The following is a 288,358-nucleotide window of genomic DNA, read 5'->3' on the forward strand; positions in this document are numbered from 1 at the left end:
AAACCCAGGAAGATCCTGGTGAACTTTTTAACATATTCCGTAAAGGAGCAGATTTTGTCTTCCGCTCTGAAAGAAGGCTCCATATACTTTAACAGCTCCAATCCCTTTACCTTTCAAATAAGATCAGATATATCGCACATAACTGCAGCGAGGCAGTGGGAGCTGGGGAAAAGGTTGAAGGAGTTAAACAGTATAGGGGCCAAGGCTCAGTTGAAATTCCCAGCATTGCTAAGGGTGATGTGGAATAACCACATGCACCAGATCAAAACTGGGGAAGAGGCGGATGCTCTTATTGCAAAGATCAGAGACGGACAAGGGGGGCAAGGGAGGAAGCAGACTTAGAGGGTCTTTTTACACTTATGTCATGTAATCAGCAGGAATCTAGCTAAAAATAAAAAATGGTCTGTTATTGCTACTCCAAAGGGGTAGAGGGCTAAATAGGCTTTCGCCTATTAGAAGGGAGGGTTCCTCAAGGGTTAGGGGGGCACGGGGTCACGGGGAGGTGGGATGGGGAGGGAGGGGGGCACGTGGGTGGGGAGCAGTGGGAAAAAAGAAAAAAATTCGACCTCATCTCAACCTTATTTATAGTTTTTCTGTCATGAAGGGGTGTCAACTCCACCAGGTAGAACACGGGGACGATGGCTGGCATGGTCCTGAGGATAGAAAGACCATCTTTGCCTCCTGGAATGTTAATGGGTTAAGGTGCCCCTGGAGACAGAGGCTAATCCTTAAATACCTAGAACTTTCAACTGCACAAATATGCATGTTGCAAGAGACACACCTGAGTTATGAGGAAAGTAGCTTAATCTTCTCCAAGGTCCCTTGGGTTAAGAGCTTTTACCCTTGGCATCAGACATCTCAAAATAGAGGGGTGGCTATATTAATTAAACAAGGTACTCCCTGTAATATAAAAAAACACAATCAGACGCCTCAGGTAGGTGGTTGACAGTCCAATATGGACGATTCAACCTATATTTATATATTACAATCAACACTGATATTGGAACCTCCACCCTATGTTATCTGGGGAGATTTTAATGTCCTGTTAGACCCTCTGAAAGATAGATCTAATCTGAGTCATTATAAAGGGGCAGTCAAGGTACGTCGGGCACTACTTAATATGATTCATGATATGGATCTGATCGATCTATGGAAGGCACAAAAAGGAGATCAGCAGGGCTTTACTTTTTACAGCAAGAAGCATGGCCACTCCTCTAGGATCGATTACGTTTTCTTGGACAGAATGTCAATGGCTAACCTAGGGGAGGTATCAGTTCTTCCGAGGCACCTCTCTGATCACGCACCTCTGCAATTTGTATATCAGAGTAAGGAGGCACAGCGGCAACCATTGAGATGGACCCTTAATAGGGCGAAGCTTTTAGATCCCGAGGTGGCTGAAGCAGTACAGGCTCCCTCTCTGGAATTTTTTTCTTTGAATACAGGCTCCACAACACCGGACATAGTATGGGACACATATAAGGCCTGGTTAAGGGGGAAACTCCATGGAATAATCTGCCATAAGAATAAGATCGAAGCTGAGGCATTAAAGGGGGTTAAAGGAAGGATAAGCAATCTGGAGACAGAAAGAGACGGCTTTAGCAACAGGGACTCGGAGCGACTCACACAGATCTTGAAGAATCTGGAAGATGTAAGATCAGAGTATAGAGGGAAGTTAGAAGCCAAGTGTAGGGCGCAGTGGAACTCCAGAATGATGCAGAACTTTGAATATGGGGAGAAGGCTGGCGCCCTTCTGGCATGGAAAGCAAGAACCGATCGCGCTAGAAATGAAATAAAAGAAAAGAACTTACTATCAATGCTAGCGGGGAAACCTCTAGTAAGATCAAGGATATGCAGTCCTGTCTCCTCTCCATTTTCTCAGAACTGTATAGAGAGGACTTGGCTCCTTTACCGAGCTCTATCCAGTCATTTCTTAGGAATAAACATCTCCCCGTGCTCCCAGAAGAAAGTAAGAACAATTTAGAGGCTCCCTTTACGTTAGAGGAGATAGCAGATCAGATTAAAAATTCTAAGAACAAAAATGCTGCAGGCTCGGATTCACTCCCAAGCGAAATCTATAAACTCCTCAAAGAGGAGTTGATAAATGCACTGGGGGTCACCTTTAACTCAGTTTACAGTCTAACTGGGAAGGTTCCTAATACCTGGAAGGAGGCAACAATAGTTCTGCTTTTAAAAACTGGCAAGGACCCGAAAAAGGCAGACTCCTATCGTCCAATCTCCCTGCTGAATGCCGATTATAAGATCTTTATGGGCATTTTGGCAGGGAGAGTGGCAAAACTGATCCCGAGGTTAATACACCCGGATCAGAAAGGGTTTGTCGCAGGGAGTTACATTCAGGAACAGTCGCAGCTCTTGATTGGTAATATAGATCTGGCAATTCAGAGGACAGAACCCTTGGACGTTGTCGCTTTAGACGCGGCCAAGGCTTTTGACAGAGTATGCTGGGTGTACCTTTGGGAGGTCCTAAGGGCAATGGGGTTTGGCCTAATCTTTATTCGAACCTTGCAGAACTGCTACCAGGGTGCCTCAGTTGGAATCCTGCTAAATGGGCTCCTTACGCCGATCTTTAACATCCAGAGAGGAACTAGGCAGGGGTGTCCGATCTCCCCTCTTTTATTTAATATATACATGGAACCATTGGCACAGACGTTGAGACTGGATGATTCAATTTTATCCTTTTAGATCCGAACAATACAGTTCCAAAATAGCTCTCTATGCCGACAACCTAATACTGTACACAAGTGACCCAGAGGCAGTGATCCCAAGGGTGGAGGAGCTTATGTGCGAGTTTGGGTCCCTTTCCGGGTTTTAAGTCAATAAAACCAAGACAGAGGTGATGTGCTGGAATCTGGAGTGGTCGGGGATAGTCAGTGTTGAGCTGAAATATCTGGGGATTTATGTAGTTAAAGGACTTGGAGAAGATACCTGAGCTTAATCTAAACCGGGTTATAAAGGAAATTGACGGCCTCTTTAGTAGATGGAGGAACCTTCCCTTAACTATCTATGGAAAAGCCAACCTGATAAAGATGGTCATTCTACCTAAGCTGTCTTACCTTTTCTCTTCCATACCATTAACATTCTCGAAAAAAAGCTTAATGAAGGTACAGAGCAAGATTGGGAGTTTTGTCTGGGGTGACAAAGGTGTTCGTCTGGCGTGGAAAAAACTTAGACGCAGACTAAAGAAAGGCGGGCTTGCCCTCCCTGATGTGAGGCTATACGCAGCAGCATTCCAGTTTAAAAGCATACGGATGCTACTTGTGAAACCAGGGGAGTCAGCCTGGGGCAGGTTGTTGGGAGAAATGGCGCGAGTGGAGGGAGGAGGAGACAGCGAGGCTTTTCCATATAAGTTTAGGTCACCAAGATTCTTCAAGGGGGTACGCTTGAAGGTTTTGAGGGCGGCCTTGGAGCTATGGTATAGGCTCAGACGTAGCTGGGGCATCGGATACTATTGGGACAGTGCCCCTGTCTGGGATGCACCGGGAACACCGGACTGCCTAATGGACAGTTTGGCGTTGCCTATAAGAAGGGCAGGCATCACTGTCTGGGCCGAACTGGTAGACTCCGGGGGGATACATCCATGGGAGTACCTGAGGCCAAAGATCGGGCCAGGGCTCTCCAGATTAAAATATTTACAGTTAATATCATGGTACGAGGCAAAAAAGGGGGAGGTCAGTGGGAATGGAGAGATTGAGGGTTGTGGCAATCTATCCTCCCAATTAATAAGGAAATCTCTATATGGTATAACAACTTGTTGGAAACTGAGGATCACGAAACACCCCCTTTAGCTGCAGTGTGGATGGAAACTCCTCTTGGGCCATCAATAGAGTCCTTGTATGAGCCCTCTTTAAAGACCTTGTATAAATACGTCAAGCCCGCTTGTCTAAAAAAAAAATCTTTTTTTTGTCATCAATAGACTTTATTATACTCCCACAAAAATCGCCAAGTTTGCCCCAGAACCAGCTCCTAAATGCCCCAGATGCTCAACACCTCTTGCTAATGACTTACATATCTTCTTTGAGTGTCCAGTACTTGAAAGATTTTGGACTGAGGTGTTTGACAACATTCGTGATATCTTTAACACCATCATAGAGATTAACATGTCATTAGTGGTTTTTGGAGATGATGGTTGTCTTAGTCAGACCCTCTCTCAGAAGGACAGAGGTCTATTAATTTATTTGATTTTGCTGGCCAGAAGGGAAGTTTGCAGGAGGTGGAAAGATCCCCTACCCCCACAAATGGAAGACTGGCTTAAAGCCTCATTCTCCATGACTAGGAGGGTGTAGAAGATAAGCTAATAAACATCTGGCACCTCTTTGTGAGATGGGGAAAACATTTAAGATTAATATAATTGGTCTAATGATTACACCAGGTTCCCTCACAAAAAAGGGATCGGTCGGACGACCCAAGCGAGTGCGGTAAGCCGCAGGGGCCACAGATCACGAAGGCGGCTTCATAAGACCCGCAGAGGCTTGAAAGGTGAGATGAGGACCAAAAGAAAAACAGTTCCGCACCTTCTGGCGATGTTTTTAGATAGTCTGAGTAAAGGGGAACTACTGCAAGATCAATGGATAGCCACAATAATTGCAATACCGAAACCTGCCAAACCCCCGGATGAGTGTACGTCATATCGTCCAATCTCCTTACTTAACGCGGAAGCCAAGATTTTAGCAAAAATGTTTGCCCACCGGCTTACTCCGCATCTGGAGACGCTAATTCACCCGGACCAATCTGGGTTCATGCCAAATAGAAACACTGCTCTTAATTTACGATACCAAATCTTCCAGTGCTGGCGGTTATATTATCCCTGGATGCCCGCATGGCATTTGACATGGTTGAATGGCCTTATTTATTTGCGGTTCTTTGGCATTTTGGCTTCGGACCCAATTTTTGTGCGTGGGTGAAGTTACTCTATACTAAACCGCTGGCGCATGTGGTGGCTAATGGCCATATCTCCAGAAACTTTCCACTCGGTCGAGGTACACGTCAGGGGTGCCCCTTGTCACCCTTGCTTTTTGCTTTGATCCTAGAACCGCTGGCAGCATGGATCCGTTGGGACCCTATGAATAAGGGGTTAAGTTGGACCGAGACATAGGAGGACCGCATATCGCTATATGCTGATGATATCCTTTGATATCTGACCTTCCCCAGACGCTCGATTATAGTGCTCCTTAATATTTGTGAAATTTTTGGGAGGGCCTTGGGGTACACTATCAACTGGTCCAAATCTGTTTTGTTCATCCTCAAGGGCCCCCCTCCGCAGCTCCCGATGGACTGTCCGTTGGTAATCACCGAAGAGCCCTTTAAATATCTGGGGATCTGGGTGAAACTTAATCAAGAGGCCTTTTTTCGACATAATTTGACGCCCCCTCTTGAGCGTTTTCGTATTGAAGTGCAGCACTGGCATACATTGCCCCTGACCCTCCTGGGAAAGGCGGCTTCGTATAAAATAATGACTCTGCCCCGGCTGCTATACATCCTTGAGAATACCCCATTTCTTGTGCCTCCTAAATATTTCAGGTCCATTGACGCACTAGTCTCTGGTCTCCTTTGGGGAGACAAACCAACGCGCATTTCCCGACACAAATTAGTCAGGGGCTGGTACGACGGAGGAATTGCGCTCCCTGATATTCAGCTATACTACTGGGCGGCCCAATTGAAGATCATATTATCAACGTCTGACTGAAGATCCCACCCCACATCTACTTATTGAAATCAAAACTCTAGTAGATGAAGGAAACACTGAAGGATGGATCACACCACAGGAAGCTAGATTCCTGGTGACAGAGAAACCCATTACCCCGGGCTTTTACTGTCTACCTAAGATTCACAAAGCCACTAGACCACCACCAGGACGTCCCATAATTTCAGGGATTGGTTCCCTTTTGGAACCTCTTTCCACTTTTGTGGATTTTTTCCTTAGACCGCTAGTCAAAAAAATGCCGACTTATCTTGAGGATACAGCAGATGTTCTTAGACTTTTACCAACTGTAGAATACAATGTAGAGACTGATCTGTTGGTCAGCTTTGATGTAGAATCGCTCTACACCTGTATACCTCAGCAAGACACACTAGACACAATCAGAAGTTTGTTGTCGGTGGAGGATCTTGACAGCATCACCCCGGTCAATTTTATCTTATCCTGTGCAGAACTGGCTATGAAGAAAAATTTCTTCAAATTTGAAGATCAACTGTTTCTCCAAATCTCCGGGACCTCCATGGGGAGTGTCTTTGCCCCGAGTCTTGCCAACCTATACGTACACCAATTTGAACAAAACTACATCCTCAACCATAGCAACCCATTTTTCGATCATTTGGTGCTATGGAAGAGGTATATAGATGATGTTCTGGTGGTATGGCGGGGCTCCGTCACAGAAATTCAGTCATTCAATCTATGGCTCAATGAACGCAATCAACATCTTAACTTTACGCTAGAGTACAGTCATGAGAGACTCCTTTCTGGATTTATCTATTTTTCCAGAAGCTGGTGTCCTTCAAAGTGAGCTCTTCACGAAACCAATGGCGAGAAACTCACCTTTACTCTTCAACAGTCACCACCCACGTTCCTTAAGGGAGAATCTCCCGGTAGGCCAATTCCTCCGAGTTAGGAGGAATTGTTCATCAAGGGATCTGTTTAACAAACATGCTACTGTATTAGCCACCCAACTTCAAGAACGTCAATATCCAAAACACCTTGTAAAAAGAGCATGGAAACGTGCATCAAATAATAATCGTGAGGCATTGATTGAAAGACGTCCAGCCAAACCATCAATGGAACGACTCATGTTTGTCAGCACATTTAATGCATTGTCAAACAATATTCAAAAATCAGTTCGCAAACATTGGGGGATTCTTAATACCACTGATGCCAACATCCAGTCACCTCTTTTTGCTTTTAAAAGAGCACCAAGCTTGCGAGATACCCTTGTCCATACCAGACCCCGGACATTCAACACCGACAGTTGGGCAACCTTATGGGGTCTTCCGCCGGTCTCTGGTCATCATCCATGTGGATCATGCAGTGTCTGCCCCCAGACGGCTAAAACTAACACAGTCGATATAGGGACAGGCAGAACGTGGGTCCTCAAGAAACATACGAACTGTAACACCGACAACGTTCTTTACATGATTACTTGCCCTTGTTCCTTAAGATACAACGGTTACACCACTCGAAAAATCAAACTAAGAATTGGGGAACACAAGAGTACCATCAGATGTCGCAAACAGGCCACCAAACTCACAAATCATTTCCTGGATCTCAGACATTCGGCTGAGGAAGTGAAGTGGCTAATCCTAGAGCAGCCTTACATCCCTCCCCACATTAGTGATGTGTCGCGGTTTCTATTTAAGAAGGAACAGAAGTGGATTTTCCTTCTTAGAAGTCATATTCAGGGTCTTAATGATGACATACCCTGGACATCACTGTAAATAACCTATGCATCCATGGATGTCTAGCTATTTGACTGAGTGAGTTTTGAGAACATTATACTATAATTTAAAGAACTGAGCTAGTTCTCATACCCATTTCTCTAAATGAGCCAAAAAATATATCTCTCCTGTTAGTGCTTCTAGGTCATCAAACTGTATGACGCATATGCATGAATATTAAACTTGTCTGTTTCTTATCATGCGTGCGCAATTGCCATTGCATTTACCGTGGTGCAAGCGCGCCCCAGTAACATCCTTCTGACTAGTGACTTTGTGCAATACCTGCATAAACTACTCTCAAATACTATATTAGTACATCTCTCAGGCAGCGCATGCATAACCAGCACTGTAATTCAAATGGCGCATGCGCCTTGTAACGAGAGCGTCTTCCTTCATGATTGAGCAGCACACACGCCCTGTAAACAGCCGAGGAGACCTCGCACTGCGCATTGCATACGCATAGACACTACACTTGTGCTTAGCCTTGACAACTTCTCACACGGCGCAGGCGCCCTGTTAACACTGCCTTGATCTCTAGGATTCTGCATGAAATGCACTTAGACGCCACATTTGTAGCACGCATGCGCATATAATTCAGCGTCTTATACGGCGCGACCGCGCTTCAACAACAGCGTCTTTCTTAACCAATTATAAAACGCATACAAGCCAGCTGAGGAGACCTCACACTGCGCATTACATGCGCATAGACACAACTTCTCACACGGCGCAGGCGGGCTCTGTTAACATTGCCTTGATCTCTAGGATTCAGCGTGAAATGCACTTAGACGCCACATTTGTATCACGCATGCGCATACAATATAGCGTCTCATACGGCGCGAGCGCGCTTTAACAACAGCGTCTTTTCTAATCAATTAAAAAACGCTGACAAGCCACCTTTCAACAGCTGTAGCTAATTAGTCAATTTGTTCTGGTATAAAAAGACATGCGCGTCCACTAGTCAGTTACCTCCACTCCCTCTCGGATGTTGGTGTAGAGGTACCGACGGACAGGTAGGACACTTCACTGTGTGGCCCCAGTTAGTTACTTTAACTTTTTAAACGTGTACTCACTGTTTTGGCATTCTTTGTCATCATATTGCCATGTACACATGCCAAAAAACTGTTTATACAAGCCTACTCAGTTTTGGCTGCTCTTTTGACTACCCTGCATAGCTTGTCCCATATGTTCAGATGAGGTTGAATATCCTTTTTTACAACTAGTTTTTGTTAGTAGAGTATTGGAAATAGGTGACTATATGGATTTTAGTACCTCTGATATTTCTCTGAGGTCCTTATTTTATTTCCACTCTAACAGAGCGGGGCCTCCTTCTTCCCGAGTGGGTGCCGGGTGAGGTGAGGCATATTCCCACAGAATGCTGGGTGAGTTTTTTATGTTTGTGATTTATACACATTAATCCAGTAGAAATTTATGACTACTGAGTGACGGGGAGACTTTCTCTTCCATAGTGTTTGTGTGCCTGTTGTTTGTCTGCTGTATCCTTGATACCATTATACACGTTAATTTAGTTGTACACTTTCTTTCTTGTTTTAGGAAAGACCGCATGATTGGATTACCACCAGTATACATCTGGGCTCAGAGTAGCTGGTAGGATTTATCCATTATAAGTGTACAAGTTCACTATCATTGTAATTTGTTTACGTTAGTTTGCAGTCGCAGTATTCACCAGGTCCTGAAGAAAGCTAGGACCAGTTGTCCATCTAGCTGAAACATGTCGACCTCAATACACCATGCCTTGATATAGTTATTATTTAAAACTATTGGGCGTTGTTTTTAAGTTTGACCCTAGTACCATATCTAATAAACTCACTTTTGGTCCTTTGAGTCAATTTTATCTTCACCTTCACTTCTCACTTGCACTGCACTCCATTGGCATCACCAGTGAAGCACTGTGGTCTAAGATTATATCTACAAAATCCATCTCTGCATCATTATTAGGTGCCTTGATCAAGATTTGGATTTATGATACATCTCCCACGTGACGATACTCCACCAGATGGGTGGGCTGATGGGAATTTTTTCTAGCCCTGTGCTATCACTTTAGTGTTATTAATGGACTCATGTTTCTAGACTCAATATGGCACACTTACAGTAATTTTGACCAGGCTACTTTCTTTTGTTTTGCTGATCATAAATCGGTGCCTGCACGCTCCTCAGACTGAACCAGCGTTTAAAGCGGACAGGTATGATCTAGGTGACGGTGGTGTCTTAGCTGCACTCTATGATAAAAGAGGTGCCACGGCCTTGCTTGGTCCTACAGCCCATACGGTCAAATTATGGTATTTGGCCTCGGCCGGCCTTAAATGTAAAGACACAATTACACAAATGACGCCACTTTGGTCGTCGTGTCAACTGGGCCGGCTGTGCAACACTAAAGGCTTCGGGCATGGGATCTAATAGGTATTTCCACGGTGGGAGACCTCGGGAAGCGAGGTGCCATCTTAACATTTGAACAACTCATGGAACAGAATGACCTAACACCTACAGAGAAATTTAGATATCTGCAAATTCATCTCGCCCTGGGGTCACTTATCCGCCCTGGTGACGAAGTACCTGAATCCACTCCGTTGGAGGATAGGCTTCTAACGGAGCACATGCCCAAAAAAGCGATCTCATTTGTCTATCGTAAACTCATAAATAACCTACCTACCGGGCCCAACTCTGAAGCTAAAGGACGCCTGGACTACGGAGGTGGGAGAGTTCGATGAGTCAAATTCGCAGACTGCGCTCTCCTCCCCTCGTTAGGTTGCTATACCATCCAGACTTCGACTTGTACAATTAAAAATCTACACCGTGTGTATTATACAAGGGTTACACTACACGCGATTGGGAGGGCGGCACATAAATACTGTCTGCAAGGGTGCGGGGAGGAGGGTATGTTCTTTCACACCATCTGGGAATGCCCTCAGGTTGCCGACTATTGGGCTAAGGTTATGAGGAATATGTCACAAGTGGTGAAGGACTCAGTAGTTCAGGAACCACGGTTCTGCCTATTAAACATTTGGGAACCCAATGATCTCACTCACTCCACGCAGGATTGGATGACGCTAGGCATAATGTATGCTAAAAGAAACGTTGACAGACTTTGGGGATCACCTGTGGCACCAGCAGTCAAGGAATGGCGCTCTGACCTAGATTCGGCGATGATGGCTGACAGGGTAGTATACCTGAACCGAAAATGTCCACGGAAATGGGTCAAGATTTGGGGTACGTGGAATGAATACAGGGGAAATTTATGTGAGCCTCCGCTGCTGAATAGTAACAGCGATTCTGATTACGATGAAACAAGGTGGCGGACTGTCGTGGGGCGCAGGGCTTATCTGATTGCCATAACTGTAATGCTTTCTTTCATGTGATGATGTACAAGATACCTCAGCACACCGCTCTCTATGTATGCAGACTATGATCTCTGTAAGCCTGATGTTACAATAATAAAAATGTTTTTAAAAAATAATAATTTTAAAATAAGTGTAACTGGAAGAAATGGAATCATCATTAAGAGAGTAAGAAGTGAGAAAAGAAAAACGAAAAAGGCAAGAAAAAGAGGAGAAGATGAACAAGAGATGAGTACACGAAATGGGAGATCATGAAAAGAAGTAGAAGCAGGAGTAGGTTTAGTTGTGTATGGCTAAGTCAGAAAAAAGAAACTGAACAGGCATAAATCTAGACAGTTAGAGGGATCAGCAAATATAAGGAACTTCATTAATTGAGCAAAACATTTCCTTTCCTTTGAGTTCAACCAAGCTTGGGTAGCAGTTCCATTTCAGTTTAACTGTGGCCCACAGAGTAGATTTGCAGGAACTTAACCGGCATAAGACCAGATGATGCATAATATGGGCAAAGGTAATATGTTAGCAATTCTGGGATGGGAGAGTGATAATGGCATTGTAATTGCACAAAAGAATGGACATATTGTTTAGATTGGTATATTGCTTGATGAGGCTACAAGAATCATTACTGGTATTCGGTGTGATTCCTATACCCTAGCGCATTGTTTCAAATAAATGCAAGTCTAAAAAAACCTGTGGCCTACATTACCATAATGGGTGGAAGTACTGATGCAGTATTACTGCATCCAAACTTGTCAATACTCAAGGTATAGATAATTCTAGGATCCAGAAACACTTCTGTATTCCAGCATATTCCCCGAGGGTGGCTTAAGAAATGGGAATTAGTGAATTTTTGTTGTAATCACTGTTACTGCACCCGATTCCAAACATAAGTTTGCATTTTTCATCCATTTCCCATCTGGAATTTTCAAGAGCATTGTGGGCATGTTGTAACCCTAGAAAATCGAAATCACAATGTTGTGCTCAAATATTGGGTACATTGCTGGTGTTAACCTCAAATGATGAGGCAATGTGTTACAGAGACATGGTTTAGTACATTTCTAAATAAGGGCAATAAGGAATAGACTGTTTGAAAAAGTGAGTTCTAGAGTGGAATTTAGAACAAGAATTGGCAATGCCTATGTGTCTAGCTTTAAATGAATGTTGTATGGAAATCTGAAGCATTACAAGTAGATAGAATGGCCATTGTACAATAATATTGGTGTAGTACAGTCAAGTAACAGTTGCGCTGTCAAGTCAGATCTAAAAATACAAGTAGGTTAATAACTGCCCTCCTCCCATCTGTGCTGCTGCCAGAGAAAAACACCATAAATTATCTTTTTATCTAAGGTCTTTTAATAGCATTACAATGTAATGTGTGTGCTCTGAAAGTTAAAACTCAGGCAGCTGGATAAATGAACTGATCATAGCTGAGTGGATGGCAAGCACTTTTTTGTGGAAGCACACAAGGTCTCCCCAATCAAACAACACACACCCCTGGCTCCCAACGTGTGGGCAGGGCCAAAGGCCCTCTCTAGTGATGCTCAAATAATTGTCTAGCGACAGCTGCACTGTTCAGACAGACTATAAAAACTATGAAGGTTTATTACACAAATTCAAATGCACAATACAGAAATATTATAATGCTAATGTAGCATTAGTATTATTTAAATACATACAGTCAAATCTGCATCAAAATCAGTCAGAAACTGGACAGCATCTCTAGTAGAAACCAAAAAGATCATGGCTCACTCTCAAATTCAAGGGTTTATATACAGTTTTCTTGCATAGGAAAGTACAAAATCTGCACAGTAAGCATGACATGATAGTTGCTCCAACAAATCACAGTTCTACAATTACAAACGTCACATAGCTCTATCACCTTAGCACTAACCCACTACATATATATTGACTCGCCCAATACATGAATAATGATTTGGCTCTTCTGACCCGATATCGTCCTGAGGTGTTAGAACAAACGAGCTACAAAAACAGTGACCCACTATAAACGACTGCAATCCAGCATACAAGCGGAAAGTCCTTGGAAATTGTTACTGAAGCTTCGTCTAGCTGCCTCTTCAAAAACAGTCATTTGGAAATTTTAAAAAGTCCATGTCTTCTTGTAAGTAATGTCAGGCAGAATTATAAACAGAGATTAAGCATTATGATACAGCATTTATTTTGGGCAATGTGGCGTAGAGGTCTAACTGAGGTCGAGTTAGCTTAAGCCAGAAAAAAATACTTTAACAAGTCATAGCAAATTTGGTCCAATTGTGATAGCTCCATGTCAGTATACACATGTGAATTCACACTAATATTAATGGACATTTTTATTTAAACACATAAAAGCTCTAACAGCATGTAGCTGGTGAAATATCCATGGGCATGGGGATACGAAATATGCAGTATAGCTGCAGCACTTGTAATTCCTGATTTGGCTGAAGTTTCCTTTCATATTAGGACTGACCAGCTTTCTCAACATGAGGTACTAAAAGTGCAGGGTAATTAATTTACTTCAATTACATGCCTGGATGGAATTTTTACTTTAAAAAAGGTACCATCTTTCATTAACACCTTTATTGCCACAATCATGTATACTCACCAAAAGTAATTCATTGCGATGCAAGGGAAAAAGAACTTCAGTTCACCCTCAAATATATCCACCAAAAATATTAGTGTAACGACTATTCGCAATACGATTTGAACTATATTTCACTTCTGCAGCTATTTTCGGGGTACTGTGTTTTAAACTACATATATCAATTCATAGTTTCCAGTACTAGTAAACTCCCTCTTTCTCAGGGTTTAATCTGTTGCCACAAAGCTGAGCACTTGAAGATGTGGATTTCCTCTGCTATTTGCAGCCCAGCATTTAATTCAGAGAGTGGGTTTGTGTGATGGTCTCCGTTAGACAACATTTGCTATAAAAAGGCAGGTATGTTACCCTTGTTTGGGCTAGAGTTATTGGACCGCCCCCTCAAAATCTGGCCAATAACCGATTACTTAAATACACGTGCCTTCATGCTACAGTTGGATTGGGAAGAGGGGTCCATGTGCAATCCTCCATCAAAGCTTAAAAATTCAAACTAATAAGATTTTGGTCGCAATCAACAGAAGCATCATGGGTAGTAAAAGTGATCAGATGTTTTCCAGTAAAACACATGTAATTAAAATATCTGGCTAAGTTCACAGATTAGGAAATAAGCTGCTCATAAGTTTCAAGGTATAAGGTATGAGCATGGTAGAATTCATAAGCTAATCATCCGGAAGCGGGGAGGGACAATGTCAACACTGCCATTAATGTATAAAATGGTTAGGAATTCCGAGGGAAAGTCACTCACTTTCTCATTGTTTAACTTCAGCAAACAATTGGGTCTAGGTGATTCACAGTGATTCTTAATTAATGCTGTTTCCGTATTTTTGTCATCAACTTGATCATCATCAGGCATGGATAATGCCATTTACCTGTAATCAGTTTATAATTTGTAAAATAAATAAGCATAGTGGCTGATGCTGGGGTTGCCAGATATCAAAACTGAAAAGCCTTGATTCCACCTCATTCTTCTATCTTCCAACACACTACTCTTCCTTTATCTTTTTGTTGCAAGTTCTTTTTGTCAAAACTTTATTTATTCGTTTTTTTTGCCCGTATACGAGAACAGCAGGTTATGCATCACACATTCCAATATCACAGAACTAAAGAGCTATTGTTAGTATCAGGTTCCATTGTGCAATGGAATTCCCATGAACCAATACAGTATTTACTTTTGCTGATGCCCAGTCAATCAAATTCAGAACAATCATTCCTTCCAAGACCCTCTTAACTGGGGTACATGGATGGATTAAAGTCTCAATAGAAAATAATGATAGGTGGCTGGAGAGGTTGGCCGAAGTACTATGTGAATTGGGTGGGTAAACACCAGCCCCCAACTGAGTCAGCAAGGTACAATGCCACTAGATTTGGAAGGTGTTAAGTGCTCTTGTACGCGTTTGGCACGCACATCGCTGCAGGTCTCTGGAGAGGTATATCACCAAGGGTCCCCAAGTGTACTCAAACTTTTTGCGGTTATCTAAGAAGATGTCTGTCATTCTTTCCATCCTAATTTCTTGCCAGTCTTGCGAGCCATTGAGGCAGTGATGGTGCCTCCCTCTTTTTCCAAGCTTATGCCAGGGCCATCTTTGCTGCACCCAGGCATAACCACATTATTTCCTTGTCACCCACTAGTTTAATACTTAAGCTGTCCTCCTTCAATTCCAACAATGCAAAGTCTGGGGTATTTTGGGATTGGATAGCCTAGAATATATTTGATTTGCACCAGAAACGCAGCCTAAAATGGTTGAATGGTGGGGCTGTCCCACCATATGTGGAGAACTCCCCCAGCAATCCACAGCTCTTCCAGCAAAGGTCTGATGTAGCGTGGAAGATCTTGTTCAGTTTAGTTGGGCATAGGTACTAGTCAAGAAGTACTTTATAGTGTGCCTCTCTCATCCCCATCGAATGGTTTAACTTGGGAATATTTCTCCAGAGCTTACTCCATTTAACGCCCGGGAAATCCACCCCAAGAAGGAGCTCACAAAAGGCAAGGTTGCAAGGATATGTGTGGGAGTGAGCAGTAGGGGATACAAAAAGGAGATGCACCCCTCAGAAATTCCACCCGCCTGAAAACTGCTCAATAGGGGTGAGTTCTCTAGTGGTGGCTGCCCTGGCTTTAGGGTGGAGTAACTAATGGAAAAGTTGTGTGTAGTGGTAGTGTTCTGAGTCTGGAAGATGAAAGTCTCTCTGACAGTGCACGAAGAATATCCCAGATGTGGTAAAGATCAGAGAGGGTGAGACATCCCCCTTCCTTCCATAAATAAAAAGGGCCAGGTTGAAGGGATGGAGGAAATGGTGGGCTATAATGAATCAGCGTGAAATGGAAAAGGAAGGTCGTCCATCCCGCTGATCTGTTCACTTCATCCCAGACCCTAAGCATTGTCTTGGTAGGGGTACTCAAATATGCACTGGGGGGACGTTCTGTCTTTGGTTTCCCATATGCATCTTCTCATTACCGCCCTATCCATGTGTAACCAATGTTAAATGGATTCGTGTAGGGACCACTCTGAAATTACTCGCAATGGTGCTGCTTTGCAATACGTGTTACAGCAAACAAATGATGGACGGAATGCTAACAATGCAAACATTCTCCCCCAGTCAAAAGATCTGGGTTAAATCCATTGTTCTTTTGCCTACTGCGCCACCCCAGTTTGGACCCAGCCATTTGCAAATCAGTATTGACCCTGTGCCTCATGGGAACAGTCCAGACCGAACTGATGTACCGGAAAATTATTTACCATCTCCCAATTATAGTTATATCCACAACCAATCCCATTCCCATTACCAATAATCAGTCAGTTGGCAGTGTAGAAGGTCCAAGCGTTTATTATATCACACAAACTCTGCCAGAGGAGCTCCTTGCGACCTAACCCCACGAGGTCCGCCAAGAAGACTGCTGGCACATTGTCAGAACATCACATATATACAGTTGCATTCTCGAAACCGTTACCCAAGATGGAAAAATACAAGTTGGTACAGGTTGGTGCAAAAGGAAAGACCATATATGGGAGACAAAGTGCTCTTGGTTTAGCTCATCCTAGATTATCAAGGTCGGACGGGTGACTTCTGCTAACTCCGAGACAGTCTGCCGCGCACACCTCCCGGAATGTGCCTATCAGGCCTCCTCCTGCAACCTACAACCTTTTCGGGCCTAACGAGCTGAAACAGCAGTTTTGCAACAGTTGTGCTATTTCTCAGGAGAACGACTTCGGTGAAAGAATTGGATGGGTCTGTTAATGCAGGGCATCGAGCGAGGCCACAAAATGGCGTTGATCAAGTCAAGCAAGTGTAAAACGTGCAAAGCGGTGCAAGTTAGAACTCTGAAATACTGCAATACAAATCCGTGCTAGTGTTTGCGTATGTGTACTAAGTAATTTAGATACATCATGCTAATTCTAAAGCGTCGATTATATGCTTTGTGTAACCAGAAATCAATTCCGCTTCCTCAAACCCTCCTCTTGTAGCATCTGAAGTTTGGCGGGAACTGGGACAGGCACGCACAGGGCCGTCACTCTGGAAGCACAATAGAAGCAACAAGCCGGACCACATTGTATCAGGACGCAACAGGTAAAAATAACACCGGCTGCTCCACCCAAAATTAATAACAACTTCCATCCCCAGGTGGACAGGAGCCCCCAGAATCAGCCGGACAGTGACCAGGACCCATTGTCAGTATGCATTTCGGACGCAATACGATGCAACTTTTGAATGGCTAGATGAACAGTGGGGGCGGAGTCTGGAATATACACACAGCAGGAGCTGCCAATCACTCGCATGCTCCGCCTCGATCAGCCAAGATAACGTCCCAAACCATACGGTTTTGGAGCGCAACGAGCCTGGTCGCCTGAATCTCAACCGTAAGATTGGCCAAGATATCTGTAGTGATGTTAATGACATTTTCCACTATTCTGGACAACCTTCTTATTTCTCTACTCTTAAATATAGACCCCCAGAATGGGACCAAACCCTTGCTAAAATCTGTGAACTGCTGCAAGGAGGTGTCTGTCTGATCGACTTCTGTTGCGATGAGCTGTCTACGTTGCCTGTTGGGTACTGCACTTGCTGGGTGTAGCTGGTGTGTTCTGTGATAGTCAGACGGTGCTATGTATACAGGCGGGTACAGGAAGGACAAATAGCAGTGCCCAGCCCAATCACGTGGCAACCAGGTATATGCATTTTCTCCACATACAAAATACACATTGGGTGGCGTTAACAATGGTGGACTGCTGACTTTCTTCATACGATAGATATAATTGCAGATACTGTCACCAACCTGTACATGCCCTATCCCCTGTAAACAGAAATCGGAAGAAGTATTTAAAATAGGAATGGGTACAATGCGGTCGCTTGTAACATTTCGTTCAACAAAAAGCTGGAAATATTGAGAAGCATTAAAATAGCTAAAATCGTAGAGTTCATCCTGCAGCCAGGTATTGTTCCTAACCTCCATGTACCTATTCATACATGCCTGAGGGTCTATCGATCCCCGTCCCCTGTTACCTTGTGGGTCAAATCCCCGATGTTCCTCGACATATGCTAAAATCATATTATAATCATTTACATCGTAATGCCTGCGATTGTCTATATAGTGATGGTACATGGCTGAAAACAGTTTAAACCATGCTTCACAGCTCCCTAGATAGGACAGGGGTAGTGAGAGGAACAGATCGTGATTATGCACAACAGAAGGCAGAAGCCCACAAACCCAGCAATCAGTAGTGTTGGTAACACTGTGCGTCTGATGAAGCATTTCAACAAATACATTTTTCGCATAGGTCTGGCGATATCGTTCTTTGTGGGGTGCAAGGTGAACAGCAAATGCTCGGGTGGTGCAACAGTAGAGGGTAAAAATTCTTGCAAAGGGTATTTATGCTCTAGATATATGAATAAGCCCATAAAAACAGCAATTATAACAGTCATAACCAACACAAAGGCTACCTTGACCCTCGTGGTCCAGGTTGAGAACATTGGTTCATAGAATGGTACGTGTCGGGGTGCAATGGGAAATTCTTCTTCCAATACAATACGACCAAAAGGGTACATTCCTAGCTAAAAGTCCAAAATTAAGCTTGGGCCTAGCAGTCCGTTCTGCCAGAGGGTTCTTCTCCCTGTGTCCGTCAGAGCCTCAGAGGTAGACTCCTATCGTTCATCTCAAGCAAACAAAGAGTGGTGGTCAAAAATTATTCTGTTGTGCAACCTGGCCGTTCACAATAGTTGGTCTTCTTTCTGAACAGAGCACAGTGATCAAAGTTCCAGCTCTCAACGAGTTCAGTCCAGTGTCTCGCTCAGTACCTCAGACCAGCAAACTAGCAAACCCTATCTTTTCAATCGAGTCTTTACTTATCTCCTAGTGGTGGGGTCTGAGGCACCATGATGTTTTTTTGGCCGCAGGTTGTATCGCACATGACCCGGAACTTTCTGATCAGAAAATAGTATTGCAGGTATCTCTCTTGCATTAGAACTTTCGCTTGCCAGGGTACTCAAAACAGGATTCAAAGCAATTGCACATTCAGCAGAGACCGGTTCACCTGATCTCGTCACTCCCTCCTCTTGCCTTTGTTCAATCTTGCAGACGTCGGAGAAGGGTACGAATGCAGCAGCTCTCTCAGTTTCCTGTGTCAGAATTCCCCCTGGGCGTTGCTGATCATATGGAAGTGGAAGCGGCAGCTTCTTCAGATGGGAGACATGAATCCAATGTTTCCTCCCATCCACTTTGACCGCCGTCCGGGTGGCTAGTAGGATCTATCGTGGCTCAGACCAACTCGGAGCCAAGCTGGTGTCTCGTTCAAACTTCCTGACTAGAACCCACTGACCTGGTTGCACTCGATGTCAGGGGCCCTCTGGCAGAGGCTGCAGCACAGATGCTACCTGCTGATGAATAGAACGGAGATCTTTAGTCAGGGCATACAGGTAATCAATCAACATAAATTATTCAATATCAGAAAAGGATCGTGGTCTGGGTGCCCCCCACACATTAGCGGGCCTACCAAAGGTGATCTCATATGGAGAAAGGCCTGAGCGAGAATGTGGGGTGACCCGTAGTGACATGAGGGCTAAGGGCAAGGTGTCAGGCCATTTCAACCCTGTGCTTTCCTGAATTTTGGCCATCTTGAGCTTAAGAATCCCATTGTACTTTTCCACGAGCCCTGCTGATTGTGGATGTCGGGCTGCGTGAAATTTCTGTTTGATCTGTAAACCATCACAAATATGCCTGACAAGGGCCCCATGGAAGTGCCCCCCGTTGTCTGACCAGATCAAGCAGGGCAAACCAAAGCGTGGCACGAACTCCTTGAGAAGGGCTTTTGCTGTGGCCATAGCAGTGTTCTCCTTGGTAGGGTAGGCCTCAACCCATTTGCTAAAACCACAAACCACCACGAGGACGTATTTTAAGTTACTAACACGCTCCATGTGGATGTAATCCATCTGGAGTACTTCAAAAGGCAGCGTTGGAGGTGCAAAATTCCCACTCAGGACATTTTCTCCCTCCCCCGGGTTGTGTTGCAAACAGACCATGCAGTATTGGACCAACCGGACAGCCGTCCTTTGAATATTAGGATTGTTCCAAACTGGGTCCAGGAGCCCGCAAATACCTTTTGTTCCTATGTGGGCAGGGCCGTGTGCCATAGTCACAACGGCCTGTACTAATGCATTGGGTAGTAACCACCTATGTTTTTCTGTCAGATCAACCCAACAATTGTTTTCATCCAGTCTTCCTACCTCCTTTTCCCATTTCTTTAGTTCTGCAGGGGTAGCTTCCTTCTGTAATTCTCTCACACTTTCCATAGTATTATCAAACAATTCAGATTCCTCCACCCATCTCGCGGAGGAGGTCACAAACATAGCTGGCATTGGGGATTGAGCTGTCTGTTTGGCCACCTGATCTGCAAAAGCATTTCCCTCCCCTACTTCGTCCACTATTGCTTTGTGTGCACTGCATTTGATGATGGCTAATTTCTTGGGGAAAGTGAGGGCATCTAACAATCGTAAAAACCAGGGGGCCGTTCTGTATTTTCTGACCATGGGAAGTAAGAAAAACCCCGCTCCCTCCACAGCTGCCCAAAACTATGGGCCATGCCGAAGGCGTATTGGCTGTCTGTGTAGATGTTAACTTCGAGTCCTTCACTCAATTCACAGGCTCGTAGTAAAGCCATAAGTCGAGCAGCTTGGGCTGACCGGTGAGGTACTCGGAATGTTTCGACTACTATCTTCAAGGTCGTAATTGCATATGCAGCTGTTGTTGTTCCATCTGCTAGTTTAAAACAGGACCCATCCACATATAACTCCCCCTGAGGGTCAGATAGAGGAGTGTCAGTAAGGTAAATTCTTCCTTTAGTTTCTTCTTCAGTACAGTAAATGCAATCATGTGTGTCATTGGTAGGTTCACTGGGAGGGAGTGGTAATAGTGTAGCCGGATTTAGTGTTGCACATCGTGTGATCGTGATGTGTGGTTCAAACAATGTCAATTCATATCCAGTGAGGCGCGCACTTGTAAGATGCTGTGTCTTTGTTTTATTTAGCAATGTGTCCACAGCATGCGGCACCATCACCGTCAGATTGGAATTTAGAACGAGTCCTTCCGACTGCCGGATAGCCACCGCGACAGCTGCTGTGGCCCTCAGACAGCTAGGAAGTGCTCTGGTGACATTATCCAATGTGGCTGCCAAATAAGTGCAAGGTCTTTGCTTACCACCAAAGTCCTGCGTTAACACTGAAAGTGAGCAACCGTCGACCTCATGCGCGTATAGTACAAAAGGTTTACGGTAGTCAGGAGTGCCCAAGACAGGAGCAGAACATAAAGCAGTTTTTAAAGAGTCAAAAGAGTACTGACATTCATCCGTCCAGGGGAGGGGTACATGCACGTCCTTAGTAGTCAGATGCAACAGAGGTTTAGCGAGCAATGAGAAGTTAGGCATCCATTGGAGACAGTAAGAAGTAATGCCAAGAAAAGCACGAACTTCGCGCTGCGTGCAAGGAACAGACATATTAGAAATGGTAGTAATACGTTCAGGTGTTAGTCGTCTACCCTCCTTCGACAGTAGATGACCTAGGTAGGTTACCTCCTGTCAACAGTATTGGAATTTAGACAAGGATACCGTATTCCCTTTTTCTGCCAAATGGTGTAGCAATTGAACAGTGGCCGCTTTGCAGCCGTCTTCTGTGTCCGAAGCAATGAGCAGGTCATCCACATAGTGCAACAATACATTGCCTTCCGGCAAGTCTAGGTCGTCCAGCAAAGCCTTAAGGGCTTGGCTATATATGCTCGGACTTTCAGTATAGCCTTGAGGTGCGCGACAGAAGCGGAAGCTTCGGCCAGATAACGAGAATCCGAAAATCTGTCTGCTATCAGAATGGATAGGACTATGTGAATTGGGTGGGTAAACACCAGCCCCCAACTGAGTCAGCAAGGTACAATGCCACTAGATTTGGAAGGTGTTAAGTGCTCTTGTACGCGTTTGGCACGCACATCACTGCAGGTCTCTGGAGAGGTATATCACCAAAGGTCCCCAAGTGTACTCAAACTTTTTGCGGTTATCTAAGAAGATGTCTGTCATTCTTTCCATCCTAATTTCTTGCCAGTCTTGCGAGCCATTGAGGCAGTGATGGTGCCTCCCTCTTTTCCCAAGCTGATGCCAGGGCCATCTTTGCTGCACCCAGGCATAACCACATTATTTCCTTGTCACCCACTAGTTTAATATTTAAGCTGTCCTCCTTCAATTCCAACAATGCAAAGTCTGGGGTATTTTGGGATTGGATAGCCTAGAATATATTTAATTTGCGCCAAAAACGTAGCCTAAAATGGTTGAATGGTGGGGCTGTCCCACCATATGTGGAGAACTCCCCCAGCAAACCACAGCCCTTCCAGCAAAGGTCTGATGTAGTGTGGAAGATCTTGTTCAGTTTAGTTGGGCATAGGTACTAGTCAAGAAGTACTTTATAGTGTGCCTCTCTCATCCCCATCGAATGGTTTAACTTGGGAATATTTCTCCAGAGCTTACTCCATTTAACGCCCGGGAAATCCACCCCAAGAAGGAGCTCACAAAAGGCAAGGCTGCAAGGGTATGTGTGGGAGTGAGCAGCAGGGGAAACAAAAAGGAGATGCACCCCTCAGAAATTCCCACCTGCCTAGAAAACTGCTCAATAGGGGTGAGTTCTCTAGTGGCGGCTGCCCTGGCTTTAGGGTGGAGTACCTAATGGAAAAGTTGTGTGTAGTGGTAGTGTTCTGAGTCTGGAAGATGAAAGTCTCTCTGACAGTGCACAAAGAATATCCCAGATGTGGTAAAGATCAGAGAGGGTGACACATCCCCCTTCCTTCCATAAATAAAAAGGGCCAGGTTGAAGGGATGGAGGAAATGGTAGGTTATAATGAATCAGCGTGAAATGGAAAGGGAAGGTCGTCCATCCCGCTGATCTGTTCACTTCATCCCAGACCCTAAGCATTGTCTTGGTAGGGGTACTCAAATATGAACTGGGGGGACGTCCTGTCTTTGGTTTCCCATAATTCAATCAACAAGAGAGTAAGGGTCGGAATAGACACTCCCATGCCCCTCATCAAATCAATATTTCAAACAACGAGAGAGTGTTAATACAAACATTCAAAACAGTAGGCAAGTGGAGGATTTGAACAGGCACTACTGAACTATTAGAAGAGAATGTTATTATCAGTAAGAAAAGACAGAGTGCACGTGCTCAAAGGCCTGGCTAAAAAGAACCCTCAGGCCCCAGTGGAACACTGGTAGCCGGTTGTCTTCATTGGATTCTCATTATTAGCTAGGGAAGGTGAAAGTGAGTTAAAAAGAGTGTGGACTACTCCTCAAAATTATTTTAATAGGAGGGTAGTTCTAACTCTATTAAAACCAGTGTTTAGAAAATGTGATAATTTTCCCGACTATTGAAAGGCTGTGCAAGTTTGGACCAATCAGTCCCTTGATAAAGTGAGGAAAAAACTAAAAAGTGGTCAACATGTTTCTGCTTTATGAGCACTACTCCGCTCAGCATTCATCAGGACCAGGTATGAAAAAATAGTACCGCTCACTGATCAGAGCACGCTAAAGTGCTCGGGCCCAGTGGTGGTTACATGGAACAATACGACCTGTAGGTGTCGAAGCTCCTATGGGAAAATCTTCCTCAATTAGAATTTCGATCCTTATTGTAGGAGAAATGGTAGAAATCTGTATGGGTGGATAAAAAGACATCCAAATTGTGAACCCTTACAAAGATGCATTTACTCTGATGAGCTCTAAACATGTGCACACAACTATATTAGACAATATATATGCAAACTTTAGCAGTTGTCTATCCCCTTTAATTTAAAATTAGCAAAGAGGAGTACACTAGTCATATATGTATTCGTCATTTAGAAATACAAACCACGTCATGTTATTGTCTGTGGTATTTCAAATATTTATCAGCAGTGAATTGTTGCCTAAAAACAGTGCTCGGATAGCCGAATTAATGGTTGGGAAGCTAGGAGTATTAACTCCTTAAAACACCTGTGCAAGAAGCATGTGGGGCGCAGTGGACTACTAGAGAGAAAGAATCAGCCAAACACTTACTTAATATCATTAGGTGGAGTGCCCCATGGGCGTAGCGGCAGGAGGAAATCTTCACGTTTGGGTATTCTAACGTGAAAAATAAAGAAGGCGTCTCAATATGAAGTTCGCCATGTCGCTATAGATGTAATGCTGGGCTCTCAATAAGACCAAGACGGGACTTACTTGTCTCCAAACGGCTCCCCGCTGGATAACCTACACGCGGCCACGTCCGCCGCCCGTAACAACAGACGCGGAACTGGAACCGCGAATGATATAAACAAAGAGGCGGGATGCGTGTGACGTGGAGCCTAAATGATGATATCCCATGGGGATCAGTTATGCGTAGATAGACAACCTACCATCCCTGTTAAATAATTGTCTGCAAATTGTCCATGATTTCTTAGTTTGGGGGTACTGAGATAAGAATTGACATTTTCTCCCTTACACCATGGTTTTGACTAACTATGAACTGACTAGAATTCTAATACACTGTCCTCTATGGGCAAAGAATTTCATCTGCCTATTCCACCTCAAGGCATGATTTATGCTATCATTTATATTTATATTTGACCCCCATTTACTGGGTTCCTTGAGGTATTTCTCACATAGGTTTAATTGTTCGTCTCTACTGCGCCCGAGTGCGTCTGTAAATAGACGGGCGCCTTTAAGATTCCGACGCGATCACCGAAGACACGTGATCATCACGCGCTCCACGTCACACGCATCCCGCCTCTTTGTTTATATCATTCGCGGTTCCAGTTCCGCGTCTGTTGTTACGGGCGGCGGACGTGGCCGCGTGTAGGTTATCCAGCTGGGAGCCGTTTGGAGACAAGTAAGTCCCGTCTTGGTCTTATTGAGAGCCCAGCATTACATCTATAGCGACATGGCGAACTTCATATTGAGACGCCTTCTTTATTTTTCACGTTAGAATACCCAAACGTGAAGATTTCCTCCTGCCTCTACGCCCATGGGGCACTCCACCTCATGATATTAAGTAAGTGTTTGGCTGATTCTTCCTCTCTAGTAGTCCACTGCGCCCCACATGCTTCTTGCACAGGTGTTTTAAGGAGTTAATACTCCTAGCTTCCCAACCATTAATTCGGCTATCCGAGCACTGTTTTTAGGCAACTATTCACTGCTGATAAATATTTGAAATACCACAGACAATAACATGACGTGGTTTGTATTTCTAAATGACGAATACATATATGACTAGTGTACTCCTCTTTGCTAATTTTAAATTAAAGGGGGATAGACAACTGCTAAAGTTTGCATATATATTGTCTAATATAGTTCTGTGCACATGTTTAGAGCTCATCAGCGTAAATGCATCTTTGTAAGGGTTCACAATTTGGATGTCTTTTTATCCACCCATACAGATTTCTACCATTTCTCCTACAATAAGGATCGAAATTCTAATTGAGGAAGATTTTCCCATAGGAGCTTCGACACCTACAGGTCGTATTGTTCCATGTAACCACCACTGGGCCCGAGCACTTTAGCGTGCTCTGATCAGTGAGCGGTACTATTTTTTCATACCTGGTCCTGATGAATGCTGAGCGGAGTAGTGCTCATAAAGCAGAAACATGTTGACCACTTTTTAGTTTTTTCCTCACTTTATCAAGGGACTGATTGGTTCAAACTTGCACAGCCTTTCAATAGTCCGGAAAATTATCACATTTTCTAAACACTGGTTTTAATAGAGTTAGAACTACCCTCCTATTAAAATAATTTTGAGGAGTAGTCCACACTCTTTTCAACTCACTTTCACCTTCCCTAGCTAATAATGAGAACCCAATGAAGACAACCGGCTACCAGTGTTCCACTGGGGCCTGAGGGTTCTTTTTAGCCAGGCCTTTGAGCACGTGCACTCTGTCTTTTCTTACTGATAATAACATTCTCTTCTAATAGTTCAGTAGTGCCTGTTCAAATCCTCCACTTGCCTACTGTGTTGAATGTTTGTATTAACACTCTTTGGTTTCCCATATGCATCTTCTCATTACCGCCCTATCCATGTGTAACCAATGTTAAATGGATTCGTGTAGGGACCACTATGAAATTACTCGCAATGGTGACTGCAATACGTGTTACAGCAAACAAATGATGGACGGAATGCTGACAATGCAAACATTCTCCCCCAGTCAAAAGATCTGGGTTAAATCCATTGTTCTTTTGCCCACTATGCCACCACAGTTTGGACCCAGCCATATGTAAATCAGTCTTGACCCCATGCGTCATGGGAACAGTCCAGATCGAACTGCCAGGCCAGGTCCTCCCTGGACCGGAAACAAGCATCCTGGGACCAGCCAGGCTAGCTTGAATCCAGTGGCACAGTGAGCAAGGGACCCACGTCTGGGCATACCCATCCCACTTAGGGCTATAAGTGTTAGAGCAAACAATGGACGGAATGCTGACAATGCAAACATTTTCCCCCAGTCAAAAGATCTGGGTTAAATCCATTGTTCTTTTGCCCACTACGCCACCCCAGTTTGGACCCAGTCATATGTAAATCAGTCTTGACCCTATGCCTCATGTGAACAGTCCAGACCGAACATCCAGGCCAGGTCCTCCCTGGACCATAAACAAGCATCCTGGGACCGGTTTCAGGGTATGTCACATTTCCTTAGCCAGGCTAGCTTGAATCCAGTGGCACAGTGAGCAAGGGACCCAGGTCTGGGCATACCCATCCCACTTTGGGCGAAAAGTGTTACAACAAACAAATGATGTACGGAATGCTGACAATGCAAACATTCTTCCCCGTCTCAAGATCTGGGTTAAATCCATTGTTCTGTTGCCCACTACGACACCCCAGTTTGGACCCAGTCATATGCAAATTAGTCTTGACCCTGTGCCTCATGGGAACAGTCCAGACCGAACTGCCAGGCAAGGTCCTCCCTGAACTGGAAACAAGCATCCTAGGACCAGTTTCAGGGTAAGTCACCCTTCTTCAGCTAGGCTAGCGTGAACCCAGTGGCACAGTGAGCAAGGGACCCACGTCTGAGCATACCCATCCCACTTAGGGCAAAAAGTGTTACAGCAAACAAATGATGGACGGAATGCTGACAATGCATACAATTCCCCCAGTCAAAAGGTGTGGGCTAAATCCATTGTTCTTTTGCCCACTACACCACCCCAGTTTGGACCCAGCAGATCTTGTTCAGTTTAGTAGGGCATAGGTACCAGTTAAGAAGTACTTTATAGTGTGCCTCTCTCATCATCATCTTGGGAACTTGGGAATATTTCTCCAGAGCTTACTCCATTTAACATCCTGGATATCCACCCCAAGAAGGAGCTCGCAAAAGGCAATGTCGCAAGGCTGCAGGGTATGTGTGGGAGTGTGCAGCAGGGGATACAAAAAGGAGATGCACCCCCTAGAAATTCCCACCCGCCTAGCAAACTACTCAATAGGGGTGAGTTCTCTAGTGGCAGCTGCCCTGACTTCAGGGTGGAGTACCTAATGGAAAAGTTGTGTGTAGTGGTAGTGTTCTGAGTCTGGAAGATGAAAGTCTCTCTGACAGTGCACGAAGGTAAGAATATCCCAGATGTGGAAAAGATCAGGAGGTGGTGAGACATCCACCCTTCCCTCCATAAATCAAAGAGGCAAGGTTGAAGGGCTGGAGGAAATGCTGGGTTTTAATGAATCCGCGTGAAATGGAAAGGGAAGGGAAGGTCGTCCATCCCGCTGATCTTTTCACTTCATCCCAGACCCTAAGCATTGTCTTGGTAGGGGTACTCAAATATGCACTGGGAGGACGTTCTGTCTTTTGTTTCCCATATACATCTTCCCCCCGCCCTATCCATGTGTTAGCAATGTTTATTGGATTCGCATAGGGACCACTCTGAAATTACTCGCAATGGTGCTGCTTTGCAATACAACTGATAGTCTGGGAGTTTCAAGCCCCCCGAATCCTTTTATAATCCTAACATTTTGTAAGGGAGGCGAGCTCTGTGGCTTTGCAAAATGAAGCGGGTCACTAGTGAGCGGAGCATCAGTAGGAATCCATCTCCAATTCTATGAATAAACCCTGAAAAGGGTGCAGAAGCTTGGGCACTGTCATTTTTATGGCAATTATGCATCCTAACCAAGAGATATACATGCGACCCCATCATTTGAGGTTTGCTTTTAGCTGTTGTCAAAGTGGCGGGTAGTCAGAGTGATATAAGTCTGATATTCTAGGAGTGAGTTTGATCCCCAGGTAAGTGATTTTTTTTTTGCCCACTGGGAAGGAGAGGTGACCACCAAGGTTTCCATGTCAGAAGTAGATAGGGTTAGGAAAGATGTGTGTAAATTAGTATGGAAGCCTGCTACCTCCTCGTATAGTCGCAATTCCACTTGTAGAGCTACTAGTGACTTTTGGGGGCTGGCGCGTGTCAGCAGTACATGGTCTACAAATAGGGAGATTTTATGCTCAATTGACCCAAAGTTAAGCCCATGAATGGAGGGTAACAATCATAGTTTTGCAGCTAGTGGTTCAATACTAAGGGCAAAAAGCAGTGGGGAGAGAGAGGACACCCCTATTGTGTCTGTCTCTCTAGTGGAAAAAGCTCAGAACCACCTCTGTTAATTAAATTTGTGATTTGGGTAGGCCTAGTTGGCCCGGATCATATATATGAACTGGTCAGAAAAGCCAAAGTGCTCTAGGGTATTAAATAAAAAGGGCCAGTCCAACCGGTCGAAAGCTTTCTCAGCATAGTGGCCAGCAAAACAGCTAGTATATTTTTCTTTTTAGATTTTTCAAGTAGGTGAACTACCCTTCTCAAATTGTCATGAGTTCGGGGTGTATTATATTCAGTCTCAGCTCATCAAGTCTGGTGGCCAATTTTTTCAATTAGAGCTTGACATCCAGATTGAGCAGTGCTATAGATCTATACGAGTCACAGGAGCGTGGGTCTTTATCTGGCTTCAGGATGATTGAGACCGATGCCTCATTCATAGATGGGATGACTGCACTGGTTTCTGCCATAGTATTGAAAAGGGTTGTTCGGTGGGGTAACAAGTCAGAGCAAAATGTTTTTTTTTTTTTAATTGGGCGTTCAGCCCATCCGGTCCCGGGGACTTATGGAGTTTTAGGGCTGCAATTGTCGCCTGGACCTCGTCCTCGCCAATTGGAACTCCCAGAATCTTGTTTTGGGCAGCTGTCACTGGAGGGAGGTCCAATCCATCTAAATAAGTTAGTTGGGTGTGCTCATCTGTGGGTGTAGACTTGTGCATAAAATTTGGCTAAGATTTGAGCTTTCTTAGTGTCTGAGTTTGCTAGTCCACCCGACTCCTGATTGATCTCCCCAATGTATTCACTCTCACACGGATTCTGAGCTTTTGTGCCAATTGTGACCGTGACTCTGTCTACCCTTTTATTTCACACTTTCCCTGATCTCCTGTCCGTATTCATCAGTGTCACATTCTTGCTGTTTCTCTCTCCTTCTAGATTTATTGATATCTATTTATTTTTGTCTTCTCTCCTTTTAACTTTCTCACATCTTTTATATCATTCTCTATTCGTTTTCTATTTGTTCCCCTGACTTCCGTACCCGTTTCTTTTTCTTTTCTTTATTTCTTCGCTTTTCTTAAGCTTGTCTGTCCTGTGTTTTGTTAGTAGCCTGAACAGATACCCTTTTGCAACTGAATTTCCCACATGAGTTTGTATATATTGTTATCTATCATTGAATTTCTTATTAGATAATCTTCCCTCACATCTATCGAGCAAGACAACGAAGAGGCCTGACAAGATTCTGGGGTGTGATGGAGACCTAACATACCATTTAAGGGGTCTAAAATTTAGATTAGGTTTATGAATATTTGTCAGATTTGGGAGTGCAAGGGACTCTATCTCCACAGTTTGTTACACCACTTTAACAAACATATCACAATGACAACCCACTAATTAACAAAATGCACATTTCCGGAATGAACTTCGTAGAAACAAGGTATTATCTGCAGAAAAAATGTGCATGAAACCAATCGCACCCCAGCACGAGAAAATGTGGAATAACTGTCCACTAGGAGTATCCGGAGAGATGTGTAAATAGAATCTAGTATATTTTGTAAGAGAAAGTATGTAAGAATGAAGCACGCGCATCAAATAGAGAAATGCAATCATGACATCCGTACACCACACGATGAAATTCTGACCCAACATTGAATAACAATTTATAATTATCACATCTGACTTTCCTCACTGACATTCTGCAGAGCACTGGTAAATTTCTGTCGAAAAACTGCAGCTTTGGAAGGCGGATCGTGAGGAAAAGCAAATCAAATGTGTTTATAAAAACACGTCTGCAAAGCGTCAACTGGTGCAATTCCTGGTGCATTCGGTTTATTTCCACGTCTTTCAAACACGGCCCAACGGAGAATTGGAGAGGCAGTAAAGGGGGCCAGTGAGGGCCGCAACACGAAACATACGCTGGTTCCTGCCGTCTACAAAATGAAACAATTAACCAGCCTTTGGCGCTAACTCCACCGAGTTTTGAAACAAATAAACAAAAAAAAAAGTACTGGCATGAAAATCTGACAGAGGACCCCTCACCCACCCGGTTGAAACCTGCCACACAAACGCGTTTATGATGAACACAACTGAAACAATCAAATCCCGGAGACGATTAAAGAGGTTTCAAAATGAAAAAAGTATCTTTTGTCTCGCGTTCTTTGAAGAAGCGGCGAGACTGAACGAAGTTGGTTAACTTTTGCTTCAAGTTGAGCAAACAAAGTACGGCTCGCGGTAATCCAAAACATTCCAGTCTGCATCTACTTATAATAAGTACAATTCTTTGGGTTAATGATGTAGCCTTTGAAATGTCTAGGCCTCCTTTGCTGAAAAGAATTAGAAAAAAACGCACATGGATGTCTGAAAAATAACTTTGTATTTTCATTGCCGGGTAGCAAGTCTGTGCACAGCATTTTTCGAGTCACACAAAAGGCAGCTCGCTGAACAAGTAAGTGCCCGGGGTTTAGCCCTTCCTGAATGGGTACACAGCTAGCTTGCATATTATCAGTGAAAGCAAACATCGCCTAGGAAGAACGCACTCTTCTGACCATAAAAAGACCACACACATGGCCCTTGTGAAATGCACGTTGGAAGCAGTTCAAACCCTGCTTTTGTATTCCTTAAAGAAACACGGTCTGTATATGGCAGAAATCAGGTTTCCCATACGCACTAAGTAAGGCCATAGAGTTGTTTTCCTGATTTATATACGCTTTATTTTCACGGGCACTGTACTCCCCAACCATTCATTACGTATAGAGGGAGGTGGCGCACTGTGGAAGGCAATGTGAGCACTCGTATGGGAACCAACAAGGTCCTTCCTAGTCGTGTTCCCTCCTCAACACCGAAGGGTCACGTTTTCCTTAAAAAAAGGGGGCAGCGGCCCTTTTTCTCAAACCTATCATTATTACACATCCTTCCCAGAAATTACATCTTATATACTAGCTCATGGATATAAAATTAACTTTAGTACACATCATGATTTAATTCTATCCACAAAACCTACTGCACTGCAGCAGCAATCCAACCCTTTCCTGAAACTATTTATACTGCACCATACTGGGTTTCTTTCCGCGAAGTAGTTCCCCGAGGCAAAGCTGGGCAGAAAGTAGTTCCGCAAACCCCGGCTGTTTTCTCGGCAACCAATCACACAGTTTATCCGTGCTTGCGTTCATCATTACATCCAGGTAATTCGTTGTTTTTCCTAACTACAAATCTCAGAATGCGTAGGGCGCTGAGGGTGTAATGTGTGAAAATCCCAGATCAAAAATGTATTGTACGCGTGTATATGCTCTGTACCCGCCTTCGACATTGCAGTTGCAGCCTCCAGGACCTGGCCTTAACTGGCACACCAGGTCCAGACAGGCCTCACACTGGCACCAAGTGGCCAAATGTGGACGCTCCTGTCTCAGAGAACTGAAATGTGTCTCTTATCTAAGGATCCTTGCAAATGTTTGCAAGCTGGTCAGAAGTGTTTTAGAGTCACGCCATTGTAAAATCCAGTTTGGAATCTGCGGAAACACACTTCTGAAGCATTATGGGACTAGTAGTTCTGTAGTGATATCTGTTTTATTTGCTCTAGGCATGTAGAAGGTAATTCTAAAAATGAAGACCGTTTTCCAACCACCGATCAAACAGTGCCATGACATTTGTAACCTCAGCATGGCAACTGACTCCCAAGTGGTAACAGTGACTTTCAGCTAGTGCTATTGTTTCAACCAAGAGTGGTAAGGATTATGGGACTTGTAGGACATGTTGCTAAAAGAAAACTTGAAACTAGGAATACTAATAGTGATGTTTAATGAAAAACTGTGATTGACCAAAAGCCACCATCATGGGGCTGGGTGGGTTGAAGAGCTAGGGGTGCAAAATGTCCTTCACTTCCAGAAAATCTGCAAGATATCTATTAATCGCTTTCTTCAGAATTTTACTAATCCCTTGAAGTAGTAAGATAGCTCTATAATTATCTATCTGCTCCGGGTCTAACAATGTTTAAACATTTTTTTTTAGCAATGGGCGTATAGTAACATGCTTCCATGCATCCAGGACCATCCCTCTGTCCAGGGATGCGTTGTAGATAGCTGCCATAGCTGTAACAATGGCATCACCTCCTTTCAGAAGGATGTCTAATGGGGCATGGCCCAGCAGGGAGCCTGCTTTGATCAGCCCAGATATTACAAATATATCTTTGATCCACATTGGTGGAAACATTTTAAGCATAGAATTTGCTTGACTGACACTGGTGCTAGCAGAATTCATATTGTCAGATTCCGCTACATCTGACAAAGCATTTTTAATAACTTTACCTAAAAAATTATTGGCCAATGGCTCACAACAAAACTCTAATGGGGTTGGGCCTGTCGCTGAGATTGCAGGTTTTAAAAAAAAATTCACAATTGTATAGAGTTTCTTTGAGGAGTTCTCAGCCTGACTGATCCTGCTAGAAAATTATTCAGACGATACCTCTCTGTATAACGTATTGATATGTTTTCAGTGTCTGTCTATAGGTCTGCTTATCAATATTGCTATAGTGGCTTGTCCACTTCCTTTCAGATCTCTTACATGCTTTCTTTAACTCTATCAGCTCAGTAGAGAACCAGAGGGCGTTAATGCAAGATTGTGGCTTCTTGCTTATCCATATGGGAACCAACCGATTTACGGTAGAGTTAATCCAATTAGTCAATGCTAGATATGATGTTGTGACGTCTCCATCTAGTTTAGGGGCAGAATTCCACAATGACAATTTCCAGTCCAGTGGGTCTAATATGTAGCATTGACTGGTCACTCTTATCTGATTTATTCAGAAAATGTGTTCCTGATTTTGGGATGGCAAACGGGATTAAAAAGTAACCAGACCAACTGGGAAGATTTGAAAAAGATAGGGTACAATATATGGCCTTTATTGTGCGTTGGGGACTCACTTAGTTGGGGCAGAAAGAGTTCTGAAGTAGATTCACGGCCGATGTACAGCCCTTGTCTTCAAAATGTAAATTTAAATTGCCTAACAGCGTGAAAGTTGCTGTTTGAAGTCTTTGGGAAGCTATGATATCTGGTGCAGCAGAGACAAATTCTGAGGCTGGTCTAGGAGGGCGATAGACAAGCATGCCTGAAAAAGTATAAGTAGATGAAGATGTGATTGAAAAGACCAGGCTTTCACATCCCGGAACTTGGCCATAAGAGCATCTACATCCACACTCTTTTTTATAAATCATTTCTAAAAATTAAATAGCCAGAGGGAAGGGCTAGTGCTAAATCAGAGCTACAGTGCTCCTTCAGCCAGGTTTCCTTCAGGAAAATGGCTTCCAGCAGTTTTTCCTATAAAAGGACACAAAGATCTAGTTAATGTTTAGGGATTGATCTACAATTTATTAGGTCTCGCCTGGCGATGCAGCGTGAAGCGCTGTCGCCAGCGAGATCATTGTTACTTAGTTGCCTCTCATGGGAGGCAAGAGACGGACTGGAAATCTGGACGCGTGCGTGAACACGTGCTGGCACCCACTGTGAGCCGTTGCTGTTAATTGTGTTTCAGTTTCATTGTTAAAGATGTACAGCTTGCATGTGTACGCTGGTGCTTGTGAACGTGCACACACACACACGTAGCAGCCGCCCCCAGCCAGTGCACGCCTACTCAATCACAAAAAACAAACACACGCACCAGCCCCCACGTTGTATGGCAGCTCCCGAAACAAGGCCTGTTTGCATAGGTTGTTCAGTCAACTAACACACTTACTCCTCTCCTGAAACAAAGCTAGCGAGAGGCAGGTACCTGTTGGTGAATGGTCCTGCGATTACAAAGAGTGTTCTTCAGTAACAGTATCAATGCAGTCCGTGTTCCTGTGCTTCTGTTAGTGTGATTTTATTTTCACTCGAATCTGTGCTTCAAGATCTGATGTATTTGTCCTGTTATTCCAGAAATTGAATCCGTGTGTGATTGTTCTGTTGCTTTTCATTCACTCCCAGGTGTATCCCCAGGTATTTACATGTTGTATTAATTAATGTATGTTGGTAGATATCTTTTACATGCCCGCAAGGAAGCCGCAAAAGATGACACCCGGAAACATCACCCAGCTATTTTGTTCTCTGGCTTAAAAAGTAGACTTTCGCTAACTTTCTGCAAGGAAGGTTCACTGTCACATTTTTAGTCCCCCGCGCATTCCCAGGTGGTCAAAGGGCATTGGGTAAGATGGTGAGGCTCGCTCTGGAGAACTATTGATTCTCAACCACAACGGGAGTCTTAAATGCAATAAATGATTATGAAGGCGGTCATAAATGGCACAACAGCGCCCTCATGTGGACATTTTCGGCGATATTGTTTGTGTCCTGTGGCATTGGGCCTTAGGCACTCGCATTGGTTTGATTTCTGGTCGTAACAAGCATTTGCAATGCAATAGGTCTCGCATTTACTTAAGTTTGAGCTATTGGCATTGTAAATGACAATGCCTTTTTTATGATTTGATTTTTAAAACATAAATCAAAGGCATTACCATTTACAATGCCAATAACTTAAACTCGAATAAATGCGAGACCTATTGCATTGCAAATGCTTGTTAAATGCAGTTTCAGAGGAGCATCACTTGCCCCAGAATGTAATGGCATGTTGTACACTCATTATTGGAGCAAGTGAGAGCCAGTGAATGACGGCAGTTTGTTAGATCCCCCCCTCCCCCATTAAGGCCTTTCAATGTCTCCGAGGAATAACTAATCCCACCTTGACATTAGAGGTAGGAGTCCTGTTCCCTGGCTCCAGCCAACCATGGACAGATGCAGAAGGGCTTGCTTTAGGTGCGCTTTCAGTGTGCCAGCGGCGCGTCTGCTTGCCGGCACCCATTAAATAGAGGTACTGGGCGTATTGGCTAGAGCGCTGAATAAAATGCCACCGGAAAACTTGCTCTGAACACGGCTGATAAGTCAGCAAAGCATCAAAAAACACATACAAAATGAAACCATGCAAAGGTCTGGGGGGGGGGGGCGATACATAGAAGGACCATAGTGGTGGTCACATCCATGTACTGTCAGTAAGCGGTAATGGTCCATAGAATGGCTGGGGAGGGAAGCCTCTCCTTCTCCATCTCTTTCTGTTTGGTTGCCTTAGTGTTGTGTTCTTATTCTCAGAATCTAAAGAGAAACTATGCCTAGACGAACTATCAGAGGGAGTAGTGGATTTGACGGTATAGTCAATGGTTGAGAATGAATAAACCCTCTCATTTTTGAAAATCCTTTTGGAATTTCGTAATCTTGTTAGCAGTTTTTATCATTAGAACCAATCAATCTCTGGTACACTTTGTGCCTTCTAAGCCCAGTCTTTTCTACATTCTTTGTCCTCTAAAAAGATCTGTGGTTCATTGGTAACCATCAACCACGTAGTGCAGCATTTCTTGTCAAGTATTCTCTCATAACAGCTCAATGGAGCAACATTTTAACCTGTGTCCTTTTGATTTCAATGTGTGTCCCAGTCCCCAGGTGGGACATAGTTTGTGTTAAGGTAGTATCACCAAACATAGGAGGTGCGGACAAAATAGACAATCCCTCATTATCATCAAATGATAATCCTTCCATTGTGGTCCCACTGGCTCCCAATCATACTATAAGCCAATATTAAGGGCCAACAAACCTCAGCTCACTCTCACCGGTAAGGTGCTGTACAAAAGCCATGTTACACAAAGCGAGAGGTGAAGGTACGCCAACCCACACCCTCCACAGTCATCAAAATAAACACATGAAAGTGCGATGGCCAGCGGTAAAAAGACAATTTTGGCCCCTACCAAGTTATTTGAGGAAAGGAAAAGAAGCCCTTTTTGGGATCACAAGGAAACATATATACTGATCTTAGAGTGCCAATTGGATTGGATGAGGAAGCCTCATCCTTTAGTTGTGGCATGCTTCATCATTGGTTGATCTCTTTCCATCCTGGTAAGATGGTAGGTACTACAAGGGCGTACTCAACCTCAATAAGATGAAGTTCTAAATAATAAAAGCTAACTGGACAAGTCTGGATCCAGTTGGACTATAAATCCATTAAGGTAATACCTTTAATAATGGGTACCTTAGGCACAACTCAAATCAAAAACTGGGATTTGTCCTTAGCCAATGTATTTCTGCTCCTGGTGATGCCAGCACTGGTCTACATGTAAATACTTCCATTGTGCATCTATGTAGCTTCCATGTACTTGGATCAGTGTGTCTGTTACTTTTCTCCTGAAAAAGCATATCCAATGCACTACCCTATTTCTCATCCTGTGCCTCTATAAATATCTTTAATCTACATATACTTACCTCCTTTATGTATCTTTATTCTTTCAATGTACTTATGAATCTATATATTTATCACTTTCTTCTAATTTAGCATTTCCAATGCACTGCCCTATTTCTCAGCCTATACTTCTCTCAATATATCTTCTAGCCCTACTACTCTTTCCAATGCACTACCCTATCTCTCATTCTATACATCTATCAATATATCATCAACATCTACTCTCTCATTTATCCCAAACCCCATACCACTACTATGATCCCCCCAAAAACCTTCTAGACTCTCTCCTACTGTACCCCTCCTTGCATCATCTGACACCTTTTTTACTATACTGATCCCCTAAAACAAACCTTTCTAAACTCTTCCATCTGACTCCTCCCCTCCAAAATTTCTTTTTACTCACCCAAAAGCCTCCTCCTACTGCTAAGACCTAAAAAAAATCATCCTTCACTCTTTTATCCCTTAACTATCCTTTTCAATCAAAATTAACAGACTAACATGTTCACTTCTCAAATTCCAAATTCAAATATACTAGTTCACCACTAATCCTTTATGGGTTACTGAGTAGCGTGCTACTTGCCAATAAAACGTCTCAACACCCCATCAGGGTTACAAGTAAGCATGGGCGAATTTTGCGAATCTGGCGTTCGCGAATTTGCGTATTTGTGAACTCGCAATCCGCAAAATCCGCGAATTCTCGCAAATTTGCCGATTTTTTTTGTGTTCGCAAGGGTTTCTGCCAGTTCGCGAGGGTTTTGTACCAGTTCGCAATTGCGAACTTACTTGTCGTCTCGCAACGGTCACGACTATGTTGTTTCTACGTCTGGTTCATCATCACAGGTTACCAGCACCCTCTGTTTCACCACTGCCGCCCTCTGTTTCACCCATGCCACCCTCTGGTACATCAATGCCACCCTCTGGTTCATCATCACTGTAGATTATGGGGGGGGAAAGCAAGCACACCTGCCCTGCTTCAACTGACATGAATTAATTTGGGGTTGATTTATTAATGTGTCACTGTTTTAAAATTCCAGTCTGGCACCTGCTTCCTTATTTGTAATTTGCTTTCTGTTGCAGTGCAAATTTTTTTTCCAGGACCTTTGTGGCCTACTTGTAGCTATTCTATGAGCCTTCTGTGAGGGTCAGAGCAGGGTCATACAATTGTTGCAACTAGCAACTGAACTCTGGAGGGGCCCCAGTCAAGAAGCACTACAGGGAATGGTTACTAATGATGAGTTTGAACTTTTGCACCTGCTGAGTGCTTTCAGTTTTGCAAAACTCGTTTTTCTGCAGAACAGCAACTGTAATGCCCCAAACAAACTTACTTGTGAAAGTTGATTTCTAATCCAAAAGTGATCCAAAGAAAGTCAAAAGGCCTCAAATCCAAAAAAGTGCAGGCAAATGTCAACCTGAGGAGTTATTCTGATAAAAATCATCATTTTCAGAAGGTCTATGCTGCTTGCTAGTGGAATTCTTGAGCAGAATTGCAAATTTTTAATTTCGCGAGTGCGAGGGCGTGGCTGGTCGATCGAAGCTGGCGGGTGGGAGTGTAGAAGGTCAGGCGGTTGCTGAGGTACCTGGGGCCCAGGTCGTGGAGGGCCTTGTGTGCGTGGGTGAGGAGTCGGAACATGATTCTCTTGCTGATGGGAAGCCAGTGAAGGTCTCTCAGGTGTCCGGAGATGTGGCTGTGTCGGGGGATGTCCAAGATGAGTCGTGCGGAGGCGTTCTGGATGCGTTGGAGTCTTTTCTGGAGTATGGCTGTGGTTCCGGCATAGAGGGTGTTTCCGTAGTTCAGTCGGCGAGTGACGAGTGCCTGTGTGATCGTCTTCCTGGTTTTGGTGGGGAGCCATCGGAAGATCTTTCGGAGCATGCGATCCTTGTGGTATACCGCAGATGACTTCGGTGGCCTTGGATCTGTACGGGGGGAGGCGGACTCTCTGGGTTCTTCCGGTGAGGAACGAGATGATCCACTCCAGTGCCTTCTCTTGGATTCCGATGTTGCTGAGGCGCTGCACTAGGGTGCGGTGGCAGACAGTATCGAATGCTGCGGAGAGGACCAGGAGGATGAGGGCCGCTGTTTCCCCGTTGTTGAGCAGGGCTCGGATGTTGTCAGTGGCTGCGATGAGGGCGGTCTCGGTGCTGTGGCTGGTGCGGAAGCCGGACTGTGAGTGGTTGAGGGATCCGTTCATCTCGCGGAAGGTGGCAAGCTGTCTGTTGACGGTCTTCTCGATGACTTTGGCAGGAAAGGGGAGGAGCGAGAAAGGGCGGTAGTTCTTGAGGTCGGCTGGGTCCGCTGACGGTTTCTTCAGGAGAGCGCTGAGTTCGGCATGCTTCCAGCTCTCCGGGAAGGTGGCGGTGCTGAAGGAGCAGTTGATGATGTCCCGGAGTTGGGGTGCGATGACGGAGTCGGCCTTGTTGAAGATGTGGTGGGAGCATGGGTCGGTTGGTGATCCGAAGTGGATGGTGTTCATCGTGTGGATGGTGTCTTCGTGCTGACCGGGGTCCAGTCGCGGAGGGTGGTCGTGGGGGTGTCGGTTCGGTGGTTGGGTGCGTGGTCTGTGCGCCAAAGCTGTTGTGTATGTCGGCGATCTTGCTGTGGAAGAGCGAGGCGAGTGAGTCGCAGAGGTCTTGCGAGGAAGTGATGTCGTTGTTTCCGGCGCTGGGGTTGGAGAGCTCTTTGACGATGCAGAAGAGTTCCTTGCTGTTGTGTGCATTGCTGTCGAGACGCTCCTTGAATGCTGTCTTCTTGGTGGTGCAGATCAGCTGGTGGTGATTGCGGGTGGCGTGCTTGAAGGTGGTCATGTTGTCTGTAGTCGGGTTTTTTCGCCAGGCTTTCTCGAGGGTACGGCAGTTCTTCTTGGAGTTCTTGAGGTCGTCGTTGAACCAGGAGGCTTTATTGCTGCCGGGCCTGCTGGGATGGTTTTTCAGAGGTGAAAGGTCTTCAGCGCAGTTGGTGATCCACTGTGTGAGGTTGTTGGCTGTTTGGTTGGGGTCCGTTGAGATGGCGGGAGGGTTCTGGCTCAGTGATGTGGTGAGCTGGTCGGTGGTGATCTTGTTCCAGCTCCTACGGGGAACCTGTTGCGGGTGGTGGTGGGTCGTGGTCTTTATGAAGCTGAAGTGGACGCAGCTGTGGTCTGTCCAGTGGTGTCCGGTGGAGTGGCTGAAGGAGATGTACTTGCTGGAGGAGAAGACTGGGTCAAGCGTGTGTCCGGCGTAGTGGGTGGGGGTGTTCACCAGTTGCTTGAGTCCGAGGTTGGCGAGGTTGTCCAGCAGGGTGGTGGTGTTGTTGTCGATGTTGTTCTCCAGGTGGAAGTTGAGGTCCCCTAGAAGGATGTAGTCAGCGGAGGCGAGGGCGTGCGGGCTGATGAAGTCTGCAATGTCTTTGCTGAATTGTGTGCGAGGTCCTGGGGGTCTGTAGATGAGGGTGCCTCTGAGTGTGGTCTTGGGGTCGGTGTGTATCTGGAAGTGAAGATGTTCGGCGGCTGTGAGGGTGTCGTTGGAGTTGGTCGTGATGCGGATGGTGTTCTTGTGGACAATGGCGATGCCTCCTCCTGTCTGGTTGACGCGGTCCCCCTGGGTGATCTTGTATCCGTCCGGGATGGCGATGTCGGGCGCTGAGGAGGCGTTCATCCATGTTTCCGTGAGGAAGGCAACGTCTGGAGATGTGTTGTCGAGCAGGTTCCAGAGTTCCACGGCGTGTCTGTGGATGGAGCGGGTGTTGAGCAGGATGCACTTCAGGTGGTTGCTGCCGGTACTCGGCTTGGCTGGTGCGGAACCGGTCTGGATGCAGGAGAACTTGCAGGATTGGCAGTCGAAGGGTCCGTGGGTGCGTCTTGGGGTGGCTCGGTAGCAGCCGGGGGTCCGGCCGGTGTTGAGTGCGTTAAGGGTGGCAGCGTCGTAAGTACGCTGTGTGGGCTGGCATCTGCGGGGGCCAGGGGATCTGGTGCTGGGCGCGGTCCAGGCGCGGACGGGCGCAGACGGGCTTGCCTTTGGCGCACCTTCGGTGCACAATCAGCGCGCCCGCTGCGCGTACGCGTGGACTGTCCATAAATGGATAGTGGAGGGGGCGGAGCGAGGGAGGAGCAGCTGGGAGGTGGGAGCGGGGTGGCGAATGGGAGAGGGCCGAGATGTCGAGGGGGCGGGCCGCAGGGGAGCAGCGGCTGAAGCGCTAGGGGGTACAACCAAGGCATGGGGCTAAACGGTGGACAGACAGGGGGTACAACCAAGGCAGGGGGCTAAACGGCGGACAGACAGAGGCACAGAGTCAGGGAGACAGGGGACAGCGGGCAAACACACACACGACGCGGGGATAAGGACGCAGACAGGGCACAGCAGAGGCAAGGCGGCAAAACACAGACAACGCAGGGAGACGACAGCAGGCAGGGGCACAGCGGAGGCAGGCGGCAACGAGCAGGTGGTGGCAGTAGGGGGACCGGGTGACCTCGGGAGGAGCCACGCGGCGGGTTGAGCGACCGGCACTGATGAAGTCAGGATGTTTCTCCATACTAATTCAACCCTAATCCTTCTGGGTTCCAAAGTAGCGTGCTACTTGCGCTTCAAAACCCCATCAGGGGTAGTAAGCACTTTTTAAATACAAACCTCTTTCCCTCTTCTATCTCGCCACCTACCCTTCTCTACCCAAATAACTGAATAACCTATCCACTACTCAAATTACTTCATATTTTACTATACTAATTTTCAACACTAATACTTTATGGGTTCCGGAGTGGCGTGCTACTGGCCAGAAAAGCGCTTCAACATCCATCAGGGGTAACAAGTGCTATATGTATGAAAACCTTTCTTCCCCTTTTTTCCCTCCGCTATCCTTCTCACTCCAAATAACTGACTAATATGCACCACTGAAATTACTTTCATATTTCACCATATTAATTCACTACTAATCCTTTATTGGCTTCCTGAATAGCGTGCTTCAACACCCCATCAGGGGTAACAAGTGTTCTATAAATGCAAACCTTTTTTCCTCCTCTATGCTTCTGCTACCATTCCAAATCCAAATAACTGACTAACCTATCCACCACTTAAAATGTACTTGCATGTTTCACTGTACTAATTCAAGACTAATCCTCTATTGGTCCCGGAGTAGCGTGCTACTCGCCGAAAAAAGCGTTCAATGCCTCATCAGGGTAGTAAGCGCTATATAAATGCAGTAAGGGGGTTGGGAGTACACTGCTTCACAGTCCCAGCACAGTTCGCCCCTTTGCATCCTGGTAAATACAGTACACAGTTCAAACTTACTTCAAAATTAACTGGAGTTTTTCACCAAAGTTGGTGCAGACATTGCTGTATATCTCTAGACATGTGTTTCTGGGTTGAGCCTGTCTTTAGTAGAGAGCAGAAGTATTAGAGAGCAAAGAAAAGTCATCTGGGGTTGCTGGAAAAGCTGCCAAATTCCTCTCAGGTCAGAGTACCACTCACAGGCACACAGGTGCATCTCCAAAGCTCGTCAGCTTGCTGGCTCAAAGGGAGCCTTTTAAACAGAATCTAATTAAATTGAACTGCATTTACCAGGATGCAAAGGGGCGAACTGTGCTGGGAGGTGAAGCAGTGAGCTCTCATCCCCCTTCTGTTTAAAAAGGCTCCCTTGAGCCACTGAGCTGACGAGCTCTTGGAGATGCACCTGTGCGCCTGGGAGAGGTACAGAGACCGAGAGGATTGTGGCAGCTTTCTCAGTAAACCCCAAATGAATTTTGTTTTATCTCTAACGATGAAGGATAAAATCTAGAAACACATGTGTCTAGAGATTGACAGCACTAACCTGCACCAAATTGGTGAAACACTCTGCAAAATTTCAAGTAAGCATTTAAATTGAACTGCATTTATCAGGATGCAAAGGGGCGAACTGTGCTGGGAGGTGAAGCAGTGTGCTTCATCCTCCTTTTGCTATATAAATGCAATTACAATACCATACAATACAATACAATATCTGTCCTGTCTGGTTATCCTGCTGAAAAGAGGACCATTATGGAGCTTAAAGCTCTGATCCATGTGTTGCTTCGGCAATGTTTGAAAGCTGTACTGACTGTGATGAGCAGAGGCGCAACTAGAGCCAAATTTTGGGCCGGAGAGGCCAATAAAATCTTTGGGGTGCTGGGGGCTAATTCTTCCAGCAATAGGCAGAGTGGAGATGCAGGGGCTCTAAGAAGGGGTGAAAAAATAGTAAATGTGTGTTAACAAGTAAATACTCTTTTAAAGACCTGTGAAGTACTCGGGTGCGTCTGTAATAAGACGGACGCCAGACAAGCCAGCCCACAACAGCTCAACAACTGTCTGTGTGCGTGCCCGGGAAGCTGTCCCAGCTCAGGCTGACACACATGACATGGGGGGGATGAAGCCCTATGGGAGGGGCGCGCCTGGCTATGGGGGTGCATATATGCCTGCCAGCGCCCCACGTGTAGTATGTCCTGCTCTACAGGTCCCATAGACATGCAATCTGGGCTCAGCATTATAGTGTCGAAGTAAGACCACAAACGGTCTTCTCCCCTTTATTTAAAGCCTCTGGCCAGAGGGTGAGATGCATATACATTCGGGTGGTCCACAGGAAGCAGGGCAGCTAACCTGCTACTTTGACATCTCTTCAAATTAACTTCATCCCAAACTATGGTCTGGAATCTGATGTTGCCCTGCAGATGCATTAAAGAACTTGAGGTGCTTTTCTTGCCCCTTAGAATGCACATTTATTGCAAAAATACAATAGGAACTCATTGCTGAGAAAACCAATATAAAAAAATTAATTTAGTAGAAAAACAAATGAATATGAATTCATTGTGGTCAAAAACAATATGATAAACCTGAACAATGGTTACAATTATTAATATTAATACCAGCCCTGGTTTACCCTTGCTAGCCCGCGATCCTCCTGCACCAAACACAGCCCGTGGGGGCTGCACCGACCATCTTCCCGCAGCAGAACAGCCTGTGAGGCCTGCACCGATCATCCATTGAGTAGGGGACTCCATTACCCAGAGTCCCCCAGTGGCGCCTGAAGCGAGCGCCATCTCTCAGCGCCAGGAGGCGCGTCAAAACCGGAACAGGGCTCCCGCCGCGCGGGTCCCATACCAGCCCTGGTTTACCCTTTCTAGCACGCGATCCTCCTGCACCAGACACAACCCGTGGGGGCTGCACCAACCATCTTCCCGCAGCAGAACCGCCGTGGGGGCTGCACCGAAAATCCATTGAGTAGGAGACTCCAATACCCAGAGTCCCCTAGTGGCGCCTAAAGCGAGCGTCATCTCTCAGCGCCAAGAGGCGCGTCAAAAACGGAACAGGGCTCCCGCGGCGCAGGTCCCATGCCAGCCCTGGTTTACCCTTGCTAGTCTGCGATCCTCCTGCACCAGACACAGCCCGTGGGGGCTGCACCGACCATCTTCCGCGCCAGTCTTCGCCTGGATAAGGCTGAGCTGGGCCACCCCCCTGATATTACATCTAGCGGTCCTGAGTGCCTCCTCTCTCTGCTAAGAGAACAAACTTAAGAGAGATTTCTGGTTAATGGCTCATGGAACAACGTGCAATATTTTTTTTTCGCTGAAGAATCATCTTATGGGACTTGTTGCTACCGTATAGGCAACTTTCGATCTGTTCATGCACCCATCAAGGGAAGACTGCTTTGAACTCCTAATGATCTTGTGCATGTATTTTTTTGTACTCGTTAATAGTAAACTGTGCTAGATAGATACTTGGTACTTGATCCATACTTAGCGTTTAGGAATCCATATTTGTATATGAAAGATACTATTAGCACCTAGGAGCTTGTCGTGCACATTTAAGCACTCCCTTACCCCCTGCGCAGATTCAATACTAGCGTTAGACGTATACCAACAATGGGGAAAAGGAAAGCAGCTGAAGCTCTTACAGGTAGGAAAAAAATCCCAAGGTCACAGAAGCTGCCAAAATCAGCAGTTGAGAACTGCACGCTTGCAGCCATTGATAACCTAATTGAAGAAGTAGAGAATATGTTGTCTAATGGTAAGGAGCCTAACCTTAAAGGAAGTAATAACATCTCTTCATACTATGGCAAAAAGGACAAACCCATAAGTGGAAATACCACCAGCTACATAGTTACAGTCCACCAGAGCAATGGAAAGACCCACCCCCTTGTAACATCAGCTCCTAACCCCCAAGAAACAGGGATTTACACAAATAAAACTAATACCAACAGTGATGCAATATTAAACAACCCAGATAATGGTGTTGGCTCTCATGATGAAATTATAACCATTGAGTGCTCTAACAAATACTCAGTGCTAGCAGAAAATCCGGAAACAACTATAGGGCCTCACTTGGGGGGCGGGGGGGTTGGGATCAATTGCATAGCAGAAGGCTGCCCAAACCATCCTCGCCATATGCCCAGGTGCAAACTCACATCATTGACACACATAGCCTGGTGTTAGCATTGTCCAATAAATTAAGTACTGTTGCGGAGGAGGTCAGAGCGATTAAAATAATGATAGAAGCTCTTACCAGCAATCTGTGTATATGTGATAAGGGTCTAGCTCATACACCTGATGTGACTAAACCTGTAGGGATAAGGATGACAAATATTACCACTGGATCTGATAGGCCCAAAGAGCAAACAGAAAGAGCAGAAAATTTCCAAACTGATAATCTCCATGGGCGGCATAGCACAGGTTATACCCGTAGCCTAAGACCAAGCCTAGGACTTCTGGTGACCACCCCACAGGAATGGCATATAGCACACAGAGGGCAGCAAATCCCCCTGCACATGAAAAGGCTCCTGGATAGCCTACCACCCACTAGCTTACGAAAGGGGGACAGGGAATGGGGGAACAGACGGAGAAAAGAAGCACCTCAACAAGTACCAGTCACGGAACCGCCGTGCCAACCCCATGTGGGTTTTCCTTTTCATAATGTCTTTCTTACAAACGTCCCTAGATTGAAGCCAGGAACCAGGGAGGATGGGGACTTCCTGGTTAACAAGGTTATACATTGGATAAGGACCAAGTGCCACTGCCTTTCTGTAATCAAATCTGACATAAAGAGATCCGAACGGCTACATCATGAAGGAGGGGCCATATTAGGGTAACCTTGTATTCAAAAGTTATAGCTGATAACTTAATAACCTTGAACCTCAGGTCTCACTCATTATTCAATTCTAACATTTCCATTAGGCAAAATAAAACTGATAGAATGAGCTGTGGTTCCCCCCTAAACCCTACTGTGACCAAAATTAATCCTGGAGCCCCTGGAACCACCATGATTCCCCAAAGCGGTCTCGAAGCAGTAGATTGACTAAATTCATCTACTGACCAGACACCAATAAGATTAGGGACACAGCTCCTCTGATGGGGAACTCATGGGACAACAAGTTTAAACAGGGAAATTGCTTATGATGATGATGCTAAGGGCGAACCCATCTTTGGTTTGAACCAAGGATCAAACTACATCAGGATAGTGGGCTAACTAGAGAAGAGATTAGTGCCCCCAATATAAATGGTGTTAAATTATTGTCCTGGAACATCGCTGGTTTAACAAAAAAAGTCCTGGAACCTGACTGGCAAGACTATATAGACACATTTGACCCATGCCTCTTTCAAGAGAACTGGGCGTTGGAACCCCTATATAAGGTGGGATATCGAACATTCAGTATTGAGGCAATTCAACCAAAAAAAGGCAGACCCTCAGGCAGGTTCTTAATAAACCAAGTAAACACCAAAATAGTCATCACACCTACCAGTTCAAATGATATCCAGGGTGTATGTTTAAAGTTCCCCAACAAATCTATGATCTCTCTTCTTTACATATACATAAGACCAAGAGATCATTCTAAAGAATCACATTAATTAACCAAATAGGAGGGATTATTGATTATATTTCAAATAATAACCCCATTGTAATTGGTGGTGATTTTAATTGTCGTTATAAACCACTAAGGGGCATGGAAACCATACTGGAAGAAGAAGACCTTGCATAGGGCATCCCAATACTCAGCAGTGAAAGACCAGCGAGGTGCACCGTTTCAGCCCTGCAGATCTTTAACTTAACAGTAGAAAAAGGGCTACAGGCTTGTAATGGGAGATGTCCCTCTGATTTTGAGCGCACAAACACTTTTCTGAGGGGCCAATCGTCTTCAGCTATAGATTATATCATGATAAGTGCTGCACATTGGGCATTCGTGACTGATTTTAGAGTAGAGGCTGGGAGGGAAAGTGACCACCTCCCCCTATGCCTAGAACTAGCAGCAAAATATTTCCAGCATCATCCTAGAATAGGCTTGCAGGTACCACAGCCTATGTTCTGCAACATTAGAAGGGCAGTTAGATGGCCAATCATTTTAGGTAAACTTAAACCCCTTACTTCCATTAATAATATTTTTAGTGACCTTTTATCTTCTTTTCTTTTTAACAAGAATATAAATCCAATCCCAATTACCCAAATACAAGCAGCATTAATGGAAAAGATTGAAACTTATCTTACTAGAGCATTAATGGGTAAAACCTCTTCAAAGGATACGCTGATACCGGACAATCCCTGTTTTAATGAATTATGTAGAGAAGCAAAGAAGAGCTTATTTAAGGCCTTGGAGTTGAAAGAACCAATTAAAATTAGGCAAGAAAGGAAAATATGCAATCAGATACTAAAACAAGAACGTAGAAATTGGGAGGACTCTTGTTGGGAAGACTTGCCAGCCGCAGCAAGGGCAGGAGATCAATCACTTTTTTGGCGGATTGTTGCAAACTGCAATAAGTCGAGCAAGCCAGCCCTGGACTACCATCTAGATCCTAAAACATGGTTCAGTCACTTTGCACATTTATATGCATGTCCGGGTTCCCCCTCAAGTGAGAACTTACGCATAATTAAAGAGCAGACAATGTCTAAGGATGTTTGAACCACTATATTTTAGTATCTTAAATACTAAGCAGGCTATAGCCGCCATTAAGCCGTCCAAAGCGCCAGGCCCAGATAACATCCCGGGAGACCTCTTTAGACATGACCCAGAGGTATGGGCACCGTATATCAACTTACTGTGCAATGCAATTAGCAGAGGGCAGCCTATCCCTATATCATGGAAGGGTGCGGAGATCGTCCCTATATACAAAAAGAGTAGTAGGGATGATCTCACTAATTATAGACCTATCTGCTTGATAGACATTACCCAAAAGGTCTACTCAAAGCAGATATTGGACAGGCTAAACAAATAGCTAGTTGACAATGACATATTATCCCCATGCCAGGCAGGGTTCAGAAAAAGAATCAGCACCATAGATCAAGTGTTTAGGCTGTTAACCATTGCCTGGAAGTATACTAAACTAAGATCCGGCAATTTGTACATGGCCTTTATTGACCTAAAGGCTGCTTTTGATTCAATTCCAAGAGATCTGCTGTGGATAAATCTGCTAAATCAAGGGGTCCCAAAAATATACTGGTGCAACTCATAAAATTACATGAAGATAATTTAGCAAAAGTGCGCTGGGGTATGGGCGGGGAGTTGACAGAGGAGATACCGGTGAGGAGAGGGGTCCGCCAGGGCTGCGTCCTGGCACCTACCCTGTTTCTCCTCTATGTTCATGATATGGTGGATTTCCCATTGGACACAAACCACGATTCCCCAAAGTTATTTGGCTCTCATGTATGTGCTCTGACATTTGCGGATGATACCATCCTCCTCTCACAGACCCCAATGGGACGGCAAAATCTTATGAATAAGTTGGTGGTGTACTGTAAACAAAAAGGATTGGAAATAAACCCATCAAAAACAAAATACATGTCCATTAGTCCGCACAAAAGTTTTAAGAAAAAGATGATGCTGAATGGCGTAGCGATAGAAAGGGTTCACACTTTGTTTACCTAGGGGTGACCCTAGATTCGAAGCTCTCATGGTGCCCGCATGTGAGAAAATCTGGCACCATCTTAATGCAAAATTCAGTGCCCATCTTGAAAAAGCTCCATGCAACTGTTACCAAGTCCATCACCCCAGCATTGGAGGTACATAAATATAGGGCCCAAACCGCTGCTCTCTATGGCTCGGAGCTGTGGGGCGGAGAGCAAATCTCCAACTTAACCGTGGGAGAAAACAGGGTTTTAAGAGCGATGGTCCCCCTCCCCCAAAATACACCGGTGATCCCCTACATGTACGAACTGGGGTGAAAACGCATCGAGCATAGAGCTATGTGGATGACTTTGTAATATTGGTTTAGGTTATGGGCCACTGATGAACTCCATATCTACAGGCAGGCACTAAGTGAACTTATCGCACTAGATACCCATGTAGAAAATTAGAAATATTGATGTACATAAGCAACGTTCATTTCCCTTTTCCCCCTCCTCTCCCTGCGCGTACCATGAATACCGTAAAGCATTAACTACATCCCACTGCCCGCAAAGGCCTGTACCCATGTATACATGACAGCCATTTTAGGCACCCTGGCCTTTTGCCCGCCTAAGATTAGAATCACCGGCTTCCCTTCTGCGTGTATTCGAAACCTCTCTCTCTCTCTCTCTCTCTCTCTCTCTCTCTCTCTCCCTCATATGCGTAGGCCCTGAAACCCTCTCTCCCCCTGTGCGACCCCGCTGCGAAAGGCGACTCTCCTGCTTGACCCGCACAAAACCCCCCCATTCCCCCTTGAAGAAGCATCCCTCGCCTTGGCTGACGTAGCCCTCCCCAGCTGCACCTGGCTGCCCCCGCTCTCTCATGTACTGGTCATCAGATCTCTCTCTCTCTCTCTCTCTCACTCTCTGTGTGACTCTGTCCCTGTGTCCACCCTGGCTACCCCTCCCTTCTCCTCACATGGGCAAGTCATAAACCCTCTTCTTCTGCAAGGCCCTGTCCTTGAGAGTCACGGCCGCGCCTGACCAACACCTCCTTCCCTTCCATGAATGCCCCTCTGTTGACAAGCCTTCCCTCCGCGCTCGATTGTCCACGCGGCATGAATACCACTCCTTTGATGACCCCTTCCCCCGAGTCCGGCTGACCACACATGTCCGAGGCCACCGCCTGAGCCAGGAGATACCATTTACTGCCCTTATTGTATGAAGTCACTCCTCTTCAAAGGATCCTCTATTTGTCTTAGCCACCCCACCCCCTGGGCTATGATCAGGCGTACACATCCTACGAAACACTCAGCTGCGTGATTGCCCACCCCTCTTATCAGCAGGTCAAGGGTTCCCATTGTGAATGTATGTGGGGTAGGATCACCACGAGGATTATAGGAATGTCTTTCTTTTGCGTCATACTGACCTGATTGTACCATCAAGTGTTTTGTAAGATATAAAAGCAAGAGTCTCAGCTCACTTGTTAGAGCACCTCCCGAAAGACACTGTGTTTCGTGTCCGAAATGACTGGCTCTCCTCATGAGAATTAAACTCTGTTCTTGATTCCTGCTTCCAGCGCCCGTCTCTTTATTTGGTAATTATTCAACATGGGAACTAAGAGGCGGTTTGCGCCAGCGGCCTGGGCATCGATAGGATTATGGGTCCATTTTCCACAATTGGCGTCCCAACGCGGGGTCCATCAGTGACATAGGGTCCGATAAGAGAGATCCAGACGAAGAAGTGAACATCTAAATGATCGGGGTATGCCTGCCTTGAGAGGGCCCTCGCCCGGCTGCCGATCGAAAGAACTTCACCAATTCTGAACTGACCTCTCTTGAGTGACCTATTGTCCTGACTGGAATCCCACAGGAATGCTACATGGAGTAAGAGAACGATCGGGCGCTGGAGGAGGAAGTCGAAGAACTATCCGTATGGTCCGGTCCGGGTAAGATTAAGTAGGGTGTTTTTACGCCTGATTGGTAGGGTGGCTCTATCCACCTGATTGATTGATTGTTTGTATTGGAATCGGTATTTGTATACTGATATTGTTGGTATTGGTTCATTTAGCTTTGAAGGCTACTTGACATATTGGTTCTCTTCTGAGAACGAGACATTCTCTGTTTGCAAACAGCGGCGAATAGGAACGTCGTCCCTCTTTGCAGATAGAGAAGGGTAGGTAATGCAGACTTTTTGTCCCCGTTGTAATTCGTCATGCCTGCTTTTCTCCCCACTGGATTGTTTGAAGTCGATTAATAATCGATTGTTGTTCTTTGAGATCTTCCCTGTCTACAAACTGAGACGAGTAGAAATATTCTGTCTTCCTTTTTGGATAGCGAAGGGCAGGTAATGCAGACATTTGTCCCCGTTGTAATCCGTCATGCCTGTTTTTCTCCCCACTGATTGGTTGGTTACCTGGACATTGTTGTTCCAGGAATTGTTTCGTTTGAGGTATTTTCTGCCTGCAAACAACGTGGAGTAGAAATATTCTATCTAGTCTTTGCAAGTAGTAAAGGGTAGGTTATGCCCCTTTGTGAATTCGTCAGTCCTACCCACTCCCCACTGTTTGGTTATTTGGGGGGTAGCTCGCATGGTCCGCCCAGGAGACTACCCTTATGGAGGACATATGCTCCCCGCTCATGGGCCATTTAGTGGAAGTAGACCATCTGGTCCGTCCAGGAGGCTACCCTAGTAAATGGAAGTACATCGCTCGGTCTGTCCAGGATGATACCCTAATGAAGGAATATATGTTCCCCTTTTGATCGATAATCTCGTTCCACCCCGGACCATTTATTGGAGGGAACTCGTCTGGTCCGTCCAGAAGTACCCCCTAGTGAGAAGGACACATAAAAATATGAAGTGATCACCGTTCCCTACTAACAGAAAGCTTTAGCTCGAAACACGCTAAGGAAAAGAAAGAAAAATAAAAAGAAATCAGGCTAAGTCAGTAACCCCCTGATGAGCTTTTGATTTCACTAAAAATAAGAAACATTAGAAATAGTTCGTAACAAGAAATATAAAATGGCGAAAAGTTTGGCAGCAAAAATAGCCACGAGGTAGCTAGGCTTCACTGCCTGTTCCTGCTCCCAACATGCCTGCCTCATTGCCCGCCACGCCCAAATAACGGCCACATGAAATAGAAACAATCCAATAGGTACCTACCCCCATTCCGGAAGCTCCCGAAGTGCAACAGGCTTGCGGTTACGCCCATCCGGAAGGCGAGGCCTCGAGGCACGAGGGGCTCGCCTGGCCACGGTCAGGAGGAGATGATGTTGGGCAGGCGGTCCAAAGAATGGCAGAGACCTCTCCTTCTCTCCTCTTCTGCTGCCCTGCAGGCCACGGGGGGGGCTGTCTTGCCTCAGCCACCGACCACCCCCCCCTTCTGTCTCTCGCCTGGTCCGACCCACGAAGAAGGCCGAAGCCAAAAGCGAGAATGGCGGCGCTTGCAAGTAGTCCCGCCACATGTCAAATTCCTGGACAGTTCCAGGTAGTGCCGCCACATGTCGACGCCTGGACAGTTCCAGGTAGTCCCGCCACATGTCAAGAGAAAAGGGGGGGGGCTGTCTTGCCTCAGCCGCCGACCACCCCCCCCCCCCATCTTCAATAGCCAGCACGGCCAATATCGAAGCGACGGAGCCGAGGAACGGCGCGGGGTCGCTGGAAGGGGGAGGTGACGCGAACGAGCCTCCCCCACCTCCCTCCAGGTGGAGGCTTCCAGCGACACACCAATGCTCTTACTTAAAGAGGGTCAACATCAAAAAGTGGTCTTCTGCCCAGGACGGGCACACGCTCCATGCCTTCTCTCCTCGACCTTGAAGATTCTATGAGAGCACCCCGATCCCTCCTCAAGGGCGCCCCCGCCCCCTCACTGGGAACCACGACATCGGTGCGACTCCTGCCGGCACCAGCCTCGGATTGGAAATGGCTAAAATGCAGCCCCGGCACAGACTTGTTCAGTTCCGGAGGAACACCAGGATGACCCGGTAGGAAAATTGTTGCCGCCCTTCCCGCTCTTTGACTCATGGTCCATATTGTTAGACTGTTAACCGCATAGCACAAAACTTTTTGAACTGCCAACGGAAGGTTCTGGGCCAACCATGCGAGACTAGAGACATTCTGACTATGCTGGAACTCGCCTGACCCCTCCCAAAATGGCGCCGACACAAAATGAGACGTTTTGAATAAACTTTGTTGCACCCTGATTGCGTAGCTTGTTGTCCCGAGATTTATATGCAGTTTTTGGATAATGAAAGTAGATATGAAGGATGTTGAGTATGTGCTTGGATAATGAACTGACTTAGGGTGGGTATTGATTATGATTTGGAAAATGAATTGGTGTAATTTAGATAAAGAATGAGTATTGGATAATGAATTTATGAATTAATTAAACTGAATTCTTGACATGCATCATGCTTGCTCTGTAAGAAAATTTTAGTACGATTTTATTGCACTGCTGCACTTTATGCAATGAACTGCCACCTATTTCGTTTATTAAAAATATTTTGAAAAAGAAAGCATGGTTGTAGCAGTTGCCTTAATGAGTTTTGGATATCTTACTACTGTGAGTGAAGAATAAGTATGATGAAGGATGTAGATCAAAAGGGATCAGATATTTAGCAGCTACATTATGTATCGCAGGCAGCCAGGAAAAGTGTTTTAGACACCCTTGAAACGACACCACAGAAATGCCACCTGGCCGTCACCCTTGCACCCGACAGAGAGGGTTACGACCGAGTAACTCATGTAGATATGTAGATTGTCAATGATCATCTATCTGACATTACTGGTCCCTCTAGGCTTAAACGCCGAGATGGTAAAGAAATGCAGTACGCGGAGATAGGTCGAGTAGGTGGTAGGTAAAAACATTTTTGGACTACTACATGCTGATGTACTTTGAATGCTGCCCCCCCACCCCTTCTCTTTCCTCCCTTCTGCAGGTCACGTCAGAACGTCGGCTGAGGTGTGGAAGAGCGACGGTCGGACCACCGACGAAAAAGGGAAAGAGGGAATATGTGTGTAGTCGTTATAACGATAAGTTTTAAAAGACGTAGGCTTAACATGACTGCTCCTCCTTAGGACGTAGCGACTGAGAGGATGGACTGACATAGAAACTGGACAAGTACTGAATGACGAAAAATTGACTAGAAATGACGTGTTAAATAATGTAACTGGACGTTTGACTAGGTAGGGAAAGGACAAAGAAAAATTATACGGGTAAGGGTTGCCACGGCACCACCCGTCTAGGTAGTTAGAAATGTTGCTGATGTTCAAAATGCACTACCCCCTTTCTCACACTCTTATAGATATAGCCAAGCTGTCCGACTGTTCTCCCGATCAATACTTGCCGTTGCCTCAGCCTGGAGAACTTCCCACCAAAGGAGGAAACAGAAAATGGTTTAAGATCCAACCATGGGTAACTAGCACGACCGGGTTAAATTACTGATCGACCAACCGAGGTGTGAGTATTGGTAATTGGGAACGCTCGCAGGCGTGACAGGCGAGAAGGGAGAGGGGGGAAGGGTAGAAAGAGCTAAGCACGTAGATAAATAGGATAGTAAAGATACGTAGGAAATATATATAAAAACAGATCTTGTAGGCTAACAATTGTTTCCTGTCTTGTCGTGAATGTCTTGTATATGTGTAATACATGTGCCGTCTTCCCTGTCTGAGTTTGTGTGTGTGTAATGTACGAATTTATGTCTTCCCTCTGTCTGTATCTGCGCGTTACCTGACCTTTGCTGTTCCGTGTTGTGAGCGCACTAAATGACCTATTTTCGTACACGTCTCTCTCTCTATCTCTCTCTCTCCACCCCCTTATCTCTCTCTCTCTCTACATGTCATACGTGTACCAAATGGCTCGTTTAGATTGCGGACGACTCTCACTCTCTATGAGAGTCTCCCTGTTTTCTCTCCCTCTTTTTGGTAAAACTGTACCCCACCGGTACCAGTCTGATTTGATACATATTGAACGCGAAGGTGTTCAGCGAAATTGACCGAAAACTAAAATGACTGTATCTCGCCATATTACTGCCTCTCCTTTCTGCAAAATGAATGAACTTGAATTGGCTGAGAAGGAAAGGACAGGTAAGACGACTAAAGTCCCCCAAATCTGGCCATTTATAGGGGAACTGTATGTCCATGGCACCTTATTTGTCTGTTCTTCAGAGACGAACGCCAACGTCTAGATTGACCCCCAATGCCCAGATTGCCCCACCCCCCTTTTTTGCACCGAAGCATAAGCGCCCGAAGCATCCCCGCCCCATTTTGATAGAACCCAGTTGCTGTCCCGGATATAAACATGATGACCGTGAATAGCTGTTGACCCCCGAGAAAACACTGTTTTGCATGACTCTCGATGATGGCATCCCCGCCCTGTCTGAAAATGTTAGCCGGCCTTGAAGGGAAATGTTAGACTGTTAAGACTCAGGTTAGAAAGGCGAGTCTCCCTGGAGGCTCCGAAATATTGAGTTTGATGACACACGCAGTTGATAAGAGTCTGACTTTCCTTCATATGTGACCTGTGTATACAATGAATAAAGCTTGGCTTGAATTCAGTAGGAATGCCGGTATATGCACTACCTGGTAATGGACCTCTGACTGTGACCAATGAGCGTATCTCCCAAATGCGTAGAATTGAGGGAGGAATTCTCATGCGTAGATATCTTCTTCTGCCATTTCTCTAAAACCTTGTTTTGTACCTATTCAAAGATTCACGATCACCGAAGGAGATGGGTCAGATGTGACGTACAGCCTGACTGCGGATCTTGGGACTCGTGTGACCTCGACCAAAGGTGGAGCCGCAGAGCAACAGGATACGGGACGAGACCGCAATTTCAACGTGGAAAATGAAAAGCGATGGGCCGCCTCAAAGCCCCCGCCTGCTAAACCACGTGTGCCTGGAGTCTCCGTCCCCCTTCTTTGGGCCCGATGGATGGGCCTGCCTGCTTGTTATCCTTTGCTCCCTTGGTCCCTTTTGCGTGTCCCAGGAACTCTGACCCAACTCCGCCCTCTCACCTATCGACTATTTGAACCACACTCACCCTCTTTTCCACGTGACTTTTTGCCAAGGGAAAGAACCGCATTCCACTGGGAATAGGGTGCTGCCATAGAACTATGGGTGCCGAGCATAAGGCGCCACCAACCGGATTGTTTAGGGAACAGGACTGTGGTCTAACAGCAGAGGACTGACCGCACCCTGCAACGCGAAAGGATAGGACTGAGCTGGACCTATAGCTCCACCGCCGGTGCTCAACATCGCCAACGAAAGTACACGGACTAGAGCCTACCAGTGATGGCTCAATAATAAAAAGACACTGTGACGAAGAAATTTTGTGTATTGAACTGAATTCCGCTCTCAACTACCTGGTCAAAACTGTTCATTGGTCACATTTTTTTAGTCAGAAACATTTATGCTATGTAGTGCTTTGAAATGGTAGGAGCTCGACAAATGCAATCTCCTGTGTGCCGTATTCTGCCAAACACATCAACTGTCCATGATTATATGCCATATGCTAATATTGACAATGCTAATTCTGCGACCGCGCCTGTTTATATGTACCATCATCGATCACGAAAATGAACTTTTGCTATGTAAAAAGGGGCGACTGTAGAAAATTAGAAATATTGATGTACATAAGCAACGTTCATTTCCCTTTTCCCCCTCCTCTCCCTGCGCGTACCATGAATACCGTAAAGCATTAACTACATCCCACTGCCCGCAAAGGCCTGTACCCATGTATACATGACAGCCATTTTAGGCACCCTGGCCTTTTGCCCGCCTAAGATTAGAATCACCGGCTTCCCTTCTGCGTGTATTCGAAACCTCTCTCTCTCTCTCTCTCTCTCTCTCTCTCTCTCTCTCTCTCTCTCCCTCATATGCGTAGGCCCTGAAACCCTCTCTCCCCCTGTGCGACCCCGCTGCAAAGGCGACTCTCCTGCTTGACCCGCACAAAACCCCTCCATTCCCCCTTGAAGAAGCATCCCTCGCCTTGGCTGACGTAGCCCTCCCCAGCTGCACCTGGCTGCCCCCGCTCTCTCATGTACTGGTCATCAGATCTCTCTCTCTCTCTCTCTCTCACTCTCTGTGTGACTCTGTCCCTGTGTCCACCCTGGCTACCCCTCCCTTCTCCTCACATGGGCAAGTCATAAACCCTCTTCTTCTGCAAGGCCCTGTCCTTGAGAGTCACGGCCGCGCCTGACCAACACCTCCTTCCCTTCCATGAATGCCCCTCTGTTGACAAGCCTTCCCTCCGCGCTCGATTGTCCACGCGGCATGAATACCACTCCTTTGATGACCCCTTCCCCCGAGTCCGGCTGACCACACATGTCCGAGGCCACCGCCTGAGCCAGGAGATACCATTTACTGCCCTTATTGTATGAAGTCACTCCTCTTCAAAGGATCCTCTATTTGTCTTAGCCACCCCACCCCCTGGGCTATGATCAGGCGTACACATCCTACGAAACACTCAGCTGCGTGATTGCCCACCCCTCTTATCAGCAGGTCAAGGGTTCCCATTGTGAATGTATGTGGGGTAGGATCACCACGAGGATTATAGGAATGTCTTTCTTTTGCGTCATACTGACCTGATTGTACCATCAAGTGTTTTGTAAGATATAAAAGCAAGAGTCTCAGCTCACTTGTTAGAGCACCTCCCGAAAGACACTGTGTTTCGTGTCCGAAATGACTGGCTCTCCTCATGAGAATTAAACTCTGTTCTTGATTCCTGCTTCCAGCGCCCGTCTCTTTATTTGGTAATTATTCAACATGGGAACTAAGAGGCGGATTGCGCCAGCGGCCTGGGCATCGATAGGATTATGGGTCCATTTTCCACACTCATGTTACTTTCCCATGGCTGGCTAATATACGTAGATGGCTTTTGACCTTGGGGCTTAGTGAGTTCTGGCATCACCCAGAAAGGTTGACTGCAGAATCAAAAAGGGAACTCAAAAGGGTCTATTGGAACTTCACTGTGCACAAAGTTTTACAAAATTGTGGAGTTGGCTCACTCAAAAACGATTTTCTGATGGTTAAACCAACACCCGCTTTGAGGCATTTTTAGACCAAATCGAACCCCAATTGGCGAAAATATTGTACTTGAAATTCAGGTCAATTGTTAAGTCCTTTACAACCAAATGGGAAATTTGCCGAAATCGGGTGGAAGATAGTGAGTGTAAAATGTGCCAGCTGCGTATGCAGGAAAATATAGCACATGTTTTGTTCTTCTGCCCTACTTACCTGAAAGATAGACAAAAATGGATTGTACCGTTGGGCAGGAACATGGGTGCCAGGAGATATAATGATATGTTGCGCATCTTAAAAACAGATAACACCCAGCTTACTGTATTTGGAGTTTCTAGATTTTTATCTAGAAAGTATATAAGAATGAAGAAGGGTTTGAAATTTTAACTAGGATTCTGCAATAGAGGATAAAAGAACATTAATTGAGTATTGCAGGACTGAATTGCTGATACGTATTATTGTATGTAGTATTTGATATTTTACAATGTATTTTGTTTGTAGTAGTTCTTACTATTTTCTTTTTTAATTGTTACTGTGATAAACACGTAAGGGGCACAAGTACCTTCGGGAATACTACTATGATACATATGAACTGTACTTTACTATTCTAATTGTCTATTGCACTGAGAACTTAATGGGCATGTTATTTGCACTGATTTTACTAACTGCACCTTATCCTGGAATTGCGTATTTGCACAAATGTAATGATTTCAAAAAAATCTGCAATATATTTTCTTAAGGATTGATTATGGCATTGTACGGAAATGATGTATCGATAAATACTGTATTGTTTTTTCTTTTATGATTCCTCAAATCGAATAAAGATGTTTTGAATGAATGAATATTAATTGAAAACAAGTACTGAAAAAGTCAAAAGGCCTGGCTTGAATTTTTTTAAAATAAAATAGATTGCTGCTGTTAAAAAGGCAAAGCAAACAATCGTTATTGCTGTATACAATGCATCTGTGAGGTAGGTATGCTACCTTTACATTGGTAGAATTACATCGAGAGTCATTACATCATGGGCTTTAAATCAGGAACCATTACATTGCAGGTAAGATATACTACATTGACATCGATAGTCCTTTATTTTTCTTCTTAGGTATTTGTTTAATTATAAAAATGTATGTAATCAGATATTTCTATCTATCTGTCTATCTAGGATATACATGTTAAAGAATAACGTTTATAATTCACTTAAGAATTAATAGTTGTAATATATTTATAGGTAAAATTAAAATCAATATTATTTTATTAATAAAAATGTAATGAAATATACACTTTATATCTAAATATTTAAAATATATAATTATATTTAATAAAACCTGGAGTAACCTAATGTAAACAAAGAGGGAAATAGGAGGCCAATATTGTTTGGCTTGTTTGTCACTACTTAAAAGTGAATTAATAAAGATGTATTGTAGGGTAAAGAGGTCAAATGACCTAAGAGAAAGGAAAAATAGGACAGTTGAGAAGTAACTATAGGAATGCACTAAAAAAATTGGAATTTTATTGAAAGTTATGGAAAAAATGTTTGACAAGATAACGTCCAAGGCTGGTGGAGAATTCTAAAAGTTAGTTAGATATGGAATATCAAAGAAGCAGTCTACTCTACACTAACTTGCAGGTTATCAGAAGAGAATTGGTAAGGTTTTATAAGAGAATTATATGGGTCATCTCCCCACATAGGTAATTTACTTGATTATCAACACAATGCAGCAACAGTAGCTTGATTTACCTTAATACCTTGGCTGCTTGAGGTATTTATCTCCTGTGCTGGACCATAATAGAAACGGGTGTGGTCATGACGAGCTCAGCTCGTCATGAGCACAGGAGCACTGTGCCTCATGAAGAGCTGAGCTCGTCATGAGCACCGAAGGGGTTAAGAATGATAGAAGGAATTTTCGCTTTTTTAAATTTAACAAGAGCTGTGGAGCATTATTATCACATTCACTTAGAATGGTGGGTATGTTTTTATACTCACTGTTTCTGGTGGTTTACACAGGGAGAACAGTTTCCGGAAAGCTGGAAAAGGGCGCTGTTTAAGACAATATTTTGAAAGGACAATCATCTGTTACCAAAAAATTAATACATTATCGACTTAATAGATTTAGAGGTCAAACTTGATTCAGAAATAATACTGCAAGCCATAAAACAATAGGTCAAGGGAAAATAAAACGTAATCTCTGAAGTAATCCATGAAGAGAAGCAGGTTTCATTGAGGGTCATTCACCCACTGATTACTGTTTCTGTCTGTAGATAACGTCAAGGAAGTACATAGTGGATACTATAAACACTGTTTATTGAGAGAGTTTACTGTGTAACTGCACTGTCTGTAGACAGTGAAACTCTTATGAGAAATACACCACCTTATATTACAATATATCTACTAAGAGCAGTGTTCACTCTATGCAAAACATGTCCAAAGAAGACACTATTCAGTACAAATGCCCAAGGTCTGAAGTTGCTAAACCTGCAGCCTTCATACTGTGGTGAAAACTTTACAGAGCGCCCATCTCCTGCAGCGAAACAAGCACATGCACATAGGTTGCTTACAATATTTAAACTCCGATTCACAAAGGGGGTCCACACTCGAGGAGGCCCCGCAGTCGTGGCGGTGGACCCATATTCATGGCGGGAACCCCTCTTTGCAGTTTCTCATTGCGGGCAAGCCCGCCATGACTGTGGGGCATCCGCCATGAGTGCGGAGGTTCTTTGGGATTCAGCCCCTTAGTTGCTGGTATGCAGAATCTTTGTCCCGTTGCAAACTTTTTCTGCAGAACTAAAAAACTTGAGTGGAACATAAAACATACAGGCACAAGTCACCAACTGTCACCTGCACACAGAGTTAATCTAGAATACAAAGATTTACAATGTCTTCAGTACCTATACACACCTATGATGCATGAGGGGCACATGTGTTTTGTAAACACTTACTCCCATTAGCTGGACACAACTGTACAAAATTAGGTAGAGAAGTAATATGATACTTACCCGCCACGATGTAAACTATAAAACAAACTAACACACTCTTTGGATAAGGTCATCAGTGATGTTGTCAATGATGTAATTTGAGATGTCCTCAGTGATGTGGAAGAACATGTCATGAATTATGTAATATGGGAGTTCCTACGCAGTACATGGTGGGGTGCAAGTTATAGTTAACTCTACTAACTAAAATTGGCGAATCTCTGTTATTTTGTTTAGTTCAAAACGTTGACGTTGTCACTGACATATTCACCTAACTATAATGTCAATTTAACCTGTATTTGAAGACAATCACAGATTCAATGCTGTGTAGGTCCAGCTCGCCCCTTAATGCCTCCATTGGTAAACACTGGCCAAGATATAGTAAACAATTAGAACTCTCTCAGAACTTGCCAGCTCAGTTCATGCCAGGAAAAAAGCATCATCAGCAAATAATAATAGTGCTATTTTCTGCTTTGCCATTACTGGTAAGTCCAAGTTCAGCTCCATAAGGAATTTGCCTACTTTGTTTCTGAACATGTTGAATAAAACTGGTGAATGTACACAGCCTTATCTGACTCCAGTTTGGATCTGAAAGTCAGCCGTATAGTCCCCTTTTGGCCTGTACTTGCCCTTGGAACTGTTCTTCCAATGGAGCTGATATAGAGAAGCAAGGAGTTTTTCTAGTAATCCTTGTTCCCTCAATATGGAATTTTGTAGAGTTCTTTAGTTTGAGGAAAGTTTTGCGTGGATCCCAAGCCTTATTTTCTAATGGCCTCTTTTTAAATTTGATTAACGGTTTGTAATCTTGCCTTTACCTTTTGAGTGATTCTTTTCCTATCAGGCTCAGATGCCAGTTTTTAGTGCATTCATTATGTTTTGTTTCTGTCTTAGGCACGAGTTGTCAAACCAGTTGGTGTAACAAGTCCAAATCTTTGTAGATATTTTGGACACAGCATCTTTAGGAAGGCGGGACGAGGTTAGTCTTAATAAATACTCAAGACTGTAAATTGTTCCTATTTTGGGAGCGACTCATTGTTGAATATTTCCTGACTCACTCTTAAACTCACTTACTTCGTAAATATGTGGCTTGTAAGGTTTGTGTTCCCAACAAAACTTTTTCAGGATATATTTTAGTGCTAAATGGCGTATCGTTCTGGTTTAAGGGGACAAGATTTAGCTCCAAGTAGGAGAAGTTGAGCAATTAATTATTTGTGGTCATTTTCAATTGGTGTTTCAACAATCATGTCAGCAACAAGGTGCCATGAGTTTGGATTTATTAGCACATAATCAATTAGGCTGGGACGATTGCCTGTCTGGCACATGCGACGAAGTGTGTCCATTAGGATATGAAGGGTGCCATAGTGATTAGTTTGATAAAGATATAACCTAACTTTGTACTCCTGAGATCCTTAGATACACACTTCAGGACACTATAACCTAACACTGTACTCATGAGATCCTTCAATACATACTTCAGGATACTCCATACAGCCTTCTTATTGCATAGCTTATACTCCTGCATCATGGGATATGGTCTAATATTAAAGTCGTCACAGACCAGTATTACGTTGGCTTTAGTTCTCCTTCTTGCTTCTGTTACACATTGTTAGATTTTGTCTTGTTTTTATTATAGTAAATTAGAGGGAGATGCACTTTAAAATATTAATTGTCCATGTGTCACTTTGTAGCGTAAATTGTTAATTATATTGCTTGTTTGTACTTTAACTACAAGGATTGAAGAGATCTAGATCATTAGTCTGTCTTGAGACTACCCTTGTTTGATTTGATCACTGAGACACAGTGGGGAGTATAGCCATCCAGTTAAATTTCCTACATTGGCTAAGTCTCTTGATAGCAACATATAATATGAGATTTTGTAAAACGATCATTTTCTTAAGCCCTGCAGTGTTCCAGCTAAATACTGAATAGGGTAGTGCAGCAGGCTCAGTGATAACCATTTCCCATGGCTGAAGTTGCTGGTAGCAGGAGCCACTCAGAATTGTGTTTGACTAAAGGAAATATAGTACTGCTTCTATTTGTGTCCAAGGGTAGTTTCTCTCTGTTACTTTAGTGGATTGTAATCTTCAGGGTATATAAGAAGGAAAAAAGTGCAATCCCTGATGACAATTTTTTTCTTAAAGTGAAATCTTCACATGGGAATGAAAGAACATGAAATAACACTCCCTCTAACCTATTTTCATTGTTTTATGAATAATAAAAATGGCCCTAGAGTTAAAGAACGAGCTTATAAGAGACATGATCTTTTACTGGTAGCTTTGGATTGTGTATTATTATAATATAATGTTATGACAAGAAAGGAGGCTTGCATTATGCATGTTCAGAGCCCTATAAGGCAAGTTATCATGACACATGCTTTAGAGGCTTGGCTTACTACCCTGGTGTGCTACTTTGTTTTACATTGTACCTTTCTTCTCTGTGTCACTATGGCTAACGTTGACATACCGCAACATAGTCGCATTTCGGTCCGCAATAATTTGCAGCCATATAGCGTTGGTTTGGAGGGCATGGAAATTATTTTGGTGGTGAGTACTGAGGTTGCTTACCCGTTTGAGATTTTCTACTCATAGGTGACATTTCCCGCTGTGGAGGCAGCTACTCAGGTATTTGAGACTTATACTCACACAGCCGTGCCCTTGGAGTATGTTCCTTATAGAACACAGGAGATTCCGATTTCTGCATGGCAGCACCGTGTTTGGTTTAATGGCGCCCTTCCCCACAGTGTAACGTGATTAGATTGGGTCCTTTGTGCATTCCGGGCGCTTCTTGGCCGGTTTTGGCTGGATTCAACCCGCATCCTCGTGCGGGGCAAGTCCCCGTCGCTGAATTACGGACCCTTTATAACTCTTCTAACAGTGTTATCCAGGCCCTAGTTCAATATATTACCCGCACTTTCCAGGGCGGGGCCCCTGGTGTTGTGGCACTTCCGGCTGGATCGAGCGGAATGAAGCTTAGTCCCGTGATGGTCAATGCAGTAATGGGCAAGCGTCCCCAGGATAAGGATGATATGCCTTTTTGGCTTGCTGATAAGTTTGACCAGCTGTATGCGGTTATCCTACTTCGACTCCTGTTGAAAAACACAGGATTCTTACAATTAGTTTACCCAAGGACTTGGTACCTTGAGCCGGTGACTGTGAATTATGAGGTAGGATTTTTGCGGCTGTGCACACGAGGTGCTTCGACACTCCGTCAATAGCTGTTCTTCCGACGGTCATTAAACGTGTTCAGGACGAACACGGACCTGAGGCTGCGGTTGAATTGGGAATGAGACTCGTTGGTACATTTGACGTAGTTTCCGATCTGGTTGTTTCTAATATAAAGGGAGATGCGGTGAGCTTCCAAGTGGCTAATGCCTTACGCGATGTCCCCGATGCCGACAAACCCTGACAGTTACCGAGAATTATTATGGCATCTTATAAAAACCATTGGCCGCAATAGTTTAGGTGTCAAGCCCTTTTCTGCTAAAGATAAAAAACAACCTCAGAGTTCGAAGTCTGAAACGGACGTTCAACCCACTGCTTCAAAGAAAAAATGGAACAGAAATAAAACACAGGGGAAACAGCAACAGAAGCAGGAGTCCCGTTCCCCATCACCCGTGCCTGTGTCAACAGAGTGCATTTATGAGTTGCGCGACCGCACTACGAATAATTCGCTTGATAGATTTCAGGTTCCCGATCAACGCCCTCCTCATTCTTTGCAGGACACATCGGCCTCTTTGTCTGGTGGTGGAAGTGGCGGAAGAGGTAGGGGTGGCCAGCAGAGTCGCGACCAGCCCCGCCCGAAAGACATAAAAGGCAAGCAGGACGATTCTTCACAGAAAAGATCCCAGTTTCAGAAAAAGAAAGTTGCCGCTTTAACAGCGAGATATGCCACAGATAGCGAGAACGCAGCTTTGGAATCAGACATGGGCGCTGACGTTGTTGGACAGCGCGGCGGAGATTATCATAGTGCGAGAGGCCCTCGCCCACTACTGATGGTGACAGCGACTGATCAATATGTTGTTGTAGAGACAGCTGATACTAGAGTAGCTCCCCCTGATAGGCTTTTTGAAATTGTCCTTTTATTTGAAGGTGACATACAACGTACAATAAAAGGGTTATTTTGGGAAAATCTTACAACTACCTATGACATTTTGTTAGTAGAGGCTGACTGGCCCCCACCTTTTGTTCTCGCAGCTCCGAGACGGGAGGAGTTAATCCTCCCTAGTTTCACGCACACAGTGTCTAAGGAGCATGCGCTGAATTTTGCAGAAGAGCGGGCTAAGGCCCTTGCACCGGCTTTGTACCGTACTCACTGTAGTTGGGATAAATTTTCCCCGCACCACGAGATTCCCTTATGGTCTGTGCCACAGCCTCAACCTCAATATCCCATCCGGCGTGAAGCTAAGGCTTCCGTTACGGAAATCCTTGAACAATTAGAATAACAAGGAATGATTGAAACTTGTGTGTCACCGATGAATAACCCACTTTTTACTGTGACCAAGCCTGACGGTTCGTACCGTTTGGTATTGGTTTACTGGCATTTGAACTCGCATTGCCGTACCTGTGCAGTACAGAATACCCACGGCTCTGTATTGGTGGATGGTCTTGGGCGAAAACGGTTTAAGACCACACTTGACATATCCAAAGGTTTATTTGCCCACAATTTGGATGGTCTAAGTTTCCAATGGACCAGTTTTACCAGTGGCGGCAAACAACAGCAATTTAAACGCCTGGCCATGGGCTATAAGACTAGTCCAGGTGTGTTTGCCGCCCGTAACGTCTCTCTCTTAGAGAGAGTTGATCCAGATGCATGTTTGTATGTGGATGTTATTTATCTCACAGACGACGAAATTTGGGCGCATCTGTGTCGCTTTGACCGCATTATTTGTAACTTTGCGGACTTCGGTTACAAATTCAACTTTGCAAAGTCTCACATTGCAGAGTACACAGTGTTGTTCCTGGACTATGAGCTCAACAATGAAGGTCGAGGATTGGCTCCTCACTTCTCGGAGAAATGTGCACAGCTTCGCGATCCTACAACTCTGAAAAAATTACAGTCCTTGCTGGGATTTTTGAATTTCGGGCGTACTCACATTCCCGAATATGCCCAGCGTATAAAGCCTTTGTATGCTTTGATACAACCTACTTTTACCAAATCATGCTGGCTGCCTGAACATTCAGCCATTTTGCAATCTTTGCAGGCTCATCTTCTAGAATCTAAATTCTTACTGACTCATGATAACCACACCAAACTGGTGATAAGAATCATCCCTGGGGCGGTGGGTTTCACATACCTTACTTTTAACGAAGGTGACACAGTGCCTATCGCTTACAAGTCACACTTGTGCACTTTGGCTGAAATATGATTTTCCACTGTGGAAAAAGTTTTGACAGCAGTGCAAATGGTGATTCTTAAGGAACGTGCACTGTCGCAGGGAAAACGCATGTTAGTTGTTACCCCGTATCCTGCACTAGAGGCAGTGACGAAAGCCAGTGTACCAAATTCTAAAGCTTTGCACCCACGGTGGATACAATGGGCAGCATCATTGACGTCTCCGGATGTCATGTTTATTTTTGATGCCTCCTTACAGTCACAGGAGTAACTACAGTATAAGTTTGTTCATCCTGCGCCATTGACTATGCGACCTTTGGAGGATTTCCATTGTATCATTTACACTGATGGTTCAGTGCAAGTTGCGCATGGGTCTAAGCACGCATACGTCTCAGCTTGCGCCGTTGTAATAGGTACCATGTTAAATGATGAATTCAAGTCCAATGTCGTGCATACGCAGATATTAGGGGACTGTACCGCACAATTGGCAGAGCTCCATGCTCTGATGCTTGCATTGCAGTACGCTGATCCTAGTGTGACGACTCTTATTGTTAGTGATTCTAACTACTGTGTCCAGTCTTACAATGAAAACCTGTTCTTTTGGATTCAGAATGATTTTCGTGATTCCAAGGGTAGCACAATAAAACATTAAATGATCTGGGTCTGAGTGGCTGAGCCTAAAGAGCAGTTGCCACTAGTGTATGTAATTAACACTCTCGGTCATCAGCGCGTGGGAGTTCACGCTGTTGGCAATAGTTTGGCCGATGAGGCCCCAAAATCAGCAGTATCAACATATTTGGTTGCGAAGGGCGTGGCTTGGATGCCGAGGAGGTAGGCAGCGTGAGCCCGGAGCTCCGCGCCCGATCCCAGATATCATCCTGATTATCCACGCGAATTCCACCGAAAACTGGAAAATTCGTGATCTAAAGGTGTCACGGAGGCAACGGCGCTCAGAGTGGGCGACCTGTGGCCGCTTATCGTCCTGAAAATCGACCTCTAGCGAGTGCCTCAGGTGTGATAGCCATTGATCTAAGATGGTGCCCTGAGGCCTGGACGAGTGTCGCAGAAGACGGAGGTGGCTTATGGCCCAGTTTTCCTGTTGACCCAGTACTAGCGGTGATTGCCGGACCGGAGGGCCTCTCTCAACTCCGTGAGCAAGTGCGGGTGGCCTTTTCCTCGCTTCGGTGGCGAGTTGACAGGGACACGAGGAAACAGGAAACTTCTCCGGGGAGGACCCCAAAATGGCGACGGCTTTGTGAAGGCGACACCGGCCCTCCACGCATAGACCCCGTCATAGCCGTTGCCTTCCGAGAACTGAATTGGCCCCGCGGGTGCGATCAGGACAGTGTTAAGTGCCCTACGGGAGTATTAGATCCCCGGCCCCATTGTTCGGGGTACTGTCCAGTGGCGAGGTCCTGCATTGCGGACGACTGCGAGGAGATTTATTGGGATTCCGGGGGCCAGTGCCTGCAACGGCCGAGATGGTGAAACCAAAGGGGAAGGGGGACGGAGCAGCTGACTCGGAAACACTGGATGGAGCGGACCGCGACAACCCGGCTCTCCAGCGCATGCAAGACCGTATACTGGAGGCCATCACGACCACAAAAGACGCCCTGCAGCAGGACATCGCCCAGGTAGCGACGGGCCTGGGCCTCCTGAAAGCGGACCATGATAAGCTTAAGTACAGAGTCAAAAATATGGAGATTTCCATACAAGAATTGGCCCCGGAGCACACAGCAGTGAAGGCACAGATGGCGGATGCTCTGGACAGGTTGAAGGTGCTGGAGAGGAGGGCTGAGGACACGGAAAATAGGAGTAGGCGCAACAACGTTCGCCTGGTGGGCCTTCCGGAAAAAATTGAGGGTGATGACATGGTGGGCTACCTCGATAATTGGCTACGCACTGAAGTCGCGCCAGAAGGGCTTTCTCCTTTCTTCTCCCTGGAACGGGCCCACAGGGTTCCGGCCCGACCACCAGACCCGGGCCTGCCACCTCGCCCGGTGGTGATTAAGCTGCTTCACTACAAAGATCGAGACTGGCTACTGCAGAGGGCGAGGGAAGCAGGTCCCTTCCAAGTTGATAATAGCAGAGTCACCCTGTTTCCGGATTACACTTTTGAGACCCAGAGACTCAGGGCCAGTTTCCTGTCGCTCAAGCGTGAGCTCCGTGGAGAGGGCATCAAGTACTCCCTTCTCTTCCCAGCGAAGCTGAGGGTGGAGGTGTACGACAAGTCGATTTTCTTCACCTCCTCGGCGGATGCTTGGGCCTGGTGGGACACATACAAGGCTGGAACGGACGGGGCCAAAGCCAGAGCGGAGGAGGCTCTAATGAAACAGCCGATTAGGAAGTCGCAACGCATTCGCAAAAACCGGCGGAGGACTGGGAAACCATTGGTGTCACAGACTGAGGCGGAGAGGAAGGCTGCCCTACAGGCGGTGGTCGATCTCTCTGGTACGGCGAGGAGCCAGTCCGGGAAAGGCACGGACTCGGAGGGGCAGGGTACGGGATCGGAGACGGAACTCTCAGAATTCGGGGGGGGCCAAGGGTCCCGTCGTCACGCCTCAAACGTCTGGAGAGATCGTCGAGGCCTGAGACGCTGGACTTGAGGAACGGCCTGTTGGTCAGACACTGGGGCGCTGTGCCCGTGTGCGCAGCTTTTTGCTATATGGGACTTCGTGAGTTTATCATGGGGGGATCTTGGGGCGGGATATGTGGGCCTGATTTGGTTTAACGAACTCCTTCGGTAGCGGACCGCGCGCTACTGGCCCTTAAGGTCATCGCAGTGGAGACTGCGAGTTCTAGTGTCTTTCTTTAAGGGGGGTATCTAGTTACAAAAGTTTGGATGGGTTCACTTCCAATTGTGGGGGGTCCTGTCCTGGGGGGGTGGGAACCGAGAGTAGTTGGGGTTGCTCAGGTTGGGTTCGGAGGGATGTGGGGTTCATTTGTTTGGAGAGGGAGGGGGGTCAGTATTATGTTGGCATGAGCGCATGGTCGATGGCTGTTATTACTATGTCTATGGGTGCAGGGAGGTATGGCTAATACGGGGGCTTTGAAATGTGTGACCTGGAATGTGCGGGGTCTCCACACCATGGTGCGTAGACACATGGTCCATGCATATCTGAAACGTAGGGGAGTACATATAGCTTTTCTTCAAGAGACGCACCTCACTAAGCAGGAGGGAGTAGCGCTGCAGAGAAGGTGGAGGGGGCAACTGTTTAACACAACATATTCGGCCTTTGCGAGGGGGGGCTTGATTTGGATACGAGCTGGGGTTCCCTTCCAGGTCACTAAAAAAGTAGTAGATCCAGAGGGTAGGTTTGTGGCTGTGGAGGGGAGACTTAGGGGTCGAATAGTATCTCTTTGCAGTGTGTATGCTCCGAATGTGGACTTGCCCGCTTTCCTGACAGCGCTTTCGGGCAAACTGGCGAGTTACTTGGCGGGGCCGATGGTCATGGGAGGGGATTTCAACTCGGTGGTGGATACTGTTTTGGATAGATCTCATCCCCCATTGCACTCTTCACCGATACATAGAGTAGCGAAGCGGAGGTTAGATTGGCAGGAGAGTTGGGACCTGGGAGATGCCTGGCGGACACTACACCCTACCACGAGAGATTACTCCTTTCATTCTACTTTACATGACCTTCATGTTAGGTTGGATGTGTTCTTGTGCTCTTCACCTGTGCTTGCAGAGGTGGGACATGCGGAGTACTTGGCCCGCACGTTGTCGGACCACAACCCTCTGTTGTTGTCCCTGAACTGGATGGTGGAAGTCAATTGTGTCCCAACCTGGCAGCTACAACCTGATACCCTAGATGATCTGCTATTTAGGGAGGCCCTGGGGGAGCGAGTGACGCGCTATTTCGAAGAGAACAGTGGCTCCACCAGGGCTGTGGAGTGGGACGCGTTTAAGGTAGTGGTCAGGGGGCACTGTATTGGGAGCGTTGCAGGTGCTCGTAAAACATTGTTGGATGACCTTGATAGAGCGGAGCGGCGGCTGAGAGAGAAAGAAAGAGAGCGCCCAAATCAGCCTGAACTTCAAGAGGGGGTTAGTAACGCCAGAGAAGCAATGGCGGTGGAGTTGGAACGGTTGCGTAGTTTCGATCACAAGGTCTATCTGACGAGAGCGCATGCGGAGGGCGATAAGGCGGGGGCGATGCTGGCTTGGCTTGCCAATCCGCATCGGCGGGGTGTTCCAATCATGTCTATTCAGAAGGAGGGAGGCGGGCTCTGCCGCACCCAAGCCGGAATCCTGGATAGGTTCAGGGCGTATTATGAGGGTCTGTATGAGAGCGGGCCGACGGGCGGGGCGGAGGAATTGGACACCTTCCTTGGAGGGTTGCAGCTGCCGCAGCTAGAGAAATCGGAGGCGGAGGAGCTGGGCCGAGCTATAACGGTCGGAGAGATAGGATGCGCAGTGAAGCAGATGGCTAGGAATAAAACCCCGGGGCTTGACGGTTTGCCGATTGAGTTCTATAGCAAATATTTGGAGCACTTGGCCCCGCAATTGCAATTGGTTTACAACGAGGCACAGTTGCGAGGTAGACTACCGCGGTCGATGTGTGAGGCCCTTATGATCCCGCTGTTGAAACCTGGCAGAGCGAGTGATGCCCTCTCCTCTTACCGCCCATTATCTATGCTCACAACGGATTACAAAATACTGAGTAAGATCCTAGCGAATAGATTGTTGACCCACATGACAGGCCTGATCCATAGTGATCAGTGCGATTTCATCCCAACGCGAAACACCCCCCACAACATCCGCAGATTGACTAGGCTGCTAGGAACTCGGTTGCCGGAAGGGGCTACTCCTTTAGTGCTGTCCATAGACATCGAGAAAGCTTTCGATAGCCTAGAATGGGATTATCTATACGAAGTGATGAGGCGTTTCGGACTAGGGGAGGGTTATATCAACTGGACTAAAGTCTTGTATACTGAAGCCACGGCTAGAGTTAGAGTGGGCTCGCTGATCTCGAGTCAATATCCGGTGCGGCGCGGCACTAGGCAGGGGTGCTCACTTTCCCCCCTTCTCTTCGCGCTGGCAATGGAGCCTTTTGCGGCGGAAGCCAGGTCTGGCCGCTATTATAAGGGATTGGTGTATAGGGCCAGGCCGCACGCCATCTCGTTGTATGCGGACGACCTGCTGATGTTTTTGGCCGATGCGGAGGATGAATTGATGGGAGCGAGACGTTTGCTAGAATTGTTCGGGCGGTTGTCGGGTCTGAAGGTTAATTGGACCAAGTCTTGCCTATACCCGTTGAAACGGGGAGAGCCATGCCCTCTCACGGCACAGGAACTCAGGTGGGAGCCTCATTGCCTGCACTATCTAGGCGTTTATGTGTATCATACCCCAGCGGATATGCTGGCCGGTAATATCACTCGCTGCATTAACGCCTTGAAGGGATGTATGGATTTCTGGGCCACTCTCCCACTCTCGTTGGCAGGTCGTGTCTCCTTGCTGAAGATGGTGGCATTACCTAGGCTACTGTATTATTTTAGGACCCTTCCGATATAGATACCAGGCTCAGTCTTTCGCCGTCTGCGGTCACTGGTTATAGCGTTCCTGTGGGGCACGGGTCGGCGGCGAATAGCGCTGGACACCCTATTGCGACCCAAGGATGAGGGAGGCATGGCGGTGCCTGATTTTGAGTGCTATTACCTAGCGGCACAGCTGCAGACTTTCACACAGGAGGTCGCGAGAGTATATCGAGGCCCAGAACACACTAGAGATGAGGGCACTCCGCTGCATGTGCTTGCGTATATCACGCTTCATCAGAAGCTGTTGCTCAGAGATCTGACAGTGGAGGAACAGACGTTTCGGCTTTGATGGAACCGAGCGAGTAAACGGGCAGGAATCCGCCGCATGTATGCGCCGGAGATCCCGCTGGGTATGGTCACGGCCCTGCCTCATGGTGGAGATTGGTCGAGACTGTTGGGCTGGGAGGAAGCTGGGGTCCAGATGCTGGGTGACCTTTATGAGGACGGAGCCTTGCTTCCGTTCCAAGAGCTACAGGAACTTTTCGACCTTCCACGAGGTGATTATCTCCTGCACGCGGCGGTGATGGGCGCCATGCAAAACCACTGGGGGGAGGGCCTGCAGGAACACGCGACCTCTATGGCGTGCCAATACGCGATGATGGCGGCGGGAACCTTCAAGGCGGTGCCCTGTTTATACTCCAGGATGTTGCGGGAGGCTTTGCAGCCGCTCACTGCCCTAAAGACTAAGTGGGAACTGGACCTCCAGATGGAGATTCCTGACGCCACTTGGGGACAACTATTACGGAGAGCACGGAAGAGCACGAGGAGCGCCAGATTCCAACTTATACACTTCTATGTCATCCATAGGGCATACCTCACGCCGGGGAAACTGAAGCAGTACTTTGGAGTGGAGCAGGCGGCCTGTCCTAGGTGTGGTACACTGGGGGCGGACTTGGGACACATGCTCTGGGATTGCCCTACACTGGGGGATTACTGGCAGGAGGTCGGGAGGGCTTTAAACAATGCCACGGATAGGGAGATACAATACACTAAAGCGGTGGGGGTGCTGCATTGGTTTCCACACTCGGCCAAAAATAAGACGACTAGCAGGTTCATAGACATGGGGTTGATATTGGCGAAGAGAGAAATAACCAGGAATTGGAAATCGAAAGTGGGACCTACATACAAACGCTGGTATGGTGAATGTTTGAGGTGGGCGACATGTGAAAGCACTCTACGATACCAGATGGCGACAAGGGCTGCTGATGAGAAGGCCATGGAGAGGGCGACAGCGTGGGAAATGATAGTGTAGGCACTCCGGGATGATGATGGTGAGGGGGAGGGAGAGGATACGGATTCTGAAGTGGTTGATCCAACTAGCGCACTAGGAGCACACCTTTAGCGGATGTTTCACTCCTCCTTGCACACACTAGACCTTACTTTCCTCTATGATTCTACTACAGCGCTGCCACGGGGGGGGGGTGTTAGGGAGTTTGGGGAGTTAGTTGGCGGGGGTGGGGGAGGGGTGAAAACTTAAAAGCAGTCCGCGTCCTCCTGTGTTCTCGGAAACGGACATTGGACGATGGAGCAGAGAATGGACTCCCGGCACTCGTTGATCGGCTTCCTATCTGGAAGCTCGAGCGCAATGTTTATGATAACGGAATGATTGTATACCATGCTGCTGTATTGCTGTGTTATTCATCATTGTAATGTCTTTACAATCACTCTTGGTACTGCAATAAAAACGATGTTACAAAAAAAAATCAACATATTTGGTTGCAGCAGTTCCACGTTCCACAAGTAAGATTGATGATGACGTCCTGGCGGCTGTTGCCGCTACTGAGAAGGGAAGTAAATATCCCAAGGGATTCCCTTCAAAGTATTCATATCACTTAAGTCCTGATAAAGTTCCTTATGTGAAAATACCGGACTTTGGTGAAAGATTGATTCCCAACGCGGACCGCAGGTCCACGCTGATTACAGCTGCCCATGAGGGTGTTGCGTCTGCACGTGCAGGCCTTTCCGGTACTGTGTCTCAGTTGCAACAACATTTCTGGTTGCGGGGACTGTACAAACAGACGCGTGATTATGTCCTCCAATGTGACATTTGCCAGCAGATTAAGCCTTAAACTGCTACGCGTCCGCCCCAGACACAGTTTTACATTTCTAATAGACCACTTGGTTGTGTTTATTTAGATCACTGCGGTCCTTTTTCATCTGATACTGCGTATAAGTACATCTTAGTTACAGTTGATTCTTGCATGCGCTTTGTATGGATGTGGCCACACCGCAGCGCTGATTCGCGAACTGTCATAAGAGACTTGCATGTCTTTTCCTGTGGTACCTTCCATTCGGATCAGGGTCCTAGGTTCACCTCTAAAGCGTACAGGGATGCCAATAGTTCGTTGGGGGTCCAAGTCAAGTTTTCGTCTCCATACAGACCTGAGGGTAATAGTGTTGTGGAATGAATGAACCGATATTTAAAGCAGTCTTTGACAGCTAGGGTTATAGGCACTGGCAGGAACTGGCTGCCCCATCTCAATAGCGTACAGCGTGCCCTTAATAATCTCCCTAGAAGGTCTCTGGGTGGGCGTACCCCATAGGAAATGCTCTTTGGTATCAAAATGTTCGTCCCGGAACTTGACGGTCTAGACCAGGCGGCGGTTGCTGCCTCCTTTGACGTAGATGAACATTGTCATGTTTCATAGGATCTACAAAAGACGAGAGACAGTCTTGCAAAGGAACACTTGCCCTTCACATCTGATGCTGCGTTGCAGATTCCGGTAGTTGGCTGGCTACCTAAGTTGGAGAACTGGTTCGAGAGAAGATCGAAAACAAGAAAGAATTTTGTCCCTCATATTGAGCTCCAGTTCCAGTGCTTGGCGTGAAGGGCACAAGAGCAGTCATTTTACCACCACTTCCAGGTAGTAAAGAAAAAAGGTACATCTCCGTTGACAATGTCAAACTACACAGAGTGGCCGATTCTTCTTAGTATGACTCCTGCAGTCTCATGTGCATCGATTTTGAGAAATTCTGTTTTTGCCCTGGCTCCTAACCCCAGGCCCGACGTTGCCTTCGAGATACCTGCAGTTTCAAGTCCTTTGTTAAGTTCTCCATCTGATGCTCATCTTGATAAGACTGAATATACTTACCCCACTGACTTATCGATGCCTGATTTGCAAACCTGTTTGGCTACAGAGTCCAGATTTTCATTTGACACTGATTCTCACACATCGAAGACCCGTTCAAAAATTTCTGTTTTTGCAACATGGTTTAAAAAACATTTTTTGATTCCTCCTTGGACCTACATTTGGTTGGTGCTTTTTTCGATTTACCTGTTCATGTCTATTGGATTTGTGGTGTATTTTTTCCGCCTTGTCCACGGACACTATGTTTAAGAGAGAACATGCATTCAACATATTAATGGAACATTGGCTCCCCATTCTTCATCACACAGATTGAAGAGGGACCTGGCTTTTGTAAACATAACTGCTTGGCCCGTCTTAGATGGGATTGTGTGGGATGCTATTAGATTTCAAATCCACGGGCCCACAGAAGTTATAAATGTCCCAAATGTCCTAAGGGCTTCTATGGGGGATGTAATTAAACAAAATATACGTTCTGATGAATGGGATGTTCAGGCCATAGAGGCTTTGTTTTCTGATTTGAAATAATATACTGCCTTTGATGCTGAAGATCTGTATCTAGATTCCGCAAATTATGGTGATTTGTTTTGCTACCAACACTTCGGCAATCTCTACCTGCATAAAGCTAATACCAGGAGGAATACTGTTAATTATCTACAATGGGAACATTGTCCCGCTCCTGTACAAGGCAGTTCCGCTTCTCTTTTAAAGAGATTCACTTATTTTACTGATTTTAATCAGACAAATCCAATGCATTTTATTTTCAAATGACTGAAAAGTCCACTTCCAGGGTTAGACTTACCCACACAAAATTATTGTATTTGAGGTCCTTTTTAGACCAATTGGCTGTTGGGGGCTATGAGCTGTGGAAAGATACTATTGATCTTAAATCTGTTTGGGTTCTAAATATTGGCAAGTGCAAGGCACTGAGGCTTTACATTGTGCATGCCTCATCCCGAACCATATGTTGTTTTTAAATTCTACGATTTCACAAACAACTTGCTTCGGATTGGCTACTACTAAAAAATTAAATGCTCCTTCTTTTCCTGAGTTAGAAGAATATTCTGGGTGGAATAATAATACCAAGTTTTCAATTACAGACTCTGTAGCTGAATTCTACCTTTAACATATCCAGTTTGGATCCTTAGGGTTGGTTGCTGTGGCAGAAAAGTGCAATTCTTTTTTCCCGCAATTACACGTTAGATAATATTGTTTCATCTGTTGCTGATATTGTGCAAGAAGATGTGTCTGTTTTGTACCATGGCCAAAATCAATTGCGTTCTATTATGCAGTTTGCATGGGCCTTGCAGACCTTGAAATCTGGAAAAGTGCCATGACACTACATAAATATTTCATCATTATTTGCCCCGTTTAATTTGACTGAAAAGCAACGTTTTATGTCTATGAAAGATGCAACTTTTTCTATGTTACATATTGAAAAATTAGAACCCTTACCATTTTTTGTGGCTGAGACGAATTCTGCTACGTGGCTTGTTCACGGATTAATAACTTTACCTTTTCCCATTTTCAAATTCGAGGCCTGTATGAAGTACTATGCAATAGGTAGATATGAACCTCTGAGCACCGCTTATCTTCATGAAGCTTGGTCGCTACCTTTTACCTATAGGTGCCTTAGGGAGGGAAAAGAGGTTTACTTGAATGGTGAGGATTGCACCAAAACACCAGACCACTCATTAATGTGTAGAAATATCCAATTACATGGCTCTTGTAACCAGAACAAGCCAAATTTAGCCTGTATTTTGAAAGGTACACCAGCACCTGCTATCATACCCGCATTCACATTACTGGCAAACGGGAGTTATTTACTTTTAAATAATGAAGATTGTTGTGGATGGTAGCCAGAATTCTTTACATGGTTACAGTCAGTGAGCGTGTAGTTTGTTGTAAAAATGTAATGTTTCCTCCCTCGCATGGGAAGCTTGATGTTTCCGACCTTGAAAGCAGAGTTCAACAAGATGAGTCGTATAAGAGCTCTATTGTCTCAGAAAGAAGTCGCCCTCACATCTGCTCGTGAAACATTTGTCATTCACATGGCAAACACCCGCACAGAAGTGCATCCTTTATTAAATACGGATTTGCCCTTGCATTTCGGTGAATTAATTCACACTATCTTTAATACGTACTCCACCACAGAGCTGGCTCACTTTTTTAAAGTTGTTAGCAGTGGCCTTGTGACTTCTTTTCAAACTATATTTGGTGTGTTCCCGGCATTTTTTCATTCGATTTTTTTCCAGCCTGTTTGGTGGATTTTCCTTAATGCTCGCTCTGTTTGCAGGCGTACCTCTGTTGTTTTGTTTATTTCAAAATGGATGCACGTCCTTTGTTGCACGAAGATCTGTCACAACTGTTGTTGCTCCGTAACAGGATGCTTGAATATTATGGTGTGCTGCCTCTTGCTACATTGAGTGCAGTTTATGGATTATCGTTGCTCCGTAACCGAATGCTTGAATATTATGGTGTGCTGCCTCTTGCTACATTGAGTGCAGTTTATGGATTATCGTTTCGATTTTCCTTCTTTACATGCATCCAGCCTGTCTTTCATTGCCTGAGTTGCGATTTCGACTGGGCCCTGGATTTGTGTCTCTGCAATACTGTGTCTCCCAATGCAGATTATGATCAACTTATGAGCCCCTTAGTTGCTCATGAATTGCTTTGTTCAGCCGGAGGGATTATGGTCTTTGCAGCGATACATGGAGTCCTGGGATGTTGGAATGTTTTCGCAGCAGTGCAAGATTTCTTGGCACGCAGCTTCATTGAAGTCACATCGAGTTGCCCTCTGATGGTGCTAGAGGCTCCGGTAATTGAACAGCATGTGTGTTCTTTTCCTTTGCTGACTTGGATGGCTGAAATGTTTTCAGATGAGAACAGTGACTTCCTATTGGCGGCTGTTGCTACATATTTTGCATATACATTGTTGGATTGAGATGTGTCATCGCTTCTCTCTCTTCCATGACCGAGGTCACATGTTGGACATCGGATATTTTTTTATTCTTCATTTTTTCTGCCAAGGCCTATTGACTTATCTATGTCCGTGGCTAGTAATTCCGGTTTGAAGTTCATTCAATTTATGAGATTTTTGTTCCCGTTTTTTCCCTTCGGCAATTTGAACTTGTTTCTACTGTTGTTCTTGAACCCTGCTTTCCAAATTTGCACCTTTCTTTTCCGTGCTCAGGTCAAGGGAGGGTGTCATGGGTATGAGCCTTGCATTTACACTGTGTTAAGTTGGCATGAGCTTATTAGAAGTTTAAACGCCATTTTTCCTTTTTGCTGCCTTTGCACACGGCACACATTATTATAAATGTTTAGAGTTAGCAGAGTGTTTTGCTTCACACGAGAATAATATGTTTTTCTATATTAACAGCCTTGCTTGGTAAGCTTTGTCTGAACAGTGGGTGCTGAGGCCTTCAAGGTTATTTCAACACAGTGGTTGTTGTTCGGACTGATCAGCGCACGTTCTAGACATAACATATATGCAGCTGTGGCCACCTCTGATTTTGGCGCGTTTAATAATGCACTGCGTAGGCATGATCACACACACTTGGAGAACATTCGAATGCAGAGAGCTGGTGCAGAAACTGATGTGATCCATTTCTGCTAGGACCAGAGGTATGGGGGCGCCCTTGTAATCCCAAGAGACCTTCTGTAGATATAAAACAGCCTACTAGCCAAGGAGGGTGAGGTATAGGTGTATTCTAACCTGTTTTCCATTTAGCATTGTAACATGCTTTCTCCCTTTGTATTTTATGGAATAATAACTATGCTGATAATCTTGTTGATTATAATATGTCTGCTTCTATTAGCTTAAATACTGCGCATGAGAACACGGCATTAGAAATAAATATTTCAAACTTGCACGTGTCTCTATTTACTCCCTGTTTTGGACTGGTATGAGAGTATAACGAAAGAGTGTTCATGTGTTCCACATTGCCTGAGGTATTTTAAGTTCCATGTTCTGGGTTGTCTAATAATTGGGGTTATGGAAGAACCAATGAGACACTGATTGATAGTCTGGCTGGGGATTTTGGCTACTAAGGTGAGTTTTGGCACACCCTAATTCACTGAGGTTCCAAGTCTCTATGCACAGTTCTGTGTAGGAGCAGAATCCCTGCTACAGTCTCATACCTTTAATGACCCTGCAAATCAGTGCACACCTACCAACAGGCATACCCTCAAACAAGCAATGCCCTCTGGCAAGGATTAACCTGTAGCAATTCACTATTGTGCAACACACTCCTTTTTTGAACAATTTTGCCAAAATATTTGCTATCATACTTTCCACGGGATCCAGACTCTTTTCCATGCTCCAACGAGACCATGCCTTCCATATCACCCAGTATCTCTTCTTTAACCCCAAGACCCAAGACTCATTGAGGAGTTAGTAGCCTCTCCTGAAAGGCTCTTGTATCTTCTAGATTTCTAAAAATACTCCAGACAAGGAGATTCAGAATACCAAACTCTACCAGATGGTGCCTATCACCTTTTGCTCCTACCAGCAAACCTTTGCATGCAGCAATCAAAAACAGCTCCTCTTTCGCTAACTCCAATAAAGCTGGAAACCACTTCTAAATAGTTCAAAAGCTGTCACTAGTATAACCTCACCCGCCTGCCTTCTAACGAGAAACAATAACTCTTATTCATGGAAAAGGGGGCATCACACACTCATTAATCCCTCTCTAATACTGTTTGAGTGCATCTATTGCCACAGCCTCCGGATCTGGGGGCCAAATGAAATAGTCTGAAGCTGAAAGGTCAGATAGGAAGCAAAGTAACCAAATGTCTTGATCTACTACTCCATTCTCCCTTCCAGGAAGGTACTGCATTGAGTTTCAAATCTATGTTTTATCCCACACAGAAAAGCCACATTTGCTTCACTACTCCTGAAAATCTCCTTGGTCTGCTACCCACAACCATGGACAGTCACATTGTCCATTGTCAACAGCACCGAATAATGAATCTGAGTTTTGAAACTCTGAAGAGCAAAAAGACGAGCAGTCGTTACCAAACATAGATATATTCCTGCTGGTCTCTCTCCAACCACTTCCCTCATGTCTCTTGGTGCAACAACCTTGTGCCCCATTCCATATTGCTTGAATCCGTTTCCAAAACAAAATCTGGTGCAGTGCCAAAAATAGCTCACTTCGTATAGGCTTCCACATTCTCCATCCATCACTGCCACTCCTGCTTTGCTCCTCTGAAATCAAAACATTGACACCATACTTGAAACCTTACCCAATTCTGCATTCTTTAGTCTCTGCAAAGCTCTGTAATGTGAAGAGCCAGGAAACACTGCCAAAAGTGATGACGATGAAAGTCTAATCACCCTTGAAAGATCTCTCAAGCTGAATTTCACTAACTTTTTAAGTTGGCTTACTTCCTGTTAGATCATCTTCACCATTTTTTCTGTTCTGACAATGGCAACTTAGTCTTTACTATTTCTATCTTGAATCTCAGAAAATTTAAACACTGTGATGGTTCTAGATGTTTTTTACTTTCAGCATGAAACCTAAACTTTCCAATACCGTCATTGTCAGCAAAGAATTTGACTTCAACAGCATTCTCTCCTGACTCATCAATAATATATCGTCCGGATGGATAATAATACACACTCCTACCTCCCTCAAGTAACCTACCACTGGTCTCAAAGCTTTGGAAAAACACCATTGAGCAAATGAAAGGTCAAATGCAAAACATTGGAACTGGTACAAGTAACCTTCCAACCTAAACTGAAGAAAGCTCTGACTCTCATGTGCAATGGAAATTGTACAATACGCATCCTTTGAAACTAACTTCAAAAATTAATGCCCTTTCCGAAGTAAATCTCTCAGAAGGTGTATGCTTTCAATTTTGAAGTGTATGTAAAGAACACTTTTGTTCAATTACTTAAAATTTCTCACAGGTGTCCAATCATTGTCTTTTTTCTTTAGTAGGAATATGATATTTATAACCTACCTAATCGTCATTTACCTTCAAAATGGCACCTTTCCCAAAGCATTTTGTCAACCTCAAGGTCCACTTAGCACCCTAGTTCTTCCTGAACAAATCCAGTCCTCCTGGTTGTCCCTGCGGTTCTGGGTTTGACGTAAACTCTATCTTGTATCCTTGAACCACCTGATGGATCCATGGATCTTCTGTAATTATATCCAAATTTTCCTGAAAGTACTCCAGCCTGTCTCCTACCTTTCCATGGGAAGAACCCGTAGTAATCTCCATACTCAACTTGAATAACTGCTGGTCACACCCTCTGGGGTTCCTGCTCCTTGAACCTCTGCTTCTCAGGGAAAAAAACAGCACTCCATGCACTCCCCAATATGTGCCTTTCTCTTAATTATTTTGAGACTCATAACAACACTGACTGAGAGTTTGCCCTCTCCTCGGGCACCTACCATATAAAGGACTACCATATACCTTCCTCATTGAGATCTGTGTTTTATCTAAAGTATTAAAGTGGCAACATATTTTCCTAAGGATTTAATAAATCCTACTTCAAAGAGCAACATTTTGCCTCCACATTCACTGCTATTTTGACTAAATCGTGTAGTTTTGAACTGATCTTGTCAGAACTGCTGCGGCTCTTCCAATGAGGCCCCAATGCAAGCCGTGACTAGGAAGTGAAATAACCGTGAAGGATGCTGTCTTGTCTTTTTTGACTGCGTCCTATACAGCGAGTGGCAAATGTCCCCAGGAAGACAGCAGACCTCACGGTTATGGCATTTAGGTACAGCAAGAATAAATGCTGCACCCGGAGGCTGGTGATTGGTCTGCTGTACTGTACTGGATACTTATGGCGCTGATGAGTATTTGCTGAATCCTTGTTTTTCGTTACACTGTCACCCCAACTTGGAAGTTGTGTACTTGTTTGGAATCCCTTGTTACCAGCTCATCGCTTACCTCTCAAGGCGTTCTAAAGTCGGTTTTATACCTCAATGCTACTTCACCACTCTGTAGATGGAACCTGGAGACTTTAAAAAGAAAAGTAAATAACTCTTAGCAACAGAGGACTGTTGCTACAAATTGGTAAGGTGTGTGCACAAATTTGATATGGAGAAGTACTTACAGTAATGGCTATCTGTGCCTGAAATCATCCCTTCGAAAGTTTCTTAAGTTTCTGCAAAAAGAAAAAGACTGTGAATAAAGAAGAGTACCTATTTTTCTTGTGTCATTCTTGTACAAAAACTGTGGTTCTAAAAGACTTATGCAGGACATTCTTTTGTTCAAGTACATATTCCAGTAAAAGAGTGATAACTAGATAATATGAGGGAATGACTTGGAAATTCAATGAATGCAACTAGCATGGTATCGTTCCTCCGTATTTGGTTAAAATAGGTATTAATTAGATGTCTATATATAGCTCAATATGTCATTAAATTTCTTCAGAATTATTTATTGATGGTTTTTATGTGTTTACATAAGATGCATCATCTGCATTTACCCTTCACCTGAACGGTAGAACTGAACTCAGGGAGGATTACATGATACTCTACAGGATTACATGATACTTTACATCTTGTATTAAAGTAGCACTATTTTATCACCTGTCTTTATTTATTAGATACACACAGACCATAACGTAGCGATACGAAAAGGAAGCAGTAAGATGTACCTGCACATAGAAGGACCACATTAGCCGAGGACACTGTTTCTTCTTCTTTTCATCGACTTACTCTTTCCCCTGAGTACTGGTGCTGTTCCAATCATCAGTTAGGATTCAAAGGTAGACAGTTGTTGGGTGGCGTAGCCAACCAGCTTCTGGAATCGCATCTCAAACCTACAAGATTGCACTGCCTAAAGAACAGGTTAGTGCCTTAGTGTTACAAATCTTCCTTGAAACTAACTTGCTTGTTTCTGAAAGAAGACCACCATTGGTGTTTCCTAAGAAAGAAATTGCCCACAGGTGTAATCCTCTCAAGAGTCCCAAATCCAAATCTTTTCCTTTCAGTAATACCTCTTCCACCATATCAAGAATTCCAGCAAAAGGACCAAGGGCATCCAATAACATCCATTGACACAGTATTAATGAATGCTCCAAACCCTTTCTAGAATCCCCAGGAAAAGCTAGGTAATCAAATCTGGCTCTCAATTAGGAGTCATACACTTCTTATTGCAGACTACTGGACTTAAACATTCTTCACTTATGACCCCTCTCTATTCTTTATCAAATGTCCCTTTAATCCATTACTTTATGCTGTCCCCCATATGTTCATGTGGCCACCAATCTCCACTCTTGACTGTCTTATGTCACCTGGAATAAAAGGGAGCTGATAGATTAGATCTTTTAGTGCAGATGGTGTCTGGCATTTTTCAGTATCATAATCCCAGAACTCATTCTAAGTAAATTCATCTTTTGTCAAATCTAAATCATACTCATCCACATCTGCATTTAAATCATCTTGAACATGTGATTGCCAAAAGACACTTTTGTTTGCAGGGCTATCTTCTCTTTATTGTATTATGATGAATATTATTATTATTACTCTACTAAGGGCACCTTTGCCTTGTGAGCACTTCAGCCTCTTGAGCTATAATTTTCAGTAATCAAAGAACATTCCAAATGTTTCCTGTTTTTAGACACTTATCTCTGCAGTTCTACGTACCTTCTCATTATTCTATGATAATAACCAAAGTTCATAGTTTTCCTCATGCACCTCCTTCCTTTTATTTGTCAACACGAACTGAATCGCAGTTACTCCCTGACTTCCTTAACAAATAGCCTTTTAATGATGTCCTATTGGACATCACAAGCAAAACCCCAATTCCAAGTATCAGATGTAATTTATCAGTTCAACCAACATTCAATACATTAACGAAACATCACAACATATATAATGTATATATACAAACAAATGAACAAACGTATTTTCTCTTCTACACCAAATCACTTTTGAAACATAAATTGCAGCAATATTCAATAATCCATTGCAGTCCATACAGAAGGTAGTCCAATGCTGATACACACAAGAGGGAATAGCAAAACCCTCAAACGTCCGTGGTGTGTATCACAATTATATGCACACTGAAGAAATTCATCGGACTCCTCCATTCCAAAAAAGTTGAAGAGTTTCGGCCCATCTATTTGGGCCTCTTCAGGACACTAAAAAAGAAAAAGGACCTAAAAAAAATACATCTTTTAAATATCCTCTCTGGGTGTCAAAAATAATAAAATATGTTTTGAAAGACTTAAAACACACCATGCACCCTATGAAATGTTTGCACCTTCAACTCTCAGTGGATGGATATTACATCAACAACAGAACCTCCTAATTATCCTTTCTTACATACACTATTGACTTCCTCGGTCTGGTCACCAAGAAAGTGAAGGAAAAAAAATGACCAGTGATAAGATAAAGCCCTCAAGCCTGTTGATAAGACGACAATATATGTCTCCATCATTATAATAGACTGGGCACAAGTCCTTACTTACCCGAAAAAAAGAAATTTAAAAAGTGCTCTAGATGGAGAAGTCCCCGAAATCTAGCGAGGGAGTGCCCAAGACCATGATGCTCCCACGGCAGGTGATATGACTACTTACATCCATCGTCACTAAGTAAAGCTCCCGCCGAGTGGGAGACTGCAATCAAAAACCATCAGGCGGGGCATGTGTATAAATCAATGCGCATAGAAATTCAGAAACCAAGAGGTGTCGCAGTCCTGCCTCTGGCAAAAAGGCTTGGGCTGTACACTGCCCAATCAGCCGGCCCTCACACAAAAAGCTGTGTGAAATGGGAAAATAGTGAAAATAAATAAAATTCATGCAAGAAAATATATACTACTGGTCCACAACTTGTGGGGCCGTCCGGTATTTTTTACTAAAAACGGGGACACTGAAAGTCTAGTACCTTAAATGTGCTCTTCACTGCTGTCAATGCTCACATCGTGGCCCGGCTCACGGAGGACTACACCCGCTGATTTTAAAAAGAATCTGGGCGGGTCACAGAGTTTGCGGAGGGGAAACCTCTCCACAATAACAGAATCTGAATGGAAGTGACAGCTGGGTAACGTGGGGGGAAGCACTCACAGCTTCTCTTTTCTTAAAGGTGCAGCATCTTATACATGAAAATATACACTGTATATAAACTAGGAGGGTTCAGACTACCTCCTCAACAGAGACCAACAGCCAGCATCCGCAATTGCACATGCAAAGTTTGGCTTAATTCTACCCTTCACCAAAAATAAAAATAAAAAGGACCGATTCCAAAATAGAATATACTCTATGTTTTGCTGTCAGTAGTGGTTAATATACGTAATATGTACCAAACTCAGACAAGTTTTTAAAAATATTATAAGAAAAATATAGAGAAAAACACATATATTCACGTTCATCTACACACTGTCAATCGATTTTAATCGAGATAATATCAAGTAGACATACATATAGCCCTTCAATATTATTTCAGTATAACTCATAAAGAAACAGTAGAGGGCAACCCCAAGGTTGTACATTATATTAAAAGAGCAAGCATTGTCCATGGACACATATTTAATATACACATTTATGTTATGTTATGTTATGTTATGTAAAAGTATTTGTAAAGCGCAGCTAACACCTGACGGTTTCTTGGCGCTGTGAGCATGTGGAAACAGATCAGGAGGGGACTCAGTTGTGTGCTTTACGAAACAGATGGGTTTTAAGAAGGGACCTAAAATGGGTGTAGGAAACAGTGAGCCTAAGTTCTGAGGGAAGTGCATACCAAAAGGATGGGGCTAAGAAGGAGAATCTAAGCCCTCCATGTTTCTTGCGTTTAAATGCAGAGGTCTTAAGTAGGGCCAAGTGGGAAGAGCGAAGATTGTGGGAGGGGACATAATGGTGGAGTAAAGAAGAGATGAATAACGGGCCAAGGCCAGCTAGGGCTTTGAAGATGATACAGCCTAGTTTAAAATAACAGCGTTCTGCTACCGGGAGCCAATGAAGGGTCTTCAGCAGGGAACGCACATGCTGGTGCCTGGGCTGATTGAAAATTAACCATGCAGCCTGATTCTGAACCAGCTGTAGTCGATTCAGTTGATAGGTATATACATAGAGAGCAAGAGGGGCAGAGGCCCCCTAAGTTTTATGGACAACCACCTACAGGATTCCTCTAATGAAAAATAAAGGATCTAATTATATTAGTGCCCACATTTCATCATATTCATTCAGTCCTCACATTGCTCTCCCATATTTCTCTATCATTATCACCTCTGTTCTATTGAGAACCGTCTCCAAGTTTCGCTTTTGATTATTACTCTGAACTACGATCAACACTGACCATTTAATATCATTCTCTGCGTGTTTCTGCTGTTGATAATGTCGTACTAATGGAGCACCATGCACTACACACTTCAGCCTAGATCTATGTTGCAGAATTCTGGTCTTCACTGGTTGAGTGGTTTGTCCTATATAGAACAAATCACATGGGCATTTTATGCTGTAGATCACATTTTTGGTGTTACTATTGTAAAATCTATTTTGGTAATTCTTTTTCCTCCAATAATGATAGATTTGGTGTCTCTCGTAAGTTGGCAAGCAGCACAGTTGTTGCATTTAGAATGCCTTCTAACGGGAGGGAGTGCTAGCATTCCCCGCAAGTCCTTTCCTATTTCAGCAGTCTTGACCAATTGTTCACGTAGGTTGCTTCCCCTGCGGAAGGAAAACATAGGTTTTGGTATCTCTAAATGAGTAAGCATTTTCCAATTCCAAAGTATTATATTTTTTACTTTATTGGTTTTAGAACTGTATGTGAGTACACAGGTCAAAGGATTGGATTCTGATCGGTTTTTGGGAGTGAGTAAATCCTCCATCTGGATATACCAGGCCGGTTTCAGTGCCACCTTGATCAGTTGTTTGGGATAGCCTAGATTTATTAGTTTATTCTTCAGGAGCTCTACATTTTTTAAATAATCTTCTCTATCGGCGCAATTTCTCTGGATTCGGAGGAATTGCCCATAAGGTAGATTCTCTTTCAGACTATGAGGGTGCCCACCCTATTCTGGTCAGTGGGTTTTATATACAAGCTCACTTCCAAGATTCCACCATGGTTTTGTATCCAAAAATCTAAGAAGTTAATCCTTTCTGCATATATGTCAGTATGAATTTGAAATCAGGGGCCCGAATAATCAACTAGCCATGGAAATGTTCTAATGCGGTACAATCTCCTTCCCAAACCATCAGAATGTGATTGATATAGTAAAACCACTGCAGTATATGCATTCTGTAAGAGTTCAATGTGTTGTAAATCTACTGATTCTCAAAACAATCCGATACAAGGTTGGCAATCTCTGTGGCAAAACAACACCCCATGGCAACTCCTTTTACCTGTAAATGCAGCATATCTTTAAAGCTGAAAAAAGGATTAATCAGGCATAGGATTGGCAAAGCCACCGCAAATTCAGTGTGTACTTCATGCAGGCGCTGTCTTGACTCTAAGGTGTGTTTCAATACAACTAGGGCTTCATATTGGGAATGTTTGTGTACAGCGCCTCTATATCAAAGGTGACCAAAAATTGGTTGTTTTCATTAAATGGGAAATTTTGTATTCAGTTAATCAGATCCATAGAGTCTCTAATGTAAGATTTCTTGGTTGTTACAAAGGGTTTAAAAAATGTATCTATGTATTCTGCCTGGGACCCTAAGCCTAAGCAAACGTTAGTCACAAACTGTATACAAATTATATAGGGTACGTTATTCCTGTCAGTAGTCATCCTGATTAGACATTTAAAGAGAATATATGTCCCACATGAAAAATATAGTCATCCAAATCTTTGGCTTCGGAGATCTTTTATTCGATTTCAATGTTTATGTAGCCAACACGTGTTTCGTCAGTTTAGCAACTTTATCAGGACTACAAAAATTAATAAAGATAATAATCAGGGATACAGACTCCCAAAGTATGCCAAACACATTAGGCAAATACATCACCATCACCAACTAGCGTGAGATTGTGGTTATCACATGCATATTTGTGACAAGTACACATTTAGTGCATGTGAGCAGAGGTGCAACTTAACGGTATTTTCAAGTGACATTTTTAGAGAAAGAATCAAATAGCTTATATTTGTCTACGATATAGTCTTACCGGCCTGTGCTTCAGAGGTGACATTCGGGCTTTTTTCACTTTAGAGAGTATGCAACAACAAATTGCGAAGTATTTTTCTCATTTCTTATTTCATATAGTTTCTGCTAATCTAAGCAAACTCACAAATGGGGATAGATGAGTAGGTGGATGAAGGAAATGCAGGAAAATGTTAAAATTATAACTAGTAACAGAACAGCGCACCATGCGAGGTCACAGATGTTTGTGAATTGCAGGATTAACAGTGATACTGTGTGCAAACTTATAGCCCCATGTGATAATAATCATGTGATAACTAATCACATACCTGTTTCTAATAAAACAAGATCAGAAGGTAAGCACTGCCGTACTCGAACGTCATTGTGCCAAATGCATATTCTTGATGTGCTGTTTAGATTGGTGATCAATTGACAAAGTCTGTGGAGAACCCACTTGAGTAACGTCACAATTCACATATATGTCGACAGCCAAACTTACATACCTAAATGTCTGTTGCGCTATACTGCAGTAATAGAAAGCAGTTGTGGTCTAATCCAATATTATGCCCCCAGTATATAGGGTAGTCCGTATGCAGCAATCGCAAGTAGCCTATATCTCCGTTACGCGACGTATAGACTGTCTATCTGTAATACGCTATAATTCATTGGTGGCAAAGGGTAATAGGCTTGACTTCCCGACATATAATATTATTAATGCTCCCAGTATGTAGGGTAGTCCAGGAGTAACCAAATGTCGCAGGTGTAGACTTAGTACAAATCAATTGAAAGGTCGAGTCAGTTGTTGCAAATTAAGCAGTAACCATATATATAGCCTACATAGCCGATAAGCGATAATAGATAGTAAATGACTAGGCAATTTAATCGACACACCCCAAATTTGTTAGTAATAAGTATCCCAGTGTATGGGGTAATCCTGATAAATCCAAAGTTTCCAGAAGGACGTAATGGTCAGTGTGCGAACCATAGAATAGAAGAGTAAAATGTATCTAAGCGTGAGCTTAGAGAAAATAGGAACGAAATTAACGACAGGCTCGCATGTTTATATCCAACACTCCTCTCGTGGCATGACCATTGGCGTTCTGCATACGCGATAGGTTAGGTCGTGATTATAAAGGACGAGAAGAGAGAAAACTGACTATTGCTATGTAGGCTCGGAGCTAGTACTGCCCTTGGAAACTTTACGCCATATTGGAACGGATGGTTATGAGTCGCAATACTTGAGTGCTCGACAATATTTAAAGATTGGGTTTCATAGTTAGATAATCGTACAAATCTTTATATAAATTATTGTAAATTCATCATCAAAGCGATGCAAAAATGATAATGTAATAATTATTTAAATTCCTTGAATATAGGAACTCAAAAGAGGACGGACTACCACCTTGTAAGTAAAAGCCTAGTGTTAGTTATTGGCGTTATATTAACGTTGATGTCAGTAATACGTTCTCAATAGGTCTAGGTTGTGTTTAATAAACAATATAATCTTAGGTCTATTTAACAGATTAAGATTTGTGAATACAGTTGGAATCTCTAATAAGAATTATAGTTGCTAATAGACCAAAATGATAGTCATATCCTGGTATGGCTATAAGGTAAAGGAAAAATTAGGACAAGGGAACAAACAGATTCCATGGTAAGAGGTCTAGGTTTAAGGGCATAATAGTTACGGATAAAGTAGTGGTTGGGCATATTCACCATGCCTGAATAACCTAGAACTAGTGACCTCACATAGGTGACCCAATCCTAGTACTTATAGACACATTGTAAATCTTGAAGACATGTATTGAAATTAACAGCTATCATCAAAAATAGTAGCTTATAGCAGTCCAGAAACCATCTACCCACAAATATAGATCTATTAAATTAAAATTTAAAATTTTCAGCAGAAATTGTAGGTCATTGTGGCAGAGAAGGTCACATACATAAAATATTAACACATCAGTCGCCTAGGAAGTATTGCAGTTCATGGTCGACATTTAGCCCGATTTCTACGGACCTTAATCGTAATATCCACATTGCCTCTCTGCGCCGTATATAGAGTTCCCTGTTACTCCTTGGGGTTTCCTAGTCACATAATCAATGCCACAAAATTTGAAGCTCCTCTTTGCCTGTTGTGCCGGACATTCCATTGCATGGGTGGTAATAGGGTATCATGCATCATTGGAGTTGGCTGCTCTCATATGTTGCCCCACCCTTTCTTTAAGGCCTCTATTTGTGCTGCCCACATATGTTTAGTCACATTTACAGAAAATGAGGTACACAACATATTTGGTGTTACATGTAATGTTATGTGTGATGTAAAAATTCCCTACATCTTTAACCGTAAACTGATTTGTTTTGTGCATAGCATGTCTGTACATTCCGCAATGTCCACATTTGTAGAAACCAGGTATGTGTATTGTAAGCCAGTTCTTTTTTAGCTTTTGTTTGGGGTAGCTCAGACTGAGGAGATTTCTGAGTGTCCTCCCTCTCCCAAACGTGATGTTAGGTCTCTCAGAAATATGGCCTTTAAGGAGCCAGTCCATTGTTAGTAAGTGCCAGTGTTTTTGTAGGTACTTCTTAAATTGAAGGAAGAGTCTACCGTAGTCAGTAATATGTCAGACCTTATTATGTCCTGCATGTTCTCGCTGTTTAGTGGAAAGTGTTCCTGATCTACTCATCTTGGCAATACGCTTTCTTGTGCCGCTCACCACTTGATGATTGTATCCTCTACGGAGGAACCTCATTTCAATGTCATTAAGTGCTGTCTCACATTCTTTGTCATCACTGCAGTTACATCTAGCCCTAATCATCTCCCCAAAAGGGGGTAGCATTGATTTGCCATCTCAGATGTGCACTCGAGGCGTGTGGTATTGAGTTGCAGGATGTTGGTTTGCGAAAAAGTCTACTCTCCATTTTGTTATTGTTAATGTACACCTCAAAATCAAGGAGGATAATATTGTCCCTGCTGTAATGATATTTAAAACTGATATTGCACGTATTGCTGTTAAGGTATGTACAAAAGTCCTTCAATCGTTCCATGCTACCAGTCCAGATCATAAAACAATCAACTATATAGGACCCCAATAAAAGACGTTATTATTCCAAGGCGTGCCCTTAGTGCCCCAGGTCAGCTCCCCCTCCAGCCACCCCATAAAGAGGCAGGCATATGAGGGAGCAAATATTGAGCCAATCGTGGTCCCCTTCAATTGTCGGTACCACACATCTTTGAACAGAAACACTTATTTTTAAGAATGAGCTCTGTCATTCATAGTAACTTGTCCGTATGTTTCCAAAGACTAGCTGATCTTTGATTAAGGGTGTGTCATAAGGCTGCCAATCCATAGTCATGTTCAATACTCGAATAAAGTGATACCATGTCTAAAGTCACTAGTGTCATGCCGGGTTCCCAAACTATGTCTGCTAATAGATTGAGTATGTGCTTGGTGTCCTGTATATAGGAAGGTAAGTTCTTAACGAAAGGTTGAAAGAATACATCTAAGTATTCTGATAGACGCTCTGTGGGGTCTCCGATGCCACAAATAATCGGTCTACCTAGAAGCAATGGTACATTTTTGTGTACCTTCAGAAGTGTGTATATACATGGGTACCTAGGTTGATCCACATGTAGAAATAGAAATTCATCCTCATTCAGTAAACAGTTATCATCCCATTTCTTTAGGTTCTGGTTAATCAGAGTGACTAAAGTAAAGACCGGGCTGCTCCCCAACCTTTCATAACATGTTATATTGTTGAGTTGTGACAGTATCTCTGCCTCATAATCTCTGGTATCCATTAACACAATGTTGCCCCCCTTGTCCGCCTTTTTGAGAGTAATGGTGTCATTGCTCTGGAGTGTTGTAAGAACCAATCGTTCTCCAGGACTTAGGTTATACTTTGACACATAGTGCTTTGTGGCGTGTTGTTTGAGTTTTAATTTATCCAGGTCTGCACATCCTGGTAAAAAAATTGTCAATGTTGTTAACCCAACTGGATTGTGGTGTCCATCTGGATTTATTTCTTATCCCACTGTCTATGCTCAGGTCAGTTACCACATTTGTTGATCCCTCCGTGTATATATACAGTGTATATTTTTGGGTATTATACACTGCACCTTTAAGAAAAGAGAAGCTGCGAGTGCTTCCCCCATGTGACCCTATTGTCACTTCCATTCAGATTCCTTTATTGTGGAGAGGTTTCCCCTCCACAAGCTCCTTGACTCGCCCAGATATGTTTACAGCAGCGAGCGCCGTCCTCCGTGAACCAGGCCACATTGTGAGAATTGGTAGCAGTGAAGAGCACCTTTAAGGTACTCGAATTATAGTATCCCTGGTTTTAGTAAAAAATGCCGGATGGCCCCACGAGTTGTAGGCCGGTAGTATACATTTTCTTGCACAAATTTGTATTTTATTTATTTTCACTATTTTCCCATTTTACACAGCTTTGTGTGCAAGAGCCAGATATTTAATGTGCAGCGTATGGCCCAGGCCCTTTTCCCAGAGGCAGATCTGTGGCACCTCTTGGTTTTTGAATTTCTACTTACACTGAATTATACGTGAACCCCACCTGATGGTTTTTGCCTGCAGTCTCCCGTGCAGCGGGAGCTTTACTTAGTGACAATAGAAGTAAGTATTAATATCACCTGCCATGGAAGCGGCGTGGTCTTGAGCACTCCCTCACTAGATTTCAGGCAGTTCTCCATCTAGAGCACTTTTGACATTTCTTTTTTAAATCTCTTTTTTTGGGGTCACTAAGGACTCGTGCACAATCTATTGTAATGATAGAGACATATATTGTCGTCTTATCAACAGGCTTGCAGGCTTTATCTTATCACCAAAGAAAAACCAAAGGTGATGATGGACGGAGCGTTGACAGTACAAACACTCACCCCCAGTTAACTGATCTGGGTTTACTCCATCACTGTTCTTTAGCTCACTCTGCCACCACAGTTCAGACATGGCCATATGCAAATCAGTCTGACCCTGTGCCTCATGGGAACAGTCCAGCCCGAACTCTGTCCATCATTTCCTTGTGTTTGCATTGTTTTTTGACACCCAGGGAGGATTTTTAAAAGATGTATTACTTTTAGATCCTTTTTCTTCTTCCCTTGTCCTGAAGAGGCCCGAATAGATGGGCCGAAACATGTCGACCTTTTGGAATGGAGGAGCCTGATTAATTACTACAGTGTGCATATGCTTGGTATACACACCACAGACATTTGAGGGTTTTGCTATTCCCTCTTGTGTGTATCAGCATTGGACTACTTTCTGTATGGACTGCTATGGATTATTGAAATATTGCAGCAATTTATATTGAAATAGTAATTTGATGTGGAAGAGAAAATAAGTTTGATCATTTGTTTGTATATGCACATTATGTATGTTGTGATTTTTTGTTAATGTATTGAATGTTCGTTTACCTGATAAATAACATCTGATACTTGGAAATGGGGTTTTTCTCCTGATTCTAGATTTATACAATTATGCGTTGGTTGGGATAGGGACATCCAGAAATAGAGATCAATTTATGTTTTCCCTATTCGAGTGATTTTTGAATTTGTTCCCACTCATTTCCATGTTTATATATGATTTACCTTTTGCCCAGGTGTGGTGGGATCAATATGGCAAACGCCTAGATTTTGGAGAGTAGTTATACCACTTTCATTCTCAGACATTCTGAGACAACAAGACCTGAATGGCTCACAATGGGAAAAACGTAAAACTGACTCTAAATTAAAACTTTGAACTTTCTAAAAACACAGCACTGGATTTATAATTCTCTTTGATCTAAAAATAGCAGTCAATAGAACCATAAGAAATTTCTAATCCATACTAATACAATAAAGAGAGAGCCCAAACATTTGAGGCGGGTAATCTCAGGAACCACAGCACCAATCAAAACACCTAATACAGCGTTGGAAAGAGCAGTTGCAGCAGAAGGACATAGGCTATGCAGACGCCCACCATATACATTTAAAAGGTAAAAGAACCGTTCCAGCAAAGTAGTACCTTGTGGGCGTGTCTGCGTTGTGCTGTGGGCGTTTGCTGGGGGCGTGACAAACGCTGGGGGGCGTGTGGTATGTTCCGCCCTTCATGCCATGTCTCATATCGTGTGCTAATCCCACCCTGCTCCCTTTAAATACCCCTGCACCCCATAATCATAACCCACCCATACTCCTTAAAATACCCCAACACCCTGAAACACTAACCCATCTTAACCCTATAAATATACCCTGTACCCCAAAACCCAAACATATCCCTAAACCCTGAAAATACCCCTCTACCCCAAAACCCAAACCTAGCCCTGAACCCTATAAATACCCCTGTACATCAAAACCCAAACCTACCCCTGAACCCTAAAAATACCCCTGTACCCCAAAACCCAAACCTAGCCCTGAACCCTCAAAATACCACTGTACCCCAAAACCCAAATGTACCCCTGAACCCTGAAATACCCCTGTACCCCAAAACCCAAACCTAGCCCTGAACCCTTAAAATACCCCTGTACCCCAAAACCCAAACCTACCCCTGAACCCTAAAAATAACCCTGTACCCCAAAAACCAAACCTACCCCTGAACCCTAAAATACCTCTGTAACCCAAAATTCCAACCTAGCCCTGAACCCTAAAAATACCCCTGTACCCCAAAACCCAAACCTAGCCCTGAACCCTTAAAATACCTCTGTATCCCAAAACCCAAACCTACCCCTGAACCCTAAAAATATCCCTGTACATCAAAACCCAAACCTACCCCTGAACCCTAAAAATACCCCTGTACCCCAAAACCCAAACCTAGCCCTAAACCCTCAAAATACCACTGTACAGTGCTTAATTTGTAAAATATGAAGTGCCGGGGCTCAAAGTTTTGCTCGGAAGCCGTCGTCACCAGAGCTGCAAAATGTCGTGGCGCTGAATACCGAAGCAACGTAGGCTTGAGTGCCCATGGTATATCTTTAACCCACCACCAGACACTCCCTGCCCCTCCTTCTAATTCCTGCTCATATGTTGTCCTCTCTGCTTCCTCCCTATGTCACTGTTCCATCTTTTTCATCGTCCTCCCCTTTTGACTTTTTCTATTTTTGTTCTGGTTAAAGTGTGATGAGGAAAAATAAGAGGAAGTGCCCAACACTATGTTCTGGTAGCCCCACCTGCAATCACTAGCTCAAAGTAAGCAGTGATCCAGAGTTAGAGCATGGATTCCAGTAGCCCTGGTCAAACAAGGAAAATTGCCCTTTGCAGCGCCTCGGGGTGATGGTGGGTGACAGAAGGTCCCCAGGGCGCTGGTAGTGTAAATGATTGGTGTTACCTCTGCCACTGACCATCCTCGTAGCTCTTAATTAGTGCACAGTGACTGGAAGGTCATATTCAGTCGCTGAATAGGCATCCTCCCATTTCGTTCAATATGCTTTTTTTGTTTTTTACTTTTAGCAGCTTCGCACACGTTTATTGCATACAGCACTGTCAGTTAATTAGACAGGGAAACACAGACATGCAGCAACTAACACACAACCCGAAGGGGCACCTTCAGAATTACAAGGCTCGCACCCCACTCCTCTACTGTGTGAGCTGCGGGGGTGTACTTTACATCCCTGACGTGACATTGAATATTTTGCAAGCTGACAGTCCTGTACACTCTCACTCATCTTTAATTTCTCTAGTGGGACTCCTTAGTTTATACTCAACCAGATAAGATACTGAACACACCGAGCGAGCATCATGCCTGGCTATCGTCGTCCATCTGCCTGTTTTATTGCTGCCTCTGATGCTTTACAAAAGGCCCACGCACAAACACGTGTTTACAATAACAAAAGTATTCATCATACAGCTAAAAATACAATTTGGCTTCAACGTTTATAATATGAAATCAATGTGTCCACTTTCTGTTACTGACCAACCGACACCGTCCAATAAGTTACCTACATTTTGAATCCTTCCTCCCCAGCCCCCCCCCCCCCCACCATCTTTAGGTAATTACTGCTTCAGAGCTTGAAATTGGAGCGTAAAAGCGTATGATTAGAAAGCTGCCCAGCATGCCCCCTTATCATTGAAATGAAACATATATTCGGAATCGGCACCCCACCTCGCTCCCCCCCCCTCCCCTTTCTTCGTCCACCGGAATAAAACAAGTGTGGGAGCAGCTCAGTCAGCTGAGCGACCGGGTCAGCTTAACTTAAAACTTTAAGTGCTTCTGTGGTGCTTTGCTTAACTTAATTTGTAGCGTCTTCTAGGCTTCTTACCTTTATTCGTCGTGGTGGGACCGGTCGGCACAGCTTCACACTGCACTGCGTGCTGCTCAGTTGTTGTAACTTTGCTGCCTGCCTGCTGCAGCTTGCTACCAGGGCCAGGCCGCAGTCTGCAGTGCACACAAAGTACTGGCTGCAGTGCACTCAGTGCCACGACGAGACGTCATGCCACCACTCAGGCACCACTGCACCAGACCCCGTCACGCCAGTTGCACAGCAGGCAGCAGCAGCAGTGCACACAGCCCAGGTCTGCCCTCGCCCCTTCGACTTCGTGACCTTGGTCGTTGCGTTGGTCGGGCCGGGTCGGGCTAACTTAATGTGGACAGTCAGTGACTACTCGAGTGGACTCGTCGTGGCATGCTTGGGGAGCTGCCGCTGTAACTGCGCAGCGCGGTTGTGCTGGGGGGTGGCTGAGGGCAGGCAGAGCCAATGTGAAAAAAAAATATGCGCGCGCTACCGCATGCACAGCCCCCGGCCAGCTCCTACCCCCATCAGAACCTCCAGGCTCCATCCCGGCCCCACCAACTGAACTTCCGGGGCGCGCCCACCGAGTCACTGCCAAAGTCAAACAGAAACTATCAACAACTCCATGATGATGAAAAACAAAACTTCACACATTATTTAATTATATATATATTGTATTTATTATTCAATTTTATTTGTTGGTATATTTATCATTCATTTTAGGGCACTTCGAGGTCATATTTCCAGCATTACCGATGATGTTGTGGAGTGAACTTCAACTTAATCAGGGCAATAAATATTCTCTCATTGTAGGAGTACAATTTTGGTGGAACGATCAGTCGAAATATGTTTCAGGCTCAGCGGTAATTAATTCTATTTCTAAGTCGCGTCAGTCGTTAAATGTTGCACTGCGTGCGCATTATGCGGCGGTGACTGAGTGAGACTCTCTGAGCAGCAGAGAGCAATTTCAGGCATTAAATGGCATTGTCAGTGACTCCGTGTGGGACATCCTGGGTATAATAATGTAGTCAGTTAGACGCGACCAGACAGACGAGTAACTAGCGGGAGCACCGGAGCAGGCAGGCAGCGCACAGTGCAAGAGTGCAGTCAGTGTGAAGAAGACCGACACTGCTGCTGCGCCGGTGAGTGTTGACAACTTGACATCTTCTCTGACAGTCTGACTGTGCACACGCATGCATGCTGCAGGGGCCGGGCGGGCCTGTGTGGCTGGCTGCCGCTGCACAGAGTGTGTGTGAGACAGAGAGAAAGTACAACAACAGAGAGAGTACAATCAGTCAATAAAGAAGGTTATTTACATGATCGTCAATGTGGGTGTGTGCAGATTCATAGACCCGGCCCTGACATTTAAGTGCCGGTGCTAAGCACCGGATAGCACTGGCACAAATTAAGCACTGCCACTGTACCCCAAAACCCAAATGTACCCCTGAACCCTAAAATACCCCAGTACCCCAAAACCCAAACCTAGCCCTGAACCCTTAAAATACCCCTGTACCCCAAAACCCAAACCTACCCCTGAACCCTAAAAATAACCCTGTACCCCAAAAACCAAACCTACCCCTGAACCCTAAAATACCTCTGTAACCCAAAATTCCAACCTAGCCCTGAACCCTAAAAATACCCCTGTACCCCAAAACCCAAACCTACCCCTGAACCCTTAAAATACCCCTGTACCCCAAAACCCAAACCTACCCCTGAACCCTAAAAATACCCCTATACCCCAAACCTAGCCCTGAACCCTAAAAATACCCCTGTATACCAAAACCCATACCTATCTCTAAACCCTAAAACTACCCCTGTACCCCATAACCCAAAACTATAACTAAACCCTTAAAATACCCAAACACCCCAAAACATATACATCAGTACCCCAAAACATATACCCCTATACCCATACTTACCTTATCCAAACATAAAAAAACATGCTTTTACCATTCATGCATTTACAACGAATTTCGTTGTAAATGTATGCGTGGTAAAATCATATAAAATGTAATGCCATGCGTTATAATGGCATTGCGGAGTCATGGTACTTTCGTAATGAAAGTATGCGGAGTGATGGTATGCGGAAAGAAAGTTGCGGAATAATGGGTGTTTACCCTCCCCCGGTAAGTACATTGGTGGCGCGGCGGCCCACATCTCCAGCAACATACTCATATTTTTTCACCACCCATTTCAAAAATGCACAGGTCTCTCTCATTGATGGCCAGCACCGACATACACTTTTAGACACACCTCCTGCCACAAGTTCTAGAATTGCGAATGTTAGAGGTGGGGAGCTACGTTCGAATCTCGGCGTCAGCTCAACATCCTGTGATTCCAGGCAAATCGCTTTGTGTCCCCGTGCCTACCACAAATGAATGTGTTCTTCTGTAATGTAAATTGTGCTCATGTCATGTTGTCGAGTTCACGCTATATAATATTGCAAGGAAAAATAAAATAGGGAAACTCGAGTTCACACACTACTGAACGCGCACTCTTAAGTGCATCAGCAGTGCACTGTGAATCAGAGCGTTTCACAGGCCTGTTACAGATAAGAAATCCTATCAAAACGAAATCCTACAAAACAATATACTACTGGCCGGCAGAAATTCATACCCAGACAACGTCGGGACGGGCTGCTAGTCATTCATAAATCACTGAGAAGGTTTTCTCCATTCAGAGAATTATCAGCCCAACCCCCAGAATCCGAACACTCACAGAGCAAAAAAAAACAATCAGCCTCTGAAACAAGACACAGCTGCACAGATGCACACATGCAGCACCCAATACAAAGATGGCTGACGCTGTTCCAACCCATTGCGTGCAGACACATTTGTGAACCAGCTGATTGTGAACTGCTTTCTGAAATAATTGACCAAACCCAATGGTCCCTGTAAGCCTTAAACCATATCACAAATGTAGAGAGTGAATCTCAATAGTTGCCACCTATTAACACCATTCCCAAACAAAATCTATCATGTACACAAACGCTCTTCTGCTTAAACCAGGTGACCAACTGAAAGACACTCTAAAAACATATCCTCCCATGAATTAGGAGCATGCCTAATTAAAACTTCAATCACAACACATTACCCTCTTGTTATTCTAACCACACACCCATACTGAGACACGAAATATCTCTCTAGATTAGAATATTCAACAAATAAAGGAAAAATACACGCAATGCTCATCTTCCGCAGAGCAGCAACCAAAAGAGGTAGGAGATAAAGGACAATGGGCTTTTAACTATTTTATTTATTTTTTTTAAATATTTTTTTTGTCCTCATATATGCCACCAGAATATATATGCTCTAGATGGGTCTCGCTGTTGCCTCTTATACTGTTGTTTTTCTTTCGGGTCCACCATGGAGAACAGTATCATAGCAAACAGGGGTTCCCAGAGGTAGGCTGCTTTCCTTATCCTACTCCTCCAGACCTATTTTGGGCACCCTAGGCCTGGTGGAGGACAGGACCGACACAACCTCTGGCATAATCACAGGACTGCTCACCTATTTATCCAGACCATCAGTTTAGACCAGACATTCTCCAAGCTCTCGCTGCGGCCAGCCTGATCCATTTTACACACTTCCATTAGGTACTTCAAACATACTGCAAATCTAGGGGGAGCCGCTGACTTCCACTCCATACAGATTTGTCTCCTTGCGATAACTATTGTGTAAAAAATGAATTGAGTATCCAGATTCTTGATATTATATTCTTTCAGAAAACCAAAGAAGACTAATCTGCGAGAACATGTAATAGTTATTGAAAGTACATCTCCCAAAAAATCCATTATCGCTTTCCAGAAGTTTTGAATGGCTGGACATTCTAGAAAAATGTGGATATCATCCGCGGCGTTATGATTACAACGGGGGCAATAATAGTTGTTTCGTGTTATCTTATGTAGTTTGGCCGGAGTCCAATAGACTCTGTGAGCCGTAAACAAGTGATTGCGCCTTAAATTAGCGGGTTTAATTAGCCTCTGTGAAAGGGAAAAAGAGTCTAACCATGCCTTACAGACTTCTTCAGGGGGCTCTGCTATACAGTTTCCCCATAACTTTATTATCTCCGGGTACAGTTCACTCTCCTCTTCTTTGACCATTGAATTGTACCAAAAAGATAACTCTTTTACCCATTTCCCCCTTCTGCCAATTGCATCAAGAATATCTGTATCTTCCTCCCTTTGCATGCTTTGACTGGACCACCAAGCGGACAGCTGGTAGTATTTAAACCTAGTCAACTGTCCCTCCGTAAGCTGTGCCAACGTGTTCCAACTCATTAGGCCCGAGTCTGCCCAGAGGTCTCCCCATTTTTTGAAGCCAGCTGTTTTCAGGGGTTGTGATAGTTGATCCTGGAGGCATTGAGGTGTACCAGGAGAGTTCCATATTGGGGAGTGTGTGTGATAATAGGAGATATTAAATGTCTTCCTCATGAACCCCCAATTTTGTAATGCAGTCTGTAAAATTTTAAAGCGAATTTTTAAAAAAAAATTCTGGTCTACAAACTTAAAAATAAAGTAATCATGGTCTTAGGATAAATCAGTTAACAAAGCTTGAAACAGGCGGCCCTGTGATGATGCATCCAGCTTGTTTGCAAGAAGCCTAAAATTTTTAAAATGAAATGCATGACAGTATGACAAAATGTCAGGGAGGGCAAGCCCTCCTATTTTTAAACCCCTCCTCAATTTCTTCCATGCAATTCTTGTTGACTTGCAGGCCCATATAAAGGATCCGATTTTGCCCTGTAGAGTGTTAATGTCTTTCAGTGAAAATGATAAGGGGATGCAGTTAAATAAAAAGGTCAATTTAGGAAGAATTGTCATCTTAATAAGGTTGACCCGACCGTAGATGTTTAAAGGCAAGTTCCCCCATCTTGTTAAAGTTTTATTAATATCTTTAACCACCTTTTGCCAACTGAGTGAAGTGGTATCATTTAAAGATTGAGTTAAGTGGATTCCCAGGTACCTCATATTCTGTTTTGCACCAACTATGTGTGTGTTGTTATTCCACCCCATGATCTCTGTTTTATCTTTATTAATCTGGTACCCGGACAGTTTCCCAAATTCCTCCGATAAAAAAAATAACCTTGGAATTGCTGCCGAGTGATCAGAGGTATATAAAAGGAGATCATCAGCGTACAACGCCACCTTCAAAAGCAGATTTCCAAGCTGGAATGGTTGAATGATATTGTCCTCTCTAATCCCACAAACAAAAGGCTCCATATAAACATCAAACAAAAGGGGGGACAGAGGACAACCCTGCCTAGTGCCTCGGGATATGTCAAACCACTCAGATAAAATTCCATTAACTAAAACCTTAGCCTTTGGGCAGTGGTATAAGGATCTGACCGCCTCTATGAAAAATTTGGGGAACCCGAAGGCCGCCATTGTGGCCCATAGATAGTTCCAATTGACCTGATCGAAGGCCTTAGCCGCATCTATGGCCACCAGCGCTAATGGGAGATTTCTAGCATTAGAATAATCTACAGCCCCTATAGCTTGAAACGTTAATTCATTTAACTGTCTCCCAGGGATAAAGCCTCTCTGGTCAGGGTGGATTATGGATTTTATAACCTTTGATAATCTGGTGGCCAAGATACCTGAGTAAATCTTCATATCCGAGTTCAGTAATGAAATAGGTCTGTAGGACTCTATTTTTTTCGGGTCTTTATTAGGCTTGGGTATAAGCGTAATAATAGCTTCTCCCCACGAAGAAGGTATAGAATGGCCTTGGATCAATAAAAAATTGAAAAGTTCTCTTAATGGAGTTATTAATTGATCTTTATTGTCCGAATAAATCTCCACTGGCAAACCATCAGAGCCTGCAGCTTTCCCCCTTTTCATTTTCTTCAGCTGGCTTAAAATTTCCCCATCTGTTATCTCAGATTCCAAGTATGCTTTTTCTGATTCGGACATTTTTGGCAGATGCTTTATATTCAACCAGGATTCTAAATCCGCCCCGTGGGATCTTTATCTTCCGTGTAGAGACTCCTCATAAAGGACCTGGCTTCTTCTCTTATTTCTGCGTCTGTTTCTATCAGATTACCTGACTGTCTAAGTACCAACGCTTTGATGTTGTTTCTCGTTCTCTCTTCTCTAGCTTTCCAGGCAAGGAGTGCTCCACACTTCTCTCCGTACTCAAAATTTTTTAATCTGCTGGACTCCCATTTTTCTTTAAGGATTCTTTCATCCGAAATTTTTAACTGGAGCTGCAAGTCAACAAGTTCCTTCTCTAACGCATGTATTTCTCTGGAGTTTGTTAGTATTGCATTTTGTAGTTCGAGATCCTTTCTAGTTATTGTTGCTAAGTCTTCCTTTCTTTTTATTTTTATACTTTTTCTCTTATGATATATTAAAGAACTTAAAACACCCCTCAAATAAGCCTTGTAAGTTTCCCATACTATCTGGGGAGAGGAGGATCCTGAATTTATTAAAAAGAATTCTGATGTATTGTCTTTAACAACTGCTTTTATCTGGTTATCCAATAAAGAAGATCTTTCCAGAGTCCACCTTGGTTTTGGTGAAGTTATATTTAGTTTAATTTCCAGTTCTAGTACAGCATGGTCCGATAATCCTGAGGGCGTAAAAGAGAGATAACTAATATCTTTGAGAAGGTGTTGGTCAACCAAGAAATGATCTATTCTGGAGTAATTCTTATATTTTTTACTATAAAAAGTAAAACCTGGTTGAGATTTGTACTTTTTTCTCCAGACATCCACTAGAGTGAAGTCTTTCATTAAAACATCCAAGATGGCATGTGATTTTAAGGGAGCATGGTATTTGGCCTTAGAGGTTCTGTCTAATTTTTGGTCGAAGACCAGATTAAAATCCCCACCAAGAATTAGAGGACCAGTTGTCGTAAATAAAGCTAGTTCTAATTTAGAAAGCGGAACTGGATTGTCCTCGTTAGGACCATAGTACACTGCGAATGTATATGGGGTAGTTTGAATGTATACTTGTGCAACTAGCCACCTCCCTGATTGATCCGTCTCAAAGCTTCTCAAACTTATCCCGCTGTTTGATCGAATTATAATAGAAACTCCCCTGGTAACACCTAACTGCCTGGAACTGATTATATCCTGAACCCACCTACACTTTTTAAAAAGAGAATCACATACTGTTGCCTCCAAATGTGTTTCTTGTAGCATTATAATTTGGGCTTCCGAATTTCTTAAGAATTCACAAATTCTATTCTGTTTTATTCTTTCCCCTATACCATTGATATTCCATGACAGGACCTTAAGCTTATATGGATTGGTCATAGTTCTAATGTACTCACGCACCCATCTATTTTTTTATACATCAAACAATTATTTATATATGAGGATTTTTTTATTTCCCCCCCCCCGAATCCCCCTGCCCATTGAACACCTCCCCCCTGAGGAACCCCCCCAACATACCTGGCGATGACTTCGCCTTTCGGAGCACCCATGTGGTGCCCTTGACCGGTTTACTGTATTCGAGCGAGACAAGTTAAATTACAAATAAATCTACATGTCCCCCATTTCTATCATACAGCCTACTTATACAGTCATTTACTTTTTCAAGTTCCCCCCTCACCATTTCCCCAGTTACTATATTCAAATGAGACCAATTAAATTGCTAATAAATCTTCGTGTCCCCTATTTATCATTCAGCCAACTCAAACAATCCTTTATTTTTTCTTTTTCAAATTCTCCCTCCGCCATTCCCCTTTTTATATTATATCTTTTTTTTTTTTCTTTTTTTTTTTCTTTTTTCTTTCTTCTTTTTTTTTTCCTCTTTTTCCCTTTTCTTTCTTTTCCCCTTCCCCTCCTTCCCCCCCCCCTTTTTTTTTCCCTTTCTTTTTTCTTTTCTTTTCTTTTTTTTTTTTTTCTATTTTTTTTTTTCTTCTTTTCCCTTTTATTCCTTTCATCTTTTTATTATTTCTTCGGTGAATTACTCAGCTTATTTATCCGGACCTATTCCTGTTCCTGTTCCTCCTGCTCACTTCTTATTCGGTCTAAAAGATTGTCAACCTCTTCTGGCTGTGTAAAACTATATGTCTTGTTTTTCCACATAATCCTGAGCATAGCTGGAAATCTCATCTGGACATGTGCTCCCAATGACCTTAAGTCCGGCATTCTAGTGCCCAGCTCCCATTGTCTTTGCGCGGTTTTTGCACCAATGTCCGACCTGATAAGATAGGGACTGGACTTATACCGTAGATCTGTTCTCGTAAGGGATCGCCCTAGGATAAGCTCTTTTACACTGTATGTCTGAAAGTTTATAAGTATTTTCCTAGGAGTTTTCCTGTCCGTACGCCTCTTGTAGGGGTCTCTGTGCACCCTCTGGATTTCTTCCTCCAAATTTATATCTGGACGATCATTTAAAACGCCGTCTCTCAAGAGTTTACAGACAAATCCCTTTAAATCCTCCAATTCTTCCCCTTCAGGTATTTTCAAAATCCTTAAGTTATTCCTCCTAGCATGAGTCTCCATCCGTTCAATGTCCATAACCAATAATCTATTCTGGGCTTTGAGATGTTCTATATCTTTTTTATTTTCATGTACAGTTTTGTCCAGGGCAGCCGTCTCTATTTCAAGTCTCCCTGTACGCAGAGTGACCTCCTCTAGCTTAGATTCTAACATGTCGAATCTGTCCTGTATTGTTTTTTGATTGGCTTCCGATATCTCAAATTTCGACATCATGTCGCCTCTCAGGGATCGAAAAAGGTCCCCTAGACGGTCACTTTCCTGCTCGCTTGAATCTAAATGGTTATCTTTACTCGCGTGTAATTTCCTAGTCACCTCTTCTGCCTCCTTAGAACTGCTCTGTGTAAGTTTAACTGTTGCAACCTGACTCTTGGGTCTGGTGTCTTGGTTTCCTCGAGTTTTATCTATTGTAGGGGCTTTAATAGAGTCTGTTGTAGGGGCTTTAATTGAGTTAGCCAAGTTTTCTGTTACACTTTCAGCCTCGTCTGCATTTTCCATATTGTCTAGGTTTTCTAGGGCCTTGTATCTGTTTGTTAAAGGGGTGGAGCCGGGATTGCCCTCCGACTGCACTACGGAACGCTTAGCCTGATCCAGGACCTTAAAGAAAGATTTTAGGGATGGAGTACTTTTTACCACTTGGCCCTCATGAGATACACCTTTGAACTTTTTGACTGAAATAGTCTTTTTCTTTTTGCTTTTGCAGGGGGTTAATGGCATAGGTCTCTCTCTTCAAATTGTAGAGCCTCTTTCTCTTTTAATCCTGCCCTGGATCTAAGCTGATACCTATTTCTTCTTACTGGAAGAATGTGACCCTGTTTTACCGAAGTTGAGCTTATCTCCACATTGGCTCGCTCTATAGTCTTAAATGATACTGCCTCTGTTGATTCTAGCCCGCCTAACTCAGGAGCTTTCAACAGAACCGGCTCTTGCGCTAAACTTTCAGTAACCTCGGTGACTTCAGTGGTCCTGTAATACTCTAGGGGACCAGGCTGCGTTTGATCCATACAACCCCCCCTTCCAGTAGTAAGTCCACGAGCCTCTTCCACTCTACTCCCCCTATCCCCGCACTTTGCTGCAAGAGAGTAAAGTTTTTTTTTCTCGAAGTCTGTTTTAGTAAGATGTTGTTCAGGTGATTGTATTACTAGGCTTCCAAGTTTAATTTTGAACAGCGCAGAGCGAAACCTGCCCCATAGACATCATCGGCGTTCTTCCAGCATAAATGTAGATATGAGTGTGCACTGAGTGTAAGTGTGCACTAGTCCATAATCTGATCTGACTGGCTTTAACCAAGCTTAGCCAGCTGCAACCTCCAAAAAAAAAAAAAAAAAAAAGGGCAGTCTGTAAATTTTCTGTTTTCTATCTTCTATTACACCCTTTCTCTTTCTCTTTTCTTCTGCTTCTTCCAAACAGTATCGTGGAGAGAGTGGAGGAAGTGCACAAGAGCTGCTGCTTCTGTCAAAAGCTTCTGTTAAAGCCCCCCCCTGTGTATCTCCTTACCGCTGATTACTGCTCTCCGCCTTTGCTGCAATGCTGACTTAAAGACTTTTAAGCGTTTTCTACGCGCTTTTAAAAAACGGTCTGCAAGCCTACAGTCCCAGCAACCGTCTCCGTCTCGTCCTGTAGAGACGACTCCTCTCGCGGCAGACCACAGCAACCCACGCTGATCCGACCTGATACTGGAGTGCCCGGCGGGTCCTAACACCGCCTGCTGCAGTACCTCCTGAGACGGCTGGTTCCTCGGGGAAAAAAAAACAAAGGAGCCGGCTTAGACTTGCCGTCGGCGTATGCGGGGGGAAAAAACGCATCTATCACTCACCGCGACGCGGGGAGACAAGCGACCTCTCGCTACCAAGCTGCAATCATCTTTTCGGCCATCCAGACACCACGGAGCTGCCGCGACCGGCTCTCAGCCCGCCGCCATGTTCCTCGTGGGCGTGTCAGCGTCGGGCTTTTAACTATTGACTTAATGCAGGGTTCTTCTTGTCCTGTGGTGTCTTTAAAATGTTGGCTATAGAGTAGTAAATACAGGAAGCGTATTCATAATGCTACCCTCCTATCTTGCCATTAGATTGTATTTCAAACTTTATATGCATTGCTATCGTGCACCTCAATATTTAAAATGCATGTAAAAACATTACAATAAACATGTTGTATTGCTTGTCTACTTCATACTCGAAACTTCAGAGCGCAGCTTGATGGTGTAAGCTAATTCCTGTTATAAATATAGGAGATTTTATTGGTGCAGGTTCAGTGGTCAATGACCTGAGGTCTTTGAAACAAGATATTGGAATTGTACACTAGCAGCTCCTTTGGAATTGGTTTGAGGCTTTAGTGTGGTAACTGCAGACATACCCCGATTGTGAGAATCACTGGAGGTGGCTAAGCTTTAGCCAAATCATCCAGACAAATACAAACTGCATATTTTATTGGGAGAACTAAATTTATGGCAATACAATTAATCAAAATCATTTAAAAATAAGGCTGTGAAAAAACATTTTTAGCATGGCTCATTATTTGCTTCCCTGTCACGGGCACAACCATTATCCTTGGAATCCGTAGCATGAGCACATCTTTGCTAATAGACTAAAAGGAGTTGTGAAGTTTTATTATGTTGAGCTGTTTGCCATTTGTACATAAAAGAAACTCTCCCACATCATTCTTCAAGACCTGCTGCTGCTCTTTGACCACTAGAATCAGATCTTTCTGTTGAATCACCTCACTTTGATAACTTGAGTCACGCCTGTCTCTATCTAGAGTGGGTTCACTCTTTTTTAGGCAGATTAAGAGTGGCAATGCTGTAATATAGCTCTTCTCATCACAGTAGACTCCAGTATTCTGCAGAGCCCACTTGTAACTACCAATCACAGTCGACTTATCCACAAAATGCAGAACCAATAGGAGAGACATTAGTATCCACACTTCCTTGAACCCACTAACAACTATACAAAGACTACCTGTGGCAGTCAGCGGTTAATAAGGGGAACGGGTAATGGGACAGGAGTGATCGAAACACAAGCACTGGATATCTTCATCTTGTCCTTTCTTACTGCCTAACTCAAACTGCATTACAGAGATATTTAAATCTACAAGGAATTTTTTGTTTATAGTATTTGGTCAATGATATTACAGTTCACTATTTCTACCACAACATCTGATTTAAATTGTGGCAATCTCTGTATGCCCCATGCTCTATGGTTTCTGAGAAATCTATGACCTATTAGTGCTGAAAGATATAAGTAGTGTATGTAGCAACCTAAATTGTGATATCTGTCCTTATATCTAAAATTACAGTAAGTTAGAAATCAAGACTGTGATCTGAATGATTCTCAATACACATAGTTCATGTGCATAATTAATAATCATTAGTAATGCGTTTTCCCTTCCAACAATTTACCTTCACTTTCTCTCGCATGGCAATACTGAAGTATAATTTGTGATTCAATTCAAAGTTCGGGAACAACATGAGGACAAAAGAGGGCCCATGAACATAAGAATTGGTTGCAGCAAACCAGGGGAAAGCAAGTAATCAAAGTATATGCTTCTCCATTAAATTTAAGGCAGGTATAACTCTGTAAGTATTCAAGATCATGAGTCAGACAATTCAGTTTGTATTTTATTTTTCAGTATATATTCATATAAATTCATCAATTCAAACAAATAGGAATACTCGTGGGCTCCCTATCAAGGCAAAACCAAAGCAGTCACATACTCACAATTAAGATAAATCATACCGACTCGTACTAGAAAACACATACACATGAAACATTAAAAACATGATTCAAAGGTTCAACGCATATTTATAATACAATATAAGTTGCCCAATTAACATGGATCTACATATAAAGTGATGTTCTTCTAATAAACAATACATATATCAGTATAGTCTGTTAATCTGTTAACAATGATAGTAGGTTAAACAAACATAGAGGTTGGGCCAACTAGAAAGATTGCACCGATGCACGCTTTGGTAAGAAAAACACACTTTAGTGGATTATGACACCTTCATCGGGGCTCTGGGCGAAATATATATAGGGTGGCTAGGACCATCCAAGCTAAACAATTGGAGGATGGAGAAGCTCTCATCCGTTTCTTTAGGTGGTCTGAAACATAAACAATTAAAAAATGATTTAACAATAAATATACATAACCATGTCATTAAAGAGACTGGGGGATAGAAGATATCCCGACAATTATCTGAGTGACCAAATCATGACAAGACACCCACAGTGCAAAGAAAGGGAGCTTCAATTTGTTTCTTTAAAGTAAAGTTAAATACTAAAAAATGAACACTATAAGAAGTAGTGGAGTGCTGTATATCTTATAATAGAAACATATGACTGGTTAGGGTTAGATTCCTGAAGAAAACCCCCCATAGTGCAGTTCTATTGATGTTGTGCGCTACACAGATAAAATCGATGAGTGTAGTGTTAATAGTCTAATTTGATGAAAGGCAGTTAAAGAGGCGATTTATTAAGGAGTAGAGTAAAAAGATAAAGAGATATACCTACTGTGTCAATGGATAGATGCACTTTCCCTAACGAAGAGGTAATCGTTAAAGATAGGTGTTCCAAATGGACCTAAAACAAGCAGTCAGATCAGGAGGCCCAGGGAAGCATAGTTGATGGCCTTTCTGGAATTAGGCTGGAAGCAAAAACATGCCTAATGGGGTAGCAGCTAAACATGAGCAATTGAGGCTGTCCAAACGTGATGTACCTACCCTATCTATAGTGGAGCCAATTAATGAAAACAAGTCAGGATCAATGAATAGAAGGATCAAAGAGAAACTGGGTATCTATGTTCCCTCAAACAAATGGGGGTAGTTCCGCATACGGATCCTTAAGTATTGCGAAGAAATGATCCTGCAAGGTGAGAAGCAAGACAATTATAAGCCGTCTTAGAATTCCCATTGAATCCAATATACCCATAATCCCAAGTATCAAAAGTAAAGGAAGCAAACAACCTTTTAAGCCGCAAGCTTCATTCCAAGCAGTGCCTCCACTCTGGATGTACTGCTGACCTTGTGCATCATTAAAGTTCGGAGGAGCACGTCTCCGTCGCTGCTCACGTAAACAGGTAAGCGCACCATGCTTTTCAAATGCATATAACACCTCTTGTACCTACATTACTTGTCATTTCAGTTATATGAGAGTGATAGGCAGATTTCTGTACATCTATACAATCCTCAGTATAGTTTGGTTACTGTATTGCAGAGGAATCAATAGCAGATTGTTTACTCATATTGATTAAAGGATATTCTAATTAATCTCTGCTACTTTTTTATTTCTTAGTTTAAGAAACTAAGCACCAGTGCTATTTGGCCATAACAGGGCTCTGATAGCTTACTAGCATTAGAACCAGTACATGCTGCAGCCAAGCTGATTTGAGGCGCATGTCATTCTGACACTTTACCTGATTCTAATTTCATTACTATGGCTTTTCATATAAGTCTAGCCATATTCAAGTAGGAATAGGCAGGGCCAGGCACACACACCTGCTCAGTACCTCATGGGTAATAGTGCACTTAACAAATAAACGTAATACGTCTAATCTATGAAACTTCCATGCTCAGCCCTCAAAAGCCCCTGGATCACAAAAGTTCCATCCTTCAAAATTTCTGAGCTTGGTGCATCATGGTGTAACAATGCCTGAAACCATTCTCAACCTCACTAGACTTCACTTTCTCTCAAATCTCTCCCAGAATGTGTTCTCATACCAGGAACTTGCCCCATCGTTCATCATCTTTCAGAAAAATTTAAATGGTCCTTTTCAACATGGTGAATATAGAGAGGAACCCCTTGGGTGGACAAGGGAAATGGGGTATTAGACCTAAATCAAACAAAATGATTCCCTTGAGTCATGTACAGGAGAAGCCTGAATTAAGCTATAACACAATTCAATATAAACACACAAGCTAAAATGAGTAATAATAGAAATTTGACTTGCATAACAATTTATTTAAACAATAAAAAAACCATATACAGTAACACTTGTAGAAGATACTTAAAAACAGTAAAAATTGCTTAACTAATGTTAAAAATTATATTTTTGTGACCAGCACAAAAGTAAGAGACAAACAACCTCAAATGTAAAACATACACATTAGAAATTTACAGGGCGTACATTCATAGTAAACAATTCGAGATCCCCTGGTTTCATAACCTCACAATCATATGTAAACCAGGAGGGAAAGAAGCATCTGAATTGTACAAGAACTTGCGTCGACGCGTTTCGGTGGTTATGCGGTTTATTGTGTACCACCTTTATCAAGACTAAAAGATTTTTTGTTGTCTGTCGTGGTGTTACTGGATTCTTCTAGTTGTCCTGTATAGTCGGGACCAAATCCTAGTTTTTTTGGAAGTACTGGAGAAGTATTCGTTAAAATGAAGAAGAATTTCCTATTGAGTATAAACCATCTTTGGAAGTTCTTTTGATATCCTATCCCTTTGGGGTTAGAAGACTTATATGTGACGAAGGAATCTGTCTATCTTCATGCTCTTCTATACCACTGCATGTCCGCTGTTATTAATCAATGGCGGTAATCTGGTTAAAAGGTAGTGTTGTCGAGCGACTAGAGCGTGCCTCTTCTGGATGGAAATGACAAGAAAGAAGCACTTTTATGCCACCCTGCTATCTGGCGATATGCATAAGTGAAGTTATATCCACTGAGTGCTAGGATGATCTGGGAGTCGTCTTACCTATCGTTGCGGAAAAAATCTCGCCGTAGAAGGGGATTGTGGAGGCGCGGTGGGCTGCCTTCGTAGTTCAATGCACCGGGGTTGCTTTCTTAAACTGAAGTTATATTACCCCCTGCTCTAGCGCTAGCGACTTCGTGATACGCCTCTTCTTTTCAACATGGGCCTAAACATTATGGTTGGATTTAACCAAGGAGTTCCCTTGTAATTCCCTTGTAATAGAACATGCTTCTGGTATAGTATTGGTCAAAACTGATCCTATGCTTTCACCTAAATCTCAAAACTCAAATACAACACCAAGGCACAAGTGGGTGGTAAGAATTCAAGTCAAATGCTGCGCTAGGAAAAAAACATGGTAAAAATAATAATAGAGTACACCATATAAATAGTTTCAATACGGAGGTAATGTGGGGGAACAGCCTTCATGGCTGAAGTCCCTGATGGGAATACCCATACTATGCACTTCATAAAAACAAATGACTTTCTAAAACAAATGAGTGGCAATGATGGCATTCAGGATGCATGTTAGTATCTGAGCCAGCAGCAGGTTGTACATAAATGCCTGCAGCTTGGTATTGGCATTAATATATCTGTTTCTACCTGTGTTCAAAATATGATGGTAGCTGTGACTTTGCTGCGCCTGATTTAAGCCTCCATAGTCAATTATATGTATTTTGTTTACTCTAACATGTATTATTCATTAGCACCTAGGAAGACATAGGGAGAGTAATCCTCAACAAACAGGGCACTTGGGCGGTTGTCACCTGTCCTAGGCCTCCTTCATCCTTAGTTTTTGAGGAGGCAGGTGACTGCTGAAATGGTGTTCTTTTCATATTTCGGATAGGACAACAAAACTGATGTTAACTTCTTCTTTCATTCCCTAAACAAATTTGCTGCCCGAGGAGGGCTGATACTGCTAACAGCTCTGAGCGGCCCTAGTTTAAAAAAAAGGCACAAACGCACACTCACCGTTGGACAAGGCGATGGGCTGATATGGGGGTAAGTACCACTCCTGGCCCTTGGGAAAAGGCAGCAGTGTAGCAGATCACTTGTATGAAATCACATGAATACAGTAAAAGAAGGAAAATGAAAAAGATAGGGCAGTCTCTCCAGATATAGTACTAAAGGATTAACATAATTAAACGATTTCAAATTTGCAGTTGTTTTATTTCTCGTCATGGACAAGCACTGGCAAAGAGTGGAGAGCTATTAGCGTTGTCAATGTTTAGCCATGTTGTACATTCTGATCAGGGGGGGAAGGATCACTTGTCCTGCATAACTTTGGGTATGCCGTAACTGTTCCGAGTAGTCCCAATGTTAACCCTCATGCACGTGCTGGTAAATGGTGTGGTATTAAGCGGTATATCTTGTTTCTCTGCCGTCCCTCGCACGTGTGTGCATAATCATCGGGTTGTTTTTTCATGCAACCTCCATCCAGGAGGCATTACCCATTGTTAAAAACAGTAGTGATGAGTGATTGTGAACGTGAAAAGTGATAGAATAAAATTGTCTCTCTTGATCAGAAAAATTATTTATTAGTTCTGTATTGGAGGCAATAGATTTAAAAATTAAATCGGTGAACGTGAGTGATTATGACTCGTTCACACTAAGTGTAAAAAGGTCGACATGTTTCAGCCCTTTCTTATGCCTGGTAGGTCATTTGGGCTTTCTTCAGGACCGTGGTGTGAAATAGAGACCTCTCACGACTCTATTAGTGATAAGAAAAAGGGTTTAATTAATGGAACATATTGTTATGTTGCTCCATAGGAGGTCAAATTATACCTCCGTTCTTGGCTACAATAAGCCTCTTCGGTATCAGGGTGGGTCAGGGAGGCACACTCTGGCTCTCCATTCATTCCTTGTGCTGACTCTGCCACCTCTGTCCTAGCCATGTTGTACAGCAGCTCTGCTGCTGTGCATCATGGGTTAAAAAAAACATTTGAAAGCCAATAGGTACACTCTGCAAGAGCTATTGGCTTTGCCAATGGTTTTAGCTATGTTGTACAGCAGCACGGCATGGCATGGCATGAAATACCGGTTGCGAGGCACCCACTGCAGGCCCTGTATATTTCCTGTTCTCACTGCTGCAAGTTTTCTCCTCTCTCCAGTTGCCTCCTGGCCTGTTAGACCTCTGGGCTCAGTTTCCTGAGGACTGGAGACAACAACTCTCTTTCTCCATGTGGCTGTATTTACTGTGGCCAGCAGCTCCCATCTCCTGCCAGGTGTTCCACAAAAATCTTGATTAAAAAACATTGGCTGACCATATTATCATGATAAACAAATCATGGCTACAAAAATATTGTGTATCAAAATATCAAAGAAAAATATTAAAATATAATTTACTCAATTAAAGGTGATTTTAAAATATTGTGTACTTTAACATCATTTTTTATCATGGTGTTTTATTATATCGTATTATGTGTTATTTAATTTTTAAGTTATTGTTAGATTTTTTTTTATCAAAATAAAAAAATTCCTCTCTTAATATGAACTATGAATGGGAGATTGGGTGGGTAGTTATTGTAATTAAGATAGATAATATGCATATTTCTATATCTATCTATATGTATATATATATATCCAAGAACACTCCTCCGCAAGAAAGAAAAGAGGCCCGAGTGGGGAAACAAAAGAGGACTTTATTCATAGCACAAGTTGTGACGAATGCATTTCGGCATCATTGCCTTCCTCAGCACCTGGGGTGCTAACAAGATGCAGGCCTATACTTCCGGATTTAAATATCCCGCCCCGTCTTGTTGAGTTGCGTGCCGCTCCTCCCCCAGGTAAGTTGAATCAAACCAGTCACTGCATAGCGTGCCCAATGTCGTGGCGCCTGCAAGTCCCACAATGCACTGTTCTTGATGCATCGGAGCCGCGGGGGTAGATAGGTGTGATACTGGTAGCAACCCCTTCACTGTGTTCCTCGAACTTGGTCTTCTCGAGTCCTCAGAACCACATCAACCCCCAGAGTCACAGGGATTTATTAAGCGGGGGCTAGGCAGCAGTGTGCCCTGCCTGATGTATATATATATTCATTAAAAAAACAAGCATTTGCAATGCAATAGGTCTCGCATTTGCGAGAGTTTGAGTTATTGGCATTGTAAATGACAATGCCTTCAATTTATGCATTTGAAAACCTGCAAGCTGTGCGTAAACAAGCACTTTGTACTTGTAGTCCTTGCTATGAGAATCAAAGCTGGCAGTCTTTTACTTACAGCCTTGCTTCTCGTAATCAAGGATTATAGGTACAAAGTGCGTGTTTATGCACCGCTTGCAGGTTTTCAAAACAAATGGATAAAAGGCATTGCAATTTACAATGCTAATAGCTTCAACTCCCGCAAATGCGAGACCTATTGCATTGCAAATGCTTTTTCATTATACGTGCACCATGTCAGAGACAAGGATACACAAAGATACACAGAGAGGGAAAAAGAAGACAGAGAGGAAGTGGCAGAGAAAGAGAGGTGGAGAGACAAGGAGAGAGCGTCAGAATGACAGATGGCTAGAGAAAGATGAGGAGAGAAAGCAAAAGAAAGACAGATACTAAGAAAGACAGAGCCAAGACGGGAGAAATATGGAGAAAGAGACAGGGAGAGACATACTAAGAGCCAAGAAGAGAGTGCTACAGGAAGAACAAGTCCTGTCCGACAGTTAATTGATATGGTTCTTAACAGTGGCGTAGGAGTGCTTCGAACCGCATCGATTTTTCACAGGTAGTGGACACGAGGCACAAGGAAATGTAGTGATCTGTCCACTATTGCACATTTTAGTGAATTGTGTAAGTGTGGAGCAGAGTAAAAAAAATCACAGAAGGCACTTTGTCTCCTCAGAGCCATAAACCGCGGCTCGGCTCCAGGGAGCCTGTGATGAGTGTGGTCTGGTAATGGCGCTTTCCGCCCGCGCTGCTGGAGAGAGGACATACCGCGGGATAACCATGACACCGTGCAGTGTTCATCCTAGAGCCGACTGGCGTCGGTGGGCGCTATTTCCTGCTGCCAGCGGGTATTATCCTCACCGCCAGCTTCCCGGGGTGAAGCTTCCGAACCTGTGGGTAGCAGATCTCAGCCAGTGTGTGAACCCACCGCGCTGTAGTATAAATAAAAAATAAATTATGCCAAACCAATGGGGTTCCACCTTATCCTGCCACCCGGACGTTTATGAAGCAGTGGGTCTTTGATGATGTGTGTATGCACGTATTTACCAATCGGACAGTCCCTCTCCGGTGCATACCTTATAAATCAAAATTACATGCATAGAGACACAACTTTACCTACCCTAGAAGAGACAGTTGTAAGTTTACTCTGGCGCCGTCAACTGCACAGAGCACTCCCGCCCTGCCCTCTGGTTGTTGCTGGACGGGGCACGCAGGGCTTGATTCTGTACCTGGCCTACATCAATTTGTACGGGATTGGGGTTAATTAAGCGGCTTCGCAAACCACAATACTGAGTTGGAGTTCTGCGCCCGTCTCTCGTCCAAACAGATTGAGCGATCCCCGCATCTCTCCAGCTGCTTACGTTAAAGGCTCCTTCTGTAGCCGGTGGAGTCAAAGGCTCTGGTATCACCGTCTGGAAAATGTAATCTCGGGGCAGATCTGGTCTGCAGGGGATTGCGTTGGTTGACTGTAACATCTTTTGTTGCAGCGCTTTGAGGTCGTAAGTGTGGTTTGCAATGCTAATAAGACCCTCAAACGTTTGTGAGCAGGTGAGAAATAGTGAATTTAGCCTCCAAAATACGTCAAGGGAAAAATGAAGTTCTAATTAAGAAAGCTGGGGCTTTATGCAAATGACTTGCGGCACCGAAGACGGTCTAATGAATGTGCCCCGAGTCGATGTGTGTGCGTTTTCGCCAAGCTGACTCGGAGGAATGAATATAGGATAAAGGCTCTTATTGATCATCTCTCAGTATCTTGAGTTTGTGAAAAGGAGCACAAATATCGTTCTCGACATGCGACCATCGGTGCTTTTAGTCAGTGCGTAGGCTCAGTAATCAAACCGAGCCCGTTCAGTGTTTTCATGATATTCATCCTGGAAGTCCTGTTCAGGGCAGTGATAGGGGTCATGACAGCAGCACCGAGCTCCAAGTGATAAAGCTTCTGCGTACCCACGCCGAGGGCGACAGCTCCGAGGTTTGTCTGTACTTCGGGGGTGGGGGTACTTTAGTGCAGTCGTCTGAGCTGTCCAATAGGGTTGACCGCCGACGAATAATGGATACACAATCCCAAAGTTATACCTACATAAAACAAGTCAAAACGAAACCTAAGAGCCGCGCGCGTGAGCTTCTACCATAGACAGCTCACGTCGCGCGGCTCTTAGGTTTCGGTTTCCAAGGCGCATGGCAGAGTCGCGCTCGCACACATTCACAGCAAACAGCCAGCAGCAAAAGCGCGCTCACGAGGACAAATCCGAGACGGAAAATGCGCGCGTCCGACTAGTGTCCACATATTCAGTAAGCAAATAGGTATACTAAAGTATACAAGAGGTCCTTCGCTACGCTCGACCTAAACATAGGTTTCACACCAGTTATAGTTAGCTGAACATTTTACTCATACAAAACCATTGAAATTCCCACGTTATAGTTAGTTGGACTCACTATAACTCGCGCGCCCGCAATCCACTGCTGATGATGTTACATATTACATCACTCATGACATGGTCAGTGACATCACTGATGACATCACTGATGACATCTCAAATGACATCACTGATGACATCACTGATGACATCATCTATGTGATCATATAATGCACCTCCTCACACTCTAATCTAATCTTTGATACATCCAGTATTGAATACAGACTACCATTCCTGAAACCATTGACACAGCAATACTAGTTAATACATACACACTCACTGATTCCTAAGTTTATACACCCATCCACTCATTCACCCATGCAATCACTCATACATACAGTCACTCATCAATACAACACTATCATATGCACTCATACACCTATACAGACACTGACACACTACCACTCAACCATGGACTTACTTACAAACCTAGTTAGTCATGCAAAGAATCAATCACACTCCAATTTCCTCTTCTATACAGTTATACACACAACACCTTACTTATTCAAACATATACTTGATCCATACAGTCCCTTACGCAATTACAGACTCTCATGTATAGTCATTGATATATGCCAACTCTTAAATTAACTGTGTTTTACATATGTACTTACTTGGACATGTAACACTGAGATATCCATTCACTCACCAACACATCCATGCACACAGTCAACCGTCCGTGCAGCTATTTCCACTTGCACTCTTGAACCTATACACCAAGTGAATCAACTGCTCACACATCTATGCACAGAGTCACACACCTCCCAGCCACTCCCACACACACACTCACCCTCACATACAAATACTAGGGCAACCAATCAATAACCCATATAGCCACTTATATAGCTTCTAATCAACACATGCAGCACCTTACACAACTACAGACATAATGATGCACACATACAGACAGTTTAGTCACTAACCCATGCATTCAGTAAGACACATTTAATCACTCACTCATACAGTCACGCACCAACTAAATCCTTCATCCAGACACTTATACACCCACTCATTCTTGAATATGTAAAACATATTTAAACTTTACAGTAACACACAAATGATGTATAGAACTTTACAGAAACACAAAGACACTGGATGATGTCATCAGTGATGTCATCAGTGATGTCATTTGAGATGTCATCAGTGATGTCACTGACCATGTCATGAATGATGTAATATGTGACATCATCAGCAGTGGATTGCGGGCGCGCGAGTTATAGTGAGTCCAACTAACTATAACGTGGGAATTTCAATGGTTTTGTATGAGTAAAATGTTCAGCTAACTATAACTGGTGTGAAACCTATGTTTTTTTTTAATGAATTTCAAAGGTTTTTTAAATGCTAATTCCTAACTATAACAAATGTGAAACCTCTGTTTTTTTCACTGAATTTCAAAGGTTTTTTAAAAGCTAATTCCTTTCTATATCGAGTTTGTAACCTACGATTTTTTATCTTTTTATTTGCTGTTTTGTGTAAGTATTAATTATTATTAATTTATTTTTGAAAAATATTTTTCCAATGTTTTTCTTTTCATCATTTTTTCCTGGGGCGCTCAGGGTGCGCGCACCAGTAAGCTCTCAGGAGAGAGCACCGAGAGCGCTATTTCTACGTTCGTTAAAAAAAATGTATGAAAAGTAAATAATTACGCAAGACATTTAGTACCATACTTATAAAAGCAGTATTTTTGATTTACAAAATGAAAATGAATTTACATTTCCATAAAGCTATCAAAACGTCACTCAGGCGCGCCGCGTAAGCGCCCCCGGAAGCGCCTACGTTCGCGCCACGTAAGCGCCCCTGGAAGCGCTCCGGTGCGCACAGCGTAAGCGCGTCAAGTCATGTGACCTTAAAATAACTCTTTTCATTGGTTGCTAACAGTTTTTTTTACAAAGAATGAAATCCCCACCCATTTCCTTCACTTCTTCTTTCCCTTTTGTGATTGCAAGACCTGACTTTTTACTCTTGGATCTTTGTTGGATTAACATTGGCTGCCAGAAGATCCAGCAGTGAAGATGACACAGAGACATTTATTGATGAAGAGGTTCCTCCGTCCCGGGTAAAAGAACACTTTATATAGAAGTTTTTTTCCATTCTGATGATAAAAAAAGTAAATGCTCCAAAGGTGGAGTGCCGGATTTGTCATACAGTCCTCTCACGGGGTGACCCCACCAAAAAATATTCATTTGGGAACTCCACGATGATTCTCCACGTCGAGAGGAGGCACCCCCAGAACTTTGCCCGGGAGAGTGTCAGAGCTCTGGCACAAGAGGCTCCCAGGGATGGTGCCTCTACTTCAACCGGAGGACCAACTACATCGGTGAGGGGGCGACCAGAAGAGCTGATGCCTAACATACAACCTGCATTTAATAAAGCCATAATTAAATGCAAAAAATGTGATCCGCTACTTTGTTATGGGGAACAAAGTGCTATGCTCATGGTTCGAGCAATAGACAACCACCGCTGCCAACCCCAGTCCGAATTTTGATTTATTTTTTTTGCTCCTGTTGAGCAGTTTCCCATTCCCTGTTTTTTTTCTGTTGAAAAAAAGGAAAAAAGAAGAAAAAAAAATCTTTTCAGAACTACCTCCAATTCTCATCAAAGAGCTGTATTCTTAAAAAAATGAAAAAGAGTAACTGAAGTGGAGTGCAGTGAGAGAAGAGAGGAAAATTAGTGAGAAAGCAAAGAAAGGGACGAGAGGGGAAGGGAAGTGAAGTAGGGGGACTGAAAGAAGGTGAGTGTGGGGAATGAGAGTGAGGAGAAGGAGAGTGAACATGGTGAATGTGGATAAGTGAAGAAAATGTAGTAAAAGAACGGTGGTGTGGAAGGGTAAGAAAAGAGCAATGATTTTTAGGAAAGAGTGGAGATACAGACTGGATAAAGACAATTGAGTGTGAGACAAGGTGAGTAAGGCAGTGAAGAAACAGAGAAAGTGAAAGAAAAAGTTAGAGTAGAAGACTGAAGGCCACATTTATGAGGCCATGCGTCACTTTTATGCCACCGGTGCGTCACTTTTTGTGATGCACCAGTGGTGTAAAAAATGCACCTTGTTGAGTCATATTTACAAAGTGACGCATCTAGGTAAATGCGTCACTTTGTAAACCCCTGCGCCACATTATACCTGCGCCAGGTGTAATGTATGCAAAGGGGGCGTATTGACGCAAGAAAGGGTTTTAGAAGTGACGCAGTGAAATCTATGAGATTTCACGACGTAACTTTTAGGACACCGTTGCGTCAAAATCTTGCGCCTGCCTCACAGCAGGCGTAAGACTGACGCAAGCCCTTTCACATGGGGCTGACCCCATGTGAAAGGATGCATTGCTGGAGTTGCGTCACTTTTGTGACACACTCCAGCAATGCATCACTTTTGCGCTTACAGATACGTCAGAAATACTGACGTATCTGTAACTCCTTGCGACATAATGCGTCATACATTAAATATGACGCATGAGTAGAAGACTGAAGGCCTCATTTATGAGACCATCCGTCACTTTTACGCCATCGGTGCGTCACTTTATGTGATGCACCAGTGGTGTAAAAAATGCACCTTGTTGAGTCATATTTACAATGTGACGCATCTTTGTAAATGCATCACTTTGTAAACCCCTGCGCCACATTATACCTGCGCCAGGTGTAATGTATGCAAAGGGGGCGTATTGACGCAAGAAAGGGTCGTTGAAGTGACGCAGTGAAATCTATGAGATTTCACTGCGTCACTATTAGGACACCGTTGTGTCAAAATCATGCGCCTGCCTCACAGCAGGCGTAAGACTGACGCAAGCCCTTTCACATGGGGCTGGCCCCATGTGAAAGGATACATTGCTGGAGTTGCGTCACTTTTGTGACACACTCCAGCAATGCATCACTTTTGCGCTTACAGGTACGTCAGAAATACTGACGTATCAGTAACTCCTTGCGACATAATGCGTCATACATTAAATATGACGCATGAGTAGAAGACTGAAGGCCTCATTTATGAGGCCCTCTGTCACTTTTACGCCACCGGTGCGTCACTTTTTGTGATGCACCAGTGGTGTAACAAATGCACCTTGTTGAGTCATATTTACAAAGTGACGCATCTAGGTAAATGCGTCACTTTGTAAACCCCTGCGCCACATTATATCCGCGCCAGGTGTAATGTATGCAAAGGGGGCGTATTGACGCAAGAAAGGGTCGTAGAAGTGACGCAGTGAAATTTATGAGATTTCATTGCGTCAATTTTCTTGCGCCTGCCTCACAGCAGGTGTAAGACTGACGCAGGCCCTTTCACATGGGACTAGCCCTATTTGAAAGGATACATTGCTGGAGTTGCATCATTTTTGTGACACACTCCAGCAATGCATCACTTTCCTCTAAACACTCTACTTTATTTTTTTACTCTATTTTTTAAACTGTTTTTCCCCGTGGTGCGCTCAGGGTGCCCGTACCGGAGAGCGTACCGGGAAGCGCACCCAGCGTTTACCCCACGAATTTTTTTTTAAAAAAAGGGTTTTTGCCCTTCAAGGTCCTTCTAGGCCCCTCTCAGAAAACCTAGGGGTCAGGGGGTGTCTACTCTGCCCCCTTTTAATCATTTCCCCCTTTCTTTTTTCACCTCTTGTGTCTCGATTCTACTGAGACACAAGATGGCGGACTCTCCGGACTGTTTAGAATGTTGACAGACACCCGACAGACAATCAGCTTTCCGCTCGCACACTCCCTTAGCGCGCCCGGTGCTCTCCCCGGTACGCGCACCTGTGAGTGCTCGGAGCGCGCCTATAGATATACATGTGTTTTTGAAGTTAATTTTCGTAAAAACCACTGATGCAATTTTTACCAAACATAGCAAAGGCACATCTGCGTACCAGTCCCTACAATTTTGGCAAGTTTTGCCAAATTCCGTTCAGCGGTTCGGCCTGTAGACTTGTCAGACCGTCCTATGGAAATTAACATGGGGAAAACATGTTTTGGGACCCCCCTTTTTTCTCAGCCCCCACTTGACGAATCCCCCCAAAACTTTCATGGAAGGAGCGCAGCGGAGCTGGCCAAAATTTTGGAAAATTACTCACAAATTCCTCAACCGGCGCCAGAGTTATTCCCAATAGAATGTTGCGGTTTTCCTATGGTAGCCAATCCTAACTATAACTACCTACTGGCGACCGCCAGTAGGTAATATATGTATATATATATATATATATACTAGCAGCCCGTCCCGACGTTGTCTGGGTATGAATTGCTGCCGGCCAGTAGTATATTGTTTTGTAGGATTTCGTTTTGATTTCTTATCTGTGACAGGCCTGTGAAACGCTCTGATTCACAGTGCACTGCTGATGCACTTAAGAGTGCACGTTCAGTAGTGTGTGAACTCGAGTTTCCCTACTTTATTTTTCCTTGCAATATTATATAGCGTGAACTCGACATGAGCACAATTTACATTACAGAAGAACACATTCATTTGTGGTAGGCACGGGGAGACAAAGCGATTTGCCTGGAATCACAGGATGTTGAGCTGATGCCGAGATTCGAACGTAGCTCCCCAGCTCTAAAGTTCACAATTCTAGAACTTGTGGCAGGAGGTGTGTCTAAAAGTATATGTCGGTGCTGGCCATCAATGAGAGAGACCTGTGTATTTTTGAAATGGGTGGTGAAAAAATATGTTGCTGGAGATGTGGGCCGCTGTGCCACCAATGTACTTAACGGGGGAGGGTAAACACCCATTATTCCGCAACTTTCTTTCCGCATACCATCCCTCCGCATACTTTCATTACGAAAGTACCATGACTCCGCAATGCCATTATAACGCATGGCATTACATTTTATATGCTTTTACCACGCATACATTTACAACGAAATTCGTTGTAAATGCATGAATGGTAAAAGCATGTTTTTTTTAAATATTTGGATAAGGTAAGTATGGGTATAGGGGTATATGTTTTGGGGTACTGAGGTATATGATTTGGGGTGTTTGGGTATTTTAAGGGTTCAGATATAGTTTTGAGTTATGGAGTACAGGGGTAGTTTTAGGGTTTAGAGATAGGTATGGGTTTTGGGGTACAAGGGTATTTTTAGGGTTCAGGGCTAGGTTTGGGGTGTAGGGGTATTTTTAGGGTTCAGGGGTAGGTTTGGGTTTTGGGATACAGGGGTATTTTTAGGGTTCAGGGCTAGGTTTGGATTTTGGGGTACAGGGGTATTTTAGGGTTCAGGGGTAGGTTTGTTTTTTGGGATACAGGGTTATTTTTAGGGTTCAGGGGTAAGTTTGGGTTTTGGGGTACAGGGGTATTTTAAGGGTTCAGGGCTAGGTTTGGGTTTTGGGGTACAGGGGTATTTTAGGGTTCAGGGGTAGGTTTGGGTTTTGGGGTACAGTGGTATTTTTAGGGTTCAGGGCTAGGTTTGGATTTTGGGGTACAGGGGTATTTTTAGGGTTCAGGGCTAGGTTTGGGTTTTGGGCTAGAGGGGTATTTTTAGGGTTTAGGGATAGGTTTGAGTTTTGGGGTACAGGGTATATTTATAGGGTTAAGATGGGTTAGTGTGTAAGGGTGTTGGGGTATTTTAAGGAGTATGGGTGGGTTATGATTATGGGGTGCAGGGGTATTTAAAGGGAGCAGGGTGGGATTAGCACACTATATGAGACATTGCATGAAGGGCGGAACGTACCACACGCCCCCAGCGTTTGTCACGTCCCCAGCACACGCCCACAGTACAAAGCAGACACACCCACAATGTACTACTTTGCTGGCACGGTTCTTTTACCTTTTAAATGTATATGGTGGGCGTCTGCATAGCCTATGTCCTTCTGCTGCAACTGCTCTTTCCAATGCTGTATTAGGTGTTGTGATTGGTGCTGTGGTTCCTGAGATTACCCGCCTCAAAAGTTTGGGCTCTCTCTTTATTATATTAGTATGGATAGATATTACGTCGCAACTTACATTCCTGTAGTAGGTAACTGTGCAGGATGATGTTTAGTCCCTGCTAATATTTTCCTTGTCACAACGGTCACAACGTTCCTTTTGCGCTTAAATTCATCAGCGCTAGGAGCTGCTCTTCCGCAGCGGGGCACCTCACGATCTGGCATCGACCGCTACATATTCCATCTGAAAGCACACCATAATTGAGGCGCCGCACACAGTCGTTAAAATCACCTTCTTTATTGGCAAGGCAGCAGGGAGAAAAGCAGCACCCTGTCAGTTAAAATCTTCCCCAAATGCGTTTCAGGCTGTCATAGCCCTTGCTCACTGGGATATTCGTGCAGGCAACAGCGGCAAACAGTTCTTCTGCCGCACTGTAGGCATTTTCAATTGTTGACTCCGCCCCAATGGGCGTGCCCTTCGACGGTATTCTGGTCCTTGAAGTTTTTACAGTCCATGTGGCATGCCGCTGTGACCCCATCTCGACATACATTCCTGTAGTAGGTAACTGTGCAGGGTGATGTTGAGTCCCTGCTAATATTTTCCTTGTCACACTGGTCACAACTTTCCTTTTGCACATAGTTCCTGCATACTCCGGTGCCTCCCCAAGGCTGCTTGCTCAATGCGAAGTGAAACGCCATGATACAGGACCATTTTTATCACGATTCCCTCCTCCTAAAATGATGCATTTTCATGACGTCGCTGGGAGATCGAAGTTGCGCCATCTTTGAATGACTCATCTACTGACTGAATCACCATCATCACCCATTTTAAAGAGTGTAAACGGCTCCTACTGACAAAATATTTTAGAAAAAAATGTCTTTATTAAAACTAATGTGAACAATAACTCAATTACACTGGAAGAAAAAAATAGTTTTACCTAAATTTCATCAAACATAAAATTGTGCAATGGCAGTTGTTTATCGGCCTTCTAAATGGGGCATGACAGACGCATATAACTGTATCAAGTGAGAAATCATCACTACAATGTATGTAAGACCTCACCTAAAGCCTAGTGTGTCTACATATTCATGCAGGCACATCCCTGTGGTATTGAATGAGACCCAAATACAATCCCACCCTTCATGTTGACACTCCCCCTTCCTTTTCTCATTGTGTTCTATAAGACTACACTATTTCACTTCACTTGGTAAGTTAATTTATCAGTGATATATATACAAATTGTTCTAACTAATTTATGAAACCGGTTTCATCCAGTCTTCCCTGGTATTCAAACCCCTTTGCATCGTATCCAAAACAGAGATATACCACTGTTCCCTGTTTTTCCTCTTTCCTTCAGAATAGCCACCCCTTCTGTTTGTTGTGATTTTTTCAATGACAAACCACTCAAACTCCGTAAGTTTATGTTTGACCGCGTTATAGTGGTCCACTAGGGGTGCATTCTGCTTGTTGTTTTTCAAAGCTGATCTATGTTCCAACAGCCTAAGTCTAAGTTCTCTCCCGGTCTCACCTACATACGCTAAGCCACAAGGGCAGTGCAGCAGGTAGACCACATTACAACTTCTGCAGTTGTTAATACTTTTGCTTCAGAATTGCCACCCCTTCAGTTTGTTGTGTTTTTTTACAATGACGAACCACTCAAACTCCGTATGTTTATGTTTGACCGCATTATAGTGGTCCTCTAGGGGTGCATTCTGCTTGTTGGTTTTCAAAGCTGATCTATGTTCCAACAGCCTAAGTCTAAGTTCTACCCCGGTCTCACCGACATACGCTAAGCCATAAAGTCAACGCGGCAGGTAGACCACATTACAACTTCTGCAGTTGTTAAGACTTTTGGATGTGACCGTGTATCCATTATATGTCAACGTCTTGGTCACCAGGCCCTGCTCACAAATGGAGCAGGTACCACATTTGTTGTTCCCAAGAGCCTTACCAATCTGGAGGGTGCTCTGTGTCTTGGGACTAGTTTCTCTGTATGTGTTGGCCAGACTTTTACGAATCTTGTCATTCCGTTTAAATGCAAATAATGGTTTTGGTAGTTTAATCTCATTTATTTCATTTAAAATGCTCCAATTGGAATTCACTAAATGTTTTTTTACTTATTACTGATATTGCAGAACTGGCTACCAAACGAAATCCTATTTTTAGAGACATTATCCTTTTTATTCCTGTCTACAGGGTTCTGATTCAGCATGCTGTCTCGATTATAAAACCGAGCAAGCTTAAAAGCATGTTTTATCAATTTCTTTGGGTCTCCCATATCTAGAAGTTTGCTTTTTAAAATCTCAGAATGTTCATAAAAATCATCAAGTGAGGAGCAATTCCTCCTTAATCGGAGGAACTGTCCGAAAGGAATGTTGTTCTTTGGGTTTGAGGGTGTATTCTTGTCAGTAGGCTTTGTGAAAAACTGAACTTCTAGTGTTCTGTCTATATTCTTAATGGTGATGTCTAAAAAGTTCACTGAACTATTACTGTAGTCCGCTGTGAATTTGAGGTTTCGGTCCCCTAAATTTAACCACTCAATGAATTGTAGTTAAGTGGTTTCATCACCTTCCCAAATGAAGAAAATATCGCCAGTGAAATGGCACCACAAAAAGATGTTCTCATAAAAAGGTGCAGCTTCATTGAAGATAGGCCTGTCTTCAAAATAGCCTACATACGGGCAAGCCAGGCTGGGAGCACAAGTTGCTCCCATGCTAGTCCCTTTACACTGGAGATACAGGTCTTCCCTAAATAGGACCATGTTATTCTTAAGAACCAAAGTGATACATTCCATGAATAAATTCTTTGTTTGCTCCTCTTAGATCATCTACAGTTAAGACATCATTATTAACACTAATACTATCATCCTGTGGGATTGGTGTAGAGTGCTTCTATGTCGAGGGTTACCAACCATTGATTGTTATCGTTAAATGTGGTGCCCTCGATCATAGAGATAATATGGGAAGAATCTCTCACATATGACTTCTGTTTTAAAACTAGTGGTTTGAGGAAAGTATCAGCATATTCCTGAAAGGTTCTAGCAGAGATACAATGCAACTAACTACTGGTCTCATGGGCGGGTTTCTTTAATCTTTGTGGATTTTTGGTAGCCCATATATGGCTAGGATAATTGCATTCTCATTATTTAATAAATGTATGTTCAGCTTCACAGATCCAGTTGTTTTCACTGGTTCTCATAGGAATATTAGCTACCTGTTTTTTCAAACATCCATTTTGGAGTTAGGTACTTTAGTGTAATGGTCCCTAACTTCAAGGAGTAATAACATCCTCCTATCATAATCTTCAGTATCGAAGACCATGACTCCCCCACCTTTATCTGCCGTTTTAATTGTAAGGCTTATATCCTCTTTTAATGTTTCATAGCTGTTCTAAGGTCTTTGTACATGTTATTTAAATCAGGGTATGCGCCCTCATTATTTTCCTCCCCTTAGTGTCCACCACACGTTTAAACGTTTCACGTTTTTACACACCTGGGTGATTACAGGAGTGAAAGTAGATTTCCCTTTTAATCCAGAGATATTTCCTGGTGCTACATATTCCCTGTCCTCAAAAAATCCATTAAGCCTAATTTTCCTAAAAAAAGGCTTTTAAGTCTTTCTCCATAGTGAATTTATTTTCATTAGATGTGGGTGCAAAAGTAAAATCTCTCTCTAAAACTTCAATCTCTACGTTATTTAGTTCCCTTTTTGAAAGATTTATTATAGGGAATTTGTTATCTGTAAGTTGATTCACCGCCAGTATCTCTGATTTCTTGTTTTGAGATACTCCTGGGGTTGGTTCCGCATGTATTGACCTCTGCCCTGATTTGGGTTTGGGTTTTGATTTATCCTTGTCCCGCTCCTCTGACGGTAATCTAAAAAAATCCCCGTAATTACTGTTAGATGTATGGCCCCCTTGGTCAGCACCCGAAGGGCCCTCCTCTTCGCTCCTGGAATGGCTTCCCTATCTTTGTGTGACCGCTGACTTTCATCAAATTTACCAGAAGCACTCAGCTCAGTTTCAATTGAACAATAATAATTAGGCCACCTTCATTAGGACTCACATTTTTCTTGCATCCTTTCCTTATTCACATAGCATAGTGGTATAGTATTTACACACCTAGTATACAAAAAACAAAGGTAGGTATACATATCTAAAAGAAAGACAATGCATTCCTATTTTGTAGAGACACATCTCCACCCCCTTTCTACTCTCGATCCCTTATGGATTGACACTGAGTGCTTCTGTTAAATTTGATGAAAGTCAGCGGTCATACAAAGACAGGGAAGTCATTCTCCTGCGGTTTGCTGTCTATTATTGATTCACATTAACAACCATAAGACAAATTACATTGTGTTTCTTAATTTTCCTTTCCAGTGAACTTGTCTCATTATGAATTTGTACTTATTGAAACCTTATGTGTTTTTAACATTTTTATGTACTGTTTTACATGGTGATATATATTTTGATTGCAATTCATTCTTGTACGATTTATTAAATACGTGTATAAGTGCCTATACATCCTGAGTGGAGCATTAATTGTGACCTTGTATGAGAGTTGATAATTTGGTATAATTTGGTACAGTTGCTGAATGTGGGTAAACAGAGTGTAGGGATTTACAAAGGGAAAATTTGTTTTTAACTATTGAGTTTGTTGTCCTAAGTGGATGACACTTAAATTCTGGTGTCTATATCTCAGAAAATGGATGCATCCAGGAGAATGTTTACAGCTTGTATGACTGAATTAGCCAACTGGATGCAGAAAGATTGCCATTAACTTAATGGTGAACAACTGAGGTTTTGCTGTTTGGCAAAGCCAAACACACACCAGCATGCTTTCCATCTTGGTGGCTAGACAAATTGGGCCAAACACCAATACCTGTAGAGTGTGCCATACATCTTGGGGTCTACATGGGTGATCAATTGACTTTAACCACACAGATTAACAAGGTAGTTTTCCCCTGTTTCGGAATTTTGTGTGTGTTACATAAAATTGTCCTGGTGCTGCCCACTACTTCTAGGAAGGCCGTAGTCCAACCTTAGATTAAACACTTTACATACACTGCACACTCAACATACTTATGAGGGGCCTGGAAATGGCATGCAAATAGAGCTTTATACAAGCAGACCAGCAGGCATTGCGTTTTTTCTTGGAAAAGGCAAAAAGGCCTGATCAATTACTATGGATTTAAATACTGTATGCTGCCACCACTGTTCATTCTTCATGTCCAGAGGACACAAATCGTAGTCTCTTATCAATTAAAGGGTATACGTTTGCATTTCCCACTTGACTTCCGAGCCTGACTCTGAGTCTCATGGTTAATTTTGGGTGTTTGCCCCAACACCACGCGGGATTTTGTGGGTGCTGGGCCAAATGAAAGTCTATCCATCTACCATGCATGAGGAATTCCCTGTCCAACAGATGCCCCTCCTGGATCAGACCAATCAGAAATGTACTCCGCATTTGGAGAAGTCCTGTGGTCGGATGGCCATAATTGTCAGGAAAGTCCACCTGCATTCCCATGTTCCAGACAAGCTTTGAGTTCCACAGTGAAATCTAAACCTTGCAATCAGCTGGACTATCACTGAAACCTGGGATTCTCACCTTTCATTGGCATCAACCACTTGAGTAATCTTTCAAGACAACATATTTGGTACCAAACAATAAACTCTGAGCCTCCTTGGGGCTCACACTGATGCATGGTAATGCTTCTCAATGGCAACCCAGTTCTGCTCCATTAGAAGCGGTCTGCAACTGATAAATACTGCTAGGTGTTTTCTGCCCTTGTCACTGAGTTTAGCCATGAATGATCCAACTCCTTTGTCTAAGGCATTCATCTGTACAATAAAGGGCTGACCATAGTCAGGTGCCTCCAAAACAGGTGCATTGCAGTGTCACCTTCAGATCTTCTAAGCATTTTGACACTTCACAATACAGATCACTTTCTTAGGATGTATTTTAGATTTCAGGGCTGTTGAGGGCACACCTATGGCACGACTATGGGCACAAATTTAATTCAGTGTCCTGTGCATCATAAAAAGGCTCTCATCTCAATCCTTGTGGTATGCATCTCCTACTCCAACACAGGCAGTTCTTGGCAGTTAAGGAGCAGCCCACTTAATGCCCAAGAGAGAGCGCAGAGGACTGCCCGACCCTAAACTTGGTTGTCTTGATGGTTAGTTCCACCCCCTGTGTCCTCTGGATGCTTCTGGCGATCCTTACCAAAAATAGCAAGATCATCTAGGTAGCCCATGCTATGCTCTTCTAGCTATGGGACAACATGGTGCACTTGGTACTGAAAAGTGTCAGGTGCATTTGTGAGCCCAAAATGCATTTTCCTAAATTTATACAGACCATCTGGTGTACAAAGTGTGGTCCTTTCCTTGGCACTGAGCAATAATGTGTACTGCCAAATAACAATTGTGAACAAAAGTGAATGTCACAGTGGAGAACAGTCAAATCACATTACAAGAAATGATCTTTTTTATCTAATCAAAGTAAAACACCACCATTGAATCATGCCAACAAAGGTATTGATTTTATTTCATCACAAGGAGTTAATCAGATAATATATTCCATATTTACATTTTATTGAAAAACAGGTGCACAAAGGATGGGGTGGCAAGTGCATGGGAGAGATTTGTGAAAGTGATGTGAAAAAGGGAAGGTAGTGCACATATATACATCAGCAATCAATATTTACGGCGTATCCAGCCAGACGACTGGCATGCACATATATGGTAAATCATAACATAATTAATTAGATACAGATATCAAATCTCTGTCATCTATGTTTAACAAAAAAGCAAACCACTGTCAACGGTTCGACCCGTATATACAACAGGAAACTTAGCGCCTTGAGGGTGGGATCTTCATCAGGACCGTGGTGTGGGAAATGGGAGGCACCTATGGACAATGGGATGTGGTTAATGAGGCGATGTATTCAGAGTGAGCATATCAATAGATCATCCTTTGTATAACTATTTACCAATAAAAGTCAGCAAGATAACTTCAGGCTAAAGATGAGGAAACTGGAGCTCATGGGCTCCAACAGGAGAAAGGTAAACAGAGACAAAACCACTAGGATATTGAATGAACTAGCGGAAGAGGGAGTATAATAACAGGTCAAAGGCTCACATGAACTTACTCAGAGTAATATATTGTGTCCTATGATCGGATTAACTCTAACCTTGTGATGAAATAAAATCACAACCTTTGTTGGCATGATTCAATGGTGATGTTTTACTTTGATTAGATAACAAAGATAATTCTTGTAATTCTATGTGGTTTGACTGTTCTCCACTGTGACATTCACTTTTGTACCTCATTTACCCGAGTTCAGTGGAACAAAGGTTAGAGAAAATAGAGGAACTTGCCAGGACGAACATGGATTACATGAAAAATATGATGGTGATCCCTGTACAAACCCGACTAACAACTGCTGTAGATGGGACCCTGCCAATCAATTCTGTTTACCCTAGTAATTGTCCCCTAACCCCCTTGGCCACCTCATCGGACACTCCCACCCAACAATCAATAGTTGGTCAATCTTGCAACGATGATGCACTACGACATTCGGGTTTGGTCCAGATGAAAACCCCAAGCAGAGTAACATTGAAACAATCCAAGGTCGACCATTCTATGCCGGATCTACCCCATATTGACTTACCACCAGAAAGTGCCCCCTACGTTGTTGTTCTAGCCGGTGTCCCCAAATTGAGTACTAACAGAATTGAACCGTGCACAGAACTAAAAAATAAATCCATTCACTGGCTTAATAATAATAGACCACTGCCTAGAAATGTGCAAAGTCAAATTCTGTTTGTTAGAAGAGTGGGCTGGGTGGGACATAGACCAAAAGATGTGTACGGGGATTGTATTGTTATTAACTTCAAAGATTGTAGGGTAGTCGATCATGTTTGTAGGGGTTCTTTTAGGAGTTCCAAATCGACAATTCAATCACTGGAGCTAAGTTACTTTTAACCGCCATCCATCCCCATTCCTACCCGATCCCACGTTGGCAATACCAGAGGATGGCAAATCCAACATGACAGTAGGAGTTATGGCAAGGGAATGTGGGGAAACGAGTATCAGTTAGGCTTCCCAGTAAGCAACAGCATAGTGTACTTAATCAGGTAGACTGACCACTATTGTCCCCCCCACTACCTACACTTCCAATACTAGAGGAGCAGTATATTAAAAATCAAGGAGGGACTGTTGGGGCAAAAGACCATTTAATGCCTAAGGAAGTAGGGGCGAGTGACAAGGGAGGATTATCCCCGGTTGATATTGAGGTAGAGGATGGATCCCACACACAAGTGTTATTAATGGAGAAAGCTCTGGCTCCCAGAAAAAACAGTTTAATCCCAGAAGTTTTACCCCTTTCATGTTCATACAGTGACCCAGCTAGTATATTGGAGAGCAATGGTTCTCGACTAAGCATAGGGAGCGGGTTGGGGGGCTCGGATGGGGGCCTTAAAGTGCTGTCCTGGAACACTGCGGGACTTATTGCCAAATTAGATTGGTGTGCTTTTGTTGACCTTCATGGGATTTGTCTCTTTCAGGAGACTTGGGCTATAAACCATGTTCATGGAATGGGGTTTGTTACATTTCATGAGCCAGCTACCAAGGGGCCAAAATAATGGTGTCCCACCGATTACTACTGAAGAAGATGAAATCTGGTTAGTCCCACACCCAAATATATATCCAGTAAAGGGATGGTCTCCACTCGTTTTGCAAATGATTTCTCTCACCCATTTTTTTTCTGTAAGGGCCTGTAATGGGCGCTTCCCGAGTGATAACCCAGGGCAATCGACCTACAGAGGATTGGGCCATGCATCAGTTATTGATTACTTCTCAATCAGCATAGAATTGTGGCATAAAGTTTTAGATTTTAGTGTCGCCCAGCGTATCGAAGTCGACCATAATCCCCTGATTATTACGTTGGATTTCTGTACGAATGATGCGGTACACGGCTCTGAAAGTTCCCCAAGAATCGACCTCAGAATAGTAGAAGGAGGGAGGCGCATTTGATGGGCCACTATCAAACAATCCAGAGAAAATATGGCAAAAATGTACGAGAGCATAATCCCATTGCTAGAAAAGGCAAGTAGTGTCCATGAAAATCCTCCTAACAGTGGTGTTGGTGAGGATTTGGGTGGAATCCATGAGGAACTAGTTGCAACACTGGCGAACTTTTTCCATAGCTCAAGGCCCGTCAAGCCTAAATCCTTGGGTGACTGAAACCCCAGGTTTAACAGGGGGTGCAGGGAAGCGAAGTGCACCCTGCTTGCTGCTCTTAAACAGGGCAACTGGCTATGTGTTGCTGAAGCTAGGCTTATTCATAAAAAAATCATTTTTAACACTAAATCGGAGTGGGAAGCGGAACGTTGGCAGGCCATTGAGTCTGCCCTCGCTGCAAAGGATTCGAGGACCTTCTGGAACCTAGTTCATATAGGGAAACAGGAGGGTAAGACTACCATTGACCCAAATATTTCTGAGGAAGCATGGCGCTTATATTTTAAAGAATTTATAAAAATTTGTGAATTGAGGCAACTGAACTCCTAGTAAGTCTCTCAACCCCAGACCCCACGTGGTACATACCACTATGCACAGCAGTAGAGGTTCAATTGGCTGTAACTAATCTCCAATTGAACAAAGTGCCTGGCTTAGATCCCCGGGGACCTTTACAGAGATGAACAGGTAGTGTGGGTACCCTACCTTTTATCATTATTTAACACAATCCTCCAGGGCTCATCAGTGCCCCCTACGTGGGTGGGGGCGGAGATCATCCCCATCCACAAAAAGGGATCACCGCTGGAACCAGCAAATTACAGGCCTATTAGCCTTATCGATGTGTCCCAGAAGATTTATGCAAGGGTTCTGTTACAATGACTTCAGGACTGGATTAGTGACAAAAATATTCTGACTCCGCTACAAGCAGGTTTTAGGACCAGAACGTCAACAATAGACCAGTTATTTAGGCTGCAGTTACTCCACTGGAAGCATGTTGTTCTGGAAGGGGGTAGCCTATAACTAACTTTTGTGGACCTGAAATCAGCATTGGATATGGTGGACCGAAACCAGCTATGGGGTATACTGCTGGCCATGGGGGCTCCACCATATCTATGCTTACTGCTCAAAAGACTCCACAAAGGGACATTTGCCAGAGTAAGGTATGGCAGGAATGGTCAATTGACGGCCCTGTTTCCGGTTGTAAAGGGGGTTAGGCAGGGTTGTGTGCTTGCCCCGACCCTCTTTTCCCTCTTCCTTAATGGGCTGATAGAAGACCTTCGTGCTATCAAGGATATAGACTCCCCAAAAGTGGCCTTTCAAAGATGTCCCGCACTCATGTTCGCGGATGACACTCTCCTGCTCTCAAAGTCAGCTATGGGTATGCAGCGGGTGTTAAATCAATTTACCCAGTTCTGTAAAAAAAGGAACCTTGTGGTTAACATCAATAAGACTAAATATATGGTCTTTAATGCCAGCACCATCAATTGCCCCATCCAACGATGGAGGGCAGATGCCTGGAAAGGGTACCCCTTTTTGACTACCTGGGTGTATCTCTGAATGATAAAATGGGGTGGGCTCCCAAAAGGCCAATAACTTAAAATTAACACAGGCTGTGGGGGGAATTTTAAAAGTTCAAAAAAATTGTGTTTTAAAAATTATAAGCCCACCGCTCGAAATATATAATGTCCAAGCTAGGTCAGCTTCCCTTTACGGGGCTGAATTATGGGGGCATACATCATCAAATGCTCTCACAACAACTGAAAATGACTTCATCAGGCAACTTATGACTCTGCCCAGAAACACACCATTAGTGCTGTTAAGGATGGACCTAATTATTCGTCCAATAGCGGATGCCATTGCTTCCCGCCCACTCCTCTATTGGTGGAGGCTGTGGAGTACCCCTGAGCTGGTCAGCTACAGGGAAGAATTAAAAGCGGTAATGGCATCCTTAGGGGCTGGCAGTATTCCTTGGTTATCATTTATAAAGCAATCTTTTATTCTGATTGGCATGGAGAACCTCTGGACTAATCCAGATGTATCTTGTTCAGCCATTTCTAAGAAAACCTTGGCAAATATGATAAAAGAGTATAACCTATTGAAAGTATTTAGATCTGTAAACACCTCAAGCCTTACGTATGGGTTCTTGGACTTCAAGTCTTATTATGAATTCGAACAGGTGATAGACTCTATACAACTCACATTAGCGAAAAAACTGTTCCTCCAATTTAGATATGGAACTTTACCTTTATATGCAATCACAGATAGGTGGGTGGGAGGTTCCACTCGTCCTCGTACTGTATATGTAATTGATGTGATATTCAATAAATAGATATTAAAAAAAAAAACACGATGAGAAGCCACCCATTCTAACATACTTTTAATGCAGAAATAGCAAGAAGCACAGTAGTTAATCAAAAGACAATTGTACTTTCATCTGACCAGAACATTCACTTATAAAGGATCAGGCGGAGCCTAATTTTAAAATGCATGGAATTTAGGAGGGTGTATATGTGTTTTCTCCCAATACAAGACTATGGATATCTAACTTTCAGCAAAACACATCTAGTGAGCAGAATCTAGTCCCGGAGGAAGCACGAGTAACCCATTTGGACAAGATATCATTCATGAATACAATACTGGGTTCATTATTCTTGTAAAATCCTGCTTCTAGTTGCCAACACTGAAAACGAGGTTATGATTTACAGACATGTGAAAATGTGTTACCCTGAATAAAATGCCTTCTAGGCCCACTAAAGACATAACACTTAGCAAGAATAACTGAGGTTATATGACACTTCAGAACAATAAGAAACAACATCCATATTTGATTATAAAATGGACAGATAAACCTTGATATGTGATTTTATATATACAAAAACAATAATGTGGAAGTACATAAGAATATATGGTAATGTTTTCACACAAGGATTAGGGAATGACCTGAAAGACATTTTGGTACAAATAGTGACTCTTCCAGAATCCTGTAATGATTGGATTGATCTGGTCATTCAATCTGATCATTGGCAATCAGAAAGAAAGGCAGACAATGGCAAAGCCAATACTAAGGTGGTAATTATGCAACCCTGTAAAACAGTAATTGATGAAGGTAACAAGAATTTGAATAGTTAGGAACCGATACAAGTAAAGGGTATCAAGGTGTCTTTGACTGCCAAAGAACAGGAAAAAAGAAAGTTAAAGTTATCTATTTATTGTGACTGCGGATGATTTCTTCTTAAAGACTGTAAGGCTAATGCGAAAAGCCTACACTCAAAATATTAGCTGTGGTAAAGACAGGCTCACAGGATGGAGCTGAGATGGAACACTAAAGCTCTCAAAGAATTTAGAGCCTCACGTTCTTAGGCTTTTAGTATTCACAAACCCTCTGATTCGGGAAATCAGAAGGTTTGTAAATGCTAAAACACATTTTCAAATGTGTTAAGCCCATTTAGAAATTTGGAAAAGGTTTTCCGAATCATTAAATGTGTTTAGAAAACAATTACAAATCAATATTTGGAAAGTGCATATATGAGTGTCTCTTTGAAATACTGATTCCTTATGGTATGCATTAAAGTTTTGAGACCGAAAGCAAGCCGCAAAACATTAATATTCACCAACTGCCTTAATGGAGGTGGCAGTCCATTCACAAATGAGAGGGGATCTTCAAGGCACCCCTTCACCTTTGCGAATGTTTAAAAAACATTTCTATAAATCCACTGCTTACTAATAAAATATGTCTGTAAAACATTTCATTTTTCTTTTGAAATGGATCCCATTTTCCATTTAGAAAAATGGGCTGCATTTAAAAAATAAAAAAAGATTGATTATTGAAAAACAATCAGAGACATGGTAGTCTGCTGACACCCAGAAGGCCACAATTACTGTGATTGTCACTGTACCCAGTCATAGAGGGTCGCAATATTTGACCTGCCTCATTAATATTTATGAGAGAGGTCAAATTGTGACCCACTAGGATTCTGTATTTTGTAAACCGACCTATTATTACCTAGGTTGGGTCGCAAAATAAAAATGCATTTGGTAAAAACTGATGTGCAAATTGCAACCACTCTTAACTAATGCATGTTTAGTACAGGAGGCCCACAGAGATCCATTCCTCCTCAAAAGTAACTTTACTGGAGGTCTCAATAGTTTTAGCTAACACATTACAATTCTCAGAAGCCCATTTATATGTGTTAGTACAACTAGAAATACCCACAGGAAATACTTTTGAAATTACTGCTGTGGTAGACTCCGGAGCTGCAGGAAATATTTCAGACCTAAAAGAAATACTAGGTAGAATGCTTAGCCAGTCAAAACAATGTATAGCACAACCCTATACTTTTAATCAGTTTACAACCAGCCGTGCTCTTTAACTATGCAAATTGAGAATAATGATAATATCAAGGAGATTCAATTCAATATATTGGATACCACACAATTAAAGTCGATTCTTGGAATACAATAACTTATTTATGATCCAACGGTCCTTTGGCCGCTTAATCTGTTCAGATGAAATCAGATTATTGTTAAAATTTATAGAAGTCCCCAAAGCAACGTTTTACTTAATAATGATACTCCAAATATTTGCTGTATTAAGACACTTATCGGGTTGTTACCAAGAATTCCAAGATGTCTTTGACCAACAGAAAGCTTGTGAACTCCCTCAACGTTACTATTGTGACTGATGTATAGATGTTGAGCCTGGAGCTCCAATCTCTAGTAGCAGATATTATCTGTTAATGGAATGGAGTCACAACAAATAAAACAATATTTGGAAGAGAATTTCGCATAAAGGTTTATTCAACCTTCACAGTTGCCCACATCCTCTCCTCTCTGTTATGTTAAACAACTTTTGAGCTTTGAATCAGGTAACAGTTATAAATAGATACCCTTATCCTGTATTACCAGTAATACTAGACCAAGTCAAGGGAGCTGTCATCTTCACTAAACTGGCCTTTTGGGGTCCATACCACTTAGTCAGAGTTGGACAGGGTGATACAAGGATGACCACTTTTAGAACCTAATTTGGTATTTTTGAATGCCAGGTCATACCCTTGGACTCTGCATTGGCAAGTGGATTTCCAATTCTTCTTGGATGATGTTTTACAAGGGCAGTGGAGCGTTGCGATCGGTCTGAGCGCTGTGGATCGGCATTCAGATGGGGACTGGGGGCCTGGGCATGTTCTCCACCAGGCTGTGTAATGCAGCCTGGTGGGGAACATGCAAAGTGTGCATGACTGTTTGGCCACACCAAAACGGCTGGCAAAGCAGTCAGAGGCACTTGCAGTGTTCAAACCACTCCTCCTCTTGTGCCACTAGCCCCGCCCCAGTGAAAAATAAAATTATAATAACTATGTTAAATTATGTTATTATCAGTTTATTTTTCTTGCTCTGAGAGCAGTGGGGTGACAAACCTCTGCCTTAGTGAAGGAGCCGCCGCTGCATGCTCAGCCCTTTCTATCCACTGTACAGGAACATCATAGTAGTAACCAATCAATTCTCCAAAAGACAAGAAGTTATTTAGAAGAAGCAAAAAGAAACTATCAAATTCATGCAGATAAAAAGCAAATGGCAGTGCCTCCATATACGATCGGCGATCATGTTTGGCTAGACACAAAACATTTACACCTGAGTGGAGCCCTAGATTTGAAGCCTAGGTTTATTGGCCCTCACCAAATTGAGATCATTAATCCAGTGGTTATAAAAATGACTTCCTCCTTCACTCTGTATTCATCTATTATTACATCTATCATTAATCAAATTGTATTATTCTAAAATACATTTGCGCTTCACATTTGCTGCCAGTGGATGTAGATCGGTGAAAATATTATGAAAGTATTCTAGATTGCAAGTTCAATTGAGGTCAGATGCATTTATTCTTAGACTGGAGATGCTTTGGGCCACAGGAAAAGTCATGAGAACCTAAATTCATACCCTGCAGCTCCTGTGCAGGGCATGTAGTTATGAGATGGGCCCCTGACTACCTCTACTGAGGTGGAGATCTTTAAGGGGAGTACAGTCGTGTCTACCAGATGCACTGTGATGTCTGCCAAACATCCATTCCCGCATTTGAAACAAGTGTACCTAAAAGTTGGGCTTTGGTGTGTAGCATAGCCAGAATCCATTTGTCTTAAATACTTTTTCAACCAACTGTAAAAAAAACAATTATGTTAAGTCTAATCATGTAACCGATAGCAGCCATTTTTCCCAGGCCTCACTAATGTATTAACCGGAAGCCTTTGCCTAACAGTGAGATACGAATTGTCCTTGGCACCCTAGAGATGAAATTTCAATAACTGCTCTGCCTGTGAAAGAATGTGAGGCATAGTTTCATGTTTATCTACAAGTGAAGGACACTTGCTCTGGTTTCACTGTTTCTCGTGATCTAATTCCAACATCAAACCCTTAGTGTATCAAAATGTATAAGCAGCTGATCTTTTTCTAGATGCTTCCAATCTTATAAATGTGTGCACTGCTCTGCCTTATGGAGTACATCTCTTTGCGGTTGCAGGGGGAGACCCTTGCCCTATTTTTCTGTAATTGCTGCTATTTCTTCAAAGGCACATTTTGCAGATTCATCACCAATGGACAGGGGAGACCACTCGGTCACCCCGAACGTATGGATGGGTGCCCTGATCCCCCGGGAAACCGTTGCGGGCGGGGGGCAGGTCCCGGCCGGTATGCCCATAGCGGCGTGGTCGGAGCACGCCCCCGCCGCCTAAAAGGGTTGTCCTAAACACCCGCCCGGAAGTCCGTGTACCTATGGGCGGGATGGGGGCGCGGCCCCCGCCTTCCCGCTGCTGGATAAAAGGCGCGAGAATCCAGGGAAGCGTCCTCTTGTTCCTGCGCTCTGAAGGCTGCACCACTCGTCGCTCGTGAGCCCTCAAGGAAACACGCTGCAGTTTTTTGGTCGCCCAAAGATGGCCAGCATGGTGGGAAGCAAGCGGTTTGATGAATAACATTGGCTTCCTAGAGCTCTTCCCCATATGGGTGGCTCTGTCGGCATGGCCGGAGGAATTCAGAGACCGCTCAGTGGTATTTTGGTCCGATAACATGACTGTGGTTGAGTGCATTAATCAGCAGGCAGCACGCTGCAAATGGGTATTGCGATTGTTGAAAGAAATTGTGTTGAAATGCTTGAGATTAAACGTACAATTCAGGGCAAAACATGTGCCGGGTGTACTGAATAATGCAGCTGATGCGCTCTCTCGTTTCAAAATGCAGGCTTTCAGGAATTGTTTACCCTCAGCGGAGCTAGTGGCAGCGCCATTTCCCGAAGCACTATGGCAAATCGGCGCCCCGGACTACAAAACCTCGTGGCAGCCAGTTTAGCGCCCAGGAGAAGGAAAGCTTATGAAGGGGCGTTCCGCTCGTACTGCGCCTTTTTGGGCCCGGTAGGGGAGCATAGATGGGGTCAGGAGGAGTCCTTTGTCCGATTTTTAGTGGCACTTCATGAGGAAGGCCGGTCGGCGGCAACCGCAACCGGTATAAGGCCGCCATATCATTTATGGCTCAGCTCCATAGGATCAGGGACCCGACGGACTCCTTTCTAGTCAGGAAGGCTCTGCGCGGCTGGCGGCGCCTAGAAGGGTGCAGAAAGGATAACAGGCACCCAATAGGGTTTGACAAGTTGACCTCCTTGCTGGCTAAACTAGAAGAGACTTGCTCCTCACCTAGCGAGTTTATACTATTCCGGGCAGCGTTCGCATTGGCGTTTTATGGGGCCCTGCGGGTGAGCGAACTAGTGGCTGCCAACAAAAGAGATACGGAAGGAGGTCTGCGCAGGGATCACATCCAAGTGAGGGGGGATTCTTTGCTGATCTCGATAGCCAGGTCAAAGACGGACCAGGAGGCCCAGGGGAATAGCGTTGTGTTGCAGCGCGCTCCAGGTAGTCCCGGTTGTACAGTAAGACATGTTGAGGCCTACCTAAGACAAAGGTTGACAACGTGGGGGGGGCCTTGCTACGACATATGAACGGCACCCCGTTGACAAGGTTTCAGTTTCAGAGGGTGCTGGCAATCACGATTGCAGCTGCGGGCTTGAACCCGAGTGATTTTGGGACCCATTCATTCAGGATAGGGGCCGCTACAGAAGCTATGGCTCAAGGTCTGCAGGCAGACAATGTTAAGCAGTTAGGCTGCTGGTCTTCGAACTGTTTCAAGAGGTACGTGCGACTGCACATGTTGTAAGTTACTGATGAAGTGCACTCACGCTTGTTGTCTTTTGTTTGGATTACAGTTTCACGAGCCTGTGACGCAGGGCGGAAATTGGGACCGGCCCAGCATCAGATAACCACCACTTCAGGAAAAAGGAATGGAAGACGTGTGGTCTGGGTCGTGGGCCACTCATACGTGAGGCGTGCCGGGGACATATTCAAGACAGGTGATGCGATCCACACATCTGAGGAATATGGGTTCAGGGTGTCCTTCTATGGGAAGGGCGGCCTGTGTATTGACCGACTGCAAAGTTTTGTGGAAGAATTACTAGGGCGGCACAGGTCACCGCCATCTGTAGTCATAGTGCACATTGTGGGCAATGACTTGGTAAGACTGGGCAGACGAGCTTTAGTTGAGTACATACTTCCTGCAGTTAGCTGGTTAGCAAAAAGGCTCCCGGGATGTACAATAGCCTGGTCTCACATGATTCCGAGGAGGGTATGGTGGGGTGGTTTGTCCACAACAGCGTTGAACCATTCGGTAAAGAGGGTCAACAATAAAATGGAGAAATTGTTTCGCTCTGCTCATCTTCAAAGCATATCGCATGGGTGCATATGGGGGGATCACTGTTATTCTGAGGATGGGGTACACCTGTCCAGGGCGGGGAATGACTTATTGATAGGAGACATGATAGCTTGGCTAGTGGGGTTGAGGAGACATGATCTATAGGAGGTGTGGGGGGGGCAGATAGTCGGTCAACTATCTGGCCTGTCATGATCGGTGAGCAGTGATTTCAAGGTCCCTAGGGGGGGCGCCACCCATTATGGATGGGAGCGCCCGGGGGGAGCGGCCATTGGCCCCTCCCATGGGGGGGCGGCACCCATTACGGATGGGTCGCCCAGGGGGAGACGGCCATAGGCCCCTCCCAGGGGGAGACGGCTATATGCGACTCCCCAGAATTCCCGGGGGCCGGATATCCGCTCCGGCGGAAGAGGGTGCGTGGAAAGGGGGGGGGGGAGTCCACGCTGTCCTTCTTACGGATACCCCGCACGGGAACTCAGATGACCTTAAGATGGCGTCGAGTGAAAGGGGGCCCCCACAACAAGGGAAGTTACAGTTGGCTACGAGGGTAAAGTCCTCTGCGCATGCGCCACTCACACGTGAGGGCGGGAATTTGGTGATAGGGATCTGACACCGGTTAAGACCTTGCCGTTGGCCCCTAACGTTAGGATGTACAAATTTGTATATAATGCATTTGTCATGATGTTAGACTCGGTTAGGAAATCTTTGTATTAGAGATTTGTTAAGGTTAGCCTAAATACCTGTCTACATCAAATGTAATGGAAGTTGAATTTGTACATGATACATGAAACGTTTTTAATTTAAAGTTTTAAATTTTGTTTCATATTTTAATAAATACGGCTGGGGGGGTCGTGAGGCCCCCCCGCCTTCCAAAAGTTCAAACTGTGTCTGTCTCCTCCCATTGGGATTGGTGGTGGAAGGGGTGGCGGGCATCCCGGCCCATATGGAAAGGGGAGACCACTCGGTCACCCCGAACGTATGGATGGGTGCCCGATCCCCCTGGGAAACCGTTGCGGGCGGGGGGCGTGTCCCGGCCGGTATGCCCATAGCGGCGTGGTCGGAGCACGCCCCCGCCGCCTAAAAGGGTTGTCCTAAACACCCGGCCGGAAGTCTGTGTACCTATGGGCGGCATGGGGGCACGGCCCCCGCCTTCCCGCTGCTGGATAAAAGGCGCAGGAATCCAGGGAAGCGTCCTCTTGTTCCTGCGCTCTGAAGGCTGCACCACTCGTCGCTCGTGAGCCTTCAAGGGGACAAGCTGCAGTTTTTTGACCCACCCACCAGCCCTGGTTGCTAAATATTTGGAGTGAACAAAGTCCTATGTTGATATTTGATTGTAATAAAACATGTTTTGTTGGAATCGTTGCTTTCATCCTAAAATTGATGACAAGAGTATGCATGTAACTGAGTACTTGCTTATAGGCCTTTTTTCCTTTGTAGAAATGTTAAGGAATGTATGCAATAAAGATTGTTCTGTGCTATAGGGCCTTTTTTCCTTTGTAGCAATGTTGAAGTCAGTGGATATATCGAGCTGTACTACAAGAGTAAGCATAGGTTCTTTCCCCTAGTAGGTCACTAATTGCCGTATTTATGTAGTCTTCGGTCGGGCAGTAAGGTCATGATTGGTGAGCAGTGATTTCAAGGTCCCTAGGGGGGGCGCCACCCATTATGGATGGGAGCGCCCAGGGGGAGGCGGCCATTGGCCCCTCCCACGGGGGGCAGCACCCATTACGGATGGGTCGCCCAGGGTGAGACGGCCATAGGCCCCTCCCAGGGGGAGACGGCTATATGCCCCTCCCCAGAATTTCCCGGGGGCCGGATATCCGCTCTGGCGGAAGAGAGTGCGGGGAAAGGGGGGGAGTCCACGCTGTCCTTCTTACGGATACCCCGCACGGGAACTCAGACGACCTTAAGATGGCGTTGAGTGAAAGGGGGCCCCCACGACAAGGGAAGTTACAGTTGGCTACGAGGGTAAAGTCCTCTGCGCATGCGCCACTCACACGTGAGGGCGGGAATTTGGTGATAGGGATCTGACACCGGTTAAAACCTTGCCGTTGGCCCCTAACGTTAGGATGTACAAATTTGTATATAATGCATTTGTCATGATGTTAGACTCGGTTAGGAAATCTTTGTATTAGAGATTTGTTAAGGTTAGCCTGAATACCTGTCTACATCAAATGTAATGAAAGTTGAATTTGTACATGATACATGAAACGTTTTTAATTTAAAGTTTTAAATTTTGTTTCATATTTTAATAAATACGGCCGGGGGGGTCGTGAGGCCCCCCCGCCTTCCAAAAGTTCAAACTGTGTCTGTCTCCTCCTATTGGGATTGGTGGTGGAAGGGGTGGCGGGCATCCCGGCCCATATGCTGAGTACTTAAGCATTACCAGAGGACATCAAGATGTTCTCAAAGACTTTTGACATTTTCATATATGTTATACCTAAAATGCAATCTGTTTTCAATTTAGCCTCTATCTAAGTGCCCTCTTTTTTCTTGTTCTTGTATTGTATTATCTTGTACGGCAGTATTTTTATAGTGCCTCCTTCTCCTGATGAGGTCCCAAGGCGGTTCCAGGTTGGCCAGTAAGTGGTAACTCTATTGTTTAAGTCTTTGCTTTCCACACCTATGAAATGTCAAAGCAGGAGGATGTCAATTGGATGCCAGTAGGACTTCACCTATGCTTTGTTTGGTATTTGACTGAAGCCTTTAAGCACATCCAAATGAAGGAATAGTATTATTTGATAAACCGCGAGACTCAATAACTATGAAGCATGTATAAGGAGATTTCAGGCCCTAACTGAGCAAGCACCTGATTCTCTGAAATATGAGTGAAATGAACTGATTGAACAGCATTTACCTGAATGTATGTAGGAAGACAATTGCAACTTTTCATTCTGCGTGCCACACCTATATTTGGTCTGTGTGGGAAGAATTGTATTATAATGCAAAAGTGTCAATCTTCCTTCAGGCTGTAGGCTGACCCCATTGAACAAGCTTGATCCCGGGAAGATGAACATAAAGAAAACGTCCTTCTCCATTGGGGTTGATGTGGAATCAGAATGAGGCAAAATACCCGACTTGCAATGGCTGGTGCATGGAAAGGAAAGAGCAAAGCAGTGTGACACGAAGTGAAGGGGAAAATGCTTACTTTACTGACTACAGCTATTCCTCTTCCGCAAACCACAAACTGGAGTCTAAGCACATAAGGGGTTGAAGAAAACCTACCCCTCACATACACATGCACTCCTCACACACCTCGCTCACACCTGCGGGGAGTGCTACGGTCCAATTATCATGCACTACACAGATTTAACCGGAACTGCCACAAGGAAGATTATCTGATCTGGGTTACAGATAAAGGGACTGTATCCTAGGAATAATAATTAGATGCCAAAAGCTATCGGTCATGTTATGGCTTGGAGAAGGGGGATGGGAGCACACTGCTTCACTTCCCAGCACAGTTCACCCCTTAGCATCCTGGTAAATGCAGTTCAGTTTAAATGCTTACTTGAAATTTTGCTGAAGTGTTTCACCAAAGTTGGTGCAGGTTAGTGCTGTTAATCTCTAGACACGTGTTTCTGGATATTATCCTCCATCAGCAGAGATAAAACGAAATTCATCTGGGGTTGCTGAGAAAGCTGCCACAATCCTCTCAGGTCTCTGTAACTCTCCCTGGTGCACAGATGTTATGACTTGGACACGGGAACAGTAGTTACCCATGTTAAAAAGATTTCTACTTTGGGTGGATCCTTATTTTCCAGCAGAGTCCAATTCTCTGCGGAGGCCGCAACTTTAAAAACAGATATAGCCCCTGCCAGGGGTTGTCTCTGATGCCAAATGTATTGGATAAGCTTACTGGACCTGTCAAAATGCTGAAAAGGGAAGCAAGATGGCACACACCTGTTGCACCAGGGACTTTCACCCTACAGCTAGTTTGTATTTTTTCAACTTGGTTAAATGTATTTCGTTATATTTTTCTATTATCCGATAAATGAAGAAGTTATTTGCAACATTGTGACCTATGTTCCTACCTATGTTCCTGACCATAAATTTACAGTTGAAGTTTAGCTGCCTCCAAGCTAACATTATAAATAAAGCTCCCTGTTTTCCATTGTTACTGATTTTTACAGATAAATACCGATAGAAAACATTTATGTTCTTGCCTGTATTTGTTTTTAAAGGTGGATAAAACCAGATATGGGGTTGCTTTTTGAGTAATTCTAAATACTGTCTGCCATGACTGCCAAGCCAATAGCTGTGTGGATTGGTAGGTTAGGGGGTTAAAAAAGAAAGGGATTTTAGTAAAGAGGCTTTAACAGCAGTAGATATGCACAAGTTGATACTGAAATATGCATATTTCCTTATAAGTGCATTGATTTATCTGCTGTGGGGGTCTACAACGTTGAAACCTAGTAGGCATTCTGACATGAGTACATATTTACCAGTTAAATAAATCTGGAAATATACTGATTTCAGCTTAATTTTTTACCAAAACCCACAACAAATATGGATAAATACAGATAAAATTAGTAAATAATAAATATGGATAAATACAGACTGAAATGTCAAAAAATATAAATACCATGAGACCGGGACCCTAATTATAATGAAGTTAAACCACAATTTTCCATAGAGAAAATATGATCTTCACTATCTTCCTCAATACTCAATGTGTGTAGGTGGTTGAGGGTGGTCGGTCCCTTCACTCATATTTGTGGGCTAGGACTTATTTTTCATCATGACATTTTGACCAAGAGCAAGAGAAAAAAACGGATAAAAGGCAGAAACCTGCGACCGTGAAATACAGACACAACATATAGAATGTTAGAAGAAAGAGATACTATAAGGAATAAATACTAAGCAGCCTTGGTATTTGCAACCCTAGCATTCGGCAGCAGGCTCCCAAGAAAAAACTTTGGCCACCTTTATTATTTTTTTTTTACAAATTAAGCACAGGAGTCCAAAGTATATATTCCAAGCTGCTTTGTAAGATGAGAGTCGATGTTGTCTTCGCCCATTTTTGCTTTTGTTACTTATTGCTAATTATATGAATTCCTATTATTCAATAAAAGACTTCTTAGTTGGAGGAACACTAATCCTGCTTCCTATTCATAGCACTCTTGTAGCCTTTATCAGTGATTAGCGTGGTGAGGGCCGTAGTCTCACCGAGGGTTCGACCACACTGGCCCATATTTTCATAGCTCCCAGAAGTAGATAACCCTGCATGACCCTCAGCGAGCTCCCTTTGCCTCTATTCTCGTCTACGCCTACACTAAGCATTTCCCATCCATCCCTACTATTCTTCATAGCAGAAAATTTTAATTTTTCCAAAAATGTGGTAAAAAAAAATTATGGACAAGCTTATGGCACCTGCTGTCCAACTGAAATTGGTCTAAATCCACTTTGATGTGGGTTATAGGCTGGTTAGAGGTGAAGGGGGGGCCTGCTGGTAACCTTTGCCTTCTAGCTCTAACCGTGGTTGCTCACATCATGGTATCTTCATTTGCTGGGAGGCCTGTGATATGCCTTTATAATTGGTGGGTCTCCCTGTTTATTTGACGTCAATCTAGTAAATATCTGATATGCCTGCATTGTAGATAAATAATATAATGGCCATGATGAATACATTTTGACAACAATGTTAGAAATAGGAAGTTACGCCAAGCTGATCAAGATGTTAAGACTTGCAATGTTGTCATGATGGCAAAATCTATCATGTCGTATTCTTCATATTTCAAACTGTGTACCCCAGGTGCCTTGGGAGCAGGTTAAAATGGTCCTGGTTCACCCTGTACTCCAGAGGTTTATGGATGATGTAATAAAATAAGCTACAGCCGCTTAATGCCAAACAGTGGTTATGTCTTTCTATGTGTGTGAAAAATACCTGGGAGTGCATCCTACGTACAAGATGCGCCCAGAAACCCTCCAGAGCTTGAAAGCTCTCATGGGCCTTAAGTGAAGGCGATGGGTTTTCCAGCTGCGCCCATCCCTGGGCAGCCACCAGTAGTAGTACAAACATACATACAGAGCACAGCAGTCCATAAACATCATAATGCAAACATTTACTAAGCACCAAATAGAACAAGGCTAACATTCACATGGCGAGCTTTATATTTATTTTTTTCACTTTGATGATGTTAAAATTCGGGGTGAGCAGCATGTACCGGGAAAACCCCATTACTCCCGATGGAATGTTTTTATAGCTCAGAATGGTTTTACTGGAATGGAAGATACTGCAGAGCCAGTGTGATCCATGCTTTGAGGGCTGACGGTTTAAGATGGCCTCGCTGGTTTACAAGCCGGTGATGTAAAAGGGAAAACAGAACTGCCTGCAGCTGAGCAGGGCTTCTGGGGCTGCTGCAGTAAGGCATGGAGGGGGGAACACAGGCCTAGTGTGGAGCGCCGGCCACGGCGGAGGGTGAGTTCACTTCCTGAGGAAACGAGCACAGGGGGTGTCTGCAGGCCAAAGCCACAGCATTGGAAAACTTCGGCTTGGTAGCTCCTGCACCGGTTGCAATGACATATGCATATTAGAGGCGGTTTGCGTCTGTTTATGGGCCTGTTTACATTATTCAGAAAACACTAATTTAAAAGGACAATTGCTGTAGGCTATGGCGAAGACATTTCTGCCCAGTTCTATTTCCCTGCAGGAAACCCTTTCACCAGCAGCTGAAAGCCGAAAATATCCTAAAAGCTGAACGCCCACTGGAATTTCAGGTGCTGCGCCTGTCCATCCTCACAGACTTTTAAGCAAGGGAGACGGGACGTTTTCTGGACTCCGTCACTGAGGCAGGCAGAGAGGCCATCTGCTCTGGGGCGGGCGGGAACATTTTCTCACCGTTCAGGATTATTTGTAGACACAGCACACACATTTTTGTTATTTTCTATTTGGTACGTTTGAAGCAAAATGAAGGACATTTCTAAAAGTTATTAAACGCAGGGAAAGATGAAGGGGGAGAGAAATAATCCAAGTACCGCAGGGCTTTAAAGGGGAAGCAAGTTTTCCACGGTTCTGTGAGCAAGAAAAAACAGGCCGCCTTCAGCGAAATATTGTTAGAAATAGGGCCAGCACTCTGCAATGGTTGTGAAGGAACTGGCTCTTCCCGCAGTTCCACGTGCGCTGCGAGGCAAACGACCAGTTTTCTTTCCTCCATACTAAGCCAAATTTAGAGACCGAGGAGAACACTTAAATAAAATCCACAAACCTGTAAAAGTTAACAGCCGACTTTTGATATCGCCTCCAAAGCCAGTACACCTTTTCCCAGAATAGCAAAGTTCCTTAGAAATAAGAGTAAGACATAATACATTATTGGAATTCCATGCTATGTCATCAGTGCTAGGTTCTGTGGTCCCAGTTGCAGGAGCCAGGTCACTTCCAAAGGTAATACATAGCAATACATCTCCCCAAAGTAAATCAGACTTTGGTCTGTGATGGGAGTGTTTACATTTGTATCGAAAAACTTACCCACAAGCTTTGAACAAGCATTTACAATGCAATAGGTCTCGCCTTCGCAAATGTTAGAGCTATTGGCATTGTAAATGACACATTTTTTTTGTGTCGGTTTTGAAAACATAATGAAATGGCAGCCATTTACAATGCCAATAGCCTAATCTCTCGCAAATGCGAGACCTATTGCACTTGCAATGCAATAGGTCTCGTATTGACGCAGTTTGAGCTATTGACATTGCAAATAACAATAAAAGGTCTCTCACACTGCTGTCTCTCACACACTGCTGTCTCTGACACACTGCTGTCTCTCTCACACACTGCTGTCTCCTACACACCATGCTCTCCCACACACCATGCTCTCCCACCCATGCTCTCCCACACACCATGCTATTCCACACAATCCATGCTCTCCCTAGAACACTCACACTGCTCTCTCTCACACTACTGTCTCGTTCACACTGCTGTCTCTCTCGCACACCATGCTCTCTCACACACCATGCTCTCCCACACACCATGCTCTCCCTAGAACACTCACACTGATCTCTCTCACACTGCTGTCTCGCTCACACTGCTGTCTCGCTCACACTGCTGTCTCTCTCACACTGCTGTCTCTCACACACAACCACACACACAGCCACACAGCCACACACACACAGCCACACACACAGCCACACACAGCCACACACACAGCACCACACACACACAGAGCCATACACACACAGAGCCACACACACACACACACACACACACAGCCACACACACACACAGATCCACACACACACCCAGAGCCACACACACACACACAGAGCCACACACACACACACACAGAGCCACACACAGAGCCACACACACACACAGAGCCACACACACATTCCCTAGCACCGACACTAATTGTACTCAGTCACACGCCACTATATGTCACAACTAGGTTATCGGTCTCCCACAGAAGAGACACACATTTGCCCAAAGTTCTCCCATCCATGGCCCGTAGACTGTAGCCCTGCGCCACAGTACACCCGCCCCACTAGCACTTTTTTTAATGTTAACAAAACACTTCTGTACCATGCCAAGTGAAACTAGGTTTCCAAGTCGCGGTGGGATCGTGCAGCCTGGGGTGACCTTCCTAGGGGGCAGCAGCATGCAGGGCTGTACTACCCCTCAGGAAGCGCTACATGTTAGTGCCACAATTTACTCATCCTATTCTAAGAAATTTTTAGCAAAAGTATAAACAACGAGGGGAAGGTTCTTGGAATTTTAGCACTGCAAACATAGAAATGCAAAGCATTTAAAGACACAGCAGACAGCGTGGGAACAATGTGACAAAGATAATGCACAATTGTACAAACTTGCTTAACAGATCCTAGCAAATTTGAACCACCTCAATGCGCGTTGTGGCATGCAAGGATGCAGGGGCAGTCCCTCGTAGTACCTATACAGGTGGCCACCATATATTAATTTGTTATTTACTTGAGATGATAGCATACACCATTCGATAAACAATTAAAAAAACAGTGCATGGCTAGAACCCACCCCAGGAGGGTAACATTGTGTCCATGGATGCCACCCGGTGCGTTGTTCATGGCAGTGTGCCCCCCTTTGTGTCCCTGCTCCTGCCCCCACCCCAACACAACTCCCAAGGTCTTACCATGATGATTGTGTGGTTCCGCTGTTTGGTCGCCTTCGCCTGCTCCTTGGCAGGCAGCTGATCGTTACCCCCAGGTCCCGGGCCCCCTGATCCTCCGGGGCCCTTCCGGTTGCTCTGCTCCAGGCTCCGCTGATAGAGACCCACCGTGTCCCGGTGCTCCATGTCGCGCTGCTACGCCTGGCCGTGCTGGTAGCTGCTCTCGCGGTGGCCATGGTGCCGCCGGCAGCCTTCGATGCGCTGCCACAGTCACTCCACCACCGCGCTATGCTTGGGCACGGCGCCACTGCAGCCAGTGCCCGGCGCATGGGGGGTGGCGCGGGGCTGTGTGGAAAATAACGAAATTGATGTACATAAGCAGCGTTCATTGTCCTTTCCCATTCCCTTCTCTGTACGTTAACCGCACCACTCCGCCAGTAAAGGCCCGTGCCCACATGTACCTGACAGCCATTTCAGGCACCATGGCCCCTTTTGCCCGCTCATTGGAATCCCCGGCTTCCCTCCTGCGCGTATTTGACCCCCCCCCTCTCACATGCATAGACCATGAAACCCTCTCCCTCTGCGCGACCCTGCTCTGAAAAGCAACCCTCCTGCTTGACCCATGCACCCCCCCCATTTTCCTCTCGAAGAAGCATCCTTCGCCTCAGCTGACAAAACCCCCCCAGCTGTATCTGACTGCCCCCGTTCTCTCATGTACGGGTCATAAGACCTCTCTCTCTCTGTGCGACTCTGTCCCTGTGCGCACCCTGGCTCCCCCCTCCTCCCTCACATGGGCAAGTCATAAACCTTCTTCTGTGCGACTCTGTCCTTGGGAGTCACGGCCGCGCCTGACCAACACCTCCTTTCCTTTCATGAATAACCCCTCTGTTGGTAAATCCTCCCTCCACGATTGACTGTCCACACAGGTCCGAGGCCATCGCTTAAGCCGTGAGATACTGTTTACAGCCCCTTATTGTATGAAATCACTCCTCTTCAAAGGACCCACTATTGATCCTGGCCTCCCCACCCCCTGGGCTACGATCAGGCGCACACATCCTAAGAATCAGCGGAACACTCAGCTGCGTGATAGCCCCCTCCTCTTATCAGCAGGTTGAGGACCTCTGTTGTGGATGCATGTGGGGGTGGGATTGACACGAGGATTATGGGGATGTCTTTTCCTTGTTTCACAATGTTGTTATTGTAATGAGGAATGTTTTGTAAGGTATAAAAGGCGATGTCTCAGAGCACTTGTTAGAGCACCTCCTGATGACACCTTGTTTCGTGTCCGAAATGACAGGCTCTCCTCATGAGTAATAAAACTCTGTTCTTGTGATTCCTGCTTCCAGCGCCCGTCTCTTTATTTGGTAACTATTCAGAATGGGAACTAAGAGGCGTCTTGCGCCAGCAGCCTGGGCATCGGTTGTCATATGGGCTGACTTTTCCACAATTGGCGTCCCAACGCGGGGTCCATCAGTGACATAGGGTCCAGTAAGAGAGGTCCAGACGATGAGGTGAACATCTAAAAGATTGGAGTATACCTGCCTTGAGAGGGCCCTCGTCCGGCTGCCGATTGAATGAACTTCACCGATTCTGAACGGACCTCTCTCGAGTGACCCATTGTCCTGACTGGGATCCCACAGGACTGCTGCGGTAAAATCATGGAGTAAGAGAATGATCGGGCGTTGGAAGGAGGACGGCGAAGAACTGCCCACACGGTCCGGTCCGGGTAAGGTCGCGTAAATGCGACAAATTGTGAAATGATTTGGATAATACTAGTATTACGCTTTATTGATACCTCTGGAGATTCACCGTCTGCAAACTGAGAAAACAACAGGCTCTCTCTTTGCAAACAGTGAAGGATAGGTAACGCAGACTTTTGTCCCTGTTGTAATCCGTCATGCCTATCTTCCTCCCCCACTGTTTCCCGAACTGTCGTTCGTGGATTATTGTCTGGAGATTCTTTGTCTGCAAACAGGGAAGAACAAGGTCTCTCTTTGCAGGTAGAGAAAGAGTGGGTAACGCAAACCGTTTTCGTACCCACTTATTCTCCCCACTGATTGTTTGATTGACCGAACATTGATTGTTCGGTATTGGTTCTTTTGAGGTATTCACCGCCTGCAAACAACGGAGAATAGAAATATTCTGTCTAGTCTTTGCCCGCCGTGATAAGATAGGTAGTGCAGACTTTTGTCCCCGTTGTAATCCGTCATGCCTATCTTCTCCCCACTGATTGGTAGCCTGTTTAGCCCGGACCGCTTATTAGAGATGAACCATCCAGCTCCACTGGAGGGCACACCTAATAAGGACATGTTCATTAAGTGTGGACTAGTCGCTATAGCTTATAATAGGTTATGGCATAAAAATACAAGAAAAAGAGTTGAGCGAAATCAGTAGGCCACTGATGAGTTATCAACTTCGCTAAAAATAAAATAAGAAACGTTAGAAATAACCTGCATTAAGAAACATAAAAATGGCGAGGGAAGACAAGCTTGACACCAAGGCAGACACGAGGTAGATTAGGCTACACCGCCCCTCACTGCTCCAAACATGTCTGTCCCACCACCCGCCACGCCCAAATAACGGTAACATGGAACAGATACAAATCAGCAGATACCTACCCCCATTCCGGAAGCTCCCGAAGTGCAACAGGTCCGCGGTTACGGCCATCCGGAAGGCGAGGCCTCAGCGCGTGCAGAGCAGGGCCTGGCTGGCCGCCATCGGAAGGGGAGGCTGTAGGGCGGACAGCCCGAAAATCGTAATGGTCTCTCCTTTTCCCCTATTCTGCTGCCCTGCAGGCCACGGGGGGGGGATGTCTTGCCTCAGCCACCGACCCACCCCCCCCTCTCTCACCTGATCCGGCTCTCATCGAAGGCCGAAGCCAAGGCGAGGACGGTGGCGCTCCTTCCAGCTATAATGGCTGCAACTACACTCTTGAAGTGGCCCTAGATAGTTGCAGGTAGTCCCGCCACATGGCAACGCCTCAGTTGCAGGTAGTCCCGCCACATGTCAAAAGGGGGGGATGTCTTGCCTCAGCCACCGACCCCCCCCCCATCTTCATTGCCTGGCACGGCCGTACCAAAGCGCTGGAGCCGGAGAACGGCGCGGGGTCGCTGGAAGGGGGTGGCGGCGCGAACGAGCCTCCCCCACCTCCCTCCAGGTGGAGGCTTCCGGCGACACCCCAACGCTCCTGCTTGAAGAGGGTTCATATCAAAAAGCGGTTTCTTGCCCGGGACGGGCACACGCCCTGTGCTCCTCAACCTTGAAGATTCTAAAAGAGCCAGCGGGGCCGACCTCTCCACGAGGCGCCCCCCCCCGCCCTGTCCTCCGATGGAGCCACGAGACGTCGGTGCACTCCTGCCGGCGCCAGCCTCAGTTTGGAAATGACTAAAATCCCGCAAGGATACAGATTTGTTCAGTTCCGGTGGAACACCAGAATGACCGGGTAGGAAAGATTGTTGCCGCCCTCCCCACTTTTTGACTGATGGTTCATATTGCTAGTCTGTTACCCCATTGCGAAAAACTTTTTGAACTGCCAAAAGAGGTTCTGGTCCAACCATGAGTCAGTGGATGCATTCTGACACTACTGGGACCTGCCTGACCTCGCCCAAAATGGCGCCGATGCAAAATGAGACTTTCAAACTCCTTGTTGCACTCTGATTGCTCAGCCTTGATGCTCCAAGATATGTATGCAGTTTTTGGACAATGAAAGTAGATAAGATGGATATTGAGTATGTGCTTGGAAAAGAAAGCGATATAAGATGGATATTTGCTGGGACAATGAACTGATTTAGGGTGGGTACTAATTATGTTTGAAAGCAATGAATTGGTATAACATAAGCACTGATTGAACGTTTGGACAATGAATTGATAAATGTTAGGTCTTGAGTAAATAGTTGGGCAATGGGATGATAGTATTGAAAGCTTGAATTCTTGACAAGCATTATACTCACCCCTTAAGAAAGTTCGATACGATTTTATTGCACTGCTGCACTTTACGAAATGAATGGCCACCGACTTCATTCTCCGTAGCCGGCCCACTGGGTTGTAGGCCCGTATTTGTGCGCCAACATCTATAATTAAAGGTATTTTTAAGAAGAAAGCATAATTGTAGTGGTTGCATCAATGAGTTTTGAATGTGTTACTGCTGTCTCCAATATGAGCGAAAAATAAGCATGATTAAAGCTGAAGGTTAAAAAGGGCCGATACTTAGCGGCTACATTATGTGTCACAGGCCGCCGGAAAATGTTTTAGACGCCCTTAAGCGATACCACAGAAATGCCACCTGACCACCACCCTTGTACATGACCTAAAAGGCCACGATCGAGTGATTTATGTAGATACGCAGACCATCGATGATTATCTATCTAACACTACTGGTCCCTCTGGGCTTAAACGCCGAGATGGTAGAGAATGCACCCCGTGGAGATAGGTCGAGTATGTGGTAGGTAAAAACATTTTCGGACTATTGCGCGCTGATGTGTTTTGAATACTGCCCCCACCCCCTTCTTTCTCCTCCCTTCTGCAGGTCACGTCGGAACATCGGTTGAAGTATGGAGGAGCGATGGTCGAACGACCGACAGAAGGAGAAAAAGGGGATCTGAGCATAGTACTTATGCTAACGAAGCCTTGAAAGGCGTAGACTTAGATATGACTTTGCCTCCTTAGAAAGTAGCAACTTGGAGGATGGACTGACATAGAAACTTGACGGGTTAGTACTGTATGACAGAATTTGACTCGAACCAGCACGCCAGATAGTGCAACTATGACGTTTTACTAGATAGGGAAAGGACAAGGAAAGGTTCCGGGGTAAGGTTTACCTAGGCACCACCCGTCTGGAAAAGTAGGAATGATGTTCATGTTCAAAAATGTACCACCTCCTTCTCGCACTTTTATAGATATAGCTAAGCTGTCCGACTGTTCTCCCGATTAATGCCCTCCGTTGCCTCAGCCTGGAGAACCTTTCCGCCAAAGGGAGAAAAGGAAAAATGACTCAAAGATCCCACCGTGAGTAGTAGCACAACCAGGTTAATTCCTGACCAACTGGCCGAGGTGTAAGTATTGGCAACCGAGAACATTCGCAAAAATAGCAAACGAGAGGAAAAGGAGGAAAGGTAAAAAGAGCTCAGCACGTAGACAAATAGGATACTAAAGATGCGCAGCATGCAGAAAGATCTTTTTTTTTTTGGCCAATAACTGTTTTATGTTTTGTCATGAACTTTTTTGTATGAAATACATGTACTGTCTTTCTTTGAATGAGTTTGTGTGTATGTAATGTATGGGTTTATGTCTCTCCTCTGTTCGCGTCTCTGTGTTACCTGACCCCTGCTGTTCTGTGTTGTGAGCGCACTAAATGACCTATTTTCGTACACGTCTCTCTCTCTCTCTCTCTCTCTCTCTCTCTCTCTCTCCCCCTCTATCTCTCTCTCTCTCTCTCTCTCTCTCTCTCTATCTCTCTCTCTCTCTCTTTCTCTCTCTCTCTACATGTCATACGTGTACCGAATGGCTCGTTTAGGTTGCGGACGACTCTGACTCTCTATGAGAGTCTCCCTATTCCGTCTTCCTTTTTGTGGTAAAATTGTGCCCCGCTGGCACCAGTCTGATTGGATACTTATTGAACACGAAGGTGTTCAGCGAAATTGACAGAAACTAAAATGATTGTAATTTGCCATATTACTACCTCTCCTTTCTGCAAAATGAATGAACTCGAATTGGCTAAGAAAGAAAGGACAGGTGAGACGACTAAGGTTCCCTAATCTGGCCTTTTATAAGGAAACTATATGTCAATGGCACCCTATTTTTCGGTTCATTAAGAGACAAGCGCCAAGGTCCAGATTGACACCCAATGCCCAGATTGCCCCACCCCTTTGCACCCAAGCGCGAATGCCCGAAGCGTCCCCGCCCCACTTGATTGACCCCAGCTACTGTCCCCGATATATATATCTGATGACCATGAGTAACTGTCGCCCCTCGAGAAAAAACCTGTTTAACCCTGTCTTTCGATGATTGCACCCCCGCTCTGTTTGAAAAAAAAAAAGTTAGCCAGCTCTAAAGGGAAATGTAAGACTGTTAAGGCTCGGGTTAGAAGGACGAGTCTCCCCTGAATGTTGTCAATCTTGGGGTTTTTGTTGAAATACGCAGGTGATAAGAGTCTGACCTCTGTCCATATATGTCATGAACAAACGCCGATTAGACTTGGTGCGAACGCAGTAGAAATACCCACCTACTTACTTCATGGTAATAGACTTCTGACTATGACCAATGAGCATAACGCCAGGTGCTAGGATTGCGAGTGGAATTCAAATGTAAAAATCTCTTCTCCTGCCAGTTCTCTAAAACTTATTTTTACCCATTTAAAGATATACGATCACCGGAGGAGAAGGGTCGGACGTGACACACAGCCTGGCTGCAGATCATGAGACACATGCCACCTCGACCACAGGTGGAGCCACAGCGCAACAGGAATACGGGACGAGGCAGCACTCTCCAATGCGGTAAACGAAAGGATGAAAGGCTGTCCTGAAGCCCTTTTGTCCGCCTACCCACGCGTGCCTGGAGCCTCCGTCCCCCTTTTCAAGCCCGATTGATGGGCCTGCATGCTTGTTATCCTTTGCTCCCTTGGTCCCTTTGGTGTGTCCCAGGAAATCTGACCCCACTCCGCCCTCTCTCTCCCATTGACTACTGAACCATACCCCCTTTTCCACGTGACTTTTTGCCGAAAGAAAGAACAGCATTTAGGTGGAAATGAGGTTATGCCACGGAAATATAGGTGCCAAGCATAAGGCGCCACTAAAAGGATTGGTTAGGGAACAGGACTGTGGTCTAACAGCAGAGGACTGACCGCACCCTGCAACGCGTAAGGATGGATCCGAGCTGGACCTATAGCTCCACCGCCGGTGCTCAACAGCGCCAACGAAAGGACACGGACTAGAGCCTACCAGTGATGGCTCACTGCTAAAAAGACACTGTGACGAAGAGATCTTGTTGGACTGAATTCTTCCCTCAACCACTTGGTCAAAAATGTTCATTGGTCACATTTTTTTTGAAAGTCAGAAGCATTTATGCTATGAAGTACGTTTGCAAATGCAATTCCCTATGTACTGCATTCTGCCAATTACACCAACTGTTCATGATTATATGCAATATGTTAGTATTGACAAATGCTATTTTATCAACCACACATGTTTATATGTACGCCCATTAACTAGGAAGGATAGGAAAATGAACTTTGTTATGTAAAAAGCGGCGACTGTGGAAAATAACGAAATTGATGTACATAAGCAGCGTTCATTGTCCTTTCCCATTCCCTTCTCTGTACGTTAACCGCACCACTCCGCCAGTAAAGGCCCGTGCCCACATGTACCTGACAGCCATTTCAGGCACCATGGCCCCTTTTGCCCGCTCATTGGAATCCCCGGCTTCCCTCCTGCGCGTATTTGAACCCCCCCTCTCACATGCATAGACCATGAAACCCTCTCCCTCTGCGCGACCCTGCTCTGAAAAGCAACCCTCCTGCTTGACCCATGCACCCCCCCCCATTTTCCTCTCGAAGAAGCATCCTTCGCCTCAGCTGACAAAACCCCCCCAGCTGTATCTGACTGCCCCCGTTCTCTCATGTACGGGTCATAAGACCTCTCTCTCTATGTGCGACTCTGTCCCTGTGCGCACCCTGGCTCCCCCCTCCTCCCTCACATGGGCAAGTCATAAACCTTCTTCTTCTGTGCGACTCTGTCCTTGGGAGTCACTGCCGCGCCTGACCAACACCTCCTTTCCTTTCATGAATAACCCCTCTGTTGGTAAATCCTCCCTCCACGATTGACTGTCCACACAGGTCCGAGGCCATCGCTTAAGCCGTGAGATACTGTTTACAGCCCCTTATTGTATGAAATCACTCCTCTTCAAAGGACCCACTATTGATCCTGGCCTCCCCACCCCCTGGGCTACGATCAGGCGCACACATCCTAAGAATCAGCGGAACACTCAGCTGCGTGATAGCCCCCTTCTCTTATCAGCAAGTTGAGGACCTCTATTGTGGATGCATGTGGGGGTGGGATTGACACGAGGATTATGGGGATGTCTTTTCCTTGTTTCACAATGTTGTTATTGTAATGAGGAATGTTTTGTAAGGTATAAAAGGCGATGTCTCAGAGCACTTGTTAGAGCACCTCCTGATGACACCTTGTTTCGTGTCCGAAATGACAGGCTCTCCTCATGAGTAATAAAACTCTGTTCTTGTGATTCCTGCTTCCAGCGCCCGTCTCTTTATTTGGTAACTATTCAGAATGGGAACTAAGAGGCGTCTTGCGCCAGCAGCCTGGGCATCGGTTGTCATATGGGCTGACTTTTCCACAGCTGCTGCTGTCACTGCCCAGGGCATCAAGCAGGGTGGCCCCTCTACCCACCAGGCACAGGCTGGAGGAGGCAGCGGAGTCCCGTAATCCCCCACGCCGCTCCCCGCGCACACTATTTTGGAAGAGGTTTTCTGGGCCACCTCTCGAAAGACCCCCAAACACCACCACCCCACTCTTTCAGTCCTCCTCTCAAGCCGGGAGCTGATGGGGGTTACATGAAATCCTGCCCTCATTCAATGACGGCGGATCTCCTTCCAGTCTGGGGGTGATGTGACAACAGTTGGAGGAGAGACGCTCTGGGGTGAAGCCCTGAATGAAAGTGAAAGCAAACAATTAATGCGGATTGGGAGGGTTAGAGCAGGGAAGGGCGAGTCAGAGGGCGGGAGAAAAGGGATACACAAGAAGTTTGGTGCCGCGCCGGAGCATTTAACGAGGATTGGGAGGGTGAGAGCAGGGAGGGGCGAGTCAGAGGGCAGCAGAAAAGGGATACACGAGAGAGAAGTTTGGTGCTCACTGGAGCATTTAATGAGGGATGGGAGGTGAGAGCAGGGAGGGGCGAGAGCGCTGGCCACAGACTTTTCTCTTTGCCTGCCGTCCCACTAGGACGGACTGCCCTTCTGGCGTAAAAGGATTCTTATCTTCTTTATGAGACGAAACAGATGACCCTATAAATGAGATAAGAAAACCTTTACAACAGCAGTAAGTCAAGGAAGCCAGTCCAAGTGGGACGGCTTCAAAAGAGAAAAGAGTACGTCACTAACACCTCTTTTCCAATGGCTGGCCACCGTTTAGCATGAACCGTGACGCCAGACAATTGAAAAGAAGCGGGGCCTAACCTCGCTAGTGAAACGTACTTTAACTCATTAAATCTCGCCAGCGAGACTGCGCATGTGCGCAGCCTATGCTAGCCGAGACCTAAAAAGCGTAGCAATCCCTTATTAATGACAGAATGTGTACAATACAAATGATAAAAAACACAAACAACAACCTCAGATGTTTCTAAAGTTGGGGCCCATCCCAATCTTCTCAATTCCTCTGTCCATCCTGTTGTGTACTGTGTTTATGTGTATGATGACTCTAGTGGTCCTCGGCAGACTTCTTACAAGTATTATCTAATTTGGTGTGTGTGACTGGGTGTAGTTAATAATGTTTGTGACACAGTGCGTTGAGTTAATGTTTGCATACTGAAGAATAAAGGCATGCAGATCAGAGCTCTGTGTGTGGCATGGTCTGTTCCATGCTACTGGACTGGGGAAGACGCTAAAACTAGTGACGAGGTAGGGGATATGTGCCCCCTAACAATACAAGACTGCTCTCACTGAGAGTTTGCTGTGGTCCAGCAAACTGCTACTGCATGCTACGTCCACCTCACGAAGTGGTCTACAGTTGCGGTATGCAGAGTCAAAGCACAGCTCCAGCTTTTATAGAGCCCTTCGAAGAAGTTGAAGGCCCTACAGAGCAGCACAGTCAATAAGCCTGTCAAAAATCTACTGGTGAGGCCAAAAGAAGAGATACTGCGCCACAGCATAACAAAGAGCCAACACCGATACGAGCAGAAACGCTAGAGAAAGTGACAACCAGGTATGAAGAAGCTCTAAAGGCAGCACCAGCCAGGTGTAAGAAAGCACCTATTGCCGGGATGACCAGGTGCAAAGAAACACTAAAGACAACGACAACTAGGTACGAGAAAGCACTAAAGGCAGTGACAACTGGGTATAGAAAGTACAAATGTACTGACCAGCACGAGCGAAGGAAGTGTCACACCACCTCAAATCTTCTTTTGGAAAGCAGCACATTTGAGCAGCCAATGTGAGCAAAGTGGCAAATAGCATCCAATACACTGAAAGACCTCCAGAATAGTGACATTTTTCAATGACTGCCGAGCAGAGCAGCAAATATGGCGCAGGTGCATTCCTGAAACCTTCACTTGCTTTTGATACTGTCAAAAAGCTGAATATGGATACCAGATGCACTGCCTAGGATAAAACATTTGATGACGTCATAGATGCTATAGAAGAAGCAGATGACAAAAAGATCATCAAAAACCTAAAGAACCTTGAAGGTGCTTGAGTAAAAGAGGTCATGAAGAAGATATCACAAGCTGGTGAAATATCATACCATCAAAATCAATAAGACATTAGAGGCCAAGTTCAATCCAATCCGGAATGTCGACTATGAAAGGTACACTTCCAATCAAGAAAGACAGGAACCTGGTGAGGCGATGGATGAGTTTGTTGCAAGACTTGATGTGCTTATAAAGCACTGCAAGTTCAACAAATTCAATGATGAGAAAGCCATGCGTCTTAGGGTTATCGATGGTTGCTTCTCCGAATCATTCTGATGGCGCATGCTGAGAGAAACACTCAGTTTGGAGAAAGTGATCATGGCTACAAGAGCAGAGGAGCATGCCAATTGTCAAGCTGCTGATTTGGAAGCTGCAATAACCTACAATGAATCAGCATTAAGGATGAAAAGTAAGCAGAAGCACAAGGTAGTGGCCCATCGAGTGATGTCGCAGAAGAAAAAGAAATTGTGTTTCCGCTATGGATTCTCCTTTCCCCATGAAGGTAAATGTCCTGCCATCGGAAAGAAAGTTCCAGAAACAATTTAGTTGCTTCCATAGGACAAACGGCAACATTGACTATGGCAAGTGGAAATGAAATGAAGTAGATTGTTTTCAAAATCATCTTCCAGTGGTTCGTTTATGTCATCATCAAGTGACAGCAAGAAAATGGATGTGTGATGGTCGTGTCAGTCACAGACCGACGTGCCGATGTAGGACTGGCTGCTTGTAAGGAGAGACACAAATCTGGGAAGAATTGCCACATGAAGCAACAAAGTTGATTTGGACATTGTCCTGAAATCACGTTCAAGGTGAATGGTTGCCCTACAACTTTCATTATAGACCATGGTGCGTTAATAAACCTCATGCTGGCAAAAAAGTACAAGGAACTGTCTCCGATACCACATATCACACCATCGAGAACAAAGGTGTATACCTGGGCAGCTTCTACACCCTTGCAGAGCACAAGATCCTTTTTGGCAACCATGCCGCACAAGAAAACGACAGTGCAAGCACCAATTCATGTACTGCCAGGTACTTAGTCAAGTTAATGCTTGTTAAGTTTTGATACTGCTGCTGGTATGGGATTGATCTCTATTAACTACAACTTGAATGTCCATTTTAAAATAGTGAGTCAATTCCCAACACTGTTTCATGGACTTGGGAAATTTAAGACGATGAAGGTACAGCTTCACATTAACGAAGATATTCGCCCTGTTGCACATCGACACTGCTAAATTGCATTTCACGTACAGGAAGCCATAGAGAGAGAACTAAAAACACTACTGAAGCATGAAATCATTGAGCGCTTTACTGGTCCGACACTGTGGGTTTCACCGACAGTGGTGGTACCAAAAAAGGATAGGGGAACTTCAGTTCGTATTTGTGATGATATGCGGCTGGCCAACAAAGCAATCAAAAAAGAAAGACATCCAGGTCCACACATTGCAGACATGACCACTCTGCGGAATGGCCCAAAATTCTTCTCCCGCCTTGATCCGAACAAAAGTTATCATCAACTTGAACTAGAAGAAAACTGTAGGTAAATTACAACTTTTTCAATGCAAATTGATTTGTTCAGATATAAAAGATTTTGTTTTGGTGTGTCGTCAGTTGCAGAAATCTTTCAAGCTGTCATTCATCGAATAATTCAACCTGTCACACATGCTTTTAACTATAGTGATGATATACTTTTGTTTGGGGCTACAAGAAAGGAACAAGACAAAGCACTCACACAAGTAGGCTGTCTGCTTGCTGATGCAGGTCTCACACTAAATGCTAAGAAGTGTGAATTTCACAAAAACAGACTTAAATTCTTTGGGCATATTTTCTCTGAAAAGGGAATGACTCCTGACCCCGAAAAGGTACAAGCCCTCCAGAAGGTGTGATCATTCTGCGATCCTTCTTAGGCATGACCAGCTATTGATCCAGGCAACATTTGAGATTTTGCCACTGTGAACACCCCTTTAAGAGAACTGACAAAGTTGGATGTTCTGATTGAATGGTCATCTGAATGTGACCAAAGTTTCAAGAAAATAAAACACGCAATTGAAAATGCAGCTGAAATGACTTCATTTGATCAGAAATTGCATACAGAGATTGTGGTGGATGAAAGTCTGGTTGGGTTGAGCGCGATCCATGCCCAACACAATGGACCCCGATGCTCAGAGACACATTGAGGAAAAGTGCCCTTCTGGTCGGCTTTTATTTTGTGTCAGGAATCCATTATTCTTTGCATTGCCATTTCGTGTCAAACACCTCTGCACGACCCTCCTGGTCATTTTTGCTGATGTCTGATGAAACTCTAACTGTCACGACCAACCTGCTTCTTGTGGTTGAGCCAATTTTGAAAAAGGGAACAAAGAATTGGCCTCACCACCCTCGGACTGAACTCCTGCACACCCCCACCCTGTTTCGCAAGACTTGGTCACACCACCGTCCCAGAACTTGTTTCTTTCACATATCCTGCTGTTCAAGATCTGTCTGTTCTCTCACGCGCATATCCTGTTTTGCAAGACCTGTCCGTAATCTTTTGCACCATCTGTTACAGCACCGTCCTGTCTGAACAAAGGATGCTGTACCTGCATTCTGACTCGAGGGGCGCCAGGCCCCCATCTTAACTGTTTTCTCAAGGTGTGAAATGTGTATATAAGGCCTGTAAGCTGCGGAGTAAAGCAGCAGCCTCCTCTGTCTTGGGACTCTGTTCTATAGCCCTGGCTATTCGAATAAAACTTGGTTCCTCCTGCAGACGAAGGCTCCTGTGTCTCCTTTTTCTATATAAGGAGGGTATGGAAGACTTGGTCGGTTCCCTCGCCAACGAGACCCAGTAAGTGGGTAAAATGGTTCTTCAACATTGTGGCCTATTCTAGTTGGAGTCTATCTCAGACTGAACATGCTAATTCTTAATCTGAGAAAGAAAGCTTAGTTATAGAGAACACTTCCATGTGTTTCTGTACAGAAAGCATTTCACCTTTTTTATAGATCATCAAGCATTGCTTGTGAGTAGTTAGCCTGGTATATGATGTCCACTATTTTAGTGGGCACCTTACACCAGTCTAAACGACCCTTATGATGGTGGTTGTAAAGTGAACCTTATAGATCAGCTATCCTAGTGGTATCATGGACCAGCAGTCTTAGGCTAAAACTTCAGAGAGCATGTGAAGCAAGCTGTTTTACCAATTATAAACCCTTGAATATCAACTGAAAGGACACCACACAAGGTATATTATCAAAATATATATGTATTTATTACTAACACAACCCCTCTGCGCTCTTTATGAGGTCAGAGTTCGAGATACATTAGAAGTTACTCAATAAGCATACTTTAAGTTGCACAAATGCAATTCTGCCCTAGGGGCCTCACGAACCATATACTAAGTCAGTGGTATAAGAACCACTTCAGGAATAGTGAATAGACCTAGAGCCTAGGGAATCGCTGGGGCTACGCTGGACAACCAAGGGATTGGAAGTAGGAGGCCCACGGGAGACGCGTGCAGTGTCTAAACACAGTCGCAGGTTACCATAGAGTTATAATGGGAACGTAAAAGTTACAAAGTAGTAGATTAAGGACACTTCCGGATGAACTACGGTAAAACCCTTTTAAACTAGGACACTTCGAGAGTCAACACCCACTGGAACACCGGAGTACTCGAGTTACCTCACCCAGGGAAGCCGGGTGCATAGGTGTTCTTTCGTGTCGGGTTTCATCGCTGTTTCCTATGGAGAGCTGCAAAGAAGTGCTGCAGGCGACCAGGAGAAAAGTGTCCGGGTGGATCGAAGATGAGAAGAACCTGAAAGCAGGGGAGAAAGAGTCTGGGTCAATAGCCAGTGACCAGGAAGGAACTAAGGGCTAGATGTAGGTAATTATATTTTACCACTTCTTAAATACCGAATTTTACCGATTCGGTATTTAAGAAGTGAAAAATAGAGGGGGGGATGTAGGTATTTCAGAATCGGTAAATACCTGCATGCACACCTGGATTCGGTATTTTACCACCCAATTGGATTGGGTGGTAAAATACCGAATCTGAAAGGCCTTTGGGACTCAGAAGAGTCCCACCTACATCTAGGAGTTACCGAATTGGTAAAAATACCGATTCGGTATTATACTGATTCGCTAAATTTACTGAATCCAAAAAACCCATTTACCGGTCGGTAACGGCCGAAATCGGCCGTTACCAACCGGTAAATGGCCACCTACATCTGGCCCCAGGTGAAGAAGGTAAAGTTTGTCTCTGTAGCCATGAGGACCAGGAGGCGTGGACGACAACCAGGAGCTGGATTCAAGCTGTCCTACAAAGGATCTTGTTGACTGCAGTGTCGGTATCCGGATTGGACCCAACAAGCCTTGGCAAATATAATCCACGCAGGAAGGGAAGATTGGCTTCAGGTCAAACCAGCAAGGTCTGGGGAGCTTCTCCTTTGCAGGGAAGCTGCAGCAAGCTCGGAGCAACCAGGCAAATGGTGTAGTTTGAAAAGGAAGTCTTTGGTGGGCTAACTAGCCAACGGCCTAGCAACCGGGAAGATGCGTTGAGCTGAAATGCAAGAGCAGGCCCCACGCGGCACTCGCGGAGTGTGGAGGGCTGAGCTTCAGTGCAAATAGCGCTCGAGTCTGGGGCTTCTCAAACCCCAATGCACAACTTTGAGGATACCTCAGAAGCTGCACTGGTTAGCAAAGAGCAGGTAGTCCAGGGTGTTCGGTCCCACGTCTCTCGTGTCCGCCACGGGTCTCAGCTTTGCTGTGGATGTGGATCGGAGTCAGAGAAGTCTGAAAGTCCAGTTCCTGAGTCACTGAGTCTTCGGGTTCTGGCAGGAGCGTCGACAAAGCAAACTGGCAAGTTACTGGTGGTGCCTGTTTGCACAGGGTGGTCACTCCTTGACCACAAGGGAGATGTCTTCAGTCTTCTAGTCGGTATAGAACGTCGAAGGTCCAAGAGTTTCAGTCCAGAATAATCTAATGTCTCTAGACACAGCTCCTATCTTTATACTAAACTAAGGGGCTGGATTACCTGCTAGGTCCCTCCTATGGGTGGAACCTGGGAAGGGGGTGGTTACACCCCTTTCCCTTTGTCCAGTTTCACGCCAGAGATGGTGCTGGAGTGCCCCAGCAACTGGTTTGAACCGGGCTATGCATGGAGCACCTTGTGTGCCCCAGGCAGTGTCTGGAAAAGCATCTTTCCATTGAACCCACCCTGCCCCAATACACTGCAGGCTGTCTGGAGAGGTGCTAGCCCTCGACACGAAACCTATTGTCCAGGCCTCCCTTGCCGGAGTTTCGTCCAGCTTCAGGAGGTCAGACTCGTGTCTGTGGCAGCAGCATCCATTTTGTGATGCTGAGGCTCTGTTTAACTTTAATGGGGTAAAGCAGTAACTACATGTCTTCTCCCTCTAAAAGGGTGGAATGCTACCCCCAGGACTGGCGGGGGTGGGGTAGTATTCCAAAGTGTTTGACACCTTACACAACATGTTTTGATGAAGCCAAACCAAAGTTAGCATTAACCGCGAGGATTATAATGCACTTAAGAGTATATGGTATGGCTATATCATAGAACAGCTATAAGGACATGGTTCCTAAAGCTGCAGAAGGGCTCAGCTCATGCTAAAGCACCCTCTCACATAAAATCAAGCACTCTGCCTTTAGGATTGTCAAGGCCTGCCATAGGAGTGACTTATAGGTATATATGTGTCTATATATAAGGGTAGATATAGGTATACAATATCTAAGCAAGGAGGGGTGATTACACTACCTTGCCGAAGCTGAGTGATCAGCCTGTGGTGTCAGTCTTGATGACCAGCCAGGGGTGGCATAATACATGCTGCAGCCCCTGGTAGGCCTTGGATGCACCTATGCCCTGGGTACCTATGGTACACTATACAGGGGCTCACAAAGGTGACCCAATTCCCAATTAGGTATGTACCTAAAGTACATGGTATGAATTTAGAGAGAGAACAGCTAGTCTGTGGGTCTGATTAGCAGGCCCACAGCCACACTAAAGTCGAAAAACCAGAGTATCACACCAAAAAGTAGGGGTGACCATAGGAAGCAGACCCTACTCTCCTACATTGCTCACCATCTTTAGGAATACGAAAGCCAAGATTCCCCTCTCATCCAGAGGATCTACAGGAATATAACTAAATATGATTACACTATCATGCACATACTGTGGAACGTACAAAACAGCTGAGGCCTACATCAATTTCATAGTAAAGTCAACTGCAGCTCTTCCTACAGAACAGATTCTGACAGCTACTAATACTGAAAAAGATATTTAAGCTCAAGGAAATCATTACAACCCAATCATGGAGGAAGCATTCTCGACCTCTTACAGATGATGTGTAGTACCAGAAATTCAAAACTTTTCGCGAAGAACTTTCTGTTACACATGATGGTGTCATACTAATAGGGGTGAGAATATTTATCCTTGAAAGCCTGAGGCAACAAGTGATTGAACTGGCACACAAAGGACATTGTGACATTGCCACAACTGAAAGAGCCCTCACGGATCGAGTGTGGTACCTGCATCTTGACGAACAAGTTGCAAGAAAGCTTAAAGCTTGCCATCTATGCGACTGCCTGTGTCCCAAAATATCTCAGCACCCGTTGAACATCTCAGACCTACCTAAGCAAGCTTGGGATAGGACTGCGGTTGACTTCTTTGGACCCCTCAACAACAGACATAATCTCATGGTAGTTGTTGATGAGTACTGACTTTTTCCTCTAGTGGAAGACTTTTGATCAACCACACATGACAGAATCATCAAGAGGCTGAATTACATTTTCACAACATGGGATATTCCTTCCATCCTCAAATCTGACAACAGTACACCCTTCAATAGCAGCGCATTCAAAGAATTTGTTAATTGTTTGAACATCAAAAATGGCGTTGTTGAATGATTTATGAGTACTTTGAAAAGGGCGGTTCAACGTGCTGCATTGGAAGGCAATGACCTCAAGTATCCTTTATGCAAAGCCCTACGTGCTTCCGTTCCACTCCCCATTCCACTACAGAAGACAGTCTTTCCACCTTACTGGTCGGGAGAACTTTTGGAACGAAGATACCACACTGGACAACCAGCCGGTCAATGGACCCTGATGAGATTGGTGTCGCTGACACCTCTCGCAAATGCAAGATGAAGGCTCACACCGATAAGCGCCGACAAGCCAGAGACACGGTTTTTGAGGAGGGAGACCGAGTTCTTGTCAAGCAAAAGCGGACATGCAAGATGGACACTTCGTTTGATGCTGAACTGCTAAGAGTTGTGTCAAGCAAAGGACATATGGCAACTGCCCAATGACCTGGATAATCCATAACCAGAGACTCAGCAAACTTTAAATCTTTGCCTCGATGTTCACTCCAGACATCGGGAGTGAGGCAAGTCCACCTCAGTGCCCAAGTCAAGCATCCAACTATTCTCCAGAAATGCCAGAAGAAGGCACCCCTCTTCTATCTCATACAACTAGATCTGGAAGACTGGTGTGAGCAACTTTACAGACTCATTGAAGGTTTGTAATGTGTATATATTTGTATGTACCTATTATTTAATAAAGGGGAGATGTTGTGTCCTATGGTTATGTGTATGCGGACTCTAGTGGTCCTCAGCAGACTCCTTACAAGTACTACATAATCTGGTGGATGTGACTGGATATGGTTGATAAAGTTTGTGACGCAGTGCTTTCAGTTAATGGTTGCATATGGAAGAATAAAGATGTGCAAACCAGAGTGATTTGTTGTATGCTCCCAGGTTTGGGAAGACGCCACACAGCGCAGTGACACTTCATCCCAAGGAGATCCAATGCCACTTAGGACCCTTTAACCATCTATCAGAAGCCATCCCACTCAATGCAGTGGGATGGCCCAAGCTATATACTGGTGTGATCAACTAAACACCTAGTCTCTTGGCTTGTTCCCTCCCATGGAGGTGGTCTGTCCTTTAGGAAAATCTTATTGATCCTACTTTTCTACTGGAAAGAAGAAGGCAATAGTCAGGATGTCCTATAGCTTTCATGACATGCTGTGCTGCCCTTTCTCTGGGCTCTGCATATAAAGGGAAATCTCTTGAGAGGGAAGTGCCTTATTCCAACACAACCTCTTATTCTCTAATTGGATCTCTTTTCCCATTGGCCTGCTGTTCTTTCCATCCATTTTCCCTGGGGTAGGAATAGTCTAAAAGGAAGTCCCACCGCCATCCTTTTGGAAACCATTCCCTGTAACATCCCATATCATTGTCAATTAAGAGGATCAATGTTCTTTTGTGGTATCATAGAGGTAATGTTTAGAGATTGGCTTCCTAATTCTATTCATGTGCCAACGGCTCATTCATGGAAGCTGACGTTGTCTGCAATATTTCATGCTTAAAGAAGGTGCCCAAGGACTGCAAAAATCCATTGCCAGCTCTGATCTGTACATATTTAAGTCTCTCTTGAGTATGGGTCATTCCCTGCACCATACGTTCAGTTCTAGGGCGACTAAAAAGATTCTGAGACTTAAATATGAATTGCAGTTGTGGAATGTAAGTATGCTGTCAGAACAGCTGACTGTGAATATATATATATATATATATATATATATATATATATATATATATATATATATATATATATATATATATATATATATATATATATATATATATATATATATATATATATATATATATATATATATATATATCCAACCAAAACAAGTCGCTTTGGATCCCTGCCGCTTCCAGAGGCGGGCCTCGGATGGGATAGCGAATCCCAATTTATTCCAACCAAATACTCATCCAGTAAAGAAAAGAGATCCGGGCCACTTTAAAGATGCAAAGCGTGTTTATTACAACGGCTTTTCTCGACGCGTTTCGCAGGTAAAACCTGCTTTTTCACGAGAACGAACCAACTGAGGGTAGTGCATTATATACAAAGTCACATGGTATTGGTGTCATACCAAAGTAATGGAAAACATACTAGTCGGTATACCTGCGGGCTGTGTTCAAACAGATAAAAGAACAGTTATCAGAACAAGACTGGTAAAGTAATTAAAGTAATTAAAGCAAGTAAATAAATAAATAAAGTGCGCATTTCGTATCATGCAGTCAAGCCCAAGTGGATATATATATATATATATATATATATATATATATATATATATATATATATATATATATATATATATATATATATATATATATATATATATATATATATATATATATATATATATATATATATACCAAAGGTTACAGGGATGTTATAGTTAGGGAATAGAATTTAAAAAACTTAGAAATTCACAGAAAAAAAGAAAGGTTACAGGGACATTATACTTAGGCTCAGATTTCACTTGTATAGAGCCAGTGAAATTCTGCAGTGTAGTTACCTGAACTAACTTTAACTTACTCCCCCAAAATGCACTGCATTTTACATATGCATATTACATCACTCATTACATGGTTAGTGACATCTCTGATGACAGTTCAAATGACACTGGAGAGCATATCTCGTGGTCCTTTACACAGCTGTAGTGTAGAGTATGCACTTGATATTTTTTCAAAGAGGTAGATAATTAACTAGTAGAAAGCACTTCAGTTGGGTAGATATTTTCGGCAAAACTGTGGACTCTTCTTGAAAAAAATGAGGTTTCATTATGGCCCTGATGCTCATTTCACGGAAATTAAAGCTCAACACAGCAGGTACCCCAGTTGAAGCTCCACTTCGGTAAAGCACAAATGATCTTAAGTTCTTGGACTTGGCGAAGGCAAAGGAAGTGTGTTTCTGCTCGTATTCCACATTGTAAAACAATCTGAAATCCTTAATGGAGCTGAATGCATTGTTCATCTTTTGGAGCACAATCTGATCTGTAGTGACTGTGGCAAGTGAGTTATTTCTTGTTTTGAGAGCAGAGTCCATGGTTCTCCCTTTTAATTACCCTGAGTGTGCAAATGCCCAAAATCATCTGCAAGGAATGCCCGTTCGTCCCTGCCCCAATTTTCTTAGTAGTATGCAATGGTCTTCCCACCTTTCCATCGTTAATAAACAGCTTACCAAAAGGCCTCTCAGTGGGTTTTCCGCTGATTTTGGTGACACGTTCTTGATGCTGAGTAATATGAGTACATCTCCACCAAACAAAGAAGCACTTACTTCTATAGTTAAGAGGCAGTACTCTTGTATGGTGGAGATGTACCTCTTTTTAGTCTTGTGGTCTTCTTTGTTGGATGATTCATGTTATCACAGATTTCTGGATAAAAATGTACAAGGAACAATCACAAGGTAATTGGAGACCTTTCCTCGTGGTCCATTACACAGCAGTAGCATAGAATATGCACTGGACTTTTACCCAACGAGGTAGCACTTAGTAATTAACCAGTAGAAAGTACTCCAGTTGGGTAGATATTGTGTGCAAAACTATGGTCACATGTTGAATAAAGGGGCAGGTGAGGTTCTGTTGTGGCCCAGTCCCTAACACAGCTACTGAGACACACACACAGACATGTAGACACCCACTCACACACCTATTCTGCCACTCTCACATCCACTCACAGACCCACACAGCCACTCACACACCTACCCACATACTAATACAGACACTCACACACCCACAAAACCACTCAGACACCCACTCACAGACTGATAAAGCCACTCACACACCCACAAACCATTCACATACCCATGCAGCCACTCACACACCCACTTACAGACCCATACAGATAAAAAGTTCAAGTTCAAGTTTAAAATTTGTATAGCGCACTACTCACCCAGAGGGTCTCAAGGTGCTTGAGGGAGGGGGGGTGCTTTACCTATCGAATATCCAAGATTTTAGTTGTTTTCTGAAGGAGAGGTGGTTCTGTGTAAGGCGGAGGTAGGTGGGGAGAGAATTCCAGTTCTTGGCCGCTAAGTAGGAGAAAGATCTTCCCCCCATGGTGGATCTTTGGATGCGTGGAATTGCGGCGAGGGCTTGATTGGACGATCGTAGTTGGCGGGTGGGGGTGTAAAAGGACAGGCGCGTGTTGAGGTATTTGGGTCCTAGGTCGTAGAGAGCTTTGTGTGCGTGGGTGAGGAGACGGAACGTTATTCTCTTGTTGACGGGGAGCCAGTGGAGGTCTTTTAGGTGACCGGAAATGTGAGCTTGGCGGGGGATATCTAGGATGAGTCTGGCTGAGGCGTTTTGGATGCGTTGGAGTGTTTTCTGTAGTTTGGCTGTGGATCCGGCGTAAAGGGTGTTTCCGTAGTCCAGACGACTTGTGACCAGTGCATGGGTGACCGTCTTTCTTGTTTCGGTGGGGATCCAACGGAAGATTTTTCTGAGCATACGTAGGATGTTGAAGCATGAAGATGAGACGGCGTTGACTTGTCTGGTCATCGAGAGGGAGGAGTCCAGGATGAAGCCCAGGTTACGTGCGTGGTCCATTGGTATGGGTGCGTTTCCAGGGCCGGTGGCCACCATGAGTCGTCCCACGCGGAGGGGGATGAACCTAAGATGAGGACTTCCGTTTTGTCTGAGTTCAGTTTTAAACGGCTATTCTTCATCCATTCGGCTACTTCTTTCATCCCTTCGTGTAGGTTGGTTTTGGCGGTGTTTGGGTCTTTGGTGAGGGAGAGGATCAGCTGGGTGTCGTCTGCGTAGGAGATGATGTTGAGGTTGTGTTGGCGCACGATGGATGCGAGGGGACTCATGTATACGTTGAAGAGGGTGGGACTGAGTGATGATCCTTGTGGTACGCCGCAGATGACTTCGGTGGCCTCTGATCTAAAAGGGGGAGGCGGACTCTCTGGGTTCTTCCGGCGAGGAACGAGATGATCCAGTACAATGCTTTTCCTTGTATTCCGACGTTGCTAAGGCGTTGTATAAGGGTGCTATGACAGACTGTGTCGAAGGCTGCGGAGAGGTCAAGTAGGATGAGGGCAGCTGTTTCTCCGTTGTCCAGTAAAGTTTGAATGTCGTCTGTTGCTGCGATGAGGGCGGTCTCGGTGCTGTGTTTGGCTCGGGAGCCGGACTGTGAAGGGTCGAGGGATTTGTTGGATTCGAGGAAGGCGGCGAGCTGACTTTTGACGGCTTTCTCAATGACTTTGGCAGGGAAAGGGAGGAGCGAAATGGGGCGGTAGTTCTTAAGTTCAGTGGGGTCTGCTGTGGGTTTCTTCAGGAGGGCGCTGAGTTCGGCATGTTTCCAGCTTTCCGGGAAGGTAGCAGTGTTGAGGGAGCAGTTGATGACGTCTTGGAGATGGAGAGCGATCAAGGAGTCTGCTTTGTTGAAAATGTGGTGGGGACATGGGTCGGTTTGCGATCCTGAGTGGATGGAGTTCATCAGGCGGATGGTGTCTTCAGTGGTGATAGGGTTCCAGGCGCAAAGGTTGTTGGAGGGGGGTTTTGTATGTCAGCGATTTTGTTGTGGAAGTACGATGCTAGAGAGTCGCAGAGGTCTTGGGAGGGAGTGATGTCGTTGGTGCCGGCGGTGGGGTTGGTGAACTCTTTGACGATGTTGAATAGTTCCTTGCTGTTGTGGGCGTTGTTGTCGAGCCGATCCTTGAAAGCTGATTTCTTGGTGGATCGGATCAGTTGGTGGAGTTTGCGGGTGGCGTTCTTGAGGGAGGCCAGGTTGTCAGTGGTTGGGTTTTTTCACCAGGCTTTCTCGAGGGTACGACAGATCTTCTTGGATTTCTTAAGGTCATCATTGAACCAGGGGGCTCTCTTGCTACCTTGCATGATTTGATGGTTTTTCAAGGGTGCTTACTCGTCTGCGATGTGGGTGATCCATTGTGTGAGGTTGATGGCTGCTTGGTTTGGGTCCGATGATTTGGCCGGAGGGTTTTGGTGAAGCGATGTGAAGAGCTGGTCGGTGGTAATTTTGTTCCAGTTTCTGCGGGGAATTGGTTGTGGGTGGTTGTGGGTCGTAGTCTTTTTGTAGTTGAAGTGAACGCAGCTGTGGTCCGTCCAATGGAGAGCTTTTGTGTGATTGAAGGAGATGTGCTTGCTGGAGGTGAAGATTGGGTCGAGCGTGTGCCCGACAGAGTGGGTGGGTGTGTCAACAAGTTGTTTAAGTCCGAGATTGGCGAGGTTGTCCAGAAGGGTGGTGGTGTTGCTGTTGTTGTTCTTTCAAGGTGGAAGTTGAGGTCTCCCAGTAGAATGTAGTCCTTGGAGGGGAGGGCGTGTGGGCTGATGAAGTCAGTGATGTCTTCGCTGAATTGTGTGCGGGGTCCTGGTGGCCTGTAGATGAGGGTGCCTCTGATTGTGGTCTTGGGGTCGGTGTGGATCTGGAAGTGAAGGTGTTCGGCGGCTGCGAGGTTATCGTCGGAACTGGTTGTGATGCGGATGGTGTTCTTATGGAAGATGGCGATGCCTCCTCCTGTTTGGGTGATGCGGTCCTTTCGGATGATCTTGTAGCCGTCCGGGATGGCTATGGTGATGTCGGGCGTTGGTGAGGCGTTCATCCATGTTTCTGTAAGAAAGGCGACGTCCGGCGATGTGGTGTCGAGTAGGTTCCAAAGTTCGATGGCGTGTCTGTGGACCAAGCGGGTGTTGAGCAGGATGCACTTCAGGTGGTTGGTGTGGGAGCTCTGTTTGGAGTTTGTGGATTTGATGTGGGTCCTGATGCAGTCGAACTTGCAGAAGTGGCAGGTGAAGGGACCATGGGTGTGTCCTGGGGCAGCTTGGTGGCAGTTTGGGAGTCGGCCGGGGTTAAGTGCTGAGAGGGTTGAGGTGTCGTACGTTATGCTGGTGGAGTGGGATTTGCGGGGACCAGGGGGTCTGGCGCTGGGCGCGGTCCAGGCGCGGACGGGTGTAGACGGGCTTACCTTTGGCGCGCCTTCGGCGCGCATAGGGCGCGCCCGCTGCGCGTGAACGCTGGGCGTATGCTGCTCTGACATAAGTGGATAGTGGGGGGGGGCGGAGCGAGGGAGGGTCAGCTGGGAGGCGGGAGCGGGGTGGAGGGACAGGCTGGGAGGCACAACAACAAAATGGCAGCAAAGCAAAAGCGAAACAGGACAAGGTTGGGGCACGAGCTGCAATGTCGCTATGATGTGGGTAGAGGCACCGGCACAATCAGGCACAATTCAATTAAGAGGCAATGCGAACTTTGCAGTGAAGCGCTACGAGTTAAGAGAGGCACAATTCAAAATAAACGCTATGTGGGCTATGCAAGTATAGCGCTACGCTGTAATCAGGCACTAATATAAATGCAGGCGAGGAGAGCAAAGCGCTACGCTATAAACAGGCACTAATATAATAACAAGCAAAGAGAGCAGAGCACTACGATACCAGGTGATCAGGGAGACCAGGGAGCGTGGGGGAGCGACCGCTTTTTCACGAGTCAGGACGATCACAGCGCTGGAGCCTACGGGTCAGTTCTTTCCTATCAGTGGGAGGGAGGGTCAGCTGGGAGGCGGGAGTGGGGTGGAGGGACGGGCTGGGAGGCACAACAACAAAATGGCAGCAAAGCAAAAGCGAAACAGGACGAGGTTGGGGCACGAGCTGCAATGTCGCTATGATGTGGGCAGAGGCACCGGCACAATTAGGCACAATTCAATTAAGAGGCAATGCGAACTTTGCAGTGAAGCGCTACGAGTTAAGAGAAGCACAATTCAAAATAGACGCTATGTGGGCTATGCAAGTATAGCGCTACGCTGTAATCAGGCACTAATATAAATGCAGGCAATGAGAGCAAAGCGCTACGCTATAAACAGGCACTATTATAATAAGCAAAGAGAGCAGAGCACTACGATACCAGGTGATCAGGGAGACCAGGGAGCGTGGGGGAGCGACCGCTTCTGCACGAGTCAGGACGGTCACAGCGCTGGAGCCTACGGGTCAGTTCTTTCCTATCAGTGGGAGGGAGGGTCAGCTGGGAGGCGGGAGCGGGGTGGAGGGACGGGCTGGGAGGCACAACAACAAAATGGCAGCAAAACAAAAGCGAAACAGGACGAGGTTGGGGCACGAGCTGCAATGTCGCTATCATGTGGGCAGAGGCACCGGCACAATCAGGCACAATTCAATTAAGAGGCAATGCGAACTTTGCAGTGAAGCGCTACGAGTTAAGAGAGGCACAATTCAAAATAGACGCTATGTGGGCTATGCAAGTACAGCGCTACGCTGTAATCAGGCACTAATATAAGTGCAGGCAATGAGAGCAAAGCGCTACGCTATAAAAAGGCACTAATATAATAACAAGCAAAGAGAGCAGAGCACTACGATACCAGGTGATCAGGGAGACCAGGGAGCGTAGGGGAGCAACCGCTTCTGCACGAGTCAGGACGATCACAGCGCTGGAGCCTAGGGGTCAGTTCTTTCCTATCAGTGGGAGGGAGGGTCAGCTGGGAGGCGGGTGCGGGGTGGAGGGACGGGCTGGGAGGCACAACAACAAAATGGCAGCAAAGCAAAAGCGAAACAGGACGAGGTTGGGGCACGAGCTGCAATGTCGCTATGATGTGGGCAGAGGCACCGCCACAATCAGGCACAATTCAATTAAGAGGCAATGCGAACTTTGCAGTGAAGCGCTACGAGTTAAGAGAGGCACAATTCAAAATAGACGCTATGTGGGCTATGCAAGTATAGCGCTACGCTGTAATCAGGCACTAATATAAATGCAGACAATGAGAGCAAAGCGCTACGCTATAAACAGGCACTAATATAATAACAAGCAAAGAGAGCAGAGCACCACGATACCAGGTGATCAGGGAGACCAGGGAGCGTGCGGGAGTGACCACTTCTGCACGAGTCAGGACGGTCACAGCGCTGGAGCCTACGGGTCAGTTCTTTCCTATCAGTGGGAGGGAGGGTCCGCTGGGAGGCGGGAGGCGGGAGCGTGGTGGAGGGACGGGCTGGGAGGCACAACAACAAAATGGCAGCAAAGCAAAAGCGAAACAGGACGAGGTTGGGGCACGAGCTGCAATGTCGCTATGATGTGGGCAGAGGCACCGGCACAATCAGGCACAATTCAATTAAGAGGCAATGCGAACTTTGCAGTGAAGCGCTACGAGTTAAGAGAGGCACAATTCAAAATAGACGCTATGTGGGCTATGCAAGTATAGCGCTACGCTGTAATCAGGCACTAATATAATAACAATCAAAGAGAGCTGAGCACTACGATACCAGGTGATCAGGGAGACCAGGGAGCGTGGGGGAGCGTGGGTGAGACACCCACTGACACACCCATACAGCCACTCACAAACTCACTCATACACCTACATAGCCACTCTCAAACCCTCACAGCTACTCACACGCCCACTCACAGACCCTTATAGACACTCACACACTCATTCACTAACTCACAAATCTACTCACACACCCACCCATATACCCTCAAAACTACTCTAACACACAATTATACACCCAGACAGACACTCACATACCCAATCACAGACCTATACCGCCATTCACAAACCCAATCACTGACCCATACAGCCGCTCTCAACGGTTACAGTTAGGAAATAAAATGTAAAGAAACCTTTGAAATACACAAAAAAACAAAGGTTATGTAGACGTTATAGTTAGCAAAAACAATTTTAAAAAACCTTAGGCATTTACTGAAACAGGGACATCATAGTTAAGTTCATATTACAAATGTACAAAACCATAGAAAGTTAGGACTTATGGTTATCTGAGCTAACTGTGACTTATGCCCCTGCAATGCTCTGCTTATGACTTCACATATTACATCACTCATGCCATGTCATTTTTTCTGTGAATTTCGACTTTTGTTAATGTTAATTCCTAAATATATATATACATACACACACATATATATATGAATTCAATCACCCCTTTGTTAAGAAGATTACTTCGTTAAGAAGATTACCAGGCACATCGTAGGGTTTCAGCAGGTAAAGTATTTAGGAATATATATATGTATATATATATATATATATATATATATATATATATATATATATATATATATATATATATATATATATATATATATATATATATATATACATATAACCTGCTGGTGGTCGCCAGTAGGTAGTTATAGTTAGGACCTATTATCTATTATCCATAGGAAAATCGTAACATTCTTTCCCCATTAACTTTGGCGCTGTTGACGAATCTTCGTGAAATTTTCAAAACTCATGGGGCACTCCGGTCAGCTCCTATCCTAAACGTTTCAGGGTGATTCGGCAAGTGGGGGCGGAGAAAAAAGGGGGGTCCCAAAACGTGTTTTCTCCATGTTAATTCCCTTAGGAAATATTAGACACAGCTACAGCCCGAACTGTTGAACGGAATTACACCAAATTTGGCAAAAAAGGTAGCCCTTGGTTAAGAAAGAACTCTTTCTGTTAAATAGTGTAAATCCGTTTAGTAGTTCCTGAGAAATTTGAAAAAGAAAAAATATCGATATCTGGGCGGAACCTAACCACAGATGTCACTGTGAGATCTGATTGGCTGTCAGCACTTCATCCTGGAATTGCTGGCAGCCATCTTGGGACAATATACATGATAGTACCCCATTGAAATGCATGGTAGTGAATCAAAGAGTTTGAGGGTTACCAAAAGGAGAACTATAAAGGGTGATAACAGACTTTAGTTACATTAGCATTCATTTGTTGATGGTACCATACTAATTTCAGGAATTATGGTGTGTTCTAAGGTGATTTTACCCTTTGAAAAACCTTCTGCTGGGATATCATGAATCATGTTTGAGAGAAAACTATTTTCACATGCTTGTCCCATAGAGTTTTGGAAGGTGCTCCAGAAGCTAAAATGAGAGCATATTTTCTGTAAATTCACATTATCTTTCTCGGTCTTGTGAGAATGAAGTCTGACATTCTCAGTAAAACATGTACATCCAACAAGGACAGAGACCGTCGTTTGATTCCTTTGTGTTACACTGCAGCTTCCCAGAGTGTTCTAAAGAACAACTAGAGCGCTAACAGCCTTACTTATGACAAAAGTATGGCACACCTGAAGCCATCTTGATTGGAATAAACTGGTAACACTTAAAACATTTAATTTAAAAAGGAACACAATAATGGGGCTCATTTTGTCATAGAAATTATGATTAGTGCTGTAGAAAGAAAAATTAGGACATGTTTCAAGTGTGATCTCAAATATCTTCCTGTTATATTTCAACAGGAGCAGCATGTCAGTTGATGCCTTTGTGGTCTACTACAGCTTCCTAGAGTGTTCTAAAGAACAACTAGAGAGCTAACAGTCTTACTTATGACAAAATTGTGGCACACCTGAAGCCATCTTGATTAGAATAAACTGGTAACACTTAAAACATTTAATTTTAAAAGGAACAAAATGAGGGGGTTCATTATGCCATAGAAATTATCTCAAATTCTCTTCTATTTCATTAGAAAATTCTGACATGGAGACTGAAACAATGACTTTCAATACCAGCAGTAGACTTCAATGGCAGGATGGAGGCGAGGATTATGCATATCTTTCCTCACTTTATTTGCATAGCAGTTAAAAGAAAATGTAACACAACAATCATTAAACAATAGACTACACAACACATGAACTATTAGGGAGGTAGTCTCCAAGGCAACTACAGTCCAATCATATCACAGTCCATCGTATATAATATTGTGACGTCCCTTCTGCTTCCTCTTTCTTCACTGCTCGTCAGTAAGTGCATTCCTTAGATTCTTGGCTTAATCTGACGTTGTTACTGTTTGTATAGCTGTTTCTTGTGCACGTTAGTAGCATTATTGCCTTGATATTGTTTCATATTCCCTGCACAGCAGGCTCTTGCCCGAGCACGTTCTCCTCCTCGCAGTTTCTCCAAATGTGCGCTCTGCCCGCGGTGAGATCCTGTCAGGCGCGTCTAGTCCGAGCGAGGCAACTCCATTGAGCGCTCCTGCTGGTCTTTACGTGCGTTACAGAATCCGGTCACCCCTTTAGTGTCTACTTGACAACCCAAACACCACTGCACTACCCTAAACCCTAAAACACTACCTCCATTACGACCCCTTCACTACACAAACACCACTGCACTGCCTTAAACCCTAAAACCGTACCCCAGCACGACCCCCTACACTACACAAAAACCACTGCACTACCCTAAACCTTAAATCTACCCCCAGCATGACACCCTACACTACACAAACACCACTGCACTACCGTAAACCCTCAAACACTACCCCCAGCATGACCCCCTTCACTACCTAAACACAACTGCACTACCCTAAACCCTAAAACACTACCCACAGCACGACCCCCTTCACTACCCAAATGCAACTGCACTACCCTAAACCCAAACACACTAGCCCCAGCACGACCCCATACACTACCCAAACACGACTGCATGACCCTAAAACACGACCCACCTACACTACGCAAACACCACTGCCCTACCCTAAAACCTAAAACACTAGAACCCATCACGACCCCCTACAGTACACAAACACCACTGCACTAACCTAAACCCTGAAACACTACCCCCTACACTACACAAACACCACTGCACTACCCTAAACCTTAAATCTACCATCAGCATGACCCCCTACACTACACAAACTCCACTGCACTACCCTAAACCCTCAAACACTACCCTCAGCACGACCCCCTTCACTACCTAAACACAACTGCACTACCCTAAACCCTAAAACACTACCCCCAGCACGACCCCCTTCACTACCCAAACACAACTGCACTACCCTAAACCCAAACACACTACCCCAAGCACGACCCCCTACACTACACAAACACCACTGCCCTACCCTAAACCCTAAAACACTGGAACCCAGCACGACCCCCTACAGTACACAAACTGAACTGCACTACCCTAAACCCTGAAACACTACCCCCTACACTACACAAACACCAATGCACTACCCTAAACCCTAAAACACTACCCCCAGCACGACCCCCTACACTACACAAACACCACTGCACGACTGTAAACTCAAAACACTACCCCAGCACTACCACATACACTACCCAAACACCACTGCACTACACTAAACCCTAAAACACTACCCCATCACTACCCCCTACACTACCCAGACACCACTGCACTACCATAAACCCTAAAAGACTACCCCAGCGCAACCCCTACACTACACAAACAGCACTGCACTGCCTTAGACCCTAAAACGCTACCCCCAGCACGACTCCTTACAGTACCCAAACACCACTGCACTACCCTAAACCCACCCCAGCGCGACCCCCTACACTACCCAAACACCACTGCACTACCCTAAACCCTAAAACACTACCACCAGCATGACCCCCTACACTACTCACACACCACTGCACTACCCTAAACCCTAAAACACTACCCCAGCACGACCCCCTACACTACCCATACACCACTGCACTACCCTAAACCCTAAAGCACTACCCCAGCACAACCCCTACACTACCAAAACACCACTGCACTACCCTAAACCCTAGAAAAGAAACCCCCACCCCATGCCCAATCCCCATTACCTCTCACTCCTCGGTGTTCTTCTCTCCTCGTGGCTCCTGCTTCACGTCGTCTCTGAGGGGCGGTGCACGTTGTTGTGAGGTAACGGAACAGCCTCTGTTTCCTTACAATGGCGTGGATCGTCTACATGTTTTTTAGAACGCATGATCATTTACCAGACGTACCTTTACAACAAAATTTGATGTAAAACCATGCGTGGTAAGTGACCATGCGTTCTAAAAACATGTGAAGTAATGACTTTGCGATGTACAACTCATGCGTGGTAATGCATGCATTGTAATGGTATTGTGAAGTAAAAAAGTTGTTGTAACGGCTGTTTACTGATCGAAGCTGGCCTCTGTACTTCAGTGAGACGTTTATTTGATTAATTAGGAGGAAGGAATGTGTTTTTTTCACCAAAAAGTGCATTTCTGGCTGTTATATTGTGAAAGTGTCCGCGTGGCCTGGTTTCACTTCCGGTGAGAGAGTGGAAGAGTCTGTTTGGATCTAAAGGAGTTCTGTTGTTGGAGGGGGCCGGCGCGACAGGTCATCAGAAAACCTAGCTAATGGAAAGAATTCTCCCTGAAGTGTGGAGCAGTGCCATGAGAGGTCAACGAGTTTGCGTCCCACTGCAGTATGCCTGTACCGCGTGACCCATGTGCTGCCTCCAGGGTACAGGAGGCAGAAGCGGCATCGCAGGTCCTCATGAAGACCATTGTAGCACTAATTATACATTTTGGTACTAGGGCATTTTAACTTTGTTGTTCCTGCCAGATACAAAGGGAAGATCCTGTGTTATTCAGTGCCCTTGTTACCTTTTTTGTGAGTTGTGGTGCTTGTCACTTCGCTGCCCCGCCGGTGCACACTACTGTGCACCCCACCTTGTGTGCCATCTGCAGGGCCTCTGCCCTCGGATCACTAGTTTCGGTTTTTGGAGTGGCAACATAAACAGTTACTCCCAAAGGCCTAACCTGAACACTTAGGTGAATATTCCCTGCACCAGAATTCCACAGAAATTCTTTCCTAGCTCTCCCACGTCGACGAGGAAGTCATAATAGCATGGCTCCGCTTACGACACGGTATGAGGTCTTCGGAGCCATAAGAGGACCTTGTCAGCGTGCTGACTCGATTAGATATTTGGGTATACAGCTTCACACGGACTCAGATTTGATGTAAAGGCATGCGTGATAAATGACCATGCGTTCTGAAAAAATGTGAAGTAATGACTTTGCGATGTAAAACTCATGCGTGGTCATGCATGCGTTGTAATGGTATTGTGAAGTAAAAAAGTTGTTGTAACAGCTGTTTACCGATCGAAGCTGGCCCCTGTTTTTCAGTGAGAGGTTTATTTGATTAATTAGGAGGAAGGAATGTGGTTTTTTTTTTACCAAAAAGTGCATTTCTAGCTGTTGTATTGTGAAAGTGTCCGCGTGGCCTGGTTTCACTTCCGGTGAGAGAGTGGAAGAGTCTGTTTGGATCTAAAGGAGTTCTGTTGTTGGACGGGGCCGGCGCGACACGTCATCAGAAAACGCAGCTAAATGGAAAGCATCCTCCCTGAAGTGTGGAGCAGTGCAATGAGTGGTCAACGAGTTTGCGTCCCACCGCAGTATGACTGTACCGCGTGACCCATGTGCCGCCTTCAGGGTACAGGAGGCAGAAGCGGCATCGCAGGTCTTCATGAAGGCCATTGTAGCACTAATTCTACATTTTGGTACTAGGGCATTTTAACTTCATTGTTCCTGCCAGATACAAAGAGAAGATTCTGTGTTATTCAGTGCCCTTGTTACCTTTTTTGTGAGTTGTGGTGCTTGTCACTTCGCTGCCCCGCCGGTGCACACGACTGTGCACCCGACCTTGTGTGCCATCTGCAGGGCCTCTGCCCTCAAATCACTGGTTTCGGTTTTTGGAGTGGCATCATAAACAGTTACTCCCAAAGGACTAACCTGAACACTTAGGTGAATATTTCCTGCACCAGCATTCCACAGATATTCTTTCCTAGCTCTCCCACGTCGACGAGGACGTCATAATAGCACGGCTCCGCTCACAACACGGTATGAGGTCATCGGAGCCATAAGAGGACCTTGTCGGTGTGCTGACGTCAGTTCCACCCATTTTTCCCGTGCCACTTAGGCAAACAGGTGGACCGAGACATTTTTACATTATACATTGTATAATAAATATATATACATTTTTTTTTATTTAACATTTTATTAGGTTTTATAAGGCACATAATCACAGCAATCCAAGGAACCCAACCCCCCCCCCAATTGATCATACACAGTGCAACACAACAGAGCGTAATCATAGAAGCCCCACTTCCGATATAGACACAGCCTTACAGCCAACAACCCAACGCTGGGCAGGCGGCGCACATTACCTCATCAGAACCCGTACTAACTGTAAAAACTGACCACCTCTATAGCCCCCCCCCTCACCCGTCCTCAATAGAACGCAATACCCACCCTTGGACAGCTCGTGGGACAGGCTCCCCAAACTCGCCCCCCCCTCCCCGGGCAGCATCTATCATGTCGTCATCCCAGCCCCCGGGGCCCTCCCCGCACCTCCCATTGGACTAACTACCACTGCTTACCCCCCCCCCCCCCCACCCCCCCGGAGGGATCACCCCAAGGGAGTCTGAAAGAGTTACTCAAACCACACTCCTCAGAAGTGGGAAATCAGCTTGTGTCTGTGCGGTGCACTGCCTCTCCCCGTCACTGGAGTCGCCCCCAGCCCTGTCCTCCACATTTCTGCCACTCATATGTGTCTGGTACAACCTCTAAACGTTTTTGGGGCGGCTCTTAGGAGGAAGCCGCTCGCTGTAATGCTCAGACTGCGTGCAACAGTATAACATTTCATGTGCCCAGCGTTTGGTTGTGGGTATTGGGCCTCTCATCCAGCATAGGGCTACCACTCTTTTGGCTATGAGCATTCCCATGGCTACCAGCCTGAAAACAGCCCGGGGCAACTTCCTGGAGTGACCAAGCTACGCCAGCACAGGGTCCGGTACCAGTTAAATCTCCACTATCCTCTTCAGCTCTAAGAAGATGTCCTCCCAACATGCTCTCACTCCTGGACACTGCCACGCCAGGTGCAGAAAATCCGCCATCAGTACATGGCACCTCTTGCATTCGGCCGACTGGCGGAGGCCATATCTGTGCAGGCGTTCAGGGGTGTAATACACGCTGTTTAAAATTTTTAAATGTATTAATCTATGCTTGCCATTTAAAGAAATCCGCCTAGTATTTACGCAGCAGTAACGCCACATATCATCATCTATTGTGAGTAATAAATCTTTTTGCCAAGCCAACCTGGCCGCCGTGTATTGATGATCGCTATGCGATATCACTATTTTGTAGAGGTTGGTAATCAGCTTGCGAGGGGACTCAGTCTTCACCCCATATGAGAGTTCAAGAACCTCCGGCGGTTCTGCTAGGTCGTCCCCCAGTTGCTCCAGCAGTGCCCCGCGCACTCTATGATACTGAAAGCGTAGCAATAAGGAGTCTACCCCCCCGCCTGCCGCAACCTGATCCCAAGTCTTAACCTTCTCGTCCTGAAAGAGGTCCCCCGCCAGCTCGATTTTCAGTTTGTGTAGGGCCGATATCACCTCCTTGTCTCTGCATGGGGTCAGCCACTGGGCCCACTCACCCGGCATGCTGGGGGAGTATAGCAATGCTCCCCCATGCTGCTGCAGGAGGCATTGCCATGCATCATTAGTGGCAGTGATAGAATCTAGAATCCCAGTCCTGCGATCCATCGGTCGGAAAATTGTGGCCGGGAGCAATAGGGGATCTGCGAATACCTTCTCCATCCGGACGTGTGGGATGTGTGCGTCTCCATGAACTCAGACGTGCAAGTGTGCCCCCTGAGCTACCCTGTAATAAATTTCCAGGTCTGGGGCACCCAGGCCCCCCATGCTATACGGGAGCGTGAGAATCTTTCAACGCACTCTCGGCTGCTTACCAGCCCACGCGAGTTTAATCATGAGTTCTGTCAGTGTCTGGAAAAATACCCGGGGTAATACCATCAGTAGATTAGTGAACAGGAACAGCATTCTTGGGAGCACCACCATCTTCATGATCGAGATGTGACCTAGCAGCGAGAGCGGGAGCCTGCACCAGGCCTCTACATCAGTCTCCAGTTTGCTAACTGCTACACAATAATTCTCCTTGAGCACTATCTCCGAGTCCGTGTGAAGCCGTATACCCAAATATCTAATCGAGTCTGTGGTCCACTGCAGCGGGAACTCCATAGCGAATTCCTGTGTAATCGGAGTAAATAAAAATATATATATTCATTGAAAAAACAATAGGTTTCAGGCACGTTCTAGTTAGAAAGTAGCATTTAAAAAACCTTAGAAATTCACTGAAAAAAACATAGGTTTAGGGGCATTATAGTTAGTTGGACATTTCACTCGTACAAAACCATAGAAGTTCCCCCGTTATAGTTAGCTCAGCTGCCCGCAATGCACTGCTGATGATGTCTGATATTACATCACTTATGACATGATCAGTGACATCCCTCCTGACATCACTGATGACATCTCAAATGACATCACTGATGACATCATCCAGTGAATGTGTGTTTTTCTGAAAATTAAATATGTTTCATATATGTATATCTCAAGGTCGATGGAAGAATAAATGGGTATATAAGTGTCTAAATGGATGATTTTCTTTTTGTAAAATTGATTGTATAACTACTGGCTGATTAAGTGTATCTTAGTGAATACATGGATTAGTGAGTAATGCTTAAATATGTAAATATCTGTATCAGTCTCTCACTTTGTGTATACGTGGCGGCATGGGTTGGTGAGTAGCTACATGGGTGTCTATTTGGGTTATTAGTTGTTTTTTTGAGTATCAGTATGAGTGTCTGTATGGTTCAGTGGGGAGTATTACTTAGTGCATGGATGCATGAAAGAGTCACTCACTGTTTGTATGTGTTGAACTTGAAGACAGTATGTGTGCAGGACTGTATAGGTGGATGAGTGTGTGTATGGGTGTGTTAGTGAGTGAATGACTGTCTCAATAGTGTCTTTATGAGTATCTACATATGTTTTAAACTAGTATATGTGAGTATTGTTGTATATAAGTGAGTATATGTGAGAGTGAGAGATTGGAAGAGTTCCTGTACAAATAAGTAGGTGTTTCTATAAGTGATTGTTTAAGAGAGTAAGTGTGTGTAAATTTCGGTAGAAGTAAGTATGGTAGTGTGTGTATAGCTGTATATGCAAGCAAATGCATGTTTGATACTTTGCTTGCATGTGTGACTATGTGTGTGAGTAACTCCATGGATGAGTGGTGGTGTGTAACAGGATGTATAGTTGTATGAGTACATGTGACGAGTAAGTACATGTATGAGTGACTGTATAGGGACTGTTGGTGAATTAGTGGATGGGTGTGTAGATCTTGGAATTACTGAATAGGTGTGTTGTAACTTATTTACCCATTTATTCTTCCATCGACCTTTAGATATACATATATAAAAAATATTTATTTTTCAGAAAGACACACATTCACTGGATGATGTCATCAGTGATGTCATTTGAGATGTCATGAGTGATGTCATGTGTGATGTCACTGACCATGTCATGAGTGATGTAATATGTGATGCCATCAGCAGTGCATTGCAGGCACACAAGTTATAGTTAGCTGAACTAACTATAACGGGGGAATTTCTATGGCTTTTATAATGGCCCTGAAACCTGAATATATATGAATATATATATATATCTATATATATATATAGATATATATATATATATATATATATATATATATATATATATATATATATATATACACACACATATATATACACAAACCAAATTCCCTCCAGCCGAAAGGAAAAGAGCCCACACGGGTATCAGGAGCACTGCACTTACTTTAATTTTGATTTAAACACCACAGGCATGACGCGTTTCGTCAAGAAAGACTTTTTCAAATGCCCCAAAATGTAGTGTCCTTTCAATGGTCACATCTTTAAAGAATATGCCCCTCTACGATTGGTTGAGGCGTTCTTGCAGGTGGGGCGGCTATTTCGAAAACCCGGCATTCCGTGTTCACTATATATATATATATATATATATATATATATATATATATATATATATATATATATATATATATATATATATATAACCTCAAGGCAACTTGGTGAGGTCTCCCACCTATAGTCTCCACGGCACAGTGGGATTCCACAGCATGGCAAGTTTCTTTCAGGTAATTTTTATTTTTTCTCTGACACCATGTGCAAACAAAAAGGACGGTCAACGCGTTTCGGCAAAAACCTTCAACTGGACCATCATATATATATATTCTGCCCATTAAATAATAATGAAGGAATTCTACTGCCCACTTAATGGCAAGGCACTCATTTTCAATTATAGCAAATACTTGTTTATTTTTTCACAATTGACGTCTTATGAACAGAATGGGAATGTGGAAATCGAAAATAATTGGCATTAGCATGAGCTGAAGTCATCTTGTTTGTGGCATCCATTTTGTCAGCTATGTAATTCTTCCGTCTTCACTGTTGCTTGCCTTTCTATTCTGCTTGTGTCATCAGCTTTAGTTAACTCCTGTACAGAGCCAATGCAATGTATGGGAAAAGGCCTGTAGCTGTAGAATGCACCTTGCTAAAGATGTAACTTTTGATCTTCCCCCTCCCACTTTGCTGACTAAGTGATCTCCATCTGCCCATGTTTGTCGGTAGTTATTCCTGTGTATGCTTGTACCTTCTATTTGTAACTACATGCCTACTGTGCAGAAAAAGTTGTATATAAGGGCTGCGTTCTGTGACTTCAGTGCACTACCTCAGGCAGCACTCAAGGGTGCTGTGTGGCCGTAGTCCCACTCATGAGTGATTAATAAACTTGTTCTTTGAATTCCAGCTTCAGTGCCAATCTCTATTTTGTTGGTCTACGGACCCGTGGACAAGATAAGGGTGAACCCTGCACTGGTGTGCCCCTTGAGAAGGCACATTACCATAGTTGGTGCCCGACACGTGGGTCCTCATCGGAGACGCGGCCATCCAAAGGAGTGGTCTTGATAGAAGAATGGAATTTTGATGAAGATACATCCTGCATGAGGAAACCCTCCAGGTGGTGGCCGTTGCCAACTGAGGTTTCCTTTGGTGCAAGTATTTGCAGTGACCATTAGGTTGACTAAGAGATTGGCAGTTGGAGGCTGGAGACCCTTGTTTAGTAAAGTCACTGAACCAGCAGTCTTGATTTGCTTGGCCAAGATTCTGGTTTTGTTTGTTTGATTTTTTTTTTGTAAAAGATAAAGGCAGGTAATGTGCAGATTTTTCTCTACTTTTGAGTATATTTGATAGGTAGTATTTTACACAAAATTGGTAGCATGCCTGCTCCCAGCACACTCCGTAGGCTGTGTTGCTATCTTGGAGGTACCAAAATGGATTAATAAAGAAGTCAGCCAGCTCCCCCAGAGGGGACACCTAATAGGCATATGTACATTAAATACGGTATTTCTTCCATAATGTATAGTACACTGTGGAACAAATATACGACAAAGGATCCTGATTTATGATGGCCTATGAATGGGTCATTTGACTTTAAAAAAATTCAGTATGTAGAGCAGTGTTTGTTTAAACATAAGAGTCGACAAGATATGTTTGATTGTGTACGAATGTGAGAGAAAGAAGTGCAAGAGAGAGTAAGGAAAGAAGAAGCTATAGCTGAAAAAGAGCAGCGTAAAACGATATATCAAAAAGCATTGGAAATGAAAAATAAGGAAATGAAGGAAATAAAAGAAAAAGAGGAACAGGAGTGTTGTTTAGAGGTAACTGGCCAGTACCCTATTAGGTGCCCTTTTTATCCCATACTTAATAAACCTCAAGTTAATTCCATCTTGTAAGATAGACCTCCACCCCCATATAAATTCCCTAGTGCCCCGGAGAATGAGGTTTCTGACGAGGAGCATTTGTCTTCAGATTAAAAAGATAAAGATAAGCAAGGTGGGCAGCAAACTTGCTCTACTTTGACCAAGGAAGAGAAAGATAAATTACGGGACATTGCCAGAGATATTGCCAGAGATGAAGCGCATCAGACTACTACAGCGACGGTCCTCACAGTTACAGTTCAGACTTGGGAAAACGCCAAACAGTTATATTTTTTAGAATAATTCTCTTGGGAGATAATATATGGTTGGCGGCATAATTCTAATGAAACAGAGCCAGATGATTTAAGTATTGATTATAAACAGTTAGTAGATGGGACTTTCCTTTCTTCAAACTTACCTGATATGATTGGGCGAGTGGTCAAATTATGAGATGAAACATTGCGTTTACGAAAAGAAAAAGAGTTAGCTAGAAAAAATAACATTGTAGAAATAGCTGCATCTCAGACAAAGAAAGTGGATGCTTCAGTAGATATGAAAAAACATAGTAGTAGTGAAGCTGTTATGAAACCAATGCGTGAAGCAGCACCTCTGTATGTTCCCCCAAAGAGCGGGAACAAATGAGGATAAAACCTCAGATGATGCAAAGGGATATTTTATCTATAATTGCGTCTATAACCCTTGGAGTAGAGCAGATGTTATGGCTCTTAAAGCTGCTTTGCCTGATCCACGGAAAAATCAGTCCGCTTTTTATGAAGAAGTGGAATAAGCTATTGGCTTCTGCACTATGACCCTGCCAGATACTGATATGTTTTTGGACTCATTTTGCCCCCCTGATGTGTGAAGAACAATTCAGAAGGTAGACGATATTCAGCTTATGGTGATACTTGGGTGCATTTAGAGGAAATAGATGTGGCTAGAGAGCCTGCGCAGAAACTTGATAAGGTTAAGGATTTAAGACGAAAGTTATATTGGCTCAAGTATATGGTCCACCATTCAGAGGTAGTGGAAGAAGCGGACGTGCAGCATCACCCCTGGTGTACCCCCTTTCTCTCGAGCAACTTTGTCTTCTGATCAGTGTGCTTATTGTAAAGAGGTTGGACATTGGTGTTCTGAGTGCCCCCTTTTGAAAGGTTAGCAGTATCAACGGGGTAGAGGAAGCATGAGAGGACGCCCAAGGAATTCAGGACAAAGGGGAGGAATAGGAAATCATACTAGATTTGAGGCAGTTGAACACAGTCCAAATTATTCCAATACCTTTGATAGATGAAATCAATATCAAATGTCTGAAGTAGTGTCGGACACTACTTCGGAGCATTAGCGTGCTGTGGACTTGCACGCGGTAACGCTTAGGCAGGCTGCGCTCCACGCATTTTAAAGCTGCCCGTTTTTCTATCTTGGTTATTATTATTTTATTCATCCCTGATTTTAATAGGGTTTCCTGGCCCCTATTTGCACCATAATTGCTACAATCACCGCTGCTTAACGGGTCCGGGTCTGTGGGCTCTTAGCATGTTGCTTGTTTTGGGACGCCATCTTGCGTGTGGACGCGCCGTTCTAGAGGCGCCTGACCGAGCGCTCTAGTTGTGCCGCTCTCCTCCGCCCGCCCTTCTTAAGGCTGGTCCTCTAGGGGGTCAGTCAGGACACTACTTCGGAGCATTAGCGTGCTGTGGACTTGCACGCGGTAACGCTTAGGCAGGCTGCGCTCCGCGCATTTTAAAGCTGCCCGTTTTTCTATCTTGGTTATTATTATTTTATTCATCCCTGATTTTAATAGGGTTTCCTGGCCCCTACTTGCACCATAATTGCTACAATCACCGCTGCTTAGCGGGTCCCGGTCTGTGGGCTCTTAGCCTGTTGCTTGTCTTGGGACGCCATCTTGGGTGTGGACGCGCCGTTCTTAAACCTTCCCTCTAGCGCGCAGCGGTGACGCGCAGCGGTCGCGCCTTCACTGTGCCTGAGTCGTGCCAGAGTCCTGCCCGTCTGCGCCCGTCAGCGCTTAGGAAGTGCTAGGGCAGGGCTCCACAGCTCTTTTTATTCTGCGTTTTTTTCCCTTTTTTGAAAGTATGTACTCCAGAGCTGAGCTGCTCTGCCTACGTCCGACTCTGTCCCCCTGCTCTGATGTTTCTCTACATCCTCTGTGTGGCCCTTTTCGTTGCCCTGGGTGTGCTTTTTCTCTTTCATCCCCTGTTCCGATTTCTGTACATAGTTTAGTCTCTTTAAGAGCGTCTAACAACATTAGCTCTTCTCAGGTGCAAGACTCCTCTGTTTTTAAGGTATGCGATCTCAATGTCAGATCCTTGGTTAAGCATCATTTGGATATCCATGACTTACTAATAGAGGAGACTCCTGACATTCTTTTCATGTCAGAAACATGGCTCCATGATGATGCTTTGGCGGCGGTTAATCTGGCAGTCCCTCCTGAGTATACAATTTACACCCTCAATCGTAACTCTAGAGGTGGTGGCATTGCGGCGGCTGTTAAATCTTGTTATCCGTGTATCTGGAAGGCCATAGATATAGCTGGCTGCGAAAGCGCCCACTTTTCCGTCTCTGTTAGCCATCATTTTACCTTCTCTGGCCTGCTCATTTATCGGCCCCCGGGTCCGGATGCTGCCTTCAGGGCTGCTCTTCCTGACGCAGTTAGTTCTTTGGCCCTAAAAGCTGCTAATTTTAGCATTATTGGTGATCTTAATCTCCACTTTGATTCTCCATGCCCTCCGGCGGCCAGCAGCATCTTGCCGATCTAGAGGCTCTTCAGCTATTTCAATTAGTTGAACATCACACACATGTAGGCGGTCATATTTTTGACCCCTTTTTCAGTAACCTTACAATGGTTAAGGTACTGTCTCCGAGGCCTATGGCCTGGACGGACCACCATTTAATTGAATTACATCTTATGTTGAATGATCCACCCCTCAAAGCCTCTACTCCTACTATCCTCAGACCCCCTTGGAAAAAATTGAAATTGAATGACTTCCATCAGCTTCTCGGTGCTCTCCCCTTGGGCCCTTTTACTGATGTGGAATCTGGCTATGATCTTTATTGCAACTGGCTGACTAAAGCCTTGGATAGGTTGATCCCTATCGCTGAGAGCAAACAGCGGCGTACCGATTCCAGCCCCTGGTTTGTTGATTCGCTTCGGCTCTTAAAAAAATCTTGCAAACAAGCCGAAAGAGCCTGGCGTAAATCATACCAACCTGAAAGAAAAACTCAGTACCTTGCTGCTATCAAGAAGTATCATAGAGCGATCTGCAGGGCTCGGGCCGCTTACTTCTCTGTGAATTTAGTGCCAGTAGTAGTACCAACCCGACCAAACTCATTTTCAAGGTGCTTAAGGATTTACTACTAGCAGAGCATCTGCTGCTGAGATTTGCTCCTCCTCCCATTGTGATGATTTAGCTGCTTTTTTTATCGGCAAGGTGGAGGGTATCTACCGTGCCTTTCCCAGCTCCACAGGGTCTTCGCAGAAACTGATACCTGCATCGAAAATTACTTCATCTCTATCTCACCTCCCAGAGCTTTCTATGGAGGATTTTAACAAACTTGTAGCGAAAGTTAAATCAGGTTCTCCTAAGGATCTGCTACGACCTGCTCAATTTAGAGAATCTGCCTCCCTCTGCTTCCCTCCTTTATGTGAGCTCATTAATTTGTCCCTATCCTCAGGCTCCGTCCCTGGCACTTGGAAACAGGCCCAGGTGATTCCCATTTTAAAAAAACCTGCCCTGGACCCACAAAAACTGGAGAATTACCGTCCTATTTCCCTCCTCCCGTGGGCAGCTAAATTGACCGAGGCCCATATTAACACCATTTTAGCTAACCATCTCCATTCTGCCAATATTTTAGATCCATCGCAGAATGGTTTTCGGCCCGGTCATAGTACCGAGACTGTGCTTCTCTCTATGGCTGAACACCTTCGCATGTTGGTTGATTCTGATTACACTGCGGCACTGGTTCTTCTTGATCTCAGTGCCGCGTTCGACACGGTCTCCCACGATATTTTACTCCAGCGTTTGGTTGAGGCGGGTGTCGACAATATGGCACTTGAATGGTTTCGATCTTTTCTATCTGGTCGTACCTTCAAGGTTGCCACTCCACCTTTTGAATCTAAACCTTATGCGATTGCCCAGGGAGTCCCACAGGGATCGGCTCTTAGCCCCACTTTGTTCAACCTCTATGTGCAGCCGCTGGCTGCTGTCGCCAAGCGTGGGAACCTGACTATGGTGTCCTACGCTGACGACACGCAGCTGGCGGGTGCAATAAGTGGGGCTTCCGATCTTGAGGCTGCTAAGGTCCGTGAGGGGCTTATTTCTGTGGCTCGTTGGATGACTGATAATTTCCTTCAACTGAACGCCAAGAAAACCGAGGTGCTCATTGTTGGGAAACAGAGTCACCTCTGGGGCGACAATTGGTGGCCATCTGAGCTCGGTCCTACTCAATTCTCTGTTACTGAGGTTAAAAATCTAGGGGTCTGGTTCGATTCCAAACTCAGCTTTTCCACCCACACTAAAAAGGTCGCTGCCATGTGTTTCGGGACTCTGCGTAAGCTTAGATCTATTTTTAAATTCTTTGATGCGCCTACTAGACAGCTTATTGTACAAGCTATGATTCTGTCTAAGTTAGATTACGCCAGTTCTCTTCTATTGGGAGCTAATCAGGCTGAACTCTCTAGACTCCAACGCGTTCAGAACGCTGCCGCCAGGGCTCTGGTTGGCTTACCCAGATTCTGCTCAGCCAAAAAAACTATTCACAAGCTCCACTGGCTCCCTGTTGCTCAGAGAATTAAGTTCAAGTCTCTTTGTCTTTCGTTCAAAATCCTTAAACACTCTTCCCCTCAGATTTTGAAGCACCTCATCTCTTCATACGTTCCATTACGATCTCTGAGGTCCTCTGGTCTCCACTTGGCTATAGTACCGCGTTTCAAGAGGTCTAGGATTGGCGGCCGCTCTTTTAGAGTGCTTGCTGCCAAGTTATGGAACTCCCTTCCTGTCCATATCCGTGCGATTGACGGACTTCTGTCATTCAGGAAGGCTGTAAAAACTTTCCTTTTTCCTCTAGACCCCTAGTGTTGTTGTGTTTTGAGTTCCTGTTATCGCTTTTGCCCGGTTTTCTGTTCTGTTAGCGCCAGGTCGCCCCTTTGCTGGGGCATCTGTGCGCTCTACAAATCCGGCTAACATAGAATAACATAACATAACATAACATAACAGTATTCAACTGATGGCCTTGGGGATTCTAATTATACATAGGAATGCCTTGGATGGGGTAAGGAACCGGTTGACGTCCAAGTAGATCAGAAGGGTCCCTATGTTGATGCAAACATATTAGTTTCAACTGATCAGTTTCTGGTTGATACAGGAGCTACTCGTAGTGCTCTGTCTAAAAAATTGGTTCTTTGGGCTTTCCTGTCTGGCACAATGATAACATCAATAGGATTCAATGGGACACCTACACTTAGCCCACTGTCACAGCCACTTGCATTTAGTCTTGATAAATTCACTGCAGCATGTCCATTTATGCTTTCCTCTAACACGCTGGATAACATTGTGGGTATTGATATGCTTAAACATTTCCGTGCTACAATACGTTGTTCCCCAGAAGGTATGCATGCTATTTTAAATGATAACTATCCCATGTTTGAGAGGTCTTGTCTCATTAAAGAGGATGGTGCTCTGGCGTCGTTACATAGTACTTTGTGGGCTACATCAGATACTGATGTGGGACAAATGGTTATCCCACCAGTACATATTCAAGTGCAGGAAGGTGCTTTGTTGCCTCGACTCCCCCAATATCCCGGGAAGTCGAAGAAGCATTAATACACATTGTTGAGGATTTGATCAGAGTGGGGGTTGTGGAAGAAGTCCTTTATAACATTATTGTAATAGCCCTATTCTTCCTAATTTGAAAAAAGACACTGACACTAAAATTTACAGATTCATTATTCTAATCCAATCCAATCCAAAAAGCTTTATTCGACGAATTAGGTCAAAAAAGCACAAAAACGTACATATAAAAACAATACACAAAACTTTTACAAACAATTCATGGAAACTCTTTGCAGAATCAATGCATGCTCTCTAGGGTGGAAAGATATGAGTATCATAAAAACTCTATGCACAAGATAAAAATGTTCTTTTTTATATAAAAATTAGTTTGCTAAAAACTTTATAAGTATACTTCTATACAAACTACGTTTGTTAACAGTCTGACTAAAGAACAGTTGATTACACCAAAATGCATTACAACCAAGCATTTATGTTAAAGAACCATTATCTCTTTATGGGACCTAGCTCTAATTGCCAACACCCACCCCAGGAATTTTGCCATGGCTACAACAATTGCTTCCGTTGTGTCACTACTGAGGATTCTTTCTGCCTCTTGCGCCCTTCTTGTTCCCAAAAGCTTGCATATTGGGGACAACCAGGTGCGCCGCGGAGCTTTATAACCACTGCATTCGAACAATACATGGGCCAATGATTTGTGGCCAAACTGGCACACCAGACACAAATCGTTACTAGGTGTGGACCATTTGCTAGTAAAAACCTTTAATGGCAGTGTGCCAACCCTGAACTGGAAATATAATTTTTGCTCAAAGGTCTTTGTGCTAATGTCCCAATTGCCAGGCCCTAGCTCCGGTAAACTCTGACTGCACCGCGAGGGGCAACCAGGAAGCGATTCTGCCCTCTTAAACTACATTATCCAGCATGCATAGCGGTGTCACTCCCCACGTGATGCTATGCTATGCGGAGAAACTGGATATATGCGCAACCTAAAGACCAAGCGCTGCAGACCGTTTGTAGTTCCAGATTCCAGGAGGCCCGGCAGGGTGGGGACTTTCGCGTCCATTTGGGGTACCGTGAGTACTTCAAAGAGGAATCCGTGGTGTAGATTTTGTGACTCTAGCGCACCCCACGGGCCTCTGTTGGCGAGACTGCCTTCCAGCATCTCTTGCAGAGGAACCGGCTAGCGTTCATTGCATGCTCTACGCCTTGGTGTTCTGTGTTCCCATTTTTTCACTAAAGCGCCAGTGGTTCGTTCCTCTGCTGGAGAGACAGCATTTTACTGTCTCTTGCAGAGGAACGTTATAGCGCTTTGTTTTGTCGTTTCCCTTCTCACGCTCCTCTGTTGGAAGAGACAGCTTAGTCTTCTGTCTCATTGAAGAGAAGGGACTAGTGGGATATTTGTGCTTTCCTAAACCCATGCCTTGGAGTGAAAAGAGACACTGAGCTCTGAACCTGATTTTTCCTCCTTCTAGACACCAAGCCAATTTCTCTGGGGGGTTTTGCGGACATTACTTTCCCCAAGATATGACTGTCTTTGGTTGATGTCTGGGTGGCTCACAGGAATTACCTCTTTCATGGTAGACCATTCTCTAAACTGTTACGAGATGCATAAGGAAGCCTGTGGTGTATTATGCAGTAGTCTGTATCGTGGAAACTGTTATTTTCAATTCCTTCGGATTATTTCAGCAACGTACAGAGGATGATTGTACCTATGCTGCTACATTACGTTTCTTCCCATTTTTTTGTTTATTATCTATCATTTCCCTAGGAGAGAGAATCTTAGGAGAGTGTGTTGGGCGCTGTACTATTGCATTATTTTACTGATCCACGTGTGCCTTTGGGTAGGTTGAGGGAAATGTTCTCTGTTGGTTACAGTAGGGCAAAGTGATACACATACATGATGTACTTATGGATTGTTCTCTCTTCCTACTAGCTACATGATGGAGGTTTGCAATCACCCTCTTCTCCCTTCGGGTATCATTCCTTCACTCTCTTTATTTCAGGTAGTGTGTTTTCCCATAGCATCCGATCTTATGATGGGCCTCATCTAACTGTGTTTTTGTGAATGGACAGCAAAGACTTACAGTGTGTTATTTTGTCCCCACAGATCACCTTCCCTGCGGTCCCTATCCTTTCCTTCCCTCGCTTGACTATCTCACTAGTTCCAGTATATATTTATTCCAGACTTGGGGCAGTCGAGAGGTGAACCCCTTTGAGGATCAGCACAATACCGAGGATTCTGGAAGGTGGAACCTGACACCAATATTGCTCTAGCTCAGGTATATATTTACAACTCAGGAAACGCCCTGTAAGGGAAGAGGGCTCACAGTTTCTCACTAAATCGGTCTGGGCCATTTCCCAGTATTTTGCCTTCAAGATCTGTTTTCAAGAAAAGATTGTATTTTGGGGAATCTCCCATAGAGAACTCATAACCATATTCCAAAGGGTGGCTCTAAGCTGTCGTAGCCATCTTATTTGGTGTAATGTGTCCGCCCTTATTACATCTAGGAAGCCAGCTGCATACTCTGCAAATTCTGGGGTAGACCAAAGTCTGCGCCAATACAAAAGGGGGCGTAGTTTTGCAGTTTCAACGATTGGCTTCCTCCCAAGATCAATCAGTAGTGGGCGTAACGAGGTGCTCTGTGGCAAGCTGGTAAAATTTTGAGAAACTTATTTTCCGAGCTAGTAAGTTTGGCTAAGTTCTCATCACCCAGAGTTCTGCACCATATAAGGCAGAGCTGATTACTTTCATGTTATATATCTCCATAGCAGGGCTAATTGTCTTTGTGACGGAAGTACTACCTATATTCTTTTTGCAGCACCCTTGCCAATTGTCGATGCTAGATCGACTTGGTGTGACCACTTTAGCCCCTCCTGAATGTTGGCCCCTAGATTTGTGAACTCCTTAACCTGACCTATCACGGCGTTATTCAGCCTGATGTCCCCCTTAAAGGCCCTGTGTGGATTAAAGGCCATCAGTTTTGTTTTAGACACATTGACCTCCAATCCCCGTCGAGCACAAAACTCTTCGAAGATTGATAGGGCTTTGTGGAGCCCACTCAGTGTTTTAGAAAGGATCAATGTGTCATCCGCAAACATTAGTAAGGGGACTTTTTTCCTTCCAGTGAAGGTGCGTCAGTGGTAGTTAATCTCATACATTTGACTATCCCATTTATGTATAGCGAAAATAGGGTCGGGCCAATACACATCCCTGACGAACTCCCTTCTTCACTGGGAAAAATTCTGTAACTTTACCCTGTTTGCCCCATCGGATCTTAGCCTTGTTGTCCTCGTGCATTCAAATGATAAGTATCAGCAAGTCCAGTGGTAACCCCATGTCTTGTAATGTCTGCCAGAGTTTTCCACATGGCACAAGATCAAATGCTGACCTAAGGTCAACAAAGACGGCATACAAACTGCCCTTACCCAGGATTGCAGTCATCCAGTGTGAAAGAGTGAACCTGAACACTTGGTCTATTGTGTTTGTAAAAGCACGAAATCCTGCTTGGAGGGGCGATAAGATACTGAATTCATCAATCCAAACTTGCACTCTGTTGAGCACCAACCTGCCCATTACCTTTTGTAGCGAGTCAATAAGGCTGATGGGCCTGTAATTCCCTGGGTACGGTTTATCTCCTTTTTTAAAAACAGGAATAATCTCTGCACCTTTCCAGGAATCTGGTATCAGCGCACCCTGGGCTATAGCATTTGACAGTAAGAGGATATATGAACTCTATCTCACTTTGTTAGTTAGGAATACATCCCCCGGTATTCCATGTAAGCCCGGAGCTTTTTCTGCCGCAATAGATTTCAGGGCCACCTCAACATCTGCATTGCTAAAAACTGCCCCCTTAAAAGACTTTTTAGCAATGCTGCCTTCTAATTCATGTTCACTTGCAGCGTTTTGCGGTTTAAAGTGGTTTACCCACTCACGTTGTGAGACGTGGTTATGGGGCTGGGAGGCCTGCCCTCCTCTGTTCCATTTATGGACATTCCAGAATTGTTTTGGGTTCCTATTAACACAGGTCTTCTTCAGTTCGTCCCACCTTTTGCTGTCCCAATCGTTTTTCACGTTTATTTTCACCCCCGGTATATGGCCCTTGCTGTTCATACTGATGCGGGTCCCCTTGCTTTGTAGCACCCCTTAAAAGGACACAAAACCTTCTACATTGGGTACTAAACCGTTCCTGTACTTTGGGTATGGGTAACATTTTATGTTTGCTTTTTGTACAAAAAAGCATAGGCAGTAGTCGAAAAAATGTTTTATGTAAGCTAGTGAATTGCTTTAGATTAATTGGATTAGATGCAGATGCACTAACCTTTAGATCACTAATGGCCCGGTCTAACTCTTTTTAGTGCTAGCAAGTACTAACGGTAGTTCTTTTAATTTAGTCCATAAAGGATTATGATTGCTTTCCAGTCTATCTTGAATCTTCATATCCTTCACTCTATGCCAGAGTTCTAGGCTGACAAGAACATAATTTATCCTGCTGGTACTGTGGCCGTTATCAAATGTATCGGCCCCCATTTTGTCAGACATTGTACGGCCCTTAAGTGCCCGTAATCCCTTTTCCATACATATTGAATTAATTTGGATCACCACATCAGACCATCTTTTTATTGGGTCTAGCTCCAGCTTTGGGACACCCCACTTTAGATCTTCCTCATCAAACAAGTTGCCCTCCTCATTCAAGAGTGGCTCAAATGTCGCATTAAAATCCCTTGCGATGATCAAGGGTGTGTCTGACTGACTACTCTCAAGAAGAATAGAGAGAGTAGGGAATAGCTACAAGGGAGCAGGAAGCAGATGACAGCAGGATTACCTTTGATGTGCTGTCTTACCTTGTGAACAATTGACACAGCCAACTTGTGACTCGAAGAGCTTTCCTTCATTTGTGCTGGATTGCTGACCTGAACCATTCATTGCTGACCTGAACCATTCATTATTGATTTCAAGAATCCAACACATCTCTGCGGTGATTTATATCCACTTATTAGCCAACTGACTTTAAAAACCTCTTCAGCATTGTTAAGGGGCTTCCTCTGCAATATACAATTGTCCTGATGATGGTCTTATAGACACCTGGAACAAAGACCGAAACGTCGACCTCGTCATCATCTCCAAAGCAATTTATTTTCCTAAGAGTAACTATTGTACATAAATGGACTTAGTTATTCACTGTTATTGAAAGGAGTTGATGTCCTGTTATGAACTGATTTGCACACATATCTGTTTGTGACTTTTTTTGCTTACATTGATTTGTTTGTTGTATCCCCGTGAATTTATTTTCTTCTGACTGATGAAATACAATATTTTTTCATACAAATAGATTTTTTTCCGTGTGCTTCTTCTTCCTTTTTCATTCAATGTGACTAATATCAATAATTAGTTGGTTATCCTATGGATACATTTGGTTTAGATTGTTGAAAACTAACTCCCAAGACTCATGCTAATAAATCAATTCAAGTAGTGTATAAACAAAATCCCTTGTAGCTATTCCCTACTCTATATTGTTCACTGCCCAAGCCTACAAGGGCTTATTGGGTTACCCAGAATTCTTTTACTCTCAAGAAGGTCATCAAGAGCCGCTAAAACTCCCGACTTTTTCCCCATTGAACCTCGCACATATATGTTATATATTACTGCAATCTCATTAGTGCACCTAGACAATCTAACGGCCTGAATATCCTGACTATGGGTTGGGATAGCTTGAATATCTAGCCCCATATCTTGCTTCACCCACAGTGTCAGTCCCCCTGATGGTCTCCCTTTTGGGCTTGTAACGGCTGGGGTATAAAAATTTAGATACCCAACACAAAAGAGGGGGGCTTCTGACCAGGTCTCTTGGAACAGAAAAAAATCAAACTTCTTGAATAAAAGCATGCCACTCTTGGGATCCCAACTTGGAATCTAAGCCTGCAATGTTCCAGGTCAGTAGTGTGTTCATTAAGGCTAACCTACTGCCAGGTAATTGGATATTTGATATGCGTGAGCTTGGGCTGCCCTCTTGTCCTAGCCCATTGTTTTGGTTAATTAGCAGCGAGTCCTCTCTTACAACTATTAACGCTCCCGACAATACTGGGTGACATGTTGATTGTCCTGAAACAAACAGCTACATCCCAGAATGCAATCTGTAATGAAAATCCCTGAGGTCGTCAGCAGCATTCATGGTCCACAAATAACAGGGCAGCACTCACCAAATAATGACAGCATAACAGGAGGAAGCAGCTCAGCGCAAAGGCAAAAAAAAACGGGCTGCCATCAAAATCTGGACGCAAGCGTAAAAGGAAAGGCAGGAATAAGAAATCAGCAACTCAGGCCCAATACCTAGCGACCAACTTTCAGTCGGATCCAGCTGGAACTGACCTAATAAGCGATGAAAATTTAAACTCAGCAACACCATTGGTAGCTAAAAACAAAAGGGTTAGGCCTACAAGACCTAACCCCACAAAGGTACAGCTAAGGGGCCTAAGCCACTTAGATAGCGGTAGCAACAAACTGGAGGACGGACATGAGCCATCTGGAAAATTATCTAATCTGCCTTTGGTCGTCCCTCGGGTGGTCTGTTGCTTCTGGCCTCAATAACCAGAATAGGTGAGCTTTCACCAGTAACAATACACTTAACACCTCCAAACTGCATTTTGGCAGCAAAATTAATGCTCAAGTTAAACCAGCTCAAACAGGACATAGTAATAATAAATGTATACCTACATCCTAAACATAAAACCAAAGCAGCAAAGGAGCTGTCTACGTAGCTACAGAGAGTGATGGATGGTGAGGCAACAGACCTCTTCATCTTGGCTGGTGATTTCAACATGCACCTCTTAGGGCATACTCAGGACGACGATTCAACGCGGGACCTCTTAGGTGCATGGGGAATCCCAACGCAGGGCAAAATAGAGACCATCAAGCCCTCCAGGATAGCGACAAATCTGCTTTGGGATTTGGAACATCTAAATATGAGAGCTCTAAATGACCGGTTTAAAGAGGACAACCCTCCAGCAGCCACGTACCACTCTATAACAACATCATCTCATCTAGATTATACCTTCACAACTTTGGCAATGTTTAACAAAATTGTCACATTTAAGATAGGCAACTACAAACTCAGTGATCATTTGCCACAGGAGCTGACCCTCCAAACTGGTCCATGTTGTACACCGGAAACTATCAAGACCATTTTCCAGGAAGAAACTAGTAACTTAAAAAGAATAAGGTGCAACTCTAACAACATTGAAGAAATATCGTCTACAGCTAAAGACCTGTACAACCAAGGAGGTGTTAATTTAGAGCACCCCGTGGAAAGTTGGGAAAACTTTGTTTAATCCTTAAGAGGAACACTAACTACTAGTCAAAGCCCAAACCGGAGGGGAGCTGAAGTCAATCCAATTAAGAAGTCCAGTCTCAAAAACACTTAAGCAAACAACAAATCAAAATGTAAAGCTAGATCGCAAATTCCCAAATGATTGGCGCCTGCAAGATACCCTCCGTACGCTAAAGAAAACTTTGAAACAGAGTAGATGGGCTAACAAAAGAGCAAAAGATAATGACCAATGGGCCAAACTCTATCATGATGCAAGGCAGAAAAACAGTGCAAAATTGTGGCAATCAGTTAATAAACTGCAGTGGCCCACCCATCCAGGCATAGCCTCAAACATCACTGAAGCCTCTTAGGTTGACTATCTTTTTATTCACTTTAATTACTTGAATGACTCAACTGTAGAAACTACCATCCCCCTCAACCAAGAAATTCCTGCCCCAACAACTTAACACAGGTAGACACAAACCAGAATGAACAAATTAATGACGACAGAGGTTCATCAAAGTAAATGCTACGAGAGTCGGAACAGCAAATGGGCTCACAATGCCAACTAAATGCAGCAGATAAGCAAATTGGCCCCCTGGCTACAGCTATAAGGAAGCAAACTACAAGAGGAAGACGGCCGGGAGCACCAGGCCCCAATGGTATACCGCCAAAGCTGCACAAGCAAGACCCTGAGTTCTGGAGCAGTGTTAGAATATGCATTAAGAAGTACACAATTCCCTGAGTCATGGAGAGGCTCAATCATCAGCCCAATATACAAGCAAGGAGCAAGGTCGGACCCAAACAACTATCGACTGATAGCCCTCATAGATACAGAGGCCAAATACTTTGCAGGGATCATTTTAAAAGAATTGACCAGCTGGTCCTCTACGAACAATAAAATACCCATCACTCAAACAGGCTTCCGTCAAGAGCACAGCACAACAACCAACATGATGGCCATAACCATGCTTATGGATGCTGCGAAGCAGGGAAAATACCCCCTATACCTCAGCTTCATAGACTACTCAGCAGCTTTTGACCACGTTGATCGCATTAAGCTCTGGCAAAAGCAAGACAAATGGGGGATACCACCCCCTTTATTAGACCAACTTATCCAATTGCATACCAACACCGGGATTAGAATTAAATTAGGTGCCGGGAAGCACCTTTCAACAAGAATTACAACTACAAAGGGTCTAAAGCAAGGCTGTGTTCTAGCCCCCATGCTATTTAGTTGACATTGACAAACCTGCTTTCTGCGGATGATCTAGTTCTGATTAGTAGGACTCCCGTTGATCTCTAGCACCTCCCTGATGCAACATACAAATTTTCGAAATTGAACGCACTGGAAATTAATTTAAAAAAATCTAAAATCCTAGCAGTAAATCACCGGAAGAAGGCAAATCCAAAGTGGTACTTAGCAAGCAAATGTCTTGACCAAGTAGCAAGTTACAAATATCTGAGTGTCCTGCTAGACCACAAGAACTCTTTTAAGCCTCAGCTAGAATCTCTAAGAAGAAAGGGAGCCACAACTTACCTAGCTCTAAAACCTTTAAAGAAGCTGCTGCCGGACCTCACGACAGGGCCGGACTGGGAACCGAAACCAGCCCTGGCAAAGTGATCGGCCGGTCCTGCCCCCTCACCCCCGGGGGTTGGGGGTGTTGCTGAGCTCTTTGCCAGGGTAGGCTTTCGGCCGATTTTGTTTCAGGGCCGATTTTGCAGCTATGCAAAATGGCCCCCACCCATGAGGCGCACCAGGGGATTGCCCGGTGCCCGCTATGGCCAGTCCGGGCCTGCCTCACGCTCGATCCTTTCATAAAAATCTTGCAAACAAAATTGCAGCCTACACTCAATTATGGCAACGAATCACTGATGGGCAGAGACGCAGTAACTCTTGATAGCATAATAGCGACTGCCTATCGAGCGATCTTCCAGCTCCCTAAATATGTTTCACCGGCCCAAATCAGGTTGGAATTCAGCCTCCAAAACCAGGTGACGGAAAGAAAAGGGGCTTTTGTTAAAAGCTGGCATAAAATAAGAGCTGCTGAAGTGGGATCCTTGAATAATCACTTTTGGACATAGCTTTCACGCTCTGGAAAGCTAACCGCTAACATGTACCTTCAAGAGTCTATCAACACGTTAGGCTTGACAGATGCCTGGAATAAACCAATTGGCAACACAGCTTTTAAGAAATTAGTCACCAAGACAACAAGACTAATTTCATCAATAGAGGACAAGAAAGCTCTATCTAAACGAGCTCACGGTTGGGCTGTGCTAAACAATTACGATGTATCTCAAAGCTGGCATAAAATATGCGACCATGGAAAGATTTCTGCGGCTCCGTATGGGAGTCGGAGAATAAACTCGCTTCTACCACCTTGGGAAAGAAGGGCTGGTGACCAACCCTGTCGAAGTGCACCAGTGGTGTGGAGAACCTTATCCACATCATATGCACCTGCGAGAAGTTAAAAAAACCTACGGAAAACGTTATTGAAGCCATTCTTCAAACAGCACGGTGTCAGGTCTTGTAGGCAGGCAGTTATGCTGTGCTTTAATCCATCTTTAGTACAGCTAAACTGCCGCCTCATAAAAATGTTTGCACTGACTGCAACAAATCAAAAAAAAAGCTAATCGGTCATAGCAACATCATTGGGAACTGTTTGTGTCAACTTGTAACCCCAGCTCTCACAATGGAATCTGGTAGCAAAGGAAAATAAACAAAAAACAAATAAATAACAGTTGCTACAGGTCGACTTACTTGTCAAAAGGGAATATAGCACCAATTCTATATAAAAAAAAGAACTCCTTATTGAGCTGCCATTCAAAAGATCCAGCGCTGACTGTTTCTAGGGTCACATGCTCTTTTGATATTATCTTAAAAGTTCTTCGTATACATAAAAGTGCTTTATTTTAAAACCTTTACATTTTTATCCTTTTAATGCAATGAGATTGATTTTATTGTTAAATGTACTGTATGCAACGGTTTTAATTAATCATGCATAATAATAAATAAACTTAAACTTAAATAAACTCTCTTACATCTAGGTCCAGCTCTAAAGGTGGACGATCATACCCTAAAGGGCTGTCTCTGAGAGCCAACTTTGATGGTGATTGAACCTGCTGCCTCTTAACCAGATCCATCTCATGTCAATCTATATTTTCTAGTGTTGATACACCCCAGAGACTGGATAGGTTATGCTCATGTTGGTGGACATTTTCACTACTCTTAGGAGGGCATCTAAACTGGATGGCTGTTTGACCTGGAGCACTTGTGCGGAATTCCAAGGCAAATAGATTTTCCGTTATGTCTGCACTGACCATCGTAAGCTCAATGCTATCCAAGGAGTTTGATGTTGCTACCAACCTGTGGGCCTTGACTATGTCTTCCCTAATTACCGAACAGCATCCTCACACGTGCTGTATCCAATGAATTGATTTATTTATTAGGGAATCCTCACTCTCTGGTCTTTTGTTTATAACTAGTTTTGGTACATTCACCATGACAATTTTTAGTGAATTAGGCATTTCCATAGAGCAATTAGGTATTTTGCTGCTCTGCCATTAGCTGGGTAGGGTATGAAACGGTTTTGCCATTATAACGTACTGGAGCCCTCGCCCAAGCTACAGGGAAATAATTTTCACTATGGCTATTAGTATGATTTGGTCTAGTAGGATTTGAAGTAGGTCCAGACTTTAATAGGGATGTCCTTCTAATCTCTGCCCTGGGCCTATCCAAACTAAATGTGGACCCAGCCGTCTGCGTTTGGTTGGTATGTGGGGTGATAGCTGATATGGTCCGAGATGTTGTGTGTGAATGTCCTGGGTCTGTGCTTTCCCTTGTACCCCCTGGTTGCAATCGGTCAGATGTCAGTGATTTTACCAACAATAATAGATCCTCAATCTGGCCTCTCATTAAACCCATTTGTTGCCTCAGCAAGGTGACTTGCTGAAGTAAGTCTTGATGTTCCTTAGTTGAGTTCAGCCCCCTTTCCCTACCCTCCTCAGGAGTGGCCGGGGACTTCTGGGTACCCTGAGACCCACCTTCATCTCTTATTTCTTTATTAGGGATATCAAGTAGTGGGAGGAATCTATTAGTGTACTACACCATAGTTCCGGTGTGATCTATGATGGCTACACCCTCTATAGATGTTTCTCCTTCATCTATGCTTTTAGCGACTTTTTTGTACGTGTTTTATGAAATTTTGCGGGTATGATGGTAGTTGGCATTTTATCTTCAACGGACGGCATAATTGGAGGTGGGGCACTATTAACTTGTGTCGTAGGCTCTAGCTCTAGGATACCCTCATATGCCTCTATCAGGGTGTCTATCTGATCTAGGACACAATTACTACTTGCATGTAGTTGGAGCTTCTTTGCCCTTTTGCCCCTTCTGCTCTAAATTGAGCTAATACCTCCAGCCCCCCTACCATCCTCGCCCCCACCCAACAACTTCCTTTTGCCCATTGATGGTATAGGGGGCTTGAAATATGTTTTTTTAATCAAACTGGGCACAATATCCGTTTAAAGTCCTCAATATACTACAATGTGCTACTATCATGCAAAGATGATCTCCCTATAACATCGCTAGAAAAGGGGCCTTTTGCGATGAAAATAGTCCAGCTCTTATAGACAGAAAAATAAAACATTAGTGTCTTTTGCAAACAGTCACATCTGGGATAGCAATAGCAGTATCTTTAGGGGTCATCGGTCACAACAAGATCACCAACGCTGCACTCCAACCTGTGCAGCAGACGTTAGGGCAGTGGCCCTGCCCTGCCTCCTCCTGGCACTGACAGGCACAGACGGGCCAACCCTTGCCCCGGGCTTCGCCCGGGGGCCGACCCCGCACGTCCCGCACCTCAGGTGGTGATGCGCGTTTTTGAGCGCGAAGCAGAATGTCCAGCTCCTCCCACAACATGTGATGGTTTACAGGGCTTGGAGTCCCCGGCAGGCAGCAAGGCTGGTCGCGTCCTGCGCCGCAGGAGGTGGTGCGCGCTTTTGAGTGCAACGCAGAATGTCCAGCTCCTCCCACAACAGGTGATGGTTGATGGGGCTTGGAGTCCCCAGCAGGAAGCAAGGCTGGTCACGTCCCCAGATTCATTATTGATTTATCAGAGGTTAACAAAATAGTAGTGCCCTAATACCCGGTAGTCTCTGACATCACAACACTTCTTACTATGGTTCCTCTTACTGCCACTACATTTAGTGTCATTGATTTGAAGAATGCATTTTTCTCGATACCGATTAACCCTGACAGCCGCTATTTGTTCAGCTTCACTTTGAATAATCGATCCTTCCAATTCTGCAGAGCTCCACAAGGGTATACAGAGAGTCCTAGCATTTATAGCCATGCATTGAAAAGGCAGCTTGATTATTTTCCTGTACCGCAAGGGGTGGTTCTTATCCAATATGTTGATGACATCTTGTTGGCTGCCGATACCCCTGAACAGTGTGAAGAAGAAACACTGTCCCTATTATCATTCCTTGCCTCTCATCATCACAAAGTCTCTCAGAAGAAATTAATTGCAATATTGTAGACAGCAGGTTACCTATTTCTATTTATATTCTTATATAGCGCCAGAATTTGACCCCCGAAGGGGTATCTCCGCGCTTTACGCTTTACCAAAGGGGCCCAGACTTAGTTCTGAGCTGTGAGAAAGATAGGGTGAGATTCCTAGCAGGCAACAAATAGAAAAGTTTTCAGGGTCTTCTTGAAGGATTGAAAGTTGGTGGTATTTTTAAGGGCAGGGGGCAGTGAGTTCCAAAGAATGGAGCCTTTGTAGGACAGGGCTCGCCCTCCCTGCCTAGCTTTTTTTATCCTTGGAACCAGGAGCTGTTGCTGACTGCTAGAGCGCAGGGTGCGAATGGGTTTGTAGGGCGTGAATTTTTCTTTTAGATATTTGGGTCCATTGCCAAACAGACACCTGTGAATAGTGCAGCAAATTTTAAATTTTACACGCTGCCTAATTGGCAGACAGTGGAGTTTTACCAAGAGGGGGAGTGTGGCCGACCTTGGCTGGGCGTTGAGAACTAGTCTCGCAGCGGTGTTCTGGACCACCTGTAGTCTCTGTAGTTGTTCCTCATTGGCCGAGATCAACAGGCCATTACAGAAGTCCAGTCTACTGATTACCAAGGCCTGGACGAGAGTTTTCCTGTAGGAGTTTGATAGGAACGGGAAGACGCGTCGTAGCAGTCCAATGACCTGGAAGCAAGATCCTGCTACTTGATTTGTGTGCTCTTTAAGCAGAAGTGTTTTGTCTAGCCGCACACCGAGGTTTTTAACGGTCTGTTTGGGGCTTGGTGTTGGTCCCAAATCCGGGGGCCACCATTCCGGGGACCACAGAAGTGTGGCCTCCCCGAACAGCATGACCTCTGTCTTGCCTACATTACACTGGAGGCGATTTATGGCCATCCAATCAGATATTGCCCTCATTCCGTCCGCAAAAGATTTTTGTATTGCGGGCGTTAGGGTTTTAAAGGGGAACAAAAGCTGAGTGTCGTCAGCGTACGACATAGGGGTGAACCCATAAGATCTTACAATGTGCGCCAAGGGGGCAACAAACACGTTGAAAAGTGTAGGGCTTAGGCATGAGCCCTGTGGCACTCCCTTGGTGAGCTCCCTTGAGATGGAATGATGGGAGCCCAGTCTGACCACTTGTTGTCGGTCCGAAAGAAAACTTTCCAACCAGGAGAGAGCCACACCTTCTATGCCCATCTCCCTCAAACGACCGAGAAGTATCTCATGAGACACTGTGTCGAAGGCAGCGGATAAATCTAAAAGCACTAGAATCATGGAGTCCCCTCCGTCCATTGACATCTTGATGTTATCGGTCACTGAGAGGAGGGCAGATTCTGTGCTGTGATTGGGCCTAAATCCAGATTGAGAAAAATCAAGGCCCTCCGCTGCCTCGATGTATTTGGACAAGTGAGTGTTCACGTGTCTCTCTGTCATTTTGCTGAGGTAAGGCAGGTGGGAGATGGGAGGTGACCTACTTAGGTCACCTCCTGTCTAAGGAGGGACGTGCACTCACACCAGATCGCATTCAAACTATTTTGGACACGCCTGTGCCCAGTACTTTGAAGGATGTCCGTGCATTGATTGGCCTTATTTCTTTCTGTAGGCAGTGGATCCCTAGTTTTTCTCAGATTATTAAACCTTTGTTGGCCCTTTTGACTAAAGACACGCTAATGCCTCTCCCATGGACCACTGAATGCCAGAATGCTTTTCAACAGTTACGTCACGCTCTTTGTTCTGCACCAGTAATAGGAACTCCAGACTACACTAAGGCCTTCACACTATGTACATGAGAGGAACGGTTGCGCTCTCTCAGTTTTAACACCGACACACGGTGATAAGCAAAGTCCCTGTGCATATTTCTCATCTGCCCTTGATCCCGTTGCTCGTGCGTTGCCTGGGTGTTTTTGACCGGTGGCAGCGACGGCTGTGTTCATACGTCAGAGTGAGGGAATAATATTGTCACAGGGATTGCTTGTAATAGTACCCCATTCAGTTGACGCTTTGTTAAACAAAATGAAAACACAATTGACTATTGCCCGTTTGACAGGCTATGAATTGACACTTTTTAGGCTCCTCATATCACACTGAAAAGATGTTTGACTCAGAATCCTGCTACATTATTGCCATTCCCAGCTACTCAGTCTCAGTCACAAGAGCCACATAACTGTATATCCCTTACTGAAGTACAAACAAAGGGTCTTGTTGACCTACAAGATACACCTCTTTCTAGTGTTGATGGGGAATTGTGGGTTGATGGATCTTGCCAGAAGTTTCCTGATGGTACTACATCTGCTGCTTATGCAATTACAACACTTCAGACAGTAGTTGAGACAGCTCGTATCCCACAGAAGTCAGCTCAAGCTGCAGAGTTGATAGCACTGACAAGACCATGTGAGCTTAGTACAGATTTGCTTGTTAATATTTACACTGATAGACAATACGCCTTTGGCGTGGTACATAGCTTTGCCCAACTCTGGAAAGAATGAGGCTTTCTCACTTCACATGGGACACAAATAGTGCATGGGTAATTAGCACATAATCTCCTTACTGCCTTGACATATCCTAAGAAAGTGGCAATTGTTAAGTTTAGCGCACAAAAGAAAGTGACTGACAAAATAGGATCAGGCAATGCCTTTGCTGACTACACAGCACGTGAGACTGTAATGCAACAAAGTACTACATCTATGTATGTAGTTAAATCACAGGCTGAACAATGGCATGAGGCCAGGCAAGAAGTGCTGGACATGCAACAATCTGCTTCTGTCGATGAATTAGACCAATGGTCCAAGGAGGAAGCATTGGCCGATGAGGGCTGTTGGAGGAATAAAGAAATGACACAATGGAAGTTACCCACAGCCTGTTTACACCCTATGATTCACATGGCACATGGCACATGTTGGAGCATTCTCTATAGCAAAGCAACTTAAGCAAGTTTGGGATCATCCAGACATTGTCGGTACAGCCAAGAAACTAGTCTGATCCTGTCTGGTTTGTCTGCAGTATAATCCTGGAAAGGGAACACGAACTCCAACTGGAGGGTTTGCAATACCTACTGCACCTTTTGAGGTTCTGCAAATGGATTATATCCAGCTTGATTGCTGTAATAATCTGAAGTATGTTCTGGGAGTGGTGTGTGCCTTTAGTAAATGAGTGGAGGCATACGCCAAGAAGGATAATACAGCTCTTACTACAGCAAAGGTTCTCCTAAAGGAGTTTTCCCCCAGATTTGGAATTTGTCGAGATTTGTTGAGTGACAACGGACCCTTTTTCATTGAGCAAGTTGTTGAGTATCTTATGAAAGGATTAGGAATTAAATGAAAAATAGAAAGTTTGCCTATGCCTCCGAACTTACTTAAAGTACATACTAGTTCGTGTACAAGTAAACCACAACTGGTTAGTTTACAAAAAACAATTTATGTTTTACAATTTAGTACTCAGTTTGCAAAAGAAAAATTCACAACAAACAGAACAAAGATCACTATCAACCTCATGTCTGAGCCATATAAAAATTCAAAACAATGAATACGAATGTGCAATGAACCCAAACATGTAGTGAACAATTAGAAAAACAATGAATTGTTGACATATACACACATACATTAAATACATGGACCAAGAAACTTTTTGCATTTGTGAAACAGGGGCTCTTACAAACTTTTAGGAACCCGGGGAGAAAAATGAAAAACAGTGTTTACAGTATTTGAACTCCCAAAACCTGAACAGGAACTAATCAATTAAATATCAGGAATAGTCCGTTTCTACAACAAATGGCAATGGCCAACCGGTCAAACAAGGAAAAGAGAGTGCCGACGCGTTTCGAATCCTGATTAACAATTTGCAGAATTCTCATCAGGGCAGACTGGATCTAGTCCATGGGCACTATTTAAAATTAAACAAAACAGAGTGTTTACTATCTAGCGGATCCTCAAGCCATTAATCTCGGGACAGTGCGATTACAAAGCAGTTCGTACCTTGTGTAAATCCTGCCCACAGTCAATTCTGGATAAGGGGAAATGTCGTCTATGCACGGAGGCCTACGCTGCAACAGAGTAATGGAGTAAATGAGTACTAGCCAGGTGCACAGGAAGGGAATGCTTGAAAGCCATTATAACTCGGTTACCTGCGTTTTTAAGGAAGCTGAGCCACATCTTCGCCACATGGGGTGAAGTTCCTTTGTCTGAAACATAGGTGACAGAGTGCGACTTAGTACACTGCTTATTACATGACTAACTAGTCGCGTGTGGATTATAGTGCTTAAAATGGTCCACTTACTTGGGCACCGATCCACAGTTGCCTCAGGGGGGGTTCTGTTTTATGACAACGTTACGCCACGCAGAGAGCAGTTAATAATCTGTGAGAATGAGGAAAGGGGCACCATGTTACCGCGCTGCTATTTGCATGATAAGTAGAACAATTTTAAAGTGTATCCGCATTCGCGCTAGTCGCGTATGAATTTTACACTTTTGCAAATGGTCCACTTACTTGGACACCGAGTCGCGGTGACTTCAATGGGGGTTCTGGAATTAAGACCGCATTTCTCCGATCAACTAACACTTAAGTGAATGTCTGCGAGGGGAAGGAAAGGGTACACGTTACCGCGTTGTCGTTTCTGTGCATGCCAAATACAACGCTGACAGTTATGGAAAGTGGCCGCTTCCGTGCTTACCGCGATATGTCTAAACCAAATCCGATCAGTGTGCTTGCTCCACCGCGATAACCAAGGGATGTGGGTGTCCCTGGGCGTCGCCGGCATTGTAGCCCAAACCATGTAGTTGGTAACGGGCCAATCAGGCAGAAGTCCAAGTAATGATGCACGCTGGGACCTGTAGTATCAAAGAGCCGATCAAGGTTACTGTGAACCCTTGAGGTGCATTATGGGACATGTAGTGTTAGCCAGCGGGCACAGATTATTTAACCCTGTTTATTTCACTGAGGCTGTTCAGACCCTTGTTTACGCTGTCAAACTTTAAGATTAGGTACGCCTCCTTGCGCAGCAGCATAGTATCCACATCTAAAAAGTGTTTAGGGTCGATCCATGCCAGTACGGTCCATTTGAAGTCCGTCTCAGAATGGCCACTACTGATAAAATGTTCCACCATGGGGGCAGTGATGACTTTTTTCTTAAGCCGGGAGCGATGCTGGGTAATGCGAGCATTAATGGGCTGATTTGTTTTGCCTATATAAACTCTGTTGCATGGGCAAACCACCGCATAGACGACATTACGAGTCTTGCAATTCGTGAAGCAGTCATGCTTCCATCTAATGCCATTGCTTACAAATATGTCACCTTCTATGGTGCTCGAACATGAAACACAATTGCCACATTTGTGGTGTCCGCATATTGGTTTCAGATTCCACTGTGTGACAAGGTCGCTTTTAGGTGCTGTGATGTGACTGTCTGCTCTAATTAGATGTTGCCCTATGCTTCTATTTTTGCGCATGGCAAAGATGGGTTTTGAGAGGGGATGCTCTAGAGCCTCAAGAAGATGCCAGTTATTCCGAATTATGTTCTTAAATTGGTTCGAGTGTTGGCCAAATGTTGTCACGCAAACCAATTGTTCCAGATCTTTCTTTTCTTTCTTTTCAAACAGTGTCTCTCTTGGAATAAATTTGGCCCTGTTCTTTGAATGTTTTAACAACTTTTTAGGGTATCCTCTTTCTGCCATCTCATTGCAGAATCTACTTGCATGAGAGTCAAAATCACAAAGGTTTGTGCAATTTCGCCTGATCCTCAACAGTTGCCCGTAGGGCAAATTATTTTTTAAGGATTGAGGATGCGAACTGGTGTAATGCAAAATGGTATTCCGGTCAGTTTCCTTTTTATGCAAGGAGGTAATTAACTTAGCCTCATGGGAGCTTACCGTGACGTCCAGGAAAGTAATTTCGTTGGGACTGTAGTTTAGTGTGAATTTAATGTCTGGGTGCCTAGAGTTCAGCCACAGATGGAACTGTTCGAGGTCCGCCTGGCTCCCCTGCCACAGGAGCCAGACGTCGTCGATATATCTCAGTCACTGAGTGATATGTCCTGAGAAAGGGTTATCACTGAGGACAAAACGCTCCTCATATTGTGCCATGTACAACACGGCCAACTCCAGGATTAGGAATTAAGCAGAAGTTTCATGCTGCTTTTCACCCACAATCAGCAGGACTAGTGGAAAGTTACAACTCTACCCTAAAAAAACTGACTAAAATACAGGCTTCCACATCTTTAAAATGGCCTGATGCACTGCCCTTGGCATTGCTATCCATTAGATCGATACCATATGCACGATCTGGCCTCACACCATATGAGGTGGTTTTTGGAAGGCAAATGAATATTTGGGGGATTCCTAAGCCATGCCCTATACATGATGTACCCTGTGTATTGATGAACAACTATTTGTCTCAGTTGACTGATAGTTTGTCTTCTATTTATCAACAGGTTGGGGAGACTTTTCCAGACAGGTCGCAAGGAGAGAGCCACTGCTTGCGCCCTGGAGATTTCGTAGTAACAAAATCCTTCCAGAGAGCCAGCGCCCTGATGGCGAGGCCCTGAGCAGGTGCTCTTGGCTACCAGGACTGCGGTTCGAGTGACTGGAAGAACTGGGTCCATGCGACACATTGCCGAGAAGTGTTGCAAGTCCTAGTGAGCCGAGCTGCGTTTGCAGATCACCGCGACATCCTGGCTACAGAAAAAGGACAAGCTATGTCACCTGAAGGACCTGAGGAAGTCTTTCCAGACCACATGATCCCTGGTGCATCTCAATATCAGCTGCGACCCCGGAAGAAAGACACCTTGTTGCTGAAAAAGACTGTTTGAGCCACTGTCCTGGGTGGTTAAAGACTGACTACAAAGGGGTGTAGCCTTTTAGTGACTGCTCGTCTCAACCTCAGTGAAGAAACCAACTTCTGCCCAGGACCTTAGGGCACCATCTGTTTTATTGTTGTGTGATGAGACAAACATGCCTAAGAAGAAGAAGCAAACTGCAGCAAGAGTCTGTGATTAAAATGGTATGTTCATTATTGGACTCACTTCGATTGTTGTTATTAATGCTACAATACTATGAGTTGTAGAGGGAGTGCTCCTGCTCGAAATCTGCTGACTGCTACTACTCCTGTCCCCATTGAACACCATTACTTTACTCTTCCCTATCATGAACAGAAGTACAAAATGTCCTACCTCAATAACACTTTTATTCAGATGTTGCACCATACACACAATGCTACAAATGTTACCAACTGCTGCGTATGTGGAATGATGCCAGCACATTAAAAAAAATGAGGACCGCTTTTTATTCCCTTGCCCTTTTTCCATAATGGCTCTCGCAGAGCCTAGTTTAATTGTTGTGGGCTTCTGAGGTTGCTAACATTACTTATGCTGATGTAGGAAGACTAAACTTTCAGTTGAATAAAGTGTATTACCCTGATGAGGAAAGGAGATCCACAAGCTAAAGGAACTGTATGGGATACAAAAAAGAGTCATTGAGGAAATTCCTCTGTGCAATATGTTTTCCCTAACACTCGAACAACTAAGCGAAATGGGCCTTCTGTTATCGCTATTACTAGAGCTCAAGCGGATCTTTGTGTGAGCAGTATTGGCAGTATTCCTGTGGGAAAAAGTGACTGTACTTTAGTATTGAACATTACTGGAATAAACAATAGTAGTTTTTGGTCCTCACACAACACCTATTTCATTTGTGGAAGTAAAGGTTATTACCACCTACCTAATGGGTGGTCTGGAAGCTGCTATGTGTCCTTTTTGCTTCCACCTGTGTTTTGGCACCGGCATCCTACCATAAAGACTATAAACTGTATAATGACATTTCTAAGAGCCGATTCAAGAGGACAATAAACAATGATGAGGTGGATAAAACTGATTCTGCACTGCAGCAGTATATTGACTTTAACTTGGGACGATTCCTCTTTGCTGGTGCGGCCTTAAACAGCAGAAAGATATGACATTTGACACGTGTCATAGAGGCTGTAACCAATCAGACAGCCATGGCAATTGGAAATATCACAGAAGATCTACAAATTGCGAGAATTGTGGTGCTCCAAAACAAGATGGCCCTCGATGTCATCCTAGCCGACCGTGGTGGAGCATGTCATATCATTGGGAGCAGCTGTTGCGTATACATTCCTGACCACGCCCCTTCAGCTTTTTAAGCGATTTTTAAGATGCACCAAATAGCCACTAAAATCCACCAGGATTCAGGGACATGGACTTTTACTGGATGGCTATGGAATATGTTTACTGTATGGGGCTGGAAATTACTGTCAGCTCTATGTATATTTGCTGCGATTCGTTTCATTTCTTGTCTATGTATTCAATGTGGCCCGATGCTCTGCTCCCTTTGTATTTCTACCTGTACCTCGTGTACACAGATTAAGCAAAATGTTAAGAATGTAAATGCCCGCCTAGCAATGGACCAGGAAATTCATGAACTCATGAGAATATATGTAAATTATATCTTCCATGTACCTTCCAAATCATAGAGATGCCTTCAGCTAATGCTAAAAGGGCTATCTGTGTTAGCATGAGCTGAAGCCATCTTGTTTGTGGTATGCATTTTGTCAGCTATGTAATTCTTCCGTCTTCACTGTTGCTTGCCTTTCTATTCTGCTTGTGACATCAGCTTTAGTTAACTCCTTCTGTATTGAGCCAAAGCAATGTATGAGAAAAGGCGTGTTGCTGCTAGAATGCACCTGGCTAAAGATGCAACTGTCGATCACTCTTTGCTACTGTAAGCAGTTCTGTTCCCCCTCACACTTTGCTGACTAAGTGATCTCCATCTGCCCGTGTTTTTTGGTAGTTATTCGTGTGTATGCTTGTACCTTCTATTTGTACCTACATGCCTACAGTGCAGAAAAAGTTGTATATAAGGGCTGTGTTCTGTGACTTCAGTGTACTACCTCAGGCAGCACTCAAGGGTGCTGTGTGGACGTAGTCCCACTCTTGAGTGATTAATAAACTTTTTTTTTTAATTCAAGCTTCAGTGCCAATCTCTATTTTGTTAGTCTATGGGTCCGTGGACAAGATAAGGGTGAACCCTGCCCCGGTGTGCCCTTTGAAAAGGCACATTTCCACAGTAATGTTGGGATGGCAATTCCCCTGCATGGTGTACGTTTATTTTCCTCTGGCCTGGATGCCCAAATGCAAATATCTGGTATGCTGTTTTTTTATTTTGGCCCAGCCTCACACTATATAATGTGTGCCGGGAGGCCTAGGCTTGTACCATGAAATGAGTGAAGTCTTGGTTTTGGCCTAGACCTTTAGATTTGCACCAAGTGAGTCCTTAACACCTTGGCTGCTAAGGGTTTTCCCGCTGGGCGCTAGCACTCATTTTTTCCCATTGTTCATGACAAGGTCAGCTCGTCATGAGCGCAGCGCAGGTAACACCCATGACGAGCTGACCTTGTCATTAGCATGGAAGGGGTTAAATGTTTGACACTGGACTGACATCCCTTTCATGGGTTTATCAAGTAGAGCAGTGGTAGCAATGTACTGTGTATTGAGAATCAGTAGTTACAGCAAGACCTTTTAATCTATGTCACTGGGCCAGGGTGACAAGGAGCCTTGAATGGTAAGAACGCCTTCAGCACAGTGATATCCTTTAACTGTTAAAACTGCCCTGGATGCCTGACGCGTTTCGAAGTGACTTGACTACGGGCCGAGAACATGGGACAGCAGCGCATGGATCTTGCACGAATTCCACACAGCGAGGCCCATCTGTGGGCTTGAAATGTTACAGACTGAACATTAGCGCGACGTGAGGCACTACAAGTCCCATAAGTCCCATCCTGGGCGTGCAACTAAGCCAGAAGGGGTGTGGTGCCTCAAGTGCTCCTTCATAACTGCCGAAGCCTCTGAAGAGAAGTGGGGACACTTCGAAACGCGTCAGGCATCCAGGGCAGTTTGAACAGTTAAAGGATATTGCTGTGCTGAAGGTGTTCTTACCATTCAAGGCTCCTTGTGGGCAGCTGAGGCCCGGGTGCTCCTTTGTACGTTGGGTACTTTGGAGCTGGAATATTTACGCGGTGACCCAGGCCGCGGAAGGAGCACCACCCTGAAAGAACCGGGGGCCATGCGGTCTTGACCACGGGCCGAGAACATGGGACAGCAGCGCTTGGATCTTGCACGAATTCCACACAGCGAGGCCCATCTGTGGCCTTGAAATGTTACTGACTGAACATTAGCGCGACCTGAGGCACTACAAGTCCCATAAGTCCCATCCTGGGCGTGCATCTAAGCAAGAAGGGGTGTGGTGCCTCAAGTGCTCCTTCATAACTGCCGAAACCTCTGAAGAGAAGTGGGGACACTTCGAAACCCATCAGGCATCCAGGGCAGTTTGAACCGTTAAAGGATATCGCTGTGCTGAAGGTGTTCTTACCATTCAAGGCTCCTTGTGGGCAGCTGAGGTCCGGGTGCTCCTTTGTACGTTGGGTACTTTGGAGCTGGAATATATATATATATATATATATATATATATATATATATATATATATATATATATATATACATACATATATATACACTCAAAGTGAACATTTTGAGAATAGATGGTTATTTTAACAGTTGTTGAGATACTAGAGTTATTGTGCTGAATTATGATGTATGCTGTAATTAAGGTTATGTCCACAGTATGGGGGGCGCTAGAGGGCGCGCGTTTGCGGAATGGCTGCCTGAACCCGCAGCTCCCGCTCCTTGGTCATCGATCCTACTTAGATCCTTCGCCACGGGGTGCCACATTGATCCCAGACGACCGGATTCTGCATCGGAGGGGTGCCCTCTGCACTCGTTCCAAGTTTGGAATGCCTGCGAGCCCTGGCGCCGAAGTTACAGGCTGCTGAAGAATGCCCGGCACTTGCTCTGGAGCTACTTGAGGCGGACACACGGACACTGTCTCTACTTGAGCCCGAGGCCTGCCACGAGGCTCCCGGGCCGCACCGAGACCTCGCCTTCCTGATCCTTGCTGGGACGGCGTGCGGAGGGGGTTGTGAAGGTAGGCGGCCGCTACGGACACTCGCCTTGGGTCTCCCCCCAGCCGTCACCTTGCTGGTTCCTGTTGTGACGCCTGCTGCCACGGCTCCTCAAGACCACCACACCTGCCGCCCATAGCGCTGCGGACCCGGACTTGCGCGGCGCTGTCCGCCAGGACTATCGACCGGGGGCTGAGGTTGCCCCCTGATGTACAGAGTCCCGCTGTCGCCACCCGCAACACCCGCCTAGGGAGCGCTGTGCACAATTGGGAGCCGGGTGCGCTGGGGGCCATACACGCGCAACACAGCCGCCATTCCGAGTGGCGCCGACCGGTGAGTCGTGACACCCCGCCGCTGTGCTGGCAATCTGCTCCCTTGGATCTGACCCTGCAGCCAGCCCTGAATGCCGGTACTTTGACCCATACATTGCCTGGCATCCACGCAGCGAGTGCATGACGTTACAGCCGGTTGCCCAGGCCTGGACATACTGCCATTATTACTGAGCGGTTGGTCACCACGCAGCGCCACTGTTGAGCACGACCATATTGCGATACCTAGAAACGCACCGAGCCCGACACCTACCTGCCTGCTGCTGGCTGGTACTTACCTGCAGTGCGCTGCCATCCCTCAGTTTCGACGTCTCACCTAACTCCGGTCACTGCCATGGGGCGACCTGAGACTCGCCAGCCTAAGCTGAGCTTCGACAACACCCGCAAAAGCGCCACGTCGACACAGATGAACCCGGGACCCAGCGTACCGCCTCCGCAGCCTGCACCACCTTCTGCTCCTGCTGCGGACCTTACCAGTCTGATACAGGAGATGCGTCAAGGCTTCGCCACCGTAGTGGAGAAAGTAGATGGCGTCACGGCTCGACTGGACGCCCTGGTTCACAAGGTGGATCGCCATGAGGAGCGCCTTACAACTGCGGAACAGAGAATCTCTGACAACACCGATGCCGCCACGGCCCACACGACGCAGCTGGCAAGAATGGACAATCTCCTCCGCATCATAGCGGCAAAGAACGAGGACTTGGAAGCGCGCAGCCGCCGGAATAACATTCGCATTACCAATGTGCCAGAGTCCACTGCCACGGGCAGGATGGAGTTATATGTGGAGAAATTGCTCAAGGGCTCAATTGGAGAGGAAGCTTTCTCGTCCCAGTTCATCGTGGACAGGGCCCACCGCTCCCTGGCACCTATGCCCCAGCCTGGCCTGCCACCGAGACCTATAATCGCTCAACTTCTGAATTATCGCGATCGCGATACGGCCCTCAGAGCTGCCCGGACTCAGAAATCACTGCGGTATGAAGGCATCACATTCTCCATTTATCCCGACTTCACGCCGATGGTTCAAGATGAGCGGCGCAAGTTCCTTCCAGTGAAAAAAAAACTGCGGGAAGCCCAAATAGACTATGCCCTCTTATATCCTGCGAAGCTTAGAGTTACCCACCAAGGCAAACAGCGTTTCTTCACCAACCCGCAAAAAGCTGAGGACTTCCTAAAGACGATCCGAAGAGCGCGCAGGGACGACCATGTGCCTGCGGACGAACAGGAGAATGCTGATCTACCTCCAGAGCACCATGAAGACTGATGGACCTATCGTACTTTGAACTGCATGAGCATCATACCGACCTACAAGCTGGCAACAGCTCACCACCTGTGGGCTGGGGAGATACAGAAGCGGCGAACTGTCTGGACCTTGCACCCCAGTGGTAACGTATACCAAGGACCACTCTTTCGGCCCTAGACTCCACCGAGGGCGGTACAGTTCTGGAGCTATGGGCCGGATAGTGGCAGTGCGTACTTTCTGATGTACCCCTGTCGGGTGTTCCCCATTGACTTATCGTTTGTTTGGCTGTTTGCCTCACCACAGTTGGGGGGGGGATGGGGGGGGGTCACGTTAGGGGGATCCATGGCTACTGGCATGTTTGGGATGCTGGGGTGGGTGGGGGGGTTAGATTTCGTGAGGTTGCAACTGCATAGACTGTGTATTTATTTGCTAACTTGGTGTGTGGTTTGGGCCTGCGGAGGCGGATGTGGACTCAAGATTTGGCCCCTTTGGGCATTTCCGCCTCTACTGTCACTATGTCCATGGCTGCTATGAACACAACTGCGCGACTGACATGTTTGTCTTGGAACGTCCGAGGGTTGAACGATGCCAAAAAATGCAGGAATGTTATTGCCTACTTAAACAGACATCATGTCCAGATTGCCATGCTGCAGGAGACACATATGCCCATGGGTAGGGACACATCTTTTGCATTGAAATGGGCTGGTACCCGCGTTTTTTCCTCCTATTCGTCTTATGTGAGGGGTGTGGCGATTCTCGTTGCCCGTGGTGTACCTTTCCACCGCTTTGGGGAGGAGGTGGACGGGGAGGGGCGGTATGTTTTGCTATGGGGTAGGGTGGGACATGACACCTATTTATTTGTCTCAATGTATGCGCCGAATGTTGACTCACCTGCCTTTTTTTCCACACTGTGGGGTAAAATTGTCTCCGTTAGAGCGCGGCACATCGTCTGGGGTGGTGATTTTAATCTGGCGCTGGCGCCCCACCTTGACAGAGCTGATGGTGTCAGTTCCTACAAGCCTCGTGCCAGGGAAGCTTTGGAGGGTGTGGTAGAGGAGGGTGGACTGTTCGATGCCTGGAGACACCTACATCCCATAGGACGAGAGGGCACACATTTCACATCTCACACCGGGACATGGGCGCGCTTAGATTACTTTCTGGTCACCCGAGATATTACCAGGGGACTATTAGGAGTTGACCACTTGCCCAGAACCTACTCAGACCACAGCCCTGTTAGGTTGCAGTTCCAGACCCCTGGGTGGGACAGTCCGAGACCACAGTGGAGGCTAGGCCCCGATGTGCTCCTTGACGATCTCTTCCGCACTGAGTTGGGAGAGGAGATCAGAGATTTCTTCCCTAGGAACAAGGGCTCGGTCGAGTCGGTTGAGCACATATGGGAGGCTTTCAAGGTCACTATCAGGGGGTTCTGCATTTCCAAAAGCCACGGGGTACTACGAGATATCTTGCGTACCATCACCACACTGGAGGGGGAGCTGCGGGACCTAGAGCTACAAATGGCGGCGGATTCTGACCCACGCCTACAGGTAACCTTTAGGGAGACATTGTCCAAATACGAGGAAGAGGCTGCCAGGGAAGCGAAGTACCGGGGCAAACACTGCGTGGCCCGGAGATATTGTGAGGGGGACAGGCCTGGAAAAGTACTAGCTGCACTCACACGTGTACCACGAGAACACAACACTATATTAGAACTTACCGATGCGACTGGTGCCACCATTAGAGACTCAGATGCGATACTCACTGCTTTCACAGCACACTACTCGACATTATACACATCCACAGCAGAGGCGGACGCACCATATGCCGAATATCTAAACGACGTAGCACTTTGCTGGCTTAGCGACGGGGATAGGGAGTTCCTAGCAGCGCCTTTCGAGCTGGACGAGGTTCATGAGGCCATCATGTCCCTCAAAAACGGTAAGGCTCCGGGGCTTGATGGCATTCCGGCCGAATTTTACAAAGCCTATATCGATATAATGGCGCCCGTGCTTAGTGAAGTCTTTACCGAATCCCTAACTGATGGGAGACTACCCTGCTCTATGCGCGAGGTAGTTATCACCTCCCTCCTGAAGCCGGATAAGGAGCCCACCTCCTGTGACTCCTACCGTCCACTTTCCCTTCTAAACTGCGACGTCAAGATCCTAGCCAAGATTCTAGCTACACGTCTCTCGCTGCTCATGACCAGAATTGTCCTACCCGACCAATCTGGATTTGTGGCGGGCAGATCCACGTCCCATAATCTCTGCACCCTTTTCTCCCTGCTCCGTACGGTCCACCCTGACGTCCCAGTGGCGGCGGTGTTCCTAGACGCCACCAAGGCGTTCGACTCTGTCGAATGGCCCTACCTCTTCTCGGTCTTAGCCATAATGGGGTTCCCTAAACTGTTCTTGGCCTGGGTGCGCCTCCTATACACGGACCCTACGGCAAGAGTACTAATAAATGGAAAACTGTCACAACCCATCAACCTTACAAGAGGCACCCGTCAGGGATGCCCGCTCTCGCCTCTACTATTTGCCATTGCGGTCGAGACTCTGGCCTGTCGCCTGCGTCAATTACACCGAGCAGGAGCGGTACAATGCCTGCAGCGGCAAATCGATGTGTCCCTCTATGCGGATGACATCACGCTGTACGTTAAATATCCGTCCCTACACCTCAATCCCCTGCTTCGTGAATTCGTCCTTTTCGGGGGGCTGTCTGGTGTTCACATCAATTGGTCCAAATCGCAATTCTTTCCTCTTACAGACGCGGTGCACGACTTCCCCCTTGATTATCCACTGGTATGGTGCCGAGATGATCTTCGCTATTTGGGGATCCGTATTGCTCGGGACAAGGACGAGACACTCCGATCTAACTATGGAATAGCCATGACCAAATTGACTGCCTCCGTCGATAGGTGGATCACGTTGCCACTCTCCATGGCTGGAAGGGCCTCCCTCATAAAAATGGTGATACTGCCCCGCTTCCTGTACCTTTTCCTAAATATCCCCTATTACCCTGGTGTCTTCTTCTTCAAGACACTCCGCACAGAACTGCGCAGACTCTTTTGGGGTGGCAAATCTCCCCGATTAAAGTGGTCAACGCTGACCCTTCCCTATGCCCAGGGAGGGTTCGATGTCCCCGATTTTGAAACATACTATTTGAGTGCACAGGCACATTTTGCCTATCACTGGATGGCTCCCACTCCCTTCATGCCACATATAGCGGTGGAAGACTGGATAGTGCACCCGCTCCCGCTGAATGGCCTGCTACACTGTCCCAAGACTTCCATCGACACTGCAGATACCTCGGTATCCTGCACATTGGATGCATGGCGCTGCATCGCTCGGCGATTATTGTGCATACTGCCCTACTCCCCCAGGCTACCGCTTACCTATCACCCGCGGCTTTCCTTGTTGTCGGAGCTGGGGTTCCAGCGGCTATGTGACAAGCTTCTTATCACCCGCTGGGGAGATCTGTTCCAAGACGGTCATTTTAAATCGGCTGACCTTTTCTTCAGAACGCACGAACATACACCCCTTGAACTATTTTACTATGTTCGGCTGCGAGCCGGGATGCGGGACATCCTACCCGATTACCCTGATGAGCCAGCGACCCTGCCGCCACTACACTTCCTTCTAGGGTCACAGGGTGGGACCCATTTGGTCTCTGGGCTCTACCGCCAAATCCGAAGTGCTGCCCCATTGCAAGCCTCTGCTGCCCGCCTGCACTGGTCTGCGGAGCTTGAACTGGAGCTTTCGGACGACCAGTGGAAACACTGCTGTGCATTAACCTCCCGCATTTCTGCCAGTTGCAGATTAGAAAATTATACATTACAAATTTCGTCAGAGAATATATTACACGCCGGTCCGGAAGCATAGATTTGGGCTGGCCGATAATGATCGCTGTGAGCGTTGTCGTGCAGAACATGCTGATTTTCTTCACCTGGCATGGTCCTGCCCCCAGATTGCCGACTACTGGCGACAGGTCATCGAAGCCGTTGCGGAGATGGTAGACGAGGAAATTCCTGCAGACCCACTGGTAGCCGTCCTCGGATACACCAAGCAGTTGCCCAGAGAATACAGAAAATTCATTGACATGGCGTTGCTTCTGGCCAAGCGGCGTGTTGCTTGCCGTTGGAGCAGGGGCAGAGCGCCCAAGTTCAAGGACTGGCTGACTGACTTAACATACTGCCAGGACCAGCATACCACCTTTGCTGAACTGCTGCCTCTTTCGTGCCGACCCAGGGACGTTTGGGATCCACTGGTACACTACTTGCTTAAACGCTCAAACGACTATGTGCAGTCGGATGATGACGTGCCTGCCACTCCCCAGCGCCACTGACATTCTTCCCATACATGTCCTGTGATCTCGGGACGGCTTCGCGGCCTTCCCTCATTGGACATAGGTCACTGCCCCTGTAGATTCCCCGTAGAGCGAGCTGCCCTACCTGGGCGGGAATGCCCTCTCTCCCCTATCCGTGCCTACACGTCCCCATCGCCACCACGACGCGAGATCGCCTCCTCTGGCGAGCTGTGTCCTTCGTGCCCCATGGCTTCTAAGACTGACAACCCACGGACGCCAACGGCCCTTGAGAATTAGCACTGGACACATCACTACCCACACCGCGCCTCCTGCTGAGACCACCAAAATACACCATTGACACACATTTCCACTACGCAGTCATACACCACCTCTTAGTTGTAACCTGGTTGGGGAGTTTCTTGGTTCCTGTTATGCAATCTACAAAACAGCAGTGAGAGCCTTCTCTCACTCAAAAAAACCTGTTCGACTGCTGCTCATCCTAGCTTGGCCTACGTCATCGGACACAGAGGTTACGCTGTTTCAATCTATAATATGCCGTCAGGCCCCCGGGATGCCGACAAACAGGCTGTGTATTGCATTTCCTCTTTCACTGCCGGCCTCCGGGTTGTAGGCGATCCAAGCTGTGTATTTTACTATGCCTTTTTTTCTCAATAAAGCAGATTTGAACCCCCCAAAAAAAAAAAAAAAAAGGTTATGTCCACAGTATGCAGGACAACATTTTCTTTACGAAGAAAAGTACTATTTTTCATGTTATTTGACGTGCTGTAATCATGTGAAAAGTTTCATAAAGTGAAAAAAAGTATAACATGGGTAAGAAAAGGAAAAATGGCATAGAAATCTTTTTGTTGTTTATAGAATTGATGTCATTATTAATTGTGTTTCTGTTTTATTTTCTCCTCCCTTTTGTCTTGTTTAAAATTTCAACAGAGGAGAGAGCCCAGAAAAATGTGTAAGGTCGGCTCTCCCATTGAATTTTTTGTTGAAAATTGACTGGGTCTATTTAGCAGCCTGGCTTACCTATTGACATTTCAGTAGAAATTTGACTTGGTTTAGCTATTCAAATTCCGAATTAAACATTATTAATGGTTTAACTACAAAATTCTAATTCAATTTACCAGCAAGGTTAGGTTTATGACAAGATGATGCGATGGACATTATTAGCAAATATGAATCACATATGAATCTCCAGAATATCAGTTGAGATACGCTTTTTCTCTGACTTCAGGTGCACATTAGGTATATTTTACTGCATTTTTGCTTAGTGTATATATTGTGTACAATAAAGGAATTATGTATTTTATATGAAGAGATGTTCTTTGCATATGGTTCTGCTTTTTTTTCTTGTTTTCTCTTCTTGCAATAGTGAGTATATTCGAGGAATGCTGTATATAATGATAGGGGTAAGACGCTATCCGAAACCTTACCATCCTGTTGTATAGCTTTTATTAGCGTTTGTGTTATGGTGTTATGCATATCTGTAGCATAAGTTAAAGCATGTAGTTGGTACTCTGATCTATGATGATTTCAGTATGCAACCCCACTCTGGAAAAAATTGAATTAAATGGTCTCATAGATAGGTTGCTGTTCGGAGTCGGAAAGCCTCAAAATACCTGGCAGCATAGTCCACTATAATGAGAATATACCACTGTCTTCGTTTGAAGAGTTTCTAGCAAATCTATTAGGTTTGTACCGATTCATTGGAGAGACACCTGAATGACTAGCAAAGGTTGTAATGGTGCTTTTCGGCATTTCCCAGATGTTTTCAATCGATAGATAAAACAACTTATACAACAATTAGCAGCTTCCATATACACTGCAGGCCAAAAGAAGCTCAATAATGTTGTTTAATTTTATTAAATGACTATGAGCTAACTAAAGTACTTGATTTCGAAAACCTTTGGTAATCAGATACCTCTTCTTAACATTCCCTACACCCACTGGCACCACATAAGAAACTAACCCACAGATTTGTTTTTAAAAAGGGTCCTTCTAGGGAAGAGTCAGATCTGATTCTTCTATACCTTCAAATAATGCATATTTTAAATTAATATTTTGAACCTGTTCTTGCCAACAGGAAGCATTATTCTCTTGATTCCAACTTACTATTCACATTTTTTTCGGCTAAAAGAGCATGTCTTTTTTCTTCTTTGTTCTCTGTCTCCTGGTTGTCCTAACATATTTTTGGGGCATATCCATGTTTTCCTGAACGGAAGCGGTTTTGTTCAACCATGCTCAACAGTCTGAATCTGAGTTAAAGACGTCTGAAAATCCAGGGATGTCGGTGCCTAGAACTATTGCCTCAAGTAGCTGAGGCAGGGACGTAACACAAACCCCTGCAGTTCTGGGGTTACCCAATCCTTCAGCCTCCCCCACAACCCTTTAGAGAGGGCCCAGTTTGCCCCAAAGCAAAGAGTATCTGTGAGATATAGGGGACTCCGGGAGCCGCTTCACATTCTACATGGAGGTCTCATCAGGTCACGTTCAGCCACTGAGATGAGGATGTATCCCTACTGCAAGATTGAATTCCTGACTTCTGTTTTCAGTTGTACCTTTGTGGTGGGATTATATTGCCATCATTATGTATACAGGTGAGTGAAGCTCCTTAAACTCCTGGTAGATTGACACATAATCTAGGGCTGACTATGGGTTGAACCTGTAACAATCTATGGGTTTACCTGTGGTCCTCAGAACCTGTCGCTATTTTTTTTAAAAAAATATATCCTTTATTAGTTTCACAGCATGAAAGAAAATATGAATTGCACATTATACAGTATCTTGCATCTCGAGGATGTTTACGATTGTCTCGGAGCGAATCACATAGTACACTGTTACATCACATTTATTACAATGGTAGGATTATAGCTCAATCATGTCAGCCTCATTAGCATTGAGAAAAGGAAAAGTAAAAATAGAAAGAAGGGGGGGTGGGGTTACTAAACTTGGAGGTGTGCGTTGCGTGTTGCGGTGGATGCATGTCGATTCAATTGGGGGCTCCTCAGAACCTGTCGCTATTACAGTATACATGTACAGTGGTTTTGTCAGATACACTATTTATATCATTAAGGTTTTTTTAGGGAGGGGTTACATAGCGATCGTCTCCAACTGCATTAATCAAGCATATCAGATTCAACACACAAGGCGCAATTGTTGTTAGGTTTCCAGCAATAAATTGTATGCATTACTTAACTTCACTAATGACAAGAATATATTTCTAACAGGGTGCTCAGTGAGCAGTGACAATAGTGCTCATGCAGCAAGTAACTATGTACAATATAAAAATAATTATTACCAAACAATCCAAAATGAATCTGTACAGGCTTGGCCAAACAAACTTGAAAGTAATTCAGTTATTTTTTTAATTTTATTTTATTTATAAAGTTTTAGATAGCGCGAACAAGATCCCGAAGGATATCAGAGTGCTTTACAAAGGAAGTAGGGAAGGACATAAATCCAATATTGACAACAGTAAGAATACACAACAGGAATTCACACCTAAATTCCAGACAAATAAATGCCTTAATCCCAGAACAAAAGAATCAAGGAGAATAGTACAATAAACAAGTAAGTAGCGTACTAAGAAAGTGGGTAAACAATGCGTAAAAAGGAGCATAGATCCAATATCGACATCAAGTAGGAATATACAACAGGAATACTCGCCTGTTTCCCAGAACAAGTGATTCACAGAGAGTAATAAGAAAAACAAGAATATAAAGGGCTGCGAAGGGGGACGTAGAAAGCGGTAAATAGGAGCAGCATCACATGAGGGTACAATGGTTGTAGGAACAGAGATTTTGAGCAAGTGATGCTAGCACAGATGATGTTGTCTGGGGAAGAGATTTTCAGATAAAGTTGTGTGTCATCTGCGTACATGTGGAAGAGAATGTTCATGGGATTTAGAGAATTAGCTAGGGGTTTTAAGAAAACGTTGAAGAGGGTAGGAGATAGGGTGGACGCATGGGGGCACCCATGAGTGCAGAAGATGGCTGGGAGAGGGAGTGGTTTGCCTTGATTCTTGGTGATCTGTGGTGAAGGAAGGACGAGAACCATTGTAAAACCAGACCAGAGAAACCCATCCTGTTCGTCAGAATGGATAGGAGGTTGTCATGATTAACCGTGTCAAAAGCAGAAGAAAGATCAAGGAGTATAAGGAGGCAGGAATCATTTTTGTCAAGCATTTTTAAGATGCCATCCATCACATGCGTGAGAGCCAATTCGGTACTATGCCCCTTCCGGAAACCGCATTGATACTGGTCTAGGAGTTGGAATTTGTCTTTGTGAGCACAGAGTTGGGATTGTACAATTTTTTCAAGTAATTTGGCTAATGTGGGGATGTTGGAGATTGGGCGGAAATGATTGAGGTTAGATTTATCTGCATTCGTTTTGTTTAGTATAGGTGACACCTGCGCTGCTTTTAGGCAGTCTGGGATTGTGCCTTGTGCTAGAGAAGCGTTTACTATCCTTGTCCAGGTGGGGATGAGTACATTCTTGATTTCTTTGAAGATGGCCGTAGGTAGCGGGTCACTGAAGGGGTTTGATGGATTGATGTTCTGAAGAATCTTGTGGATGTCTTTTTCACTGAACGGGGTAAAGGTACCCATTCCGCATAATTCTTGGCATTCAGGCTGATAGTTTACACTCTTCTGAGAGATCAGTGGGTGGTGCGGCCCCGGGGGGATGGCAGGAGCGCCTTCTTATTAGCGAGATCAATGGTGATGAGCTTTGATTTCTTGATGAAGAAAGCAGCAAGATCATCACAAGAAGGTAGGCTGCCTCTACAGTCAGAGTTGGTTGGGCTTACCGTTGATTGCTGTTTGACCAACTCGAAGAGTTTCTTAGGCAGGTTTGCAGCTTGGTCAAGTTGGTGTCTGTAGTAGTGGTCTTAGCGCTCTTGATTTGTTTGCTGTAAAATCTTCTAACATCTCTAAGGAGTTTTAGTTGTTCCATGGAGGGATTGGATCTCCAAGAACGTTCAGCTGCCCTAAGGTTGCGGCGTTCCGTGTTTAAATTGTCGTTGTACCAAGGTTTGGAAATTTTTGTTGAGGCATTTTTCTGTTGGACGGGTGCGATGTCATCCAAGATGTTGGAGATGGTCGAGTTATAGGAGTCATTGAGTGCCTGAACATCGAACACGTCTGCTTGGGAGGAGAGGGCAGATTTACACTGGGCTGCTAGATCAACTGAATTTATTGATCGGATGTCCCTTTTCCTGACCTTTGATTATGTTGGTTGAGCCTTCCTCAACGACACCTCCCTGTTTATATAAAACTGGATGCTGCGGTGATCGGACCAGTCGCAAGGGGTAATGGTATCTAATGTGCTTTCTGCTCTTTCGAGATAATGAGGTCTAGAATTTCTCCTTTATTGTGAGTTGGTTGGTCACAGTGCTGAATCAGTTCTCGATCATTCCAAAATGCTTTAAGGCAAGTTACCGCTTGGTCATTAGGGTTAGACCAGTGAAGGTTGAAATCACCAGGGAAGATTTGGGACATGTCTGAGTTGATATTGCCAGACATGACTTCCATTAATTGCTCAATGAAGGGGAGACTGTCTCCTGGGGGGTGATAAAAAGTGTGAAGTTTCCAAACCGGCAAGTTAATACTGGAGATGCTGAGACAAAGGTATTCATAGGAGGAGTGCAAAGAGAACTCTACATGAGAAATCGAGAGTGTGTTCCTATGAATACATGCTAGGCCACCCCACAGCTTCAGAGCTCTGCTAGCCTAATTGTGTCGTGAGTGGGAGGTGCTAGTAGGTATAGGAAAGGGGGGGAAGCGGTATTTAGCCAAGTTTCAGTTAGGATGAAAATGTCTAAATCGTTGTGTTCGACGAGGTCGAAGATGTCTGAGGCATGTTTATTGGCTGACCTGCTACTTGAGGGAGTACACATTTAAGTTGTGGTGGATTAGTGTGGGAAGAAGACTGCGTGAAATTGACTCTCTTGAGGTTGTCTTTATTGATGACTCTAGGATTGCGAGGAGGTTCTCTGTACGGGCTGGAATGGATGATTTGTATTTTGCTTCGCGGTATCAAGATTGAATTGGACCTAGTAGAGTGCGAGTTGTGCAGGTCATTGAGATCATTGGGTGCCAGGTAATTCTCACATCTTCTGAGGTGGGAGGGAGCATTAGCTAAGGGAACGGTTTGCGAGACGGGGGGCTAAAATCTGGCCCAAGCGATCACTCACACTAGGGGAGGCTCTATGCAGATTCGCAGAGGTGAGCAGGGTGCTGATCGCAGGGAAAAGATCATTTGAGAGAGCTTTCAGGTCATGTAGTTCAGTAGTGAGGAGGTGCAGCTGAAGGGATATATCGTCCAGACGCGTAACCAAGTCAGAAAGGAGTAAAGGGTGTATTGGGAAGGCGAGCAGAGAAAGTGGGCCTCGTGTGAGCCCTTGGGATCCAAGGTGATGGAGAGTGGCTCCTGTGGAGGGAGTTAAACAAGTGGGACTATCGGAGTTCCTTGACCTTTAGATATCAAGGTTGGAGTATTAGCGAGGGCGATATGACCATTGAGCTGAGGTTCAGATAAGGTCCGGACAGGAAAGAGTAGGTTTGAACGATCATGGTCGATGTGGGGGAGTTACCTTCTCACCAACCTAGAGAGAGGCAAAGGGAGAGGGATGAGGGAGGAAGGGTCAATCATTGAAGGCAATGATAGTGGGTCACAAGGGGATCTCTCAGAGCGAGGAACATATATAATTGGATTGGATGGCTGAGTGACAGTTGAGCCCAGGATGTCTATCGCATTCAGAGTAGGGGGTCTAGAGACTCTAGAGGGTTGGGGAATGTCGCCGGAGGACGAAACCACTCTGTGATCATCTAAAGGTGAAGAGTGATTTAACATGTGTGAGGGCCTACCCCGAGTGGTGGGGGGCGGATTAAGGGAGACCTGAACGATGAACGGGTGAGAGTGGGTGTCATTGGGTTTCGCCGAAACCGCATTTTTGAATAAGGGGAAGATAGTAGCTATCTTAATTAGATTGACATTGGAGGCTTGAATTAGAATTATCCCATTGTTATAGGCGCTGTAGTAAGCTTGAGACCATGAGGTGTTTTTCTGGTACCTGATATTCGGAGCATCGAGTAGAGGACTTTTCGCCAGCATGCTCTTTTCCTGGTGTAGAAAATAAGGTTGTTGGTACTAATGCCTTTGTTTGTGCAAAAGCAGACTCCGAGATTAAGGTTTCTGGCCTTGCCCCTGAGTATGTGATGCTTGTGTTTTTTGGTGGCGTTTTTCGATAAGTCTGGTGGGCAGTTGATGATAAATGCATTGGAACCTAAGGGATCGGGACTTAACTCCATTTTGAGAGTGTGTCAGTTGAGCGATGGTAATGACATATCTGTAGGACGTGGATGGTGGTAGGAGGAGAGAACAATACACAGGAGTGTGGGATAATGACAAAGGGTCCATTCCAAGATGGCCACCAGAAACATAGTGGATCCACCCCTTTTCTCTTTTTATGCCCAGACCACGTGTGTGGCATAATGTCATATGCCCACTCTAAGATGGTCGCCAGAAGCAGAAAGATCAGGGCCAGCCTTTTTGAATTTCAGTGCCATGCCGAGCAAAGGAAGGGGAGGGGGGGGTATCACACCACAGACTCCAGTGAATACCAGTTGCACAGGTAATCATTTATTTTAGTATGTATTCCAACGTTATATAGTGGTGTAAGCCTTTCTCATAGTAGTAGCCTTTTTCTTATAAACGGTCAACTTTTCACCCCGTTACACGTAACATGCTAATAAAAAACAACCTCCCGGTCTTTCTCAGAACTGTACATGGAAGGCACCCTACAAAATGTAGATAAAACTATGTCAAGTCTTGTGGGTCAAAGAATGAATGAATACCTACATTTACTCAATGTGAGAGAACTCATCCAGGTATTGTGGTGGGATTTGCAACTGTATCTAATTTAGGGTGAACAGATTCCCCCCCCCCCCCAAAAAAAAACAAGACAGGTCATAAACATAGAAGTAGGACTACAGTTTACACTGGTGGCTGCCTGGATCTTGGTGCAGGCAGTGACCTATGACTCCAGTGAACAGGGCTGGCGGTTCAGACACGCTGTTGCCTCAATGGCTGGCATAATTACAGTCTTGCAGTGTTGTAGAAAGAGAAGTGAAATCTGGAGAGAAAATGTCTCTCCTTAAAGGATTTTCCTTCCACTACAACCTCATCTGGAGTGGTCACGCCTTAACATCTCCAGTAGTGAGAAGTGAGCATGCGCACATCTTTTTAAAAACACTACTCAAAAAACAGGACATTTTGTATGCTCATCCCAGCCACTATCAAAAAACCGGGACATTTATTAAGTTTGGAGGAAAGTGTTTTGACACCGGGGCACTTCACGAAAAACCGGGACCATCTGGGGAAAACCAGGATGTCTGGTCACCCTAATCTAATTCCTCTATGGTCTTCTTAGAGAAAAGTGTTCAACAGATAGCCCACAATCAATCAATCAATCAATCAATCAAGGGCATTTGTATAGCGCACAGGTGCTTCAAAAGAAGAAGATCAAAACAATACAAACTCGGGGACAGACAGTGTGTGATCCAATTACACAAGTCCCCTGGGGTAGACTCACCCTAATGTCACTGGTAGAGGGCAAAATTATTCCGCTATTTACCTGCTCATAAAAGACTTGATAAACATCTCAGTGGAATTGTATGCACTTCATTAATTATATACCAAGTAGTTGCATTGAAAAAATCTATTAAAACGAATGTGTAATACCACTTATATCATATCATGTATGTGTACTGAAACATGAAAACAGAGCTTAAAGATTTTACTTATTCCAGCGTTCCTGTCAGTGTTTTGATTTCTGTTCTAGGAAGCGCTCGAAATGCGTTTTTTTAGAGGTGAGTGGCAGGTATGCATGCACGCTGACAAGGGAGGATACTGTGTGTCATCTTCCCAAGATGGCCACGTTTAGCGCTCTAGTGTTTTTCCTCCCAGTATAGACACCAGTCAATGTGCCGGTGGGGAAGAAACAGTGGGGCATATTATCAAGAAAGGTCGTTACATTATCGCCGCTTTTATCGGCAGGAAACTGCAGATAAAGCGGCGATAATGAGCTTGATAATATGCTCTATGCAATTCCAATCGATGCCCATGTTAGATGTCTTCACATCTAACATGGGCTTCGATTGGAATTCATAGAGCATATTATCAAGCCCATTATCGCCGCTTTATCGGCAGTTTCCTGCCGATTAAAGCGGCGATAATGTAACGAGCTTTCTTGATAATATGCCCACATGTGTCTTCCTAGTTTTGTATTCAAGTTACAATGTATCATATAATGAATGTGTTAACAAGTAATTGTAGAGTGGAAACAGAGTGAATTCAAAAGGAAACATGGCTTCTTATTACAACTCAGTCTATTTTTATCTATATTATGCCACTGTTAACCCTTATTATAAGTAAAAGGAAAGTACATCCATGGCGGAAATATGCCTACTCATTACAAACTCAGTGTATTTTCTTCTCTAATTATGCCTTTATTGCCTCTTGTTATAAATAAAAGAGAGTACATTCATGGCTGTACATCGTGCTCTGGTGTTTTTCTCTGGGTCCCGTATCAATCATTGTACCAGTGAAAAGAAAACAGTGTGTCTTCCTAACTCAGAATCCTAGTTACAATCTATATAGCCCTTGTGAGTTTTTACAGGAAATTGGAGGGCGAAAACAGAACTAAATTAGTGTTATTCTAAAATAATTCAGGGCCAGATTTATATTCTGGTGGATGGTCCATTAGTCTGCCAGGGCGACAGAGTAAATTACTCCATCGCCCTGACAGAGATGCTACATACCAGATTTAGAAAGGACTGCAAAGCAGTCTGTTAATGTTTTTTTGCAGTTTGGTGCCGGTCTCTGCCAACCTGACGGATCCTTGCACCAAACTGTTTTCTATTTTCCAGGAGAAAATCCCAAAATTAAAAAAAGAAAAGAAAAAAAAGATAATGCCCCCTCACCATGGGAGCATCTCCCATGGCGAGGGAGGCATTTTATGTGTTTTATTGCTCCTTACCGCCAGGGTTTGCCTGGTGGTGACGGACAGTAAAAAACGGTTATAAGGCCACCCATCCTAATTGGGCAGATGAACATATAGCCAATTCTTTGACAGCTCTTACTCCATCGGAAAAGTTTGGTCATGGTGGTGGTAGAGTAGTCACTGCCGTGGCCAAACTATGGTCCGTCCATATTTACATCGGGCGGGGGGACCACTATGTTGATGGGAAGGGAACATTGCCAAAGTTGTGACAGAGTTCTCTCTCCACCAACACATAAATTAGGCCCTAAAAGTTACTAAATAGCAATGCAATGAACAGCACAAACGTCCATAAATAATGAACGTTTAAATATTAACAATATGTTGAGAACAATGATTATATATCCATTCAATATGGTAGCCCCAAGATATGTCACATCAAAAGTTGATTGCAGCTTGTTCTAATTGCACATGTGAAGTGGGATACAGAGTTCAGTTATCAGTCATTGCATACCCATTCAATATGGTACCCACAAGGTAGGTCACAGCAAACGTTGGTGGCAGCTTGTTCTAATTACACATCAAGAGGATATAGACTTCAGTTAACACCATTGAACTGGATATATATAAAATACCTGTCATGGCACACTTAACCACTGTTAAATAATGTCACATGCAATTAATTATTTTGTATTCACTGAGTTTATTCGTACTGAATCTAAAAGATAAATCTATTTGCATTCCCTCAGGTTCATAATTGCTGCAATGTCATGCACATGAGTGTTCAGTATGATTTTTTTGCAAAACCAACTATGTGATATCCCCAATTTTGAGACTGTTTTTTAAAAATGTTCCACCAAAGGGACTTCTGTGGTCTCACATCAAATTTGACTACAATGTTGTACAATCCTTGTTTTCACTTTCTTTTGAGTTTGTCCCACATATGCCAAACCAGAAGGACATTTGAACATATAGATCACATCCACAGTGTTACAAATGGCATGGCAAGTCAGGATACATTTCCTATTACTGTGTACAAACGATGTGGTTACGAATACTAACTCGCATGCCTTGCAATGCCCTCATTTGTAATGTCTTGAATCAAGGGTAACCGCCACTGTGTATGAATTGTTGTCTGTATCGGAATTCTAGCTTCCATTTATACATTCATATTGTCTAAGAAATGCATGGCCAAAAAATGCTGTCTCATTATTCACATGTATATATTTTTATTTTTAATCAGAAAAGTTCAACATAATGACAATCCTTTTAGTTAAACAGGCAAACTATCTTGAACAACAGTATTAGAGGTATCAAACACTGGCATCTTCAAGTTAAAACAGCTTTCACATTTGCATACATATCCACATTCAAAACTCTCACAGGCCTACATTTAAGTCGTAAAACCATTACACCAATATTTCTATCCTACCGGGCCTTATCCGTTGTCATATTTCACATAATTTCTATCATGTTGAAACAATATTCAAAATTTTGATAACAATTTGAAAAGTAATACGAACAATATCTACTCATTGTTCTTTTTTAATTTTCATAGTAGATATGGCTTATTTTGGCTATCATCACACAATTCTCACTATAAACAATCTTTATTTTTTGATTTTCACCAATACTGTGGCTTGTCTTTAATGTCTTCTCAACGTGCTTTTCAGCGTGAACTGCCGTTTTCAGGAATGCCACAACATCACCATAAAATCCCAACTGATTTAAAATGGACCTGCAAGCATAAGCAAAAGACTTACTGAGCCATACATTCTGATATATCTAAAGGTTTGCTCTAAATTCAATTGTTACATAGCAGTGACCAGCACTTATTGCATGCTTCCACACTCTAGGAGTGAACATCAATACCATAAATGGATCCATCACCAGTGAAACATGATACTACAAACAAATAAATGAGTATGTTGCAAACCCCTTTAATAAAGGACACCAACCTATAACTTTTACTCATGTGTGACCACCTATTAGGCATCATGGAGAATAACAATAAGATCAGGGGAGATCGCACTAGAAGAGTCTCCAGACAGATACATCATCTGACAACCCAAGCCCTGAATGAAGGAGCCATATGCACTACGGAATACAAATTCCTTAATGTCACCAGTCCTAGGATGACCAGTATCTGTGGAGTCCCCAGGATTCACAAAGACCAGCTGGATTCACTCTTCAGACCCATAGTCACAACAACAGGATCCATCATGGAGCCTTTCCCCAAATTTGTCAATTAATTTTTGAGGCCTGTCGTTCCAGCACCAAATCATCTCTAGTGGGGCTTGAGCAGGCACTGATCCCGAGTGGCAGCCCCTACTAGCCCGGCGAGCCGGCCTGACACTACGCCGACACACCCGCTGTGGCCATCTGACACCTTTGGGTCCATGGCTCAGGCTGGCTAACTACAGACAGAGTGAGCGGTGATCTGCATGGCATACCGAGGTGGTCCCCCATGCACTGGGCCGCTACATGAAGAGGCTGAACCAGATCAGATGCAGCCCCCTGGTCGTAGTGGCTCCCCGCCTTGCCTGAGATCACTACAGTGCTGCTTAGGCAGAGCGGAGGTGTGGCACAGTGGTGGTCTAGAGACCCTGCTTTTCACCTGGTCCCTGGGCACCTGAATGACACAGAAGATGTGAACAGAGAAACCTGAGGCCAAACGAGGTGAAGCAATTTGCAGCAGCAGACTGCATCCCACCTGATACCCTAGATCCGTGGAGGAAACAAAACATGCATAAACCCTTTACCCATCGTGGGCCCCACGAAAGAGGCAATCCGTGAGGGACGGGAGTGCTTCCAGCACGTTGGCACAGCAGACCAGCATGGAGACAATGAGCGCCACGCTGCTACGAGGAGCTAAACTTTTGGCCTGACACACAAGCGTGCAGCACCCACAGGGAGCCATTCCACTCTTGCTGGCCGAGGGGGAGCAAGACCCTTTCGCCTCTCCTTGCCAATAGCCCTGAACTGCATCACTCAAAACCTGGTGGCATGTGGGGGCCTGAGCAATTTCTCCCACTTGGGCTGTGCTGCTGGAAAGGTGTGCTTGTGAACGGCTATAGAAACCTGGGGTGACTGGGACGAGGTGCTTTGTGGCTGCTTTGGGGGCCTCTGAGCAGGTTTCTTGAACTCTGGCATTTTGGGCATCACTGTTTGGCAACCACCACTACATCCTGCATCAGATGAAGCGGCCTCTAAGGCACCATATTGACAGCAAAATCACCAGGCGCCTTGAGCTGATTTCTGCCTGTAGCGCAACATAAACTCCTGCGGACTGCTCCTCTTGCCTACTTTCAGGCCATGTCGTCCGTGGGACACTGTTGCCGACCTGCACAGACCTGAAGATGGCCACCTTTGCGACGAGGGACAGGGTGGATAGCCAATAGAAAAACACAGTCTCTCGCTGCCTGATATCAGCACCCAGGACATCATGCCGTGTCCCACATCCCTCAAGGAAACGCCAGTAACTTCCCTTTGGGCAAACTCCCCCACAGACCTTTACAAGAAAGATACCTCCAAGGCATTGATAGTGGGGGCCCCCGCCAAGTACCTACCTCCTAGGATTATATTGACCATTTCTTACAAGAAATTAGCTCAGAGATAGGGTCGCTTAAAGCAGATCTCAAGACCTGCATCAAAGACCTCAGGAGGGAGGTCTCTAACATAGGGGGGCGTGTTGACAACCTAGAGTGCATTGCAGATACTAGGTCAGAGGACCAGGAAATACTGTGGAGGAGAGTGACGACTCCTGAAAAGCAACACATTGAACTAAAAACTAAACTCGGACTAAGAAAACAGGAGTCACCGAAACAATATACGCATCAGATGAGGCCCCATGAGGCAGAAGGCAGCGACATCATGACATTCAGCAGAACCCCTTCAAACCATTTGGGGTGACAAAGATGACCCTCTGCCTGTCCTCGATAGGGCACATCGAGTGGCTTCAGCCCCTAAGTACTCCGATTCCATTGCAGGCATCCTGACACGTGTCTACTTCTTTACTGAAAAAGAGGTCATACTCAAAGCCTCCTGGAATAAAGCTGATCAGGTACAGGTAGGAGGCACACAATCTACCTGTATCAGGATCTATCTCCTGAAACACTACACCGTTGGTGGGACTTCGAGTCGGTAACAGACATACTAAGAGAAATGGACATCTCCTGCCACTAGGGGCACCCCTTCATGCTTATCTTCACCTGGGAGGACAAGCAACGCTGTCTCTGCTCTCTGGCAGAAGCAAAAGAGCTATTGGGCTTAGATGTAGATTCTTGAGATGGAGTGCCCTCACCCAGGGGCGGCCTTAGGCATGTGCAAGCTGTGCACCTGCACAGGGCCACCAAACCCCAGGGGCCACCACCCCACAGACCCATGTCCTCACCACATCTTCAACAAAGCAGATTCCATCATAGCACCACACCTCCGAGACGCCATCAACTGCTCCCTCAACTCCGCCACCTTCCCGGAAAGCTGGAAACACGCCGAACTCAGCGCCCTCCTGAAAAAACCCACAGCTGATCCCACCGAACTCAAAAACTACCGCCCCATTTCGCTCCTACACTTCCCGGCCAAAGTCATCGAGAAAGCTGTCAACAACCAGCTCGCCGCCTTCCTCGAAGCCAACAAATCCCTCGATCCATCACAATCCGGCTTCCGAGCCAAACACAGCACGGAACCCGCCCTCATCGCAGCAACAGATGACATTCAAACACTACTGGACAATGGAGACACAGTCGCCCTCATCCTCCTTGACCTCTCCGCAGCCTTCGACACAGTCTGCCACAGCACCCTTTTACAACGCCTCAACAACATCGGAATCCAAGGAAAAGCTCTGGACTGGATCACCTCGTTCCTCGCTGGAAGAACTCAGAGTCCGCCTCCCACCGTTCAAGTCGGAGTCCACCGAAGTCATCTGCGGCGTGCCACAAGGCTCTTCACTCAGCCCCACCCTCTTCAACGTATACATGAGCCCCCTCACGGACATCGCACGTCAACACAACCTCAACATCATCTCCTACGCTGATGACACTCAGCTGATCCTCTCCCTCACCAAAGATCCAGACACCGCTAAAACCAACCTACATGAAGGAATGAAAGAAGTAGCCGAGTGGATGAAGCACAGCCGTCTTAAACTTAACTCAGACAAAACAGAAGTCCTCATCTTAGGTACTTCCCCCTCCGCCTGGGATGACTCCTGGTGGCCAGCGGCCCTAGGAAAAGCACCCACTCCAACGGATCACGCACGGAACCTAGGCATCATCCTTGACTCCTCTCTCTCGATGACCAGACAAGTCAACGCAGTTTCATCATCTTGCTTCAACATCCTCCGCATGCTCAAAAAAAACATTTCGCTGGATCCCCACCGAAACTAGAAAAACAGTCACCCATGCACTAGTTACAAGCCGCCTGGACTACGGAAACACCCTATACGCCGGTACCACCGCTAAACATCAGAGAAAACTCCAACGCATCCAAAACGCATCAGCCAGACTCATACTAGACATCCCGCGTAAAGACCACATTTCAGGTCACCTAAAAGACCTCCACTGGCTCCCTGTTAATAAGAGGATAACGTTCCGCCTCCTCACCCATGCACACAAAGCACTCTACGAACTTGGACCAGAATGCCTCAACACGCGATTATCCTTCTACTCCCCCTCCCGCCAGCTACGTTCCTCCAGCCAAGCCTTCGCCGCGGTTCCACGCATCAACAAATCCACCATGGGAGGAAGATCCTTCTCCTACCTAGCGGCTAAGGCATGGAACTCCCTCCCCATTCACCTCCGCCTCACTCAGGACCACCCAGCCTTCAGAAAGCAGCTTAAAACCTGGATCTTCGACAATTAATTCCCCACCCTTCCTCAAGCGCCTTGAGACCCTCTGGGTATGTAGTGCGCTATATAAATTTTCTGACTTGACTTGACTTGACATCTTTAATATAATAATCCTCTGAGGATGGATACATATTTTCGTGGCGGCCCCTGGCAGGGATTTGGCAACCTCCGGCTCCGTTCCACTTCCAAACACCCTGACCCCACCCTCTTCACTCGCCTCCGCGCTCCGCCCTGCCCGGAACCCCTCTTCAGGGGCCCTCTACCTACCCTCCCTGCCCAGGGCCGCCATGAGCCTAGAGCACCCCTGCCTCACCGACATTAGCGCCACCCCGGGAGGGACTGGAAAAAGGTAAGCTTCACCCGCCTGGACATGAGACTTGCTAAAACCTCATCCCTGGAGATGAAATGCAATATCATCCAGAATCATCAGAATATGGGCAAGGGCACATTACAGGCACCCTCTACTGCAGGATCCTTATAGCAACAAGGGATTTTGACATTCGCTTTCTCACCTTCAGCCGCGGATACTGACACCTAGTCCGCTCCCATTACTTTGGATGGAAAGGGCTTGTGAGGGATTGGAGGAGAGCATTTCTCCAACGTATCAAGATGGAACTGGAGCACAGCCTGATGGTCAGCCCCTCATGCTGCACAACCCAGGAGGGTAACTCCTACAGTGTGATGCAGACACACCTGCATGTCTTTCACACAGATAGACACCATACCTAGTGAATATCATAACATAGAATACCCCTCATTTACGTGCTACCTAACAAACAAGGTGCAAATTACTTTGAACTTTTAAACCATATCGAAGTAAAAACCAACAGCTACTCTCCAAACAAAATGATAATCGACTTTGAAGAGGAAGTGATACTTCCAATACTTAAACTATACCCACACACAGTCATACGAGGCTCTTATTACTACTTTAACCAAAGCATTTATAGACATCTCTAAAAGTCTGCACTAAGTATAGCATATGCAACAAACAGCTATTTTGCCTTTGAAATGAAAATAATAATAACCCTGGCATATATACCTGTAGCAGATGTATCCCCATTTTACCAAAGAATCTCCATTTTACCAATCAAATTAACAAAAACTTAAGCCCACTAATGGGCTACTTCAAAGACACTTGAGTTGGCAGACTGCACCACTCTCGACACAGATGTCAATCCAAATTCCAAATATCATGGTGGAATGTCTATGACAGCACCATGGCTCAACAAGCCAAGGTCAACAATGTAGAGGATGGATGGGAAAATACATTCCAAGCCACAACAGGACGAACCCAAACAATACTCTACAAATTCATAGCAGTCTCCAAAAAGAAGTATGTTACCTGCAATTAAGAATAGAACAATCATTAAACCATATCAAACTTAAAATTACTAAAGAACCGGGGAAATGTATTTAATGCTACAATTCAAATTCATACTCTTTGTAAATAACATAGGAGTATATTGCCTAGACATGATAGCTAAATCACTAATAAAGACCACCTAGGTACCAACCTAATACAGCATAAACTAAAACCATTATAACATAAACATTTTTAAATACATTGTTTTTATAAATCTGACAAAAAACTATTAATTAATAACACTAATAAACTATATAACAAAACTGATAAATAAAAATACATTATTTTAATACTTAATCCAAAGTATTCATAGCAAAATCTACACAATTCAATATTATACAAACAAAGCAGCTAACGAATCGAAACACACATATACAACATAAAATGTAATAAAACAAAATACATATACATATTGATTATCTTTATACAATCATAAAAAGAACAAACAGATAATAAAATACAGAAAAGACATCAATTAATTACATTAAAAAGTCTTTACAAATGGATAAAGAATGGTTTGTAATAGCACACCCATGAGACGAAACAATGCCCTAAGAAAGAGTTCCCACTTAAATACACATCACTCAGCATCATGGTATAAACAGAAACAGACATATGGCTATTGCAGAAAGAAAATGCATCCAGAAGGGGACGAAAAAGCAAACTATTAATACACTGTTCCTAAGAGGCAATAGACTCGCGTCAGTAAAGTGCACTTTTCAAGAAGGCTCCTACAGAGTAACAAACATCATGGTTAGAAAGCATTAAAAGGTAGTAAAACACAGACCTATATTGATGGAAGCCCGGATTTTTAAGAATTGGTAATATGGAATTTCACCTGAATGCTTAAAATGTTTTACACAAGAATGTAAAATGATACAAAGGTCACAAGGGCAAAGCAGAATGGATTTAGGCTTATGCCTTTAACCATTTGGAAACAGATCTGCTCTATCATATTGGGCTTCATGACATTTCTACCTTCCCTGTTGGTCACTACCCAGCTCAAAAACACATCTTTAATCTTACTTAAATCTCCCTTAGAAATAGCATGCCGTTTAGAAAATAACTCTGGTCTTCCCATGGCTTCCACTCTTTTCCGTATAAAGTTTAGCCATGGAATTCTTCACCCATGATTGCAATACAGGCAATCCACAATAACTTATCAATTAAAGGAAGCCTCAGGGTTGCTCCAAATTGAGTCCCAAAGAAGGAGAAGGGCAAGCCTCACCAAGTCAGTCACATGGGCCAGTCCAAGTTCTTTTGTGTATAAAGTACTAAGAGCTACCTGGGTCAAGTCCAAACACATCTGCAGAAACGTTTTTCTTCCCTCTGGAGGCAGATACAAGCTCTAAATCCCCATATGCTAGTCCCTTATGTGAATGGAGATAAAGGGCAGGAAAATATTATTGGTATCAAAAGTCAGTCCCTAAGAGGCACATTCTCTAACATTTGTGATGTTACTTCCCTTGATGGATATGGGTCTAACCTTGCTCGCTGCCACCCTCACACCTAAATGTGATTTAGCAATGTTGGTATCTAAGTCCAAATTGTCCATGAATAATACAATGTTGTCAACCAGGGCCCATAGCCCATTGGGTGCGCAAAGACAGCAAGACCGCATTATTCAGCATACTAGGTAGGTCATTACAATTCCTTTTAAGGAATCAATTTTAGTCATTGATGTACAGGAGAAATAAAATCGGTGCCAAGACACACCCATGGCGAACACCTTGAGACAAGGAGAAAAAAGGTAAACATTCCCTATCTGTACCATACCTCACCATTGGTGAGACCTCGCAATGCAATGCCCATAAAAAGTCCACCAGGTCCTGTGACACGCCTATCACCTGAAGAATAAGCTACAACGTGAATCGGTTGACTCGATCAAATGCGCTGATAAGGTCCATAAAGGTGAGATACAGTGAACCTTTCTTAGCAGTCGCATATTTCCCCACTATTAGACTAAGATTAATGTACTGTTCCTGAGTCCCGAGACCTTCACTAAATCCGTATTGAGCCCTACTTAGTGTCCTATTTTCCTTGACCCAATATCCATCCTATGCAAAATCACCCGGCCTGCCACCTCAACCAGAGAGTGCAAAGGTGAAATCAGCCTGTAGCAGAGAGGATCCTGTCTGTGGCCCTTTTTGAAAATGTTAACAATAGTGGCTTGCTGCCAAGAAGCTGCTGCATTCAATGTAGTGGTAATACTGGGGGCCCACAGGTCAATGTTTTCCTTGTTTTCCTTTTCCTTGTACAGATCCATGGAAACCCCGTTTGGTCCAGGGGATTTATTAGAAGGCCCAGAAGATATGGGTTTTATTACCTCCTCGAGGTCAAACCTGATGGCTAACAGAAAAGAGGGATAAGGCTCCTCAGTATCGAAGAGCAGTTGGTTCTAAAAAGAATAAATATGCTTAAAGTGGTCAACCAAGCTATGGGCTCTGATACTCGAGCCAAGCCATCACTGCTGTTTATCATTTACATTGGCCCAGAATTTTCAGATTCCTTTTCTATACAAGAGCTAATATGTCCATTCCAAGCTTCCTCCTTAAGGACCATGTTATGCTTTCTAAAGGTAAGCTTGTAGAGGTGTTTCTCTTTGGTACATTATTCTGATCTCTCGGCCTAGAGTTTAAGGAATCCCTAAGCTTTAGATTGACGGCCCTACAATCCTTATCAAATAGCCTGGACTAATAGTGTCAGTGTATTTATTCATGGTTGTGAGAAGGGTTTTGATGTGATTATTTAAGAATTCAAGAGGTAATACCTCCAAAGGTGTGTGATATTCAATTAGAAGATGACCTAAGATCAGTTTATTCCAACGGTATTGGCTGATACCGAAGATATGTCTACCCCCTGTCATCTAAGTCTAAGACCCTTATCCTTGATGGCCAGATTAGTGACTCCTTTCAGCAATGAAGGTTGGTATGTTGATGGCAAATTAATTTTCACTACTGTGGCATTATCTTCGCTGTACCCACTGGTGATGGTTCTCCTGGCGGCTACACATTTGGCCAAATCCCTAGATAAAATAATATAATCAATGATGGTGCCTTGCCCCAGCCTATGAAAGTCAGGATTTGTGGTTCTTGACTTCCACCAAATTCGGCCAGATTACAGAGGTTCATTGTCAGCAGATGGTTTAAAAGTGAACGTCCTTTGTGGTCAGTCATGCAACCTAGCACTACCAGGGCTACCACAGTGAAGGGGTCAGGAAGGATGTCAAGTGAGCCAAGTTTAGCAACGAAGCCCCCACCTAAAATCACTGAAAACCCACTAAATTTTCATTCAGCTCGTAGTTTCAGGGTTTTTATAACACTAAGTAAAGCCATGATTAGGCAGCCCAGTTCCAGTACCGCATTATAAAAATTAATCAAGAAGTTAAAGGTGTTAAATTGAACGATCCACAAAATCTGGATCCACGGTGGCTACATGTTATGGGGATGATCGTGACCAACTTAGATGTCTGCACTATAGTCGCCAGCACTCCCCAGGGTCTCCCTCCTGTAGAGCGAGTGGCTGGAACAATAAAATATTCATACCCACCCCAAGTAAGCTCCCCATTACCCAACATTATTGCAGCATCACAATGTCATACTTGTAATAAAAGCAGAACCAATTCAGATCTTTCTGTTTGGAGCTCAGCCCAGCAATATTCCAGCATATTAAATCCGTCTGGGAAGCAATGGCTAAACCCATATCAGGGGGCTGTTCCTTTATAGGTGTCAAGTCAGTATTAGCGACCTCCCCACCGAGATTCATGTTGCCAGATGAATCAAGTTGTGCAGTCCCCAGGCAATCCACATCCTCTAAGTTAGATAGAGTGCTATATCTGATGAAGGTAGGAAGTGTTAAAATCAGAGATCTGTCCTTGTGAGCCATTTGCCTGGGGTTGTGCCCCTTCTGACAGACTGGATCCTGGCAAATTGGCGAATGAAATAGCCCAATGGCAGGACAGTTGTTCCTAAAAAGACTACTTGTGTGTTATGGGTAGGACATAATTAGTTTCCCTGCGAAACCCGGATTCCTGCAGTTAATAACCACACAGTCCCCAGTCAGTTGCTTATGTAACCACACAATCCAACCTACCCTTCTGAGAAATAAGATGTCTTTATATTCTGCAAAACCATGACCCATTTTTTTTCGGCCAATGACAAACTTTGCGTTTAAGGTTGATATGTGTTTCTTCCTTGGCTGGGGGAAGATAGGGAATGTTGGCTTAAACAGCAACATAAGGGTTGCATTCAGGAGGAATATTGCAACAGGTGGTGTTTAGGACATGGATGCATGAACTGGGTAGCCCATTTTTATCACTGAAATCCGAGTTCTCATTGCTCTGGCCGATGTAACAATTATCAATAGACCGAATGAACCGGGAGCTCCCATCACATACGGGCAATTGAGCAGCCTCTTTGGCTCCCTCAGTTCATGAGGACTGTGGTGCGCTATGGCCCTCCTTTTCAAAGTTAGCAGCTGTACTATGTAAAGTTATAAGCTTCGCTGTCATGTCACGAGTGGGATTATTCATACGATTGGAGCTGGAGAGTTTTGAAACAGCGGATTCTAGACTCTCAATTTTTTCTACTAAGGGAGCAATACTGGTGGATCAGCCCTTAAATTTGTCAAGCAGCCGGTCCCACATAGAGTCTTTGGCATTAGAAGAGCATGTGCAAGATACTGGCCCAATTGAATTGCTGTTACAAGCAACTCTTCCAGCTACTTTCACTTTATCCTTTACTTTTTAGTCGATAGTCCCAGCCTTGGCACATCCAGTAACCTTAATCTGATGTTTCCTTTTTGCAGATGGGCCGCCTTCTTGTGAAGGAATAGAATCTTGACCATATTTTAATGAGTCTTGGCTAGGTTCAGGACTACTTTTGGCAGACCCCTCTAGCTGCCTAGTAGCAAATACGGACACTTTGGTTGAACCACCAGCCATTTCGGTATAGAGGGTAGGCTGAAGAACACCTTGCTCCAAGTAAAGCAGTCTTTCGTATAGTTCAATTTCTTTGACAATAACTCCCAAAGCTCTGACTAAAAAGGAGTCAGGTGTAGTACGTGCATGTAAAGATAAAGTGGCAATTGGATTATCTCGCTTAGGCATTTTTAATTTCCCCTTCCTGATCTCCTTATGCAAAAAAGGTGATTGTTTAATGGCAGAGAAGAGAGGCGAAAGGAGTGGGCAACAATAAAGCGGCAGAATCCCTAGCAAGCAGGGACCTCCAGGAGAGGATGGAGAAAAATAAATTAGACTCACCAATTAAAGGCAGTGGACCCAGCCCAGACTCTTACTTGTGATGACTAGCGAAGACGGGCCTGCTCTTGGCCCAGTCTTTGCCTGGGCACACGCCCGGTTGTGTCCCTCTGTGCAGGAGATGGAAAAAATGCCTTCGTAGTGCCCACCTGGTGCTCCCTGCAGAGTGGCTTCCTCACACTGCCACCGTGGAAGCTGGTTACGGAATTTCCAATAATTAACAATACATATTAAAGCTATAGCCTAGGTGGCTATTGTTGATGATCAAAGGGGCCACGGACTGGTCCAGACACAATGAGCCCTGGCTGGCAATGGCAGTAGGGGTGGCAAAAAGAAATATTGCAAGCGGCTGGGGGGGCGCAGGCGCCCCACAGTGGGACCATTGGGTGCGGTATCTAGATTGGTGCCAGAGAGCAGAAGAAACTATTTATAAGTCCAGGGGTTGCATGAAGAAATGGAAAAAAGTCTGGGGGCCTTGGAAGAAATACAGGGCATTGAGGGGTGGACCAGGGCTAGACCTCTGTGTCATTGCGTGTTGTCCATTGTATTGTGAAATGTCATTCCACCATATGATATATGAATATTGTCCTGAATTGTATGATATTGCGAGCAACACTAATAAAAAGAGTTTTAAAAAAATTGACTAATTGAACATAATGCGAATGAGCGCTATAAATGCGAGCATTATATGAAATAGTACATGATGTGGGTGAAACATAATGCATTCTGGGAGTTGTAGTGGTACAGTTTTTATGTAATTGAAAAAACTAAGTTCAGTTAGTCCGTTGTTAATGTCAGTCTAAAACTGGGGAACACAGGTGCAGTTAATTATCTGGTGATGTCGAATACGGGCGGGAACACACGTAAGAACGCTTTTGCATTCATAGATCTAACTCGCACATAAACGTGTGACAAGCGTCTGTCAGGAAATTAAAGTGTGTAATGATTCATTTTAAAAGAACGGTGTGTTTAACAGACCACGGTGAGCATGTAGCAGTTTACATTTGCACCTACTTTCGTGGTAAAAGTTTATAGTTTTGTTTAGCAGACAGAAAGAGAGGACTGATTAGTGAATTAAACGCTGGACTTAATTTACGAGACTAAGGAGAGTATGTAAATGGATGGGATGCACTATGTTGGTGGCTTTTGAGTTCGGGTTGATTTATTGTGCACATGGTTTGGAAAACATGAAAATATGACGGAAGCTTTTATCTGATGAATGTTGTTATTTTTAATGTAGAGAAGTGTTGCAAAGAGTTAATGAATATGGCTAAAATCTACATTTGTATGTATAGATGCCCCTGAAGTAGGGAATTAATTTCCCTAAATTCATTGGGTTGTTACAATAAACGTTGTGGTATGTGACCCCCCCCCCCAAAAAAAAAGCAATACATACTAAAAATAATATTTTTCCACCCATACATTTTTTTATATCGTTGTATGAGCACCTGTCCCAAAAAAAAGAAAATCTGATTGCGACACTGGCTATCCCCACCATTGCAACACTCAGGGATATTCACCTTTCTTCCCCCTTTTATGCACCATCATCACAGAAAACCCCCAAACCCAGAAGGGAATGGAGACTTGCACACAAGCCAACCCCGGTCGGGAAGACAGTGTTGCTAATCAATGGGACACTGAGTTGTCATGTATATGAACAACATAGAAACACGTACCCTGTGCCTGACAAGCGGCTCTCCAGCTCCCGCAACTAGGTCAGCCATTGTGATGTCCAGGAAAAGGGAACTCAAATAAAACACTCTGGTTTTTTAATCTGGCTTTTAAATTATGGAATATAACTTTTTATTTAAATTATAAAGTGAGATCTGATTTTAACATAGTATTGTAAAATTATTGATATGGATCAATTGTTATTTGCCCCATTATATAAATTGTAACCCGTTTATGTGACTATTTGTTGGCAATGGGCACTGTATATATTGTCTGTAAATGTTTTTTTCTATACTTCCTGCTTTTATGGCTATATTAGCCGAAATAAAGTTGAAGCAAACAAATAAAACACTTACTTAATATTAGGCATCCCAGTGGATAGTAAGAGAAAGCCTAAAACAGAAGTGGAGATTAAATTTTTCTTTCCTTCTCCAGTCCAGCTCTAGCACAGGCAGGGGGTAAGGCCTTCTTATATGGATGGAGGAGGTTCTAGACAAACAGACATTCTTTTTATCAATCAGGTCATAGAATTTCATTAGAAAAGAGAGAATCTCAAACTCTCCATCCCAATCTGCCACAATGGGGGAGTTCAGATAGGGGCCGAAGTCAGTAAAATTCACCATATAAGCAGCAGCTTCCCATCAGTCATGGAGGAACTGTCAGACTACTGGGATGCTTTGGTGACTAGAATTTCTGTTGCAGGTAGGTGGGCAGAGGATTCAGAGAGAGTTTAGTCTGAGTATTTGGAAAGGAAATGATTGAGTTGGCAGACGGAATGGGTGCATTGCGGACTTGAAATACTGTGTTGCAGGCTGGATAGAAGGTAACCTCCAAGCAAACCATAATACAGCAGGTTATTGAAACTACTCCTCTACTTATATATCAGCATAGAAATACTGAAAATCCCTAAAATGTGGACAGTTTTGTGAACCATGGAAATGTCCCACATGACTTGCTTATGGAAAGTAGAATCAACCTAGTTTGAATCTATCTACATGCTACATGTCTAGGACACCCCCGCGCCGCACGGCCACCAGCTGCTGCGTGTGCCTCCTCGCTGCCCCTGCTGCCGCCGTGTGGCCACGCCCCCTGCCACCGAGCGGCGTGGTCTCCTGCGTGATAGCGCTGTGCTCCTGTACCCCGTTCTCCTGCTGTGTGCCCCCCTGACTGCTGAGTAATATTGTGTTCAATTTTGGTCTTTATTTTGTACATTTGTATTGTGTTCGTTAGTTCGCCTGTCCCCCTGTTTCTTGGTCTCCTCCCTCCCCGCTTCCCGCCACCGCCGCTAACCACACCCCCTTTTGTTCTGTACCCTCCCCGCTCCCGCCTCCCGCCTCCCAGCTGCTCCACCCTCCCTCGCACTTGGCCATATATGGCGACCGTGCGACGCAGGTGAGTGTGACCTAGTCTAGGACACCCCCGCGCCGCACGGCCACCAGCTGCTGCGTGTGCCTCCTCGCTGCCCCTGCTGCCGCCGTGTGACCACGCCCCCTGCCACCGAGCGGCGTGGTCTCCTGCGTGATAGCGCTGTGCTCCTGTACCCCGTTCTCCTGCTGTGTGCCCCCCTGACTGCTGAGTAATATTGTGTTCAATTTTGGTCTTTATTTTGTACATTTGTATTGTGTTCGTTAGTTCGCCTGTCCCCCTGTTTCTTGGTCTCCTCCCTCCCCGCTTCCCGCCACCGCCGCTAACCACGCCCCCTTTTGTTCTGTACCCTCCCCGCTCCCGCCTCCCAGCTGCTCCACCCTCCCTCGCACTTGGCCATATATGGCGACCGTGCGACGCAGGTGAGTGTGACCTAGTCTAGGACACCCCCGCGCCGCACGGCCACCAGCTGCTGCGTGTGCCTCCTCGCTGCCCCTGCTGCCGCCGTGTGACCACGCCCCCTGCCACCGAGCGGCGTGGTCTCCTGCGTGATAGCGCTGTGCTCCTGTACCCCGTTCTCCTGCTGTGTGCCCCCCTGACTGCTGAGTAATATTGTGTTCAATTTTGGTCTTTATTTTGTACATTTGTATTGTGTTCGTTAGTTCGCCTGTCCCCCTGTTTCTTGGTCTCCTCCCTCCCCGCTTCCCGCCACCGCCGCTAACCATGCCCCCTTTTGTTCTGTACCCTCCCCGCTCCCGCCTCCCAGCTGCTCCGCCCTCCCTCGCACTTGGCCATATATGGCGACCGTGCGACGCAGGTGAGTGTGACCTAGTCTAGGACACCCCCGCGCCGCAAGGCCACAAGCTGCTGCGTGTGCCTCCTCGCTGCCCATGCTGCCGCCGTGTGACCACGCCCCCTGCCACCGAGCGGCGTGGTCTCCTGCGTGATAGCGCTGTGCTCCTGTACCCAGTTCTCCTGCTGTGTGCCCCCCTGACTGCTGAGTAATATTGTGTTCAATTTTGGTCTTTATTTTGTACATTTGTATTGTGTTCGTTAGTTCGCCTGTCCCCCTGTTTCTTGGTCTCCTCCCTCCCCGCTTCCCGCCACCGCCGCTAACCACGCCCCCTTTTGTTCTGTACCCTCCCCGCTCCCGCCTCCCAGCTGCTCCGCCCTCCCTCGCACTTGGCCATATATGGCGACCGTGCGACGCAGGTGAGTGTGACCTAGTCTAGGACACCCCCGCGCCGCACGTCCACCAGCTGCTGCGTGTGCCTCCTCGCTGCCCCTGCTGCCGCCGTGTGACCACGCCCCCTGCCACCGAGCGGCGTGGTCTCCTGCGTGATAGCGCTGTGCTCCTGTACCCCGTTCTCCTGCCATGTGCCCCCCTGACTGCTGAGTAATATTGTGTTCAGTTTTGGTCTTTATTTTGTACATTTGTATTGTGTTCGTTAGTTCGCCTGTCCCCCTGTTTCTTGGTCTCCTCCCTCCCCGCTTCCCGCCACCGCCGCTAACCACGCCCCCTTTTGTTCTGTACCCTCCACGCTCCTGCCTCCCAGCTGCTCCGCCCTCCCTCGCACTTCGCCATATATGGCGACCGTGCGAACGTGCAGCGGTCACGCGCAGCGGGCGCGCCGATTGTGCGCCGAAGGCGCGCCAAAGGTAAGCCCGTCTGCGCCCGTCCGCAACCGGACCGCGCCCAGCGCCAGGACCCCTGGCCCCCACCGACGGATGACGACCCGATTCTCCTACAACGCCACCGAACTCATCGCACTCAACACCGGCGGGATCCCTGGATGCTACCGAGCCACCCCGAGGCGCACCCACGGACCCTTCAGCTGCCACGCCTGCAAGTTCACCTGCATCCGGACCTGCCCCACACCAGCACCCGCCAAGCCGAACACCAGCAGCAACCACCTCAAGTGCATCCTGCTCAACACCCGCTCCGTCCACAGGCACGCCATCGAACTCTGGAACCTCCTCGACACCACATCTCCTGACGTCGCCTTCCTCACGGAAACCTGGATGAACGACTCCTCAGCGCCCGACATCGCCATCACCATCCCAGAGGGCTACAAGATCACCCGGAGGGACCGCACCGCCAACCAGACGGGAGGAGGCATGGCCATTATCCACAGGGACACCATCCACATCACGACCAACACCGACAACACCCTGAAAACCGCCGAACACCTACACTTCCAGACCCGCACCGACCCGAAGACCACCCTCAGAGGCACCCTGATCTACCGACCCCCGGGACCACGCACACAATTCAGCGAGGACATCGCCGACTTCGTCAGCCCGCATGCCCTCCCCTCCGCTGACTACATCCTCCTGGGGGACCTCAACTTCCACCTGGAGAACAACAACGACCGCAACACCACCACCCTGCTCGACAACCTCGCCAACCTCGGACTCAAGCAGCTGGTATCCACCCCCACCCACCTCGCCGGACACACACTCGATGCCATCTTCTCATCCAGCAAAGACATCGCCTTCAGCCACGCCACTGGACTCCACTGGACGGACCACAGCTGCAACCTCTTCACCTTCAGAAGAACGACGATCCACCACCACCAGCAACCGGTTGCTCGAAGAAGCTGGAACAAGATCACAGCTGACCAGCTCGCCGCCTCCCTGAGCCAGCACCCCCCCGCCAGATCAGCGAACCCCAGCCAGGCCGCCGACAACCTCACGAAGTGGATCAACAACTGCGCGGACGAACTCGCCCCACTGAGGACCCCGCCTAGCAGACCCGGCAGCAAGAAGGCCCCATGGTTCACCGACGAACTCAAGAGCTCCAAGAAGAACTGCCGAGCCCTCGAGAAAGCCTGGAGAAGGGAACCAACACCGGACAACATGACCGCCCTCAAGCTTGCCACCCGGAAGCACCACCAACTGATCCGCGCCACTAAGAAAACTGCATTCAAGGACCTGCTGGCAACAATGCACACAACTGCAAGGAACTCTTCAACATCGTCAAAGAGCTCTCCAACCCCAACGCCGGAAACAACGACATCACCCCATCGCAAGACCTCTGCAACTCCCTCGCCTCCTACTTCCACAACAAGATCACGGATATACACAACAGCTTCAGCACTCAACCGACGCACGCCACAACCGAACCACCGCCCCCCACCACCACCCTCCGCGCCTGGACTCCAACTAGCACCGAAGACACCATCCGCTTGATGAACTCCATCCATTCCGGATCTCCGACCGACCCCTGCCCTCACCACGTCTTCAACAGGGTCGACGCGGTCATCGCACCGCACCTGCGGGACATCATCAACACCTCCTTCGACACCGCCACCTTCCCGGAGAGCTGGAAGCACGCCGAACTCAGCGCTCCACTCAAGAAACCCACAGCGGACCCCACCGAACTCAAGAATTACCGCCCCATCTCGCTCCTCCCGTTCCCAGCCAAAGTCATCGAGAAGACCGTCAACAAGCAGCTGGCCGCCTTCCTCGAGACGAATGGATCCCTCGACCCCTCACAGTCGGGCTTCCGAGCTAACCACAGCACCGAGACCGCCCTCATCGCTGCCACCGATGACATCCGAGCCCTGATGGACAACGGAGAAACAGCGGCCCTCATCCTCCTAGACCTCTCCGCGGCATTCAACACTGTCTGCCACTGCACCCTAGTGCAGCGCCTCAGCAACGTCGGAATCCAGGAGAAGGCACTGGATTGGATCATCTCCTTCCTCAACGGAAGAACACAGAGAGTCCGTCTACCACCGTACAAGTCAGAGGCCACCGAAGTCATCTGCGGCGTCCCTCAAGGATCCTCGCTGAGCCCCACCCTCTTCAACGTCTACATGAGCCCCCTCGCGGCCATCGCACGCCAACACAACCTGAACATCATCTCCTACGCTGACGACACCCAGCTGATCCTCTCCCTGACCAACGACCCCGCCGCCGCCAGAGCCAACCTTCACGAAGGGATGAAAGACGTAGCCGAGTGGATGACGACCAGCCGCCTGAAACTGAAATCAGACAAGACGGAGGTCCTCATCCTGGGCTCCTCACCCTCCGCCTGGGACGACTCCTGGTGGCCCCCCGCCCTGGGCAGCGCACCCAAACCGACAGACCACGCACGTAACCTGGGCTTCATCTTGGACTCCTCCCTCACCATGACCAGACAAGTCAACGCCGTCTCCTCGTCATGCTTCAACATCCTACGCATGCTACGGAAGATCTTCCGGTGGATCCCCACCGAGACTAGGAAGACGGTCACCCAGGCCCTCGTCACCAGCCGACTGGACTACGGCAACGCCCTGTACGCCGGAACCACCGCCAAGCTCCAGAAGAGACTCCAGCGGATCCAGAACGCCTCAGCCAGACTCATCCTCGACATCCCACGACACAGCCACATCTCCGGACATCTGAGAGACCTGCATTGGCTCCCCGTCAACAAAAGAATCACCTTCCGCCTCCTCACCCACGCACACAAAGCCCTACACGATCAAGGCCCCAGCTACCTCAACAACCGCATCAACTTCTACGCTCCCAAACGACATCTCCGATCAGCCAGCCACGCCCTCGCCGCCGTCCCCCGCATCCGAAGAATGACAACGGGAGGAAGGTCCTTCTCCTACCAGGCCGCCAAGACCTGGAACTCCCTACCGACCGACCTGCGCCTGACCCAAGACCACCTCTCCTTCAGGAAGAAGCTCAAGACCTGGCTATTCGAGCAGTAGCAGCACTCCCCCCCTCCCCCCCCCTAGCGCCTTGAGACCCTCCGGGTAAGTAGTGCGCTATATAAATGCCTGTGATTGAATGCCTGTTGTCATCTTTTCCCAGAAGATTCTTACGCTAGACCTTTGTTCTAGAATGAAATGTTTTTTTTCTTTAAGATTATTGCCTTGAACATTAAAGCTCTTACCAGATTGTCTACCTTTCAAGGAAAACAACAGCAACAAGCGAGGAAGAGGGCGTAAAACTGGGGTTAAGGAATAGCTTCCATCAGCAGAACTACTTCTTGAGGTTGGAGTATCACAAGGCCTTTTATACATAAAGCATAAAGACAGCAGGGTAGAAGTTTAAGCCATGAGTACTAATCGGCAAAAGAAAAAGTGCATGCAATGTGTCATTGCATGGAATGGTCCTCGGTTCAACATTGACAGAAACTGTTAAGCCAGTTGTCCACATTGTACGGAATGTTAGGTCTACTACTGCGATCACACTGAACTGCTGGGTACCTCCTACTTGGATCTTTGACTTTTAAGGGATACCAAGGTTGAACATTCAAGGCTTAATACAGAAGGTCTGCCGTGGAGCAGAATATTAACTTCCAAATGTGCATGTATTGCTCACACTAAATCAATATAGAGACTACATTATCCTTTTTGAAGAAAAGTGGAAATTACATTTAGTATGTAGTTATATAGAACAGCCTACATATTATCAGGTTCTGAATAAGAGTCAACAGATACTTTGCATCAACGTCTGTGCTATAGGACTACATGTGTCTGAATCTGTTCCACAAAAGTGATGCAAACATAACGCAAAGTGTTGTAATGGGATTTACTTTTCAAGGTAAATTCTGATTTGCATTGGAAAGTAGTCTTAAGTAATGCTAAGTAGCACTTTGCACTACTTTACGTTAAGGGGCATTCCATGGGTGGTACCTGGGCGTTACCATGCAATCACCTATGGGTTTTGACACAATCCCTAACCTCTAAAATTGGTAAGCACAGATTAATACTGGCGCCCAAAATGTAAGCCTCCTTAAAACAGGCATACTGGTTCTCTAAAAGCTTTTGCATGTGTGCTGTACTTTAAGCACACATACAAAATTATAAAAGGGTTAAACTATGTCAAAGCATTTTATTTTCTACCGAAAGGAAACCCTTGTAGTACAAAACCTATGCCACATCAGGCACATCTCTGAACTTCCTGGGTGCGCAGGTCTTTCATAGAAAAATAGGTTCACAGTACATGGAGACTGTAGATGCTGCTTGGTGTGAGGCTTCACAATGTGCGCATGATATGGAACACACACGTTGAGTCAAACCAGAATGCAAATGATGGTAACCCTCTTAGATCCATGAGTTCCTTGTGTTTCAGAGCGTACTTCCCTAGGTAGTCAGGATAGTTTTTTGCTGCAGCCAAACCTTGTTTGGAACCCAAATTTGGAACCCAAAGTGCTATGCCTAAAACTATCAAAGACTTGCTGAATACAGAGAAGTAGACTGAAAATTATTAAAAGTCACAGATTCAGACTTTTGATATTGCACATTATTACCACAGTCATCCTCCAAGGATTATGAACTCAAATTGCACTTCTTTTTCTATGAAAAGAATCCTCAAGTTGTCCATACTTTATTCATATTTTCCTATGACTCATGTGTGGTATTAAGGAATTGACAGAGCCTGCGAAGAGATTGCTTGTTGTCAAGAGGAAGGGTACGGCACTAATGCATACTCATTATGTTACAGCTGTTGGCCTTGTCGCATTACGAATCTCTTCGAGCACAGAATTAATGTATCAATCTCTGAATGCACTTATCAGTATAGACACACACACACTGTAGTTAAGGCATTTCAGTGCATCTACTATAAAGGTTTATTTTTTATTTCAGATTTACGAAGTTCCAGAGTTTTTACAACCTATGAATACAGATACCAAGATAGTTACTGGGTATATGGCATGTAATATTAGAAATAATGAATTAGAAATTAAATTATGAAATACTATTTTTTTTAATATATTATTACTTCTACCGTGCAGGCTTAGTACAGCTGTAAGAAAGTTTTTAAAATGCTCAATGTCTGGGATAATTTAGATTTATCAAACTTTCACACAATCCAATGCAGCAAGACACCTAGCTGTGCTCTGTGGAATGGAGAGGGCAGGAATGCATCATATTTGACTTTATATGGTGCATTGCTGTCCTTTCCTTGTGCTGGCGCACAAGATAACCTCCTCTATATGGGGAAAGTAACCAATAGCGACCATAGCCAGCAAATACGTGTTATAAAGCTACACTGTATGCAACATAAAACATATGCAACTGTACCCAGTCAGACAGTAACAACTAATTATAGGAGACTAAACTGGAAGGAAGACCCCAAAGAAGTTACCGACAAGCTGGCTCAAAAATTGTTTCAAGAATGCTTTGAAGAGGAATCTTTGACTAATGGAAAGATGGGCGTATCATACAAATATCTGGGAGTACTATTTGACGATAAAGGAACATTTCATCCACATATGGTTGATATGCAAAGGAGAGCTAACACACTATTAACAGCATTTAGAACCTTGCAGAAGTCATTAGAAGGGCTGAGTTACCTACAGCTTTTAAAAGTAATATCGGCAAAATGATTGCCAACAGTAACGTATGGTAGCGAAGCACTGTGTGGAAAAGACTCTATAATCATCAATAAGGCTGTGACAAAAATGTTTGAAAACCTTTTTTTATCTTCCACATAATGAATCACCTGCACAGATTACATTGGAATATGGGTTAATTAACCAGCTAATTGCATAAAAAGGCCAATTTATAAAAGTACACATTTCAGTGACTTTTTGGTTGTGAAATGAATCATACTGCCTCTTCAAGTAAACTCTTTTTTCAGGGATCTTTTTATGCTCTGTTTATTAAAGAGATTACAGTGATCAGTAGCAGCTGCTACGGGACCCAGGTGTTGGGCGGGGGAACGAAAAAAGAAAAAAAAACACTTACCTGAAAACGGCTGGCCGCTGCCTCTCCTCCATCCTCTTCTTCTTGTCTCTGGTCGGGCAGCAGGAAGCACTCGGGCTTCCTGGCACCACTGAGCTCCACTGAGCCAATCACAATGCTGCAATGAATCATTGTAATTTGTCCGAGCACAGTGGATCAGCGCTCAGTCGGGGAATGGGAGGTTGGTCATGTTCCTCACCAGGCTGTGCATTATTTTCAATGAATGTACTTTAAGAATTTCCCAGCTATTACAGAACTCCTACAAGGAGTACTCACTGGGCACAGTTCTACTTAGTACGCAGTCTCCGTCTGCCCAATAAACAAGGTGTCCGACAGTGATCTATGGACAATCACCAATGGTTTTCACAAGGAGTTTAAGTGGGATGAAAAAACTGGTGGGGGTCTCTCCAAGTGGCGTGACTTATGTAGTTAAGGATGTGGCTTAAACATGCAAGCTAAAAATCTGTGCTTACCATAATGTGCCGCCCAACAGGTATTTTGCTGTCTCTTTCTGTTATTGCTTCCAGATACAATACAACAACTGGCATTACACTTAAACAAGCCAGGACTATTTGCTTTGTCAATAGTTGTTAGTTGCAACGATAAATAAGTAACAACGAGTTTGTTGTATAAAATATTGAAAATGCTTCAATTCTGAAATGATGAGTCTGGCATAACTATAATGAGTCTCTTTGACATTACATCAAAGGCCTGTGTAGGGTGTTACTGCTGCCGAATTGAGAATTTTTTTTCACTCTGAGGATGAGGGTAAAATGGAGAGCCTTATCTAGACTTTTGTCAGCAACAGCTCTTTAGAACTGCTCGGTGCTGAGCACCGACAGGACCTGACCCACTTAAAGCCCTGGGCTTGGTCTTTAGCCCAGCTGTACCAAGTACTCTGGCGCCTCCACCCGCTGGACGGTGCATGCTTCTCAACTTCTACTTGTGCCCGGCATGCCAGCCCATTACCATGATCTGGGCAAAGATATGCCCAGTGCCATTTGCCCCTGCCTTCAGGGTTTGCTGAACACGGCCTTCAGCTGTGTCCTGCAGCTCTGGGAAAATAGCAAGCAAGGCCTATGGCCATGTCCTGTGTTCAGGCTGCAATCAGAGCACACTGGAAAGACATTGCGGCCTCCCATGCCACACAAGTCCAATAGCATGGCATCCAGCCATACCCTATAGGTTTTGGACACAGGGTGTGTTCTATGACCACATGTAGCACCCACTCCCTCAGACCCCAGAGCCTACTGAGTAGCGCCTTCAGGCAGCAATGACATGTGGGCACTGGGCACATAGGAGCACTGTGCTGTGGCCACCCCTCTATATTCGGAGCCTCATAGAGGCCCTAAGAACAGGGCGTAGTAATAGCCCCTCTTTTCTGTCCCTAGGGCGCCAATGGCATGGCCTTCCGCCTAAAGCAACAACATTCGCTACAGAAATATGTCAACGCTTGCTTCACTGTATGTTTTGAAAAATAACTAAGGAATACAAAAAGTGTTTTCTAAGCCTTAAACACAAAGTTATTTAGCAGCTGTATTATATATATATATATATATATATATATATATATATATATATATATATATATATATATATATATATATATATATATATATATATATATATATATATATATATATATATATATATATATATATATATATATATATATATATATATATATATATATATATATATATATATATATATATATATATATACCCTACACCCTACCAATATGTATGGCCCTTGAAGCTATCTGGGATTCAATGGACCAGAAAGACATTCCAATTATATGTTTGAACAAAACAAAGTGAAAGGCCGTAAAACGTCGGTTTTGAAAACATCACAGAAAGTATGGGTAGGGGGTCCCTTCTTCATGGCTGTCTGATTACGCTGACAAAAAAGAGGGAACAAGAAAGAAGGCACTAGGAAAAAAGACCCAGGCAGAGGGGAAAGCTTTGCATTGTGTCTGTGTAAATGCACTAGATGTTCATGTCACACTTGGCTACTCATGTTGCATGATAGTTAAAGAAATTAGGCCCACGCGCGAGCCAATCTCCTGTTCACCTGCAGGCTCCTATTTTAGTCGCCATACAGCTTCACAGCAGGCCTCCTACCTGCGCCAGTGTTTACAGGTGCGCGTGAATGCCAGCTCATTTCGGCGTCCGGGTTAATTTGCTCTGTATTTGCCCACACGGGGCAGAAAGGGATTTCTGGAAATAATATACTAGAGGAAATGGGCAGGCTCAAGGAATTAACGCCGTGAATGTCACCCTACTTGAATCATTCCATTCCAGCCCTCTTTCATAACACTCGGGTTCATGTCACGGTCCGGAGTCGTGAAGCATTCAACCAGGGAACCTCGGGCCCCCGTGATTGGAGTCTTTCAGCCCGTGCACCCAGCATGCAGCGCGCGCAGGGTTTGCAATGTAGCTCTTATAACGTTCACACACTGAAATAAAAAGAAAAATGGTGGACTCCAATCAATTTGTAGAAAGGAGGGCTCGCCGTCCTGTGTTTCCGAGAAAGGGGGTATGTGTATTTTTTACAGACCCTCGTTTAGAGTAAGCACGGCATTCAAAGTTCGCCTCCCAGAGAGTCTTTTGAACTGTGAAACCTTTTCTGCCATTCAGAGAATGAAAACCCACGTTTTCTTTTTTTACTTCTTCCCTGCCTACTATAGATTGAGTTTGGCTAGTGCTAGCACCTACAATTGGACTCAGGCGTGAATTTACAAGAGGGCTAAGGTCTGTGTCGTGTTTGTTGCATGGACACGTTCTTTGAATGTTTCCCAAAACTACATTCCTACAACACTTTAAGGCTTTATTTGATAGCACCATTAGTGACAGGCATGAGAACGGGGGCGTGTTCTTCATGGATCCACAGTTTACAACTTAGTCAGACAATTGCTTGTTCGTAGGGTAGTCCAACACCTTTTTTTTCCACGCCACTCCGGGTCAGTATAGGTGCAGAATTGCCGCTGCCACATAATAACTCAAGGCCCAAAGGAGTGACGTTCGAAAAGAATCAATAGAGCATGTCTGGTGGGCTGACAACCCAAGTGTGGCCTGTTCCACAGTCTGCATTGTTTGCAGCACTTATACCCAGAGCTCTGTTGGAGAGATGGATCCTAAAATCGTGACATGCAACGCCCCAGAAGTGTTCTTTGTGTATGTTAGATCTCCAAAGCTAAAGATAGGCCACTTTTTCTCCATAAGCAGGAAAGATGGTAGCTTGTTGGGTTTCGCCGAACTCTGTCCGCAACGTGACATCTTCATACAGATTTTCCAGTGTGGGTGCAGCTGCCCCAAACCCCATTCACCAGATACGCCAAGGTCCGCAGGTATATCCTATCACTAGCTTTAGCTTTTGCGACTCTTATCCATAGTTATCTAAGTATGGCTACGGGTTGTGGTTGTCCTTTCATTTGGCCATCAGAATAAAAGAAAGTGCCAGGAGCTCTGTTGGTTGGATCACATCTCTTATTAGCCTGGCCAACTTATTTGGTTCTGAGTCAGAGAATAATAGAACCACACATCTAATTTGCGATGCCACATAATATTTCTTGAAGTCTACCACCATAATTCCCATAGTAATCTGCTGTTTTTGCTGCTCCCATCCCTACATGAGTCTTCTCAGGATATTATCTAAGTTTTTTAAACAGGGCTCCAGGCTCAGAATAGGAATATTTTGCAAAACGTACCGCAAATGAGAGTCATTATTATTTTAGTATTAAATCATTTTTATTGATGGTGTATAATGCAGAGAACAAAGTTGAGGGGCCTACAACCCAGTGTAGTCAGGATATTCAAATCAAGGTACGATGTGAGTATGAATTCCGAATGTTAAACACAGCAAGCCGCCTACAAACCAAAAAGGCTAGCTGCGTCTGAGGGAATGTAGTAAGCAGTAACCAGTGTTGAAGGGTATCTATAAAGCAGGTGATAAACAAGGCGGTTCTGGAGCTGTGAGATGATCCCGTAAGGGCTGCAGCATTTTGGAATAGGCCACGAACAAACCATTTATCAGAACAAAAAAACACATGGAAACTATCATTTTAAACAGCACAAATCATCTACATGAAGATTGAGATTGGTAGTCAGTGCTTAACGGAATCATCCAATTTAAGAGTGCAACCATATTTTCCTTCGCAGCTGCTGTTGGGGCAAAGTGGAGGTGCGGGGGAGGGGGAGATGAGGACAAAACAAAAAAACTAATTTTAAAAACGTACCTGAATCCCGCCGCATCACTGCTCTTCTGGCTCCACTGCAGGCAAAAAACACACGGAATGCTAAATAAATCAAACATTCACCCCCAGTCAAGAGATCTGGGTTAAATCCATCATTCTTTTGCTCACTATGCCACCCGAGTTTAGACCCAGCCATATGCAAATCAGTCTTGACCCTGTTCCAGCCCGAAATGCCAAGCCAGGTCATCCTGTGACTGGTTTTGAGGCATCACCCCTCATCAGCCAGGCTAGCTTGAATCCAGTGACACAGTGAGACCGGGATCCACGCCTGGGCGTACCCAGCGCACTTAGGGCGAGCAAGCCAAAGACACATAGATGATGGATGGAATTATTTATTATTATTTTGAGATTTGTAAAGCGCCTGGTGACCCGAAGGCATCCCCGCCCTATAATACTGTAAAATCCAGGACAGGCGAGAACCGGTACTATTTGGGGAAGAGGAGGGTTTTGAGTCTTTTGCGGAACAGCGTGTGGTTAGGTTCCAGACGCAGCAGATGAGGGAGTGCGTTCCATGTGGAGGAGGCCTTAACCGAGAAGCGGCGTCCACCGGTGCGCGCCTTCTTGAATCTTGGGACTGTGGCCAGATGTTCGTTGTCCGAGCGGAGGTTTCTGTGGGCTTTATAAGGTGTAATCATTTCTTTGAGGGTGGCAGGTCCAACCCCATTAATGAGTTTGTGCGTGATGCACATGGCCTTAAACTCCACTCGCTGGCGGACCGGAAGCCAGTGCAGAGATTTTAGGGCCGGTGTGGTATGGGCTCTGTGAGGAAGTTTGAGAATTAGTCTCGCCGCGGCATTTTGTACGCGCTGAAGTTTGGTCAGGGTGGTTTCAGGAGCACCGAGGTATGCGGCGTTGCCGTAGTCCAGGCGTGCTAATATGAGCCCTTGCACCAGAAGTTTCCTGGACAGGGGGGGCAGGAGGGGGAGGATCTTCCGAATTGAGCGGAGAAGACCAAAGCATGTGCCCGCGGTCTTAACTGCCTGGGAATGCAGAGTAAATCAAACGTTTACCACCAGTTAAGAGATCTGGGTTAAAACCATTGTTCTTTTGCTCCCCATGCCACCTCAGTTTAGACCTGGCCATATGCAAATCAGTCATAACCCTGCAGGCACAGGATCCCTGACTGCCCTGCAGCAAATCCTGACACTGCTCCCACAGCTTGACGGCAGCATCAGGATTGGCCTGAGCGCCCTCGATTTGCGCTCCCAAGGAGAATGGGAGCCAGAACTTACTGTCTTCAACCCGGCAACGCAGCTCGAGTTGAAGACAGCTTCAGTGCACATGACAATTTGGCCGCCTGAAACGGCCAGCCGGCCAAACGGACATGCGCACTGATCGTAGTGTTCACCACTCCTCCTCAGTGTCTGCCATCCCCTGGCCCCGCCCCCAAGACTCCATAGTATGAGAAAAAGAAAACAATTATAAACATGTGTTATTATCATTTTATTTTTCAAGTTTTGCAGCTGTTGCTGCCGTCAGGGGACGACGCTCCTCTGCCATAGCAGAGGAGTCGATGCTGCAAATTTCCCTGGAATACGTTCAATAGATCTTGATTTATGTAGATGCCCAGATATTTCAGCCATTGAGGGAGTGTCAACTAGTACCTCAATAGCACTGTTCTATGTATTGATTGATAAGATTCAGTGTAAACCCTGAGTTGGTGCACACATGGTTGTGCACACCTTGAGCACAAATGTCTTGGGGTCACTAACAGATAGCAACACATCATGAGCATACATGGACACTACATGTGGTGCCTCAAAGATCTGTATCCCTATCTGAGAATGCCTAGGCCATACTAGTCTACCCAGTGGCTCCATTATGAGGGAAATATCAAGGGTGGTAGTTGGCAGCCATTTTGGGTACACCACTGTATCAACCAAGCAGTGGTGGACGGCATTATTTGCAGGGAGTGAGACGGGTGCAGGTGCAATAGAGGGAGTGCGAGGGGGGGAACAGTAAAAAAGTAAAAAAATAAAATAAAGGCAACCCTCACCTTTCTGCGCTGGTCCGTCGACTCTGCTCCTGCTCTCCTCAGGAGACCAAGCAACATGAAGCACAGCAAAACCTCCCCAGACCAATCACAACGCTGCACTGCAGCGTTGTGATTGGTCAGCACCCAGGCTCTCCTGACCAATCACAACGCTGCAATGCAGCATTGTGATTGGTTTTGAGCTTCCTGGTTGGACAATCAACCAGGGAAAGGGGGCCTGGGCTTGTTCGCCACTCAGGCTGTAATGCAGCCTGCATGGAGAACTAGGAAAATTCGCATGACTGGTTTGGGTGGCCTGAGAGAGCCGACCAAACAGTAATTGCACACTTAGAAGTGGGCAAACCACTCCTCCCGTGCCCTGCTCCAAGAGCAGATCATCCCCGCCCGCCCTTAAAAGAAACATAAAATGATAATGACTAAAAGTTATCATAATTTTATATTTCCTTTACTTCACTGCTCAAAAGCAGTGGGGCGAAGCTCCTCCACCATAGCGGAGGAGCTGCCCCAGCAACCAAGGTGCCAAAATCAGACAGTTAGTAAGAAACCTGGCTACCACCACAATATGCGGAATATACACCACTGTATGAAAAGTTTTCTGACTCAATTGATGTAGCACCTCCTTCATGAAATCTCATACTATAGCACATTTTATGGGCTTTGAGACCTGTAACGACGTAAGGAGCTTGTTCATCAAGTATGTGTTAAGGTAGAAGAAAAGCTCTCCGAATGCTGGAATATAGATCACTTGCCTCTCTCTATAAACATCGTTCGGCCATCCTCTGGAAATGGTCTCCTGACTTTTGACAGTCTCCCAGACAGCTTCTTTTGGAGGATTTTAATATCTACATATTTCATTGAAAGGGGCTGTAAGAGTCACACACACACGGATCCTTTCTCTGTTTAGGAAGCAGTGCAATTTGGGCTTCACTCAGTGTACATTGTAAGCTCTAAGCAGTGTATGCTTCAGTGAACATTTCCTGCAACGGTGACAATAGCAAATCCCGGCATGTCAAATAACATTCCACCAGTAATGCATCTGTGCCTGGGATTTGCTAATTGTCAGTTGTACCCAATATCCTCCATTGTTATAGATCTGTTCAGAACCTTCTGGTCCTCATCATTTATCTCAAGCAAATTGACCTCAGTAGAGAGTGCATCTGTGTAGCATCAGTACACCCACAACTTTCATACAACTCTTAGTAATATTCCACAAATCTTTTATTAATGGACATCTGATCAGTGAGTATGGCAGCTGATTGGCTTATGGCCTTTTCCCAGTTTGTCAATTTATGACAGTTGCCTGTTTTTTTCCTCTCTACGTGCAGTGCTGGTATGTGACCCTTGTAGGCTTACTTCCTCAAGCACTCTGAAACGTTCATCATTTTTTTATTCGCTTTCAATGTAAGCCCCACATTAGCTTCGACGGATGTCCCAACTGCAGGTCTTGTATTTTATTTTCCAATTCTTTGAGTGCATCAACCAGATCACACCTCACCATGTATCTGATTCTCATGTTTTTTCCTCTAATGATGACCATTGAGGGTTACCATATACTGCCATATACTTACACAGAATCACTGTTAATTGTAAACGTATCCGTTATCGCCTTGCTGTAGATTCCATATATGACACAATTTCCTCGAACATATCTATGTGCTCAGGTAGAGTGTAAGAGTAATAGTCATGAGAAAAGGAGTAAACAAATAACCCCTTTTATTCCCACGTGTGTTGTGTCATATTTCCATAAGGCTTAGTTCAGTCATGGCTGACAACGACGTAGTGAATGCCCGCCTTAGTGGTTTCTCCAAGGCCCTGCCTGGACCGCTCTAAGATTCTGTCTAAAACACAGTTTAACCACTTCGGTGCTGATGACGGCCCCCAGCCGTCATGCATCACAGTGCTCGTGTGCTGATGACGGCTAGGGGCCGTCATGAACCCGCCCACTCATTAAAAGCGCCGCACAGGTGCAGAATCTCGGACGCGCCCAAGGGGTTAAATCACCAATCCATGTAATCTGATAATCCACTAATTCTGCAGTGCATCGAGGTGATCTCCTCCTCCTCTGAGATGTCGTATCGGGATACGCAGCATTCCGCTGTGGAAACGATCAGATGCACCTGTGCCTTTCTCCTCCTTTTCATCCTTATAGTCAAGGCCTGATCTTTGCCTCACCCCGATAGTATAGAGGTGTGGGGACGCAGGACAGTGCTGGCTCAAAACCTCCAGTGATTTATGGGCTTGTTGGACCTGTGGCCTATTTTGTTTTCTCCTATGCCCTAAGGCTGGAGTCTGAGCTGGGTGTTGCTCCCACCATCAGCCCACTGACTGCTCACCTCTCCCCTCCCCGTGGGCTCTACAGAAAAGCTCACTGGGACCATGGAATGATTGGAAACTTTATGGGATTGACTGTTAGTTGAGACTCCAACTGGCTGGTTATCTGGTCTATGTGTTTTCAAGAGATGGTAGTGGCTGGTGACAGAGGGGATTGCAGCTGGATCCAAGAGGCTGCTGCTGTTGATTAAATGGCAGGGCACTGTATTGCCCTCTTGAAAACATCCCTCAGAATACCACAGAGGATTACAGACAATTAAAAAGAATTCAGGATCTCAAGGAAACCATCTCAAGGACCCTGCTTCATGGACTCTACCTGTTAAGGAGGAGGAGAATATATTGTCGGGTACGGCTTCCGGCGGACTCATGAGTAGAGTTTGAGTTAAACATATGTATTAACTTGTTGATGCCATTTGTCTCAATTGTTTTTATGCTATTACGAGCTCATCCGGCTCTATTCTTTTAAATGTAATTGCTATAAAGTATGGTACTCTAAAGGGTACTTATATTCCCCAAAGATACTAGATAAGTCTCCTTCACTATTTGCTGCAGATTCCTTCTTTCATGGAAATAATCGCGAAGAAAACACCAAATCATCTTGAAAATGTAGCTCAGTTCACTTTAGCCTGGATTCAGCTTGCTTTTAGCACCATCTGCCTAAAAACAGCTGCAAAATAAGCACACAGATATCTATGTGCCCAGTAATTTAAGATCAGACCCTTGTAGCTATGTAACCTTTTGCTCCTGCTCCCAATCCATCTCTACTTCTATTGCTTTTCCTACTCTCTCATGTACAAGGAAATGAGGATGACCAGACTTAAGGCTGCAAACTTGCCCAAGAAGCTGAATCAGTAGTTTCTTCTAATACCATCCCTGTTCCTGACACCATCCAAACAAAATGATCTCTTAAGATGGATAGTGACCTCCTTAGCCTTTTTTTTTAGGAAGGTATCAGAGCGCTTTACATGAGCACCAGTTGTTTTACAGAGGGACACCTTCATTTTGTTAGGCACAGCGAGATTAAGTGATTTGCCCAGAATCACAGGACGTTGAGCGTCCCTGCAGAGACTCGAACCCCATTCCCCAGCTTCGAAGTCAACCGCTCGAGCCGTTAGGCCTCATCCTCTAGCTTTGAGGCCCCTTTCTTACAAATGCTGAAACGCAGCCCGACTCGCATGCACCTCAAAACTCATCAAACCCGAATAGCATTACCAGAGACCCTCACCATGCCTATGAACTTAAAATTGTCCCCTTTAAATAATAACACTGCATACTTTCAAAGAGAATCCGTATAATTTCCTACTGAGGAAACCCAGAACAAGAATGGGATAATTGAAGGTAGTCACAAACTAGACAAGCACACCTTGGCGCGCGTCCCCCTGCACTGATCTAGAGATGCCAGCGAAGAATTGTTGTCAGGCTGCCTACTAATGTACTCCAGACAGCAAATAGTCCTAGCATCACAACCCAGCTCACCTATCACAAAAGGTGTCTTACTTACAGTACTCTTGATCTTTCTTGGCTTGAGAACTCCTGGTCAGAGTCAGGAAAAACAGAAATACTAACTAAAATAACAAGCATTTGCAATGCAATAGGTCTCGTATTAGGAAAGTTTGAGCTATTGGTATTGTAAATGACACATTTTTTATTTAGGTTTTGTTTGTGAAAATAGCGAAATTAATAGCTTTGTCATTTACAATGCCAATAGTTATAACTCTAGCAAATGTGACACCTATAGCATTTGTAATGCAATATGTGTTGTATTTACGTGATTACATGTATTGATATTACAAATAACAATGTTTTTACATTTTTTTAAATAATTAATACTTAAATAAAAGTTATTGTAATTTATAATGGCAATAGCTTAAACTTTTGTAAATAACATTTGTGAAGATTATGTTCAGTGTATATTATTATGACGAAAATCCAAGAACATATGTCAAATATTAACATCTTTTTGTTAAATTTGTAATAAAGCTTGAAACATTGAGATAACATATTTGAACCAGTTGTTGTTGAATGGTTGCACAGATTGATGCTGTGGTGGAGCTCAGTGATGTTGTGGTGCCACTGAGTGATGCTGTGGTGGTACTGAGTGATGCTGTATGCTATTCTATGTTTTGTTTTGCTATCCAATGTTTTGTTTGGTTATGCTATGCTATGCTGTTTTGTTATGCAATGCTATGTTTTGCTATGCTATGCTATGTTTTGCTATGCTATGCTATGTTATGCTATGCTATGTTTTGCTCTGCTTTGTTATGCTATGTTTTGTTGTGTTTTATTATGCTATGCTTTGTTTTGCTATGCTATGCTATGTTTTGTTGTGTTGGTATGCTATGCTGTGTTTTGCTATGCTATTATGTTTTGTTATGTTTTGTTCAGCCATGCTATGTTTTGTTTTGTTAAGCTATGCTGTTTTGTTGTGTTTTGTTATGCTATGTTTTGTTATGTTATGCTATGTTTTGTTGTGTTATGCTATGTTTTGTTATGTTATGCTATGTTTTGTTATGCTATGCTATGTTTTGTTTTGCTATCCTATGCTTTGTTTTGTTTTGGTATGCTATGCTATGTTTAGTTTTGCTATCCTATTCTTTGTTTTGTTATGCTATGTTTTGTTGTGTTTTGTTATGCTATGCTATGTTTTGTTGTATTTTGCTAGGCTATGCTTTGTTATGCTATGCTATGTTTTGTTATGCTATGCTATGTTTTGCTCTGCTATGCTTTGTTATGCTATGTTTTTGTATGCTATGCTTTGTTGTGTTTTATTATGCTATGCTTTGTTTTGCTATGCTATGTTTTGTTATGCTATGCTATGTTTTGTTATGTTTTGTTAAGCCATGCTATGTTTTGTTGTGTTTTGTTAAGCTATGCTGTTTTGTTGTGTTTTGTTATGCTATGCGTTGTTGTATTTTGTTATGCTATGTTTTGTTATGTTATGCTATGAGTTGTTATGCTATGTTTTGTTATGCTATGCTATGTTTTGTTATGCTATGCTATGCTTTGTTATGCTTTGTTTTGTTATGCTATATTATGTTTTGTTGTGTTTTGAGATGCTATGTTTTTTTATGCCATGCTGTTTTGCTCTGCTATGCTTTGTTATGCTCTGCTATGTTTTGTTGTGTTTTATGATGCTATGCTATGTTTTGTTATGCTATGTTTTGTTATGCTATGTTTTGTTATGCTATGCTAAGCTTTGTTTTGTTATGCTATGTTATGTTGTGTTTTGTTATGCTTTGCTATGTTGTGTTTTGCTATGCTATGCTAAGCTTTGTTTTGTTATGCTATGTTGTGTTGCGTTTTGTTATGCTATGCTATGCTTTGTTTTGTTATGCTTTGTTTTGTTATGCTATATTATGTTTTGTTGTGTTTTGCGATGCTATGTTTTTTTATGCTATGCTGTTTTGCTCTGCTATGCTTTGTTATGCTCTGCTATGTTTTGTTGTGTTTTATTATGCTCTGCTATGTTTTGTTATGCTGTGTTTTGTTATGCTATGCTAAGCTTTGTTTTGTTATGCTTTGCTATGTTGTGTTTTGCTATGCTATGCTAAGCTTTGTTTTGTTATGCTATGTTGTGTTGTGTTTTGTTATGCTATGCTATGTTGTGTTTTGTTATGCTATGCTATGTTTTGCTATGCTATATTTTGTTATGTATGCTATGTTTTGTTATGCTATGGTTTGTTGTGCTATGGTTTGTTGTGTTTTGCTATGTTATGCTATGCTTTGTTTTGTTATGCTATGTTTTGTTATGCTATGCTTTGTTATGCTATGCTTTGTTATGCTATGCTTTGTTATGCTATGTTTTGTTATGCTATGCTAAGCTTTATTTTGTTATGCTATGTTGTGTTTTGTTATGCTATGCTTTGTTGTGTTTTGTTATGCTTTGTTGTGTTGTGTTTTGTTTTGTTATGCTATGCTATTCTATGTTTTGTTATGTATGCTATGGTTTGTTGTGTTTTGCTATGTTATGCTATGCTTTGTTTTGTTATGCTATGTTTTGTTATGCTATGTTTTGTTATGCTATGTTTTGTTATGCTATGTTTTGTTATGCTATGTTTTGTTATGCTATGCTTTGTTGTGTTTTGCTATGTTTTGTTTTGCTATGCTCTGCTTTGTTATACTATTCTATGTTTTGTTTTGCTATGCATTGTTTTGTTATGCTATGTTTTGTTATGCTATGGTATGTTTTGTTGTGTTTTGTTATGCTATGCTTTGTTATGCTATGCTATGTTTTCCTATCCTATGCTTTGTTTTGTTATGCTATGCTATGTTTTGTTATGCTATGCTAGTGAGGGTGAGTGAGGGTGGGTGGGTGAGGGTGGGTGAATGAGTGAGGGTGGGTGGGTGAGTGAGGGTGGGTGAGTGAGGGTGGGTGAGTGAGGGTGGGTGGGCGAGTGAGGGTGAGTGTGTTAGAGCGAGGTTGAGGGTGAGAGGGTTGTGAGGTTGTGTATCCTATGCTTTTTTTGTTATGCCATGCTATGTTTTGTTATGCTATGCTGATGAGGGTATATGAGGGTGAGTGAGGGTGTGTGAGGGGGTGTGAGGGTGAGGACGAGGGTGTGATGGTGTGTGAGGGTGAGAGGGTTGGGAGGGTGAGGGGGTGTGAGGGTGATATTCTCCCAAACCCTGATGTGCTGACCTCCTGATTAACACTCGACAATGAGTGGCGGAAAAGTGAATCAACCAATATGTGCACCATGTGCAGGAAACAAAATTGTAAAAGTGCCAATATAAGAACGGTCAACAACAGTCCTAGTGCTACAATATGGCAGTGAACCATATCAAATCAGTCAACTCAACATGGCCTTGTATGTAATAATGTGACCAAAACCTAGTGTCACAATAAACAAAAAAAGTGCCATCCATTAAGCCATCATTAACAACCGAAAATGTGGGAAAAGTAAAAACGTGTCTCAGTGCTTCCACGTGGTAATATAGGGCTCAAGCATGCATAATCGTGAAACTAAAAAGAAACGGGTGCATAGGCACTCAAATTACGATGTCAAACGTTAAACGCGAACTGCGCTGGTCATGCGAAAGTGTTTCCAAGTCGGAGCGTTAATGCTGCTAAGAAACAATGATAAATGAAACGTCACACTCTGTATTGCAAAGTGAGAGTGCTAACTCATGGATATGCCAATTACGTCAAGAAGTGCACGGCTGACAAATGTGCGGAGCACCTTTTCAGTACTGAAACAACATTTGTACGTCAGGCGTGTCGAGACGTGCGAGCCAGGCAGGGTGTTGGGAAGTGAAGAAACGCAACAATAAACGACTGCATTGCATAATCGAGGCAGTAGTACAATATCTACCAAGGCACTCGTTACCTTGCACAACGGCAGAGACGCCCCTCTGGCGTGGTGTCTCCGTCAGCATGCTCAACACATAGCATCAATTGTTCTTCTAAATGAACCAAATAGTGAAACCCTAACATGAACGGTAAGTGAACAGAAAATGTGACAGAAATAAACCAAACACTCCGGTTGTGACAGTGTCTCATCTGAATAGTTCAACTCGAGAAGCTACGGGCATAGCATGCCTGGAGAGAGGTCTGCCGTCCTGGGCAAGAGCCAGTTTAGGAGAAAGAAAAACGAGATCTCTATAAAACTCTGCTCTATCAAAGGCGTTTAGTGTCTACGTAAATCAATTATTTTAGAAATTTGCGAAACGAAATTACATAAGCACAAACATTGCAATTATGCTAATTTAAAATGTGCATTTGGTTGTATTCAGGGCAGATTCATTCAGATTTTAAAAAACGTAATACCCGATCTGGAAGGCAATATACTATAGCATGTTTTAGAGAACAGCAACGTGCAGAGGCATGTACAGTTCAGTTCGTGTAAGTGAAACTGGTACAGCAAGCCTCTATCAGCACGGTACAGAAAATATCGATGAGAATTAAAGCTAGGTTGCTGGCCACGTTTCTGGCAGGGAGCTCATTTGCAAGGCTGAGACAAATTTGAAGTGCTTGAGCCCGAGTTAACGTAAAGTAAGCACATTAGTTTTGCCCTGAATTTTTAACAATGACAACAGAATACTTCAAAATGGTTTTTGAAAAGCGAGCAGAAAGATTAATTATCGTAACTCTGCTTGTCATCACGTGCAGGCGCAGAAAGAAACCAAAGGAAACAGATACGTCTAGATTTAAATCACTTAAATGCAGGATAGACCAGGCCAGTTTTGGAAAACCCGGGTCAGCTGCTGGCACCTCTGTCTCTTAGGAAAAAGGGGGAGGAGCTGCTATTGTTTCCTGCTCAGCCCCCTGCAAACACCTCAAAGAGTTACACAACAAAACAAGTACTCGAAGTCCACCTAATTAATCACACCACAACGAATACCAACACCCAATACGAAGCCAATCAGAAACAATGTGGACTGCAACTCAGGAAGCAGCTTCCTTACGTCATAAGAAGATTGCAGCAACTAAGACAGCTCCTAAAAACTCACCAAAAGGTTTACAAAACTATGGAAACTGAATTAAATATAAAACAAGCAGCAATATCGAGAGCTGGTGGGGGGTTAAGGGGTAGGGAGAGACGGCTGGGCAGGCTGTGATGGGCTGGCGGGAGGAGAAATGCGAGTGAGTTAGGGCCTGGCGGCCAAAGTGAAGTGAATAATTAGGGGAGGAGAAATGCCAGAGGCCGACCGAGCGCACGCTGGGGGAGCCTTTGAAGTCATGGGGAGGGAAGCCTGTGGGAATCTGATTTCCGTTTGCTGAGTTTAGTTTTAGTGCCTTAAGTTTTAGTGCCCTAAGAGAAAAATATACAACACTTCTTAACTGCTTATCACTGCTATAGTGCTTCATTGGAATATTACAGGGGATGCTTTAATATGACATTAGAGCAAGTCTGATCGATTGAAGCATTCCTGACCTGACCAAACAAGTTGCGAGTGCACACAGAACCTGATCGCCGCCTTGTATCTGTAAAGTAAAACAAGAAAAGGCAAATGATGCAGTACTGTATTATGCGGGCACATTGTTTAAAGGCACAGACAGGGAGGGGGTGGGCAGGCTGATTAGCTGCGGAGTGGATCTCTTTGAAGGAAAGCAATTAGGGGGTAGGTGGGAGGGAGGCTGATAGGCAGAAGGCTCGGGGCAGATGTCAGATTAGAGGGAGGGGGTAGGCTGCCTGCAACTCGAGTGACCATATGGAGAGGGACGGGGTGGGCTGCCTGCTGGGAGAAGCTTGTGTGCCTTTGATGATCGAATGCAAGCTCATGCACGAGGAGCTTGTGGTCACGTGATTTCACGTGAACTGTTGAAAATCCTCATCGTAAAAAGTCAGCTTTGTGGATGGACGGCAAAAGGTCTCTCTACGAGACCTAAAAAGGATTCAGAATGATGAAAGTTTGGGCAACAGTCTTCAACTAGTTGAAGAAGAAATAGCTATATTAGATGTCTCTGTTTGCTGACATTTTTGTGAGAGCCCAAGCACACTCTAGATGAACCCAATAAGTATTTGAACAGTCCAGCAGCTCAACCCATCTTATCATTAATGAAGTCCATGTGTAGTACCCAGACCAGGACGCAATCGCAGGGGCACTATCCATTCAGTCCTTAAAAATGGATGCACAAACCATAAAGAAATTGATTTTCGTGTAACAACCATTGACAAAAGAATGGTTTTAATAGAGGAAGCAATAGCCAATTCACTCACATTATCCTGTGACAAACCTCCTGACCTTTGCAGGCCCTTGCAACTACTCAAGCAATTGTATGGAAGTTAGTGAAAGTCCCAGCAGTAATGCCATCTGTATTAACAAGCTGCAAGGAGGCCATTGGAAAAACCAAAGGGTTTCTGAAAGTATGAGCACCAAAAGCCTGATAAATGCATCAATGCCAAAAGATCTGCATGATACATTCTGCAAACAGATAAGTGCATCCCAGCTTGAGACCTAGCCCCAAGAAACAATAGAAGAGACATATTTTGCAGCAAAAACTTTGAAGCCTTCTACGGTATGGCTCAGCGGATCTGGAACTCCCTTCCCCCCAAAGTCAGGGTGAACCCTTATACTGTCCTCTTCACAAAAGAAGTCAAAGGGTTCCTGGGGAAGACATTTCTGCCTAAGTCTGTTTTCTCCATTTGACACTGGGGCCATAGCCGTTAATGTGTGGCCCAGCTGCCTGGCTCACAAGAATGTCGGACAGTGAATTTTTTGCTTTGTTGATTCTGTTTTGTTTGCTTGTTTCCTCCGTGATGCATAAACTGTAAAGCGCTCTGATACCCTCGGTGGTCATGTTTGCACTATATAAAACTTTCAAAATAAAATAAAATGTATCAAATAAATCTAGGGCTGCTTAAAAGGAAATGTAGGTTAAACCAGCTAGCCCCATTCTGGCGAAGCTTGGTTTTGGGACCCTTCAGGAAGAAGAAATTCCAAACCCCTCTTTTCTTAACCAGGAACTCCAAAGTGATAAAACATTGAAGTTACATACGGACATAAAGAGAAGGGAAATCACAACATGACTCTCACATACTAACAAAAACGAGCAGTAGGGAGACAGACCCCAGCCTAAGCCTCTTAAGCTTGAGACGAAAAACAGTGAAAAGAAATAGAAACCCATATATTAGAAACAGGGACAGAAAGTCCCAGTAATAATTTCACAATCAGAGGAAGCCAAAACTGTTGTCTCCTGTGACCTGTAGTCAATTAATCCTAAATCACACAGGTGAGTCTCCAGCAACAATCCTTTCACAAAAAACACTGCTACTCTAAGTCCAGATGTGAAATCTTTCCTCCAAGTCTGTCACAAAGCAACACGTAACATCCAATACATGGCTCAAATAAAAAAAACAACAAGATATAACCCTGGAAACAGGAGAGGAAGGCGGGTATCCGGACACCACTCGGTGGAAAAGTACATATTCCTTGAGAGAAAAAGGTAAAAGCTCAAATGGTCAAGGGAAATTCTGAACACTTGTATTGGTTAAATTAAGGCCAATAAATGGGTTCTATGTTAAATGAGGAGCAATAGGTTCCTTAGATGGCATACGGTGAGAAATCAAAGTTACGAATAACATCCTCCTTTTTATCCCACTCTATCGCTCCAGAGGCTGTCATGACAACCTAAACAGAGGCAACATACTAAAATGACCCACATCTCTTCCCGGGCTTGAGCATATGAGCTCAAATAACATTACCTGTGTAAGGTTTTAAGACGCTATAACAAGAGAGTTAGGAGGACCATCAGAAATTCACTGGTCTACTCACAATTTTTTGACTGCTATATTGAAAAATGAGCAAATCCTACTGAAAACGGGGATTAACATTCAGTGCCTTTAGCCAAGGAACCATATCTGGTAGTCCCTGGGGCAGTACTCACAAGACCCAATAAATCAGAAAAAACCGAAATACGAGTGTATACAGCTCAATCTAGAGTCCAAGTCCTAGCCCACCTATTAGAGAAATTGCATCTAGCTTTAAGTTGACAGTTCATATCATAAATGGAGTACAAGAAGTTATTGCTTTAGATCCAACACACAACACATTCTAGGATCCAAAACAATAAAGCAGATGATGAATAGGGCTGCTTAGCATCTTCCCTGTGCAGTTCTCGAGCCTTACATAGGATTGACCTCACTCATGGCCATATTTGCATACTTCCGCTGGGAGCCCGAAACTCATGGAGAAATATATACCTGGCAGAAATAGTCTCTCTCTGAAGCTGGAATAATGCAGGGCTCAGGCAAAAAATTGAATCCATGGATTGAATTCCCTACATAAATACCTTTGATATCTGCTGTCTGGAAGAAATACGGTATGTGGCCAATACCAAAGAGTACAGGTCTAATTTTAGTGAATGGAGCTTTCAATATGAAGGCACATATAAGCTTCATTGAAGCAAGCCTACTCTTTGAGGAGCGCGTATGGCCTGGTCTTGTGTTTCAAAAAAAGGGATGCAATTGGTGACACTAATGGCACTAGGGGGCCTTACCACCCTTAATGTCCTCATCAAGTCTGACACCCTTTCCAAAACATCTTAAGAGGAAATAACACAGTCATCTTATCAGAGACAGAATTAGGGATGCATCATTTGCTGAAAGGCTTTGAAACCTATTGCAACACTAAAAAAATGACCATCAATGCGAATAAAACATAAAGGTTTATAAACAAGAAGAAAAAAAACTACGAGTACCTTTTGGGTAAATGTAACTGTCTGGTTACTTTGGGTATATACTTTGACCACAAATTAACTCAAGTAAGAAGATTGAAAAAAAAGTAATCAATACGAATTCCTCAGTCTTAAATGGTGCTAAACTATGGGGCTACAGGAAAGTCAAGGACCGGCAAAAGGTAGGAAAACGTTTTCTAAGATCCTTGCTACTTCAAGGCAGGGAAACTCCCAGGGTAATACTGTGGCTAGAGCTAAGTCATAAAATCCTGCAGCATTTATTACAAGCAAGACCCATACTCTTCTTGATGAAATTATGGTCACATCCAAGCAGTACAGACATATAGAGCATCCTTGATGGAATTTGTGGCTCTTGACACCTCTGCCAGGATTGAATGGTTGCATCATATTTTTACAATGTTAAAACAGTAGACTGGGGTCTAATCCTATCACCATGAATGAACTTAGTGTGGTGGTAATAAAAGCAATTTACTGAAACTTCAATAATGCACAACGCATGGAAAATGCTACAGTGGGCAGTATGTTATATTCCTGCCCAGAGGGCAACTACAACACCGACTTTGAATCTTACCTTGATACAACACGCTGGAGGCACGAAGGAGCCTATTAGAGTCTAAGAATTGGAATGAAAAATTAATACAGTATGTTAAATGACCAGCGAAAAATGTAAAACTTCACGTTGAACTTACACACATTTAAAATATGGTTATTTGCAGTAGGAAATCATTGTTATTCATGTAGGCCGCAGACGAAAACCTGACAAGTTTTTGCTAATTAAAGGTAGCTCGTTATTGCTGCGATGTGCACAGCGTGAGTTAGCAGCTGGACCTTAGAGTGACATGCCTAGAGATGTTGTCATAACTGCAGAATGTTCTCATTTAACAAACAGTATTATTTCACTAAGGAATATTTATTCTTGAACGTCATGAACTACCTATTTCTTAATGTTTTGTATTAGAATTCAATAAAACAGCGTGTGCATTTGAACAATAAATAGCTGTCGTTTAGATTAAAAGAATGTATTACCTAACCTCAATTCGTCTTTCAGTTAGTAGTTCATTGGTCCCACAGTAAAACAAGTAGAGCTATAGTAGGTCAATAGATATGAGAACCGTATGGGAACTATGTCTGATGTTTCTAGAACGTACATAGCCTTGCGGTGGAAGATCTACCTGAAGCTTTACCCGCTGGGCACTGTCGTTGTTTGACTGTTTTTAACTTTAGGTGAGTTTTGAATAACTGCGAGTTATCCATACCAATTTGGTAGTTTTATTTCTTCTAATTTTATATATTCACATGCCACTCTCACTGAATTTTCACAATTGAGAGTGCATGGTACACTTGTGCAATGGTGTTGTGACACGCCTGATTCCCACTGGCATGCGAACCGCACAAGGATTACAGTCACTGATGCATCTGTTGTCAATCTGTTTGTGATATGCTCTCCCTCTTTCTCTAACAGGTATTCACACTTACAACTAGAAGAAGGGTAATATTGTAATGTTCATCCCTTCCCCCACTAGTGTGGTAGCCACATGAGCAGACATACACCACACTATAGGGTATCAGCGTAGACAGTTTGTTGCACCATTAGATACTTGCTAATTAGTCTCCTAGGTCCTGAAGAATCGCTAGTCAACCTTACAGTAGCGAGAAACATGTTGACCGGACTACAATAAATTCTAGATGATAGCTGGAAACATTATTTTCCACTACTCTCCTCTAGAAAATCGTTTTTAACTAAAGCTGTGGCCCTCCTGAATAAAGTATTCCCGGAACCACTAGCTTTATTTTAACTCACTAACCCACGTCTACCCTTTAGTTCTGGCCCCACACCCGCACTTCATCCATACGGCTGCTGGAAAAAGATCTCCTCCAAAGAGCCCCTCTATGAGGTGTTGCCCGTTGGGCATTGCACCTCCGACCCAACGAGGAGCAGGCCCAAATGATGAAGCATGACACCTGAAAGGGTGTGTGAGGGCATTAAATCCAACAAAATGGATTCCCAGGGTTACCTCCCAGTCACCCTGCCTTAATCATTTGCATCATAGACTGTAACATTTCCTTTCCTTATTTAGGAACAGCACGGCAATTTTTTGTTAAGACGTTTCTAGAACGTAACCTCGGAAGACTGTATGTAGCTAACAACATGATATAAAGTTTAATCCAGATGTATTTACGTGGGAATGTAGGTGCTGAACTTGCTTTCTGAAGAATCCTTTCTTCATTTTGGCTCATTAAGGAGAAAGCTGGCATCAATATTTTAGACATGTGTTCTTGACTTTTATATTAGTGCGTGTTCCTAGGTAGAGATAGTCATTCACATTAATTCCTTTCTCATTCATTCATTCTCGCATACACACTTTCCTCACATTCTCATCTCTACTTGAAGAACTGGCCCAGACCCGGGGCCTTGATGGTGGTAGCTACTGTTTCTCTCCTTTACCTGATTTACTTGGATTCAACAGTTTGCTACTGCAACTGCAAGCTGATCTGAGACTCAGCTGAGTCTTATGGAAATGCTCTATATGGGTAATTCTGATATTTAACTTGATTTGGAATCTACATGCTGCTTGATTTCACTCTTTTTTTCCATTTGGTTTCAAACCCTACGCGGGTTCTCAATAGACTAAAACTCTGACCTTGAGCTATAAAATAGAGAATCTATTCCTTTATGGAACATGCTTAATTGTATTGATATTGATGATTGACCTGTTCTAACCACATTTCTTTATGAATGAATGAATGAAAGACATTTCTAGAGCGCATGGCTACCCGGGGGCATCCCAGCGTTAAAAAGTGGGGCGACTTCGAGTTTGAGTGGAGTTAGGGAAACAGAAAGGTCTTTAGCTGCTTGTGAAAGGTCAGGTAATTCGGTTCAAGGCGGGTCCAGACGGGTAAGCGATTCCATAATTTAGCAACATTATACGCTAAGCGGCGCCCCCTGCTTCGTGTTTTCCTTATTTTTGGGACTGCTGCCAGCTGCTTGTTGTCTGATTTTAAAGACCTAAGGGAGCGATAGGGATGAATGATGGACCTAATGATCGGTGAGCCTTTGCCTGAGAAGGATTTGTGTAAAATACACATAGCCTTGAATTGGATTCTTTCCTGAATCGGTAGCCAATGGAGCGATGTGAGCGCCGGGTTAGCTGAAGTGCGTTTGGAGCTATTTGTAAGCAGACCTGCCACGCAGTTTTGCACAATCTGCATTTTTTTGATGGTGGTAAGAACATTTGCATAGTCCAGGCGGGACAAAATCAGTGCCTGGACAGGCACTCTTCTAGCCGAAAGAGGAAGCAAGGGAAGGATCTTTCTGAGCATTCTTAAAATCCCATACCAGCAAGCTGCCACCTTCCGTGCGTGCTTGCTCCTTAAAATCAAGGTTGTGATCCAGCCAAACACAAAGACTCTTAATTTGATCTTTTGGGGGAGGTGGAGGGCCTAAACAGCTAGGCCAAAGAGACTTGATTCTCAATGTTGTGTGATTACCCAGGAGCATCATCTCTGCCTTAGCTCCATTATGATGAGATTTCTGTAAACTTAAATGATTGATGGACTAACTGAATAAAAATCAAAAATGAAACAGATCTTGACTAATCTCTAAATTAGAAATAAAGTTTTAAAATGACAATACAACTCTCATCATTGACTGAACGTAAACTGTTAAATAATTTGAAACGTCTAAAATGGCTCCTTGACTCCTAATACACAATTCAAAGGTCCATCGCAGGAGAAGAACGTTATAGCACTGGAACCTGGCCTTGGCACCTACAAGCGACTGAAATTTTGGTTCATTAACTAGCCATCAAGCCTTTATCTAAAATTTTGGCTGAGAACATTGCAGGTGCGTGAATTGATGAAAAAATGGCATACAGACAAGGAACTGACCAAGACTTGTAACTGAGAGTCCAGAGACGTGTAATCCACTTCCTATTGTTTTGAGAGAAATCCATTGATATCAGAAAGCAGATACTTTGCTAGCTTCTTAAAAGAAAAAATATCAGACGGTCCAAAGAAGCATTGGTCTTCTGCCGTCAGACAGACTCTGCAGAGATATTCTTCCCAGTGACAGCTTATGTTGCACCCGAAAAGCATCTTCCGATGCTTAAACTATAGGAATACAGGATGCCTTGCTGTTTTTCATACCTTGTATCCTAATCAAGTTTGCCTTTGCTATTTAATCGCCGAGGAAGCTTAAAGACATTTTAATTATTTTTCTGGGCAGATACATCATAGAGTCTATCAGCCCAGATGAGTAGTAATTTTTCCTTTTTCTTTGTAGGCCTTTCTTATAAGAAGTAGGGCACTTTTGTAACTAGAAATAGAATATTCCTAAAATATGGTGCTATTGACAGTGATTATCTCACTTGTCCCCATGCCCTTCATTCTATGAGCCTGATTACGAGTATGGCGGTCCATTGGGCCGCCGTACTTGGGGTGGCAGTCTGACCACCGCCACACTGTAGTACCCTGTGGCACATTCTGAGTGTGGCAGAGGCACCGCCAAGCATATTCTGAGCTGCCAACCCACCACCCTTTCCATGGCAGTGAGCCCTAAGGGGGACTTGTAACCTCTGGGAGGGGGTGCATGCGGGGGGCATTGCAGGGAGGTGTAGTTGGCACGCTGACAGTAGTGATCTCGATGTTAGGCTCTTCTATGAGCCTGACAGACCGCCGCCATCAGACCGCTGCTGCACCCCATGCCAGACCAGAATTTAACTCCTAATCTGGCAGGCGGCCGCACCACAGCTTTGGAGGTCCTACAGCGGATGGTGATTGCACCATCCACGGCAGTCCTGCCAAAGTCATAATCAGGCCTTTAGTCTCAAACCGTGCCACACCCTTTCTCTTGCTATATTTGACTTTCTATTCAGGGGCGTAGCTTCAGGGTGTGTGTGGGGTGTGAACCCCTCCCAATAAAGGTATTCTAGGTTTGGTAGTTGGGTCTGGGGGTCCAGAATTGGGTCTGTTATGCCTGTGTTGGTTTTCCCACTGTTTAGTTGGGAATTGTGAAATTCACACCCCTGAATCTCACAAACACAGACTATGCCAGGCCACTGTTATTCTTTGTCTTCTTGTGCAAGCAGTCCCCTGCTGCCAACTGCATTAAAGGTCATTTGTTCATTTTTGCTTCAAAATCTCGTATTTCAACAATTTCATGAAGATTCTTCTGCACCTCCGGGCCGAAGGAGCTTCACTCTGCCTCTTTCTTATTCGCATACTCCTGCAACCTATCCACCTTTTGACTGTGGCGTTGTAGCCCTACTCATTCTGACATCGCAGCTGCCCAACCCTCTGCAGCATCACAGTCTGACACAGTTGCTAGCCCCTGTGGTGTAATGGCTGCACTCCTCCATGGCTATCTCAAGCACACTACACCAAAGCGATTCCTCGAAACATTGCTGGAGCCACTTCATAAAGCAGTGTGCCCCTAATGGACAACATGAGTACATGTACCCTTCCCTGTACCTCCTGGGAAATATAGACACACCTGCAACCCATATTATCCATTGGTTATTTTAGGCTTCCCACCTCTCTTGGCAACCTGTGACTGCAGCAATGTGATTCCTCAGCTGAGTCTGTGTTCTAAAGGTTAATGGACATATTGTTCAGGGACTAGAACTAGGGGTTGAGACGTTCCAGGATGATAATTTAGTTTTTTGCTAGGTCCCTTCATTAACATAATGCCTTTCTTGACAAGGTATTTTGTATATTGCAGAGAAAAGGAATGATTCTACAGTTAAAGCAGTGCAAACGTTTCCACAAGGAGGTAGCGTACTAGAGTACTTGGTTCACTGTATATCATCTGATGGTATTAACCCCAAATAATCTCTTTTAAAGGCCCTCGGGGACATACAGTTACCCAAGGACAAGGACCAGCTGTCTTCATTTCTTGTATTAGGCATGTATTGTTCCAGATTTGTCGATGGATTTTTCTTCTCTCGCATCTTCCATGAGAGTTCTTATGAAAAAGAGTGTTAAATTCTTGTGGGCACTAAGAATTACATAAGACTTTGAAGAAGTGAATTGTAAAATAATTATTGCCCCGACAGTTGTGTGATTTAATGAAAACAAGGGCTGATGATGCTCGTGTAACATGGCTGGTTGCCATTCTAACAAACACATAGACAAAAGTGCTCTGGAAACCTAAGATACCATTTCTTTTGCTTCTAGAGTGCTCTCTGATGTGGAAATAGGTACTCCGCTGTTGAGGGTGTGACTTTTGGGTGTTTGCATGCCTTTCATCATTTTAAGACTTTCATTTGAAACGGCACCGCTAACTGCGGTGGAAGAGCTCAGGAGTGTTCTGGATGAAGGAGGGAAGGCCGCCTTGGTACTTTTGGACCTATCGGCGGCCTTCGATACGGTGAGCCATGAGACACTGCTGACCCGTCTGGCCGAAGTCAGAGTTCATAGCTCGGCACGTGCTCTCCTGGCTTCCTACTTGTGTAACAGAACTTTCTCAGTAGAGCTGAGGGAGGCAAAATCCAAATCATTTAGCTCACCGTGTGGGGTGCCCCAGGGGTCTTCTTTAAGCCCTACCCTTTTTAATCTGTACGTAGCCCCATTAGCAGGAATCATAAGGGAATGCGGCTTTACCCCGGTCTCCTATGCCGATGACACCCAGATAGTGGTGTCTATTAGCAAGGATGCCAAAGAGACGGCGGATAAATTCAGATCATGTATGACGCAAGTCAGACAATGGATGCTGAATAACTGCCTGAAGTTAAATGGGGATAAAAGCGAAGTACTGGTGCTGGGGGGTGATCCAAACATTTGGTCCCCGGAGTGGTGGCCTGACAGCCTTGGCAACTGTCCGGCTCCAGTAGAAAAGGTAAAGAATCTGGGTATGACTCTAGACAACAAACTCTCATTTGATGCTCAGGCCAGTAAACTGGCTTCAACAGTTTGGTAAATTCTGAAAATGATTAGAAAACTGCTGCCCTACATTCCAGCAGATGCTCGGAAAACAGTGGCGACTGCCCTGGCCTTGTCAAGGATAGACTATGGGAATGCCCTGTACGCTAGAGCCAAGGTACAAATTCTATCAAAATTACAACGCTTGCAGAATGCAGCCGCAAGACTGGTGCTGGACATTCCCAAATATGAGCCAATCGCCCATAAACTAAAAACCCTGCATTGGCTCCCTATTGCCAAAAGAGTGCAGTTTAAATCGCTATGCCTGGCTTATAAGGCGCTTCACGGATCAGGATCGCATTTCTTAAAAACCCATCTGAAACTGTACGAACCTACCAGGCTTCTTAGATCCAGCCAAGCCAAATTAATCATGGTTCCGAAACATAGACGGGCCAGATGGGGAGGCAGAAGTTTCCTACTACACACAGCAGAGGTTTGGAACCTTCTCCCAATCCCTATAAAAAACAGTCCATCCCTGCTCTGTTTTAGAAAAGCAGTGAAAACCTGGCTCTTCACTGCATGCTAGACTGTATGGTCAGCCCAGAATCTCTCTGACTGTCATAGCGCCAAGACGCCCATGGGCATTCGCGTGCTCTATAAAATGATAAATCAAATCAAATCATTTGTTAAAGGCATTACCTTCTTAGGATGGATTAAAAACCTTTGACTTTTCTTCTCTCGAAAAAAAGGACTGGTAATGCTTCCTTGAGATTTATTAGGATTTTGGCCAAATTGTTAAAATTCAATTTTGATATCTCGCCACTCAAACACCTGTCAGGGACCAGATAATGAATAGCTGGACATGCGGTGTCCTGCTTTAAACTAAAATGTCAGACAGGGTAGGCGGATGCTGATTGTATAATGCAGACAAAGGCTGAATGGAAATTTGGGAGTAAGATGGGTACTAATGAAGAGTTGCATTTCACGAGAGTGTCTTTTTAAAGGGGAAGGTTTCCTTTCTCCGTCATCACCGACAATGGGGTTCAATTTACTGCACATAGGATGAAAGAAATCTTATGTTCTCATAGCATCTTTCATAAATACACTCTTTTATACTCTCCACAAAGCAATGGGCTAGTTGAAGGGATTACCCGGAATACTTACAGAGGGTATTCAATTTGCTGTCACCAGCAGACTTGAAGTGGAAATATTGGGCTTTGTTACGATGACGGTGGGACCACCACTGACAGCCCGTTGGTGGTGGTCGCACTGCCATTGTAATGCTGTTTTCTGCCCGCACCATCAGGATGGCGGACAGATAGGTGGTGGTCGGAGAGACAGACCGCCACGGATCCGAGGGGCTCAAGGAGCCCTCGGTTCATCGGAGGTGAAGCAATACCTACAATGGTGGCAGTGCCCGCCCGTGGGTATTACAATGTTCCTTTCTGCTGGCCCTTTCATGGCGGAACCCGCCATGAAAAGGTAGGTGGAAAGAGACATTGGGGGCCCGTAGTGGGCCCATCTCCCTCCGGGCCTCTGACATAGGCCCTGGGGGGCACCTGTGATGCCCCCAACAAATCCCTGCACCATGTGGCAGGCACTGCAGGGTGGCTGCCATGTAGGGCAGGGATATGTGTAATGTCTATTTTTTGTACTGCCACTTGTGCTTCAGCCCGCAGCACCCGCTGCAATACAAAATATAGACATTGCGACCGCCTTGGTGGAGATCGCATCCTAATTCGGCTTGCCGGACCGCTGACTTGTAGTCCGAATGGATGTCGGTCGGAGGCAAGTTCGACCGCCATCCTAATGAGGCCCATTGTTACAGGAAAAGCTGTGGTCTTATCACTCACAGAACACAGCATTCAACCACAGGTTTTGCACGTTTTTAAGTTGTTACACAATCACACTGCCTTTTCTGATTTTAATGGTATTTGGACAAAAGGTTGAGTTATAAATATCGACTCGTGCAAACATTGAGTTTTTAATATCGTGATACAGAAATATCATGTGCAGAAATCTCGTTGACAAAAATATCAATATTTTTAGACAAGAAATATTGTTTTTTAACTTCCTTTATGTGTTTTAAATATTATTTTAATTGTATATGTTTTATATTGTTTGTATGATTGTTGTTAATGTTTTTAAATATAGTTTGTACCTTTCATTTATTTATATTTTGAATGTGATTGTAAAATAGCAATTTAGTGTCTTAGCGGGTTGTGAGGTTTGTAGAAGTACAGGGTGGAAAGTTAATTAAGTATAATTGAAAGTAATTTTTTAATTAATAATAATTATTTATTTAATAATTAATTATTTAAATTGCGTAAATAATAGTTTTTCAAGTTATATTTAATTATGAGTTGTTGGGCTTGTACGGGATTAGAATGTAAAGTTAATTAAATAATAATTTATTAATTATTAATTTATTATTAATGAATTGTTAATTTATTAAGTAAATTGTGTAATTATTATAATATTGGTGTTATATTTTAGGTGTGAGTTGTTGGGCTTGTGGGGAGCATAGGGTGGAAAGTTAATTAAGTAATAATTTATTTATAATTACTTATTGATTTTTTATTTACTATTTAATTGATAATTATGTAAATGAGTAGTTATTATATTTTTTAAGTTATGTTTTAGGTGTTGGTTGTTGTGTTTGTAGGGGTATAGGGTGGGAATTTAATTAAGTAATAATTGATTAACAAATCATTATTCGTTTTTTATTAATTTTCTTTTATTTCTTAATATGTTAATTGTGTTATTTTTTTTAATTTTATATATATGTTAAAGGTGTCCCTTATTGCAGATAAACAATCATTTAATAAAGACGATGTGCTACTTCTGTGTGTGCGGCTTTCTGCGGCACACATGGAAGTAACAAATCGCCTTCATTGATTGTTTATGTGCAGGAAGGAACACCTTCCGGCACATAAATAATCATTCCCTGCAACTCAGGCACCTTTGCACTATGGTGCAAGTGTGCCTGCGTTGGAACTTGGCAGCTAATTTTAGCGCCAGTGCTAGGGAAAACACAGGAATGAGCCTATTTGTTGTAAATACTGCGCATCCCTGCGTTTTGGAAATGTTGGAGCACACTGCTGCCAAATTTGGCGCAGCTCCGCTCTCCGACATTTTCTTGTACATATGCCCCAGGGTTTCCACCATGCTTCAGCACAGTCCCCCACTGGTTTCGCAGCAGTTACTGATGTAGGGTCGGGCCTTAGGCCCTCATGCTAGTAATGACTGGACTACAGGACACACTGCATACTTGGTGCAACTGGCCCAGAGCACGTGCGCTCGGCCTCTTTTATTGGTACTGTGTCACATGACCTGTGACATCAGTGGTGGGTGGGTGTTCAGTGTGAAAACAGGCTTCAGCACTAGACTGCTGACTTATGCTGGGCATTACATCCCTCCCCAAATTGGTTAAAAATTAACCCAAACAGAAAAAGTCCAAACACCTGTGGGGGAAAGAACACACAGAAAATAACATTGGACTTGCGCTCTCAAAATGAGTCTCTTTGGCTCCTTGCAAGCCGCAGGCAGTATAGTTCTTGCGTTTTGGATTACCAGGTCTTGGTGGCACGATTCGCAGTTGTTCGGCGGGTTCATTCTTTGTCTGTGCTGTCTGTCCGCTGTTTTCAGCCCTGCAATTTGCTTTGCTCTCTTGGTGATGAATAGTTAAAGAGAGATGGATGACGTGGTTGTTGTCTGTCTTCCGGCTTCTTTTCTCCATGCTGGTTGCGTGATGTTTTCGGGCAGGCTTCAGTGTGTTTCTTGGCAGGTGAAGATAGTAGGTGCGAACATCCCTCTCACTAGGATGCCCCTCTCGCCGGTTTTCTTCTGCCACAAGATGTCCGGGAGGACCTCTTTGCCAGGTTTCCACTGGACTGGTGTTTTTGGTCGCGTTGCTCTACCATAGCCTTCGGGCCGTGAGCAGGGCGCTCCACGAGCCTCACCGTTGTGTCCTAGCTCCACCTGAAGGTTGAGTTGTCGACTCTCTTCATTGCTCGCGAGGCTTTCATCCCCTTGGGTCCTGCAGACGTGCTTCTGTAGATCTGTCTCCCGTGCGGGACTTGCTGCCACCAGAGTCCCTCGAGGCTTCTGATACTGGTTTGCCACGGGCTGGTGTGAGGTAGGTCAGGTCCTCCACTTCCGGAGTCCTGAGTAGTCTCGCCATTCAATCTTCCGCTCAAACCCCAGAGGTAGATGTCACCAACAGTCTATCTTGCTCTCTTCTGCGTTCGCCATGTGGATGGATGGCTCGTAGGTGGTTGTCTCTGTTCTGCGCTGCCGGTGCTCTTGCCAGGCTTGTCTTCTATTGCACTCAGGTGTTCCAGTGCCTGTTCTTTTCCTTCTTTCGGCAGGGGTGGTTTCTTTCTTCTTTTCTTAGTGGCGGCGGCCACTCTGTTCTTTCTTCCTTCTTCTTAACCTGACAGTCGTGCCACTCTGATTACTTCTTCCTCCTTATCTTCTTAGTGGCGGTGGCCACTTAGATCTTTCTTCCTTCTCCTTCTTCTTGCGACGTACTCTGGTCCAATCTTCTTCATCTTCTCTGGCCAGGCTTCCCCATGCAGCGCGCGCATTCTGCACGTGTCTTCCTGGTCTTGTCCTAGTCCTAGGACACTGTCTTCTTGTCACTCACTTCCAGGGTTAGCGTCGCGACCTTCACACTTCTTTCTGTCGATTTCGTTAATTAGTGTGGTTGAAGTTCGTGGGTCCAGGTCCTCGGACCGCGCCTTGTTTGAACTTCTTGGACCTCGTGCTGGTCCCTTCTGCCGAGGTCTGGCAGGTAGGTTTCGTGGTGCTGAACTTCTTGGACCTCGTGCTGGTCCCTTCTGCCGATGTCCGGCAGGTAGGCTTCGTGGTGCTGAGCTTCTTGGACCTCGTGCTGGTCCCTTCTGCCGATGTCCGGCAGGTAGGCTTCGTGGTGCTGAGCTTCTTGGACCTCGTGCTGGTCCCTTCTGCCGATGTCCGGCAGGTAGGCTTCGTGGTGCTGAGCTTCTTGGACCTCGTGCTGGTCCCTTCTGCCGATGTCCGGCAGGTAGGCTTCGTGGTGCTGAGCTTCTTGGACCTCGTGCTGGTCCCTTCTGCCAATCACTGACAGGTAGGCTGCTCGGTGCGACCATCTGGCTGGTCGACCTCTTGCTTTGTGACCAGGCTGAGTGGTCAGGTTGCTTCTGTGTTGAATCTTCAGTTCTGCGGGTTGTCTGCACAACCATTTTCTTTTCATCTCAGTTCAATTGCTTTGGTGCGCAACTGGGTGCGCTCTTCGGGTGTTCCCTTGTGACTTGCTGCTTTGTGCTAGTGCTGGCCGCACTGTTGCGCATTTGCGTCATGCGCTTTCGCACTTCCTGGTGCTGGGTTCTAGAACCATCGTTGGTTCGTGTGGGGTGTTCTTACTTTCGCCATTCTGCTGCAGCGACGGCCTGTGGCCACCAGGCATCGCTGTCTTCTCTTCTGGCGTGGCGTAGATGCTTCTGGAGGGTTGCGCCACCACTCCGTTGACGTTCTTCTGGTCTTGCTTCTTCTGTTTGGTGTTGGTTGCGATTCTTGTGGATTTTCTCTGGGC

This window comes from Lissotriton vulgaris, chromosome 3_1, assembly GCF_964263255.1.
Source record: "Lissotriton vulgaris chromosome 3_1, aLisVul1.2, whole genome shotgun sequence".
Lineage (NCBI taxonomy): Eukaryota > Metazoa > Chordata > Amphibia > Caudata > Salamandridae > Lissotriton > Lissotriton vulgaris.